Source organism: Sciurus carolinensis, chromosome 18 (genome assembly GCF_902686445.1).
Source record: "Sciurus carolinensis chromosome 18, mSciCar1.2, whole genome shotgun sequence".
Classification (NCBI taxonomy): Eukaryota; Metazoa; Chordata; class Mammalia; order Rodentia; family Sciuridae; genus Sciurus; species Sciurus carolinensis.
In genome coordinates this window covers 25688485-25912047 of record NC_062230.1, presented here as the reverse complement: position 1 = coordinate 25912047, position 223563 = coordinate 25688485, and the positions used below count along the sequence as shown (strand labels likewise).

Genomic DNA, 223563 nt, shown 5'->3' with positions numbered 1-223563 from the left:
CAGCATGAGAAGAGTGAGGTGATACCTATTGTATTGCAGGAGAGGAACCAAGCTTACAGAACCCAAATTTTATAATGACCTGTAAGTAAACCCACCTGACCTTTACTCTGGAAGAAAATATTCTAATTATACTGAACATTAAGTGAATTTTCTCTTTGGTCCAAAAGGAAATACTGTCTCTCTTCAAAGACCATGTGATGGGAGGTCGGGAGGTACAAGATGGCAGATTAGAGGAAGGCTGCATTTCCATTTGCTTTGTTACTCAGGATTCGAGCAGCAGGAGCGATGCTTCTTAATGAAGTGGGAGAAAGAGGGATTTCACTAAAATTCAATACTGGACAGTCAGAGTGTCTTAGAGACTCAAAAAATTTGAGTGCTTTGGATAAAGAACACTGGAGCCAAGCTGCATGGCAGCAGTGGCAGAAGCACTGGTTCAACACAGAGGGGAGGATAACATAGACAAAGACAGTGGGAAGATTTGGCATGAAAAAGAAAGAACCTGTACATCAGAAAAGCAACCTGAACTTAGTTGATCAAGGGGCTGCACAATGAACTGGTGTTTGAAAAGTATTCTGCATTTCTCAACATGTAAACAGAAAGCTGAGGTGAGAAGCCATCTTAAGAGGAAGTCATGCTGCAGCTTGCTGTGGTGGAACCCAAGAAATCATAACAAATATGGCCATATTGTCCCAGCAAGCACCTAAACATGGCCTAGAGTACACGTAGCAGACCGTGTGTGAAACATACACAAAGAAGATTGCACCTGGGAGGATTCAAGTCATAAAAATGAAAGGGAGCCTATGACACCTTTCTCTGTGAGTCTGACACCTCACTTGACCAGCTGAAGAGGGTTGTGAATCTGAATAGGCAGGTGTGAATATATCCAGGGAGACTAAACCTGAGAAGGATATATTCATAGGCAGCAGAGTGTGTGGAAGATTGGCTCCCCGACCACCAGTAGAATTTTTGTGAGGCTCCTGAGATGCAGACTCCCAGCAGAGATTGGCATCTGCATGGGCCCATGTATGTGTTGATCTAATTTCTCCAGAGCAGATTCCACCCAACAAAGCCCCTCAGGCCTGATTAGGCCTAAGCCCCAGCAGCCAGAACTCCCCTCATAGAACTATGAAACAGCCCCACCCTGGGTGTGCATCTGTCTGGACTGTCAGTACAAAACTTCACTTGACAGTACTTTCTACTCCATCTTACATTATACTGGTGAGAATCTATGCTTAAAGCTGTTTTAGCCAACTTCCGTCTTTGACTACTCCAGGTGCTTGAACTGGCAGCACAAAAGGAGGAAGGGGTTAACAACACTCAAACCTTGCTCATTGGGCTGTTTTGACCACCTCAGTGGAGATGATTCAATTTTTTTCATTTTTCATTAAAAATATTTTTTGTTCTGCCAGTGCTGGTTGGTTTGTGGATATATTTTTTTCTCAGTTTTTTCTTTTGCTATGACTTTTGAGGGTTAGGGTTTTTCATTTTTATTTTGTTATGTTTTGTTTTTGTTTCTCTTGTTTCTTCTTTCTTCTCCCATTAACAGCACAATTCTCTCTTTCTCTCTTTACTTTTCTTATCCTGTTTTTCTCCTCCTTTATAACCATCACTTACTGCATCTCCCCTGCATTCTCCCTATTCACATATTGAACATTCTAAACTCATCTACCTTCTTATCACATTTTCCTTTCTCTTAATGTACTGTATTTTTATCATCTTTTAGAAATGTTTGGTTTATATAACTCCTGCCCCACAATTCGTGTTATTTCAGTTATTAGTTCTGTGGATGACATAATTGACACCTGCAGTTTACTTCAATGCCAGATCTAGTTCACAGTTATTTATTCTTTTTGCTGTTGTCAGTTGCTGACCACATCATACCTTTTTTGTGTGGTAATTGTTGTTGTAGATGTTATAGTAGGCACCCAAAATAATTTGTAATACTGTATATTGTTTCCATTGATTGTTGTTATTATTTGTGTCCCCCTTTTCTATGAGGTATGGGAATCTACAAGGAAACTACAAGTTCCCAAGGTAGAGACACTGCTGCTAAACTACGCTCAGCCAAATGACAGCACACCTTGATCAACACACAAATTAGCCACACTCTTAGGTCAGCTATATTTTAATACAATGAGAAGGGACAAAAAACCAAATTAACAACTAGGCTACAAGTAGGAATGGCTAGGGGTGGACCTACAGGTCCCAATCATTGACATTCACTCCTCCAGCATAATAAGCAGAATTAACACAAAGTCTCTAGATACCACACCTACACTTTGGCAAGAGAGGACCATCGCCTAAAATGACTCACGTGGAGAAATATGTCCCAACAGATGCATAGAACCCAACCCAAGAATACCAGAAATATACAAAAATAAAGTAACACAACATCCCCTAAAATTCATAATTGACCAGCAACTAACTCTAAAAGATACTGAAGTGAAGAAGTGTCAGAAATCAAAAGAATGATTATAAAAATGATCAGTTAATTCCATGAGAACTCATACAAACAACTGAATGAATTGAGGAAGCACATACAGAATGTGAATGAGAAAAGGAGATAGAGATATTGTAAAAGAACCAAACAGAAATCTTGGAAATGAAACACACAATAAATCAAATATTCCATTGAAAGTTTCTCTAACAGAGTAGTACATGCTGAATACAAAATCTCAGAGCTGGAAAACAAAGTGACCAACCTGGGACATTCCTATAGTTTTAAAGAAAACAACTAACCAAAATCAGAATATATACAAACTCTGGGACATTAAGGGACCAAATTTAAAAATCACTGTAATTGAGAGTTGTGAAATGCAGGCTAATGGCATGGATAAACTCTTCAGGGAAATAAAATTTTCCAACTTTGAGACTGAGATGAACTTCCAGATACAGGAAGCATTCAGAACCCCAAATATACAAGATCAAAAGAGAACCTCTACTCAACACAGTATAATTTAAATGCATAACATAGAGAACAAGCATAATATTTAAAAAGCCTCAAGAGAAATAAGTCAGTCACACTTTGAGGTAAGCCAATCAGAACTACTTCTGATTTTTCAGTACAAACTCTAAAAGCCAGGGGCTCTCTGATGTATTCCAAGTCCTGAAAGAATATTGTCGACCAAGATTGCAATGTCCAGCAAAACTGTCATTCAAAATTTATTGGGAAATAAAACTGTTCCAAGAGAAGAAGAAACTAAAATAATGTATGACTGCTAAACCAGCACTGCAGAACTTACTTAAAGAAATACTCTAAACAGAGAAGTCAAAAACAAAACCTAGAGCTCACAAACAAATCTCATTTTAAGAGTAACTAAGCGGGCTGGGCATGGTGGTGCACTCCTGTAATCCAAGTGGCTCAGGAGACCGAAACAGGAAGATTGAGAGTTCAAAGCCAGCCTCATCAACAGTGAGATGCTAAGCAACTCAGTGAGACCCTGTCTCTAAATACAATACAAAATAAGGCTGGGGATGTGGCTCAGTGGTTGAGTTCAATCCCTGGTACCCCCCCAAAAGTAAGGAAATTAGAAACAGGAACAAAATTAATATTAGAAATAAATCAGAATGTCAGGAATTAATAAATATACAGAATTACATTGAATGTAAATAGTCTTAGCTTTCCAATTAAAAGACGTAGGCTGGTAGAATGTATTAAAAAATGATCCAACTATATGTTGTTTGCAAAAGACTCACAGTCAAAGACAGGTGCAGGCTGAAAGTGAAAGGATGGAATTGACAAGTCATGTGAATGGAGCCTCCAAACAAGCAAGAGTAGCTACTTTCATATCTGAAAAAGTAGACTTCAAACCAAAATTAATCAAAAGAGATTCAGGTCATTTCACAGTGGTAAAGGGAACAATCAAAAAAGATAATAATAATAATAAATGTTCATCACCCAAATATGGGTACACCTAACTACATAGAAGAGACAATAAATATTGTCTCTTGATTTAAAGCCTCCCATAGACTACAGTATGATTAACTGGTGATTTGAATACACAACAGATGGTTGTCCAGATATAAACTCAGTGAAGACACTTAGGACCTGAAAAACATAAACTGAATGCACTTAAAAGACATCTCTACAGGATATTTTTTCCAACAACAGCTGAATACACTTTCGTCTCAGGAGCTCATGGAATTTTCTCCAAATTAGATCATATTTTAGGCCACAAAGCAACTGTTAGCAAATACAAAAATAATTTGATATAATTCCCTGCATCTTATCAGATCATATAGAATGAAATTAGAAATCAATTTGACAAAACCCTATTAAGCTATGTAAACATATATAGATTTCACAATACACTTTTTTTTAAATATATTTTTTAGATGTTGGTAGACCCTTACTTTATTCATTTATTTACATGTGGTGCTGAAAATTGAACCCAGTACCTCACAAATGCTAGGCAAATTCTCTACCCCTGAGCCACAACTCAGCCCCACAATACACTTTTGCATGAGGAATGGCTGATTAAAAAAATTAAAAATTCTTAAAATTAAATGAGAGTAGTGATACAGCATACCAAAACATCTGAGACACTCAGAAGGCAAATCTAAAATGAAAGTTTATGAGTTCCTTCATAAGGTCCCAAATAAATGAACAAACTAATAATAAAAAATAATAATAAACCAGTTCCAAAACCAGTAGAAGGAAATAAGATCAGAGCTGAATCAATGAAATTGAGGGGGAAAAGATATAAAAGATCAATAAAATAAATAGTTGGTTCTTTGAAAAGATAAACAAGATTGATAAAGCCTTAGCCAAACTAACCAAAAGAATGAGAGAAGAGGGCTGGGGTTGTAGTTCAGTGGTACAGCACTTGCCTAGCATGTGTGAGGCACTGGGTTCAATTCTCTGGACCACATATAAATAAATGTCCATTGACAATTAAAAAAAATACTTAAAAAAAATGAGAGAAGACCCAAATTAATAAATGAAAAAGGGAAATCACAGAAATCCATAGGATCAATGAATATTACTTTGAAAACTTATACTCCAATAAACTGGAAAACCTACAAGAAATGAATACAATTCTAGACACATCCAAACTGCCAAAATTGAATCCAGAGGACACAGAATCCTACACAGATAAGATAGAAGCAGTAATAAAAAGCCTTCCAACAAAGAGAAGCCCAGGACCAGATGGATTCTCAGCTGAATTCTATCAGACATTTAAAGAAGAATTAATGCCAGTGCTCCTCACATTATTCCGTGAAATAGAGATGGAACATTTCCATTTTTTTTTTCTATAAAACCAGTCTCACACTCCAAAACCAGATAAGGACATATCAGAAAGAAAACTACAGACAAATATCCCTAATGAACTTAGATGCTAAAATCCTTAATAAAATATTAGCAAATTATATTAAGCAACATATTAAGATTGTACATCTTGACCAAGTTGGTTTTATCCCAGGGATGCAAGGATGGCTTGACATACATAAATCAATAACTAATTTATCACATAAATGTAATTAAGGACAAAAATCATTTAGTCATCTCAGATGCAGAGAACGGCTTTACCAGAATTCAGCACTATTAATAAAAACTCTGAAGAAACTAGGGATAGAATATCATACAGGCAATATACAAAATCTCAAAGCCAACATCATAGTGAATGAGGAAGGAACTGAAAGCATTTGCCTTAAAATCTGAAACAAGGATGTGCACACTCCTTTTTAAAATAGAAATTCTAGCTAGAACAATCAGGCAAGAGAAGGAAATAAAACATATAAAAATAGGAAAAGAAGTCAAATTATCACTGTTTGCTGGTGATATGACCCTGTACTTAGAAGATCAAAAAAATCTCCAAGACTGCTAGGTCTAACAAATTCAGCACAGTAGTAGTTTACAAAATCAACATGCAAAATTCAATAGCTTGCTCAATTTACAATAGCCAGATTGTGGAACCAACCTAAATGCCCCTCAATTGGTGAATGGATAAAGAGACTCTGATATATATATATATATATATATACACACACACACACACAATGGAATATTACTCAGCCATAAAGAAGAATAAAATTATGGTATTTGCAGGCAAATGGATGAGATTGGAGAATATCATGCTAAGTGAGATAAGCCAATCTCAAAAAATCAAAGGATGAATGACCTCACTGATAAGCAGATGATGATACATAATGGGGGGTGGGAGGGAGGCACGAGTGGAGGAAGGAGGGACCGTATAGAGGGAAAAGAGGGGTAGGAGGGGTAGGGGGAAGGAAAAAAACAATGAATCAAACACCATTACCCTATGTAAATGTATGATTATAAAAATGGTATGCCTCTACTTCAGAGAAACAAGTTGTACCCCATTTGTTTACAATTAAAAAAAAAACTCAATAGTTTTACTGTATACCAATAATGATTGTGTTGAGTAAGAATTCATAGAAACAATTCCATTCATGATAACTTAAAAAATGTAGGAATAAAACTAACCAAAGAGATGAAGGACTTCTACAAATAACAATAGAATATTGAAGAAGGATGTTGAAGAATGGACAAGAAGATGGAAAGACCTTCATGTTCATGGATAGGCAGAATTAATATTGTTGAAATGGTAGTACTACCAAAAGCAATATACAGATTCAATGGAATCAAAAAATACAAATGATATTCTTCACAAATATAGAAAAAAGTCTTAAAATTCATTAGAAAAGAGATTCAGAATAATCAAAGCAATTCTAAGCCAAAAAAGCAATGCCAGAGGCACAGAAAAACTCCATGGCACTGGCATAGAGACATACATAAAACAGTGGTACAGCATAGAAGACTCAGAGACAGACCCACACATCCATGGTCATCTAATCCTTGTCAAAGGTGCCAAAAACATCCATTGGAGAAAAGACAGCCTTATTAACAAATGATGCTGGGAAACTGATTACTTATGTATAGAAGAATTAAACTAAAACCCTTATTTCTCATCCTGCACAAAAATCAACTCAATTCACAATAGCTAGATTGTGGAATCAACCTAGATGCTCTTCAGTAGAGGAATGGATAAAGAAACTATGGTATATATACACAATGGAATATTATTCAGCCATAAAGAATAAAATTATGGCATTTGCAGGTAAATGGGTGGAACTGGAGAATATCATGCTAAGCGAAATAAGCCAAAACTAATAAACCAAAGGCTGAATGTTTTATCTGATAAGTGAATGATGATACATAATGGGGGTGGGGGGTAGGGGGTACGAGAAGAATGGAGGAACTTTGGATTGTGTGGGGGAAATGAGAGGGGGTGGCGCAGGGGTAGGAAAGATAATGAATGACGCAGACATCATTACCCTATGTACATGTATGATTACATGAATAGTGTGAATCTATATTGTGTACAACCAGAGAAATGAAAAGTTGTACCGCATTTGTGTATAATGAATCAAAACACAGGCTGTAAAAATAAAAAATAAATCATCTCAAAATGGATCAAAGGCCTAGGAATTACACCAGAAACTATGCAACTCCAGAAGAAAAGGTAGGATCAATACTCGAATATACAGGCAATGACTTTCTCAGTAGGACCCCGAAAGCCCAAAATATAATGTGAAGAGTCAATAAATGGGATGGCATCATATTAAACTCCTGCACAGCAAAGGAAAAAATTCAGAATATGAAGAGAGAACCTACTGAATGGGAGAAAAAAATCTTTGCTAGCTATTCTTCTGACAGAGGATTCATATCCAGAATATACAAAGAACTCAGAACACTTAGCACCAAATAAATAAGGAACCCAAATAATAAATGGGCAAATTAACTAAACAGACACTTCTCAAAAGAAGAAATATATGGCCAATACATATATGAAAAAATGCTCAACATTACTAGCAATTAGGGAAATGCAAATCACAACTACCCTGAGATTTTATCTCACTCTAATCAAAAAGCAGCCATGGAGAATACAAACAAAAGTTAGACAGGGTGTGGAGAAAGAGGACACTTTTACACTGTTGTTTACTATGGAAATTAGTATGGAGTTTTCTCAAAAGACTAGGAATGGAAACTCCGACCCAGCTACGCTGCTCTTCAGCATTTATTGTTGATTATTTTAATGCTGATTAAAGAATTAAAGTTGTTATACCAGAATGACATATTCAGACCCATATTACAGCAGCATAATTCACAATAGCCAAACTATGGAACCAGCCTAGGTGTCTGTCAGTGAATGAATGGATAAAGAAAATGTGGTACATATACGAAGTAGAGTTTAATTCAGCCAAAATGAAAAGCAAAATTATGTCATTTTCAGGAAAATGGATGGAACTTGAAATCATTATGTTAAGCAAAATAAAACATGCTCAGAAGGTCAAGGGTCATGTTTCTTCTCACATGTGGAAGCTAGAGAGGAAAAAGGAAAAGAAAGGTACAGACGATGCCTCATAAAAAATGGAAGGAAATTCAGCTTAATAGAGGGAAGGGACAAGAAGGAAGAGGAGAGGAAGGAAAAGGGAAGCACTGGGGAATTAACCACGTATTTTTATATTGTGTACATGTGGAAATATGTAATAACAAATCCCATGTGTGTCGTGTCCCTCGCCCGCAAGAAAGCACGACACAGGAATCTTCCTTCAGCAGTTTAATAAGGACCTTAATATTATAAAACCATGGTTTTTCTTCTTCTCCCTCTTGAGCCGAATTCATACACTTTTATACTCTTGCAATAGCCAATCTACTCCTGCCACTTGGCCTATGTTCATAGGTGCTCCCATTTGCAACAGTTAGCTCAACCAAATATGGGCTTGTTTACCTAGAAAGCACTTCAGGAAACCAGCGCCATCTTATCATGGTGGCGAGGCGGCTCGCCACAGCTCCCCCTTCTTTATTTTATGAACATAGGTGAAGGTAGAGGCCCTATCCTACTGTGCAAAAGTGGCAAATAGTGAACGTCAGTCCCAGAGTCGTGCCTTCTCCAGGCCTAATATCACCTAAGCCGATGCCTTTTTTCGTAGGGTGGGACGTGGACATCAAACCCACATGCAATAGGGCATGCCTTCCTTGAGGTTTAAAAATAAAACTCTCAAGTGCAGTGCTTTGCCTCGCATCCTGTGTCCATGAAGACATAGTGGTATGGAAAACCATACTTGGGGGAGCTTATCCAGCTTACGCAACTGTAAAGGCCTGAGGTAGGAAAACACATTACCCTACTTGCCAATGCTGCACAATACAGGGGCACCATAATGAACACAAGGCATACAGTAACAGTTCTCTCCTCCAACATTATTGTTATAGCTCAAGATCAAAGGTGGAAGTTACAAGACAATTGAAGCCTTAATTAGTACAAGAAATCCCCAGAATGCAAATTCACAGTCCTCAAAGAAAAGTACATAGTAATTACAGCAATACCCTGCAGACACCTAGCGTAAACGATAATTCTAACTCTAACAGAGATATACTAAAAATGCCACTTATTCCCGTGCCAGATTAGCCAACCACACAGAAGGTGACACCCCTTGTTCAATGGCTAACACAGCCTGAATTAGCACCGCCTTTTCACGTGCTTGACGTACTCTTAGCTTGCAAATAAACCAAAGGCAAAGGCAAATGCCTGCAAAACAAACACATCCAAAAATCCCCACACCAACCCATTCTTTAAAATAACTAAAGACAGAGGTGAGCCAGCTAGAGAACTGACTCAAAGTAACAGGCTCAACACGAGTGTCATTTAAAATCGCAATCTGCAATAATTGTTGATTCATCATCTTCTCAGCTTCTAGGGACCAGTTGCCTGCAAGAAAGGCGGAAATCAAGTGGCTTTGATTTTTTGCTTCTTCATATCTTACTGGAGTTATACACATGTGTTTATGATTCCCAATGCATCCAACTTGTGCAATGTTGAAAAGTTCATCCAACTGTACTTGTAGTAAATCTATCCTTTGATTCGCCGCCAAGATCCCTGATAAGATATGTCTGTTGACGCGGTCCTGGGATTCTAGCACCTGTGCAGTTTGCTGTATGACTTGATTAATGGTTTGTGCTGTTTGAACTTGATTGGTCATGGCTAGAGCAGCGGTAGTGGCTGCAGCAGCAGAGACAGCAATAGCAGTTATTATGGCTGCGGTAACGCCAAAGTCTCTCTTTTCTCTGAAGAGGTGCACCAACGGAAAATTATCTGGATTGACCTCCACTGGGACAGGTACAAAGGTGGGTACCTTTACAATCACAGCAACAGATTCACTACCATTCCAACACTCTGAAAGCAGGCAGGTAATATTATCATTAGAACAATTTAAAATCACTTCTGAACTGTTTGATAATAGAAATAGAAAAAGGGGGAGCAGGCGGCGAACAATGTCTGTCAGCCGCAGAATTATCATGTGCATCCAAAGTTAAAAAATTAATGGCAAAAAGAGCCAAAGACAAACGCTCTTTAGGAGTACAGCTTGCTCCTATTCCCCCTTTTTGTCTTTGTAAAAGTTCTTTAATCGTTCTATGAGCTCTCTCCACGATTCCCTGACCTTGGGGGTTGTAAGGTAAGCCATGAGTCAGTTGCACTCCCATAGTGGAGCAGAAAGAGGTGAATTGTTGACCAGTGTACGCTGGCCCATTATCTGTCTTCAAGGAGCATGGAAGGCCCCAGGCGGCCCAAGCCTCTAGGCAATGGGAGATGACATGATGGCCTTTTTCTCCTGCCAAAGCAGAGGCATGCATAACTCCAGAAAAAGTATCTACTGAGACATGAACATATTTTAGGAAACCAAACTCTGCAATATGAGTAACATCCATTTGCCAAATCGTAAGAGGTCGCAAGCCTCGGGGGTTAACACCAAGAGAAGGGAGATGGTGAAATGGAACACAATGAGAACAGTCTAAGACAATCTGTCTCGCTTCTGCTCGAGGAATAGAGAAGCGCTTGCGAAGTGTTTGGGAGTTAACATGAAACTTATTATGAAAGTCTCGAGCACTGTCAAGAGAAGAAAGAAAACAAATTGTGCGGGTAGCGGCATCTGCCCTTGCGTTTCCTTCAACAATAGGTCCAGGGAGAGACGTATGAGCTCTTATATGTACAGGATAAAAGGGTGCAGAACGGCCCAAAATCAAATTTTGTAACTGAGTAAATAAAGATGAAACTTTGTTGTTAGGATTGATGGCACCTACAGTTTCCAACACCTTAAGTGCTCCTTAGAGAAGTCCTCTTATTCCCTGGGTTCAGGCTGACTGAGGGCAAAAGATCCAAATACTGGCCTATCTTGCCTTCTGTATTTAATTCCAATCTCGAAGTTTGATCTTAATCATCCAGCAAGCCAGTCTCACCAGTCATAAGGTAAGAGTACTGGGCTTTAACTTTAATGTCCATAACTTTACAGTTATTTACCCTTTTATCTAACTGGAGTCTGCATTAGTTCTGGAAGTTACCACTATTTGTTCTGGTATCTGTTACCACTGTTTGTTAGGTGATGGCTTATTATCACAAGTTACTTAGGTTGTGTGTTCTTGAAGCAGCTACTTCTGCAAAACATTAATAGGTAACAGTTTTACAAAATGAAATAAGTAAGAGTAAAAATATATTTTGCTTGTATAATAGCTATTTTGAATTTTGACTGAGAACCACATTATATTCCCTATTTGAGATCATACAACAAAAAAACCAATCTTTTGATTATAACTTTAAATAAGCTGAAGTCTGACTTATTTTGGAGTCACTTTAACATGCAGTAAGGTGGGAGGCAGAGCCTTATCTCAGGTAAGGCGTGGCTCCTTACAAATCTTAAGTTCTAATTTTGATGTTGATCTTTGCTTCTTCCTTAAATATCATTAAGTAGTCTACATATACTGTTTCCTGAGTCTATATAAACTTTATAATTAACACAATTTAACATTGTATCTAAAACATGAATTAAAGAAAGGCTGAGAGAGTTTTTAACTCTCCTTTTGTGTGATAAAGTGGCAAAATACCTTTATGTTTCACAAAATTAACCTTTAAACAAGTCAGGCTCTAACTTTTATAAATACATTTATATTTGAAGTTCTTTATCTCAATGTAAAAAGTAACAAATTTTATACGTACCCCATTGATAGCAGGTCCTATAATAGAACATTAAATGATAGAAATAAATCCCTAATTAAAATTTACTCTTTATAAGTTTAAGATTACCATTATAGACAAGTTTAATCTGGAGAATAGAAGAGCTTAATAAATTCCTTGCTTTAAAACTTGTGTACCTGAAAAATATGAACACATTTCATATACAACTAGAAACCATTTCACAATTACCTTGACACTTTTTTTTTTACCAAATTTAGTTTTTTAAGAAAAATGTAGACTCTGTAACACAGTACAATACTTTAACAGTTGTTTAACCATAATTGTATACACCCCAATTTTTAAGACTAATTGTTCTAAAGAATAAAACTTAATAGACACAAAGTTAAGAATAAATTAGTGTTTCTAAGAAATCCTTGCCATTTTACCATGTCATTTTACCATGTAGATTAAACTTTGGTTTATATCAGAACATTAGTATTTTACCTTAGGAAAAACCTTTAATAGCTTTAGCTGTCTCACATACATACAACCAACTTAGTTTCACACAAACATGTTGAAACTTGCCCTTTACTTACATAGACTTTCTTAGCACTTACTTAGACCCTCATGTATTTCATCACACAAGCACTTTTTTACCCAGAAACATTTTTTTTTCTTTTACTAAATATATTTCCATACCCAGACCCTTTTATTTTTTCTTTCCTATCTGTTGACCCCCTTTTGTTCACATTCTGAAACAACTCTTATGAAATTTCTGAATTTAGATAAATTGCTCTATTTTAATAAGATTAAATATTTTGTTGTTTATAGTACTCTAATTGAAACACAGTTGAAACCTTTAGAACCCTTTGTATGTAGAATTGTACTTGTTAAGACATAACTCTTAGTAACCTTGTTTTTAGTTTAGTGATGACACAAAGTAAGTTTAAACCCTTTTTATTTACCAACCTATGAAAGCACCAATAATGTTTAAGTATGATACCCCATGGAATTTGAGGAGTTAAGAGTACTTGATGTTATTTAACAATTAGCATTTTAACTTCGCAAGTTAATCAGATGTCTCTACAAACACATTTGAGTAATCCCATACATGTTAACTTTAATTCCCTTATTCTGTAAAAACCAAGATATTAGACAAGTGTCCTGAACAGTATCTGCTGTCTCTTTGCTGTTGAAGAAAAGTCCTAGAAACAATTGATATTAGACATTGTTTAACATCAACATTCCATTAGTTTGACCACCTAGAGACTTGCAAGTTATTTTTAAAGACATTTCACTTTTATTAGTTTACTCAATTTAAATTGAACCCTTTCAAATCACGTAAATAAAAGTATTTGGATCCATTTTTAAATTTTAATTTTAGGAGCGCTCAGTTTTGATACAGACAAAACATGACACCAGACAGCACGACATAGAAATAACACAAAATCAAAGGCCTTGTAACTTTATAGGTGAATCTCCATTGCAATGTAACAGATGTTCAAAAACTTTAGTTGAATAAAAAATAGAACTGATCAAAAAGAAAAAAAAATCATTAACCTAGGTATGCAAGATCAAAATTATGAGCTCAAAAATACAGCATTAAAGAAAAACAAAACAAAACAAGAATCCTGGAAAATGAGTTAATTCTGTGTAGCAGTCCAGAAGTTTAAGACAGACACCCTTTTGTTTTCTTTTTCTTATCTTCAGGTTACCCCCCTTTCCCGCTGAGACTGTTGCAGTTTACATTCCAATGCAGGCTTCAGCAAGGCCAGGCAGGGGGGAGGGAGGATCACCCAGGACTTTTTAACCCTTTTTCTTCCTGGTTGAGAAATCAGGTTAATAGCATTTTTGCATTTCTTGTACATTGTTCATATACTAATTGTTTAATTAAAGGCATAGCTGCATCAGCATTCCCGAAGATCTTCCCTGCTGCATTTACCATTCTAGCCACGAAATCTGAAAAAGCTTCTGTGGGGCCTTGGACAATTTTTGTTAAGTTACCTCGCACCTCTCCTTTATTAGGAAGTGCTTTCCAGGCAGCAATGCAGATCTTATTAATTTGTTCATAAACCTCTAATGGAAAGCCTGTTTGCTGATTGGCAAATCTACCCTGCCCCAGAAGCATATCCACATCCCAGGGAGGTTTGCCCATAGCTTGGTTGTGTGCAGCCTGTTCATTGGCCCTCTCTAACACGAAGGCTCTCCAGTCTAAATATTTACCTGGGGAAACACAAGCTTTCACTAAACTGGCCCAGTCCGAGGGGGTCATGCAGAATCTATTGAGCCCCTCTATTTGGGCGATAGTAAAAGCAGCATCCACACCATAAGTGCGGACAGATTCTGCTATATTCTTTATTGTTTTAAATTCTATGGGTTCCTGATGTCTTCCCCCATCATTGTCCTGGAATACAGGACAGGCAAACCCCAACTCTACATGGGCAGCCCTCCAAGCTGCAGAGTTAAAAGTTCTACCCGTGCTCGGAACCCCTCCCACATACGGGGGAGGATCATAGACCAGAGCTGGCTTCTGTTCTTCCTCATAGTCCTTTTGTCTAAAATCTTTTTGCCTCTTAGTTCCCCCTTCTTTTATCTTTACCTTCCGTAAGTGCTGCATTAGCTCTTTCACTTCCTCATCACCGTCTGATTCTGACTCCCCTGTTTCTTCTGGTGTTCTAAGGGCTTTTAAATCTGGGTATAGTCTCCTCTTTGGAATAGCTCCATAAACCTGCTCTCCTGCACTATGTTTACTGGAAGTACTCATAGAATCCTCGGACTTCTCCTCATGTAGTTGTTCAAGAACTTCCTGTCCTTTATGAATAGCTTCCTGACATCTACCATCAAGAATACATCCTTTTATTAATTTCCATAGCGGTATCACCCCTTTCTCCAATTGTCCCTGCTCCTGAAGGAAATCCAAATCTTTTCCCAACTTATCCCAGCTGGCAGGAGTCAAGCTTTCGGAGACAGCAAACCATGGGGCTGCCTTATCAATTCTTACAAGGAATGTTTCTAAAGTGCTGCGTTTGACCTTGAGCTCTTTGGAGCCCAACAAAAAATCTAAAGACTGTACTAATGAACTAGATGGAGAATTGCCCATAATGAAAGCAGCATTCAGAGCAAGCAGAATGAAAGCGAAGACAAAATATTTTTCTTTGTTGATCGACTATGCAAGGTCGATTAAATCTTTGTTGATCGACTATGCAAAGTCGATTCCTGCTCTCTCTTTCAGAGAAGCTCCACAGACCCCACTTACCTGTGGTACTTACCGGTGCACCCCCTGACCACTGAAAGTTCTGACTCCCGGGTTTCGGCACCACTTGTCGTGTCCCTCGCCCACAAGAAAGCACGACACAGGAATCTTCCTTCAGCAGTTTAATAAGGACCTTAATATTATAAAACCATGGTTTTTCTTCTTCTCCCTCTTGAGCCGAATTCATACACTTTTATACTCTTGCAATAGCCAATCTACTCCTGCCACTTGGCCTATGTTCATAGGTGCTCCCATTTGCAACAGTTAGCTCAACCAAATATGGGCTTATTTACCTAGAAAGCACTTCAGGAAACCAGCGCCATCTTATCATGGTGGCGAGGCGGCTCGCCACACATGTGTACCTCTATAATGCACCAATTAAAAATAGAAGAAGAAAAAGTCACTTGTTTTATAGTGATCCTTGCAAAAAAAAAAAAAATAGTCTAAAACAAAAAGACTACTTTTCACAATTCTCCTAAAAATGCAAGAGACCCATGAATATCCACCCCTAATTTCTACACTATTTTGCCATTCCATCAACCCCATTCTGATTAATCTGAGATTGGGACAAAATTTGTCACATACAATTTTTAAGGCTAATACCAGCATACTCTAAGCAGCAGAAGAAAGCTAACCTGTAGTATTTGATCTCAGCTACCCCACTTCACATTACCAGGTCCAAATAGCCAAACAAATTCTATGAACCATGTGGATCTACCTTTCCACTTGACTTGATGCAGTGATCAGATCAAGTAGGATGTGTTAGTGATTACAGATTCCATCCCGGCCTGCAAAGAGGAAGTCTAAGTTCTACTAACCAGTCTAAGTTCTTCTAACCAGGTTGGCCATAGGATCTTCAATGCCTTCCAAGGTTGAGGTGGCATTTCTGTAAACACGTAAAGAAGCAAGCCAGTATTTTCTTAAGAGAAGCAAGTTAATGCCTGGATTTCACACAATAATACAATTCTGAGAGTGTACCAGCTGCCCCATGGAAGTGTTGTTTACAGTTCTTGATGTTCCCTGAGTAGGATTCACATCAGTCAGAAAACACAGATGGACAATGCCTGAAACATATCCTACTGTCTTGTAAACCCTATGATTCCCAGCTCACAAGTTTCTTGTTGGACCTTGTTTTTGGAGAGAATTCCTACAGACCATCCATCCATAACCTGAGCTCTCTCACGTTCCCCTATCTACATGAAAACACATCAAAATTCCACTTGTAACAGTCAGTGTTCCTCCTTATAATCTTATACCCAGGGAAGGTAATATTAACTTTGTTGCTGGAGACAAAGTGGCCATGAAGAGTCTGCATGATCTTATCTTACCAACTAACCCCTATCTATCATGAGTTTTCCCATGTAGTTGCCTTCTAAAATTGACACTCCTTGAAGTTTCCTTTGTATTCTGCTTATTTATCTATTGGTTTAGCTTATAAATTTAAAGGATTTTAAAACCCATTTTATCTTCTTTGAAACTAAATTTTTTTCTTCTTTAAAAATTATGAAAAAATATGTAAAATTTACAAGGTTAGCTAGTTTAGATGTACAATTCAGTACATCCAATTTCTGAAATTTTTCATCTTGTAAACAATGACTCCCATCTCACCCCAACCCCTGCCAGGCAGCATTCCACATTCTGTCTTTGTGATTGTGACTAGTCTAAGTACCTCATATAAATGGAATCAGAGCATTTATCCTTGTGACTGACTTTTTTAGCATGTCTTCAAGTTTCATCCATGTTGTAATTTAGGGTAGGAAAATTCTTCTCTACCTCTTAAATTCTCTGGCTGAGTCTGAGAAATAAACCAATAGACAATATAATAGAAGGAAAGGCATACAAATTTATTTGATGATTGAAAGTTTTACACACAATGAGGATGCAAAGCTTCATGGAAAGAAGAGACTAAGTTTGGAGTCTTTTATAGCATTTGGACAAGACAGGGTAAACTTTGCCACAAATGACAGAATTACATCCTTTTGTGTTTGAATAGTATTCTAACCATAACTCATAAAGGAAACCAATTGGACTTCATTAAAATTAAATGTGGAGGGTGGGAGTTCTGGGGAGTAATACTGGTCAAATTATATTGTGTGTATGTACAAATGTGTAACAAAAAAAATCCCATTAATATGTACAACTATAATGCACCAATAAAAATGTAGGAAACTTTTTTAAAAATTAAATGTTATGCTCTCAAAAGACAGTTGACACTGAAGATATTTGCAAACCATATAGCCAACAAAGTATTTGTATCCAAAATATATGAAGAACTGTCAAAACACAATAAAAATAGTAATAGCAAAATATTCAAACAGGTACTTTCATGAAGAGAATATACAGATGGCAAACAATCACATATTCATCAATAGTCACTGAGAAAAAAATGCACATCAAAAACACAACTATCACTACACACCTACTAGAAAGAATGAGAATACCAAGTGTTGATGTGGAACAAAAATATGACAACATTCCACAGTCATTTTGGAAAACAGTTGGATAGTTTTTGTAAACAGACACTTCCACTAGTTCCATTCCTAAATTTTAACTGAAAACAAAATTTCATGTTCACACAAAAACCTGAATGTGTTGGGGCAGGCTCAAAAATGGCTATAGTTAGGCTTCCTCTTCACTGTGTTGTTTTTAGTGCAATCAAGGTTGTCAATTGGCTTTTACAGTCAGTGTGTAATCAAGGTCAGATACACTCTGATTTAGTGAGTGTATTCAAAATCATAAACATTTTGCTTGTGAGCAAGCACCCATTTATATAATCTGTTGACAATGTGCCTTCTTCGGCCTGCATATAAAAAGGGAATATGGAAAAGGCTGGTGGCAGGGAGTGGTAAATGGAAATGACGGGGGCAAAAAATGAAACTGGCTAAAGCTAAATTTGCCACCTCTGAATGCAGCATGTCTACTATCCCAATTCCACCTGCCAGTATCCTGATTCTGCTTCCTGGGTTGAGCCCCTGCACCACAACATGTTTAATGAACTTTATTCAAAATTGCCAAAAACAACCTAAACGTCCTTCAACTTGTTAATGGATTAAAGAACCAGCACATACATCCAGACAATGGAATTGCCACCACTGATAAAAGAATTGACACACTCAATAAAACAGATGAATCTCAAGGCACTATGCTTAGTGAAAGAAGCTGGACTAAAACAGTTACTGATTCCATTTGCAAAGCGTTCTGGTCAAAAAAAAAAAAAATTGCTAGGCTCTGTTGATTATTCATCTCATCTATGTCTTGATTGTGGTGATAATTTGAATATGCATGTCAAAACCACACCCAAAAAGGTGTATTTTTAAAAAAACTGTCTATAGAGAATATTCCTTTACCAAGACCCTTCTATCTGCTTTCCAACTTCCAGACGCTTCTTGAGATCTTTGATTATCGCTCACCACTGATGCCCCCTGCCTGTTGGTGGTGTACTCATTTTAGAGAAGGGAGGCACCACATCCTCCTAAAGCCAAAAACTGAAGATTTAGTCTAGGGGCGAGGGCAACAAAAAAATTCCCTGAAGTATACGGAGGTTTAAAACAAAACCTAAGAACTCAAAATCAGAGGAGGGGGCTACCACGTGGGAGGCCAAGGCTCCGGCAGCACCTGCAGGAGCCGAAGAGAGGAGTTGGTGGGAGGGGACAGCCGCCAGGAAGGGGCGGGGCGACTGCGGAGGCCACCAAGTCTGAGGCTTAGGCGGGGCACCGGAGTCTGGGAGACAGGACTCCAACTCCGGGTGTGTGGTGGCCCCGAGAGCGGGCTGTACCCGGGTGGGGAGAGGCATTCCTTGGGACATGGGCCTCGCGTTGGAGAATTAACGGACAAGGGAGGGAGGGAGCCCGGGGCGGGGCGCACGTGGGGTAGGAGGACCGCGGGGCGGGGCGGTGTGCTTGGGAAGAGCTGGCTCCACAGGGTCTGGGGCCCGGGGTTGACCGCAGAAGGACGGAGGGGCAGGACGCACGCGGCGTTGGGGGTGGAGGGGACACGGCGCACGTGGGGTCGCCCGTTGAAGGCCTGAGGGGCGGGGGCGCACGTGGCGGGGAGGGGAGAAGAGAGGCGGGGCGAGCGTGGGCGGGGCGTGCGTGGGAGGCCTGACGGGTCTGCGGTTCCCCGGGGCCGCCGGTTGAAGCACCGAGAGGCTGGGCGGGCCGCAGTGGCAGCGCGAGGGAGCCGGACCTCGTGGGCGCGGGGTGGGGGCCGAGGGCCGCAGGAGCTGGGACTTCGGGACGCCCGCGGCGTTCTGAGGCGCCACCTGCGCTGAGGGAGGCGTCTTGGGCGGGTATCGCCGTTGGGCCGTGGTCCTGAGGCGGGCGAGTCACGCGCTGGCGCGGGTGAGTGGCGGTTGCGGGACCCAGGGAGGAGCGACAGGCTTTGGGCCGCGGCAGCTGTGGCGCTCGTCAGCCGTCCGGTGAGTGGCCGCCGGCTCCTTCCCTCCAGCCGCCGCCCTCGCGTCCATCCCGCCCGCTGGCCCCGCGTTGCCGAGGACCCACGCCCTAAGCGACTTGCCTGGCCAGGTCGGCTTCTGAAATGCCGAGGACGAATTCGAAATGATTTTTTTTTTCCCCTTGAGCCAGTACAGGTCTGAATTAGGTTTAAGAATATGGTACAATTGGCTTTGTGCAGAAGATCCTCCCGTTTGGGTTTTAATTTTTAAATTACAATTTACATGTAATTACAAAACGAGTCATTTGGCTTTAAATGTGTTTAAGGTGGGTTCCTCAAAACTTCAAGGAATCCGAGAACAGTTTTAGTTTTCCCCAGTTTATTAGATGCTTTTTGAAAACTCAATCAACTCTTCCATTAAAGATTACAAATTTTAATAGATCTGGACTGAGTATCTTCGAAAGTGTTACGAAATGTTCATTTGAGATACCTTACTTAAACTGATTTTTTAAATTGTTACGAAATGTTCATTTGAGATACCTTACTTAAACTGATTTTTTAAATTGATTTCAAAAGTAAACAAAGGGAAGGTTAACTAAATGTCTGAACTTGAGAATAGCAGAATCTGCCTTTCCTAAGTGCTCTCTACATGTCAGCTTAATTTCTTCTGTTACATTTAGTCTTTTCGTCCATGGGAGAAAGTTGCCTCCACTAGCTTCCAGACTCACCTTATCAGATTTACTATCAGAACTTTACTCCTTTTTAATTAGAAAGGGTCTGATTGGTCTGGCAGAGGTCATATATTCCAAAAAAGATGTTAACATCCATCTAAAACACGTGTCTAGAGTAAGGGAAGATACGTTTGCAAAGGGCATCCAATATCATTGAAAGGACTCAGTTAAATAGGTGTTTTGTTTTTTATCCCCATCTTACAGCTATTCGGTCTCCTCGTGCTCTCCCATCACTTTCCTGAGATTTACGCCCTTGTTAGGATGTAAGTTTGCTGGGGTCTTATATTTGATTTTGTAGATAGGTAGCAGGATATTATTATTACCATGGATGAAGTTGAAGTAACAGTAATGAAGAAGCATAGATAGAGCAAACTTTTTGGGAAAAAAATGGCAAACTTAGTGGCAGTCTGTGGGGACTGGATGACTAAAAACAATTATATGAATCTGAATTTGGTGGGAGCCTTTAACAGAATTGAGGAAGGGAATTTGGAGAGATTTTATCAGCATTTTTCTATCTTAACAGCTTTTTCTTGGCCCACTAGGACTATCCTGGGGGCCATGATAACAGTAGTCACAGTAGCTCTAAAAGTTTCTATCTTCTTACTTTAACCACTAGTACCCCCACCTTGAATGGTAGGTATACTCAAGTCTTTGTCTTGAGCAACTCAACAGATTCTTGAACATGTTCTCTCTTCAGGCACTATACTTGATGCTAGAGAAACCAGAACATCCTCCCTAACCTGGGATTCAAAATCTGCCTGAAATTGAAAAAACATAGAATTTAAAAACACCGTATTTCAAGACTTATTAAAAGTCAATTTCTAACAGAAGAGGGGGTCCCAAAACACTTGAAATTTTCTAGCAGACTGTAAAATGTGATTTTTAAAAAAGGTCTAATTCCACCTCTGTGATGGCAGCAAAAATTAGATATGCCATACATAAAAGTTATGTGCCATTGTAGAAAAATGACATAAGAATGTGTGTCAGGAGAGCATCACACTTATTCTTTTAAAAAACGTTTACTGCACACATGCTGTATGCCAGACACTGTCAAACACTGATAGTACAGTGAACAACTAGGCAGAAAATAGTCTTGCTTTAATAGCTTACATTTTACTAATGATAATATACAAACAGGATACTTAGAGGTTGGTAAATGCTATCAAGAGCATAAATAAGGATAGCCAAAGTGAACCTCAATTTGGGTTAATCCCGCTATAGGAACTAGAAATTTACCATCCCTCAGAATGTTTCCAGCTACTGTTGTAGAGGTAAGTACTCCTTGTAGATGATGTTGCCACTCATGAATATAAAATCAGATTTTGTTTTGTGGTACTAGGAAGTGAATGTAGTGACTAGCACCTTTTTATATATATTTATTTTATTTTTGAGACAGGATCTCGATAAGTTGCCCAGGCTGGCAACTTGTGATCCTCCTTCCTTAGCCTCCCAACTAGCAGAATAAATCAGATTTTGTTATATACATTTTAAGAGAGGAACCAGAGCATGAATACAAAATTGGAGTTTGGTTTGGATTATTTTAGTGAACACAGGTTGGGAGATTATTTGTTGAATAAATAGTGTGATATTTGAGCAATTAACATTTTGTTAGGTATTCTGTTTCTCCTCTTTAATCTTTACCAGTGACAAATTTCCTCTTCAGAAAGAAGAATGACAGTGAAGTTCAGGCAGTTTACACTTCTTCTTTGGAAGAATTTTACTTTAAAAGTGAGTATACCTTTTTGAAAACTGTGGAAGGGACTTAATAAACTTAGGATTAAAAAATCATCTGGCATTCTATGTTCCAGGTCATTTGGATCATTTATTTGGATCTGGATCATCAAAAATATATCAGAGTTAGGGAATCGTTAGATCAGGCAGTTCAATATGTAGTTGAAAGCCCAAAAACCCACATTGGTTAAAAGTCAGAATATAAACTAAGGAAGTTAAGGACAGACATTTGAATATGAGTTTCAGGAGGACATAAATAATGAGTGGGAATATATGCTGGGTAGTCAGAAGTCTGATTAGATTAGATGATCCACCTTCCACAGAATTTGAAAATGATTGGACAAAATGGGCTAAAGAACAGATACATCATACCAAGGCCTGGAAGTCTTATAACACCATCTTCTGCCATAGCCAAAGAATTGTCAAGTACTTACCCTCAGACAACAGAAAGTATCTTAGGGGAAATAACTGATTGGAGTAGAGGATGAGTAAAAAGCTAGTAGACAACATTTGACAAGAAGGTACTGATAGCTACTTTTTAGTTTTGGGAGCATCAGTTGTGGAGTAAGGAGTAGAAGTATAAAAACGATGTGAAGTTAAACACTAGGTACTTAACTCTTTCATATTTTTCAGAAACGGCAATGGATTCTTCTCATCATGGAATTTTTTTGGAACTGCTTTTCACCGTTATTCTTTTGATACTACGTAATTCTGTCTCTACAAAGCACATGGATAAGCTTGTGTTTGCAAAACAGTCCATAAATACCCTGCCTTCTTACTTCCTTAATACCAACAAGCAAAGAAATTGGGAACTGGTTTATGTCCCTTCTAACAGTGAAGCAGTGAACAATCTTATTGAAATGGTACAACAAACTTTGAGCAATAAATTGAAAAGTAAGGGATGATGAACATTCTTTATGACAATTCAGTTACTTATATATTTTAGTTTATTTGTGGTCCTCATCATTTTAAGCACACTAAGAATTACATAATAATGGTAAAATTATAAATTAGGATGTAACCCTTATAATGAAATCTGACCAAATAATTGGTAAGGATCCTTACTTTGACCTTATGTCTCCTCTGTAGTAGTAAGATCAGCAGGTGATGGTGCTTCCCTAAAGACTAGAATCGAAATTCTCAAGTGAATATTAACTTCACAAATGAGGAATTTTACAGAGCTTCAGAGAACTATGAAGTTTTACCATCCCTTGATAGTCTTAACAAATTTAACAAATTCCTATCCCTGTAAAGCTATTTGATATGCCTCATTCCCTCAGAGCATCAAATATTATCTTTTTGTTGAAAGCTTACTGCTTTGATTTTATCTTCCTACAGTTCATGGCTTTACTTCAGAGAAAGACTTTGAAGAATACATTAAATATGATAAGAACTCTGATCATGTGATGGCTGCTATTGTTTTTGACCATGACTTTGTACACAGTGAGGACCCCTTGCCACTTGAGGTGAGGAAGCCTTAACTTAAAAGGCTCCCTGGGTTATAATGAAGATGTAATTATCAGAGCTGGCAATTCATACTGAAATTGAACTGCTTCACTAATCAACTGTCTTACTCTAACAGCATCTCTACCAAGTTTTGGTATGATTAAGGGCCTGTATGATTCTGGGTAGTTTAGGTCATAGATTCAATATTTTTTTTCTAAGGAAGGGACTGCTTTGAATTTGCCTGAAGTTTTATGATTATTTGAGTAAGAGAGTGAACGTGGCAACAAAATGATAGGAAATGGAATGTCTGCAGATTTCTTGAAAATTGAGGCAATAGACGTGCTCAAGAGATGAGATGTTAACAGTGAACTGGGTAATCTGTTAAAATCTTCAAAGTTCCTGAGCTATCACTATCAACCAATGAAGAAGGGGAAATTTGAGCCTTAATCTGCCTAAAGGAAGTTAGCAGTAAAAGCTACCTTCTCAAGGCCCCAAGGTGCTCATACTTTTCTTCTAGTATTTGGCATACCCTACCTTCAGTGACTTGAATTCATTTTATTTATTGATCATCATCTGTGTTCTAGAAGACACAACTCTTTCAAAGATGAAGATAAGAAGCATGATCTCATGGAGTTATTATTCTAGTAGAGGAGCAAAGGGAGAGACAAATGTATTATTACTACTACATGGGATTTCTAGGTATATGATACATTACTGATTGTAATAAAGTGCTATGAGGAAGACTATTAAAAATGTATCTGGAAAGGTGAGACCTGAGAACTAAAGGAGAAGGAATACCATTTTGCGGAGATTAGGACTGAGTACCTTCCAATTAGAGGGTTTGTTGTTTCTTCACCCCCAAATCTAGAAAGGGTTGATATGTTCAGATAATCTGGCCAGTAAACAGAAAGGGGAAAGTTGTAAAGGTAAACATAAGGAGTTTGGATTTTATTCAGAGTATCAGAAGTCATAAAAAGAGATTAGCCAGAAGAGCATTTATTTTTAGAGTTATTATCTATATACTACCTTCAGCAAATATTTATTGGGAGCCTATGATTAGTTGTACCAAATTTAATTTGGTAATCTCAGATTATTAATTGCTTCTTACAGTGCTAGGGAAAAGAGCCACATTTTATGGAATTTAACATAGTTGGACAAGAATAAGAATGAAAGTAAGTGTAATCATTTTGCCCTTACTTATTCTGAAATAGGGATAAATGCTTTTAAAGCATTTTATTGCAATCCCTGTTTATATTTTCAAGTCTGAGAACTACTTTTTCTAATCTGACCTCGTGGAGCCACGTACATTAGTCTTCATACTTCAGTCTGATTTTTTTCCTATTTTTTGTTTTTTGGCTTTTTTTTTTTTTTTTTTTTTTTTGCTATAGAAGTCATGTTAGTTTCAAGGTGATGATGGAATATCCATATGGATTTAAGTAACAAAATTGGGGGGTGGGGCTAGGGATATGGCCCTGGGTTCAATCCCCAGCACCGCAAAAAAAAAAAAAAAAAAAAAGGGAGTATTACCACCTAATAGATATTTTTTGTTTTCTCCCTCCTCCTTCTGTTGAAATTTTCTGTGTTCCCCACTAGATTGTGCCTTAATTTATATTATTTATATTTTTATCTTCACAAATATGGTGCATTGCTTCAGAGATTGTAAGGTATAAAGTAAATGTGTATTTTTGAAGTAAAAATAACTTTCCCCCTTATGTTTCCTTTTTTGTGATACACATATCTTAAAGTTTACCATTTTAATAATTTTCAAATGTACAGGGTAGTCACATTAAGTACATTCATATGCAACCATCACCACTCTCCAGAACTTGGTCATCCCACCTGAAACTCATTAAATAATAAATCCTCACCCCCTTTCTCCTAAACTCTCTGGTAACCACTGTTCTGTTAGAAAACAAAAGTATATTCTGTGTACTTTGTGTAAGTGAAATTGTATATTTGTCCATTTATTACCCTGTATTTGTGTATCACATTCTATCAGTTTGTTAGTGAACATTTGTTTCTATTTTGGGGGCGTTCAAATTTCTGAATCATACTTAATTTTTGAGGAACTGTCATACTGTTTTACATTCTGATTAATAATGCATAAACGTTCCAGTTTCTTTTAAACCCTTGCTAACAGTTGTTGCTATTTATTTCTGTCATAATAGCCACCCTAATAGTTATGAAGTGGTATCTCATTGTGATTTTGATTTGCATTTTCTTAATCACTAGTGTTATTGAGCACCATTTTTATGTGCTTATTGGCCATTTATATATCTTTGAAGTAAAATCTAGTCCACCGTTTATTTCTGGGATCTTACTTTATTCCATTTATTCATATGTTTGTGTTTATGCCAGTATCATACATTTTGATTAGTGTAGCTTTGCAGTAAATTTTGCAATCAGGAAATTTGAGTCTTGTTACTTTGTTCTTTTCAGTATTATCTTAGCTATTCGTGTCTCACATAATTCCATATAAATTTTAGGATGGATTTTTACTAACTGCAAAAAAAAAATTGAGTTTTGTTGTTGTTTTGGTTTTTTTTTTTTTTTTTTTTGCAGGGGTGGGGGATAGGTACTGGGGATTGAACGAAGCACTTAACCACTGAGCCATATCCCCAGCTCTTTTTATTTTTCAAGACAGGCACTAAGTTGCTGAGGGAGGCCTTGAACTTGCAATCCTCCTATTCAGCCTTCTGAGCTGCTGGTATTACAAGCATATGCCACAGAACCTGGCTGTTTTTGATATTTCGATAAGGATTGCATTGAATATTTAGATCATGTTGGGTAGTATGAACATTTTTAACTATTTTCCAATCCATGAATATAGAATGTCTTGGGTTATATATAGATAAATATTTATATCCTATATTTATCTGCAACAGTAACAATTAGACTTCCTCCTTTTCAAATTGAATGCTGATGTTCTTTATTTCCTTCTCTTATCTGGCTGACTCTGGCTAAAACTTATAATACTAGATGGAATAAGAGTGATAAAGTAGGCATTTTTGTCTTGTTCCAGATCTTAGAGGAAAAGCTTTCAACTTTTCCCCATATTGTTAGCTGTGGGTTTGTTATATCTGACTTTTAATGTGTTTATGATGCGATTTATTATGTGTTTGATTTGGATATGTTAAACCATCCTTGAAGCCCTTTGATGATTCCCACTTGATCACAGAATGTGATTTTTTTAATTGCTGTTAGATTCTATTGAAGATTTTTGCATGTATGTTTATGGGAATATGGTCTAACAGTTTTTTTTTTTTCTTTTTCTGTATCCTTGTCTGCTTTCAGTGTCAGAAATGCTGGCCTCATAAAATGAATTTGAAAGAATTCTCTTCAGTTTTTTTGGAATGTAAGAAATCTTCAAATGTTTGGTAGGATTCAAGAGTGAAACCAGCAGTTGTTGGGCTTTCCTTTTGATGAGAAACTTCTTACTGATTTAATATCTCCCTCTCCCTCCCGCCCCCTCTCTCTCACACCTAGTGTCTGTTTAGATTTTCTATTCTTTTTAAAGTTATACATGACAGTATGACAGTAGAATGTGTTTTGGCAGAATATACATCTTAATCTATTTAGGTTCCCACTGTTGTGGTTGTACATGATGTGAAGTTACTCTGGTCGTTTATACAAATACAAGACTAGGAAAGTTATGACTAATTAATTCTACTGCCTTTCCTATTCCCTTTCCCCCTCCCTTCCCTTTTTTTTACCCTTTGTCTAATCCAATGGATTTCTGATATTCCCCTCTCCACCCTCTTTTGTTGTGGGTTAGCATCCACAAATCAAAGAGAACACTTAGCCTTTGGTCTTTTGGGGATTGGCTTATTTCACTTAGCATGATATTCTCCAGCTCCATCCATTTACCGGCAAATGTCATAATTTCATTCTTCTTTATGACTAATATTCCATTGTGTATATGTACAACATTTTATTTATCCATTCATCCATTGAAGGACACCTAAGTTGTTTCCAAAGCTTGGCTATTGTGAATTGAGCTGCTATGAATACTGATGTGACTGTGTTGCTGGAATATGCTGATTTTAAGTCTTTTGTGTATAAACCGAGGAGTGGGATAACTGGGGCAAATGGTGGTTCCATTCCAAGTTTTCTAAGGATCTCCATTCTGCTTTCCAGAGTGGTTGCACCAGTTTGCAGCCCCACCAACAATGTATGAGTGTAACTTTTTCCCTACATCCTCAGCAACCTTTATTGTTCCGTTTATTCTTTATAACTGCCATTCTGACTGGAGTTAGATGGAATCTTAGTTAAGTTTTAATTTGCATTTCTCTAATTTGCATCATCTCTTTTGCTAGAGAGGTTGATCATTTTTTCATGTATTTTTTGACCATTCATAGTTGTGCCTCTGTAAAGTGTTTGTTCAGTTCCTTTGCCCATTTATTGATTGGGTTATTTATTTTTCTGGTGTTCAGTTTTTTTGAGTGCTTTCTGTATCCTGGAAATTAATGCCTTTTCTGGGGTATCAGTGGTGAATATTTTCTGCCATTCTGTAGGATTTGTATTAGCATTCTTGATTGTTTCTTTTGCTATAAAGAAGCTTTTCAGTTTGATACCATCCCATTTATTGATTCTTGATTTTATTTCTCGCACTTTGAGAGTCTTGTTGGGGAGTTGGTTTTCAAACCAACATGTTGGAGTGTTGGGCCTTCTGGTAAGTGCAGGTCTCTGGTCTAATGCCTAGGTCTTCGATCCACTTAAAGTCAAGTTTTGTGTAGACCAAGATATAGGGGTTCAATTTCATTCTATTACATATGAATTTCCAGTTTTCCCAGCATCATTTATTGAAGAGGCTGTCTTTTCTCCAGTGTATGTTTGTGGCTCCTTTGTCTAGGATGAGATAACTGAATTTTTGTGGCTGTGTCTCTGTGTCTTTTGTTCCTTTGGACTTCATGTCTCTTTTGGTGCCCATACCATGCTGTTTTTGTTACTACAGCCCTGTAGTATAATTTAAGGTCTGATAGTGTGATGTCTCCTGTATCACTTTTTGTTGTAAGGATTGCTTTGGCTATTCGGAGCCTCTTATTTTTCCAAATGAATTTCGTGATTGCCTTTTTTTGATTTCTGTGAAGAATGTCATTGGAATCTTTATAGGAATTGCAATGAATCTGTATAGCACTTTTGGTAATATGGTCATTTTGATAATTTTATTCTGCCTATCCAGGAACATGGGAGAGATCTTTCTGTTTTCTAAGGTCTTCAATTTCTTTTTTTAGTGTTCTGTAGTTTTCATTGTAGAGATCTTTCACTTCTTTTTTTAGGTTGAGTCCCAAATATTTTTTTGAGGCTATTGAAAGGGGATAGTTTTCCTGATTTCTCTTTCAGCTGATATTATCCTTGGTGTATGGAAATGTAGTTGATTTATTGGTATTGATTTTAAACTCTGCTACTTTGCTGAATCTGTTTTTGAGTTCTTAGGAGCTTAAAAGTAAAGTTTTTGGGGGGTCTTCTGAATACAGACTCATGTTATCACCTATAGGGATAGTTGGAGCTCTTCTTTTGTTATTCATATCCCTTTAATTTCTTTTGTCTAATTGCTCTGGCTAGGGTTTCAAAGACTATTCTGAATAGGAGTGGTAAAAGAGGGCATTCCTGTCTTGTTCCAGTTTTTAGAGGGAATGCTTTCAGTTTTTCTCCATTTAGAATGATGTCGGCCTTGGGTTTAGCATATATAACTTATTTCAGTCTTGATAGGTTTTGTATGTCTAGTAACTTATCCAATTTGTTGGCATATACTTGTTCATGGTCCCTTGTATTTAAGTGATACCAATTGTTAATTTCTCATTTTTTATCACTGATTTTGTCTTCTCTCTCCTAGCTAAAACTTTGTCAGGTGTGGATCATTTCAATGTTGTACAATCTTACTTTTGTCTCTTCTCTGATCTTGTACTAATTTGGGGTTTGATTTGTTCATTCTTTTCTAGTTTGTTGGTGTTCTATAGTTTTTAGCATATAAATTCTGTTCATGTTCTGCTAGTTCATATCCAGGTAGTTTTTTTTTAACTGATGATAAATTATATTTCCTCCTTCTTAGCTTTTTTTGGTGTCTGTTTCCAATTAACATATAATTTAGTTTTTCTTATTTTTGAACTCTTAAAAAATAGGCATCTTTAGGTAGTCACTTTTAAACTTAAACTGAAATTTCTAACATTCATTCATGTTGTTAAATATAGCTATAACTTATCCTTTTCATGATTGTAATAATCTGTTTATTAAGATATAGCACTATCACTAGCCATTCTTCTGTCAGTATCAAAGTATCAAAGATATATTCAGTTTGGGGTTCTTCTAATGTGTCAAAATTGTCTTAGTAATGTCTTCTACTGTACTTCTAAATGTGTGATAGTTTCTCTTGAATATCTGTACCCAGAAATGCAATTATAGCTCATAAGGTGTGGAAGTATTGAACTCCTGTTGTTACCAAATATCTTACTCAACTAGGTATAATATGTAACTTTGGCCTTAATTTGAATTTTCCTACTTACTAATGAGGTTGAGCATCTTTTAAATGAGTTTTCTATCATTTTTTATGTCTTAAGAACTATTTTTTATGTTTATTTAGGTGTTGATAGACCTTTATTCATTTACATGTGGTGCTGAGAATCAAATCCAGTGCTTCACACATGCAAGGCAAGCGCTCTACCACTGAGCCACAACCCCAGCCCAAGAACTTATTCAGGAGTTAATGAGATATTTGTATTTTCTTTCAAAATTTTTTAAAGTTGTGCTTTTGACATTTAATTCCTTATTTAATCTGGAAGTAATCTTTATTATTATTTATTTGCATTGTTACATTTCTAATGCTCTTTATCTTTCATGTGTATTTGACTTTCCATCTGATGTCATTTCCCTTAATCTGAAAAGCTTCTCTTAGCATTTCTTGAAGTATAGATCTTCTAGTAATCAATTTCCTTAGCTTTAGTTTATCTGAAAATGTCATTTTTGAAGGATATTTTCACTTAATAAAGAATTCTGGGTTGACTTTCTTTCCAGGACTGTAAAGATGTTCCACCATTATTGTCAGACCTTCACTGTTTCATATGAGAAATCAGAAGTCATATACAATGTATATTTTTCTCTCTGGTTGCTTTAAATTTTTTTTATTCTATTTTTTAGCAGTTTGACTTGAATATCTAGATGTGCCTCTTTGGACTTTTGTTATTGTGGTAAGAACCCTTAACTCAAGATTACCTTCTTGTTAAGAAGGTACCTTTTTACGTATTATTGACTGTAGGCACAATGTTGTACAGTAGATACACAGAATTTTTTCATTTTGGAGATCTGAAACTTAAACCTATTAAATGATGACTCCCCATTTCCCCTTTACCCCAGAACCTGGAAGTTACCTTCCATTCTTTCTTCTGTAAGTTGAACTATTTTAGGTACCTAAGTGTAATAGTGAAGGATTTATCCTTCTCTGACTAGATTATTTCACTTACCATAATGTTCTCTAGATTCATCCTTGTCGTCATAGTGAGATTTTCTTATTTAAGGCTAAATAATATTCCACTGTGTATGTAAATACCACAATTTCCTGCTTCGTTCATCTGTGGATGTGTTTTGAATAGAAGAGAATGAGACTTCCAGTTTGTCATCACTGAGTATAATGCTGACCTTGGGGTTTTTTTGTTTGTTTGTTTGTTTGTGGCTTTTTATCATGTTAAGGTAAATTCCTTCTATACCTACTGGTAGTTTTTGTCATGGTAACAGTGTTGAATTTAATCAAATTATTTTCTCCATCTATTGCGGGCTGGAGTTGTAGCTCAGTGGAAGAGCACTTACATGTGTGAGGCACTGGGTTCAGTTCTCAGCACCACACATAAATAAAGGTCCATTTAGTGAAATGATTAATTTTTGTCCTTCATTCTGTTAATGGGTTATATCACATTAAATTACTTGTGTGTGTTGCATCCCAGAGATAAATATCACTTGGTCATGGAGTACAATCTTTTTAATGGGCTGTCGAGTCCAGTTTTTAATACACCTCATATGCTACATAACTACATTTCAGTAAACTGTGAACACATGTATGACAGTACATATCATGTGGCTTAGGTGTATAGTAATTGATAACATCTATAAGAGCTTATACTATTATAAGTAGACCTTTGGCTATAAACTCACTGAATCATTTTACAATAGACTATATCTTATATAATACTTAAATCAGATCACCTTGATGGCCAATAACCAAAGTACTGTGTACAGGTCAGCCAGGTCTGTTATTATCCCAGGGACCATGCCCAAGTCTGAGGTTTAGTGCTGATTCTAACAGGAAACAGAAACACATTTCAAGAGAAATAACTTGGTCAGAGATTACCAAGGTGGTTCACCTCAAGCTTCTTCCAGATCCACTAATCCAGCTTTATGGGAGAAAATAGAAAGTAAAGTTCCTGAAGTTTCTTTGATGGGGTATATAGGTCCCAGTCCATACCCAAGAATCTAGATCCCAAGAGTGAGTCCAGAAATGACAGAAGGAAGAAGTTACCAAGTGCCAAGCAAGAAGGCCCAAGTGCCAGCCATGTGAAAAGAAACAGAAGAAAAATAAGAAAGAAAAAAGAAACGTATTTGTATATATCATCCTTTTGAATTGGCATGGTGACTGCCCACTGTCACATGAGTGTCTCAGATCTCCCTAGTGCACACAAATAGTCCCCCTGGGTGATGGACCCTCTTGTCCTTGATTCTGATTCATCTTTGGGGGAAGGATCAAGATAGAGAAGATTTGTACTACTCTCAGATACCATGGAAATAACTCCTGTTTTTAATCAAGTATGTTTGTTATGAAAAGATATAAAAGGGCAAATAGATGCACGTACAAGTATTGTGGAACTTTAAAAATATCAGCTACTTTGATGGATTTTAAGAGAATAGGACATTTGGTTATATATCTTATGGATATCTGCTGTGGGTTAAGTGCTTAACAAGTTTCCTGGCATCGTAAACCCTCACCAACATTTGATACTGAGGGTAGAACTTTGTTTTATAATCATGTAGCATTGCCCTCCAAACTTTAATTGTTTTTTGCTTAACTTTAGTATCTCACAGAAATGATTTTCTTCCTATATTATCTCATAGGTTAGGTACCACTTGCGTTTCAGTTATTTATTGAGAAATACCTCACGATCTACAAGACTTTTGGTGATTCCAAAGGAGGATCATGGCTGGTGCACGGATCGTCTTTTTCCAGTTTACCTCTCACAAGGGCCCAGGAACCCCTTGGAGCCCGATGGAGGTGTTCCTGGTGAGTAGACTTGAGTTAGTTTAAACAACTTTTTCTTGTTTCATTACTTCTTTTCCAAGCCACAAAGAAGTCTCTCTTTAATTAATTTTGGAAATGTTAGTTTATTGATATGAATTTAGATTGGTTGTTATACATACACACACACACACACACACACACACACACACTCAAAGTTAGAAACAGGATCCAAGAAGAAAATTATTTGCTTCTAGAAGATAGCCATTCTGAGAACTAGTAAAATATTCTGGATATATTCAAGACATTGTAGCTTATATTGATTTGGTGGGTGAAATCAAAGGTTCTGATTTCTGAATTGGATCATATTACTACCTTTATATAAATCCTTTCCAAAAGCCACATCACCTACTGCATCTAGCTGGAAGAAATAAATTGTTCCGTCTCATAAACTATTAGTGATTTGCAAATATTATTAAACTCTTCAAAGTGTAGCTAATATTAAACTATGAAACCAAGGTGCCCTTCAACAGATGAATGAAGAAGGAAAATGTGGTATATGCACATAGTGGAATATTACTCAGCCAAAAAGAGAAAATGAATTTTATGGCATTTGCTGATAAATGGATGGAACTTGAGAATATCATGCTAAATTAAATAAACCAATCCCCAAAAACCAAAGGCCAAATATTCTCTTTGATATGCAAATGCTAACTCATATTAAGAAGGTGGTGGGTAGGGAAGAATAGAAGTACTTTGGATTAGACAAAGGGGAATGAAGGGAAAGGAGGGGGGATAAGAATAGGAAAGACAGCAGACTGAATGGACTTTACTTTCCTATGGTCATGTGAGTACTTGACCAATGTAATTCCACATTATGTACAACCAGAAGAATGGGAAGTTTTATTCCATATATGTGTAATATGTCAAAATACATTCTACTGTCAAGTATAACTAAAAAGAACAAATGTTTTTAAATAAGAAAATCTTAAAATTTTTTCTCTATAAAATCATATTAAGTTCATAACATATAAAATGTAATACATGTAATATATTTCACAGTAGCACCATAAAGAATGGAACTGGAAGGAAGCTGTGTTAATATTAAGAATGAAAAGTAGATTTCTGTTTGAATCCACTTGAGGAAATGAAGAGACAAATATAACAAACATAGTGTATACAGTAAATATAAAAATAAACTTGCTGGACACAGCACACAAGGTCAAGGTCAGCCTGGCCAACTTAGCAAGACCCTGTCTCAAAAAATAGGACTGGGGTGTAGCTCTAAGAGTGTCACAGGATTCAATTCCCAGTATCACTAAATAAATAAATAAATAAATAAATAAACTTTATTTTGTGCTCTCCCCTTTCTTAGCTTAAGAGACAAGATTATATAAAGCAATAATTATAAAAATGTTTTGTTAGGTTTGTAACATAATATGTATAACAATGATAGCATAGAAATGGAGAGGGAATGGAGCTATAGACAAGTATCTATATCACTAGAATAAATTAGTATAAATCTGAATTCAATTTTGAAAAGATGTATATCATAAGCCTTAGAGCAATCATTAATAAAATAAAATAACAGTTTAAAAAAAACAAAAGCCTTGTCCTAGGAAGAGTAACAGATAAGAGAAATGAAGACAGGTTACTAGGAACATACTATTTTTTCTGGGTATGGAAAAGAAAAGCTATTTTATTATTTTTTCATGGTTGTCTCTGTTTCCACCAGAACTCAGACTAAAATTATTAGAATCTACTCTCCATTTAAAATCTGGTTTCGTTCTGAAAATTCATTGTAATTTTCTTACAGAAAACTGTAAACCCAATACATTCTTGGATTCATGTAATGATAAAGACAAGTTTAAAATCTCTACTAAAGAAAATGGGCCCAAAGAGATCTCTTTTTTTTACAATTAGCAATGATAATAGGCTTTACAGAGACTGTTTTCCTTGTTACTTCTTACTCCTCAACAGAAGAAACAATTTTTAGGGAAGCTTGTAATTTTAAGAAAGAGGTTTCAAAAATGCTAATATAGATTAATATTTGTAATTATGCTCTAGTAAAATAGTAAGTCATTTTAGCTGAAGTTTGGAAGTTCTGCCATCATTAATATTTTCCTTCATGTGTTCAGTGAGCACTTAAATAAAAATTGCATGGAGAAATTCATGGATTGGGAAGTAGATGTAGTTAACTAGAATCATTAAGAAGTTCAAAGCCCAGTTTTAGGCATTACAGGGACGAGGGTGACTGACAGTGAAAGGGATAGCAATACCTCACTATACTAATTGTTCAGTGTTTGAAAACACTGGTCTACTTATATTGCCAGTTGCTTTACACCTGTGTATGTCACTTACTATGTATGCTTCACATTCAGGATATATCAGAGAAGGATTCCTGGCTGTACAACATGCTGTGGACAAAGCCATCATGAAGTATCATGCAAAAGAAGCATCCGCAGAAATTGTTAAACACACGACTGTTTTTATAAAACGATTTCCATTTCCAGCATTCCTTGATGACAACTTTCTTACATACCTCAGTCAGATATGGCCCCCAATGATCTTATTTATCTTCTCATTAACTGTACTCACAATACTCCATACCATTGTTCAGGAAAAGGAAACAAAATTAAAGGTAACTCCTAATTTTTATTTAAATTTAAAACATCTGCAAGGAGAAATCTCCAGTTTGGTGCTGCTTAGCATTATCTATTACTAACATCAGTTAGGTATTAGTAGGACAACAGTAAAGGCAATTCAACCTGTTACAGGTCCTACTATAACTATCTTAATCCAGCTCTTCTCCTGGAACCTTCATTATTTGAATTTATGTAATGCTGATTTTTTATTGGTAAATGTTATTCCTATATTGAATTCATTTTCACATATTTTAAATTGGTTTACTTGACCTATGGACCATCTAAAATTCCTATTAATAACAGCATTGTGTCATTCCTTAAATTGTTACTTGAGCTGTACAAGTTCTTGTGCTCTGTTTCTTTTTTTATAAATATTTTTAGTTGTAGATGGACACAATACCTTTATTTTATTCATTTATTTTTATGTGGTGCTGAGGATTGAACCCAGTGCCTCACACGTTAGGCAAGTGCTCTACCACTGAGCTACAACCCCAGCCCATGTGCTGTTCCTTTAGAAAGCTTCGTCATGAGGTGATTTTAGTGTAAGAATATGTTTTAATAGATGGAGACTCAGGAATAAATAGAATCAGTTTTAAATGCTGGCATTGCCACCTAACTTTTAATGCTGTATGAACATCAAGTTAATTAACTTGCTACAATAGTTTTATATCTTTTAGGTATATTTAAATTTTGTGAGTTTGTGATATGTCTTCTTCCCAGATCCAGAATTCCCATGTAGACAGTCCTGAACAAGAAGGAGAAAACTAATGTTAATTAAAGAACCAGATTCTCCAGCTTTTTGCTTGAATAGAGAATTTAGTAGAGTCATAGAATTTATTCTATCTTTAGGTGCAAGGGGAGAAGGAAGATATTTTAAAGCTCCTCTTTAACAGAGGATGGCTGTTCCAGGGTTGTGAGAAATGAAGGAATTATGGGGTACTCAAACATTTGAAAGAAGGTGAATTTGACAAAAGTACAGAGGCAAGAAAATAGCCACATAAGATTACAAGGAGGTGTAAAGCATGACTTTGTAGTACAGGTTAAGGATATTAAATTTTTTCTAAGACGTATGGGATACTACTAAAAGGTTTTTGAGTAAGGAAATGGCATTAAATTTACATTTTTAAATGTCATTCAAGAATTGAAAAGTGGCAAAAATGGGAATAGTAAGCTATTCAGATAATCCAGATAGGAGAAGATGATGGTGACGTTAAACTGGGTGGGAACAGATTGAAAGGTATTTTAAAAACCAAAAGAATTTGGTAATTGGATATGGAATAAAAAGGATGAAAGACATTCAGAATGACTCACAAACTGGGTAATTGGCTAAAATCTATTTCAGGATTTGGTATAGGAGTCCATATTTACCTTAATCATTTGATTTGTCACCTTTTGAACTTCTCATTCCTCACTGAAAAATTGAAAACATTTTTCAATCTTTTCATGGCAGTCTCCCTATTTTTTTCTAATTAGTTGTACATGACAGTAGAAATGCATTTATACATATTGATGGGTCCCTACTTTTTGTGATCATTTTAATTGCCACCAGACCATAAAAGGAAATTATTGAATTATAGATTCTGTAGACGAATGCAGTCATGTTTAATTTCCAATATGTTCCCCAAGAAGATAAACTTGGTGGAACATTTTTTACTAGATCCTGTCTTCCTAGAACAGTGTGACCATGACTTTGGCATCTCTTTTCTGAGTCACATGTATTGTTTTTTCACTTCTTTTCAAGTTAAAATTGCATACAAAATAGTGTATGTCCATATGTAGTTTATAATGATAGTTATACAGAACATATTATCAGTACCTTTGAAGAATTTTATGTAATTGTCTTGCTTTTCTTCATGATTTTACCAGATGTATCTCCAAATATTATATTACTTAATTTTATGAATGTTATTATATTTCAATTATATATATTATTCTATTTTCTCTTTTCATTTAATGTTGGATGCATTATTTCATTCTTTTTTTCTCTTGCATAATACTCCAGTATATTAATACACCACAAATTATTTACCCATTCTACATTTGAGAATAGTTGAATTTCTCCTATTTTTTCCACTAGGAAAGCAATGATGCTGGGGTTTTTGTGTTGTTGTTTTTCATTAACCATTAATTCCTCTTTTTTATTAATACAATGTAAATGAGCAAAGATAAGCATTCATGCTACAGTTCAAAATTAATGCACATTAACATAACAGTTTAAGTACAATGTTTAACCTTCCTTTATTCCAAAGGAAGCATCTCTCTTTAACTCAACTAGCAGTGTTTTCTCTCAGTTATCAATGTTACTGATTGTCACAGTAGGTCATTTGATCCTGCTTTATTGTAACTGGACACTCCAGATGTATTGATTTATATGTTTCTGCGTTTAGTCGCTATTATACCTTCCATGGGCTTCCCTTCTCTCTAAGTGGCCTTCTTTTAAGCATTTTGTACTAATTGAAAATTGTAATAAAAGTAAACTCTTTAGCCACATAGTATCATATTTCTTATGGTATCATATTTACTTAGAAATGCAGCGGTTATGTCTGATTTTCCACAGGTAGAATATGAATAAGATGTGCTGGACAAATATAAATGGAATCCTTAGCAAAAGCTGGTGGTGAGGGCTCATAGGAAAGAAAACAGAAAAAGTGGAAATTTCTCCCTTAGAAATTGTTAACAGTTTATCATGCAGTTGTTGCTTACATAATACTTAATTTGGTATACAATTTAATAGTTGCATTTAGGAATGGAGAGAAATTTATATTTAGAAAAAAGGGCTTTTTCTGTTTTTATAATGTTCAGAGATGATTCTAATAGTAATTGTTGAACAAACTAAGATAGTTGTGATTTGAGATTTCATTTGGTTAAAACCCATGAACAGTTCTACCTCAAATGTAATTGCTTGTGGTTTTCTGTGTATGTGTTGTAAATCTGTGTTTATGTGTATGTGTACAAAGCAACATTTATTCTAGTAAATACAATAAAATAATTAAAAAAAAAAGATCCAGAGAAGATTTGGGTCATGTATTTATATGGGTTTGCTGTTAACCTCTCAATTCTGTCTCCCACAGGATTACCTTCTAATAATGGGACTGACACGCTGGCAGGTCTGGGGTGCTGATTTTGTCACATTCTTCTTGACACTTTTGATTACCATCAGTTTGATGACTTTGTTCCTATTCATTAAGGCAAGTAGACGCTGAGGAACATTTACTCTGTTAAAGTTCTTAAGTTTAGATAGTTGCTTGATATTGCATGAGTGATACCAAGGCATTTGAGTTAATGAAAGCAGTTTGACCACATAGGCATGCTCTGTTCAGCAAGGACCTTTGTTTCTAGAAATGGCATATTCACAGAATTAATGCATTCTGCTTCATTTTAGCCTTTACCTTGTGATAATGCATCATAGACATTCTACATAAACAGAAACTCTTTTTGTTTCTTCAGATTCTATGTATTCCTGACATGCCTTAAAATACAACCCTTCCAGCGACTTTGCCTCTGCAGTTCTTGGTTACTTCCTCTCCTGTTGTATTGATGTTTATGGAGTACCCCCTTGTAATGTCAGAATACTTCCTTTGATTATAATTGCTGATCTTTTGAAAATTTTTATTAAATATTTTAAATATTCTAAAATAACAGATGACCTTGAATTATAGCCCAGAATCAGTACAGGTTAACTATTTGCTTTACTTGGTACAGAATTATTTTTAACAGAAAACATTAGTTATAGCAAAAACCCCACTTTTCTCTTCCCTTTCTCTGCTCTCTCCCCCCAAAAAAGTCTTTGAATACATATGTATTATATCCATACACTTTTGTTACATTTGTATGATTCCATAAACAATATACAGCATTGCTTTTGTGTCATTGCTTTTGTATGTCTTTAACTTATATAAATGCCATTGAACATTAAATTTATAATTTGCCACCAGATATTTTTCATTCAACATTATAACATTTTATTCTCACGTTTTTACATATAGATTTGGTTAGCTTTGATCATTTTAACTGCTGTACAATATCCCATTGTGTGAACGAATTTACAGTTGATTTCACCATTCCTAAAAAAATTTTTTAAAAAACCCTCACTTGATGGAATCATTACCAGAAGAATAAAATAGAAAAGAATTAATGAATTTGTAGGTAGATAAATGGAAGAAAAGATGGGGGTGGGGAATAGCAGCCCCAGGGACCTGTAGGGAAGTAACAAATGATCTAAAATCTTTATGATGGAAGATCGAGAAGAGAAAAAAAAAATGAGGTACATAAAAATATTTGGAAACTTTCAAAACTTGACAAAATTATAAACTTACACTTTCAAGAAACTCATGGAATTTCAAGCAGGATAAACCAAAAAAAATCACTCCCAAAAACATAAGCTTTGGAAAAAAAAAATTTTGAAAGCAGAGAAAGGAAAATGATGCATTACTTACAGCACAATTTCACTAAACTTTATAATACAAATGATGGGAGCCAGAAGGAAATGACAATAATTTTTTCAGTGTTTTTTTAAAAAAAAAATCTGTGGCTAGGCATGGTTAGGAGGCTGAGGCAGGAGGATCATAAGTTCAAAGCCAGGCTCACCAACTTAGTGAGGCCGTAAGCAACTTAGCAAGACCCTGTCTCAAAAAAAAAAAAAAAAAATTTTTTTTTAAAAAAAGGGCTGGGAATGTGGCTCATATTTTTTTTCTTTTTTTTTCTTTTTTTTCAATTTATTGTAAACAAATGGGATATATGTTTTTTCTGTTTTTACATGGAGTAACAGCATACCATTTGCATAATCATACATTTACATAAAGTAATGATGGTTGATTCATTCCGTTAATTTTTTCCTTCCCCCCACCCCTCCCACCTCTCTTTTTCCTCTATACAGTCCCTCCTTCCTCCATTCTTGACCCCTCCCATCCACCATTATGTGTCATCATCCGCTTATCAGTGAGATCATTCGTCTTTTGGATTTTTGAGATTGGCTTATCTCACTTAACATGATACTCTCCAATTTCATCCATTTGCCTGCAAATGCCATAATGTTATTATTCTTTAGAGCTGAGTAATATTCCATTGTATATGTATACCACAGTTTCTTTATCCATTCATCAATTGAAGGGCATCTAGGTTGGTTTCAGAGTCTGGCTATTGTGAATTGAGCAGCTATGAACATTGATGTGGCCGTATCTCTGTAGTATGTGATTTTAAGTCCTTCGGGTATAGACCGAGGAGTGGGATAGCTGGGTCAAATGGTGGTTCCATTCCAAGTTTTCTAAGGAATCTCCACACTGCTTTCCAGAGTGGCTGGACTAATTTGCATCCCCACCAGGAATGTATGGGTGTACCTTTTTCCCCACATCCTCTCCAACACCTATTGCTGCTTGTATTCTTGATAATCGCCATTCTAATTGGGGTGAGATGGAATCTTAGTGTAGTTTTGAATTGCATTTCTCTTATTACTAAAGACGGTGAACATTTTTTCATATGTTTGTTGATTGCTTGTAGATCTTCTTCTGTGAAGTGTCTGCTCATATCCTTAGCCCATTTGTTGATTGGGTTATTTGTATTCTTCTTGTAGAGTTTTTTGAGTTCTTTATATATTCTGGAAATTAGTGCTCTATCTGAAGTATGAGTGGCAAAGATATTGTCCCACTCTGTAGGCTCTCTGTTCGCATTGCTGATAGTTTCCTTTGCTGAGAGAAAGCTGTTTAGTTTGAATCTGTCCCAGTTATTGATTCTTGCTTTTATTTCTTCTGCTATGGGAGTCCTGTTAAGGAATTCCTAAGCCAACAAGATGAAGATTTGGACCTACTTTTTCTTCTATAAGATGCAGGGTCTCTGGTCTGATTTCAAGGTCCTTGATCCATTGTGAGTTGATTTTTGTGCAGGGTGAGAGATAGGGGTTTAGTTTCATTCTGTTGCATATGGATTTCCAGTTTTCCCAGCACCATTTGTTGAAGAGGCTATCTTTTCTCCATTGCATATTTTTGGCACCTTTGTCTAGTATTAGAAAATTGTATTGACTTGGGTTTGTGTCCGTGTCCTCTATTCTGTACCATTGATCTACCTGTCTATTTTGGTGCCAATACCATGCCGCTTTATGTTACTATTGCTTTGTAGTATAGTTGAAGATCTGGTATTGCGATACCCCCTGTTTCATTCTTCCTGCTAAGTAAGGATTGCTTTAGCTCTTCTGGGTTTCTTATTCTTCCAGATGAATTTCATGATTGCTTGCTCTATTTCTGTAAGGTATGTCATTGGGATTTTAATTGGAATTGCATTGAATCTATATAGCACTTTTGGTAGTATGGCCATTTTGACAATATTAATTCTGCCTATCCAAGAACATGGGAGATCTTTCCATCTTCTAAGGTCTTCCTTAATTTCTTTCTTCAATGTTTTGTAGTTTTCATTGTAGAGATCTTTTACCTCTTTGGTTAGATTGATTCCCAAGTATTTTATTTTTTTTGAGGCTGTCACAAATGGAGTTGTTTTCCTCATTTCCCTTTCAGCTGTTTCGTCGCTTGCGTCTAAAAATGCTTTAGATTTATGTGTGTTGATTTTATAGCCTGCTATTTTGCTGAATTCATTGATGAGGTCTAGAAGTTTTCTGGAGGAGGTTTTTGAATCCTCTAAATATAGAATCATGTCATCCACAAATAGTGACAGCTTAAGTTCCTCTTTTCCTATTCATATCCCTTTAATTTCTTTGGTCTGCCTAATTGCTCTGGCTAGAGTTTCTAGGACAATGTTGAATAGAAGTGGTGAAAGAGGACATCCCTGTCTTATTCTAGTTTTTAAAGGGAATGGTTTCAGTTTTTCTCCATTAAGAATGATGTTGGCGGTGGGCTTAGCATAAATAGCCTTTACAATGTTCAGGTATGTTCCTACTATCCCTGTTCTTTCTAGTGTTTTGAGCATGAAGGGGTGTTGTATTTTGTCAAACGCTTTTTCTGCGTCAATTGAAATAACCATGTGATTCTGATCCTTAAGTCTATTGACATGATGGATTACGTTTATTGAATTACGGATGTTGAACCATCCTTGCATTCCAGGGATGAACCCCACTTGATTGTGGTGCACAATTTTCTTAATATGTTTTTGGATACAGTTTGCCAATATTTTGTTAAGGATCTTTGCATCTATATTCATCAAGGATATTAGTCTAAAATTTTCTTTCCTTGATGTGTCTTTTCCTGGTTTGGGTATGAGGGTGATATTAGCTTCATAGAAATGAGTTTGGTAGTGCACCCTCCTTTTCTATTTCCTGGAATACTTTGAGAAGTATTAGAATGAGTTCTTCTTTGAAGGTCTTGTAGAACCCGGCTGAGAATTCGTCTGGTCCTGGGCTTTTCTTGGATGGTAGATTTTTAATGACTTCTTCTATTTCATTGCTTGATATTGATCTGTTTAAATTGTGTATGTCCTCCTGGTTCAGTTTGGGAGGAGCAGATGTCTCTAGAAATTTGTCAATGTCTTCAGTCGTTTCTATTTTGTTGGAACACAGATTTTCAAAGTAGCTTCTCATTATGTTCTGTATCTCAGTGGTGTCTCGTGATATTTCCTTTTGCATTATGTATTTCAGTAATTTGAGTCTTCTCTCTCCTTCTCTTTGTTAGTGTAGCTAAGAGTTTGTCTATTTTGTTTACTTTCTCAAAGAACCAACTTTTAGTTTTGTCAATTTTTTGAATAGTTTCTTTTGTTTCAATTTGATTGATTTCAGCTTTGATTTTAATTATTTCCTGTCTTCTACTACTTTTGCTGTTATTCTGTTCTTCTTTTTCTAGGGCTTTGAGCTATAGTGTTAGGTCATTTAGTTGTTGACTTTTCATTCTTTTCTGGAATGTGCTCCATGCAATGAATTTTCCTCTTAGTACTATTTTCATAGTGTTCCAGAGTTTTTGATATGTTGTATCATTGTTCTCATTGACCTCTAAGAATTTTTTTATCTCCTCCCTGATGTTTTTTGTTATACATGTTTCATTCAATAGCATATTATTTAGTCTCCGATGTTGAAGTAATTTCTCTTTTTTATTTTGTCATTGATTTCTACTCTCAGTCCATTATGATCTGATAGAACACAAGGCAGTATCTCTATTTTTTTGCATTTTCTAAGGGCTGCTTTGTGGCATAACATATGGTCTATTTTTGAGAAGGTTCCATGTGCTGCTGAGAAGAAAATGAATCTGTTTGTTGATGGATGCAATAGTCTATATATGTCTATTAAGTCTAGGTTATTGATTGTGTTATTGAGTTCTATGGTTTCTTCAGTTGGATTTTGTTTGGAAGATCTATCTAGTGGTGACAGCGGTGCATTGAAGTCACCCAGAATTATTGTGTTGTGGTCTGTGTGATTCCTGAAATCGAGAAGGATTTGTTTGATGTACAGGGATGCTCCATTGTTTGAGGCATAAATATTTATGATCGTTATATCTTCCTGATTTATGGTTCCCTTAAGCAGTATGAAATGTCCTTCTTTATCCCTTCTGACTAACTTTGGCTTGAAGTCCACTTTATCTGATATAAGGATGGAAACCCCCACTTTTTTACTGAGTCCATGTGCATGGTAGGTTTTTTCCCATCCTTTCACCTTTAATCTGTGGATGTCTTTTTCTATGAGATGAGTCTCTTGCAGGCAGCATATTGTTGGGTCTTTCTTTTTAATCCATTCTGCCAGTCTATGTCTTTTGATTGATGAGTTTAGGCCATTAACGTTCAGGGTTATTATTGAGATATGATTTGTATTCCCAATCATTTGGCTTATTTTTGGTTTTTAAGTTAGCTTGGTTTCTCCTTTGAGTGGTTTTTCTCTAAGGTAGTTCCTCCCTTTGCTGACCTCCATTGTTGTTTTTCATTTCCTTCTCATGGAATATTTTGTTGAGAACATTTTTTAGTGCAGTCTTTCTATTTGTAAATTCTTTTAACTTTTGTTTATCATGGAAGGATTTTATTTCATCTTCAAATCTGAAGGTTAGTTTTGCTGGGTATAGGATTCTTGGTTGGCAACCATGTTCTTTCAGAGCTTGAAATATGTTGACTGCTGTCCATATTGGTCTGCCCCTATATGTAATCTGATGCTTTTCTCTCGCGGCCTTCAAAATCCTACCTTTGTTTTGAATGTTAGGCATTTTCATTTTAATGTGCCTTGGTGTGGATCTGTTGTGATTCTGTGCATTTGGTGTTTTGTAAGCCTCTTGATTTTCCATTTCATTCTTCAGGTTTGGAAAATTTTCTGATATTATTTCATTGAATAGGTTGTTCATTCCTTTGGTTTGTATCTCTGTGCCTTCCTCAATCCCAATAATTCTTAAATTTGGTCTTTTCATGATGTCCCATAGTTCTTGGAGATTCTGTTCATGATTTCTTACCATCTTCTTGGTTTGGGCAACTTTATTTTCAAGATTAATTATTTTGTCTTCATTGTCTGAGCTTCTGTCTACCAAGTGGTCTAGTCTTTTGGTGATGCTTTCCATTGAGTTTTTTATTTGGTTTATTGTCTCCTTCATTTCAAGGATTTCCGTTTGGTTTTTTTTTTTGAGAATCTCTATCTCTTTGTTGAAATGATCTTTTGCTTCCTGCAGGTGCTCTTTCAGCTTATTGGTATTATCATTCATTGCCTGCATTTGCTCTCTTATCTCATCCTTTGCTTCGCGAATCATCTTAATCATGTATAATCTGAAGTCCTTTTCTGAAATTTCTTCTAACATATTGTCATTGGATTCTATTAATATGGAATCTAGATTTGTTTGGATCATTTTCTTCCCTTGTTTTTTCATGTTGTTCATGTATCTTCCCCACTAGCAGTGCGGATCTAGGGTGTTGCATATTTCCCCCTGTAGGCTTATAGTGGCCCTATAGGTTTCCAAAACCCTTTCTTTAAGGGGAGATCAATATTAACAGTGCCCAAATCAGACACTATGCAATCCTAGACCAAATAGTTCCTATGGGGACAATAACAAAATTATCATAGTAAACAAAATGAGTTCAAATATTATCTTCACTAAAACAAACAGGTTTGCAATAAGGTCTGCAGTTTCTAATGGAGGACAAAGAGGATGCAGAGGGATGTAGAATGTGGCTGTTAATGGGATAAGAAAAGAATATACAGAAGTTCTAGAAAATAGAAAGTGTGAGAGTGTAATCAAAAGAAATTTGATGTTAGAATGCAAAAAAGGGAGAAAGAGACTCTGAGGGAACAGGTAAACGAAGGAAAAGAGAGCAAGAAAAGTAAAGAAATAAAAACTTATACGTTTTCAGTAAGGAGAAAAAAGAAAATCTACAGTATAACAGTCATATAGTAATGAAACCTCCCAGTGTTCAGTAGCCTGATGCATGAGAGGTACCTGACAATGAGCTTCAAGCCTCCAGCAGGCATCACAGGATGGGATTTGCCCCACCCAAAGATCGGAGCTCCGGCTTCCAGGATTATCCAAGATGGCCGCTCTGGCTTCGAAATGTGTTGGCAAATGGGGAGCTGCAGCTCAGGGGTGGACGTGGTCAGCTGGAGGTCCTGGAGACGGGATACGGTTGGTCAGGCAGGAGTCCTAGAGGTCCAGTGTGTTTGGTGTGGTTGTGGGATCCTGGAGGCCGGGTGCAATCAGTCAGTCTGGGGTCCCGGTGATAGGGCACAGTCAGTTGGTCTGGGGGTCCTGGAGGCAGGGAGCAGTCAGTCGATGTGAGGACCCCAGAGGCAGGGAGTGATCTATCGGGCTGAGGGCTCCTGGAGACGGGGCTCAGTCAGTCCAGCCAGTGGTCCTATGGGGTCTGGCTGTTGTCTCAAAATGGCGGCAGCCGCGTGTAATCTAACCGGCAGGTACTGTAACAGTGAACTTTCAGGCAACAGCAGGCAGCTGGTGCTCCACTGGCGGTCGGCGATCAGTTTGCTGACTCTTGTCGGAGGATTGGGAGGTGAACCTCGTGCGTTGGCTGATGGATAGGTGTAAGGCAGGCGATGGACAGGCGAGAGGCAGGCAAATGGCAGATGATAGGCGCCTGACAGTGAGCAATCTGCACTCAAAAAACGCGTCGATATGCTGGCAGACTGCAGGTCATCACAGCAGACAAATGGGGTAAACACCAGGGGATCGATAAGCAGCAAAAACTGCCTCACCGAGAAACAGATATCCTCTGCTTGAAACCGGAGTTATGGAGCAACTAGGAAGGCCGCCTCCCTCCAGTACGCCATCTTGGATCTCCCACAATGACTCTTTACCCACAACACCTACTGCTCACTGTGCCTGAGGCTCCTGGAGTTGCCTAATTCATACCCAAGAAAGGACAGATAGGCTGAGATCCTTGTTAGTCCCAGTGGATTTCACAGGCCACCCGGCTCTGGGGTCTCAGCCTCCTTTGAGAAATGGACCCAATTTCTGTCCAGAGGGCTAAGGGCAGGATGCTGGGAAGCAGGTCGTATTCTTCACCAAAGGACTATGTGTGGCTCATATTAAGCACCCCCCTGAGTTCAATCCCTGTGCCAAACTATAATTAATTAACTAATTAATTAATTAATTTAGAGATCTGTGAACCCAGAAATCTATATCTAGCAAAAAATATTCCATAGGAACAAAGATGAAATAAAAACATCAATTAAAAGTAAACTAAAAGAAATCTTTCCCAGGAGGCCTGCTCTAAAATAATTGCTTAAGGAAGAATATAGACAAGAGGGAAACAGAAACAGAATGAAGGATTTCTAGTTTAATACCTAGGTCCTTGATCCCCTTTGAGCTGAGTTTTTTGTAGGGTAAGAGAGAGGGTTAAATTTCATTCTACTTCATATGGATTTCCAGTTTTCCCAGCACCATTTGGCAAAGAAGCTATCTTTTCCCCAATGTATGTTTATGGGTCCTTTGTCTACTAGGGATTGTTTCTGTGTCTTCTATTTTGTTTCATTGGTCATCTTAGCTGTTTTGGTGTCAATACCATGCTGTTTTTGTTACTATAGCTCTATAGTATAATTTATGTCTGGTATTGCGATGTCTCCTGCTTCATGGAATTTTGTCACTAAGTACTGCTTTGGCTATTCTGGGCCTCTTATTTTTCCAAATGAATTTCATGTCTGCTTTTTCTGTTTCCATAAAGAATGTCATTGGAATTTTGATGGGAATCACATTGAATCTGTATAGCACTTTTGGTAGTATGGTCATTTTGACAATATTAATTCTACCCCTCCAAGAACGCAGGAGGTCTTTCCATCTTCTAGGGTTGTCTTCAGTTTCTTTCTGAGTGTTTTGTAGTTTTCATTGTAGAGGTCTTTCACTTCTTTTGTTAGATTGATTTCAAAGTTTTTTTTCCTTGAGGCTGTTGTGAATGGGATGATTTCCTAATTTCTCTTTCAGCTGATTCGTCATTGTAGTATAGGAACACAGTTGATTTATGAGTGTATATTGCTACTTCACAGAATTCATTTATGAGTTCTAGAAGTTTTCTGGTGGAACTTTTGAGTCTTCTAAATCAGAATTATGTCATCAGCAAATAGTTTTAGCTCTTATTTTTTCCTATTCATATTCCTTTTTTCTTTTGTCTAATTGCTCTAGCTAGAGATATGAAGACTATGTTGAACAAAAGTAGTGAAAGTGGGCATCCCTGACGTGCTCCTTGTTTAGAGGGAATGCTTTCAGTTTTTCTCCATTTAGAATGATGTTAGCCCAGGTATTAGACCAGAAACCCTGCACATACTAGAAGAAAATATAGGCCCAATACTCCAACATATTGGCTCAGGAATTGACTTCCTAACAAGACTCCTAAAATGCCAGAAGTAAAATCAATTTATCAATAAATGGGATGGCATCAAACTAAAAAGCTTCTTCACAGTAAAGGAAACAATCAAGAACATGAAGAGAGATGCTACAAAATGGAAGGAAATCTCTGTCACCCACACCTCAGATAGAGCATTAATCTGCAGGATATATAAAGAACTCAAAAAATTTAACACCAACACCCCCCATATAAACCAATCAATAAATGGGCTAAGGAACTAAACAGACACTTCACAGAAGAAATACAAATGGTCAACAAACATATGAAAAATCTTCACCATCTCTAACAATTAGAGAAGTGCAAATTAAAACTGCACTGAGATTTCATCTCACTCCAGTCAGAATGGCAATTATCAAGAATACAAGTAACAATAAATGTTGCTGAGGATGTGGGGAAAAATGTTGCTGGTAGGACTGCAAATGGTGTAACCACTCTGGAAAGCAGTGTGGAGATTCCTCAAAAAACTAGGAATGGAACCACCATTTGACCTAGTTATCCCACTCCTCAGTATATATTGAAAGGATTTTAAATCAGCATACTACAGTGATGCAGCCACATCAATGTTTACAGAAGCTCAGTTTACAATAGCTAAGCAATGGAACCAACTTAGGTGCCCTTCAACAGATGAATGGATTAAAAAAATATGGTTTACATACACAATGGAGTATTACTCAGCCATAAAGAAGAATGGCTTTATGTCATTTGCCAGCATATGGATGTATCTGGAGAGTATCAAGCTAAGTGAAGTAAACCAGTCCCCAAAAGCCAAAGGTTGAATGTTTTCTCTGACATGTGGAAGCTAACTCACAATAAGATAGGTGGGGTGAGTAGTTAGACAATAGGGAATGAAGGTAAGGGAGGGTAAATAGGGAAAGGAAAGACAGTGGAATGAATCTGAATTTTCTCATGGACCTATATAAAGACAACACAGTGAATCCCACTACCATGTACATCCATAAGAAGGGGAGCCTAACTAGAATAAGATACGTTTCATGCCTATATAATTACATCAGAATGGATTCTGCTGTCATGTATAACTAAAAAGAACTGATAAATTTTTAAAAATCAAAAAGAATGAAAGACAAGCAACAGAAATGATAAATGGGGAAATATAGTATGGTATTCTCTTAAGATCTTCAAAGTTAGTTTTATAATTAAAATTATAACTTTTTATTGTAAGTGTAATATGCTGCAACTATGGCATAAAGAAGGGAGCATAAAATGACATTGTAAAGTTTCTATATATTAATCGTAAGACTATGGAAAAAGTGATTCCTATGGAAACATCTATATAAGGAGAATCTTAAAAACACTATAGATGAATTAACGTAGAATACTGGGTGGAAAAAACCAAGTTTTACTTTCCCCAAAGATGACTTAACATGGAACTAGAGGACCAAAATTATAAGAAAATGCATAAACTAACTGCATAAAGGAGTTTCTTCACTCTGGCAATGGACATCTATAAAAAAATGAATACTAAATTCAAGCATATGTATGTAGTTGCAGGAAATATAACTGATCTAAAAACACCAGTTAAAAGGAAGAAATTAGAATTTCACAAAGCAAATGACAAATAGTTTATGATATATCACACAATGTAGACTTTTGTGTTTTTTGGTTTTGGTTTTGTTTTTTTGCACAGATACTGGGGATTGAACTCAGGGACACTTGACCAATGAGCCACATCCCCAGCCCTGTTTTGTATTTTATTTAGAGACAGGTTCTCACTGAGTTGTTTAGTGCCTCATAGCTGAGGCTGGCTTTGAACTTGCAGTCCTCCTCCCTTAGCCTCCTGAGCCATTGGGATTACACCCTGTTCATTTTTTTAAGTACAGTTTTGCTGCTGATAAATTTTCTCAGGTCTTTTTTCTCTGAAGTGCTTTTACTTCACATTCATTCCTAAAAGACATTTTAATAAGACATAGATAGTATTTTTCTTTGAGCATTTTTGGTATCATTTCATCATCATCTGTCTTCTATTGTTCTGTTCAAAATTCAACTCTCAATTATTTCTCCTTTGAAGATAATGATTTTTTTCTAGCTCTTTTAAAAATATTCTCTTTGGTTTTGGTTGCATTTTTTGCCAAGCATGAAGATGTAGGTTTTTTTTTTTAAATCTCTAGTTCTAGGACTATGGTTTGATTTGGAAGATTTTTCTCATCTCAGATATTGCTTCTACTATGAAATTAAAGAGGAATGGAATTAAGGACTCAGCTCTGCTCTCTGAGGTCCATTATTACTATTATTCTGGTTGTGTCTATTTGGGGTACTAAATGCCTCCAATACTTGAGTGTCTATTTCATCCCCAAGATTTGGAAAATTTTCTTTTCACTGAATAGATTTTTTATGCCACTGACCTGTATCTCTACTCCTTCCTTAAGACCTATGAGTCTTAAATTAGGTCTTTTAATGTTGTCCCAGAAATCTTAAATATTTTGTTCATAGTTTCTCATTTTTTTAGTACTGTCTAAATATCATCCACCTTGAAGCCCTGAAATTGTCTTCTGCTTGTTCTAGTCTATTTGTTAGATTTTCCACAGGGATTTTTGAGCTTTTCTAATATTTGTGTTTGTTTTTTCCAGAATCTCTATTCCTTTACTGAATTTTTCATATCCTGTATTGTCTCCATTGATTGAGTTTTTGTCTTCTCATGAAATTCATCAATCTCTTTTATAATAATTCATTTGAATATATTATCTGGAAAGAGTTTCATACTCTTCCTTATTCCTTTTCTCTGGATTTTAAATGCACATACTTGACAGTCATTTTTGGTTTATTGTTCCTTTACTAGCTGCCCTTTTCGAAGCACTTATCTGTCATTCTGTTGGTTAAGTCTGCTGACTGTTCATCCTGTTTTATTTCCTCTTGAATTTTATGATTTTATTCTTTTTCAAATGGGCTGCTTTTTCTGTAGCATTTCTGTAAAGCCTGGGTTGTGGTTGAGTTCCTCCAGAGTGGTTCTCTATTTAGACATGCCAAGTGCTTATATCACTGGCCTAACAAAAGATTTTACATTGACTTCTTAACTTGGAAAAATGTGAATCAACCTCCAAACCTCCATGGAATGTAGGCCTAAGATTCCAGTTTCTTACAAAAATCTGCTTTCATTTATTTCCATACAGAGGCCCATACATATATAAACTGCCTTGTCATTCCCATTTCTTGGAAATTTTAGCCGAGAATCTAGGCTCTACATAGAAGCTTCAGTGACAATTTCCTGCCTTGTATGAAACCAAGAACTAAGTTAGCAATAAAAAAAAAAATATCTGGCCCTTCATCCCCATCCTATCTCTATTATAGCAAAAGTCACTTTTTTTTTTTTTTTTTTGAGGGACTGGGTATTGAACCCAAGGCCTTGTGCATAGGAAGTACTCTACCAACTGAGCTATATCCCTAGCCCTCCTCTCTATTTTTTGACATCTAAAGACTATTCTATCTTTCATCTAAGGGCAACTATGCATGTAAATTTTTTTTTAAATCCAACAATAATGAAGGACTTTTCTTAGGCTGTTTGCCATGTTTCTTGAATGAGTTCCTTAAAAATGGTCACCTACTTGAGAAGCCATAAAATTTTAACATTAAAATTTAAAATTTTACCATCATTGTACCACTACTGCTTTGAAGCTCATTATTTTTGTGGTTGCCCCAACCAGCATGGGTCAAAAGAAATGGCAGAAGGAGAGTCTGTATTGGAGACCAACTGAGGAAAGAGCTGATCAAATGTAACATGAAATTACTTCATTTTCAGTTAAAAAAAATTAATGGTGGTTTAAAAAAAAGTATATGTTAACTTTATTAAACAGCAGTACAGTTAATATCTGTTTATGTCTACTGTAAATTTTGAATAGGATAAAAAAAAACCTAAGATAAACACTGATGTAACAAATTTGTTAAATGCTATTGCTCTAAATTAAATATACCTATGTAATTGGACTTCAGAGACCAAATTAAAGAAACCTTAAGTTTAGACATGACAGAGTCATGAATCATTCATTTTAGTTTCCATATCACTGAATTTTAAGTAATAGATAATATTTTAGGTATTTAGTGACAGTAAAAATTATATATATTTTCTTTCCCATCTCTTTTCTTCCTGGCTGAATTGGATTGAATATTTGTTTTATGGTAGATTGTAAAACTACCAATCATTCGCTATAGTGACCCATTGCTGGTGTTTTCTTTTTTGTTACTTTATGGCATCAATACTATCCTCTTCGCCTTCATGCTCACCACATTCTTCAGCAAAGGTAAGTTCAGAATTCTCAGCCATTTTCCTCAGCCCAGTGAGAACTCATTTAGATCACTGCTGTGAAAAGATGGGACAGGCAGTATAGGATTAGTGTCTAACTCTGAATTTTTTATTAACTGACAACTACCCTTCCCTCTACTTTTTTAGTATCTGTTGTTTCTAGTTCATTCTGGATATATTTATTTACTAGGGAAAATACTGATCCTTCTTATATTATCTCAAATTGAGAAATATACTCAAAACTTGAAATGGCTTCCATAATCCAGGGTCCTACACAGTGGGTTTTGTTTTAAAGCCAAGGCCAAGAGCAAATTTTTCCTCCCTAGTGAACATATGGCAATATCTGGAAACATTTTGGGTTGTCACAACTTGGAGGATACCACCGTATCTAGTGGATAGAGACTTGGGTACTAAACATCCTACAGCGTGTAAGACAGTCTCCAACAGCAGAGAATTATCTGAGTAGTGCCAGGATTGAGGCAGAGTATGCATGCTTCAGTTTCCCACAACTTGCATCTTACAGGTACCCACTTTCCTCATTTAGAGACTTACCTCATTCCTGAGGTATTTGAGTTTATAATCTGAGTCCTATTCATTTCCCATCTCAAAATCACAAATAACCTTGAGTCACAAAGATCATTTTATTAAAAAACCAAAACAGAACACAATAAAGCTTCTATAAAAGTAAAAGCTCTAAGAGTTGAGATATATGCTAAACAGAAAAGCTCCCCCCCCAGCCCCCATAACTCCCAGAATTGGTATATTTCTTAGTTCTTTCCCAGGTTAGTTTTGGATCTAAGCCTTCAGGCATGTCTTCTAATTTTCTTTCTCATCTGCTCAGAAGGCACATTTGGTTTCTTTCTGATTTTCTTTTTCATCTGCTCTTTTCTTCCTGCCATAGCACTATTCTCTCTAGCTTCTGCAGAATCTTGCCCTAAGCTTCAGGCCATCCTGAAGCTACATCCCTTTATCCTTCTGGAAATCTCTGTGGGTCAAGCATGGGTAAGTTATTCCCTTATGCCTGACCCATTCTTTGTTGTGTTCAGTTTAACTGAAGCACGTTATTAGCTTTCAAGGAGGTTAAATATTTTATCCCATTTATATACAACATTAAATCCTTAATTTCTTAGAATTCCAACTTTAAATATTTTGTCCTTCATCATCATATTACTGAAATATTCCAGAAATTTCTGTATTTCACTTGACACTTAAATTGTCACTGATAACAACCACATAACACCAAATCCAATTCTAGAATGTGTCCCAATTTTTAATTTGAAAGATACAATCTCTGTGCTCTTTTCTGTTTTAAAGTTGCCTATGACCATTTGCCCTGTTTTGATTCAGAAATCTGTCAACAAGTCACCACTTTCCAGAAATGGAACTGAATGAGGTGGAAATATTGGTAAAAGCATACAGAGTAACAAAGCTTTAAAATACAGAGCTAAAATGGAATTGCAGATAAGATATGGTGGTCAGATACCTAGAGGCATGCCAAACCAAAAGAAAGTAGTGAATTTAAGAACTAGAGTCCAAGTGCTATTTCCAATGTCAGATATGGGACTTTTTTTTTTTTTTTTAAAAAACACTGGAAAAATTAACCCAGTTTCCTTTTTTCCATGGTCATTCTCTTTTTATAAGATTAGTGACCCTGTTTTTTTGGGAAAGGGGCACTACTATTCTGAACCTGTGTTTTGATACCTTTGAATATCTTGAGGTCTTAACTGAGTTTTGACAGAGTGCTAGTGTTGAGGTTTCCAGTCCTATCCCCTCACCCAGATTCTTTTTTGGGGGATTCTTTTTGACAATTTTTCATGTTTTCTTCAAGAGCGAGGAATAATTATATTTTTATAACATGTTGTAGTTTTTCTGTTTATTTTTTGTACTGCTGATTGAACCCAGGGGCACTTACCCACTGAGCTGTATACCACCCCCCACCTTTTTATTTTGAAACTGATTCTTGATAGGTTGCTAAGTCTCAGTAAGTTGCTGAGGCTGGCCTCAAATTTGTAATCCTCCTGCCTCAACCAGTATGTCATATTTTAAATGTGAAATGCATATACAGTTACTGCATTAGCAAGATACTCCATATTGTTCAAGTTTGATTCAAAAGATGAAATTATTAAAATATTACATTTTTGTCAGACATCTAAAACTTACTTAACTCTTACTGTACATTACTACATCAAAATTTAGAAACATAATAGGGCTGGGGATGTACTCAGTGTGAGAGCACTTGCCTAGCATGCAAAGTCTTGGATTTGAATCCCCAGCAACACAAAAGAAACCTAAAAGAGTAGAGGAATCCTTCTGATCCACAGTTATGCTTTCATCAGAGAAATATTATCTTTCAATATTACTGAAATGTTAGAGTTTTATTAATAGCTGTTATAAATATTATATACTTATATAATATTTATAAATATTAATAGCTATTAATAAATATAATACTATTTCTTACTTGCCCTCCCCCAATTTTGTATTACTTCAAGGGTTCCTAAAATGTGTATTCTATCACTGAAGCTTACCTTTTTTTCCCTGCAATGATTATTTCATTTAGATAAGGCTCTAGAGGAACAATTTTCACTTACTAGGGTAGCTCTGATTCCTGGTAGTAGCCTGCAAGAAATAGACTTCCTCCCTTTGGCATATTCTTTTATGTGAAGCATAAACTACTAAAATGATAGTGGAAGTAGCGAGAATGGACATTTTGAAAATGACCAGTTACTTTTACTTTCTCAAAGAGTCTGCTCACTTTTACATATTGAAAGAGCCAAATACAAACATTTTCTAAAAAATGTGTTGGTTCAAGCATCCATTTCTCTGAAAAACAAAAGAAAACTGTACTCTAGAAACCACCAATAGTATTAGGTGAATTTCATACCTAGTTGAAATGGGAAATGTATAGGTGATAGTAATGACAAATCCAAATGCACTTCTTAATACTTCTAGATTTCAATTGAAAAAAACAAACTGCAGAACACTGTAAACTCTGCACCCACTCAAGGAAGTCTTTCAAAACTTATTCCCTTTATACATCCAGTATATATGAAGCTAATGTCTCTATCAGTTTATCTTTGGATTTGCAGACATAATTGCATATGTTATGTAAAATTCTAATGCTCAAACTATAACTATTGGAAAGCTATCAAGATACATATATATATACTTAAGATATTTTATAAATTAATAATATATTTTCTTCATAAGCTTAATAGTATCACTGAATAATTATACTCTTTATTTTAATGACTGTATTGTACTCTTTTATTTTCCTAATTCTGCATGGTAGTATATGAAAAAGATGTAAAGAATATCTTTTTTGCATACATCTTTTCAGATTTCCTTTAAGTAAATTCCCAGAAGATAAATGAATCTTCTTTTTTAAGGAATGTAGATATTTTTAGTTTTTTCAGAACTTGGATTTCCAAAGTGACTTCCAGTACCAGAGATGTAAGGATACAATAGATAAACAGATGCTTTAGAATGAAATTCAATGTGTTTTTAAATGATTTCTTTCCCTTCAAATTTGCAGCAAACACAGCTGTCACCATTGGAAGTTTGATCTACTTTGTCTCTTATCTCCCATATTTTGTCATCAGTCCTCACTATGTTCAGATGACTTTTTCTATAAAACTGTTTTCCTGTCTCTTGTCAAATGTTGCCATGACATTCGGAATCAGTCTTTTACTTAAATTTGAAAGTATCGGTGAGTAGTTTCCTTTTCAAATTCTGGTTCTCCTTAATTAATTCCTTGGCCAAAGTGAAGACTAATGCTTGTAATAATGCTTGTTCAAAGAATGGATTCATTTAAATTTTCAACAAATGTTTCCAGAATCTTCTAGCAGTTCATGCACTCAACAGTCATACGTCAATCCCTCTCTAACCATTTCCTCCTGTTTCACTATTTTTTATTCTTTTTTCTTCTATTTTTAAGTCCTTTTTTCTATATTTATATATTTAATGCTAAGTATAGTTATTTTCATCCTTTCTAAAATAAGGATGCCTGGCAAAGATATATATAGCTATAAACTTTAAAGTGTGAAATGGTTCACACAGGTTTTGATATGCAGTCTTTTAATCTCTACATAATTTGTCATTGGCATTTCATATCCTTAGATCCAGGGATTTATTAAAAGACTGTTTCTTAATTTCCATTCATAATGGTTGTGGTAACACTGATTCCTAGTTTTCTTGGCTTATAATAGAATAAAGCCTATAAAATATCTACTTTTGGAGTTTATAAGGTTTCATTGTAGAAAAAAATTAGTGATGGATTGTTTATAATTGTTCCATGAATATGCATATAAGTTCATTTATATCATTTATATCAGATGTTTTAAAGCTTTTAACAGGCCTAACATATTTAATAAAGTTTACAAATAACAAGTGTATAGCTTAAATTTTTACATGCACGGTCAATAGCCAGTTCAACATAGAATATTTTCAGAAATCCGTAAGGCTCCCTTATGATACTTCTTAGTCATTACCCTCCCAGACATAACTACTCACTTTATATCACCTTGGACCAGGTTTATCTGTTTTGAACTTTTATCAGTACCACCATACAACATAGTCTTTCATATCTGATTTCTTTATTTAAACTTCATGTGTGTAAAATGTATCATTTTTATGCACATATCACTAGTTCCTTCTTTTTGTTGAGTATTTTGTTAAATTGTTGATAGACATTTGAATGGTTTCCAATTTGGGGGTGTCATTACTAATGCCACTGTTAATATTCTGGTACATATCTTTGGCAGACCAGTTTCTGTTGCATTATTAGAAGTATATTATTTTGAGTCATAGGCTATACATATTTAACTTTAGTAGTTATTGTCAATAGTTTTCCCAAAAACGTGTATAAATTTGTATCCTCATCACTAACATACCAATACTTTCTAGTGTCAGTCATCTTTAATGTATTATATGATAGCTGTAGAGCTACACCAGCTTTCCTTGGGTTAGTGTTTACATGGCATTGTGTGTTTCTTTTTTAAGAAGCATACATTTGGGTTTATTTTGGTCTTTTAATTGGAATATTTAGTCTATTTACATTAATGTGATAATGGGTAAATTTATATTGCTATTTTCTATTTGCATCATCCCTCTACTCTTCCTTTCCTACCTTAACTCTCTTAGCTTTTGAAAGTTAAACCTAGTTCTTCTTTGTTTAGAGAATTACATACATGCTTATGTTTGTATTTGCCTACTATGTTTTCATAGGTTTGTTGATATCATCTTTGTGATATTTTATTGTCCATTGATATTCTTTGGTCTATTAAATAATTTTGTTCTTATATGCTATCCAATGTAATGCCAGTAGTACCTTGCCAGCTTTGTTTGTTTGCAATTCCTAGATTTGTATTTATACATTATTTTCAACCTTTCTTAGATAGTTTTAGGGTTATTTTGTTTATTTGTTTGGTTTGGTTTGGTACCAGAGATTGAACCCAGGGACACTTAACCACTGAGCTATATCCCCAGCTCTTTTTTTTTTTTTTTTTTTTTTTTTTTTTTTTTTTTTTTTTTAATTTAGAGATACGGTCTCACTAAGTTGCTTAGGGCCTTGCTAAATTGCTGAGGCTGGCTTTGAACTCGAGATCCTCCTGCCTCAGCCTCCCAGGCTGTTTGGATTACAGGTATGTGCCAAAGTTTTAGGTATTTTTTTATAATTTATAGTTGAATTGAGGGTGGTTACATATATTTGGTACATATAAAATAATATGTTAAACATACATATATGCTTTGAAGCATAATAAACACTTGGACATATCATTTGAACTATGAAGTCATCCATTACCAATAATGTTGAAGCAATCAGAACATCTTTTCTGATCTCTTGACTTTCCTTTCCTGGACATAAAAATCACTATTCCAAATTTTGCATTTTCCATCTCTTAGCTTTTTAAAAATAGTTTTACACAAAGTATGCATTGCTAACCAATGGATTATGTATTGTTTTGGTTTGTTTGAGCTGTATGTATAGATTTGCTGGGTTGTTTGAATTTTTTTAAACAGTATTTCTATGAGTCTTTTATATATGTTTCCTAGGTATATACTCAGATATTTCTTTATATTATGTAACTGGGAATTGAGTTTCTGGATCATATGCATATCCATGATCAGTTTTACTAGATAATGCAAAACTGTTCCCAAAATGGTGGAAATTATTTAAATCTTAGGTGTGTTGAGTGAGAATCCCTGATTTCCATATTTTCAGTGTCTAGCTGAATTCAATCTTTAGTTCTCTGCTAACTAAAGAAAATTGACCATTTTAAGAATATGCTTATGAACTATTTGCATTCTTTTGTGAAATGCCTGTTTATATCCTTTGCCTATAATTTTACCAGCTTGTCTTTTCCTTACTAATTTGTAGTACATTTTAGGTATTAATCTGGTTTTAGTTATACCTATGTGTGGATTGGAAATATTTTTTCTCAATTTGATTTTCACTTTGTTTTTAAATTTTAAAACTTTCTATTGATGTCTTGTGCACATGTATAAAAAGTGTTAAAAGTTTAACTATATAACTCAATAAATTTTCAAAGATTCTCTGTAGCACCTCTGTCAGGAAATAGAACATAATCAGTACCTCAAAAGCTCCAGTTGTGCCTTTTGAAGTGCCTACCCCTCTGACACTACAGAGTAGTTTTTACTGATTTTGAATTTAACATTATATTTGTGATATTAATCTTTATTGTTATATGTCGGGCTAATTCATTCATTCTCATTGCTCTATACTATTTCATTGGATGAATAAGACCCAATTGGTTCTTTCTGCTGTTCCTGGATATTTGCTTCACTTTCTTCTTATAAACAAAAATTCTTGATTTTATTCTAGTGCAATTTAATAATCTCCTTTTATGGCCTATAGTAACCATTCTAAGATTATAAGGATACTCTCCAGTACTTTTAACATTTCCATCCAGTTGTTTTAAATTCTGGCCATTCAAGTTCTATTCTGTGAAAGTTTTATTGTTTGTATTAGTGGAAAAACCACAAATATCTATTTACTTTTAACAATGATAAAAATCATTTTCTTCTTCCTAACTTAAATGAAAACGCTTTTTAAAACTCCATTGTAACACGAAATTTCCTATTCAGACTGGTTCCCAAATTTGAAAACAATTGTTAACAAATGACCATTGTATTTGATATGACAGAACATCTATGCAAGGAAGAAAGAGTAAAGAAAAGGAGAATGGCCATGGAATGGCAAACTAGCTGTGTTTTCCAATTCGAGATATTAAATTATTGCTATAATGTAAAAGCTAGTATGTTTCCTAACAAAGAAGCTCTGGTCAAAGTAATCTAAAGAGCAACCAAAATAAAATAGTAACCATTCTATATTTTATAAAAATAAAAACAAAATAAAACATTTATGTATCATTAAATACAAGTTAATATTACCTGTATTTGAAATATGCCCCCCATAAGCCAGAGGCAAATATTAGCAGATATAATAAATATTGTGAAGTATAATTAAATAAAACATTTGGTATTTATCATGCTAGACTTGTATTCAAAGGTAAATTTTGGATAACTACAATAGTTTTGATGTAGTCCAATATTGTGGAGATACTGCTATTGATGTTACATCATATTGAAAACTTAGTCTTGAACATTAAAAACTGATTTTAGAAGACTAACACTGTAGTGCATGCCTGTAATCCTAGCTATTTGAGAGACTGGGAGAAGAGGATCACAAGTTTGAGGCCAATCTGGGCAACTAAGGAATATCCTATCTCAAAAAAAAAAAAAAAAAAAGAGTAGGGATGTAGTTCAGTGGCAGAGTACCCCTGGGTTCATTCCTCAGTACTGCAAAAACAAAACAAAAATCCTGACTTTAGAGAATTGCCTTGAAATCAGTTCATTCTTTTTTTAATTTTTAAAGAATTTTTAATGGACCTTTATTTTACTTATTCATATGCAGTACTGAGTATTGAGTATCATATGTAGTGCCTCACACATGCTAGGCAAGTGCTCTACCACTGAGCCACCCATCCTGAAATCAATTAATTCTTATAGTTTTAGTTGGAACAGGGACTCTTAAATAAGGATTGAGAATGTGTACATTTTAATATATATAAAGTTAAAATAAAATTTATTTTTGATCTATGAATAATATAGTCACTGTCAGTTATAACACTCATATATTTTATGGTTTTCGTTTCATTTTGTGGTACTGGGGATTGACCCCGTGCTCAGCAAATGCTAGGCAAGCCCTATATCTGAGCCCCAGTCATTTTTAGTCAGGGTCTTCACTAAATTTCCCAGGCTGGCCTGGAATTTTTTATTTTCATACCTCATCCTCCCTCCCAAGTATGTGGCTATATTCCTTTGTTGATCATTCGGACTTAATATTGATTAAGCCTCTTGTACAGTCCATTCTAGATGTAATGCTAATGGAGATAGAGCATAAAGTTCTATTAAGAATGGTGTGTGGGCTTGATTGGTGAAGAGGTTGTGGTGCTGTGGTCTTATTCTTGTTAGAATGTAACAACTGGCGATAGTGTCATAGCTTGCCCATGAATCAGCTGAAACTGGTCAGGCAAGCAGGAATTGGAATCCAGAATTGAACTGTTTTCCTCAGAAAACCAATTCAAGGGAAGTTTTGCCTCCTAGCTGTTCTCTTTCAGTGTTCTAGAAATGATTATTGAGTTAAAGCAACCAAAAGGAACCTGAGTTCATTCTTTAAAACAAAATTTTAGGATTCTTTTAGATACTGAGTATTATATCATTAATTTTTTGATAATGGTTTTTACTTTACACAGAAGGATTTGTGATTTGTTATATAAAGATTAGTTCCCTTATCCTAAATTCAAAGCCTAGTATGTGCACTTGTGGGTTTTGTTTCAAGTTGCAGCTGAAATATAAGCTGCTTGTTCCAACCTAAAAAATATGATAATAACCAAGTGTTCATAATAGTATCAAAACAGTACCTGTAAATTTTTTAATTTTAATCAGGGATATGCAGGATAATTCTAGTCAAGTCTGACATACAAAATAACTATCTTTTTACTGTTTCAGAGGTTGGAGTTCAATGGCAAGACCTTGAGAAACCATTCAGCCTCTATGATAACTTTGCTTTTGGCCATGTGATGGTGATGCTGTTGGTTGATGCTCTTTTATATGTTATAGTAATCTGGTATGTGGAAATGGTTTTTCTCGGAAGTTATAGTGTACCTCAATCTCAGTTTATTTTTATGAAGGTAGGTCTTAAAACTTACAGGAACAGTATCTCTTTCAAGGCTTTAAGTCAACAGTGATCTTTCCTTAATTAAATCACATGGTGGGTTAGCAATCAAGCCTATTGTCAGCTTCATAAGACTGAAGTTTCTGCTTAATATAAGATATAAAGTAAAAACTGTTGAAATATCAGATTTCTCTAGTTTAAAAATACTGTTTTTTTTTTTAAGTTTTGTTGTATTGTTAGTTTGTTTTTGTTTTTTGATATACCTGTGTTTGTGGTACCTTGAATCCAGGTCCTCACGCATGCTAGGCAAGCACTCCATTACTAAGCTACATTCCCAGCCCTAAAAATACTGTTTTTAAGAGCTCAAATTATGCTAAGATTTTTTAAAATAATTTTTATTGACCAGAAACCTTTTTGTGTGTCCAAGAGTCCTAAGAAATTGGATATGAAATATGGAGTTATTTCTCTGAGAAGGTAGATTTAGCATAGAACTTCTGATTCTAAACTCTAATCAGAAATGGTTTTGGTTATAGGAAGAGATTATCAAAGTTTACTAGACTCTAGTAGCTAAATTACCATTTCCCACAAAATAAAAGCTTATGATTTTTATATTTCAAAGTAATTTGATGCTAAGCTAAGATTCAATCTAGTAATCTAAAATGGTCTCTTCTTTTTCTGACTACCTAAATAAGAATCTAAAACCCAGATTTATTGGAGAAGAAAGTTATGATGGATTCTTTGAACCTGAACCTGAACACTTGGTGGCTCGTATACAAATTAAAAATCTGTCCAAGGTATTGTTTCAGTTGGCACACTAACTTTTACATTATTTGTTTATTTTTGCTGAATATAAATATATTTCTATTGCTGAAATTTGATAAAATTCAAACAAAAGAAAATAATGGTCAAGTATAAGCCTAACTAACACTATTAACATAAATTTTTGGATGTTGATAGACCTTTATCTTATTCATTTATTTATATGTGGTGCTGAGAATCAAACCCAGTGCCTCACACATGCTAGATAAGCACTTTCCCACAAGCCACAACACCAGTCCCAGTCTTGTGTTTTTGAATCATGTTTTTATCATAGCATTGTGTCACAGCATTTTCCACTATATATTTTGGTAACTACAATTTTAATAACTTTATCATTTATTTAGCCATCTCTCCAGAATTATATATATTAGGCTTTATAAACATTTTTCTGTTAAAAATTTTGTGATTAAAAATTCAGTATGTAGCTCAGTGGTAGAGTGCTTGCCTGGCATGCACTCTAGGTCCTGGATTCATTCCCCAGCACTGAAAAACAAATGTGTGTGTGTGTATGGTTAATATCTGTTACATGCTTCTTTTCCCACAATTAAAATTGTTATTTTTAAGATATTCTTTATGATACATTCCTAGAAGGCCTATTATTATATCAAAGACTGTGAAGATTTTATAGTATATATTACCACATAGTTTTTCAAAGGTGTCATACCAGTGTACCTTTCTTTCAGCAATACCTATTGCATTACAACCTTAAGTATCATTGATTTTTTATGATTTTTAAATTGTCTTAATTTATTGGTGAAAATATATTTATTGCCTTGAATTGCATTTGGGGGGGTTATTTTTCCCCTCTATTGCTGGGGATTGAACCCAAGGCCTATGCATGCCAAGCAAGTACTCTGCAACTGAGATACACCCAAGCCCAAAACTGCATTTTTAGTATTTTTTTGTAAAAATGGCCAGTATTTATTATTATATGCTGAGTTTATGTGAAACATGTTATCTTCAATCTGCACAGCATTATGAGGTAATGCTGGATCATTATCCACATTTCAAATATAAAATGACTTAAATTTATTCAAGTTTATATAGCTATCCAGAGCTCAGACTAAGTTCAATTCCAAACTCCCTTATCTTACTTTTAGCACAATTTATCTTAAGCACAGTTTTTATATATTTTATCATAAATATTACCACATTCAATGAACATTGATCATATATGGGTTACACTTATTTCTCAATTGACATCTGTACTTTTAAAAGCTTCTTGCAAAGTAGATCATGCATACAAAACAGCATAGTACAGATTAAAGAATAGTAATACAATTAATTACTATTATATTGTCCCAAAACCATTTTTTGAAGCATCCATTCTTTCCTGACTCATTTGCAGTGCCACTTCTGTATGGCACGTGCTCATCGGTCATGTTTCTTTTTGATATATCTTGTATTCAAGTGTGTTCAACCATACCATACCACCTAATTTCTGTAGTTTATTGTAAATTTTGAATATATACTAGAACTAGAGCAAGGCTTCCCATTCCTCTTCAAGACTATCTTATCTTTATTTGGCTTTTTAAATTTCCATATAAATTTTGTAAATTAGTTTGCCAAGTTGTGTAGTCATCTGGCATTTTTATTGAGATTGCACTGAATGTATAAATTAGTTTGGTAAGAATCAACGTTGAACTGGGAATGATAGCACACACCTGTTATCCCAGTGGCTCAGGAGACTGAGGCAGGAGGATCATGAGTTCAAAGCCAGTCTTAGCAAAATAGTGAGGCCCTAAACAACTTAGAGAATGGGCATCCTTCCCTTGTTTTGAATCTTAGAAGTCTCAATGTTTTGCCATTGAGTATGATGTTAACTGTGACTTTTCATATATGTCCTTAAATTGTGTGGAGGTAAATTCCTTCTATATGCAGTTTGTTGGGGTTTTTTTTAATCATGAAAAGATGTCCTTCCTCTAATCCAAGATGGTTATTATCCTCTATTTTAAAGTACATTTTTACATGCTCTTTTATTGATTTCTAATGTGTATATTAATTTGAAGTGCACTTTCAAACCATGAGACTGTAGAGCACATTTTTTCTTTCATTTCTATTTGAAACTCAATATTATGAGCAGTGAGAGCTATGAAAAAATTGTTTTTGGTAAGCAAAATTTATATGCCTCCAAATAAAAACTTTATTCTGTTTTATAATGTAGTTAGAAATGCCTATATTTCAAAGAAAACATCTAAAAATAATCTGAAGTATCATCATACCTAGTTATATAACTCTTCTGACATAACATGGAAAATCGTTCTTTCTTTGTTTCCTCCATAGGTGTTCAAGATGGGGAATACTGTCAAAGAAGCAGTAAGAAACCTGACTCTAAATTTATATGAGGGGCAGATCACTGCTCTTCTAGGAGATAATGGAGCAGGAAAGACCACTGCCTTATCTATGCTCACAGGTATGTTTATTAGTTCTTCTTCCACGGCTTTCCTTTGCTTTGCTTTTCTCTACATTTCCCAAACCCAGAGATGAAGCATTCACTCATCTTTTTAGTGTTGAATTAATTGCTATTTCATTTTTAACCATGAAACAGTCATTCACTGGTACTGTATAGAAAATGTATTTCACTTTAAGAAGCCATTTCTCATTGGGGTTATCAAAACAATGATCTCCAAAGCCAAAGGCAGATATTACCTAGGTTATCAGGTAAGGTTTGATCCCCAGCTCAACAACAACAAAACAGATTATTTAAATATCCTGTGTAGAAACTTTAAAATGACTGTGTTTAATGTATTCAAAGAGAGTAAATACAAGATTGAGAATATCATTAAGAACTGAATATTTTAAAATAAAACACTGAAATTAAACATGCAATAGATGGTAAAAAAGACTGCATATTAAACATAACTTAGAGGAGAAGTTAAGACAAAAGTATGTAAAATACAGAATACAATTAAGAGACATAGGGGAGCTGGGGATGGTGGCACATGCCTATAATTCCAGCAACTCAGGAGGGTAAAGACAGGATGATCGCAAGTTCAAGGTCAGCCTGAGCAATTTATTGAGACCCTAAGCTATTTAGTGAGAACCTATCTCAAAATAAAAAAGAGAAAGGACTTGGAGATGTGTCTCAGTGGTTAAGCACCACTGGGTTCAATCCCTACTACTGGGGGGAGGGGGGATAGAGTGAGAAGGTACAATATACATTAAGTTATAATCCCAGAGGGAGTAAAGAGAAAGAATGTGGAAGATAATAAAGAACTATTGCCTGAGAATTTTGTACTAACAGGGAAGTTTATAGCAAGGAATGTCTACATCAAAAAAAATAGATTTCAAATAACCTATTACTGCAAACTCAAGGTCTTAGAAATAGCAGGAATCAAGCCAAATGCAAAATCAGTAAAAGAACAAAGAAAGAATATGAAAGGTTCCAAGAGAGAAAGATCAGAACAAAAATAATTGAAATAGAAACTAAAAGAACAATACAAAACATCAGTGAAAAGGGAGACATTATAACAGATACCACTGAAATTCAAAGGATCATTGGAGAATATTTTGAAAAACTATGCCAATAAGTTGGAAAATCTAGAAGAAATGGAAAAATTTGAGACCTGTGACCTACCAGAATTGAACCAAGAAGATATTAAAAAAAAAAAAAAAAACAAGTAGTGAGGTTAAAGCAGTAACAAAAGGTCAACAAAGAGAAGTCAAGGATTAAATGGGTTCACTGCTTTTAAAGAACTGACACCAGTGCTCCTCAAATGATTCCATAAAATAGAAAGGGAAGGAACCCTTCCAAACTCTGTGAAACCAATACAGTATTACCCTGCTACAAAATCTGATAACACAATGAAAGAGAGAAAGCTATAGAACATTAACTCTGATGAACATGAAAACATACATTCTCAATAAAACACCAGTTGAATTCAACATCACATTTAAAAATGATCATACAACATGATCAAATTAATTTTATTCCAGGGATGAAAGGATGGTTCAACATGCAAAACAGTGAATAAATAAATGATAAAAAAAAATCACATGAACAATTAAATAGATGCAAAAAATACTTCGATAAAATTCAATCTCTTCATAATAAAGACCTATAGAAGGATTAAACCTCAACATTATAAGAAAGCCTATGATAAACCCCAACATAATAAAGACCATTTATGATAAACCCATAGCCAACATCATACAAAATGGAAAAAAAACAAACATTTTCTCTAAAATCAGAAACAAGGATGAAAGCCACCACTTTTACTACTCTTATTCAGTATAGTATTAGAAATTATGGCCACAGCAGTCAAGTAAGAGAAATCAAAGGGATAAGAAAGGAGAAAGTTAGCTGTTAGCTGTTAGCTGCTTGTATGATTCTATACATAGAAAATCCTAAACACTCCACTAAAAGACTTTGAACTGATTCAGTAAAATAGCAGGATACAAAATCAACATATAAAAACCAGTAGCTTTCTATACACCAAAATCAAACTTCTAAGAAAGTAATCAGAAAAGTAATTTCATTCCTAGTAGCCACACACACAAAAAAACATACCTAGTAATAAACCTAACTAAGAATGTGAAAGGCCTCTACAATAAAAATTACAAAACACTGAAGAAAGAAATTGAAGAAGATACTATAAGGTAGGTAGACCTCCCACATTCATTGGTTGGGAAAATTAATATTGTTGAAATCCCCATCCAAATGCCAATGATGTTCTTCACAGAAATAGAAAAAAAGCAATCCTAAAATTTACATGGACGTACAAAAGACCCCTAGTAGACATGCAATTGTGAGCAAAAACCATGATGCTGGGGCTGGGGACGTAACTCAGTGGTAAAGTGCTTGCCTAGCACTTGTGAGGCACTGGGTTTGATCCTCAGCACCAAATAAAAATAAATAAAGGCATTGTGTCCATCTACAACTAAAAACAATTTTTAAAAAAACCGCAATGCTGGAAGTATCACAATACCTGATTTTAAGACATACTTGGAACCATAGTAACAAAACCAGGATAGTATTGATAATGAACCCAGAAAGAATGCATCTTCAGCCAACTGATTCTTTAAAAAAAAAAAAATGTCAAAAATGTACATTGGTAAAAGGACAGCCTCTTTGACTAATGCTGCTGGGAAAATAGGATGTCCACATGTAGAAAATTAAAACTAGGCCTTTATATCTTATTCTGTATAAAAATCAACTCAAAATGGATCAAATACTTTCAAGATCTGAAATTTTGAAACTACTAGAAGAAAATGTTGCTGGGTGTGGTGGCGCATACCTGTGATCTCAGCAACTCAGGAGGCTGCAGCAGGAGGATCAGGAGTTCAAAGCCAGCCTCAGCAAAAGGGAGGCATTAAGCAACTCAGAGAGACCCTGTCTCTAAATAAAGTGCAAAATAGGGCTAGGGATGTGGGTCAGTGGTCAAGTGCCTCTGAGTTCAATTCTTGATACCAAAAAAGAAAGAAAATGTAGGGAAAACATTTCTTTAAGATAATGGCACAAGCAACAGTTTCCTGGGTAAGACTCAAGTAAGCCAGGAAAAAAAAATCACAGATGGGATTACATTAAATTAAAAAGCTATGGCTGGGGCTGGGGAGATAGCTCAGTTGGTAGAGTGCAAGCACAAAGCCCTGGGTTCGATCCCCAGCACCGCAAAAAAAAAAAAAAAAAAAAAAAAAAAAAAAAAAAAAAAAAAAAAAAAAAAAAAAAGGATGCAGTGGGTGTGATTGAAAGGCCTCTAGGGAGGAGCTGTGCTCTGGAATTAGACTTAAACTGAATCTCATGATATTCATCACAGGTGCCTTTGTGAAAGGTAGGGGTTGGTCAACTATAGTGCTTGAATAATGAACTTTTATGAACCTAAAGTATTATAGAAATACAAAGATAACATGCTATATTGTACAAGTTTACTTTTTGAGAGCAAAACCTTCAAATGTCCTTTTTAGTTCTTAAAACTAACTATCCAGCCTGCCACATCCCTGGTCTCTTCCTCCCCACTCTGCCTCTGACCCCTGCCTCCTGTTCTCTACCTGCCCTGGTCCATGTTCAGTTGTTAAAAGTATGTAGGCACACACAAGTCATCTAGCAACTAGGGGAGTTCACTTTGCCAAATTGCCCAGCCCATGTCTTAGCATCCAGTGGTGATGGACTCCCGATACTCCAAGGGTTGGGAAGTTTGGTACACTGAAAACTTAGAGGATAGCAGCTCCACAACTGAACTACACACACAACTCAGCAATGTAACAGTGCACCTTCCTCCACACACGAACTAACTGCACCAAAGCTTTAGTGATACTTTAACACAGAATAGGGTAGATGAAAATCCCAAACCAATGACTAGTCCCCAAGTAGAAATGACACATTAGGTCCCACTCTTGGATAGCTGCTCCTGCAGCAAAACCAGAAATATTCTAAAATGATGTCTCAGAAAAACCCACAGTGTTAGAGCAACTCTACAAGAGTGAATTAAATCAGCAGTTCTGTAGCAGCACACTGAAAGGCATTGGACATAGAAACTAACATTTGGATTACACTGAACCTATATGTTGAAGCTAAGAAATACCAAGAGTGCAGGACTTATTACAACAGAGGACATCCTTACAAAAGAGGAAGAGGATCCATCTCAATACATGCACAAGTCTAAGAGCTCTGAAAACAGGCAAACAAGTCCCCTCCCTTAATAAAGAACCGCACAGACATGGAAAGGGATGAAATTCCAGAGAAAGGCTATAAAAACTGATTATTACAGTGATTAATGAGCTAAAATAAGATCAAAGAAATGAATGACCTAAGAGAGCAATTGCAGGAGGTAAAAGATCATTTCACTAGAGATTCTGAAAAGAAATCAGTCAGAACTCCTGGAAATTAGAGACACAGTAAATCAAATAAATTCACTTGAAAGTATGCCAACAGACTAGATTACTTAATAAACAGAACATCGGGTCTTGAAGACTGGGTATTTGAACTGGAATACTCAAAACAGTAAAGAAAAAAAATTTTAAAAAGTCAATGATCAGAATATTCAAGAACTCTGGGACAACATTAAGAAACCAAACCTAAGAGTCATTGGGCTAGGAGAAGGCAGAAATATTGGTTAATGGCATTAAGAATCTTTTCAGTGAAATAATCACAATTTTCCAAACATTAGGAATAAGAGAGACGTCCACATAAAGGAACATGATGAACCCCAAATAGAGGAGACTAAAAAAAACCTACGATATATCATAATCAAAATGCCTAACCTAGAAAATAAGGGTTGAATATTAAAGGCTTCAAGAGAAAAACATCAGGTCATATTTAGAGGTAGACCAATAAGGCTCACTCTTGACTTCTCAATTCACACTCTGAGAGCCAGGAAAGCTTGAAATAATTTAAGTTCTGAAAGAAAACAATTGCCAGCCAAGGTCACTGTATCCAGAAAAACCATCATTCAGAACTGAAACAGAAATAAAAACTTTTCACAATAAGAATAAGCTAAAAGAATTCATAACCACTAAGCCTGCACTATATAAAATACTGGAGGAAATACTACACAAAGAAGAACTCAAAAACAATCTTTAGGGTTCTCAAATTCGGGAAGCTCTTCTGAAGAACAATTAAGCAAATGGAAATGAAGAAGGAATTAAATCAATGAAACAAACCAAAATGACTGAAATAATAGACATCTCTTCTAGTAATTCTGAATTTAAATGGTCTCAGCTTCCCAATTAGAAGACATAGACTGCCAGAATTTATTTTAAAACCAAATCCAACCATATGCTGTTTCCAAGAGACTTGTAGGCAAAGATATCCATACACTGAAAGTAAAGAATGGAAAAAGATATTCTGTGCAAATAGAGTCTGAAAACAAGCAGGAGTGGCTGTTCTCATATCTGACAAAGCAGATTTCAAACAAAAATTAATCAGAAGAGGCAAGGAAGGCCATGCATACTGTTAAAGGGAATAATCCAACAAGAAGATATAACAATAGTAATTATTTGTGCCCCAAATGACAGTGCACCTAATTACATAAAACAAACTCCTTAATATTGAGTGCCAGATAAATCAGCCCCCCCCTCATTAAGAGACAAGTCATCCAGACATTAAATCAATTGATTCTTCTGACCTCAATGATGCTATAAATCAAATAGACCTAAGAAACATCAATAGAATATTTTACCCAACAGCAGCAGAGGTATACATTCTTCTCAGTAACTTACGGAAAATAGACCATATTTTAGAACACAAAACAAGTCTTAGTAAATACAAAAAAAATCTATATTATCCCATACATCTTGTGAGATCATAATGCATTGAAATTGGAAATCAGGAACAAGGATTCCATTCTCACCTCTTTGTCAATATAGTTCTTTAAATGCTAGCCAGAGCAATTAAACAAGAGAAGGAAATTAGAGGGTTACAAATAGGAAAATATGAAGTTAAATTATCTCAGCAGACCCCAAAAACTCTACCAGAAGACTTCTGGATCTGATAAATTAAGCACAGTAGCAGGATACAAATTCTTATTAAATCTATCTATATCTCCCTTAAATTAAGTATGCATGGGGAAATTCTATCCAATTTGTTGAAACTAATATTCCTAAGTAGACAACTGACAAAACAGTGAAATATTCATTAAAATCTTAATCTAGACAATAGTTAACATCCCTAGCCACACCTTAGAATCAACTGGACAGATTTTTAAATACTAGTAGCCAAGTGTAGCCCCCCAAAATTCTTACTTTTCTCTAGGAGAAAACCCAAGCATCTACACTTTTCAGAAAGGTCCTCAGATGATTCTGATCAAGATTAAGGTCAAGAACCACTGATAGAAATTCTGATGGTAAGCTGGAAGTCTTGTCATGCTATGAAATTATTTCAGGTTACTGTTTACATCAGCAACCAAATTGTTCATAATCATCTTTCCTTTGTATTTTTCACCCTTAACAGCAATTAGAGCTGTGTTTCTCAATGAGTACAGATTAACATTTGAGTGCTGTTGAAATGGGAGTATTGTGATTAAACCATGAAAAAGACATTCACATCAGATGCTAATGAAGAACAAATACATGTGATTCTAAGTTCCTGCTGTGTCTTCTGCTTGTCCTAGGTCTTTTTCCCCCTACAAGTGGAAAAGCATGTATTTATGGATTTGAGATTACAAAAGATATGTTTCATATCCGGAAGAGCCTGGGCTTCTGTCCACAACATGATCTTTTGTTTGATTATTTAACAGTATTTGAACACCTTTACTTTTTTGCCCAGGTAAGCCAGAGAGAAAGTTTTCTCTTTTTGAATGCTTTAAGTGTTCATTTTGGGAAGAACTCTTCTTCAGTGGACAAAGTAAGATAGTGAAGGAGGAAATTTCTCCAATGTTGTTCTGTGTAAATGGTTCTAGTGTAAAATCTTTCTGAAATGGAAATGGTTGGTAGGTTGCTAGAATCCCAGTCTAAATCTCTCTTTGTTTGTTTGTAGCTGAAAGCATTGCCTCCAGATATATGTACAAAGGAAATTAATAATATCTTGGATGTTTTTAAAATGGGAGATAAAAAACATTCATTTCCCAAGACACTGAGTGGAGGGATGAAACGGAAGCTTTCTATCAGTATCGCACTTGTAGGGAATTCTAAGGTACTTATATAAGGAACCTGATTGAGTTTGCATTGTATCCTAGTCAGGAGGGGAAAAAAAAACCCTGAAAATTAGCTAATTATAAATCTAAGAGAACAGACAAACTTCTAAAAAATAAAGTCTATCCTAATCATCTCTTTTACCATATCTCTAATCAGGAGTCTAAAAACTAGGAACTGGGGGCAAAATCCAGCTCAGGCCTATTTTTGTAAATAATATGGCCACTTTGATGTGTAGAGTAGTTGCACTGTCCATCTAGCAAAGACTAAAGTTTTTAACTGTCAGGCATTTTACAGAAATGCTGTGAGAGTGGACCCTAGTAGTCTGTGTTTTTATATATATATTCATATGTTTTAGTTGTCAGTGAATATTTTTTATTTATATGCAGTGCTTAGAATTGAAGCCAGTGCCTCACACATGCTAGGCAAGTGCTCTACCACTGTGCTACAACTCCAGCCCCCAGTAGTCTAGTTTTAACAAGCTCTTGAAGTGATTCTGATACCCACTATAGTTTAAGAGTCATTGTTTTAGATCAGCTTGACTTACTTTATGTACTTTGTTTGGCAAGTAATGCTGCATAACTGGAAGGAAAAAAAAGAATAGAATAAAACCTAAAGTTGCCCCATGAATAGGAAGCTTTTCTACAAATGAAACAGTATCAGTCTAAAGTTGTATTTTTATCTATAGGTGGTGATGTTAGATGAGCCAACTGCTGGAATGGACCTGATCTCAAGGAGAGCCACCTGGGATCTCCTTCAACAGAAAAAAAATGGCCGTACCATCCTATTTACCACTCATTATATGGATGAAGCGGATCTTCTGGGTGACCGCGTTGCCATCATGGCCAAGGGGGACTTGCAGTGCTGTGGCTCTTCATTGTTCCTCAAGCAAAAATATGGTTTTTCAGATCTCCATTATTCTGTTAATTTATGACCTTTCCATTATTTCTACTTCCAGATTTATTTTCCTTCAGCACTACATTAACCAAAAAAAAAAAATTTATAGAGTATTATTTGGTTTCCTACTATATCAAACTTAGATTCTGTTTTTTCTTTTTTAGGGTTTCTAATCTGATCTTCACTTAGCAAATCTTATTTCCTATTAACTTTCCAGTATTAACCTTCTCAGGTCATTCTTTCTATTTATTTGTTTTTCCCCTTCACCTAGAATATATTGTTCTTCCGTGTGGTTGGATGGATGAATAATAAAAAGAAGGAAAAATAGATTGAGTTCAGACATCCCCAGCACCACATGATCTGTTCCTGCATTAATATCATTTAGGTATCCCTGTTACAATCAGAAACAGGGACTGGGAAAATAAGAACATGCCATCATGAGTTTTATTTCATTATGACTTCTTATTAACCATCTTTATACCATCAGAGTATTAGGATCTCACGTTTCCAAAATTCACCATTTGTTGTACTATCAAGAGTATAACCCTTGAATTTCAGCTGTCTGTAATGTTAAGCATAGTCTTATAAAATTAAAAACAACTGGAAAAGCACAGGGGCAAGAAGTGATATAAGTAGTTGGGGAAAAAAAGAAAAGAACTGAGAACTAAGGAATTCAACCAGATAAGCTGCAACAAAAATCTAAAGGAAAGTTAAGAACTAGTAAGAAAAGAAGGTTGAATTATTGGTGAGTTATTAGTATGTATCTCCCATAGCGTTGTAGGGAAAAATGAGAAGCAAGTTCACAGAGGACTTTCTCTTGTGAACTTTTTATTACCTGTACATGTAGATTCTGAATTAAAATCACTAATCCCTGAGAAAATAGCAGAATAAATAACACATTTATTCAGTACCAGGGTAGAGTTGCCTGTGTAGGTATTCAACATATCCAGACTCTTACATCTGAATTAAAAGGGGAACTTCTTGCAGCAGTGGGGGCTGGGGAGACTCTCACATTTCTTCCTATTCTTCACATTTCCTCTTACTATTCACACTTTCTATTCCTTGATGAAGGAATAATAAGACTGACTCTTGATGCAACATTTAGAAAGGTACTGTTATGACAAAAGCATATGTGGCAGGCACTCATTTCTCCTTTTCTCCAAAATTTGTCTTTAACCCAAACACAAAAAATTAAGTCAAGACAAACAAGAAAAGCTAGAAATGCAAAACTGATACTTGTTAATTATTTCCCTTAGGTGCAGGATACCACATGGTCATGGTGAAGGAACCATATTGTAAAGCTAACGAAGTTACCCGTCTTATATATCATTATGTACCAAATGCCATTTTGGAGAACAATATTGGAGCTGAATTATCATTTATCTTACCTAAAGAGTACGTAAATAGGTATGCAGCCAAGAAAACCTAGTGCTGTTCCATTATTATCATTTCAGATTTTATTTAAAAAGTATAGAAAAAATTATGAATTTAAAAAATCATTTATTTTTACTCTTTGGTTATCATCCATGTGATCACATTTTTATATACTTACAATCAACAATTGCATTTCAGCTCTTTTTTTGCTTAATGGACTGTGTTACATGTGTCTCTATGTATTAATATGATATAAGTGTGTGAATATGTGACTTTTGTTTACTTACTGAATGAAGTATCAGTGTTTAGGGACTGAGAGTAGAACAATTGCCCAGCCTGTGTGAGACCTAAGGTTTGAACCCAGCATAGCAAAAAAAGAAAGATCATTTTATTTAAACATCCCAATATTTAGGTATTGTTTTCTGTGTTTGCATGTATGGATCGTACTATTTAAAATAAGTTTCTGTGTAATTTCTTTTTATTTCCTAAAGTGGAATTGCCAAGTCAAAACACATGAAGTATTTTCAAGTAGTTACATAGTACCAGGTCTTACTTTTCTTTCTGATAACTGTATCAGCATTTTTTTTCTTTTATTTTCATACACTGCCTTGCTGTCATGGTTTATATAATGTCAGATCTGTTTAGCTAAACATTATGGTTCCCCAAGAATCTCTTGCCTTGTGTGTTTCTGGACTAGAGTTGGTCAAAAGAGAAACTTCCATGGGATTTGGAAGAAGTGAATGCATGACTGTCACTCTGAGAAGTATGTCATGGTGAGGTTCCCTCACTCTTCATATTCAGTTACTTGTCCCAACTTCTGACTCTTTTGACAAACAGGGTCTAGGTATATCTCCAGACTGCAGATTCCCCCAAACCTTTCCCTGAACTTCCTTCACTTCACAATCATATTCCAGCAACTGGTCCTACCAGCTTAGCACCCTTAAGGACCAACCTTTCTGCCCAAGAGTTGTGACTTTGTCATTGAAATAGAAGTGGACCCAACCTTCGGTCATGTCTTTGAACATGAGGGATGGGCTTACAATGCTGGCTGGGGTGACTGTCAGAATGAGATCACTCTAGTCATTAGAGGCAGGTGAGGTAGAAAATCCAAGGGATCACCCTTGGGAAACCTGGCAGTGGGCAGACTGGTAGATGCCAACCACCTTACACTGACAGTGATCCGACAGGTACTTCCGTTGGTAATGGGAGTTTGGTTCATTCCACCCTCTAAATAACCCAGTCATTCAGAGTTCAAGAAGAAACAACCATGGTCTTGTAATATTAAAGGACTTTAGTCTCAAAAAATAAAAAATAAATAAATAAATAAATAAATATGCTTACTCTGTCCATAGAGATTAATTCAAGATTAAGGGGGTTTTTTTAGCAAAAAAATTTAAAAAGTAATAAGATTAGGACTAGAAAAAACATAAAACTAAAAAATATAACCAAATTTAAAATTCAGTGCATGGATTAGATTAGATATAACTGAATAAAAATACAATAAACTAGCAAAGTTGGGAATATTTCCAGAGCGAAGCTCAAAGAAACAAAATTAAAATTTCTAAAGGAGATTTTTTAAAATAATATGAGGTATTTTAAAATACATTCTTTCCTGAAGGGAAGAATGGAAAAGAGGCAGTATTTGAAGAGATAATAGCTAAGAATTTATCAAAATATCCATTCACTACTAAATAGAGGGCCCATATAGGATAAATGAAAATAAATCCACTACTAGGAACATCATAGTGAGCTTTTAAAAGTCAAAGACAAAATTTGAAAAGCATTAGAAAGGGGCAGAAATATCAACAGAATGAAAGCACACCAATGTCTTTTAAGGACAGCACTGGAAGCCAAGAGAAGTGCAACTGTGTGTATGCTGGAAGAATACACCTACCAACCTAGAATTTCTACCCAACAAAAAATATCCTTTAATACTAAAAGTAAAATAAGACTAACAAAAACAGAGAATTCAACACTAGAAAACCTACATTGAAGGAAAATGTAAGGAATGTTCTTTAGGTAGAAGGAAAATGAACCTACATTGGGCTTCAGAAACAGAGACTAAAGAACAGTGACTACATAAAATAATAATGACTTGTGGAAAAATAGGATGGGTGGATAGGTAGGTAGAGACAGGCAGCAGATGAGCAGAATTTAAATGCACAACAATAGCATTGAAGTTAGAAAGCAAAGTACTCTAAAGTTCTTACATTGTCTAGGAGGAGGCAAAAGATAAATATATAACACTAACATTACATATATTAGAATTCTTATAATGACCACTTAGAAATGTGGAATAGAGAGCTAATAGAGAAAATGGAATATCACGCAGACAATCTGCATGAAGGGGAAACTGGTAAGTCAGTAGTCCCGTAACTATTTTAAAATTTGAATCTAATCTAAGGAGAATATTTACATTAAATGGTATGTCAAACACACAAGAATGCATACTCTATGGTTCTATTATATGAAGTTTAAAAATAAGTAAACAGGAGGAGGAATGTGGGAGGCTTGATGTAACTTAGCAGTATTGTTTCTTAACCTGCTTGGGTGTTACAAAGATGTTCATTTCATAATTCATTAAGCTGTGATTTATGTGCACGTGAACTTTTCTGTTCATTTCCTATCTCTATAATTAGGAGAGAATTAACCATTTTTCTCCTAGCTTTCCCAGGTCTATGATTTTTTTAAGCAATCACTTAGGTTTAGAGTTACTTTTACTAGATTCCAGTGACTTCATCAATTGGACTGGTAATAGTCATGGCTTCTGTTGTTGCCAAAGTGTAAGCAATACTTAAGAAAACTCTTACATTAAATATTCTAACACTAGGATCTTATGTCTTCTAGGTTGGTAGGTGTATTCTTCCAGCATACACACTGTTGCACTTCTCTTGGCTTCCAGTGCTGTCCTTAAAGACATTGGTGTGCTTTCATTCTGTTGATATTTCTACCCCTTTCTAATGCTTTTCAAATTTTGTCTTTGACTTTTTATTTTTTAGAATAACAAAAAATATTTCACTAAAACATAAGATTTACAGAAGTTTCCAGACAAGCTATACAAAATGGTCACAAGCTTTTTGTTTCTTTTTTGAAGGGGGGAATCTACACCTGACAGCAAAGTCACAATGTTATTAGTGAGGGCTGTGATGTTTGTTTAATGTTCCCATTTTGATTCAAACAATCAAGCTTGTCCATCTACAGAGTCTAAATAAAGTTAATCATGGCTAGAGAGCATATTCTGAAGAACTGGTTAGCTGCTTTTAACCAATGCAATTAGATCACCATAAAGGGGGGAGAAAGGAGCCCATAAAATTAAAATAAAACTACCTTTCCCCTCAAAAAAAAAAAAAAAATCAAAAAAAACCCCACAAAATAAAAACACCCATACCCCTGGCAGCTAACCCTGACAACTACCTTCATTCACAGCGCTTTATACTTAAACCGTGATGGGGGAAATAAATAAAAGCAGAGAGCTGCTGCTTTTAAACGTTCCACAACAATCCAGATGATACTTCTAGCCTCGGCTCATGCTTTACTACAGTAAATCAGGACAAGACATAGATTTGCTAATGTGCATTTTAATCACCAAAGGACTGAAGATGTCTGGGCTTTTATTCTGTAATGTTTCTATTAAGACTGTGTCCATTAAATGCAAACAAAAAAGGAAGAAGTCTTGGCAGAACAGGAAAAGTGATGCACACTTGATGATTGGATCGATTTAAATATTATTCATGGCATTTAGCCTACTCCATGCTCTAGCCTCATTGGTCTTCCACTGCTCTGCTACATCATTTGCTAATGGATCCTCTGGATTAGGAGCACTTAACAAAGCCTGGATCGACAGCAGAACTGTGTGGATCTGCAGTGCTGGGGACCACTTATCTTTCAATATATCTAAACATATTCTTCCCAACTTGTCTACATTAGGATGATAAATTTTGGTCATGAAACGTACTTTAGGTGCTGCCATTGGGTATTCTTCTGGAAGGAATAGTTCTAGTTTACAAGTCCCTTCCTCAAAGGGGGAATCCTGGGGGACAGCAATGACCTCATGAAAATAACAGGCATTGCTCTCATCTGGTTCTGCTTTAATGCCAGGAACTGGTTCTGCCAGCAAACGCTAGGTTTCCTTGATGATCCTGCAGGGCAGCCTGGCCATCTTGTCAGATCCCGAGTTTGGCCTCTGGTTTCGTCTCCCTGTCTTTGACTTTTTAAAGTTCACTATGATGTTCCTAGTAGTGGATTTATTTTCATTTATTCTATTTGGGCCCTCTATTTATGTAGAAAGAATGATTTTCTTCAATAGAAAACTATAAAAGTACTAGAAAGAAAGCTTGAATCTTCACTATATCAAACACTAATGTAAATTTAATGAGTCACTTAACCTCTCTGAGCTTCATTTTCTAATTTTATAAAATGGAGACAATAGACCTGGCCTTACAAAATTGTTATTATCAAACCACATTTTATACTATGACAACATAAGATATTTCCACTGCTTTCTAGCTTGGGATTGTAGCTCAGTTGTGGAGCGCTTGCCTAGCACATGTGAGGCACTGGGTTCAATCTCTAGTATCACATAAAGATAAATAAAATAAAGGTATTGTGTCCATCTACAACTAAAAATATTTTTTAAAAATGTTTCCTCTGCTTTTGTTGTACCCTGAGACCAGTCATTAAGATTTATCAAGCAAGGGCTAGTGTGTAGCTCAGTGGTAGAGCACTTACTTGGTATACTGAAGGTCCTAGGTTCAATCTCCAGTACTACAAAAAAAAGTAAAAAATATTATGGCGTCAAAAATCTCTTAAAAACAAACTATACTAGTAATATATAAAAGTATTATTTTATTACTACAGAAAAGATTTGGCTCTTTTCCTTCCTACCTTTGTGTAGTTAGTATTTTCCAGAGCAAACCAATGAATGTTTTTCAATATAATATAGTAAAAAGTATTTCAGCAACAAGGAAATATTAGAAATTTACTAAAATATTTTCCTTCTTTATTCTTTCTAGGTTTGAAGCTTTGTTCACTGAGCTGGAAACTCATGGAGTAAAGCTGGGCATTGCCAGTTTTGGTGCCTCTGTCACAACCATGGAAGAAGTCTTCCTTCAGTGAGTAGTGATAATCACAGAAAAAAATTGTCCTCTGCCAAAACTCATGGGCACTTTGGAAATAAATTTGTCTGACAGAGGCCAGAAAAAGCAAAATGTTTTATGGATACTAAGGCCCAAAAATGTAAAAAAAGAAAAAAATGTGTATTGAATGGAATGATCTATATGTGTCCCTAAAGTGATCTAAAGTGTAGTTCAAGTGCACACAGAACATTCTCCAAAGTAGATCATATGTTACAAAACAAAACCTAACAAATTCAGGAGGATTGGAATCATATTAAATAACTTCCCAGACCACTGGAAATCAAAAACAGGAGGGAAGTTTAAAATACATTCATAAATATGTGGAAATTAAATATTCTCCTGAACAACTAACAGAACAAAAGGAAATGTAAAAAAAACTTGGACAAATAACAGTGGAAAATAGCATATCAAAACTTACGGGATGCAACAAAAGCAGTTTTAAGGTAGTTTGTAGCAGTAAACACCTATACTAAAAATGATAGAAGATCTCAAACCTATCATTAGACCTTAAGAAAAGAAAAAATTCAGTTAAGAATTTACAGATAGCAGGAAATAACAAAGATAAGGGGAGAAATAAATGAAATAGAAACTAGAAAAATAAAGGAAAAGATCAACAAAATCAAAAGTTGGATTTTTTTAAAGATGAAATGAACAGCCTTTAGCTACAAGCTAGACTTTAAAAAAGAAGACTCAACTAAAAATCTGAATCACAACGGACCTACAGAAACAAAAAAGGATCATAAAAACTATTATGAACCAGTATACCAACAAATTGGATAACCTAGACGAAAAAGGAAATATATAGTGGTTTGTCATTATTATATTATTACATCATTTGTCATATTTACATTTACTAACTGTGCATTGTTGTTTCCTTACCCAGACCTCCAAAAGTAGAACAATGACTCAAAAATGATATTTTAGAAACATAAAATACTTATTAAAATGGAAAGTCAAAATAATATGGATGTAAATAGAGAATAGGACTTCAGTGAAAAGATATAACATATTTGTGCATTGGACAAATGTGATAGTTTTGTATGAGCAGACAGAAAAAAGGAAATGAGAAATATCTGAAATTTTAAATTCAGTTTAATCCATCTGTCCCAAAGAACTCAAAGCACTATCTGTTATGAAACTAAAATACATGAAATCTCCAAACGTTTGAAATTTTCTCTTATTTTCCTCTTCCGTAAATTTCTGGGGTTTTCTTAGAATCAGAATAAAGTAATGCTTTCTAACATGAGATTGATCAGTTTGTCACTTAAGTAATTAAAAAATCTGAAACTACTGAATCATAATTCCAAGAGACTTTTAAAAAGAAATATATAGTATTAAATGAGTGGCAAGTATTACTTATAGTTGCACTTGATTGCAGTTCTATAGCATGGGAGCATTCATACCTCTCTTGCCTTGGTGAGCCCTTTTTTCTGACATGGCAGCATGGATATAACACTACGCATTAAAAGCACTTATTTTGTAATGAGTTTAGTACCTCAAAGGAATACCAATTAAGTTTCATTAACTGTGTCATCAGTTTGTCCTAGTACCTCAGTGTTCATTTCTTATTACCTGCAAATCTAATTAAAAGAAATAGCTGCTGGGCACACTCCTGTAATCCAGCAATTGGGGGGATGGAATCATCAGGAATATCACAGTGAACCCCCCCATCATCACTCTCTCTCCATGGGAAAAAGGAATGCATTCTCCATCTTACCACCAGGTAGTTTGAGCCCATCTAGAAAACAAATAAGGCTGGGCATGGTGGTGCATGCCTATTATCCCAGCAGCTCTGGAAACTGAGGCAGGAGGATTGAAGTTCAAAGTCAGCCTCAACCACTTAGGAAGACCCTAAGCAACTTAGGGAAATCTTGTCTCAACATAAAAAATTTAAAAAGGAACTGAGGTGGAGCACTCCTGGGTTCCATTCCTAGTACCAAAAAATAAAGAAGAAGAAGAAGAAATAACTGTTATTAATGCCTGTTTGTCTTCCACTGAGTGTATACCCCGAGTTTTATGTTTATTACCATGTGAGCCTTGCAACACTAAAGATATTTTGAATATCAGACATGATGGCAATTTCTTTAAAAGAACCTTAAATGGTAGCCATGCCATGTGTAGTGGCGCACATCTGTAATTCTAGTGACTCAGGAGGCTGAGGCAGGAGGATCACAAGTTCAAAGCCACCCTCAGCCACTTAGTGAGACCCGATCTCAAAATAAAAAATAAAATGTAACTCAGTGGTAAAGCACCCATGGGTTCATTCCCCAGTTTAAAAAAAAAATCACAAAAATAATTATATTAAGTTGATCTAAATTGGTATTTGCCCATACAACAAAAATGCTGTAGCCTGTAAATGCCAAATATTTGAGGATTCTGATAAAAAATAAGGGGAAAAGGATCTTAATATTGGAGAGTGTGGAACACCACCTCGAGGGACAGAGGAAGAAGCACTTACACAAGAACCTGAGAAGGAAAACTGTAGACATAGGGGCTGAGGTTGTGACTCAGTGGTTGAAGTAGGAGGATCACAAGCTTGAGGTCAGCCTCAGCAACTTAACGAAACTCTAAGCAGCTCAGCAAGACCCTGTCCCAAAATAAAATAAAATAAAATAAAAAGGGGTGGGTATGTGGCTGAGTGGTAAAGCTCCCTAGAATTAAATCTCTTGTACCAGGCTGGGATTGTGGCTCAGTGGAAGAGCACTTGCCTAGCATGTGTGAGGTACTGGATTCAATCTTCAGCACCACATAAAAGTAAAGATATTAAAACAAAGAAAAAATGTAGGTAGAAGACAGAGGCATAGGGTCATGGAATCCAAAGGAAGGGAGTGTTTCAAGAAGGAAAAGATGCTTAGCAGTATCAAATGCTGCTGAGAGATTGAATAAGGTTATTAGCAAAATATAGGACACACTTACGGGCAAAAGAAAGGGAAGGAGACATGAGATAAGAGATGTTTAAATGCTGATGAAGATGGGCTATCAGAAAACAAAAATGCCAAGATAAATTAGAGTACTGGTAAGGTTCCCAAGGATGAGGAAAACGTAGAGCAGCCATAGCAGAGATGGAAGGATTTGCCTTATACAATAAGAGAGCACTTTTTCAATGTGATGGGAAAAAACATGATGAACAGGGTCCTACATCATCCAGATTCTCCTTCTGTCACCTTCTATGACCCAAGCATACAGAATTTCATTCAGGCCATCACATGCGCTATTCTGTCTAGAATATTCTTACATAGTTAATGCTTTTTTCATTCTTTTATTCTCAAGTAAAAGGTCATTTCTTTCATGAAGGCTTTCCTGGCTTAGCAAGTGTGCATTGGTTATTCTAAAATCTCTCATAACCTTCCATCTTCCTATTTTAGCACTTATTTAGCTGATGAGTTTTCTTTACCTCTGTTGGATTTTTATCTCAGTGAGACCCTGCCTTCTCTTATATTGTACCCCCATAACATAGGTTAAACAAGATGTTTTGATGCAGGGTCAGCAAATTGGCAGACTCCTCAATGAATTTCACAGCCAATCAGCTCTCCTCCATGTTTGATTCTAAAGAAGTTGAGACAGAACGCACTGTGGATGATAAGCAACAGAGTGACTCCTTGATGCCACAGGATCTCTCTAACATTCAGTTTAATACTGGGGTAATTACACTTGCTTGGGACTATAAAATTAGAAGGTTTGGTTAGTAATGGAGATTATGGTAAGATCAGTATACAATCTGGTGGTATTAAGAGAAACTATCCTAGAAATTCCCCAGTCTTTCTCATGATTAGTTACTCTTCCCCACCCTGCAATGTTCCTCAAGGACAGACTAGAATCACCACCTTCTGTAGTTCCCACAGAAAATCAATGATTGAGTCCTGACAGTTTTTCTCTAAATATTCCTCTAATCTATAATCTTCTCTCCATTTCCACCCTCATTTTCTTATTCAAGCCCTATTCATCTCACATAGTCTCTCTCACCTTCACATATTTACCTTTAAGTTTGTCCTTTAATCTACATTCAAATGACCTTTTTTTGTTATGCAAGACATTTTTAAAAATTTTTATTTCTATCTATTTAGCATCCTTTATTGAGTCCCCCATTATCTACAAAATTAAATCCAAGCTTCTTAGCAAACCATATGTTACTTTCCATAACTTCACTTTCTTTCTGACCTGTCTTTTGTACCTCCTTGCCTTGAAAATGAAGCTCTCAAAACACCCAGATTTCTATCTACCAAACACTTCATGCTTGTAACCTGGTTAACTTTTATCTTTTTTTTTTTTTTTTTTTTGGGTGCTGGGGATCGAACCCAGGCCTTGCGCTTACAAGGCAAGCACTCTACCGACTGAGCTATCTCCCCAGCCCCAACTTTTATCTTAAATAATCAATTCATCTCACCAAAAAGCCCTTCACCAGTATGATAGGGAAAGCATATAGGGTATTAGGAGATCACATAAGAAGGGCACCTAAATCAGGCTTTGAAGATCAAGTAATTTTCCTCTAAACTGAACTGAAGGGTTATTAGAAGCCTATTTTCTGTCTGTTTCTTTTTTTGTAGATTCCTCTTTGCATCCAACAGTTCTATGCTTTGCTGCTAAAAAGGGCCTTGTATACTTTTCGTCACTGGAGGGTAATGTTACTGCAGATTTTGATACTACTGATTTTCACTGCCTTCGTCCTAAAAGCCATCCTCTACTATTCAGAAGTGAAGGATGCTCCTGTTTTGGAGTTGAATTTGCAACAATATGGTCAATCTTTTGTCCCTTTCTCTATCTCTGGAGAAAGGGAAGTGGCTGGTCGGTTTGCTGAACGCATGAGATTTATGCTAAGAAGTGAGAACCACATTCTTCAACTAGTGAGTGGTAAGGGCTTTGTAGAGAAGGACTTTCAGTGTATGCGGCCTTTACTATAACTTGAATGCTCACATGTTTACAACATGGAACAGACTGCTTTTCAATTTCTGCTTTCCTCATCTCCTGAAAGCAGTAGAAATACAGTCCAGAACATGTCTCTGCTTCTGCCAACCTTTATTCCAATAGCTTGTCATATAAGAAACATGTTCAGTAACTTGAGGAACTGATAAAGGTCTTCAGAGAGAACCCTTCTGGCTATATATATTGGACCTAATTTGGTAAAGGAGGGACTCCAAATTCTTTTTACACTATAAAGAATGGAAATTTCAGAAATAGTTACTTTTGGAGGGACTGGAATGATATGTAATGAACTGCTGCACATAGAACCAGAACAAAATGAATTTTTCACTTATAAATGCCCAAAAGCATTTAGGTGTCAGGAGATAAAAAGATGAACAAGTTATAGCTATGCTGTTACAGAGGTTACTCATGAATAAAGTTCATGACCATGCAGTGCTTTTTGGTTTACCAAGTCCTTTGGCATGCATGTTTCCATTTGATATTTATAATATAAGTGAGATTCAAGGATTAGCCCAAGGTCAGAAAACTGGTAGACCCAGCATTCAAAACCCAAGCCTTCCAAATCCTTCAACAATACATACACTGCCTCATTTTAAAATTTTGATCACTTCTTACATCCTTGAGCATTTATACACTCTGTCTTGGTTGATGGGACATCTGTGTTTCATGTTCCACATGAGGACAGGAAATATATTTTTGAATAGCTTTTATTTCCTTTCCTACCACCAATATGCATGATAGTTGTTATTCCAGATTATAAACTTCTCAATGCCTCTGTATCCCACATTGCCTGGCACTTTATAAATGGTCAATAAATGTTTGTTGATTGGACTCAAACCATTATGTATGTTGACTTATGAGTATTGTTTCCCTAGGTAACGTAGAAGACTTCCTTTTGAGAACTAAAAGATGTAGTCAGCAATGTATTGTTGCTTTTAATCTTGAGGTCTACAGAAGCAGAACCATCATCACTGCTCTGTTTAACAACCAGGCATACCACGCCGCTCCAATAGCCCTAACTGTAGTCGACAATATTATGTACAAGTTCATCTCTGGTCCCACTGCTTCTATCTCTGTCTTTAACAAGCCTCAACCTCGAACTGTCAACCAAAGAGTAAAGGAACAATTCCTTGAGTACGTGTGGTTTCACTTTCTTCGGGATTTAATTTTTTTTTCTGAATTTATGTTATAAATGTTTATGCCATGAACGCATTATGCTATAAGACAGTTGTACTGCAAGTGTGGTCCAAGGACTCCTGGGGGTGATATAGACCATTTTGAGGGAACTGATAGGTCAAAACAATTTCCTAATAATATTTTCCAAATAACCAGTGCATGTTGTAGAATCATGCATAATTAAAAGATCCATTAAAAGTTCAAAACTAACCAATGGATTTCAACCTGACACAAGTAAGAATGTTAACTGATAGTTTTCAGATTCTGTTATAACTAGGGTGACCAGTTGTGCTGATTTGCCCAGTATGTAGAGGTTTCCTGGGACCCAGAACCTCAAATACAAAAGTGGGAAAGTCCCAGGCAAATAGGATGAGTTGAATCACAATTGCAGCTAACCTGTAAGAAATTATCACTTGTCAGGTTTTGGTGTAGAAATTAAGAATAACCACTGTTATCTGAAAGGGTTATTAAAATATTTGCTGTTTCAAGTACAAACCTGGTAAAGCCATATATTCTTCATTTATTTCAACCAAAACAAAGCACTGTAACAGATGGAATAATCAGATAGTGGAAACAGTTCTGTCTTTTGGTAAGCCAGATTTTTAAAGAAATTTTCACACATGTAAAATAGTTCCACTACTCTCAGTAAATATTGTGTGCAAAAATAGGGATTTCTTTTAGTAAAATGTGTTTTTGTTAACAAGTAATTGACTTGTTATTTTAGTGAACTAATAAAATATTTTTAAGTTTATTTTCATTAAAAATCCACATAAGTTCTATGAGATTTTTCAAGATACTTTAAATAGCATAAGATCTTAAGAGATGGACAAGGGCTACTCTGTGATAAGTTTTTACTACCTTAGAGTGAAATTAAAATAAACCCAAAATGGTAACATATGTATGTTAATATAAGGCAATTAGTTATTGTAAATTAGTGAGACCCTGTCTCAAAATAAAAAATAAAATGGACTTATGTAGTTCAGTGGTTAAGCACCTCTGGGTTTAATACCTCATACCAGAAAATGTTTATAAAATGTAGATGATAAAATAATTGGTTACTATAATAGTATACAGTATAATCTTTATCCTCTGGTCCCTATACTTTCCTGGATTGTTCTCCTTCTAGCTTCAAATTAAGAGAAACCCCCCCCCCAAAAAAAAAAGTAATGATAGTAGTTTTTAGTATAATGTCATTATCTGTCAACAAATTGACAGTCATATATTCTACACACCAAAATTGCTGTTTGTATAAATTGTGTTCCTACTCTTCATGATATAACCAGTATTTTGTTCATGTCCCATCCTTTGCAGGGGCATTAAAGGACATGATATTGCCTTCAGTTTGTTCTTCAGCGTAGCCTTCATGGCTAGTAGTTTTTCTCTCCTGACAGTCAGTGAGAGAGTCTGTAAAGCAAAGCACATTCAGTTTGTAAGTGGAGCATATATTGGCATTTTCTGGCTTTCTGCTTTGTTTTGGGATTTTATCGTCTTCTTAGTTTCTTCCTCCCTACTACTGGTAAGTGTTTGAAGTTGTACCTGGACTTATCTTCTCCTGCTAAAGTCAGCTAATTTTCCCTAATTTCTGACATTAGGAAATATAACATGAAAGCTTTTGGGGGGAAGGCCCTTGCCCTCCTCTACCCCATCAGCTAGACATTGAGTATCCCTAGAACATTTCTGTAGGTATTAGTGACTAGCCCTGAGTCTGAGCCTGAGCCTTTGCCTGATTCCAGTTTGCTCAATTAAATGTGAGAATTTTGTTTTAGGTTTTAAGAAATTGGCTTAAAAAGTTAGATCTACATTTTCCTGCACATCATTGTCCCTATAAATTTCTTAACAAAAGAGAAAAAGAAAAGAAAGGAATAAAAAAGAAAACTACTCCAAATAGGAAAAAACAAGAGAGGAGGTGAAGGGAAGCTGATGATCTTTGTGGTTACTTTCAGTTGAATAAGTGGAAGTGAGTCATGCTGATGCCAGTGAGTCAGGATTTTAAAAGCAGAACTAGCTATTTGCCTGTGTGATGAGTTGATTTCTTAGTGCACCATCTTCTGCCCACCCCACAGCAGTACTTCCTCCTCCACCAACTAATCCTCATCTCTGCTTGGTCTTCATGTTTCTAGGTAGTCTTCTATGTCTGTAACGTGAAAGCATTTTTGGAGGACAACCACTATGTAGATGTCTTGTTCATCTTAATGCTGTTCGGCTGGTCTACCATTCCCTTAATATATTTGATGAGCTTCATGTTTTCCAGCAGTGCTGCTGCCTACACCAGACTTCTTATATTTAATGTTCTTACAGGCATTTCTAGCTTTTTCTTGGTCTACATGATAGATGCTAATGGTAAGTGAAAGTCTTCAGGCTTTTCTTCTCCACAGGAAATTAGTGCTTATCTATTAGTGGGAAGCATAGGATTCATATAGAATAGTTTTAAGAAGGGTAGTTTCTTAGATGTCTTTGTACACACTAGTAATTTCATCATGAGTTAGACTGTGAGACTTCTAATTCAATGATTTTTATCACTACTCAAGTTCCATTAGCTTCCTGTCCCCATACCAACACATAGATTGTAGATCCTGTTTTGTGGGTAATGAAGGGAATGCATTCATTCCCTGAGAATCATCTCACTGATATTTCTTACTAATACAAGGACCTATTTTATTAGTGACTAAAGAGATGATTCTGGGAGGCAAGTTCCAAAAATGTACTGCTTTCAGTCTAGGTATTAGTTGTAGATGTGTGTCTGGCTCATCTGTTTTCTGTGGAACAGAAAAAAGAAAGGCCATTGTGCTGTATACATTATTTGTAAAGAAGAAAGTAGAATAAAATGAATGTGGAGAGGTAGACAAGGGCCAGATCTTAAAGGACCCTGTGGGCTAGGATTTTGTATTATGGTCTAAGTTTTGGAAAAGATCTTGGATTCCCTAGGATTTTATTACCGCTATCCCCCGGAAGCCCAGGAAGCCTCTATAACCTCATTTTCTACTTTCTCACAGGCCATTGAAAAATATGTAAAAATAAAAGTAGAAAAATATTACTCTAAATCACATTTACCGAAGACAGCTACTTTAAAGAATTTAGTATATTGTTCTAGACTTTGATCTAAGCATTATTTTATTCTGGTGAAATCATTAGTTATAAAATTTATCATTTTTCTTTGTCAATTAGTTTTCTGTGCTATGTAACAGGTTACCAAAAACCTAGCAATTCAGAACAAGACAAATTTACTGCCTCACAATTTTCCATGGATCAGGAGTCCAAGTACTTGTTATCTGTGTCCTCTGCTGGGATTAAATCAAGGAACTGTCAAAGACTACAGTCTCATCTGAGGGTCAGATTCTCTTCTAAAATCGCTGCTTGTTATCAGTTCCTTGAAGCTGTAGGACAAGGGTCATTCCTTGCCACATGCATTTTCAAGGCCAACAGGAGAATATCTTTTACTTCAAATCTTGGTGATTTCAGGAAGGACCTAGTCCACTTTTTAAAAATATTTTTTTAGTTGTCAATGTACCTTCATTTTACTTGTTTACTTGTTTATATCGAACCCAGTACCTCACACATGCTAGGCAAGTGCTCTATCACTGAACCACAACTCCAGCCCAGGACCTAGTCCACTTTAAGAACCCACCCTTGAAAGAATAATTTCCCTTTTGCTTGAATCAAAATCAAATGAGGGCTATAGCTCAGTTGGTAGAGTGCTTGCTTTGTAAGCGTAAGGCCCTGGGTTCAATCCCCAGCACTGCAAAAAAAAAAAAAGTCAAATGATTTGGAACTTAATTACATCTGCAAAAAATCTTGCCCTTTGTTATATAACATACAAACCTAATCATACATCCAAAGGGAGGGGATATCTATCACACTATATGTATTTTCCCATACTGTTACAACCCTTTTATAAATATTTATTCCAGTTGTGTAACATTTATTGCACAGATATATCATAGTTTGGCTAACATTTGTTCCTTTTAATTATTTCCAGTGTTCTACCTAAATGGAAGATGTAGCAAAAACTTGTCTGTATTTTAGGTAATTTCCTTAGAATAAATTTTCCAAGAGTAGAATAATGGGTCTTTTGTCCTAAAAAATTATTTAGGTCCTTTTTACATAAACATTTGATTCCTTAATTCTCTGGAATGCAAACTGTTAGCTGTTAACTTCTGTTGACATTTACATGTATCACAGCTGTAATTTTTAGAGTAGTACACAGAACTGAAACATTTAATTCAGCAGTTATTTCATGTCACTCCAAACTCCCCTACCTATTCCTTTGGACCCATAAACTGAAAAATTGTATCTTTCCTCTTTATCATCAGTAGTATATAACTTCTCAATACACACTGAACCATTGACTTTCCTACTATTCTGAACCTCATGATAAGGAAAAGGTTATTAGTATCTAAGTGAAGATTTTCAGAAATTGTCTGGAACTTTGTGAATTTTCTGCAATGAAAATTAATTTTATTTATTTTCTACCCTAGTAATGGATTTGGGTATATTCAACAAAACATTGGTTAGTATATTCTTTCTGCTTCCTACTCACAACCTTGCAAAGTCCATCAGTGGATTTTATGATAACTTCAGAACCCAGAGGTACTGCAACATCACTTCTGAAGACTGTAAGATTAATAGTGAGTACCATGGGCTCCCCCTTGTCCCTCGAAGCAGTTGATCTCTTCTTTCTCTAGTGTTCCACATTAGAGTACAGAATTTGTTTTATCCTGTTTTTTGTTTTGTTTTGTTTTGTTTTGTTTTGTTTTTGTTTTGAGAAGGTGTTATTTAAGAATGTCTGTGGATGACATTTTCCATACTTAAGTCATTTCTTCAACTTGGAGAACTTTCTGTAAAGCCCCTTGCCATCTTAAAAGATAGAAAGGATAAACAGTGTGTTCACTCGACTCTTGCATTGCTTATCCAAAGGTGATCTTTGAGATGTTTACTAAAAAGTAGTGGGGTCATGGTGCCCTTTGGGTTTTCAACAGGTGTAGCTAAAATTCTTTGAGTGATTTCTGTGAACCATGCATTGTTTCTGAAGGCTTCATACATGTTACTTCTTATAATTACCTCATGACTTTAGGTATAATTATTATCCTTAACTTTATAATTTTTCTTCACATATGGAAACTGAGGCAGAGAGCTATAAAAGCTTCCTAAGAGCTCACAATCACTACTTAATAAAGCTGGGACTTGGACCTAGAAATAGTCCCAGAGCCCATACTCCTTTAACAGCTCTGTTAACTGCCTAACAACTCATAGGAAACTTTTGAGAGGCAGGAAAATAGATGTATAGTCCATAATAGCAGTGTTTAAGGCACAGGGTCTCAAAAAAATCAGTCAGATGAGGTTTCAAGCATGCAAATACCATGAATCCATGTAGGGAAGCACAATTCAGTGAAGTAGCATAGCAGGAAAGGACGAATCAAAATTCTGTGAAGGCAAGCTTCATGAAGTTACATAGATTAAAACTCAATCAGGGACCCTGGGATAAACAGCAAATAGATTGAAACAAGAAAAGCTGAGCCACCCAACAGGGCATGGAACCTCTTTGCCTTCTGCCCTGACTTTTTTGGTACTTTTGTAATATGGTAGGCAGAAGTTTCCAAATGGCATCAGAATCCCAACTATTCTTCAATTCAGAGGAAACTGGGGTATCAGAGACTTAAAGCACCCAAAAACTTTACTTTCTAACTGTAACCACCAAATGAGTTGTAAAATTTGAGTTACTAGCCCATTATTTTTCACTATGAATAGACTTTAGTGCCCTTTCATATTTATATGTTAATCTTACCTCTAAAAGTTTTTAACAATTTGAATAATATCAGGCACAAGAAACATTTTAATGAAATTAAGGGAAAAAATGCATCAATGCTCTTTAAGGAAAGACTGACCTTATATATAATTCTCCACTAATTATTTAATTCTACATAAGTCACCTAACTAGGAAAATATGTGTGGGAGGAACAGAAGAGCCCCCTGCCCCCACATTGATCAGAGTGTCTCAGGTACCAGGTTACCTAGGCTGTTGGGGGAGTATTTTCCATTGTTTTAATGCATACCTCTTGTTAGTCCAAGAGAGATGTTTCAAGAAATTGTATCACTGTTTACATTGACTGCAGTTACAACAATCTTTAAACTTTCTTACATTTGATTACGTTAACTTCTGTTCATATAGGCACAGGCCTCTCCATTAATGTCTCAAGTAACATAGTCTCTTTTTAAAAAATATTTTTTAGTTGTAGATGGACACAGTATCTTTATTGATTTGTTTATGTTGTTCTGAGGATCAAACCCAGTGCCTCATATGTGAGGCAAGCACTCTACCACTGAACCACAACCCCGCCCAAGTAACAGTCTTTATATGTTTACTGTGGTCATATGTTTGGGGAAAAAAGAGCATTGTTAATTAAAAAAAAAAAAAAAACTTTCCAAACTCAGTAAGTGTAAAGTGAGAAGAGTTAGCAAGTGTTAAATTAGCAGGTCTCCTTTTGTCTTTCTCAGACATTAAATATGAAGAAAATTATTATGGATTTCAAGGTCATGGGATTGGAAAATATGTTATTGCCATGATTGTCACTGGCTTCCTTTTTCTCATCCTACTTTTCCTCATTGAGGCCTACCTCTGGACTTGTAAATCTCTTTGCTGTAATTTCTTATATGGCTGCTTCTTCAGAAAACAAAAGAGGGTGAGTAGATAAGCATCTAACTTGGTGAACACTCACACTCAAACCTCTCACTCAAAGGATGTGGAACCTTATCATTAAAGAAGTTCCTACTATCTCTCACAACCACTCAGTGACAAATCTGGGACTAGAAACCATATTTTTTTCTGATTACTTCTGTAGTGCTTTTTTCATTCTATTCAGCTGCTACTTAAACAAAAAAAAAAAAGAATGGTTGCCGAGTGGCATGCCTGTAATCCCAGCAGCTTGGGAGACTGAGGCAGGAGGTTTGCAAGTTCCAAGCCATCCTCAGCAACTTAGCAAAGCCCTAAACAACTCAGCAAGACCCTGTCTCAAAATTTAAAAAGTGCTAGGGAGTGCGCCTCAGTGGTTAAGTACCCTGGGTTCAATCCCTGGTAACAAAAAAAAAAAAAAAAAAAAAAAAAAGCCACATCAGTTAAGAGAACATCCTTTTTTTCTGTTTTTTTTTTTTTCCTTTATTGTCAAAACATATTCATTTGTCTCCTACCTTTGACACACATTGTTCTAGGCCTAGGTGAATAGAAGAGGACAAAACAAACTGGGAAGGCCTGACAACATGGCAGAGAGAAAAGGAGAGAAAATGAGGGAGCTCTAAGGTCTATATGGTAGCTAATGGGAAAATACCTGAAAAAGGAAATTGAAAAAAATTTTAAATCCAAAGACCTAGTAGCAGAAAAATGGCCCTGATTTTTCTTTCCTCCTTTTCTTTTTTTTAGCTAACAATATAATTCTTTTAAAAGGGAGATCTAGTTTTAAAGTAAAGATGTATTCAGTGACTCAAAATTTCCATGAGAACAGTGTGGAAAGAATACAGTTGCATAGTATAGTTTCTTTTAATGATTTTTATTTTCAATTCACAAATAAATGCAAAATGACATTTTAAAATATGTATGCATTCTAGAATGGCTAAATTGAACCAACATTACTTCACAACAGATTTTTTGGTGGTGAAAACACTTCAAATCTACTCAGCAGTTTTCAAGAAGGTTATAAATTGTTACTAACTGTAGTCAGCAAGTTATACTAATAGATCTCTTGAACTTATCCCTTCTTTTTAACTGAATTTTTTGTCACCTTTGACCAACATATCCCAAGTACCCTTCATACCCACACTAACCCCTGAATCATACAGTATTTGTCTTTCTATCCCTGCTTTATTCACTTAAGATTACGTCCTCTGGGCTAATGTCACAAATAATAGGATTTCCTTCTTTTCTGGTTGAGTAGTATTCTGTTGTGTATATACATGTATCACAGTTTCTTTATCCATTCATGATTACTTTCTTGTCTGGAATATTATAAATATTATAAATAATGCCAAAATGAACATGGGAGTGTAGATAACCAACTCTTCCACACACTGATTGCTGAGTTATATGGTCATTCTATTTTTTAGAAACCTATATACTGTTTTCCCAAATGGCTATACTGGGGTTGTGTGAGGGCTTTTGTGTGTTTTCTTGTAATTTTAATTTGCATCTTCCTGATATTGAACATCTTCTCATATTACCATTGACAACATTTAGATGGCATCTTTTAAGAAATATCCCATCAGCTCTTTAGCATTTTTTTCAAACTTTGAGCTGTTTTCCTACTTATGAGTTGCTTAGAATATATACATAAATATATATACATATGCATATGTTTTTCCATACATGTATTTTATATATATATATATATAAAATATATATATATTTATATTATAAATATATATATAAACTTTATCAGATACATGGTTTGCTAATACATTCTCTCATTTTATAGGTTGTCTCTTTACTCCACTGATTATTTTCTTTGCTGTGTAGCAGCTTTTAAGTGTGATGTGATCCCACTTGTTAGCTTTTGTTACCTGCACTTTGAGGGTCACATTCAAAAATCTGTTGCTCATGCTAATGCCCTGTGTTTTCTTCTAGGAGTTTATCAATTTGGGGTTTCACGTTTAGGTTTTTAATCTGCTTTTATTTGATTTATGTATTTGGCATGAGATAAGGGTGTGATTTCAGTCTTTTGCTTGTGGAAGCTCAGTTTTCCCTATACCATTTTATTAAAACCTCTCTTCTCCCACTGTGTATTCTTGGATGTTTCTCAAATATTAGTTGACCATGAATGCATGTTCCACTGGTCTACGTATCTGTTTTTATGTCAGCACAATACTGTTCTGATTAGCATAACTTTATAATACAGTTTGCAATCAGGTAGTGTGATGTCTCCAGTTTTGTTGTCTTACTCAGGATTCTTTTCAGAGTCTTTTATGGCTACATATGAATTTTCATATTTTTTTTTCTAACTCTGTGAAAAATTACATTGAACCTTTGGTAGGGTTTGCATGACTCTGTAGATCACTTTGGGTGGTAAAGACTTTTGACAATCCTTTCAGATTATGAACACAGATGCTTTTCCATGTATTTGTGTCTTCCTCAATTTCTTTCATGATTGTTTTGTAATTTTGGGCATAGGGAATTTTTATTCCTTGGTTAAATTTATTCCTGTGTGTTACATTTTTAATAAAATGAGATTGTCAGAATGACTATTATCAAAAACAAAAAAATAGAAAGTGCTGGTGAAAATGTAGAGAAAAAGGAACTCTTTAAATACACTCTTGGTTGAAACGTAAATTAGTGCAGCCATTTTGGAAACCACTGCAAATTCCTCAAAAATCCAAAAATAGAACCGCCATATGATCCAGTCATGTCCCTCTTCTGGTTATATATCTAAAGGAAATGAAGTCAACATAACCAAAGAGATACCTGAATACCCATGTTTATCACAACACTACTCACCATAGCCAAGATATGAAATCAAACCTAGATGTGTCAACACATGAATGGATAAAGAATATATTGCATATAAACACAATGGAGTATTATTCAACCATAAAGAAGAATCAGATCCTGTAATTTTCAGGAAAATGGATGGGACTGGAGGACATTATATTAAGTAAAATAAGCCAGATTTGGAAAAATAAGCATTGTATGTTTCCTCTGATATACAAAAAAAATTACCTGAAAGTAAAAGAATATAAAGGACTGGTAAAGGAACTATAAGGAGAGGTAGAAGGGTGGATAGACATGGTCAATGCACAATATATGCATGTTAGAAAATATCACAGTGAATTCTATTAATTTGTATAATTTGTGTTAATTATAATTTTAAAATGATAGCATCCATTTTAATTATAATAGAAAAAAATAGAAATATATTGGCTTTATTCTGTGATAATCCACAATTTTATTTGATAAACCAAAAAAAATCCCATGTATTTGTTTAATATTATTTGAAGATAGAAGTAGAACAAACTTTATGATTAAAAGCAATTTAAGGGCTGGGATTGTAGCTCAGTGGTGGAGCCCTTGCCTAGCACATGTGAGGCACTGGGTTCACTCTTCAGCATCCACATACAAATAAATAAATAAAATGTATTATGTACATCTAAAACTAAAAATATTTTTAAAGCAATTTAAAGCATTAATAAAATAATTTTTAAATTAAATGAGTTTGAGATTGTTATACCTGGGATTTTTTTCTTGATTTCTTTTTTGAATAGTTCATTGTTAGTGTATAGAATCAAAACTGATTTTGTATGTGAATTTTATATCCTGCAATTTTACTTAATTTTTGTTCTAACAGTTTTTATTATATAAGATAATGTAATCTGCAAACAGAGACAATTTAACTTTTTTCTTTCCAGTTTGGATGTATTTTATTCCTTCCTTTCTATAGATACAAGTCAGAAAAAGCACATTAGTACCTGAAGATCAAAATGTGATCAATGAGAGAAAGGAAATCCTAGAATATTCCTCAAAGAAACTATCATCCTTAGACGGACCTCTGGTCCTTAAGGAACTCTTGAAGGTACAGTTAATTGGTGACAAGCAGTCCTAGTTTCTTTCAGATACCTGTCAGAGATATTACCAATTCAGTATAATAGATCCTTGATATCTGTGTTCTTTTCCTGTTTTCTGGGTAAGAAAATGGCAGGCCCCACAAGGTGGCTGCTTCAGAAAGTAGGAGTGGAATCTGTAGCTCCCCTCTTAGACTTGAAGCTTCGGTTTGCTATAGAGTGTCTTCTCCAGAAAGTAGGAGTAGTGTCTACAACTTCCTCTTCTTAGGCTTAAACCTTCTGTTTGCTGTTTGTTTCCTTAGATATATTTTCACTGTGTGCCTGTTGTGGCAGTAGATAAACTAACATTTAAAGTTAATAAAGGGGAGTGTTTTGGACTGCTTGGTTTCAATGGAGCTGGGAAAAGCAGCACCCTCAAAATGTTGACTGGAGATGAGACCATTACCTCTGGGGAGGCCATAATTGATGGCAGAAATATCCTCACAAAGATGACAGAGGTAAGGGCTATGCATTTATGAGATCAAAATGATATTTTGCCTTTCTTTTCACCTGGGGTTTGGGAGTTGTATATGTTGTATATGACAAATTACTTTATCTCCCATGTATCTAGAATGGTACTAAATATGTACTATCCTTGAGAGAATTTACTTTAATAATCCCAGTGAAAATACTATATGGAAGACTTATGATAAAAGAAAAAACTATTCCCCAGAAGATTATAAACTTCCTAAAGAGAGGAACTGCAGTGTAGCCACAGGACCTAGGACAACATAGGGCATACAAAAGGATATTTATCAGAAAAGAGGGAAGCAGTTTCTACCAGCTGCTAAGTTGAAAAGATCAAACAGTGAGCTCCACACTTCTGCCAATAGACTTTACCAATCAAAATGCTATATGCTGATATCTATTCATAGCCTTTTATAACCTTTTACTTGGAGAAATATTGTAGCTTAAAGTTTCACACTCCCAAGATGATCTTTTCCTCATCCCTAGGCCATGCAACATTTCAGTTCCACAGTTGGACTTTTTTTTTTTTTTTTTTTGCGGTGCTGGGGATTGAACCCAGGGCCTTGTGCATCTGAGGCAAGCACTCTACCAACTGAGTTATATCCCCAGTCCTGGACATTTAATTATCTCTCATAATGAGAATTTAGAACAAACAATTCCAAGCTTAATATAGCAGCTCAGAAATATCTACGATATTCCAGTTGCTATCCAGCTTCTGCTTTATCATCCTGGCTTTTTGTTCTTCACCTCATATCCACATGCTAGAAATAGAATCACCACATCTCCATGAAAATATCCCATGTGGGAAGAAAACAGGGCATTCTCTCATTTTATCAGGAAAAGTCATCTTTTCTAGTAGACCTGTATTCCTCCCTCATAACTCATCACATATGCACCATATAGATTAATCGCACACTGAATGCCAGCATTACTAAGACATGCTTAACTCTAGAACCTTTTAAAATGTGTTATCACAAACTTCAGAAGGAAATTTACTTTCTAAACTCAAGCATTTGTGGGGGAAATGCTTTACTTTAATATTAGTGATGCATCTTATTTATTATATCCAGTTTATACTTTCAGGGATTATTTCTATAGTTCAACATATTTTGAAGTATATGTTTCTGGCATTATGGTGGTCCTTGTACTCAGTGAGCTTACAGCTTTATGAAAGAAATAGATGAAGAAGCTATTTTAAAAGTAGGTAGGCTGTGCTGCAGAGCAGAGAGAGAACACAGATGCCTCATCTGTTATGAATAGGAATTAGGGAAATCCCTTTGGTGAAAGCTTGGACTAGGGTTTTAGGAATTAAGCATTAGTCATTAAGAAAAAGGGGTTGACTTAGAGGAGCCAGGCATTATTGGCAAAAATGAAAACATATGCAAAGGGCAAAAGGTAAGCAAATTTGGCATATTCAAATAAATGTAGGTAATTGGTTGTAACAGAGCCCAAGGTTATATTCAGAGCTTCAGTGGTTCCGAATAATGAGAGAGGGATCTGAAGGGAGCTGAAGTAGAGATGATATAAAGATTGTTGGAGTTGAAATCAACAAATTTTGGGGGCTAGGGTAAGGAAGGGTGCATTGTATAGACTCTACCAACTCATTTAGTCCACTAAGCTTAAAAATAGACCAAGATGAAAGCTTCGGGAAGCAGGGAGACTGAGGTATTTTGTCAAATGTGAAGTTAATAGGATATTAACTTCAAAAAGGATGCTTTTTTCTGTAGTTTTATTTTAGCCTTACAATAAGTTAGAAAAGCAATAATGGGAATCCTGAAGAATAAAGATTTCTAATGTGGTATAGTCCCTCCTCTACTCCTACTGTCTCCATCCATGCAGACCATTGTAACAAAATACTATAAATTGAATAGCTTATAAAGAACAAAATTTTATTTCTCACAATTCTGGAGGTTAGGGAGGCCATAATTAAGGCACCTCAAGCCTGGTGTTTGTTAAAGGCCCACTTTCTGGTTCACAAGTGGCACCACTCACTTGGTGGAAGAAGCAAACAAGCTCCCTTTCACCTCTCTTATAAAGGCATTAATCCCATTCATAAGGGCTTTTCATAATCACAATCACCTCCCAAAAGGCTCTACCTTTGCCTTGCAGGGGTTAGTGTTCAACATATAATTTGGTGGGGCACAAACATTTAGCAGTTCATAATACATATAGCTCCTGACTTACAGTGGTGTGAAAGCAATAGGCATTCAGAAGAAACCATAGTTTGAATTTTGGTCTTTTTCCCTGGACTAGGAATGAACAATATAATCCTCTCTAGTTAGCCACAAGATCACAAAGGTAAACAGCAATACTCTACAGTTTTGCTATCTCATGATGTTCGTAAGTTATGTATATTACATGCATTTTTTACTTAGATATTTTCAACTTGTGATAGGTTTATCAGGATATAACCTCATCATTAATCAAGGATTATGCACATAAAAAGATTTTTGGCTTTTCTTAAAAAATAAGATCCGATAATAATACTGGATCTGACTTTCTGAATGAAACAATTGGCTAGCACTAAGATCTGACTTCCTGAATGAAACAATTGGCTAGCACTAAGTAGTAGCTCCCTCCCTTAAATAGGTCATAATTGTCATTGTAGCAGACTCTGCCACTCGTTTAGTTCCTGGTCACTGCTTACCTGCACGGGTTATGCAGGCTGTTTAGGTTTTTGAGTTTTGCTGCCTGGCCTAAGCTCCATGAGAAAATTGGACACTTTCAGAAATCAGGACACTTCAGTTTTGTTTTGTTTTTTGCAGTACTGGGGATTGAACCCAGGGCTTCAGAGGCAAGCACTCTAACAGCTATATCCCCATCCTTGGTAGAACAGTTCAATTTTTTAAATATTTTTTTAGTTGTAGGTGGACACAATAGTTTTATTTTATTTATTTTTATGTGGTGCTGAGGATCGAACCCAGGGCTTTTTTTTTTTTTTCCCAGTACTAGGGATCAAGTCCCAGCATGCTAGGCAAGCACTTGACCAATGAACTACATCCTCAGCCCTACAAAGGTTTTTTCTTGTTTGTTTTAATGTTCATCTCAAATATGTCTCCCCTGACTTGAAGCCATAAACAGCCCATCATAGTAATTCTTCCTTGGCGTGACAGCCCTTCAGATATCTAAAGGTGTCTCTCAATGTCTCCCAAATTTTCTGTTCCATCAGACTTACTGTTTATACCAGTCTTTGACATAACTACTTCAATTTATTATCTTACTACTTTCTGATGTGTGTATATGAGAGAGACACATGCTCTTCCAAGTAAGATTATAAAGTACTTCACATAGCATTTTGTCCATGGTGTGTGTTCAGTGAATACTTTTATCTGAAAGTTGAACTGAACTTCAATTGGAGATTGGTGATTTACCATAGAATCCTCACTGATAGGCAGTAGCCATACATGATCCACAGTGGGGAGTGGGGGGAAGAAGTTGGGAGAAAATCTTTCTAAAAATGAGAAGGGACTCATTCTTAGTCCTTTGTATTACCAATGTCCCTCATATAAACAATGGATGGAATTTTCTCTTACAATGTTAACCTCCATTACATCCAAATGTTCTCCAATTTCAGATTCGCCAACGAATCAGCTACTGCCCCGCACATAACCCGTTGCTAGAACACTTAACGGGGTATGAGATGCTAACCTTGCATGCCCATCTGAGGGGAGTCCCCAAGCAATATATTCCTGCTTATGTTAAAAACATAATAAGAGCACTTCTCCTGGATGCCTTTGCAGATGAACTCATCAAAAACTACAGGTAAGAGTATGCCTTACCTGCCTGACTTTTCCTTTACCCATTCAAATTGGAAGAGCTTACTTTAGACCAGGAGAGTTTCCTTAGCCAACGAGGCTTTTGTTATTCATTCAAACATCATTTAGTCATTTGCCAAAAATAGAGATATATGAGTTTGTTTCTGTATGTGTTAAGTGTGTGTGTATGCATACACATTATAACTAATTAATTTTAAATGTGTGTGTACATTTGAGCATGTATGCATGTGCCCACTAGGGATAAGCATAGGACACATTTCATGATTTCTGTTATATGTTTCTCAACAATTTGAATATGTAGAAATTTTTTCAACTTACAACCTCTTTCCTCTTTGCTTCCTTTGCTCCTTCCTGATGGAGTGGTGGTACCAAGCGTAAGCTAAGTACAGGTATTGCCCTGCTGGGAAGGCCTGATATCATCTTCCTGGATAAGCCATCTTCTGGGATGGATCCTGTGGCCCGACGCTTCCTCTGGGACATAGTCTTACGGACCCGTGAGTCCGGCAAGGCCATTGTTCTAACCTCCCATAGGTGTGGCTCATATCTTGATTGAGGGATGGGAAGGAGGGGCATTACACAGTACCATGGAGACTTGGTTGATTCTAAGAGCATAGGTCAGTAATGACCTTGCCAGGGTCTGTTGATACCCTGGAGAAATTATAGTAAATGACTCTTGCCAGAGGAAACATTTTAGGATCCTTAGATTAGATCTCTGCAATAGTCTGTCCAAAAGTAGGAAAGTAGAAATAGGTTGGGACTCATTGTATTAGATTTAAACTTCTGCCACTTAGTTCTTGTTTTTATTTTATCTACACAGAATATCTCTGTTCCCATAAACCTTATTTATTTGGGTTCTGAATATCAGTGAAAAGCAGAACTTGGTCCTTGGTAATTCTAGTCTTTACCCTGCCATAGTGAGCCTCTCCAACCCTACCTCCTTCTGGCTCCTTTTTTTCCCAGTATGGAAGAATGTGAGGCTCTGTGTTCAAGACTGGCCATTATGGTAAATGGGAAGTTCAAGTGCCTAGGCAGTCCACGGTATCTCAAGAACAAGTGTGGAAGTGGATACACTTTACTGGCCAAAACCAAGAGGCATAAGCAGGCAGAAATGCAGGAGCTCAAGACATTCATCAAAACCATCTTTCCAGGTACTGGAGCTCAGGCACAACCTTCCCAATCAAGTTTCTGTTGAGACACAGAGTTCCCAAGCTTTCCACCCCAATGATGTAGAAATAAGACCCTCAGCAGCCCTTGTCATTAAGCAATTACAGTGCTTTCTTTTCTTTGTGACTCTTAACAGAACTGAATTTTACAGGATAATTCTTCATAACCACAAAATAATTATGTGTTAACTGTTGAATTCAGTTTTTAAGATTTCTCCCTGTACTAGTTGCAGTGGAGCACACCTGTAATCCCAGCAACTCAGGAGGCTGAGGCAGGAGAATCTCAAGTTCAAAGCCAGCCTGGGCAATTTAACAAGATCCTGTCTCAACATAAAAAGGCTGAGGATGTAGCTCAGTGGTAAAGCACCCAGTACCCCCCTGCCAAAAAAAATATTTCTCCCTGCTACCTTAACCAAGGTGTATTCAAGGAATGCTAACTAGAACAACAGACTTCTTTTCATTTTTCCATTAAAATTTGGCACAGAACCACACATAAAACTAACAATGACTGTAGACTTTAAATGTCTTGCCTACATAAGTGATAGACCATGCTTAGTCATAATCAACCAACATCTCCCCATGTATGTATCCTCTGTCTCAGGGGTTAGGCCAGAGTGATTTGCTCTGGACCTTCCCTGTCACCTTTCGTTGCTAAAGTATTTTCCATATCAAATAGTGGAAGACATCTGAGAGCCCCTGTGGAAAGGGAAGGGACTCTGACCTAACTCTGGCACTTAAGCACTGTTGGCCTTTTAGCCAAAAAATTATGCTAGCCTTTATAAATGGGAACAAAGTAAAACAACTCCATCTAGTTTCTGATGAACTTCCAGAAAATATGCATCCATATGTTGTGAATGTCACCTGAGTTTAAGAAAAGTATTACCTCTCTTTGATTACTGAAACTGTCTCCAAGGTGTCTCCCTGGATTTAATCTTGCCCCATCCTCAGTCTATTCTATATGCTCAAATCATAGTGGAGAGGCAGAAAAGGGTCATTTCATAAAGAGCCTTTATAAAGATGTTAAGGAGTTGAGGCTTTATCCTAAGGGCAATGGGAAGCTCTTCCTCTCTTCCCTGCCCCCTCCTCCTCACCCCCACACACAACCAACTCCTACCTAATCATTCTAAGGTCTCAGCTTGAATGTTGTTACTTTCCTACAAAAGCTTTCCTTCTCTTACCAGTTCTGCTCCCCTACTTCATCTGTGTACATACTTTCATAGCATTTTTTTCCTAATATTCATTGAACTTGCAATTGCATGTTTTATTTCTGTCTCCTATGGTTCATATCACTGTACCTAGCACAGGCCCTGACACATAGTAGGTATTCAATAAATTTTTGCTGAAAGCAAGAATGTGACATGATCAGATTGCATTCAGAAAGATCAGTTTGACTTCAGAGTTCAGACTAGTGATATGCTTTTCCCATACTTGCCGTAGAACTTTTCATACTTAATGTAATTTCTAGTCTAATTGGCCATCCTTCTCACATATAAACTCCATTAAGGCAGGAACCATCTCCTTGCCTACTTTTGTAGAAATAAATTTGGATCCTGGCCTAGTATAAAAATTCCTATGTATTTATATCCTTATTCTTTGGATCTTGGTCAATCAAATTAGATCACAAAGAAGATAAGGAAAAGAGTTCAGATGTCTGGCTCATGTTTGGCTTCCCCATGATGAAGTTCAGATGTTTCAAAACTATCAAAAAATCATGCCTCTCTAAAAATTTTTTTTATTGATGTAATTGTCAATATCTTAGTGCCTCAGCTCCCTCCTTATTGAGAGTATTATTTTTCCCCACCAATAAACTAAAAGGCTGATGTTCAGCCTAGCCTAGGTTGTTGTATGAAAGGACAGACCAACTGGACTGTTCTGAGTTGGCCAAGTTGAAAAACTTTAGTCTGTAGCTTTCCCATTGTTTACAGATTTTTCTTACTTAAGCTTCTTCCATCTGTCTGTCATGCTTCCTCCTTCCAATCCTAGGCTCAGTCTTTGTTTCCCTCTTCTATCTACAGTATCCAACTGAAACCAGTTTGTCCCATGAGGACTCTTTCTAGTTCAGTTCTGCTATAAGCATAGTTTTGCCAAGCTAGATGGCCATGCACTTCACTGTCATACCTATCTAAGACATAATAAGTATGGAGTATACTATTTATTCCCAGTTATTTTTCCCACAAAAATAACATGGGTTACAATTGCAGTATTTACTATTTTAAAGTTGTCTTTATCCTTAAGCTACTTGGATATAGGACAGGGTAGACAGGGTTTATGTACAGGACCATATGACATAGATAAAAGTGGTATAGAAATGTGGAAGAGAAATGGGGGCTAATGCATCATAGAGGGCTTCACTGAGGTAGTGGGACTTTACTTGGGCATTTAGAATGGGACCATTCTAGGTGACCAGTTTAATTTTCATTAACAAACATTATCTTGAGAGGCTACTATTTGCCAGACACTGCTAGGTTCTAAGGCTATAAAGATAAATAAGACAGGACCCCTGACTTCATGATGTTTGCAGCCAAATGATTAAGGCATATCCATGAACAGAAAAATTACAATATTAATTCATAATAGTTAATATTTTCTTAATAATCTCAATAGCACAATTATATTTCATTCTCTGAATTCTAAATTCTAATAACATTTTGAAATGGTTCTAAACAATCTTTCATTGTTCTCTTTCACAGTGAAACCATTTCTCTTTGACTCTAAAATCTTCCGGTGGATAAGAATTCCTCTATGCCTCCCCACTTTACAATTGGTCAGAAATCTTTGTAGAATGACTTTCTCCTGCCTTCAGTAATTTTAGTCTCCATCCTTATCCTCTGTCTTCCCAAAAAAAAGTCCCTTTTGCCATTACATGGCCTTATTTTGTTCTGCTCTTCACACACACAACCACCACCGCTACCACCACGCCACACAGAAAAAAAAGAATCCTCTGCATGTTGTTCTAGTTTTTCATTCTTTGAGGATACCATAAGATAAAATCCAAATTTGAAGCAAATGGTAAAGATTGGGTACTCCCTCAAGTGGCTGCTCTGAAAAGGATCAAAAGTGTCTTTGCTTTAGTATTTTAAAAATACAATCTCAGCATACAATTGTTACCTTTGAAAACACTGAAATTATCACCCCCTTTGAGTCAAAACTATGAGCTGTGTGCATGTTTTCAATGAGGAATGAATTCCTGATATTTTTTTCTTCTAAAATGCAAGGAACCCAGTTTTGACATGTAATGTGTATGATATAAAAATTGTATTAGAAATGGAATTATGCTATTTTCATTGTGGTAAAAAAATACATGACATAAAATTTACTATCTTAACCATTTCTAAGTGTACAGTTCTGTAGTATTAAGTATATTCATATTGTATGACTAATCTCCAAAACTTCTGAAACCCTACACCCCTCAAACAACTTCCGAGCACCTGCAACCACTGTTCTACTGTTTCTGTGATTTTGAATGCTCCAGATATCTCATGTGGAATCATATAGTATTTGTCTTTTTGCAGCTGGCTTATTTCACTTAGCATGATTTTCCTCGGGGTTCATCCATACTGTAGTATGTGTCAGAATTTCCTTCATTTAGAAGTTGAATTATATTTCATCATTTGTATATACATTTTTGTTTATCCATTCTTTTGTCTATTGTGTGTCTATAACATTGCTGTGAACACAGGTATGCAAATATTTCTTCAAGATTCTACTTTCAGTTCTTTTGGCTACACACCCAGAATTGGAATTGCTGAAATACAGTAATACTGATTTTAATTTTTTGAGAAGCCTTCATACCATTTTCCATAATTGGCTACACCATTTTTCATTCTCACCAAGAGTGTCCACAAGGGTAGAACCCAGGGGTTCTTATTAGAGTGTTACCTATTTTTCATGTAAACAGAGAAAGGTTTCTCCTTCTAAGCGAAGACCAAACAATTAATTTTAGGGAAAAAGAGTCAAGAACATAGTGACAGAGGCACCTTTTACCTTCATACAAATATATATAAAGTTTTTCTCTTGCCATCCCTATGCATTTTTTTCTTCCACTCATTTATTTATTTTAATTGCTTCTGTATAAAGGTGGAATTCACTGTGGTGTATTTATACATGCACATAGTGTAATTTTATTAAATTCATTTTGCATTTCCTCCCCTTTCCCATCCCTCCTCTCTCCCCCTGATTCTCCTCCACTGATTTTCCCTCTTATTCTTATGATATCTGATCCCCTGTTTTTTTCCCCTTACTTTGCTCTAGCTTCCACACATGAAAGTAAATTTTCAACCCTTGATTTTCTGAGTCTGGCTTATTTCACTTAGCATGATATTTTCCAGTTCTATCCATTTACTGACAAATGCCATAATTTAATTCTTTATGGCTGAGTAAAATCTCCTATGCATGTTTATGAATCACAGAAAATAGGGATGTATTTAGCGAAGTCAAATGTAATTAAAAGGATAAATCTACAAACAACATTAATATGTTGTTGATTTTTTTAAAATTAAGAGCTTCCAACCTATTCCTTCTTTTGATTAGAACTTTGCTTTGGTTTCAAAAATACACACGCCAGGAAATGGCCTTCATTCTAACCCTATTCCTCTCAAAAACTGTCTCTTTCCCTTTCTCAGACAGCTCCCTAACACATGAGCACGAAGGGATGGTCCATTACCACATACCCAGCAAGACCTTTACCTGGGGAAAGGTGAGTGTGGTGCCAGGCCTTCCTAAAGCTGTAGGAGGTATTTGACTTTAAATTTGGTGGAAAACATGGAGCATTCAAATTCAGGCACCTGAGAGATTTCAGTCAACCCTAATTCCATTCGGAATGCCTCTAGGCCTGGAATCAATTCTTCCCTTCTATAGATACTTTGTAAAGTCAGTATAGTTTTTCACCAGCATTCACCACAGCTACTTTGTAAAGTCAGTATAGTTTTTCACCAGCATTCACCACAGCAATTTTATAATATATATCTTAGCCTTAAATTATTTCAGCCTATTAGGAGTTATTTGTAATTCAGGGACATAAATAGAGGAGTTCTGTGTCAGTAGGTGTGAGGTTTATAAAATCACACTATCCTGGGAAACTACCATCAACAGAAGGGTAGATGGGCAGGACTCTTCTTCTCTAAGTGGGATGAATTGGCTTCATAGTCCATGCCAGAAGAGGGGAGACAGAATTGCCTTCTCCTCACTAACAGTCTTTTTCCCCATTCATCCTTGTGAGGGGCTTTGGTAACAGTGATTTCTTCTGCTGCCCCGAAGGTATTTGGTATCTTGGAGTCAATCAAAGATGAATATGGATTAGAAGATTATTCCATTAGTCAGATCACACTGGAGCAAGTATTCCTGAGGTTTGCCCAGACATGAAAAAATAAAAACAAAATTATAGAAATAATTGAAGAGTGGTTCCAACTTACCATCTCATACCTCCTCACCAGTCTTCAGCCTATAACTGATACATAGTGAAAATATTTTGAGAGATAAGTGTGTGCGTGTGTGTGTGTGTGTGTACGTGTACGTGTGTACATATATACACACCTTTAATATTCCCTTGGGAATAAAATAAATACTTTTAAAGAAATTTCCTAACGAGTTTATCTTCTACTTTGAGGACTAAAACAAGGACCACTGTGTGCAAAATGCCCTTCAAATGTGTGGGAGACAGAAAAGGAGAAAAAAGTGTTCCAAACAGAGATCTTTCTGCAACATCTCTGTAATTTTTATCACAGATCCAGATCAGATGATGACAGGAAGATTAAAAAAACAACAACACTGAGTTCTGAGAGACAAATGCACCCAACCATCAAAGTCCATCATGTGGGACAGCAATTATGAGTTCCAGATAAGGGCAAAAATGGGACATCAGTGGCTATATAGAGCAAGGTTTTTCTCCCAGAGATTCTGATATAATAGAACTTCACGGGGGCCCAACATCTGCATTTTTATAAGTACCCAGGGTCACTAAGGTACGGATGATAAATAGAGACCATATGTTGAGAAGCATTACAGTGGCGTCTGTTCAGATGTACCTAGGGAACTTGGTGACATGCAGATGCCCTGGCTTTACTTCAAACCCAATGAACAAGAATCCAGAGAATGGCCAGGCATGGTAGCACACATGTGTGATCCCAGGTACTCAGAGGCTGAGGCAGGGAGTCTCAAATTTGAGGCTGGCTGGGCAACAGAAATGTTAATCTAGAGAAGGAAGACCAAGGCATCGTTGAATTTTATAATTAGGATGACTATCTGCCCCAATGTACAATGACTTTATTGAGGTGTATTTGCCAAATTGTACTTACGTCACCACAGCCCAGTTTTAGAACACTTCCATTCTTATAGATGTGCCTTTTCTAGACATTTTCTATGAGTGGAATTATGTGTGTGTTTTTGTATCAGGATTATTCACTCAGCATAATGTTAATGAGGTTTATTCTTATTCTCTATCACTGCTGTAACAAATTACCACAAACATAATACTGTCATCTTACAGTACTAAAAGTGTAAAATGGACTTTGAGGGCTAAAACTCAAGGTGTCATCGGAGCTAAGCCCCCTCCTCTACCCTATTGGTCTCCCTTCTATTTCTGTGATGTCCTTTTTCTTTTATTCTTTTTTTTTTTTTCCAGCTAGCTTTCACACATGAGAGAACACATGCAATATTTGTCTTTCTGAGTTTGGCTTACATTGCTTCAGTTCCATCCATTTTCCTGCAAATGACTTAATTTCATTCTTGTGTATATATACCACATTTTCTTTATTCATTCATCCATTGGTGGGCACCTAAGCTGATTCTATAACTTGGCTATTGTGAATTGTGCTGGTATAAACATGGGTATGCATGTATCTAAAATATGCTGACTTTAATTCTTTTGGATACTAAATAATAGTATAAGTAGATTCGTATGGTAGTTCTACTCAGCTTTTTAAGGAAACTCCATGCTTATTTCCAAGAGTGTGTAAGAGTTCCTTTGTCTCCACTCCCACCCTACATCCTTGTCAGCATTGTTATTCTTAACACATTTGGGGGGAGGGGTTACTGCTGGTAATTTAACCCAGGACACTTTGCCACTCAACTACATCTCCAGCCCTTTTTTCTTTTTAAACTTGGCTCACTAAATGCCTGAGGCTGACCTCAAACTTGAGGTCCTAAATTACTGGAATTACAGTTGTATGTCATTGTGCCCAGCTTTTGTTGTTTGTATTCTTGATGATTGCCATTCTGACTGGAGTGAGATGGACTCTCAGTGTAGTTTTTATTTGCATTTCCTTGTTGGCTAACGATGAATATTTTTGATCACCTGTACTCCTCTTTTTTACTCATCTTTTGAGAAGTATCTGTTTAGTTTCTTTGCCCATTTATTGATTGGGTTTCTGGGGGGTTTCCGTGGGGGTTTTTTGTTTGTTTGTTTGTTTGTTTGCTTGCTTGTTTAGTTCTTTACAATTTCCAGATATTAATCCTTGGAAGAATAGCTGGCAAAGATTTCTCCATTCTGTAGGTTCTTACTTCACTCTTTTGTTGGCTGTGGAGAAGCTTTTTAATTTGATGCCTTACCATTTATTGATTCATGTTATTTTTTCCTGAGCTATAGGATTCTGTTCAGGAAGTCATTGCCTGTGCCTATATGTGTGTTTCCTTATTTTTTCTTCTTTTGTTTGCAGTTTCTAGTCTTACACTTAGGTCTTTGATCATTTTGAGTTGTCTTTTGTAAAGGGTAAGAGATAGGAATCTAGTTTCATTCTTCTATCTGTGGATATCCAGTTTTCCCAGCACATTTGTTAAAGATGTGTCTTAATTGATTGTCAAATGACTGTAGCCATAAGGGTTTTTTGTCTCTCCTATTCCATTGTTCTGTGTGTCTGTTTTTATGCCAGCACCATGCTGGTTTTTTTTACTATGGCTCCATGAGTGTCCCTTGAAGTTGGATGATATGATAATTCCAGCACTGCTCTTTATGGTTTGGCTATTCTGGATCTTTTGTTGTTCTATATGAGTTTTAGGATTGTTTTTTCTAATTCTGTCAGTGGTATTTCAATGGGAATTGTATTGAAACTGTAGATATTGATTCATGTTATTTCATATTACCAAAAATGTTTGGTAATATGGCCATTTAGCAATATTAATTCTGTGTATCCAGTATTTTAATTTCCAATTGTTTGTTGCTAATGTGTAGAAGGACAACTTTTGCATATTGATCTTATATCTCACATATATCTTAACTTGCTAAACTCCATTATTACTTCTAGTAGCTTTTTTGTAGATGGACAAATCATGCTGTCTGGGAATACAGTTTGACTTTCTCCTTTCCAAAAAATAATAAGAATAAAATGCAGATTCCTGGATTTCAAGTTCTAGAGTTTAGTGTGGTGTAGAACCTAGTAATCTGTATTTTAACATAACCCCACATAATTCTGATGCAAGTAAATTACAGGTACCTTTGGGAGGGAAAAAAATAGAGTAGGCCTTCCAGAAAAGTCTCATAAATTAGGATTTGCAATTTTAACACTTAAGGATGATATTAAGGAATTTTTCCTGGCCGTACAAAATACTCCCAAGTAGCAATCTTGATCTTCAATCAGATCACCATTTGATCAAGATTTATGCTAAAGCCATAGTGAACAATATTGATAAATATATTTTTCTTTGTGTTTCCTAAACTTCCAGGGTCAAGACCTTATCAAAATAGCTTTTGCTACTTGAGCCTTAAATAATTTCTAAGAAGACAGACCAGCCTAATTTGCTTGCAGAGTTTTAAATTTTATTGATATCATGAGGTTTAATTGGACATTGTAAGAACTAGAACATGGACATCTCCTAGACTAGCTCCAAAAGCTCATTCTCAATAAGGTGTCAATCCTGAGTCCCTTCTTTCATATGTGCAGTTTTATGACACATGTGATCTCAATTATATTCTCCCCTTCATATCTGACATCAAGCAATCATGTGCTTATCAAACTCACTTAGAATCTACATAGAACCAAGAGAAATGTGAAAACAGTTTTTAAGACAAGAGATGTGTTTTTCAGCTAGGAAATATACAGATCCAAGAGAAAATGGGGAAATAAACATTTACAGCAGCTTTGACTTCAGACTTTGACCACTTAAAAGAGGTGTCAAAAATATGGTTTAAGCCATGTTAAACATTTGAGTCTAGGCAGAGTCATGATTAATGCCTTTGATTGTAAACCAGCGAAGCAATGTTGTTCCCAAATATAAATTCAAACCACTTTCCTATGGTTTATTTTGCCTCCACTCTCACCTCATTTCTTTTTACATTCTCCCACCCACCAACATGCATGCATGAGGACACATACACACACACAGGAAGGTGTTGGGCTCCCTGGGGTCATAATGGACTCCACAGTAATAAAACTAACAGAACTTTCCAGTAATGCACTGATCTGGTCTTCCACATATGTATGGTTTCTTCCTGACTGCCCATTTCCTCTTGGGACTTTCAGTATCTCCTATGCAGAAACAATTTCAAGAACTCTTATTTTCTTCTGCAGTAAAATGCAGAGACCTCCATATGAGGAGCGGTCATGAAATTGAGTAGAGCATAACATGATGTCCATAAGATGGCACTCTACTTGTTGAAAGTTTAATAGGAAATTCAGAACTGTTCCAAAACACTGGATAGACAGGATTTTGATTTATGTAGCTGATGTCATGAATTATTGACTCAAATAATAAATTTTGAGCAGAACTCCCTCTTTTGGATATTTGACTCACTGTTGCATTCTGATATGTGGATGGTGTTGTGATCCAAGAATGAGACACATTCTAAACAGGTGAATGTGAATACACACACACATGTACACGAACACATAGGAATTTGTGTGTCACTCCCTTCAGACCTGAACTGTTGGATGATGAAATTCCAGTGGATTGGACTCGCAGGGGTGCAGCTAATTTGGGGGCAGTAATTAAAAAGTGCCGGTAACAGAACTTTGCATGCTATTAATGAATTTGAACTTTTTTCTGAAAAAACATGGGTAAGTCATTTAAAGAATCTTAAGTAGGTGACTTGATCAGTGTTTGCCAAATTTCACTCACTGGTATAATATGTGATTTATGCTATATACCTCCATATCTTACACTAAAAGTTAAACTTTTTTTAAACCAACTTTTATTTTTACAAATGCATTTGAAGAGGAAATTCATTACTAGGATTGCTTGCCATAATCAAACATGTAACCATTTGGGCTGGGGTTGTAGCTCAGTGGTAAAGCGCTTGCCTAGCACATGCGAGGCACTGGGTTCGATCCTCAGGACCACATAAAAATGAGAAAATGTATCAAGAGCCCCTGTAACCATTAAAACGGAACAATATTCACTCGTGTACCAGTGTAAAATCTCCTGCACCACACCTGGGGACTCTCTATGGTACGGACTCAGTGTCCCCTGAAGGCGCAAAAATTGGTTTGGCTGCAGGTTCTATGACTGTTTAATTCTAACAATTCACGCACAAGCCAAAGATGACACGTTTGCCTATGCCTTGTAATATTTCCACCAGACCTTCTGAAACTAATGTGCATACACTAAAGGTAAAAACACAGGAATCCAATCTGAGAAACTGAAGACTCTGCACTTCCAACAAACTCCCAAAGAAAGATATTGATGCCGAGAGTTCGTTTCCCAACCACGCAACGTAGCAAGCAGAGTACTAGACCAAGGCCCTGGAAGCAGGGACCACGCCTTCCCCTTCAGCGTAGTGCCCAGCAAAAGGCACCTTCTTGGTTAATATCCATAGAATGGAGTGAACTCTCCCCAGATGATCACGTCTCAATATGCGAGTTTCAGCTGAGTCGTGTCTCAACAATCCTATTCAAAACGCGTGAAAACTATAGCTGTTTTTTTTTTTCTTTTTTTTTTTTTAATTTTCTTTGTAACCCCAATAGGATGCAATTTCCATGAGAGCAGAGACCTTACTTCTAGATGATCCCCTCGGATGGCGGACCCACCTAAGTGTCCCCGGCTTGTTCTGGAGGATGCAGCACCAAATACGTCGCGCAAGGTCTCTACTCTCACGGAGCTAATGATCTAATGAGGACTTAACCAAGCAGGAGACAATTGCTTTGCTGCCCAGACGTCTGCAGAACGTCCAAAAGCCATCAGCTCCAGGGAACCGGAAGTCCAAAACTGGCGTGAGCCCAGAAAGCGCCTGCGCAAGCCTAGAAAGGCGCTGTTTCATTGGACGATCCAGGTTGGAAGAGTCCACTGTGGCGGGGGGGAGTAGTTGTGATGGGCTTTCTTGGAGGGAATTAGAAAAGGATTAAAGAGTGAATATGTGGACCGGTACACAACCCAAAAGCAGTAACCCAAAGTACCATTTGTATGTTTACTTATGAAATTATGCGTTCCTCTAGCCTGTGTCTTGGATGAGTTGGATTGATCCAACATCCAGAGAGCAGTAGAGCGCAGTCGGTATAGAAAGAACCCTCACGAAGCGGGCGTGGGAAAGAGCGTTCGCGGGGGAAGCTGGGAAACTTCGGTCATCCGCCACCATTTTACCAGATTTAAGCCGCAGTGACAGCGGGTCAGAGCACACTTGAGCCATGAAGCTACTGACCAGAGCCGGGTCCTTCTCGGTGAGCACAGTGGAAGGTTTGGGGAGGGTGTGGGGGCAGTTTGTCAGCAAGGTGGTACGGACTGGAGGTTCCCGATGTAGGGTCCCAGGCGTTGGGCTCCATTTGCCCTTCAGCTGAACCCTGGAGGCCAAGAGGGCTGAAAGCTGGGATAATTAGGAGAGGCGTGGCTCGTTCTGTGAACCCGAGGGACCTAACGCGGGAAAACCTGAAAAAAGAGGGCTTGAGAGCGGAGGCGAAGCGACTCCCTGGAGAGACTTCTGAAGGTCACTATTCTGCCGGCTTGCGGAGGCCGCACCAGACCCAAGCCCCACCCACCGTGCCTCTTCAGCTATGGCTTCTGCTTCTTGGTTTATCTTGGAGCATCAGTTTTTCCCAACGGTGAAATGGGCTTACTAATAAAAGTGTAAGCAATAAACTCCTGTAGATGTAGCGCTTATCCCATTGCCTGGAACATCATTCATCGTTAATTATAACCGGACAACATAAATGTGCTTTTCTTCATCTCTTACTACAGGAATCCTCCGAGAGGAATTCTTGGACTGTTCTCAAAAGCTGCTTAACTAGGCCCTCCCCCTTAAGCCCAAATTGAACATAACTGTCACTTAGGTTTCCTCAAGCATAGGTGTTTTGTCACTGTGGAGCACAGGTTACCAAGTAATGAAAGGAGGAACACTTAAAAAAAAAATTAAGCAAGGAATAATTTGCACCAGTGTACTGTTAGCAATGTCTAGAGACAGTTTTGTTTATAACAACTTTTGGGGAGGCTGCTACTGACAAGAGGGCCAGGGGTGCTGCTAAAAACCTACATGAAACATCCCCTTTATAACAAAGAGTTACCCAGCCTAAAATTTCCATAATACCTGGACTGAGAAACCCTGCTAGAGGAAAATGCAAAAGACCAGACCTGGGAGTGGAGTTTTCCTGTTCTTTGTGTTACATTGTTATACAAATTTAGGCTGTAATTATATTCGTGGCATGCCTAAAAAACCCAATGATTAACAACACTTTGAGGGCAACTCCGACTGGCAAAATGCCCCAAATTTCCTCCATTCCATTTTTTAGTAGAAAAGAAGAGTTCTGAGATTACAGTTGAAAAGGACCAAAGAAAGCAAGTTATAGTAAACTTGAAAGCAATTGTTTGTTTTTAATTGTAGTACTTATTTTAATAAACTTATTCTCACATTGTGTTATTCAACTAACACATTGTGTTATTCAAAAGAATTTAGTAATTGATAATTACTAGGACAATTCTTTACTGATTTGAAAGGGACAAATAAGCACTTAACTAAAAAGATGTCATAGCTGGGTAATGCAGTGGCTCACGCCTGTAATCCCAGCTACTCCAGAGGCTGAGGCAGGAGCATCTTGGGAGTACCAAGTTTTATATATGCAACATTTCCACTAGTAATTTTGTGAGGTGTACTCATAATCAAAATGACTTTGATGACACTATATATCATTTGCCAAAAGAAAAAAAAAAACTGATTAAAGGGAATGCATTTTGAATCCATTATCTGACTTAATAGGAACTTATTTTCCTCTAGTGACTGTATATTATATTTTGAGAATATGCTGTGAATTAATCTATTAATCTCAGGGTGATATAAATTTTATTTAGTCAAAGAACGGAAGAACGACCCTTGGTTACTTGGTTTTTGGCACAATGAAAATAGCTCAGAGGAAGTTGGTAAACTTTGGGTTTTTTCACGGTTGCTAAAATTAAGTAGAAAATTGGAAAGTAGACTAAAACAAAGAGACTCATAGGGCAGATTCAAGAAGCAGTACTGCTAAAATCTCTAAAAGGGTATTAACATGGCAATTCAGTACCTTTCCAAAAAATTTCAAAGCATTAGAGCTAGAGGGACACACTAGAAACTTAAGTAAAGTAGTTAAAAGATTCAGAAAATACAGTGATTCTTTTTTAATATTTTTTTAGTTGTACACATACACATTATCTTTATTTATTTTTATGTGGTGCTGAGGATCAAACCCAGTGCTTCACATGTGCAAGGCAAGCATTCTACCACTGAGCTGCAGCCCCAGCCCTACAATGATTCTTTATATAGTTTTAAAAAAAAAATGAGCATAGAGAATTCAGGAGTCTATGAATCACAAATAAATAGAAGATTGGGTAGGACTGGGATTGTGACTCATGCTTGCCTAGCATTTGTGAGGCACTGGGTTCAATTCTCAGCACCACATTTAAATAAGTAAATAAAATAAGGATCCATCAACAACTAATAAAAACTTTTTTTTAAAATGGCTGGGGTGAGCTGTTGGGTTGATAAGTTATATTCAGCTAAACCATCCAATGGAAATAATGGTTCCTCTTTTTACTTCTGAACACCCTCTTTCTCTTGGCAACACTGATATAATACTTTTATATAAAGCACTTTGTGAGAAATGTGTGTAATCTTTCTTCTTTATATTTAGAGATTTTATTCCCTCAAAGTTGCCCCCAAAATTAAAGGCACAGCTGCCCCTGCAGGAGTTCCTCTACATCCTCAGGACCTTGAGGTTAGTCCAACTGAGTTGCTTACTAAAATCCATATATACTTTACTCTCATTGGTAATATCAAAGCATTAATCATATCTCTACTTAATCTTAAATGCAGTTTACCAAATTACCAAATGGTTTGGTAATTGCTTCTCTGGAAAACTATGCTCCTGCATCAAGAATTGGTTTGTTCATTAAAGCAGGCAGTAGATATGAGGACTCCAACAATTTAGGAACCTCTCATTTGCTGCGTCTTGCATCCAGTTTAGTAAGTATCTTTATTACCTGTTTGGAAATGTTAAGGTGTGTTAGTCTTATGAAAATGAAAACCTGGAAGCAATATCCCTTTTTTAATTTGCTTGAGCAGCCATACCAAATTAGCATAAACTGGATGACTTAAACAAAAGAAATTTACCTTACAGTTTTGGAAGCTTGAAGTCAAAGTCAGGGTGTCTTGTGACAAGTCAGGGTATCAGCAGGGCCACATTTGCACTAAAAACTATAGGGAAGAATCCTTCTTTGCCTCTTCCTAGCTTCTGTTGGTTGCTGACAACCCTTTGCATTCCATGACCTGTGGCTGCATCACTCTAATCCCTGCCTCTTGTCACATGACTTTCCTTTTGTCTGTGTCCAAATTTCACTCTTAAAAGGACACCTGTTATATGGTATTTAGGACCCACTCTAATCCAGTATGACATCATCTTAAGTACATCAGCAAAGATCCTATTTCCAAGTAGAAGAGAGGATATGGGAGGGAGCAGGGATAGGTAAGCGGGGGTATTAGAGACTGAAATTGATCAAATTATGTTATATGCATGTCCCACAATATGTCACAGTGAAACTGCCATTCTATTTAAAAGACTCTTTCCAAATAAAGTCACTTTCTTAGGTTCTGGGTAGATAGTTTTGTTCAACACAATAAAACCTAATATAAAACATGAAACCACAGGATATTTGCTACAGAGAACCAGTAAATTGGTGTCCACCCGAGTGTTAGTGTTAGAATATAAGAAATAAGTAAAAATTATTTTTAAAGGAACTGAAAAATTAAAAGGACTCTCCCATATGTAATTCTTTTTCAAAAAAGACTAGGAACTCCAATAAGCTTATATTTGAAAATGTAATGTTTACATAAATATACTTTATATTAAAAAATATATGCTTATGTTCTTCATTGAACCTTGTATAATTCTTAATAGGATCCAATACTTATGAAAGTTTCTTTTGAATATGCTAATAAGGATTAGGCAATAGATTTTGATATACTATGATGTTTAGGATACTCAGCATTAAAAAACTACTAAGAAAATCTTTTCTTTTTCAAGACCACAAAAGGTGCTTCTTCTTTCAAGATAACCCGTGGAATTGAAGCAGTTGGTGGTACATTAAGGTTTGTTAAATAAATAATAGGAAATAAAGTGAAAACACCAAAAAAAAACCTCAGTTTTAAGGGAACTTTTCTCTGTTATCATGGTGGGTGAAGATTTCCCAAACAGAACACAAGAAGAAAAAGACTGATGAATTTGCATTAAACTATAAAATATCTTTATCCCTTAAAGTAAAAATTTACATAACTGATTGGGAGTAGCTACTTGCAAGATACATAATATATTAAGGATTTCTATTTGGAAAAATAAAGTACTGCAAATCTGCAAAAAACTAAAGAAAAAAATGAGTGGAGAAAAGATAGGAATAGACTAGTTCCAGAAGAGGAAGCAAGAAACACTAGTCTTCATAATCAGCTGTATACCATTTCACATTACCATTTTAAAATGTTTTAAATTTCATATCTTTGCAGAAATAAGGGAGAAGGAAAATCTCTTATTCTGCTGGTGGGAGTATAAATTATACAACCACTTAGAAAAGAATCAGGAAATACCTAGTAGTATTGATAAAAGTCAAGCAGTTTTTAATTCACATGTATAAAGATACTCCTTATCTTTGTTGAGACCAGAAAATCTATGTCCATCTTTAGGGAAATTAATAAAATAATATAATCATGATGGGACAAGTGTATAGTTCTGTGGTGGTAGCCACCATCTATCTCTGACCTTTGTCATCTTGCTGAACCCACAGCCCATTAGACTGTGACTCCCCATCATTTTTCATCCCCTCAAGCTCCTGACAACCACAGTTCTATTTCCTGTCTCTGATTTTGTTCCTCATTAAAATGTAACTTATTTCACTTAGCATAAGGTCCTCAGTGTTCATCCATATTATAGTCTATATTAGAATTTCATCCTTTTTAAGGTTGATTTGCCAGTTAAAAAAATTTTTTTAAATTTAGTTGGGTATGTTGTCATTTGCACTTTCTGATAGCACTTCAAAAACTTTCCAAAGGAATTTGTTGATTTAACAGAAAAGATAAAAGGACAGTTTAGTCTTCTGATTTATTTATTTCTTCTAATTTATTTCCAATTCAGTGTGACTGCAACAAGGGAAAATATGGCATACACTGTGGAGTGCCTGCGGGATGATGTGTAAGCATTTGCATATGTTTAGAACATCTGCTTTTTAAATAATCCTAAACTGCTCAGTTCATGTTGTGGTGTTATAACCTCTGACTTTGGTTTGAAATATTATTCACAAACTTCATGCTTATAACACTGCTCAAAGTTAATATGAGAATGTTAACACTTGTGTAGAATCCTGAATATTAGTTTTAAATTTTTGACCTGTAACTCTTATTTTGATGTTTTTTCTAGTGACATTCTAATGGAGTTCCTGCTTAATGTCACCACAGCGCCAGAATTTCGTCGTTGGGAAGTGGCTGCCCTTCAGTCTCAGCTAAAGATTGACAAAGCTGTGGCTTTTCAGAATCCGCAGGCTCGTAAGTACATTTTCACATTACATTCTCTTGTTTCTAAGGTAGACGTTTTGAAAGACAGATATCAGAGACTATTGAAATTTTTTTCCTACTTGAGTTTGAAAATATCTTTTCCAAAAAATTTGCTCACTTAAGTATATTGTTCTTTTATTTCTAAATGTTACTTTTAAATGCATCTGCTGTTACTGTTTATTGTTATGTATTGCTATTATTGTTAATCAACTCCCCTTTAATGAGTCTTTCAGAAGCAAGCAATTTAACTTTTAAAAAGTAAGAACTGGGCTGAGGAGCTAGCTCAGCTGGTAGAGTGCTTGCCTTTCAAGCACAAGGCCCTGAGTTCGATCCCCAGTACCGCAAAAAAAAAAAAAAGGTAACAACTTTGGGGGGAGGTAGTGGTAGTGAGGGGAAGGAAAAATAACAGAATGAGACAAACATCATTATCCTATGTACATACATGATTACACAAATGGTGCGACTCTACTTCGTGTACAACCAGAGAAATAATAGTTGTACCTCATTTGTGTACAGTGAATCAAAATAAATAAATTATTTGTAGAAGTAAAATAAAATAAAAATAGCACACTCCTGTGATCCCAGCAGCTACGGAGGCTGAAGTAGAAGAATGGCCAGCCTCAGCAAAAGCAAGGCACTAAGCAACTCAGTAAGACCCTGTCTCTAAATAACATACAAAATAAGGCTGGAAATATGGCTCAGTGGTTGAGTGCCTCTGAGTTCAATTCCTGGTACCAAAAACAAAAAAATAAGAACTTTTTTTTGTGTTAATTTTTTATGTTTATGCAATGTTGTCATACAACTTCTGGTGGGAGCAGAAATGTGCAGGTAGAACCAGAATCAGGGACCAGCTTCAGGGCCTCAGCATGGCATAGGCTTCTGTTAGAATGTAGGCCTGTCAAGAAAGGATCCTATCAGGTGTCTGAAACATACATTTAGTTCATATTGCTCCTGTTACTCCATGGTGATACTTTATGTCATAGAGGAATGTGGTCTTTGTTGCTGAGAATCTGTACCAAATAAATGGAATGGTAAAGTTGTAGAAAAGATGATTTACGTGTCCAGAATGACTCCTTCCCCACTGGTAGCATGAGCTTGCACCCCTCATCCTCTAAACAATTACAGTACAATCTCGTATCTGCTCTGGTCTTTATCTCTTGGTTTACAACATAAGTCTGCCTTTACAGTGATCTTTCTAATATGAAAAACCCATTGAAAAGCCTTTAAAGATGACTAGCCTGTATGACCTTTCATAATCCCTTCAAAATCAGACCACTTCCTGTTTCTTATTATTTTTAACTTTTTTAAAGTGATGTGTAAGTTGGCGCAACTCAGGAGGCTGAGGATCATGAATTCAAAGCCAGCCTCAGCAATAGTGAGACACTAAGCAACTCAGTGAGAACCTGTCTCTAAATAAAATACAAAATAGGGGTGGGGATATGGCTCAGTGGTAGAGTGCCCCTGAGTTCAATCCCCAGTACCAAAAAAAAAAAAAATGCTGTGATACATAAAAATTGTAAATATTAGTTCTGGTTCTGTTGTGGTGATTTTCCTTCTTGGCCTTCAGTTGTTGTGGTTGGTGGGCAGTGAGGCAAGATGCTGCAGAATCTGGTGGGTGTTTGTAAGATTGCCCAAAAGACCATCAGCTCTGCTTCACGCAGGCATTTTGAAAATTAAGTTCCAGAGAACCAAAAGCTGTTTCAGGATGATAACGGAATTCCAGTGCATCTGAAGGGTAGGGTAACTGATGTCCTGCTGTATAGAGCCACCATGATTCTTACAGTTGGTGCAACAGCATATGCCTTGGATCATTTGCTTATGGCTTCATTTCCCAAGAAGCAGGATTGACGACAGTCATCTCAGCAATCATTTGGTTCAGTTTCATTCAGCTCTCTATGGACCAGTAATCTGATAAATAGTGAACTCTTCTTTGGGGATCATATTTATTGACTTGTACTAACTGCCACCAATAAAGCAGTCTTTACCATGAAAAAGAAAATTTGTACATACAGATGGGGTACTGTGTAATGTTTCAATACGTGTATATGTTGTGTGGTGTTTAAATGTACCTATGTCTTCAAATATTTACCATTTACGATGATTAATCCACGTGGTATCACAGTACCTACTTCTAGCTTTTTAAAATGTCCAGTCCCACTTCTCTTGTTTCTTGTACAACCTTCTTCCCCTCCTAGCAGTGATTCCCCTCTGAATCCACCTGTTATCATATTTATTGGCTTTGCTTTGTCTGTTCTACCTTTCATGCTGATCCCACATCATTCATCTGTGAAACATTCATTCTCTAAGACTTATCCCAGATCTTACTTCCTTTACTCTTTTCCAGTTTCCACTGCCTTCCCTTGTGCCCATATTGCATTTCCAACATAATGCTGATATCACATGGTAATACTTTATATCACGATTTTTTCTCCCAACATTTTGAGAGTGGGCATTGTATCAGGCTCATCTCTGTATTTTCAGCACCTAGCACAATGCCTGGCATAGAGCAGTTGCCCAAGAAACCAGCAAATGTAGGAAACAACTCCAATGAAAACACAGAAGCAGGAAGGCAGGGACAGTGCCATGGTACCAGTGAAGAGTAAATCCAGGTAAATGGTAGCATTGGACTCCTGAAAACTAGTAAATAACTCAAAACTGATACTTTCATCACTCCCTGTGTCCTGACAACACCTTCGTTACCTAGAGTGGGAACCTAGAGGTAAGTGGAATTCAGATTAAATGACTTGCCCAAGGCCACATGGCAAGGTGGTGGAAGAATTATAACTAGATTCAGACTTCCAGGTGGAAGTTATACCTTCTTGGTGGTACCAGGTAAATTAATGTTAGAAAAGTGTTAGGTGGGCTCTGACATGTAGAAGCTGCTACTGTATAATCTCTTATTTTCCTCAGCATATTGAACTGGCAGAATTTTGAAGTTGCTAGAGATTAAATGATAATAAATTTCAAGGACTCTTAATACTTGAATGCCAAATTTGTATAGATTTGTTGCTTTCTCAGTTTTAAGAATATTATTGTCTTCACTTAAGTTGCATTTCAATAATGGCCTCTTTACTTCTCTGTCTTATAGATCTCATGGAAAATTTGCATGCTGCTGCTTACCGGAATGCCTTAGCTAATTCACTGTATTGTCCTGACTATAGGATTGGAAAAGTGACATCAGAAGAGGTAAGTTAAAACATCCTACATTTTAAAATATGCTTATTTTTATCTTTAATTTGAATAGTCATCTACCATTTCAGGATGTTTGCTGATTTTTCCTTTTGTCCCCTTGTTTTAAGAAATTTAGCTTGCTTGCTTTTCCCTCACCCCCATAAACTTACTTTTTAATTCAAATTCTGTGTGAACAATTTTTGTATATCTTTTAACTAAAATAAGTTTTCACAACAAAAGGAATATGATCATTATAGAAAAATCTGAAAATAAAATAAAATGAAAAATAAAATATCTCACAAACCTAAAGGCACTCAGTGTTAACGCATGGTATGTCTTCTTTTACACCCTTTTCTGTGTATCTTTTTAAAACAATATTCAGATGTTTAAATAGCAAAGTAAATTCTTTGACTAAAAATGTTTGGTCCTCTGAATACATAGATGAGAATGAACCCTACTTCTTACCTCCCATTCTGTCATCAGCCCACTCGCTAGCTCATTCACCTTTTCCCGCACACTGTGCTGACAGTAAAGTTTTATCATAGTCATGCTTATGCCATAGAACTTGGTTTCCAAAATAAGAAACATGAACTATTAAATCTGCAAGTGTAGATAATGTGCAAATACTCTTTAATTTCCTACTTTTACCACCTGCCCAATGGGAAAAAAAATTGTCAAAAAAAATTAAGATAAAATTTTTTAATTACCAATGATTAAGTGACCCTGGATTCAATCCTTGGTACCAAAAATAATAATGATGATGATGATGATGCTAAAAGCTCCCTATAAGATTGAATGTCAGAGTAAAAAGAGTTTATAGTTATAAACGTTTTTCTATATGCTTTTGTAAGTGATAACTTAATTAATAAACTTATGAAGTTTATTCCAGAAACAAACATTTAGCTATAAGGATGTCTTTTATAGCATCTTTTAAATAATTGTGACAATGAGAAACAAGTTAATATCCAGCATTAGGACATTAAATAACTCATTAAATTACCTGTAGGCTAGCACATTATTCAATTATTTGAAAATATTAACTGATATATAAAAATTCCATAACAAAATAATATCAAGTAAAGGCAATTTAAGAATTCAGATATTTTGAAAAATCCTTTAAAAAAAAAAGTGTACGTCTTGTGGGCAGATACCAAGATTTACCCATGAGGGGTTGACTCTCTCAGTTACTAGTGTGTTTTTTTGTTGTGGTTTGGTTTGGTTTTATTAAAAATTTTAATTGTAGATGGACACAATACCTTTATTTTATTTTATTTATTTTTATGTGGTGCTGAGGGTTGAACCCAGTGCCTCACATGTGCTAGGCAAGTGCTACATCACTGAGCCACAACCCCAGCCCCTTGTTTTATCTTTAATGAGTCTCTAGGCAAAAGGAAATTCTAAAGAAATTGGTAGTAGAATACTTTTGAGCAATGGCAGCTTCAATAGAAAAGCATCAGTAGAAAGAAAGGAATGTGACTGCAGGGTGCGGTGACTCAAAGCTGAGATAGGACCGAAAGTTCGAGGCCAGCCTCAGCAACTTAGCAAGGTCCTAAGCAACCTTAGTGAGACCCTGTCTCAATATGAAAATAAAAGTAAATGTCCGGCAATGTGACTCAGTGGTAAAGCACCTCTGGTTCAATCCCCACTACCAAAAAAAAAAAAGGAAAAGAATATGATTTTCCAAAGTGATGTCATAGGAGTCTGTCATTCATTTTAGGGCCCAGCTTCTGATACATTGACTAAAAAAAGTTCTGTGTCCTTACTTTAGCCCAATGTTTTTCAACATTATCACTTTCTGCAAGTAGCCTTTCTCTATAGCCTTCCCATGAATTTTTTTTTATATTTTTTTAGTTGTTGATGGACCTTTATTTTATTTATTTATATGCAGTTCTGAGAATCCAACCCATTGCCTTACACATGCTAAGCAAGCACTGTACCACTGATTACAACCCCAGCCCGTTCCCGTGAGTTTTTTTTTTGTTTTTTTTTTTGCTGGGGATTGAACCCAGGGCCTTGTGCTTGCAAGGCAAGCACTCTACCAACTGAGCTATATCCCCAGCCCCGTGAGTTTTTAATACCACAAATACACTGTATATCTGTTATGCATTTGAACATATACTTGTACTTTTTATATAAAATGAGAAAGGTTTTTTGTTTGTTTTTTCCTTACCCACAAGAACCAATTTTTAGACTCGTGGAGGGAGTATCTCTCCTATTAAGAATACACATTTCAGCCCTAATATTGTATTTTAAGTCAAAAATAATAGTAAAAACTATGATTCCTACATCTTATTGATCCTGAGATCACCAGGGTGGTTGATTGGATATATGGCTAGTTACTTTTAAATAAAGATTCTAAGATTCCTCATCAAATCTATCATATTTGTCTGTAGTATGGGTCCCTGAAATGGAGTAGAAGTGAGAGGACAAGTAAAAGTTCTCCCAGGTAATTCTGTGATAGTCCAGATTGGAAATCCTGATATTAACAGTGACCTCATAGCAAGAAAAGCTTTGCTGAAATTGGCTTCAAAAATGGGCAAGAAGGGTTATAATGATAGAACTCTAGTAGGCCAACCATAGAATATTTATAGTGCTTTATTACTACCTGTGGAAACACACAATTATCTAATGTATTGCTTAAACCACATGATAATAAAAATTATAAATTTACTTCCAATTTTTAATTTCTTTTTTTATTAATAGTTTTATTGATAGGTAATCATATACCATAATTCTACCTATTTAAAGTGTAGATATCAGTGGTTTTCATTATTACAATTACAGAGTTGTACGACCTAAACACAATTTCAGATTTTTAAGCAATAGTTTTTATAATGAAATCCCAGTATATTTCAGCACTAAGTCCCTTGTAAGTTCATAACAGTAGCATTTATGCCTGTGTATTTATTTCCTGCCAAACTACACTTGCATGTTTTTACAACTTTTTATATTTATACCAATAAAACCTAATAATAGTGTTTAACTTCCTCAGTTACATCACTTCGTTCAGAACCATTTTACAAGCGCACGAATGGCTTTGATTGGGCTTGGTAAGTTACAAATTACTATATGTCAGTTTGCTTCCCTAAGGGCAGTCCTTTAAACTGCAATCATGTGAACCTAGAATTGAACAAAATTTTAAAACTTCTGTTTTTGTGAGACAGGCAATATACAATCAAATTTTAATTGCTGGTCATTTATTTGTGAAAGCGGAATCCATTGTTTAACTTTGTAAACTATTTGCCTTATATTCTTTACAGTATTTGTAAAACCTGTAACAAGGATGCATTTCTCTAAGCAAAGAACATTTACAGACTATCTTAAAAAGAAGTACAACTTAATAGAAAACCAGACAAAGGGTGTAAACAGTTGGTGGTTGAAGTGCCCAGGGTGGAGCCAGTTACTTTAAAACATAGTCACCCTCACTAAATAAACATTTTAATCTGTAAGAACAGCAAAAAAGGTTGATTAAAAGGTTGATACTGCCCAGTAGTAACCAGGATATGGAATAAAATAGGCACTCTCAAAAGTCGTTAGTGGGAATATAAGAATTTGCTCCTAGGTGTAGCAGTGCACACCTGTAATTCCAGCTACACAGAAGGCTGAGGCACGAGGATCTCAAGTTCAAGACCTTGTGTTAAAAAAAAAGAATTTGTCCTAAAGAAATACTTGGTCAAGTATAAAATGTTTGCATGAGAGTATTGTTAAAATACTGTTTTTTTGTTTCGGAAATAACAGTTTGAGGTATAATTAACATGCCATAATATTAACCCTTTTAAAGTATTCAGTTCTGGGATTTTTAGAAAATTCAAATAGTTTTGCAGCTGTTACCACTATCTAATTTCAAAGTATTTTCATCATCTCCAAAGAAACCCCAAACCCATGAACAGTCCTCCCCATTCTCACCATCCTGTTTCTGGTATCCATTAATCAACTTTCTGTCTTCATAGATTTGGCCCCTTTGAATATTTCACATAAGTGGAATCATATAGTAGGTGGCCTTCTGTAACTGGCTTTTAATTAGCATAATGTTTTCAAGGTCCATCCATGTCGTAGCATGTATCAATGTTCCTTTTATTTTGGCTGATAAATATTCCGTTACTTCATTGTCACTTAGGTCATTTCCACCTTTTGGCAATTGTGAAAACTTGACATTCATGTATTAAGTTTTTCTTAGGATACCAGTTTTCAGTTCTTTTGAAGATATACGTGTAAGTAGAATTGCCAGGATACATGGTAACTCTTAACAGTTTGAGAAACTGCGGGACTGTTTTCCAAATTAGTTGTACCATTTTACATTCTCACCAGCACTTATTGTCCTGATTATGGCCATTTTAGTGGGTATTTAATGGTTATTGTGGTTTTAATTTGCATTTCCCTAATGACACATGATTTCTTTTTATTCCTTTTTTGGCCATGTTCATAACTTCTTTAGAGAAATGTCTGCTCAAGTTCTTTGCCCATTTTTTAATTGGATTGTTTATTTTCTTTATTCATGAGTCATAAGGATTCTTTATATATTTTGGATGATAGCCCTTTATCAGACATGATTTGCAAATATTTTCTTTCATTTCCATGGGTTGTCTTTTCACTCTCTTGATAGCATCCTTTGAAGCACCCAAATACTAGAAACTTGCTAATTGTCTGTTGAGAAGGTATTGATTAAAGAAATGATAGTACACCCATAGAATGGCATTCTTTATAACCTTAAATGGATAATATAGACTAATCACTAGAAAGATGCAAATTATGAGAGATGTCAGAAACATCAATAGAATGATAACCATTTTTTTTTTTAGTAGATGGACACAACACTTTTATATAATTTATTTTTATGTGGTACTGAGGATCGAACCCAGTACCTCACCCGTGCTAGGCAAGTGCTCTACCACTGAGCCCCAGCCCTAGTGGTAAGAGCATATGCTTGGCATGCAGGATGCTCTGGGTTTGATTGCCAGTACCAAAAAAAAAAAAAAAATATATATATATATATATATATATATATATATATGAAAATAATATAACTGCACAGCAAAAATTCTAGACGAATATGAGAGTAAATAGTTTACAAATATTAAACTGTAAATGGATATATGGAAGGATGGCATTTGTAAATGGATATATGGAAGGATGGCATTTAGTAGAAAAGCTCTCATTTTCTCTATTTCTAAACTTAAATTTTAAAATCACATGTTATAACAAAAACAGTAGACATTTTAGAAATTCTGGTTCTAGCTTTATTTTTGTTTCTGTTCATCAGGTGTGAGTCATCCTGTTTTAAAGCAAGTTGCTGAACAGTTTCTTAACATGAGGGGTGGACTTGGCTTATCTGGTGCAAAGGCCAAATATCGTGGAGGTGAGCATTCTCTTCTATTAGGGTTAATTTATCAGAAGGACATTTCACCACTAGAACAACACGTTGGGGTGGAATAGACTACTAAACCACAGAAGGAAATAATTAGGTGACTTAGGCCTCATAACTTAAACATGTTTTATGTGTGCCTTGGAGTAGGATGGGCCTAAGGAAAAACAGGGATTAATACTGTGTTATAGAGGATACTGAAGAATAAAACCAATGGTGCTGGGCGTGATGGCATGCGCCTGTAATCCCAGCGACTTGGGTGGCTGAGGCAGGATTGCAAGTTCAAAGCCAGCCTCAGTAACTTTTTGAGCAATCTGTCTTAAAAAATAAAAAGGGCTGGGGATGCGGCTCAGTGGTGACCAAGCCATTTTCCTTCTCACCCTTCTCCTTATATGGCCTAAGGTGAAATTCGAGAACAAAATGGAGACAGTCTTGTCCATGCTGCTGTTGTAGCAGAAGGTGCTGCTATAGGAAGTGCAGAAGCACATGCATTCAGTGTTCTTCAGCATGTCCTTGGTGCCGGACCACATGTCAAGAGGGGCAGCAATGCCACTAGCGTCTTGTACCAGGCTGTTGCCAAAGGAAATCACCAGCCCTTTGATGTGAGTCTGAAAAGTTGATATCTTCCTTGTCCTCAGAGGCTGAGTATTTATGATGTAATCCTGATAATCTGCTCTTAAAATGTAAGATGAACACCAAAAATATTTGTGTAATGACAACTAGACTTGATTTTAGTACATTAATGGGTTTATCAATAACTTATTATTTGGGGCTGGAGAGATAGCTCAGTTGGTAGAGTGCTTGCTTTGCAAGCACAAGGCCCTGGGTTCAATTCCCAGTACCACCCCCTCCCCCCCCCCGCAAAAAAAAGAAAAGAACTTATTATTTTCAATCCTAATGTAGGAAGAGGAATGCATGCTTAAAAATAGAAGTCAGAAAATCACACTTAAGTTTCCTTTATGGTAAAGTTTTAGTTAGTACATGTATTCCTAGATTCTAACTAGTGTTTCTTTCTAGGTATTATTCTTTCTCTTCTGTTCCTGTTGCTACTCCCTGAATTTCACTACTCTTTTTGTTTTCCAACCAAGTGAGCAAGTTATATACCAATTGTTTACAGACCCATCTCTCCAGGTTTAGATTAAATGAAAAGAAAAAGCTGAGAGCTTTAGTTAAAACAAAAGGTTCACGTTACTTTAGAATACACACTTTTATGATAGGAAGACAGTAAAGCTTTAAAAATAATGATATATCAGGAAAATATAAAATACCAACTAAGAAAGTTTTATTTAATGAGTGAGCATTGTTTGCCCAGTGTAAAATTCTTCATGAGCTTCAGTAGTATACCTTTAAAAGGTAAATTATAGGATTGAACATTGATCATAGTTTCCAATATAGTATATGGAACATATAGATTTATGCTTTAGTAATTTGATACTGGATGGAAATTTAAATTCACATTCTTCTGTTTTTATTCCTCTTTAATATTTGAATTTAAAAAATTTGACTTTTTCTTGTTGTTTTAGCAGAGGTACCTCTTTTCCTATATCATTTCCCAGTTGCAATGCACAAAAGGTTTAACTTTTAAAGAAATTTTGAAGACTTACTTGACTCTGAATCTTTTGAATCTTCTGTATAGACCCTCAGGGATCCCTGGAGCACAGTTTGAAAACCATTATCTTAAAGTAGTCCTAAATTAAATTTTGCTTTTTTAATTTTCTTCAGATTATATTTCTTCATTCATTGTCCGCTGTTTTCTTAATGCTTTACTTTACACTATTGAATGTTACTGATGGCTTTGTGTAGCTAGAGTTTAATCCATATCCAATGATATAATTTAGTAGGAATTCCTAGTTCAGAATTTGACCAGAATTTTAGAGTGTTACTAGGGTAGTCTTAGAGTCGTTAAACTTAAAGCATTTGAAGTGAGTTTCTTCTTGTGTTTTATATGGACTGAGCCCGTGGTTTTCAAACTTTAATGTACATAAGAGTCATCTGGAGCACTTGTTAAAAATACTCCTAGGTTGCATGCATAAGGATGTGAGTCAATAAATCTTTTACAGGAATCTGAAAGTATGTATTTTTAAATAACAACTTGTGAATTTTTTTTTTTTTAAATGTAAATGGTCAAAACGAACACTGTGAAAACCTGTGTTAGCCAATCAAGATTACCTTAAGGAGCTCTAAATTCTGCTTACACTTTAGTCAGCAATATCCCTATTATCCAGAGGCTAAACTTTTTGCCACCTTGGAAATTTGAATAATGGCTACTAAGCAAAATTTTTCTCTAACTCTTTGACCTTAGGTGTAGGAGAAGAGAAAGCAAATTGGTGAAAAAGTCACCACCAACAGCAGAGAGAAGAAACCAGGTCTATCTCATGATCTATACCACTTGACCATACTGTATCTGTTATAATAAAATGTTTGAATTACCTTTTATTCATCAAAAGAAGTTTAGAAAATACCCAGCAAAAAGGAAAGTGAGCAGTCATTTTAGATTTAAATTGGAGGGGTGGGGGATCTCTGAAAGGTAACCTGTGTACAGAACACTTCAGCCCTTGAGAGGACTGGTCAAGTGGAGTATTAATCTATTTTGCTTATACCATGAAGGTACAAGGTTTTTTCTAGACAGCCTTGAGGAAATTGTGTCATTTTATCTGGCAGAATAACTTACAATAATAAAGTTTCATTGTATTTCAGGTTTGTGCTTTCAATGCCAGTTACTCAGATTCTGGGCTCTTTGGAATTTACACTATTTCCCAGGCTGCAGCTGCTGGAGATGTAAGTTGCAAACTCACCAATTCTCAGAATTCTTTTTCCCATCATTAGCATGTTTTTAGTTAAAATATGGAATGTTTGAAGCTTTGTCAGCATTTCTCAGTATGAAACCATTGAAGTGTATCTGCAATGAAGCAAACTTTAAAATGTATATTAATACTTCCAGAAAAATGGGGAAATGCCTCCTTGAAATTTTGGTTCTATTTGGACAAATGGCATAGAGTTGACTCTTGAGATGCCTAAATGTGAGAACCCTGGAGAGGTCAGGCCAAGATGCGTTCTGTGCTGAAGTCAGGGTTATAGGTGAAAGATTGTAGGGGAAGAAAGCTGAAACTCAGATTCTGGGAAACACCAACATATATGGGGCAAATGACTAAGGAAAAATGGCCAGGAAAACAGGAAGAAAAAGAAGACAAACCAGTATATTTAGAGGCCAGGAAAAAAAGAACGGTTGACACTATTTTGATCCACTGATGGATTAGCATTCCTTCTGTTACTACAGAGAGGTCTTGTAGTTTAACACACTAGATCATCATTGGTGATCATATCAGTTTTCCCCAGAGGAGTGGAAGTGAATTTACAGTGATTAAGGAATGATTGAAAAGTAAGAGGTGAGAGACTGATGTAGGTAGAGCTTAGACTCGCAGTTGGCCATTTTGGGAGAGTTTATACTGAAAGATTAAATGGAAGGGACATTGATAAAGAAAGATTAGAGCAAATATAGAAGTTAAAAAATGACAATTGGGGCTGGGGACATAGCTCAGTTGGTAGAGTGCTTGCCTCGCAAGCACAAGGCCCTGGGCTCAAATCCCCAGCACCACCAAAAAAAAAAAAAAAAAAAAGACATTTGGCTCAAGTCTGGGAAGGCAAGTGAGATCCAGAATACAGTGGACATTTTGAGCCTAGGAAATCAAGGCTAATATTGGGAGATGGTGTGGGGGAGATGAGGAAGTACATCCTTCATGAGGTAAGAGGCTAAGTCATATTTTAAGAGAGAAAAAAAGATTGAGAGTAATGAGGCTTGGGACAGTCGCATGAAAAGATGCACACAGAATGGGCAGCAGAGCTAGTGTAGATATCTTAAAGTGCCCATGAATTCATAGTACAATCAGTCAGGTCTGTTTTATAATTTTTCTTCATTAGCATTTTTTATCCTAATGGAAAAATGGGGGAGGCAGATAGGAGGATTAATCCCAAACTGGAATCCAGCAAAGTAGACAGTTTAGGAGTAAGAGGAAGACAGCACAGGAGTTGGGAACATTGGCAAGAGTGAGTGAAGGGGCAAAATTCAGGGATCTAGACCAGATAGAGAAGAGAAGCCCGATGGGCCTGACTGAAAGCAGAAAAATAAGGCATGAGATCTTGATAAAGTGAAAGAAGGACATGATTTAAGTCTGAGGCTGGAAGCCTTTAGAATTGGGGATTTCAGAGGTAGGGCAGGTCTAGGTTATGTGTGGCTATAGAAATGGGTAACTAGTATAGAAGAGAAATGAAAGTCCTGGAATTTAGGTGATGGGGGAACAATAAGTAGCAGGCCTGGAATGTGCCAGGGTTGGTATGAAGAAAATCATGGATCAGATTTTAAAATTTATTTGTTCATCAAGTATTTACTAAGCACCCACATCACTGGAACTTGAATCTTTCTTGGCTCTGGCATTCCAAGTATGGATGAGCTTATGAATTGACTGTTTAATTGAATTACTACTTTCTACTTGGTTAATATTAAGAGATAGCAATACTAATTGTATTGTGAGAGTTTGGAAATTTTAGAGATGCTTACTCTTTGTAGGTGATGCTCCTCCTTAGGGAAAGCCACCCTTTTCAGCCATCTTCTGCTGTCTGTCACTTAAATTTTTAAGAAGTTTGGCTGCTTACATACCATAATTTGCACAAATGGCTGCTTTAAGGAACATATAGTAGCTATAGAATTCCAAATGGACCCTGGGCAGTTAGTCTAGAACTAACCCTCTATCTTGTGTTTTCGCCTCAGTAGAGAAACGTTTGCTTGCCTCACGAGACTCTGGCACTGGCCAGGGATGTCCAACCCTTACTTTGTGTCTTAGGTTATCAAGGCTGCCTATAACCAAGTAAAAACAATTGCTCAAGGAAACCTTTCCAGTGCAGATGTCCAGACTGCCAAGTAAGTTCACATACTAACTATGTTTGTCAAATTTCAGTGATTATTTTTTTAGTTATAATGATATTATAATGTATGCTTGTAAGGAATGCAAAGTACCAAAAAGTATTAAAAGGGAAAGGGAAGACTGGGGATACAGGTCAGTGGAAGAGCACTTTCTTACCATAGGTGAGGCCTAGGTTTGATTCCCAGCACCACAAAAATAAGTAAATAATAATAAAAGGAAACACAACCATATTCCACCACCTAGAGATATAATCGTTAACATTTTGCATATTTTATTGACTATACATTTTTAAACACAATTGTTAACAATGTATGTTAACAATGTACCTTTTTATTCTAATTAAATAGTATGTTTATTGTAGAAATATGAAATTACAAATGAAAAGAGACAAATCCTCTTATTTAAGACATCAAATGATAAACAATGTTTCCATTTGTTCAGTTCACTAAAGATTTGTCTAAATACTAACTGGTATATTGAAATAAACTTGTTGGATATTTTCTACAGTTGGAAATTATAAGCTGCAAAGGACATATATAGGTTTAAAACACTTTTGTATTTTATATTATAGTTGGCCTCTGTATCCTTCATCTGTGGATTCAACAACCAACTGCAGATTTTTTTTTGAAAATTGGGGAAAGTTGCCTCTATACCAAACATGTACTATTTACATAGTATTTACATTGTATTAAGTGTTATAAGTAATCTAGGGATGATTTAAGTATATGGGAGGTTGTGCATAGGTTATATGCAGATACTGTGCCATTTTATGTAAGAGACTTGAGCACTGGTGAAATTTGGTATACATGGGGGTCCTAGAATAAAAACCCCCCAGATGCCAAGGGACAGCTGTACTTCCTAGGTATAGATTCCCATCTGGGTTTCTTGAAAACATCTGATTTGTTTTGTTTTAATAAGAAAGATGAATACATGTCTGCCATTTGGTGATTTTTAATTCCCACTATCCAGATTGAAAGCGCCAATAATAAAACCCCTTAATGTATTAGTACTTCAGAGATTTAAAACAGACTTTAAAGTTGGAAAACAATGTGCATTTTTGTTCAGAAGTTAAGACATTTTATTCTGACTCCATCTACTTAAGTCAATTCAGGATGTGAATCCTGCAACTCCATCTTCATGACCACTTAGTAGTGACCACAGGAAAAATGTGACAGGGTGAATTCCGGCCCAGGCAGAACAACCTTTTCTCGTTTTTGTTACTGTTGCTGTTATTAGTTTTTGGTTTTTTGTGTGTTTTTTTTAAATATGCAGAGTTAACAATCTTTTTTAAAAAATACTTTTTTAGTTTTTGATGGACCTTTATTTTATTTGTTTATATGTGGTGCTAAGAATCCAACCCAGTGCCTCACACTTACGAGGCAAGCACTCTACCACTGAGCTACAATCCCAGCCTGTTGCTGGTTTTGTTTTGCAGCACATTACAAAATTGTGTCTCTTGAATAAGTACAACACAGTTGTCCTATAGCATAGTTCTTACAAGGTATAGCATTTTATAGAAAATAAAATTTTGGTTATTAATGTCAAGATATGTTTTCTTTTTTTTATGGAACTAATACTTCTTTAAAAATTTATTTTACTTGTCAGTGGACCTTTATTTTATTTGTTTATTTGTATGTGGCGCTGAGGTTTGAACCCAGTGCCTCACACGTGTCAGGCAAGCACTCTACCACTGAGCCACAACCCCAGCCTGAGCTGATATTTTTTCTTATAAGGTTTTTAGTCTTCCTATAGCAAAGAAGTGAAAGTAAAGTGTCAGTCCTGAAAGGACAAACTAATAACCTCTTGGTAAAGTTTATTGCAGGTAAAATCTTTTCTTAAATTAAAATGACAATTTGGTTACTGCATTAGATTGTAATTACGCCTAAATGTAAGTCTTGCCAAAGGTTGATAGTTTGGGGTTTAAATAACTCAAGTACCTTATTGAATACCATGGAATAACAATTTTATCTTGTTTTATTTCAAATCGATGCTTTTGTGCTCATATTTAAGCTGCTGGGGCTTTCAGGACTGTACCATCCTTCCCCACTTGCCTTCAGCATCCTGCTACCTTCACTGAGGCAAATCCCAGCATAGAATTAGCACTTGGCAGTTGGAAGAGAGAGAGTGTGTGTATTGAGCACAGCATTCCGCTAAGTGGACAATGCCTTAAGAGCCTGTATAAGTAGATATCTTTTTTTTTTTTCATATAAATACTTGGAATTATTACTAAAAATGTAATAACAAGGCAGGAGTTATTTCACATTACAGTAGTTTTACCTAGATCTAAGTTCTAGTCCAAAATCAAAAGGCAGTCTGTTGAGTTTTTAGTACAGTTTTGTATTGACAGCTTTCCAAATAGTAAATAATAAAATATTCATTGAACTGAAGAAATGTATAGAACGGAGGCCTTAGCTGTTAATATTTACCAAAAACATATTGCAGAGCTTGAGGCATATACTTTAAAATTGCCTTGCTTTATAAAACTGACTTCTGCCTTTTATCAAACAGGAACAAGCTGAAAGCTGGATACCTAATGTCAGTGGAGTCTTCTGAGGGCTTCCTGGATGAAGTTGGATCCCAGGCTCTAGTTGCTGGTTCTTATATACCACCATCCACACTCCTTCAGCAAATTGACTCGGTGGCTAACACTGATGTCATAAATGTAAGCAAATGAGATTTTATGATGTAACATCAGAGAACTTAACCTTAATGATCAATTTCAGAAGAAATGCATAAGCTTCCTTGGGCTCTATACGTTGTTCTCATGCTGTCAGGTGCCTCACTACCTAGTGGATAGACACGGGGGCTTATCAGATCTGCAGATAGCTTCTTTATCAACTCAGGCCTCATGTATCTTCCTTGTTCAAATTATCATTAGGTTAAACCATTTTAAAATCTGTAGGTCAGGAAGAGTCATATCACCTGGCCTAAAAAGTAGTGAAAAATACCAACTAAGAAATAAACCCCATCCTGCCAGTCCTTCCATCATCCAGCATCTCAATATATTCTTTATTCTTTTCAGCCTAAGACATTCTCCCACTCTTGGTGTTTTCCCCCCACACATAACACTGATTTGTGTTGAGGGCTTGGACTATGTCTAGACTATATTTAGACCATGTATTTCCTACTATGCCTAAAGAGCACATGAGCTACAGAGTATATCTAACGTCATTGGGTTTTCCCATTTCTTTCTACGTTAAAAAATGTCAGCTGCTTTTTCTTTGTAGTTGTCTCAGCCATCTTCTCACCAAGGTCTACCTTGCACAGGGACAATTAGATTAAAAAAGAGACAAGCTTATCTTAAGATAATAACCCTAACATCATTCACTTGCTCCCAAGTTCATCATTACATACTCTGCTAAATGGCATACAAGAGTATGTAACCCAGCTGCCTACCTCACCATCTCTCCTCCATTAGGAATGCAGGCCTGAGATAATGGGGGCAAGGGTTAAAGGACCTGCTGCTGTACCTAGACCTGCTTTGTATTGCACTTAACCTAAACAACTAGGCTTTGAATCTGAAATAATGATAAAGAAAACTAAGGAGGGCTGGGGTTGTAGCTCAGTGGCAGAGTGCCTTTCTAGCACATGTGAGGCACTGGGTTCGATCCTCAGCACCACATAAAAATAAAGGTATTGTGTCCATCTACAATTTAAAGTATATATATAAATATAAATAAAGCAAAATGCTTGGTGGCTGGGGATTTAGCTCAATTAGTAGAATACGTGCCTTGCATGCAACAAGGCCCTGGGTTCAATCCCACCAAAAAAAAAAAAAAAAAAAGCTTGGTCCAATTATCATTATTTTAAAAAGAGAGAAAGAAAACTAAGGACGTAAGTTTGACTTTTAACTGTAGTTTGATTGATCCAGACTATTTGTCATTATAATGCAGAATCAAGTACAGCCCTGCCTGAAGCCACTCTGCCCTGTTTTGCAATGTTAGTGAGGTTTTCCTCATCTGCCTCTCAACAGCTACTCTATCTTGCTCAGTCAGTCACACATATGATGGAATATTCATATTCAAAGGAACAGCTGAGCTGGGTTTGTGGCTCAGTAGTAGAGAACTTGCCTAGCATGCGTGAGGTACTGGTTCGATTCTCAGCACCACACATAAATAAATAAATAGTCCATCAACGATTAATAAAAATATTTTTTAAAAAAAAATCAACAAAGGAACAGTTCAGCTTTTCCTCCATATTGTCCCAAATTAAATGACGCACCAGCCATCTCATAGTTTATTTTCACAAGAGGCTGTTGTAGAATTGCTGGCTTAGAATTGCTGGCTTAGAATGTACTATCCATAAACTCTTTTTTTATATACTTATTTACTTACATACTTTGTTATTTTTATGTGGTGCTGAGGATTGAACCCAGTTCCTCACATGAGCAAGGCAAGCACTCTACCAGTGAGCTATACAACTCCAGCCCTCCATAAATTCTTAAATAGTAAAATAAATGAGTTTATCTACTTTCTTTTAACTTTCTGTCTTCTGTTTTATGTAAAGGCTGCAAAGAAATTTGTTTCTGGCCGGAAGTCAATGGCAGCGAGTGGAAATTTGGGGCATACACCTTTTGTTGATGAGTTGGAACCCTGAAGCACATACTGCAGGGGAGAGAGCGGAACATTTTCTCATCCAGTCTGTAATAATTTATCTTTTTTTCTCAACCAAGTAAAATATAAAACATAAATGCAGGTAATTAATCCCAGGTGACATAGAGTCAATAAAACATTCTACTTAAATGTTTTTCTTGCATTTTTCCTGTTTAATCAACAAGCATTTATTAAATGCTGAGATCTTTGTTTTATTCTCTCTCCATTTTTTTGAGATCTTTGTTTTAGATGTCTGGAAGGAGGCAGGAATCTAATAATTTAGTCCATCAATCATATCAATTAAGAAGCATCAGAAATTATTAAAATTGAGTCTAAGCAACTACCAGGGTGAAAATTTCCAGATTATTATTGGTGACATTTTAAGATGTCATTTGGGATAACAACAATTAAGTGATCTGGGTAAAACCTCTTTGCCTTTCTTTTACAGTGAAATCATTTCTGAAAAACATAAATTCCCTATGATTCATGCCATGTAACTGTTACATTATATTTCTGATTTATTTTCACTGTGGCAGTTCTCATTTTTCTCTTCTATTTCTCATCTGTTTCAATCCTGTCTCTTTCAAATAATTATCAGGCCAACACTCAAAGTAACAGTAGGGCTGAAGGGTTGCTAATATGAATAACTACCCAAAGAATATAATCTAAATATCTAAAGAAAATATGGTATTTACCTCAACAAGTGAAGTTCTCTACCATGTTCATATATTCTGATAATGGTTTCCTCTACCACATTTTCTAAAAGATGGGAAATTCTCAGAGGGTCTTAATGACTTGAATTGCTATTTTGAGAAAAAGATCTGTGAGACCCCAGGGAAGTCTTTCACTTTCTCACTGAAGGTCTCTAAAGGCTTTTCCACAGTCATGAAAAAGAATTGATAAGTCTGCACATAATTCCTGTAAGAATTCCTGCAGACTTGTACATGGCAAGGCACGGAAATCGGGTGTTTTAAAAAATGTTCGTATGACCACATATTTGCAAACTATTGCCTAACCAACCTTCTCAACTTGGGCACAGTCCTCCAGCCAAAATACATCTGAGGTAGAGGAGACTGAGGAAGAGGAGCTTTTGTCCATCTTCACCATTGTCCAGTATGGAGATGGGGCTCTCACTTCTTTCTTATGATCTCCATGAATCATCACGTCACAGTTGATGTCTTTTCCGACACTAACAGTACGGCTCTTCTTTTTATACCTGTGCCATTCTCTGGAGATAGATACTGGTCTTCTGGCAGAGTGATGCCCAGGTGACTGTGGATATCTGTAGTACTTAAGTTTTTTATCTGAAACTACGTCTTCATTGTCATCACTGCTTGAGAAAGATTCATCTTTTTCCTGCTCAGTTTTCTTTGGTGAACTGAAATAGAATAGTGAATGAAATGAATGAACATTTATAGTCCCCTAAAGCAATTCTTAAAACCTGCTTTGTTTCATCAAAGTACCTTTAAATTTTTTTCCATATAAATCCTGCCTTAAAATTATTTCACGCTACTTTAAAAAGCTTTGCGGGGCTGGGGAGATAGCTCAGTTGATAGAGTGCTTGCCTTGCAAGCACAAGGCCCTGGGTTCGATCCCCAGCACCCAAAAAAAAAAAAACTTTGCATAGACTTAAGCCAGGCTACTGACCAGAGTATTAGGAGGTCCTAAAGGATAAGTTAATTTCACTGCACCTAGAATGACAAATTCAACCTGGCCATCACCTCCTGAGAACCCTATTCTCATGGGCCATATGACAATAACAGAAAAGATCCAGAGGGGTCAGGAAATAGTGGGCCTCAAGTAGTCGTCTTCAAATTGTCTTTTTTCCTGGCATTGCCACCCAGAGCATTGTTCTCTCCCTGTCCTTGGCAGTTTACATATGTAGATTTTGTTTTGTTTTGGTACTTGGGTTTGATCCCATAGGCAATGACCTGAACCACATTCCCAGCCCTTTTTTATTTTTTATTTTGAGACAGTGTCTTAATAAATTGCTTAGGGTCTTACTAAGTTTCTGAGGCCAACCTGGCACTTGTGATCCTCCTGCTTCAGCCTCCCCAGGAACTGGGATTACAAGTATGCACCACCACACCTGGCTCAGACATGGATTTGTAAAGCACCCTTCTACCACGTGGATATTACCATTCACTATTCTTCCTCTCTATCATCATCCAAAAACTTTAAAGGTTTTTTTGTTTTTTTTGTTTTTGGCGGGGGTGGGGGGGTTGTTTCTTCTCATAATTGGCCCCACTATTGGCTCAAGCCTTCTTGAAATTTGGATGATGCTTGCCTGCTAGGAACTACAAAGCTCTGGACTTTTTAAATGCATACAGTACTTGTGCTTGCTAATCTTTGCAGAACAAATACTATCCATCACCTGCCTTCCCCCATCCTTGTCCTAACTCTAAAACTAGATCTTTGTGATTATAACCCTGTGACATTCTGTCTTGCTAATACAAAACATGTCTTCCCCACCCATTCTGGCAATCTATCAGACTTCCTAGTGTTATCACTAATATCCTTGCCAGTCTGCCTGGTTTTTTTTTGAAGTTTCTTTCCTCTAATAATATACAGCTGATATTGAGTCATTTTTACTGAAAGTATCTAGTCTCAAATGGTATGATTTCCTTATCCTTAGCCTAGGATCATGCAAGAAGATCTAAGACCGGAACAATTTGAAAAGAAAAAGAATACAAGTTATTTTTTTTCAGATTACAAGAGGTATGCTCTTGGTAACTATATTAGGCAATTGTAAGGAACAGATGACCAAGCTAGGCTCTTTAATTAAACCAGCATTGGATAATAAAAACACAGCCAGCAGAGGTCAGCATTGGCTGGAATCAGATTTTACACCACTAGACCTACCCAGGGAGGTATATGAAATATTCTGTTATGCACACAGTGCCATCTGCTCCTGTAAAGAGTCATACTGTAAATCCCCTTCCTTTCCCCATCTTCCCCTTCACTAACCCCTGCCTCATAAGTTATTAAAATGCCTTATATAGAAGTACTTTGCTTAATTAAGAAGGAGACTTAGGGGCTGGGATTGTGACTCAGTAGTAGAATGCTTGCTTAGCATGTGTGAGGCACTGGATTTGATTTGCAGGACCACATACAAATAAATAAAGGTTCATCAACAGCTAATAAAAATATTTTTTAAAAAAAGACTTAGAACATGTATCATCCTTCCCTAAGTTTGTGGGGTTTAGCCTCAAACTTCTGTTGCACTCTTCTGTTTATCTTTGCTTTTGAATGGTCAGCCTGCCATCAACTTTTAATATTCAGAATCTCAAACTCTTCTAAGTAGTGAACAAGCTTAGGACATGGCAGCTCTACAAGCAAATGGTTAAGGGTTCAGGCTTTAGAAATGTACTATCCAAAATGGGCTGCTAAGTTTCAACTGAATAAATTTGAATAAAAAAATTCCCCAGTTGCAGTACACATATTTAAGTGCTTTATAGTCACATGTGGCTAATGGCTACCCTACAGGACAATTCAGATGCAGAACATTCCACCACCACAGAAAGTTGTTACTGACATTATAAAGCCCTTGCTGTGGTCACAACACCACAGGAAGGAAGCAAGGAGTAAGTGTTCACTGTTATTTTTAGATTTAAAGTTTTTTTTTTTTTCGTTGCAGATGGACACAATACCTTCATTTTTTATTTTATTTTTATGTGGTGCTGAGGATCAAACCCAGTGCCTCACATGTGCCAGGCAAGCACTCTACCACTGAGCCACAACCCCAGCCCTAAAAAAAAATATTTGCAGTACTTGGGATTGAACCCAGCAGGACTCTACCACTAAGTTACATCCCCAGCCCTTGTTTTTTTGAGAGAGGTTTTGCTAAGTTGCTCAGGCTGGCCTCAAACTTGCAATCTCCCCGCTTGTCTCCCTAGTCACTGGGATTACAGGTGCACACCAATACCCCTGACTTACTTTTAATTATTTTTAATCAGATCAGGATTGACTTGGTCACTGGAGAAAAAAATATTCCTCAGCCTGCCTGATCTGAAGGGAACAGCTGCTCCCCAGCTCAAGCCCACTGTCACCATGTGGGAGTGCTTTTCAAATACACAGAACAGTGTAAAAACAATTTAATGAAAAATATTATAAGCAGTCACCTTGGTGGCCACCAGCCAGATCAAGAAATAGAGTGTTACTGGTCCCTTATTAAGTCCTCATGTATATTCTTTGCTTGTTATAGGTCACTGGTCTGGGTTTTTTAAGTGCTGAGAACTAAGCAAAGCACCTCTGGGTACCACTTCAGATCCTTGGCCCACAAGTTTGAGTCTCTGAAATAAAGTTGATATATGGGCCATTTTCTAGTCTGCAAAGTTCCTGGCCATATCCTTTGAGACTATCCCCATAAGCAAAGGTATAGGACTGGGGCTGGGGCAGAATGCTCGCCTAGCATGCATGAGGCCCTGGGCTCCTTCTCCAGTACCAGGGCAGCAGGGAGGGGGAGTTACACAGTGACAGTATCTAGTGTTTAGAAATCCTGACAAAATTGAGAACCAGTCTTGCATCAGAGGACAGAATTCAACACAGAATAATCTCATATTCTACACCTTGTATTCTACAGAATACTCCCTCGTATATCTGACCCTCAGAAGAATCCCTATTACAGATAAAGAAACGAACTCTCAATCCCAGCCACTTGGGAACCTAAGGCAGGAGGATTGCTGGAGGAACGAAAATTTGAGGCCAGCCTGGGCAAGGAAGGAAGGAAGGAAACGAGCTGTTGGATTATTTAGGTAATTTGAGATTCCTAACTGGATTTCAGTTTTGCACTTTTCAATAAATGAACCCTTCAGCACATTATAGTCCCATAATAGATTTAGTAGAACAAGACAGACTCAGGCCCTGCTTTCATGGCATTTACATTTTCCCAGGGAAGCATAGCAAACAACTCATTATACAGATGATTGAATTAAAAGTGGGATAAATGAGGAGAGTGCTATGAGTGCCGTGACAGGTGGTCCCTACTGTTCTAATGCCTCTTAGAGAATGCTTGCACTGTGAGCTTTCAACGATGCATACTGAAGAGCAATACTCTTCTAGGCACTTTGCAGATGGAAGAACAACACACAGCAGAAAACTGAAATCCAGTAGGCTAGATAAAGGGGAGAAAACAGTATGAGATGAAGCTGGGATGGCAAACCATAGCATTATAAGCCAAGGTAAGAATTTTTGTCATTTTAAAGGTGGAACATAACATGATTAAATTTACATTGTGAAAGGACCACCCTGTATAGAGAATGAATAGGAGATAAGAGTAGTTGCAGGGAGACCCAAATGGTGACTTTGTCTAGGACAATGGTAATAGCCAGGGAGAGAAGTGGACATAGGTGAGAGATAAGGAAAATGACAAATTAGTGGTTGGCTCTCAGGGTCAGGGATGGAAGAATCAAGCACAACCCTAGACTTCTGACATATCAAGTAGGCAGACATGCCCCCAGTAAGACAGGATCACTGGTGAGGTGGCTTTTGATTTTAAGCGTAATGAGTTTGAGGGGTTTATGATAAATCCAAATGTGTGGGTGTTTAAAACTTGTGTTCACAAGTTTAGAGATAACACATTTGGAAGTGATTAGCGTATAGATAGCAACCATAGGCATCGATGAGATTGCCTCGAAGAGCAAGGACTAAACCTAGAGGAACTCGAGTTAGCAAAAGACCAAGAGGAGGTGACCAGAGGTAACAGGAAAATCAAGGGAATCAGGTAACACAGAAGCCTGAGGAAACTGATATGTCAAGTAGAGGGGAAGGAGGGGTTGGTGAAAGTGTCTAATGCTGCTCAGAAGCCAAGCAAAATAAAGACTGAGAAGAGTCCATTAGAATCACTAAGAAGGCTGTGGATGACGCTAGGAAGGGGCCTCTGGGCAAAGCCTGGATGGAAGTGGGCCAAGGAGCCCCTGGGAAGTGCACCTGCTGAGGAAATGGAGGCAAAGGATGGGGTAGTGGTTGAAGCCAGTAGGAAGAGGGGAATGGAGTTGGTGGGTTTGCTAAGATGGAAGAAACTTGAAGGGGCTTAATTGTTACTGGGAACCAGAGATAAAGAAGTTGACGATGCAAGACAGAAAGGAAACAGGAGTCTCAGTCTGACTGCAGAAAGGCGCAGCGCAGGTGATTTGGGGACGGTCTTCCTATCAGTGACTGCTGGTTGTAGTTTATTCACTACAAGTTGTGTTTATCATGCTGCTTTAGCTGAGGTCCAGTCGAATATGCTTTCTGAAAGGATTTAGGAATTCACCTACTTATCCTGGCAGTGTTACCCATCTCTTCTACCATGGTCCTCCCATCTGATTGTTCTCACATTCAACCAGAACCCTGTACTTGCCAGGACCTGGGGTTCTGTATTGTAACAAAGAGTTCCTAATAGGAGCTACTTACCGTGTAACTGGGAATTTGGTCTCAGGGATTAAATCATATATTTCTTGCCAATCTTGGGGTATAGCAATAAAATCTCGGTACACCTTGAATTGTAGCACTGTTCCTATGGTGATATTTTGCAAAAGCTTTAAAAATTCTCGTAGAGTATACCCTAATACATTGGCATGGCCAACGCTAATCAGAACATCACCTAAAGGAGGAGAAATACTGTCAGTAAAATTAAGATAATGGGTTGAAAAGGGCAATATTGATTTCTGACTTTATTGTGGAATTTCTTTTTATATTGCTGGTTCATTTTGGACCAAAACTAGACTTCAGCCTTTATTTATTAAAAACATTCAAAGTGTCCTTTGCATAATGAAGAATGTTTGCAAGATATTTCTTAATAGCAGTATAATGGAGGATATTAAACCATGAGACATTTCTAAAGTTCTCGATATAACAGAGGTTATAAACCATTTATAGTCTGAACCATCCTTTAGGATTCTAAAAGTTTGAGACAAAATAGGTGACTGTTACTAGTAAAGGAAAAAACCATTTACACTAAGCGATAAATAAGTGACCTACTTTCTATTGTACCTGCCTGGCAATTTCCAGTGCCCTCCCCCATAAATAGACTATATTAATCAAGCCTTTCATTTTAATTTTCTGTCCCATGCAGAATTAGTTGGGCAAATAATTTTGTAGGAAACACTGGGCAATTATCTTGCTTTAATTATGCTGAAGCTGTGTATGCAGAGAGTATATTGGTTCAAAGGAATATGACCGCTGGACCCCCTACTTTAGGGCAATGCTGGACAGGGAGGGGCTTCTGAAACCCCAGTAGGTGGAAGGAGAACTACATTTTGGCAACAAAGCCCTGGATCCCCAAAATGGAAAAGTTAAAAAAACACAATTATTTACTGGCACCAACCTCCCCTGCCTCCCTACCTTCCCAGCTGTGACATGGGCCTGTGAACAGTGCCAGGCACCAGGCACACCTGTCCGGGTCGTTGAACCTGGAGGAGATGCAGGGCAATGGACAACAGCATGCGGTTTCTAGGAGTAGCACTCCACACCCTTTGTTCTCTTCCCATATTCCGAGCCTGGTTCTCCAGACTCTGGAGATGCCGTTCTGGCAGATGCAGTACCCTAAAGTCAGTGCCTCACCTGTTTTCCGTTGCTGGCAGTGAAGAACTCTGCCACTTGCCTTCAGCAAGGACTTTGAGAAAAGTTCAGCTCTTTAAGGCCAGACTCACACTGGGCAAAATCTTAGTCCTCAGAGCTTGCTAGGTACTGGCATCCTACCAGCAGGGATAGAAACTTTATAGCTGACATGGGATGAAGTGACCTGGATGAAGTTAGAAGTGATGTGTTCACCTCTCTGTGCGTAGAAAGCTAGGGACCCTCCAAACACCTACTTTCCAAGCCCGCTGAAACTCAACCTCAGAGGAGAAAGGGATCAAGAAGAAGCACCTTCTCTGAATCTACATCCCAGTTAGCTACAGTCAGAATTTACAATGATCCCAAATGAAGCCTTCAAGGAACACCAAGGATTCCCAGAGTGCTAGAGCCCATCAGAAACAAGTGATTAGTATTCCAATAAATGAATACTTAGGAGGATGGAGGAAACCTTTTACCTTGGTCTTAAGAATTAGCTGTGTGTTAAATCAGCCACATACCTGAAATTTCACTTCAGAAAAGACAAGGCTTCTCCCAGCTCCCTGCAGGCCACAGGAACAGCTGCTCCTCCAACTGAGGTTAATTACAATGGCAAAATAAAAAAAAAAAATCCCCTCTCTAGATGAGCTTAACTTGCCTCCTGTTAAAAGGAGTGTTTATAGCTGAAAGCTATGACTTGGCATTCTGCTTAATTATGTTGTAAAAGGGTGACTTTTATCAAGAAAGCAGAAAATAAACAGCTTAACACCCTGCCCTTCTGGCCGTAAACCAAGCATGTCAGCACGCGAATGTGATTACTCTGGCGTGAACGCTGCCCTTACAGACAGACGCCAATTCGGTGTTTAGGAACGCCAACCTCATTACACATCTTTTTTTTTTTTTTTCTGTTTTAATGGGCTGTAGAATGACATTGCATAAACTTTGTCTCGATTACCTATATTAAATCAACCTTGCAGCAGTCATGCCACTACTGAAAAACACATTTTATTCTCTCTGTCTCTCCCAACTGGGTTATAAGTTGCTTAAGTTCTATGTGGTTAGGGACCAAATCTGCTTGACTCCCCACTGCGCCCACGGTGCCTAGCTGGGTGCCTGTGCTCAGTAGGCATTCAGGAAACACTGACTGAATGAAAGAAGCCCGGTATGGGCAGTGGCCAGGGCACAGGCTAGCATCTACTGTCAAAGCTACATTAAATTCCTAAGGACTTGGTTGACAGTCTGTTTAAGTCATAATGATCGAGGTGGATTTAAAGTTTAGCCAGAATAAACTAACACTAAACTAAATTAGGAAATTGAGATGAAACTCCATCATGAAACACCAAAGAAGAAACTTTAAAACACGGGAATAAGAAATAGTGAGACTGGAAGGCAATGGAACCAAAGAAATAGAAAGTTTCTACACTTACTGCCTCCCATGATCTCATGATCATTATTCACAAAAAATGAATCACAGAGACTGAAACCTAGACACTGAAGTGGCTGACTTTTCATGACGAGACCTGGGCTCTGGACTCCCTATGTACTCCCTATGAAATCTCATTTCCAGTTATGAGGCAATTGTCTAGAAAGGTATGGGCTTTCTAGGCAGAAACGGGTTCAAATCCCAGCTCTGACCATGGACTAAGCTGTGTATACTGAGCAAATTAATTCATCTCTCTAAGCTTCTATATTTTATTATTTACATTCTAAGAGTTTTGCAAACACTAAATTCAATAACAAATGTAGAAATACCTTGTACAATGCCTGGCACAAATACTCACGTACTGTTTGTTTATTAAGCACAGGTATAATAAACATGCCAGTACTATAGGCAAGCCCTGGATTGAAAAAAGATGCAAAAGAGCCTACTAGCTGTAGCCCCACCGTGAGATTCTGTGTCACAGGGGTGAGCCAGGACACACTCCCATTCCACTCCAGCACACTGGAGCATGCACCTACCTGGTTACCAATGATCATTTGTCACCTGACTCAAGAGCTGAAAAGAGGAAAAGCCCACAGATCCTGTCCTGGAGTTCTTTCAGTCAGTACTATGGTTTGGATTAGTGTCCCCCACGTGTTGAAGGTTTGATCACCAGCTTGTGGTGCTTCTGAGAAATGCTGGAACCTTTCGGGGCCTAGTAGAAGGAAGTTAGGTCATGGGGGGGCTGTGCCTGGAGGAGATATTGGAACCCTGGCCCCTTCCTCTCTTTACTTTGCCTCTCAGTTGCCATGAGACGAGCAGTTTTCCTGACCACACACACCTACCGTGCTTTGTTCCAAAGCAACAAAGCCAACCAACCATGGGACTAAAACCTCTGAACCATGAGCCAAAATAAACCTTTCCTCTTTACAAGTTTTTACCTCAGGCATTTGTCACAGTGACAGAAAGTTGACTTAACACACTCTCCCAGCTGTTTGTTCCCCAGCACCAAGTAATGCTTTGGATTCTAAGATAAGTTAAACTTTCATCATAACATTGATCTACTTTCTTCTCTAATCTGTTGTTTCAAACCCTACCTGAAAATTAGAATCGTCTGAGGAGCTTTTAAAGCATGGGCTGTCCTGTCCTAACCCTACACTAGTTGAATCAGAACTCTGGGGAAATGGGGCCCAAGGGATTCTAACAGGTAACCAGGTAACTGGGACTCAAATATCACAATCATTTCTTATTTAAAAAAAGACACAAGTCTAGAGAATCTATAAGTCAGAACAGTGTAATAATTGCTAATATTTCTAGAGCACTTAGAGTTCTCAAAGCACTTTCTTTTTTGGGGGAGGGGAGTACCAGGGATTGAACTCAGGGGCACTCAACCCCTAAGCCACATCCCCAGCCCTATTTTGTATTTGATTTAGAGACAGGGTCTCACTGAGTTGGCTGCTGCTGAGGCTGGCTTTGAACTCATGATCCTCCTGCCTCAGCCTCCTGAGCTGCTGGGATTACAGGTGTGCGCCACCTCACCCAGCCTCAAAGCACTTTCGTAAAAATTATTTCATCAAATCCTAGCAACCCTGACAAAGATAAGATTCCCCCAATTTAGAGATGGGGTAACTGAGACCTGGAAGGTTAAGGACCTTTGCCCAGTATCACAGAGCTAGAAAGTGACAGGGCCTGGGCCAGAAATCAGGTCACCTAACCTGAAATGTATTTTGCTTTTGACCACTTCACCATCCCACCGTGCCTCACTCCAGGTACAGCACCAGGCCTGGGGAAGGCACTGGGAAAACATATCTCACACCAGATACAATGTACACCCAAAGACTAGTAAAACCCTGGGGCCCTGGGATCTGACAGAGGGTTCAAATTCCAGCTCCTCCATGTGGCTGCGGGGAGATATTTGATTCTTTGTGTGTAAGGTGGATTAATGCAGAATCTACCTCTGGGGTTTTCAGGAGGGTAAAATGTGATCATGGGCCCAAATGTTAGTGATGATTAATACTGCCCCAAAACAAAGAAATCTTTATCACAGAGAGGCATAAACTCTGGAGTGACACTGGATTTCCGGTTGTGGCCACTTAACAAGATGCACATGACCTGGACAAGGAACTCAGTCTCACTGAACCTCAGTTTCCTGTAAAAGGATGATAATAACAATTCCTACCTAGAGAAGAATTAAATGAATTAGCACATCGGACAGTGAGGTATGTGATAGCAATTGGCTGGACCGCAGAAGGTTCTCCATCACCGTCATCATATTATTATGGTTATGCTGAGACGGCGAGGCACCCTGAGGGCAGATGAAGGGAGACATGGGGAAACCACAGTCACCTGGCTTGAGTTTCCCATCCTTGGCTGCAGCCCCCTTTCTGATGAGGTGGGTAATCTGGAGGTAGGGCCCATGCTGGACGATGATCAGGCCTAATCCCAGTCTGCCCACAGTGAGTTTGGTCTGCTGTGTTCTGCTCAAGTTGTGGACAGAGTCCTTGAACTCGAAGCTGAGTTGACTTCCTAAGAGAAAGAGGGGAACTTGTTTCAGTTATTTACTGAGACAGAAGCATGGCAGTAAGTTCCCAAGATTCTGAAGCCAGGCTGCTGGGGCAGTTTTGGAATCTACCTATTCCTCAGTTTCTTCATCAGTAAAATGAGGGTCATAACGAGTCTGTTAAAGGGCTCTTGCACAATGTCTGACGCACCATGGAGGTCTAATCACTATCAATTATTATTATCCATTCGCTTAACAAATATTTATGGCGCTTAGGCCCTGAGTTTACCAATGTGAGTCAAACAAATGTGTTTCTTGCCCTTATGGATCTTATAGACTACTGGAGGAGATATCAGTTATGTAAATCTATGTTGGATCACAAACTAACACAAGCTATGAAGGAAAAAAGCAGAATGCCCAGAGGGTGAACAACAGGGGGCCATGGGCTCTTCTGGGGACAATCCCTCAATCAGGTTTCCCCGAGAGGGTGAATACAAATTTAGAAAGGACCAAAAATATTTACTCGAAAGAGGGAGAGAGCAAATTGTCTGAAGGTTCTGAGATTCCGGAAGCCCTACCAGGAATATGAAGGAGACTACTAGGGAGGAAGGGGCAGAAGGCCCAGTGGTGGGGCTGACGGGCTGGTGCTCAGGTTTGCCTCAGTGAAAAAGCTCAGAAGTGATTCAAACTGGACACGACTCAATTTGCACTTAAAACAAACTTTTGGCTGCTGTGTGGTGTGTGGGTGGTGGAACCCAGAGTTGATTCGAGAAACGGAAAGGTTGCTGCAGTCACCCAGAGATGTAAGAGTGGTAACAGAGGAAGTGGACAGTAGATGGATCCAAAAAGTATGTGGGAGGGAAATCCCAAGGCCTGCAGGAGTGAGTTGTAGAGGTGCTGAAACATGCTTTTTACAGAATCAACTCTCACAAGGAAATTTCAAGGATTAAGGAGTGATTGAAAACAAGTCTTTTTTTTTTTTTTTTTTTCCTCCAGAGGAATCTTCTAGAAGGTTCCTTTTCAGAACACAGGAAAGTTCTGTGGGGAGAGCTGCTTTCTGCACACCAATCCAGAATTCCATACACAGCTCTTCCCATTAGAATGAGTGACACGCATTACAACTTGCCAAGCCCTAGCTAAGGCCATGAGACCAAGTTTCATGGTCTTTGCTGAGTTGTGGGGAACTGGCAGGATTCACAACCCTTTCCTCAAAGCAAAGGTCTTTGCCCATCTCCAAACTCATCTTCCCCCAAGCCAGAGACACTTTCTGGCTGTAAAACTACCCAGGATAAAGAAGATAAGGTCTTCAGAGATCTTTTAGGATTACAGGAGCAGATTGGGGCCCGGGTATGCCCTTCTTTGAGCCTCTGGTTCCTGGGCATACAGAGAAGTTCATCCTCTGCAGGGTCTGGGTCCCAACCTCAGCTTGCAAATTAAAAATGTGCTTTGTGGTGTAATCTATGTTTCAAAAGTCAGCCGGGTAAGCAAATGAAGCCGGACTCAAAAAGCTCCCTTCATGATTCCATTTTTATGACATTCTTCATGGAAAAAACACAAGTCTAAACAAATGAGAGTGGAGGAAGTAGGGAGAAGGAAGAGATTGGTCACCAAGGGGCAGCTGCAGGGAAATTTGGGGGACGGTAGTACGTTCCTTGTCTTGTGGTGGTTCAGAGTGGGTGTATGCGTGTCCAAACGCGCAGAGCCGCCCCCTGAGAAGGGAGGCCCTCCTGTGCGTAAGTTATACCTGATAAACAACGGTAAGACGTTAGCTTCCAGGCCAAGGAAGTGACACCCCCATTTTACAGAAGAGGAACAGTGAGTATGGCTTGAAACCGAGGACATCACCCTCTCCCCATTCTCCCCAGTTACCATATCCGTATTTTCGAGGGAACTGCTCCATGGCCCCGGGAGGGCGGACGGCTCAGGAGAACCTCCTGGAGCCCAGGCTGGACTGCGTCTAACGGCCAGCAATTTCGAATCCTGCCGGAGCACGCGCGAGGCCGCACCGCAGGCAACCCCTGCGCTGTCCCTCGAGCTGACCGCCAGGGGGCACTGCGAGGCCGCCGCGCGGAGGATGAACCGCAGTGTGGTGCCTCCAGGCCTCGGTGGCCCTTGGAAACCATGGCATGGGTGTCACCCTCCCATGTAGTATGTGAAAACTTTGGTGGAAAGAGTGAAACTTCTGCGGGGACAGGCAGAGTGCCAGGCTCACGCTGGGTTCTTCATTCAATGGGGATGAAACCCAAATGGGATGGAGCAAAAAGCAAAGAGGAGAGTGTTCTCAAAGATGCCAGGCAGTCTAGAGAGGAAGAGCACAGCCAGAAGAGCTGAGAATCCCTGGAAGATCAGAGTCCCCTGCTGCACGCCTAATGGTGATGTTTTTAAATACTGTTGCATCAACAGCTCCAACTGCTCTGCAACTACGCTTTTTCATGGATGTTTTGGATGAGAAAAGGCCAAGGGTGACCTGAAAACAATGAGTCACTATTAAGAGAGGGATTAATGCTTCCTTCTTTTTTCCAAAATAACCCTTCCTCCCACACTCATCCACTCATACAACAACTATTCACTGGAAGCCGCAGTGGTTTGTGGGGATGCCCGGGACACAGTAGACAAGACAAACAAGGGCTCTATCCTCTTGGAATTTATGCTTAAAAAAACAGACAATGGGGGACAATTTTAGGAAACTAGAAATTATCAAAATAAATTCGAGGCATGTTGTGCATGCTGGTAATTCCAACAACTGAAGAGGCCCTGGGCCTGGGCAACTTAAAAAAAAATTAAGGGGGTAAGGGATGCTGGGGATGTAGCTCAATGGAGAGTGCCCCTAGGTTCAAACCCTAGTGCCAAAAAGAAAGGGAAGGAGGAGAGAAGAAGGAGGAGAAGGAGAGAAAGGTAGAATAACATGAGGTGGATCGCCACTCTGAAGAAACCAAGAGGTTAGGCACCTTGCCCAAAGACATCCAGCCCTCCGCCTATCAGATGTCAGGCACTGTGCTAAGATTTCTAAGGTAAACCTGAGTAGGCCCCAGCTTATTCTGCTGCTTTTTTCTGGCACTACCCAGACAAGCCAGATTTCTCACTGGATAAATCCTGCGTCACAGACTCTTATACAAAGGGGTACTCTCAAATCAAGGAATCTTCAGCCAGTGGTTTCTTGTCATGGGTCACCTGTTTCCTCTTCCAAATATTCTGGCAGGGGTCTCTCTAGATACCAAATAAGTTCTTTCATAAAATGCATCCTTTTCCTCTCTCTTCCCATCAGCAGGGAAATGGTGAGGTTTGTGGGATTTAAGCACCTAAGTCTTCCCTCCATGCCAGAGAGAAAAGTCTCTGAAGGGCTCATGGTGGAAATGCAGGGTACGAATTGTTGTGGATGCTGTGCTGTGTCACCCAGATCCCCCTTCAGGGCTGAAGGACTTATACCTCCCCCCTCTTCACAATTCCCTGCTGCCGACTGAGAGAGCCCCTTGGCCAAGATCCTACCTTCCCAGGGCAGCTAGCATCCAATGACAGGCCAGCACAGGGCCACCCGGGTTCAGAGATCTCCACGGGGTCCCCTGTCAGGCCCTGTCATGGTTGCACTGCAGCTGGACTTCTCCCTTTGCCCACAGGCGGCGGTCCCAAAAGCACTCTCCCAGTGAATTCCCTGTGACTTGAAATCTGTCTCCCAAAGAACCCAACCAGCAACAGAGAGTGCCAGAGGTGATCTGAAAGAACAGATGCACGATGGGACATGGGAGCTGGATTGACCCATTTAATGAGGCCCCATCCCCAGAAGCAAAGAAGCAGCCTCTGGCACAGGGAAGCTTTGAGATTGCGAAATGTCTTCCTGGTAGTAAATGGATGGTACACCAGGGGAAGGAAATGTAAGAGCAGGTATCACGTATCAGACATTCATTAGGCTAAGGAATGGGCAGGAAGAGTCATCACCAGGAAGGAAGCAGGCTGCTGCTACACGTGGGTACAGGAAGCAATGTTTGGCACCCAGGTGATCCTCTTAGGTGTTGGAGTCCTCCTTTGTCCTCGTTTGACAGTAACTGACAAAGACAGCAGCCACAGCCTGAAAAGTACACGGCAACCTGGGGCTTAAGCTTCAGGGCTGGAGTCCTTCAGGGCCACTCTTCAACAGAAGCCACCTCGACCATCAGAGGTGCTGACATGGAACGAGTGGAACCTTGGGCAAATCAAGAGGGAAATGATGAGGATGTCAGTTATGTTTCATGATGAGCTGCCTTGTTCCTCCAGGAAGTTTCCCAAGGGAAAAGATATCCACCAGGGTCCTGGAGGGGCCGCTTTCAGGACTTAAAAGAAACAAGGCAAAGTTGAGAATTGGGATGTTAAAGCTAGCAGATAGGCTTTTGACTGCAATGGAATAGTGTTTCTCAAATCCGGGTAAGCCACGGCCCAACTATGAGTGATGTGATAAGGAATTCAAGTAACGAGACAGAGATGGCTTGTTTTCCTGGAGGGTCAGTTTCATTTGAAGATATTAGGGAAGTTTAAAAGTTATTCTTATGGAGCATAACACAAAATGCTATGATCTGCTCAGCACTATGTGGGCACTGTGGCAGATGCTGGTGTGACACCTAGGTCCCCTTCAGGGCTGAAGGATCGTTCCCCAGCTACTGAAAGGGTTGTACATTAACAGATCTCTGCTGTCAGTCTTCTCAAGAAATTTTGCTTGGCTATAGACTTCCACCTTACCCAAGGTCATGACCGATTCCTGGGGTAGCTAAGCCAATGACTGACCGGTCAGTGCTAAGAACGTAAAGACTCGGACTCTTTATCCCAACTCAGCAACTTAAAATTGCCATCTCAGCTTCAGAGCTCCCCTCTGAGTCTGCCAGTCTCTTCCGACTCCCTGACTTCTGTGTCCAATCCTGCTCCCCTCCCTTCCCTCACAGGAGTTGATCTGAGAGCACTCCCTAATAAATTTCCTACAAACTGATCAATAATCTTGTCTCTGAGTCAGCTCCATGGGAACCAATGGAGACAAACCATGATTCGCACCCTGGACCAAGCTGCTAACCTCTGGATTTGGCTCTTTGGTCTTCTCTAATCCCAGAAACCCAGGTATACACATGTGGTGTGTTCACCACATTCTTGGCCCACATAGTAAACTTGACCCCCAGAGAGGAAGTGTGTTCTTTATTTTGTCAGGCCAGAGATACTCCTTAAAATGAAGAGTGATGGCACAGTCCCTTGCACCCCTTTCCCAAGGTCCCATCTGGATTCAGTCTCTTCTGGGCTGAGGCGTACTATCATCTATCACACTAAAGCATATCACATTCATGGCTCCTTAACAGCCACAGTAAGGCTATTTATATCTTTGGGCTTCTAGCAGAGCTCCTCCTGAGGGCCTTCTGTGTTATTCTGGATCCCCAAGGACTTACTGCCATAAAGAGCCTCATAGGCCAGGCGTGAAGGGGGCACACCTGTAATCTCAGCAGCTGAGGCAGGAGGACCGTGAGTTCAAAGCCAGCCCCAGCAAAAGTGAGGTGCTAAGCAACTTGGTGAAACCCCGTCTCTAAATAAAATACAAAATAGGGCTGGGGATGTGGCTCAGTGTTTGAGGGACCCTGAGTTCAATCCCTGGTACCAAAAAAAAAAAAAAAAGCCTGTAGCTGATCTCTGAAAAGTTCCCACTGTTTTGCTTAGGTGTGGGTGAGTCAATAGAATGCTTTTATCGCCAAGGCAGTGACTCTGGGTGTCTGTTTGGTCAGATAGGGACAAAAGGACAAGAGAGGTGATATGGTTTTCCCAAGTTCAAGTCAGTAGCAGGGCTGGAACTAGACATACCTCTGCATTCTTTTTGCTCCACCACATCACTCCTCCCAAACCTCTCAGTTTTGCCTAGATATAGAGATATAGAGACGATATAGAGACTGAGATATAGAGAAGGGCACTGCTCTGTGCTGTAAATCTCAGAGGCTTGGGACTGAATCACCAGCTACTCTGGAAGTCAACAATATGATGTGGGACCCAAATCAGGGACTAAGGGAAACTCTGACAATAGTGCATTTGGGCCCTACTAACTCCACCCCATCCTGGTTGGTAGGAAGGGACGCATAGGTCACATTATCTATAACAATGTACAAAGCAGATTGTGCAGTGGGAGAGTGCAGGGCCCATGTGATGATGTGTAGCCATCATCTGGGTAAAAGGTTTTACATTTTTTAACTCAATGCTGGTTGTTTTGTGCTTTACTCTAAGATCTAGAACCTTTCGTGGAGGGATGAATGCAGGTGGGTCTGGGAAATGCTGCCAGGGTAAAAGGAAGAATTTACACCTGTATTTGTTAAACAACAGAATCAAGTCACTATCATTCCACTCAATTAGAATAGTTGCAAACTGTTCTAACATTCCAAGGTAGGATTCTCACTTGCAGGCCAGTGGTGAACATCAGTGGGTGTTATTCCAGAACGTAGTTCTGTATTGTTAGGGTTTCTTCGATTAATAGGCAATCAAAACACCTGACAAGAAGCCAAAAACACCACTCCCTCAAACTTCTCCAGTGCTTAAAAAGAAAAGAAAAGAAAAAAGACAAGACCTATTGTACTAATATACAATATGCACTGTATCTGCATCCTTGGGATATGAGTTATATTGTGTCAATTTCTATGGCAGAGAAAAATAAATTACATAATTTTTAAAAAGTCCTTTCCCCAAGAGACCAGTGTTCGGACAGAAAAGTCTTTAGCAATCAAATCCTTTCTTCCCCAATCAATGTTGTGCCATGGATAACTGCACAATTTTGCAAGGCTGTTGAATTTGGTGGAATGTGAAACCTGCTGAGTTTTGTGGACAGGTTGGCATTCTGAAAATAGAGACAGATGTCACTCTTCTAGATCTTTGACCTAGGTGGAATTTAGGAGAAAACAAGTGTCTTGACTTCATTTGCTGCATGGAGTACTACCCGAGAATGGGGTCTGAAGTCAGAGTTAATGTCACTTAATCCAAGAGCCATGGAAGGGAAATCAAAAACAAAAACAAAAACCCTCCAGCAGAGAACAAAATTGTAGATGGTTAGATCATCTGTATTGCTAACAAATTATGCAAAAGTTTTTTTTTTTTTTTCTTTTTTCCTGTTTATCCATTCAGCCTAGGATTCTCCTCACATCCCAACTCAGTAAATGGTATCTATCATCAAACATGGTTGCTCGGGCCAAAAACCTGGGAGTCATTCCTGAGTTCTGTCTTTCAGCTCCTCCCACATTATCAGCAAGTCCTTCCCTCTATCTATAAAACACCCAAATATGTCAATTTTTTCCCATCTAGAATACTGTTACTTAAAACCAGTTATCTTTCCTGGACCACTCTGTGTCTGAAGTCGTGTCTCTGCTTTCCTTTTTGACCCTTCCCCCTAAGATCTACCCTATGTACCTTTACGGATTAAGATCATGTCACCCTCCAGTGCCTTCCCCTTGCTCTTGGGACAAAATCCAAACGCTTTATCATGGACCCCAAAGCCTTTCATTTAGCGTCTGCCTGCTTCTTCTCGTACCACTCTCTAACCCCGCAGGCATTTCGCAGGTCCTTGAATGTGTCGGTCTCTCCCCGGTGCCCTCCCCTAATGGTCTGGTTTGTGCCCTTGCTGTTGCCTGTGTCTAGAGCAGTCTTCATAAGACCAGTCTTTATGATCCTAGTTAGTCTCAGCAAAAATAAATGTATTCCTTCCTGACCATCATCAAGCGTCACCAACCTCCATCACACTGGCCCCCATTCAATCCATAAATCAGCACCTGAAATTTTGTTTTAAAGGTGGGCTTGGGCTTGTTTCTGTCTTTTGCCCACCGCACGTACGCTTCGCCAGAGCATGAAATCTGTCTGTGCACGTCAGTACCCTCCGCATCTCAGCAGGTGTCAAGAGCTACTTCCTGCACGGGGCAATCCCGGGCGCTGGCCGCCACCGAGCTGGCAAGGATAGCACAAGGTGACAAGGGCCGTGTGAGGCTCCCCTCGCGCCCATCCCAGTGGGCGCTGGAAAGCTCAGGGACGGGGCAGTCTGCGTCCAAACAGCCACGAACGACGGCGACAGCGTTGTTATTGGGAGGAAAGCCCGGGGCGGGGCACGGGCAGGCCCGGCGTCGGGCCCCGGTGCAGGCGAGCGAAGCGGGCGCGGCAGCCGCCAGCCGGGGCCGGTCCCCTCGCGTCGCGGCTTCGCTTCCGGGTGAGGGGCGGGCGGGCCGAGCAGTTCCGGGGCGGGCGGCGGCTGCTAGTCCCGGGCGCGCGGAGGGCGCGAGCGGCGCGCGGGGGCCGAGGGGGCGCGAGGCGGCGGCGCGGGGACTCCGGGCCCCGGCGGCGGCCCATGGGGCGGGAGGCCTGAGGCCGCGGCCTGCCCGGGGCTCGGGGGGTGGGGGGAGCGGGGCGGGGAGATGGATAAACTGACCATCATCTCAGGATGTCTCTTTCTGGCCGCCGATATCTTCGCCATCGCCAGCATCGCCAACCCCGACTGGATCAACACCGGGGAGTCGGCGGGTGAGCGGGGCCTGGCGGAGGCGGAGGGCGGCGGCGAGACCCGGGCCGAGCGGGAGAGGCGGCTGGAGCGGCGCGGGCGGGGGCCGGCCTGGGAGGCGGCGGGCGGGGCGGAGGGCCGGGCGGCGGAGCCGGGCGCCGGGGCGGCCGGGGCCGAGGGGAGGGGACGGAGACCCGGCCACCGCCGGCCGCCCGCGGGACCCCCGGCCTGTGCAGAAAGTGGCGGAGGAGACGCGGACAGGGCTAGCGCCCGGGACCCTGGAAGGAGCGGGTGCGGGGAGGATTCTAAAAAGAGGGGGGAAAAGTCAAGGTGGGAGACGGGAGGGGACTGCGAGAGAATCAGAACCCAGGCGGAGGGGCTGGGGAGCGCTGCGGCCAGCGACCCTGGACCCCCACCCCAGCTCCGGAGGAAGCTGCAGCCCGAGAGCGGTGCAGGGAGAGCCGAGGGTGTCGGGTCGGGTGGAGGAGGTTGGGGACCCCCGCCCCCGGCCCATCCCCTGCCCTCTTTGGCGGGGCTGGAGACGCTCGTGGCTTCCGATTTTTCCTTTGAAACGTATGTGGTTATCATTTTGCTTTATTTTAGGCCCGGGAGCTATAATGATACTAATAATAAACTTCATTTTATGGAGCATCCTTCATTCCAGCGCATCACAAAAACGCTGTAGAGATCTTAATAGTAGTTACAAAATTAAATAACACATTAGAGTTGCAGGCAGCCCAGCAGCGGTAGCGGTGGCTGCTGTGACGCCACGGGGCTGTGGGCAGGAGAGACGAGGTGCTGCCCTCAAGGAAAGAGGCGGGTATCTCAGGTGAATGTGCTGGCAAGGTTTTTCTCAGCTTGTTCATCCCTCTTCTCCCCTCCTGTAGATCTGTGAGACCAAACCTTTAATTAACGTAAACAGCTGTCAGGAATTAAGGAATGAGCCTGTTTTTTTTTTTTGTTGTTTTTTTTTTTGTTTTGTTTTTTTTAAACTGCATATTGGGGAATGGAAATGTCAAGCTCCTTCCGTGAACAGTTTGCTGCAAAAATGTATCACTATGCTGTCAAACTTAGTTCTTAAGTATTACTTATGGTTCTGTATTTATCCTGCAGTATTTTTAGCTCTTTAAAAAAAAAAAAAAAAAAAAAAAAAAAGCTGTAGCTGGGGCATTTGTTGCTTCTTCCTCCCTCCCTTCTCTCCCTGGATCTAGACCTAGTGACACAAAATCGTGCTGTTACATTTACTGGTTATTAAAATAACACTGAAGAATTCTGCTACTTTTCTTGGCTGTGGAGTTTTAGCAGAGCTTTTAATTGTAAAGCCTCTAAGAAAGTATCGGGATGGTTTAGAATTTGGTGCAACTGTGAGCTCTGTTTCTGAAAGTGTTGATGTTTCCAGACAATTTATGCAATTAATGTGTGACATCCTGCTCATTACCATTGTTGTTTTTATCCTAATTATATGTGTAGTGACTCCTTTTAAGAAACTTTCTTTGGGGCTTTACAGACTTAGGGACAATGGATTTTCACTGTTTTAGCAGAGGGATCCTTTTTGTAAAGGACTATTACATGAAATCCTGATAGACTGAATGTCCCTAGGACTGTTACAATTGAAAGAGAAAAGTATTATCTTTATAGGAGAAGAAAGAAGTAATGGTGTAATATTCCTGAGAAGATGGAACCGGGTAAACTTTTCTTTCATTCAAAAGAAAGCAAGGGTAGGGTGAGTACAACTCTCAGATTTGGAGGCAGGGTCATTGACTGTAAATTGCCCCAGACTCGGGAGAAACTGTAGTTCAAGGTTTGAAGGAAGTAGAAGGAAGGAAGTAGGAATGTTCCCCAAAAGTTAAGTAGTTGCAGAAAGAGCATGCGAACATTGTAGGATTGTATAGCAGCATTGAAACCTTGTGGAAGTTTGTAATGAGGAACATACTGTGATAACCTGTTTGCCCTACTGACTTTTCTAGTAGTGCTTAGCTACTTGGTAGCTGAAATAGGTTAATTTTCCAGATGTTCTTCGGAATAAGGAAACATCAAGAATACTAATGTGAGAGTGTAGAAAGTGTCATTGAAGGTTAGGGTTTGCCAGATACATGCAATAAAATGCAAAGCAGCCAAGGTGTATAGTATTGGCCAAAGTATCTTTGTACACACACACACACACACACACACACACACACACACACAGTTGAACCCAGGGACAATTTAACACTCAGCTACATCCCTAGCCCTTTTTTCCAAATAGTTAATCAATTAGTTAACTTTTAAGACAAGGTCTTCCTAAATTGCTCAGGGAGTCTTGCTAAATCACTGAGACTGTCCTTGAACTTGCAATCCTCCTGCTTCAGTCTCCCCGATAGTAGGGATTACAGATGTGTGCCACCATGCTCGACTGTTGGCCACAGTGTCTTCGTAATGATGGCTTATGAAAGCTCAGCTGGATAAAGAGTGGAAGTAAAAGGAAAGCAGTGTTGAGTTGATCAGTCAAATAGCAGATGGTTTATAGTCAGTGAAACAGTGAACCCAATAATGTTGAAGATCAGTCTGAGTGGGAATGATTGGTTTGGCAAAGTGGAATGGCAGGGGCTTGTGGGCACAAGGTCCAGAGTATGATAGTGAGGGAATGTGACTGAAAGGGAGTAGTGGATGTGATTTTTTTTCCTAACAATTTTCCTTGCCATCTCAGGATATCCTTCAGTTAGATATTCTGTGGCTAAAAAGAGGAATAATAAGCTGGGCATGGTGGTGCACATCTATAATCCCAGTAGCTTGGGAGGCTGAGGCAGGAGGATTGCAGGTTCAAAGCCAACCTCAGCAGTTTAGTGAAACTACAAGCAACCTAGTGAGACCCTGTCTCAAAATAAAGTAAAAATAAAGGGCTGGAGATGTGGCTTAGTGGTTAAGTGCCCCTGGATTCAATTCCTGGTACCAAAAAAAAAAAAAGACACCCCCCCCCATTTAAAGTGAATGCAAAGGTTTGTTCCTTTTTTCATTGTTCTGCTCTTGTGCTGTGATAAGATGTACTTGAACTTTGCCTGGTATTTGCTTGAGCACTCACTGTTCAGTTTTACCTGAGCAGACAGATGCAGTCTTGAGTTAAAAACAAAACCAAAAAACAGTGCAGTGCTGCCGCCTGTAAGCCCAGTGGCCTGGGAGGCTGAGGCAGGAGGATTGCAAGTTCAAAGCCAAACTCAGCTACTCAGTGAGACCCACCCTGTCTCTAGAGAAAGTGCAAAAAAGGCTGGGAATGTGGCTGCACCCCTGGGTTCAATCCCAGTACCAAACAAACAAACAGACAAACCCACAAAACCTAAAACAACAACAACAACAACAAAAATAGTGCAAAGATCCCAGAAGTAACAGAACCAGTGTCAATGTATCATCATCTGCTTATCTACCCCCCAACCCCCACCTCCAGTTCATAGTGGGGATTGAACCTGGGGGCTCTCTACCACTTAGTTACCTCCCCAACACCTCCCAGCCCTTTTTGTATTTATTTTTGAGGAAGGATCTCACTACGTTGCCCACGCTGGCCTCCACTGATCCTTCTGCCTCAGCCTTCTATATAGCTGGAATTGCAGGCATGTGCCACAGTGCCGGGCTAGGACCAGCTTTATTCTAGGATCTGCCCGAAAGTGAATTTACCTGGCAGCAAAAGTTAATGTATTCCCTTCAGTGTACTATATTAATTCTATAAAAGTTTGGTTAGTTCTTGGTATTTAAAAGATTCTCCAGAATGTAATTTTGAAAACCACTGCAGTGAATTACTTAAGGGAAAATTTCAGGACTCAAATCCAGACTTCATCACTTATCAGCTCTGTATTTTAGTTCAAGTTCCTTAGCCTAGCTCAGTTTTCTCCTCTGTAAAATAGGAATAAAAATAATAGCCATCTCATTAAGTTTTGTGGTGATTAACATCACTAATCCATGCAAAACATTTCAAAAGTGCCTTTCATATAGTAAGTGCTCGATAAAAGTTAGATACTGTTGTATTGCTGGTTCCAGTTTATTAGAACAGGTATCAGAATCCCAGTTTCGCAGTTAAAACCCTGAACTTGTTACTGTGAGAAATAACATGTCTTTATCAGGTGCTCTTGGATATAAGGAGACATCAAGAATAACAGATCCAGGCTTAGGACAAGTTAAAAGTCTACTCTCTTGGCTTTGAATTTTATTCAGCACTCCTATATTGTTTCTCTTCTTCTGGTCTCTCATTTCTGTCCTGTAATCTGTATCCTCAACTTTGAACTACCCTGAAAGGAAATGAAATATCAAGTGGCATAATCTAGATCAAATAACTTCCTAAAATCGCAACTGATAAACTATATTACCATAAGATTATGGGCCATACTTTGGATGGGCAGAGTTTTTAGTTTTGATTACAGTGGTCCAGATCCAGAGACAGATCCAGAGAATGTATATTCCTTTTTCTTTTTGCCTGTTTTGGATAACATTTCCTCCTCCTTCTAATAGCGTGTAGATTATGTAGAAACTTTTTTGGGGGGGTACCTATCTTGTATTTTATTTAGAGTCAGGATTTTACTGAGTTTCTTAGTGCCTCGCTTTTGCTGGGGCTGGCTTTGATCTACCTGCCTCAGCCTCCTGAGCTGCTGGGATTACAGGCATGCGCCACTACACTGGCTGTGGAGAAATTTTTGTAGATAAAATGAAACAAACAGATATGTATGGGAAAAATACATGGGGAAATAAGGACCCTTGGCAGTTTTTATTAGTGCAGCCCAAACTATTAAGTTGTAGATGAATATAATGGCAAAATTACATAATTCTGCTATGCTAAGGTCAAATATGTGTTGGTTTCTGGAACTTGCAGTAGCAATATTTTGCAATAACTTGCAATAGCAATATCTTGATTTATGTAGTACTTTACAACTTTGAAGTTACTTTGAAATTCATTACTTGATTTGATTTCTTAGGCTCTTTATATCTGACTGATATGAAATAGTCATTTCCACATTTCCCCCATATTTCAACACTTTGTGCATGAGATTTGAGTTTCAATATAACAAAGACTCCCTTCAAGAAAACTTCTGGGGCTGGGGTTATAGCTGAGTGATAATGCACTTGCCTAACATGCACAAGGTCCTGATTTCTATCCCCAGCCCTACAACAAAGAAAACTTTTCATTGACGTATTATCTATATCTTAATTATGTACAACTTCATCTTACATGAGGTTAAAATTCCTCAGTGGCTGGAATTTTTGTTAGATTATGGAAGAGGGAAGGGGAGATTTGGGTTTCAGTCTTAAAATGATAGCTTTTACTTTGTACAAGTTTCTTCAACCTCACTGTCACTCTTTAAAGAGACAAAGTGTGGAAAAAATGATCATTATTGTTTTTAGCATGATCACCAGTTAAACAAGCTGTTCTGATTCATAGACCCCTTTTTTGAGGTATCATCTCTTTAGCAAGGACTGCAGTGACCATTTAGGATTATACCAGCCTAATTCTATCACTCTTTTTTTTTTTTAATTTATTTTTATTGTAAACAAATGGGATACATCTTGTTTCTCTGTACATGAAGTAGAGGCATACCATTTGTGTAATCATACATTTACCTAGGGTAATAATTTTTGATTCATTCTGTTATTTTTTTCTCCCCCGCTCCCACCCCTCTTTTCCCACTATACAGTCCCTCCTTCCTCCATTCTTGCCCCCCTCCCACCCCCCATTATGTGTCATCATCCACTTATCAGCGAGATCATTCGTCCTTTGGTTTTTTGAGATTGGCTTATCTCACTTAGCATGATATTCTCCAATTTCATCCATATGCCTGCAAATGCCATAATTTTATTATTTTTTACGGCTGAATAATATTCCATTGTATATATATACCACAGTTTCTTTATTCATTCATCAATTAAAGGGCATCTAGGTTGGTTTCACTCTTTTTTTTTTTTTAATATATTTTTTTGGTTGTCAATGGATCTTTTTTATTTTATTTGTTTATTTATATGTGGTGCTGAGAATTGAACCCAGGACCTCACACATGCCAGGCAAGCGCTCTACCACTGAGCCACAACTCCAGCCCCCTAACTATCATTCTGATGGATCTGCATAGGGGTTTTTATGAAGATTTCTACTTGTTTCTCAAAAGACTCTTTCTTGTACGTGAAAGAACTTCTCCCTTTTATCTAATCAAAATGTCTTTAGAGTGGTTATGTAAGCTAAAGTTAGTATAGTCATTCCTAAAAGTATTTTCATTCTTGTTCTTTTTTAAAATTTTTAAAGGGAATGTTAGTATTTAAAAAGTCTCAAAAACTGGCACCCTCTTCCCTGCTTGTATTTTGAACCAGTTGAAAGAATAAATAATTAGGGACCGAATTATTTTATTACTGATGAAGAGGATATTGGAGAGTGTGGCTTATATTTGGGAACCAGCAACTTCCTACTGCTACTGGACCTCTGAATTGAACAGATGTAACCATTGAGTCCCAAGCTGGAAAGGGGGACCTGCGCATCCAAGACTTCCAGTGTGAAGGAACAGAGTTGCTGATCCTCTCTGCAGGATATCCAGGGAGTCCTCACATAAAGGTTCAAGATCTGCAAGTAGATCCTGCCCTACGAAGTGGGGGTCCTTGGTTTAGAACATTAAAATTACAACTGCACAAGCTGACTCACTTGTTATCTTACAAGCCCTTTCCTCTGAACTGTGACAATCTCAACGATCATAAAAGTGCTTTGGCATGAAGGACCTCTGCAACATCGATTGTTAAATGAACCAGCTTTTCTAGAACTTTGTTTAATTAATCACTTTGGTGATGACTTATAGGAAGGGACAGAATTTGACTAAGAGGGCAAAAATTTTGAGCTCATGTTCTCCCTTAATTTAGAAAGCATCAGTAAGATTTCTTTACTGGCCTTGTGAATCTTTTTCCAGTATATTCAGAGTTGTGAGCCACCATCAACTCAACCAGTTTTAGAATATTTTCATTATTCAAAAAAAAAAACAATGTCATACCTCTTAGCCATTATCCCAACCTCCTAGCCCTGGGCAGCTACTAATCTGTGTATAGATTTGCCTATTCTAGATATTTCATATCCATGGAATCTACAAAGGGGGCATGGTGGCTCACATCTGTAATCCCATCGACTTGGGAACCTGAGGCAAGAGGATTGCAAGTTCAAGGCCAACCTCAGCAACTTATCCAAACCCTAACCATGTTAGCAAGACCCTGTCTCAAAAAGGGCTGGGGATGTAGCTCAGTGGCAAAGCTGTACCAAAATAAATAAATACATACATAAATGGAATGTACAATATTATGACTGGCCTCTTTTACTTAGAATGTTTTTAAAGTTCATCTATATTATAACATGTATTTCTTTTTACTTCCAAATAATATTCCAGCATACGCATAGACTACATTTTATTTATCTATTCATTAGTTGGCAGACACTTGCATTAGTAAATTTTTTCAAATAAAACTCCATAATGGTAAAATGGTATAAAGACTTTCTTTTAAATTTTGGTTTTTTAAAAGTGACATTATCAGTATTTATTTCAGCACATAAAGTAATAAGGACTTCAAACAAGAATTCGAAGATTAGGTCCGGGGGTATAGTTCTGTGGCAGGTGCTTGCCTAGCAAGTACAAGGCCTTGTGTGAACCCAACACTGAAGAAAAAAATTTGCTTTCAAAGACCAGTCTTTTTACAATATAATATAATATAATATGATATAATATGTACGATATGATATAAGCTTTGTGCTTGAAATCATTTGATACTGAATTTTACAACGTAACCTAAAAGTTTTGTAGAGGGGAATTTAGGACCAAGAGCAAAGAAGGATAAGTAAATGGAAATCACCAAAAGAAAGAAATTTAGACAAATTACAGTGACAGCTGCCAGTTCTTTTGTTAAACCGGTAATACTTAGTTAATCCATTGTTACTTGGATCCGAGAACCCCTTTTAAAACTGGTATAGTAATAGTCACATCAGTCTTCCACTATTTAAGCAGAGTGTGATGAAAAACAGCCATTCATTGTTTAACTCCCGAGAAACTGGATTTGTATTGGAGTGCAGTATAGTTAAATGGTTCAGTAGGGTTTGAAGTCAGATTTATCTAGATTTGATTCTTGTATTCCTTTTTTCTTTCTTTCCTTAGTATTAGAGATTGAATCTAGGGGCATTCTACTAACTGAGCTACATCTCCAGCCCTTTATATTTTGAGACAGGGTCTTACTAAGTTGCCCAGGCTGACTTTGAATTTGTGATCCTCCTGCCTCAATCTCCCAAATCACTGAGATTAAATTAGATTCCCTTTTTATTAACTTTATAATTTGAGACATGTAATTTGATTTCTCAGCTATAAAATGGAGATGATTTATTTCAAAGGATAGTTGTGAGGAAATAAAATATTGCATATGAAGGATTAGCACATTGTCTGATACATAGTAAATATTCAGATGTTAGAATTATTTATTATAGAAAGATCAAGGCATCTGAATTTTTTAGTGTTTCTCCTTTGTATTATCTATATACTTATGCCCTGTCTTGTTCCAAAAAGATTTAAGGCAACTTGGTGTGTCTGTAGTTGAATATTCCGGAAACCCAGCTGGATCCAATCTGGGCAGAGACTGCACAGTCAGTTGTAGTAATATAAAGTTAACGGGACACATGTAAGCACCAAATCCAAGGAGTGCATTGGGTTTATATGTTTTTGAAACAGGTTGAAGCGGTTTTCTAAGTGATAGGCAGCCTAGCATAGTAGAAAGGGTGGTGCACGGGTTGGGGGACAAACCAGCATGGTTAAGTCCCAGTGTCGCTGTTAGCCATGTAATTGATCTTGGGTGAGAGGTTTTCGTTAATAAAAAATAACTCATTCAGTTCTGATTACGACTTCTTGGGCCTGGGGTTGTGGCTCAGCGGCAGAGCGCTTGCCTAGCATGTGTGAGGCATGTGGATTCGATTCTCTACATATAAATAAATGAATAAAATAAAGGTCTGTCAACATCTAAAAAAAATACTTAAAAAAAGACTTATTTCAGCACCTCTAGTAGTTGTGCAGGTTTAGACCCCAACTTTATTTTCTGTTCTTTCAGTTAAAGGGTATTAAACACAGGGTACACAATGGATTATGACTTAGTTCAGAAGTTATTTTTAAAGGAATAGAGCTGGTAGCTGTAAATGTTTTATTTTTAATTTTTGATACCAGGGATTGAATACAGGGGTGCTTAACCACTGAGCCACATCTCCATCTCTTTTTTATATTTTATTTGGAGACAGGGTCTCACTGAGTTGCTTAGGACCTCCCTAAGTTGCTGAGGCTGGATTTGAATTCATGATCCTCCTGCCTCAAGCCTCCCTAACCTCTAGGATTATAGACAGCCCAGTCGGTAAAGCTTTGTAGTTGGAGTATGAAGTCAGTTTGTCTCGCCTCAAAGTGAGAATGTTTTAAATAGATGAAATATTTCTTTATGGAAATCTGACAAAACCGTATAACTGAAAATAAAGTTTTAATTTATGGAATAAAGTTTAATTCTAGTTACCATTAGCTTTTGTAATACGAGTTTGTGATATTATTTTTCCCACACCTCTTTTCCATGCATACTTAAGCAGTGGACCATCTTGCATAATCTTATAGGGAAAATCTGGACACATAATGAAGTGCTATTGTTTATGAAATTGTTATCATTAAGTTAAAAATAAAAGCTTAAGCAACCTTAATGGATAACTATTTACTTACTGGCCTTATGTGATATCCTCCTTTAAGTACCCCAGGAGATTAGGTTGTACTGTGACAACTGTGATATATATAGATATAAATTTCATATTTACTGATTTATGTGTTTGTGGTAGTTTATGTAAGCATGATATATCCTTTTGGTCATCATAATGTTTTCAAGCTCTAAAGCTACACATTTTTTTTAAAGTATTTTCTAGAATTCCTTGTCCAACTAACAGCTCCTAAAAAGTTTATATAATAAATGCAAAACCTGCTCCACTTGGTAACAACAGATTGAGAATAGTGGCTATTTCATCCTTTACTGACTATAGATTGATAAAAGGTCCTGAATCCAAATCACTTTTTAGTAATATACCTATGTAAATTTTACTGTGTTATGTTAATTTTTAGTAAATTGTACAGAGGAGAATCCTTGCCAGAAACTCAGTGAGCAAGTAGAATGTGATGTTCCTTTGAGATTTATTGTTTCAGAGTTGACAAAATCATAAGCATATGAGTTTGGATGTTGGTATCAGTGACACATGTATTTCTGAGTGTGTACCCCCCAGCTTGTACAGTTGCTTACAGGAAGTGTTTGTGTGTGCTCAAATTGTCAAATTTTTTTCTGTAGTGGGAACTGTACCCAGGGATACCCTACCTCTGAGCTGTATCCCCACCCTGTCTTTTTGTGTGTGTATTGGAGATTGAACCTAGGGCATTCTACAAGTAAGATACATCCTCAGCCCTTTTTATTTTTCATTTTGAGATAGGTTCTCACTAAATTGCCCAAGCTGACCTTGAACTTGTGAACTTTCTCCTGCAGCCTCCTGAGTAGCTGGGATTGTAGTCGTGCACTCCCACACCTGGCTCCAATTCAGTTTTGAAGCAAATCATTTCTCTGAGTCATCACTCAACTTATTTATTTTTAATTAGAAAAATGCTGTACTTTTTGTATGTCTCTTTATACTAGCTTTGCTATAAATAAAATGTCACATTTGGCATCTTGACACTTGCCATTGTATATATTGAGCAAAAAGGCAGCTGTTGACTTTTAATATAGATCTGTTAACTAAGGACCATGTCCTACTGTATAGTCAGATTAAACAGGAATAAAGAAAGTGCAGTTTGGTGAGTCAAGTAAAAAATATTAGAACAAAATTTTAGAAGCCCTCCCTATTTCCATTATATTCATGGTAAGTTGTTTATCTGGAACATTATTGGGTCTGCTTTCAGCTATGATAATAGAAGTTATTTTCAAAAATAGGCCACATTCAGATCCGTGCTGTTTGACCAATTCACTATTTACGAAGACAGAAATCTCTAAGGATTCTTAGACTAGCAAAGATGTGATCATTTGATTGATAAAGTACCATCATTGTTCTGGGGATGTAGCTCAGTGGTAGTGTTTACTTAGCCCTGGTTTTGATCTCCAGTACCACCCCAAAATAAATAAATAAAATACCATCATTTTGATAAAATCTTTATTTTACCATGAATACATCTTTCCATAGATATTTCCTAAACCACTGGATTTCATTCCAGTTACAACAAATGCATTTGAAGTATTTGTGGTCTATATGGAACTCCTACTGGATATTCAGAGGGTTATTTATTTATTTTTGAGGCAGGATCTCACTAAGTTGTTGAGGCTGACCTTGGACTCGTGCTACTCCTGCCTCGGCCTCCTGTGTCTCACCTTATAGGTATGCATCATCATGCCTGGCCAGGTGATACATTTAATAATGAATATTTAAATAATTAGGAAGTACTTGTCCTTGAAGATGGATTGACAGTAAAGGTAGGTAGAAAGCAAGGAAGTTTCCATTCCAGTTTTTTTCTCTATATTGCTGCTAGATTTATTTTACTTAAGGACAAATATAATAATAATACTAATATAGCATTTACTTTGTTACATATACTGTTCTAGGCACTTCACAGAAATTTACTAGTTTAATCCCCACATCATTCCTGTAGAGATAAAGAGAAAGTTAATTAACTTGCCCGAGGTCATAGAGCTGATCCTGGCTCTTGACCACTGCATGCGCTTGCATGAGAAAACTTCAGTGCCTCTTCTGCTTCCATAGAACAAAAAGCACTCAAAGATGATCACAGTATGGCTCTAATTTACCTTTCCAAACTTAGGTCCACTTTTTACCCCTGTGAAGATCTACATTCTTAGCCCCTCTTTATGACTGTTTCCTAAGTACAACTTCTGTTCTCATCTCTAAGTCCTCTCTTGTGTTTTATTCTCAGCCTGAAGTGCCTTCTCGCTTATTCCAGCATCCAATCCATCTTCTAAGTGGATTTCAACTGCTGTCTTCTGAAAAACCGTTTTTGGTCCCCTATCTGAAGTGATTTTTCTACCTTGGCAACACCTTGTGGGAGCACTTCTGAATCATGGTTATTTGTGTGTTACTCGCCCTATTTTGTAGTATAGATTTTTTAAATTCCTTGAGAAGAAGGGATATGATTTATTGATCTTTGTATCTTGGAAGAATTCAACCTCAGCTTGCTTGTAGCAGGAAAGAGGAATTGTTATAGTTGATGCAAAGATTTTGAAGGAGAGTGTGGAATAATATTGGAAGTTTTGGAGAGTGGGTTGATTGTACAAATAAGGGATTTGGTTATATAATATCAAATTAATGTTTAGTAACCGCAAAAAAACCAGAATTCACTCTGGTTTTTTTGAGATGTCACTGTTGGTTTTCATTTGGAAAATAAGATACCATATAGTCATTCCCAACTTTTAGAAAATATTATAGAAGGAAAGTTAATTTGTAGATTGATGGTTGATTATTTGGGTCAGTAAAGAAGTTAGGCTAGTCAGTAAGACCACCTTGTAGCTATTAACTTCTGTAACAAAATAAAAATAGTAGAAAGCAAAATAATTGCTTTACTTTTGGCATTTTATTTATTTATTTTTACTTTTGGGGTGTCATGGATTGAACTCAGGGGTACTTGACCACTGAACCACATCCCCAGCCCAACTTTGTATTTTATTTAGAGATAAGATCTCACTGAGTTGCTTAGTGCCTAGATTTTGCTGAGGCTGGCTTTGAACTCACAATCCTCCTATCTCAACCTCCCAAGTCGCCGGAATTACAGGAGTGTGCCACTGTGCCCAGCTTGGCATTTTAAAAAGATAAAAAGGAGTAAGAAAATGTAGCTTATTTCCCTTGAATTTCTTGTTCTTTAATTTGTCAGTTTGGCTTCAAAGCTAAAACATTCTTTCTGTGTGATATGGGTACTTCACTGGGATTCTTCTGACATTTGTCAAGAATATTTGGGTTGTATTTCTGGCTTACAAATTGCGCTATCAGGGAAAGAAAAGAGAGGAATTATGAAAAATGTTTATTTAGAGATTTAGGGAGGTAGAATTGACACAGTGGAGCCGAGGAGGGCATCTGAGTGCTTGGGGGGAGTGTGATGAGTGTGATGGGGGGGATTAGCAACTAGTGATAGATAAATAATCTGTCCCATGGGAGGCAAGGTCATGGGAGGGAGGTGGCTGAATGCGTGCTGCTCATTGGGGGCCATGGTAAGGGCTGCTAGTCTGGGCTAGTATTGTTACTATTTGTGGAGGAGCCCTGTAGCTGGATAGAGTAAGGAGAAAAGCAATATTTTATATACCAGTTTGGTTATGATTATGAGGTAACTTGGCTTTTTTTTTTTTTCTTTTTGAAGAATGACTATGTAGAATTTGGTCTCTAATTCTGGCTTTGCTGTCGATGTTTTGTTGGTGCCTGAAAAATTACCAAAATGCTTATTCTTTATTTTCCCCAACTGAAAAGTAGTTCATGTCCCTCCTTCATCTTCATGAATCCCATCACTTAATTTAAAATAAAAGCGAGTGTATATGATATGGAATTCTGGGGAAAATTTTATGCAGAAAGAGTTCAAAAGAGTATAAAAAGTGATCTGGACAGTGTGGCACACGCCAGTCACCCCAGCAGCTCTGGAGCCCAAGGCAGGAGGATCGCAAGTTCAAAGCCAGCCTCAGCAAAAGCGAGGTGCTAAGCAATCCACGAAACCCTGTCTCTAAATAAAATACAGAGTAGGACTGGAGATGTGGCTCAGTGGTCAAGTGCCCCTGAGTTCAATCCCTGGTACAAAAAAAAAAAAAGTATAGGGGTTGAAGTCAGAACTCAGTTCAAATTCTGACTGCTATTTACCAGCTGTTGGCTTTGGGCTTGTTAATTGGCCTCTTGAGCTTTAGTTTTTGCATCTGTAAATAGGGATGATAATCTCTTACCTTGAAGTGTGGTTGTAGGAATTAAATTTATTATATCTGAAAGACCTACTACAATACAGGTACATATTGTACCTTCTTGTTGAGCACCTAAACAGATTGATCTCTTAACACATGTGATACATAGAATATAAATATTGCAACTGATTATTTACCCACCTTACAACCACTAAAAGCAATCTGGTGTTTTTAAACTAGGATATGTCACTGTGGTATATACCTGGCTGCTGTTATCATTTTTACCATACACACTGTAACAGTGCCCCCAGTGGTTGGATTGCTGCCTTTTCTCACAGAGCACTAAGGGAAATGAGTGCTTGGCAGCTTATCCAGATTATTATATGTCAGTGTTCTTCATATCAAAGGTAACATGGAAGCACATGCCAATAATCCTAGTGGCTCAGGAGGCTGAGGCAGGAAGATCTTGAATTCAAAGCCAGCATCAGCAGCTTAGTTAGGGTATAAGCAACTTAGCAAGACCCTGTCTCTAAATAAAATATAAAAAGGGCTGGGGATGTGGCTCAGTGGTTAAGTGCCCCTGGGTTCAAACCCCAATACCAAAAAAAAAAAAAAAAAAAAAAAAAAAATTTACATGGATTTGGGGATTTTCCAGCAACAACAGATTATACTAAGGCACCAGCATTCTGTCAATCTTCTTATACTCACTATCTTTTGCTAAGTGGGTTCTAGAGATCATCTGTGACCTTAGACAAGATCTTCCCCAACTGGAGAAAGCTAAACATTCAAACCATGACCTTTACTGCATTAGTTGAGGTTAATAACTGTTAGAATGAATGGACTTTCCTAACATGCACAAGGCCCTAGGTTCAGTCCCCAGCACTGCAAAATAAAAGATTTTTTTAAAGGGTAAATGTTTGTGGCCCCCTACAACAACAATAAAATCATAGTTGAAATCTTAACTCCAATGAGATGGTATTAGAAGGGGGGAACTTCAGATGGTCAAGCCCTTATTATGCTGCAGGAGCTTACAATAAGTCACCAATCTGCAACCTGGAAGAGGACCCGCCCTAGAACTGGACCATCCAGGCACCCTGATCTCCAGAACTGTGAAAAATGAATTGCTCTTAATTTAAGCAGCCCAGTCTCAGGTTCTTTGTTACAGCAGCCCAAACTGACTAAGATAGTGACAGGGTTCAAGTAAAAGATGGTTCGTTGAAAACAATAGGTAGCCTGTAAGATAGTTTATGTCACAGTTCTATTCATTTTCATATTATGAAACAAAATGTAAAATTCTTTATAATTTTTATTCTGTAATAAAATGCTTTGAGAGTTTGATCTAAATTTAAAACTCATTGAGTTACTTAAAAAGCCATACTAATGAATCTTACTTAAAACAAACATAGGGTTAAGGGCGTAGTTCAGTGGTGGAGTGCTTCTGACATGCCTAAGGTCCTAGGTTCAATCCCCAGCACCACAAAAATATAAACAAATAAATATATTTAATAAATATATACCGTCATTTGAGCATATTGGATCACTTTTTGGACTTCCCCTGTAGATAAGATTTAGTGGTTTCAGATCAGAAGGCAAACTCTTACATGTTGAAATGTTGCTGATACAGGAATAATTCTGGGAACTTTAGAGGACTATTTCTAGTGTCTGCCTACTTACCATCCGGTAGGTAGCTATCATACTGTAACCATTTAGAATCATACCAGTAGTTATGTAAAATGTCTACTTTAAGAAGACCAACCTCTTATGTAAGTTTTATTGTCCTTTAGTGTGGCCCCCATTTATAGCAGGAACATATGTGTGGTCAGTTAAAAATGCAGGAGACATTTCAAGTTACACCTGACAGCACAGAATCTAGAGTCTGGGCTCAAATTCTACCTGTACCACTTACCAGCAGCATGATCTAGGGCAGCACACCACAGAGGTCTGAAGATTAAGATTTTCATGTACATAAACACTAAAAGTACAGTACTATGTGCATGTCACTAAAATGAATGACACTGAAATGAATAGACAACTATCTTAAAATTAATTATAAATACTGTGTAGTTTTATGTTGAAGATGTAAATGTTATTGTACTGGAATATAAATTCTAGTCCCCAGACAACTGGTTAAAATTTTTACCTTAAAAGAATAGTACTACTACTATAGTGAAATGGGAAGAGTAGTCTCCTAAATACATTTGTGTATATATTCAGAAAAAAAATTTTAAGTGGAAAAATGTAAATCCTAATATTGAATACATAACTGTATTTCAAAGTGGTAATGTAAAAAGGAAAAAGAAGCAACTTTGGAACACTTTCATTGTACTCCCTTAATGGGATATAGCCTAAGGACAAAAGGAACTACAAAGAAATATTGAACTTCGTAGGTAGCAAACATGCCCTGCAACTGCTCTGCAGGGGAAATGCACACCCCATTTTTCTGATGAGTAAGTATGTTCAGAGAGGGAATGATTGACCTTGATTAAATGATGCTGTGTCCACTGTATCAGACAGTTTTTTTTAAGTGTTGTTCCTGATGAGTCCTCTCCTATGTCCTGGTCTTTTACTGACATCATGTATAATTATTAATCAGAACCACATTTTCAAGAGCTTCCTAACCTCTTTAATTTCTTTTCATTCAAGAATTTTATCCCATGCAATCATGCCCACCTTTTTGAAATCTGTCTTCCTGAATTAAAATGTATTTGACTGTAACCATCCTTTTCTTTACAAGTTCTAAGATGACATGAAAGCTTTTTCTCTAGATTCTCATTCCCCCTACTTCATGAGAAACTAGTTTTCTAAATTTTAACTAAAGTCAAAGTTACAATTATATATAGTCTGTATCATTATAGTCTGGACGTTGTATGTGAGAGCTGTGTTCTTTTAGACACTAATCTATTTGTAACTTAGGATGTCTTAAGGTGATTTGGTGTGAGACTGGAGTAGGTTGGTAAGGAATGCAGCTGTTTGACCTGAGTTTTTTTGAGAGGTGGTAGAAACAAGTGTTATTTTATAAATTCATTTTGAAATGATTAATTTATTAAAGAAGGCAAATAAAAACAGTGAAACAAGGACATAGTAACTGTTAAATGAACTCTGTGTCCTTTGAAAAGGGGATGATTAAGAAAGAAAATATGTAAATAACTTTTGAAGAGAAGCTACTATTTGAAATTTTGCAGAGTAAAAGTTATGGGAGGAATTAAATGGTTCAGGAATTTAGTCAAATTTTGCTTAAAGTTCTTTTTATGGTAAATCTCCCTTTCGTTACTACAGCATTTGAAGACCCTCTTCTTGAATTAGCACAATCCAAATAGAATTTATTTTCTGTCACCCCTGAACAATCTTCATAATATGTGGCTTTTAGATGTAATTTTGTGGCCTGGCGCAGTGTCACTCGCCTGTAATCCCAGCTGCTGCTCAGGAGGCTGATGCAGGAGGATCACAAGTTCAAAGCCAGCCTCAGCAAGTTAGCAAGGCCCTAAGCAACTTAGTGAGACTCTGTCTCAAAAAATAAAAAGGACTGAGGATGTGGCTCAGTGGTTAAGCGCCCCTGGATTCAATCCCCAGTACTTACTAACTAAATGAATAACTAAAGAAAATGTAATTTTATGTAATAGAGAAATTTTCAAGAATTCTAGGCCTAGGATTTCAGTGTAATTTTAAAAGGAAGTAAGGTTGGCAATCAGATTTATTTGAAAAGGTACTTTTTATCAGAATCAAGAATGTAAACTCATATTGTAGTCCTTTTATTATATTGACTGTGTTTCTGAATGATTATTTTTGTATTTTCTGTCCAAAATAGCAATTTGTGGGAATATGCCACTTGTCTGTGGAAATCAGCATTTATGAGACATTTCTGTTGGTATTCCTGAGGTTTTGACTCTGAATAAACATTCAAGAAAATGAAACTGTTCTACCAAAATATTCCTAAATAATAAACTTTGAGCACAGCTAATGGAACCAGGCCTGGTTCATGTCCTAATTTCAGCTTTTTCTAGGTGGTACTAAGTAAGCTCTCAAAATCTAATGGTAGCAGTTATTATTTATCGTTTTCCTTCTCCTTCTCCTCCATCTTCCTGAGTGATGAGGAAAGAAAATTTCTTATGAGGGTCCTTTATTTTATTTATTTTTAAAAAAATTTTTGTAGTTGTAGATGAACAAATATCTTTTAAATTTTATTTATTTATTTATTTACTTCTGTGTCATGCTGAGGCTTAAACCCAGTGCCTCACACACGCCCGGCGAACAAACGCTCTACCACTGAGCCCCAGCCCCAGCCGGAAGGTCCTTTATGTGAATGTTAGGGTTTTGAAGTAGTTTCAGACAAAACTAGATTTTTCTGAACCAAAACACTTGAGATTCTGTTTGGGAAGTGAAAAGGAAAGCTGCTAAACACCTACTCCACTTGTGCAATGGCAGGAAGGCTGAATTTCTCATTTGTTTTCTGCCCTTAGCCTTTGCCTTCAGTTCCTCTGCTTCAATGTGAGAATTTCCATATTCCTTTGGAGATAGTTGCCTGACTAAAACAGAGTATCTACAGGCGTCTTGTTATGGCTAGTTAATCATAACTTTTTGGAAGAAGGTCTGAATACAGTTTCCATTTTTAAAGTCTATATTTTGAGGTCTTTAGATTTGTATATTTTTAAATTATTGGTTTCAGGTTTTTTTGTTGTTGTTTGTTGGTTTGTTTTCTTTTACGGTGCTGGGGATTGAACCCCGGGCCTTGTGCTTGTGAGGCAAGCACTCTACCAACTGAGCTGTCTCCCCAGCCTGGTTTCAGTTCTTTTCTTACATTGTACCCATCTTTTTTTTTTTTTTTTTTTTTTTTTTTTTTCCCTTTCTACCACTGAGCTACATCCCCAGCCCTTTTATGTTTTCATCTTTAGACAGGGTCTTGCCTTGTCTAGTTGCCCAGGCTGACCTCAAACTTGGGATCCCTCTGCCTTACCTCCAAGTACCTGGGATTTTCAGACATGAACCCGGCAATGTGCCCATCCATTTTAAGAGATATATGTCTTCCATCCAGAAAAATATAAAGTATTTAGATGATAATGAATAAAAATCATTACATTCAATTAAGCTACTGGAGTTTTTTTCTTCACGTTTTTTATTTAATATAATTATTATACCAAACACATACATGGATATGCATATCCAAATCGTCTCTCCAGGACACTCTCTCTCTCCCAGTAGATACCAAAATCCACTAACCCTAACCTTTACATATATAAAAATGGTTCAGTATTTGCTTATTGTATGCACATCTTTCTGTTTAAGTCATATTTGGATTACTTATAATGTCTTATACAGTAAAAATGCTGTGTAAACAGTTGTTGCATGGTATTGTTCAGAAAATAATAAGAAAAAAGTTGTTTATGGTCAATGCAGATGTATTTTTTTCCCTTGAATTTTTAAATCGGAGGTGGGTTGAATCTGAGGATGTGGACCCTGTGGATTCAGAGGGCCAACTCTATGCTCACACATACAAATGTAAATTTGCTTTGTTGTGATTACTCAGGTGCACTAAGTAGAAGTTATAATATTTGCTTTATTATATTCATTTCAGCAGTATCATGGATAGGCTGCTGGACTCTGGAATTTAGAGAGGATTTTAACACCATAAGCATATAATTAAATATTCTAAATATCTGAAAGATGTTTTCAACTCATTTCTAAAACAACTGCTTCCTTTTTTAACTGACCTTTTACTAAGTCTCCTTTAGGAATCATTATACATAATCTACTCAAACATATTTCCTTTAATTTTTGTCAAAAACTTTACTTTTCCAAAGGTGATATAAATTACACACTTCATGTTCTCCTAACACACTCTACCTAGCTTTCCCTTCCCCCCCATACTTGAATGAGTGCGTATCAGAGCATTGTTTCTGTTACCCTTTCTGCATTGTTTTAAGAAGTCATAAAAGGCACATTGTTTACTGTACATTCTTAACATTTTAAAAACCTCTGATTTTGAAAGCCTTCTTTCTCTGGGCTGTTGGATACATGTATGATTCATAAAATGAAACAGGGTTGCCTGTAGTTACTTCTTAATTGACTTGCCATTTAGAGTCTTCTGGCCTTGTCATCTATTTAGGGAAAAAAATCTAGCTTACCTTAATGTCTTATACATTATTACAGTTTGGGAAAATTCTCTGTCTTCAGAATTTTCCTGTTTTAAAGCTTTTACTTCTTTCATTTTGTCTCCAAAACATGGTTTAGCAATCAGTTGTGGTGGAACTTTACGTAAATCTGCTGTACACAAATATACTGTTTCATTCTTAGAGGGTTTTAAGCAGTTAATAGGACTTATGGTAGACATTTCTAAATTATCATATTATTAAACAATGGCACATAAAAATCAGTGATAGACTAAAAAGGCTGTTTTCTCAGATCCTTCCTGCCATAAACTCATACTTTTCCACCCCACCCCCAAATTCTGAAAAGTTCCTGTGGCTTATGAAGTCCAGTCTTAAGTTTGAAGAAAATCTATACAAAAGGTATCACCATGGTAGACTGTGGATGGAATTTGTGCTAACATTCACCCTGATTCAGAATTGATAAGAATGAGCTGAGCCTTCTGTTCTCTTGGATCTGATTTTGCAGACTTTCTTCTAGATAGATATTCGTTGGGATTCAGAACCTCTCGTGCATCACTGCAGAAGATTCACATAGTAGCTGAAAATCAAAACTGTATTTTACAATCAAGTTAAAAGTGTATATATCGGAACAAACCTTAACCGAGTAATAGAAATCTTACTTTTCCATTTGAAACCTTGCTTATAGCATCTGAACGTTAAATATTTCTTACACATTTTTAGGCAAATTATGTGCCGGTACTTTTCTCTTTACAATTAAATATTTTTAGTATTTTGTGACTTGTCTTGTGAGGGGACTTTTTTTTTTAAGTAGTCTTTTGAATTGAATTGACAGATGATCACAAAAATTATTTTGACTTATGGTTAATTTATCCCAATCTTTACAGAATATTCATATTTTACCTTCTTTAGGCCAAGATGCAATAAAGAAGACCCAGTTTTAGTGAGAGATGCAGACAAACAGTTGGAATTCATGAGAACAGCAGTAAAATAGTAGTAAGTGCCATTGCTGTGGGAACACATTAAACATGCCTCTGACTCAGGCCTAGGTTAGGAGTGGCTATGTGGAAGAATGATACTAAGCCAAGATCTTAAGAACATAGAGGAATTGGTCAAAGAAGGAATTGGCATAAGAGTGTTTCAGGTAGAAGGAAGAGCAAATTTAAAGCTTCAGAGGTTAAAAAACAAAAATTTTAGGTAGGTGTTCCGGAAGCTGAATGGGATAACAGTTTGAGGGAAGAAGTGGCATCAGATGACATTGGATGGGTCAACAAGAACTAGATAATGAAGAGCTTGTTTTTTCATCTTCTTTTTAAAAAGAAAAGAGTACTAGGTATGGTGGCATGCACCAGTAATCCCAGTGACTTGGGAGGCTGAGACAGGAGGCAAATTCAAGGTTAGCAACTTAGTAAGGCCCTAAGCAACTTTGTGAGACACTGTTTCAAAATCAAAAAAAATAAAAATAAAAAGGACTGGGGTTAAAGCTCAGTGTAAAGCACCCTGGGTTCAATCCCAAGCACCCAAATAAATAGAAAAAGAAATTTTTCAAGATAGAATTCACATTTAGTTCACTCCATAAAAATGTACAACTCATTATCTTTTAGTATATTCACAGAGTTGTGCAACCATCACTAATTTAGATTTGGTCAATTTTAGAACATTTTCATTACTTCAGAAAGAAACCGTGTCCCCTTCAACTATCGCCCTCTAATTATCCCAGCCCTAAGCATTTTTCTGACTCTGTATAATTTACCTATTCTGGATTCTTTGTATAAATGAAATAGTATGCAGTCTTTTGTGACTAACTTCTTTCACTTAGCATAATATTTTTAAGGTTCATCCATATTGTAAAATGTATTAATATTTTATTTACTTTTTGTTACCATTGTGTGACTATGCCATATTTTATTTACTCATAATTGATGTCCATTTGGGTTATTTCCACCTTATGTGGCTATTGTGAATAATGCTGCTATGAACGTTCATATCCACACATTCTTTGTGGTACTTGTTTTCATTTTTCTTGCATGTATACCTAGCAGTGAAATTGTGCTAGGGATTGAACCCAGGGCCTTTTGCTTGCAAGGCAAGCACTCTACTAACTGAGCTATATTCCCAGCCCTATATGGTAATTCTTTTAACTCACTTTTTTTTTTTTTTTTTTTTTTTTTTACTAAGGATTGAGCCCAAGGATGCTTAACCACTAAGCCACATCCTAGGGTCTTTTTATTTTTTGAGACAGGGTCTTGCTAGGTTGCTTACAGCCTCACTAAAATGCTGACACTAGCTTTGAACCTGTGATCCTTCTACCTCAGCCTCCCAAGCCACTGGGATTACAGGGGTGCACCATCATACCCAGCTTCTTTTCACTTTCTGAGGAACTGACAAACTGTTCCAAAGTGGTTATACCATTTTGCTTGCCCACCAAGCAGTGTAAGAGTTTTCCAGTTTCTTCACATCCTTACCAACAGTTATCAGTATTGTACTGGTATGTAATAGTTTTTGTGGTTTTGAGGGACATTCCTCTGGTCACTAATGATATTGAACATTTTTTATATGCTGATTGGCCATTTCTGTATCTTTGGAAAGATGCCTGTTTAGATATTCTGCACATTTTAAAATTGTTAATTTCTGTAGATTATTTGTATATATTACAGTTATAAAAGTTGTTTATATTTGTTACAAGTTATTGTCAGACATTGATTCATAAATATTTTTTCCCTTTCTGTGTATTTTTCTTTTCATTTCTTGATTGTATCCTTTGTTGCACAAAGACTTTGATTTTGATTAAGTCTAGTGTATCATTTCTTGTGTTACTTTTTGATTTTGGTGTCTTATCTAAGAAAGTTGTTCAATCTAGTATCACAAAGATTTTCTTTCGCAAGTTTTCTTTGAGAAGTTTTAAATTTTAAATAAGGAAAGAAAAAAGAAATTTTAGATTTTGCATTTATGTCTCTCATGTACTTTGAGTTAATTTTGTATAGGGTGTTAAGTCATGGGTTCAAACTGATTGATATGCACCACTTGTTGAAATCACTATTCTTTCCCCCATAGAATATTCAAGGTACCCTTGTTCAATTGACCTTGAATGTGAAGGTTTATTTCTGGACTCTCAATTTTATTCCATTGATCTACACTATTTTGATTTCTATGGCTTTGTAGTAAATTTTAGAATCAAGATGTGAGTCCTCTTTCTTCTTTTCAACATTCTTTTGGCTATTCTGAGTTCCTTGCATTTCCATATAAATTTTAGGATCAGTTTGTTAATTTCTGTAGTAACAACCAAAATCTCAGCAGGAATTTTGAGAAGAATTGCATTGACTCTACATCAATTTAGAAGTATCATCTAGGTCTTTCACTTCATGAATATAGAATGCCATTCCATTTATTTAAATCTTTAATTTCAACATTTTGTAGTATTCAGCATATAAGTCTTATGCCTTTTTTTAAAAGTGATTATGCAGATTTAAAACTAAGTTCTCTTTTCTTCTTCTCTTTGTTTTAGGTTCTAGGAATTGAACTCAGGGACACTTAACCACTGAGTCACATTCCCAACTGCCCTCCTTGCCACCTCCACCCTTTTTTAAATTTAGAGACAGGGTGTTGCTAAGTTGCTGAGACTGACTTTGAACTTGCAATCCTCCTACCTCAACTTCCCGAGTTGCTTGGATAACACTCCAGCCGAAGTTCTCGTTCAGATAACATTTTTTCCCTTCCCTGGTAGTGCAGTGCAGCCACCTTATAACAGTATTCAGTTCCTCCCTCCTGTTCCCTATAACATCGTTGTCATTCATTTTGCTTATTCATAAGCTGCAATCACTGAATACATTTTTGCGGTTATTTTGAATAAATTGTTATCTGTTAGATGAATTAAGGATAAAAATATAAGCTATTTTTACCTTTATTTGTTCATTCTCTAATGCTCTTCTAATGTTCTTTATATAGATCTCATTTTCTGACTTGTATCATTTTTCTTCTTTCTAAAGAATTTCTGTTAATGTTTCTAGCAAGGCTAGTCTTTCAGTGAAAGTTACTCAGTTGTTTGTTTGAGAAAGTGTTTCTTTTTCACTTTTCAAGGATAATTTTATTGAATACAGAATTCCTTTTTTCTTTTAACCCTTTAAATATTTCATTCCACTATCTTGTTGCTTGTAAGGTTTCTGATAATTCTGATGTAATTCTTACCCTTGCTGCTCTATAGAATAAGGTATTTCCCCTTTCTGGCTTCTTTCAAGATTTCCTTGTTTTTCATTTTCTGCAATCTGAATATGATATATCTATGTGTAGATTTTATCTTCCTTGATCTCTTTGGGATTTAGAAACTGTATTTCCTATAACTGTATTATAGGAGCTATATTGATGTTGTGGTAAGGTACATAAGAAGGGGAAGTGTTCTGTGATTAGGTCCAGTCAGCCTGGGCCTAAATAACCTGTGACTTTCGTAAGTGTTTCTTGGCCTTTTCCCCCTCTTAGGTGAGATAGAAAGGCTAGAGACAGGTGGTGTTAGGTATTTAGCTGGGCTCTAGCGAAATGGTTTCTTTTTAGCCATGGCTTTTTTTAGAAGAACAGATGCTCTGAGCTTATTTCAAAATGGCTACTTTCCCCCTTTCACCAACTGGAAGCATGTGGGGACTTTTTGATTTTCACTGTGAGAACCTGGTGGGTTCCTTGAGAAAAGTCTCAAAAAGTATGTCCCCCTGCCCCCAAATTAGACCTCCTAGGATTTGTGTGTGTGTGTGTGTGTGTGTGTTTGTGTGTGTGTATGTGTATGTATGTACATGTGCATGTGCATATGAACACACACATGCAAGTGCTGGAGGTTGAACCCAAGGCCTTTGCACATGGTAAACAGGGCTTCTACCACTAAGCTACATCCCCAGCCCTTTTTTTATTTTTCATTTTGAGACAGGATCTCACTAAGTTGCCCAACTGGCCTCAAATTTGCCATCCTCCTGCCTCAGCATCCTGAGTAACTGGAATAACAGGTGTGTGCCACTGTACCTGGTCCCCTTGGTTTCCTTGGAAATTTTAACTGTCAAACTTGACCACACAGAGACTCTAGGAATTCACCTGTTAACATTTTTATATTTTTCTAACCTAGTGTAGGTTCCCGTAGAAGTTTGGAAGTTCATGGTCCAGTAAGTGATACTTGCATGTACCTTTTGTCTCTCTAGTTGTACAGGCAGCATTTTGTCCTGTGACTTCTGTTCTCTGATGGATCTAAGGAAAGCTGTGGATACTTAATTTGTTGAACTTTTTTCTTGTTTTATGGATGCGAGTGGAATTTCTAGGCTCCTTACCTGCCTGAATGGAAATCAGAATTTCTTACTTACTTTTTAAAATTATTCCTATAGAATTTTAGAGACTCTTCCAACCCCAGTCCTGGAGATTGAAGTCAGGGACAATTTATGACTGAGTTACATCTCCCACCTTTTTATATTTTTATTTCTTGAGTCAGGGTCTCTCTCAGATGCTGAGTCTGGCCTCAGTCTATAGTCTTCCTGCATCAGCCTCCCAGTTGGTGGGATTACAGGCATGCACCACTATGCCTGGCTGTTTGGGGAAGGTTTTGTTAGTTGTAGGTTTATTGGGAGGGTTGTGGTTTTAAATGCAATATTTTCTTGAGTGTTGGTTTAATCATTGCTAGTGTTATAGGAGTACAATTAACTTTTGTGTATCAATCTTGTATTCTGCAACCTTTCTACATTCATTTATTCTAAAAGTATTATAGGAGATTTATTTTTCTTACTTGATTAGTCTGGCTGGAACCTCAACTACAATATTGAATAGAAGGCAAGGGATGTAGACATCCTGTCTAATTCCAAATCTCAAGGGGAGAGCTTTCAGTCTTTCTCAATTAAGTATGTTAGCTGTGCATTGTTTTGTTTGGGTTTCTTTTCTTTTGTTTTAATAACTGTTTGAGCAAATTTGCTTGTATAGTCACAATGGTAATATTTTTATAAAACTCTAGTATAAAATATCATAACCAGGGTATTAATATTGATACATTCTACAGATTTTATTCAGAGTTCCTCAGTTTTACTTGTACTCATATATGTTTATGCATTAATAAATTCTATGTAATTTTATCACCTGTGTCCATCACCACAGTAAGAATAAGATATCTAAGTTGTGTATGTCAGTAGTTGTTTCCTTCTTTTTGCTGGATAGTATTCTGGGGAATAAATGTACCAGAATGTGTTTAACCATTTGCCTTGTCTGTCTTCGGGCTTCAGCACCCAGAATGGTGCCTAGAACAGAGAAGGCATTCCTTATATACATGCATATATTAAATGAATGGAATCTGATAAGGAGAGTGATTAACTAATAAGCTATTAGAATAATTTCGAAATTAGGGCTTAAAGAGATGGAAAAGACTGATAACAGTGGAAATTGTTGGAAGGAATAAATAAGAAAAGTTACAAAGGAAGAATGGTTTTTCACTATGAGAAGAGATGATAAAAGGCAGGCAACAAGAAAGATTCCAAGATTTCCAAACTGGGTGATTAAGTACTAACAGTCTCATTATTAAAATATTTGCCTTCATCTCCTCTTATAACTTTTTATGTCCAAGATTTAGTGCCTAGAATATAGAGATGAACAGTAAATATTTGGATGAATGACAATAAGGGAAACCAGAAGCTTACATCTTAAATGGACAATCGAAGCAGATGGAGGGTAGGGCTAAAAGTTTGGAAAGAATGAGGGCTTTGGGATTTATAGCATTTAGGTGGTGAAGGCACTCACTTAAATGCTTGTAAGAGACAGCCTTACTGATAGGAGAGAAACGGGAGTGTGGTCTCAAGAAAGCAGAGACAGCCAGGAAGAAAAAGAGAGTTACCAACATTATATGCTTCAGACAGCTAAGAATATGACTAGAGAAGATCTTTGAAGTCAGAGATTGAGAGGACAGGACGTTGGGAAGAACAATTTAAATAGAGCAGTGAAGTGAAAGTCATATTACAGCATGAGGATGAGTGAGAGCAAGGAAAAGAGAGACACTGGGGAAATCTGAGGTACAGTCATTTAAGGGAAGTAGTTTGTTTTGTTTTGTGTTGTTTTGTAAATATGTAAGTCTATTTTTAGAGAGAAGAAGGATCCTGTAGTCTAAGACAATTGTTAAATTTCAGTGTGATTAAGACTAACATGGAGATTTGATTTAAAAATGCAGATGGCTGACACCTCTTAAAGAGAATCTTAATCAGCAGGTCTGGGGACCAGAAGTTCTCTTTTTTAAAAAAATGTTTTTACTTTATTTGTTCTAATTAGTTGTACATGACAGTAGAATGCTTTTATACATTTTGATAGCTCATACGTAAATAGAATTTCTCATTTTTAAAACAAATTATACCTCCACTTACCCCCAACTTGCACGTAGTAGATTCTGACGTAGTTGAGTACCAAGACCTTACTTTAATTAATATTGTGTCAGGTAATAATAGGAAAGAATTTTAAAGAAAAAAAAGTGTAAAGGGTTAAACTTCGGGAAGAAGTTCATCATCCTTAAAAAAACAAAAACAAGAAGGGATGGTACTAGAGAAGTTTTTAGAGGAGGAACTGAAATTCAAAGGGATTTTGGGGTGCAGAAGAGGACAATTTGAAGTTGCTACATTTGCATGACCTTGTTTTTTTCCTTTTAAGCGAGAAGAAAGGTTATCTACTGTGGGTGGGCATGAGAACATTTGAAGTGTGGGTGAAGGTTTGAAACTGCACTTGGGTCAACAAAGAAAGAACATAAACCTGCACTCAGCAGGGGTAGGGCTTTAAGTTTAAGTCGGTTGCATGAGTTTATCAGCAGACCCAGTCAGTAGTGGTCTGATATTTTTTAAGTGAGGAGTAGTCCAGAAAACATATATCTTCTCTTGATAATTCTCTCGTTCTATCAAATGTAGAATTACTTAAATATTTCATGATGCTTTTAGCCTGTGCCACTTCATAGAATAATGAGCTTCACATATTTAGAGTATAAAGCATTTAAAATTTGCCTTTCATCCAGAAACTACTTCCTGTGATTTGCTTAAATATATTTACATTCATTCTCTCCATCATCTTTAAGTTTCTATGGATTCTATGGATTTTGATCACAGTTCATGATGTTTGCCATCATTTTACAGATTGATATTTCTACAGCCGGCCCTGTTGACAGTATTTATTTCACTTGGGCAACAAAAGCTATCACCAAGTAAATGCAGTGCCCTCGTTTATGGCAAAAGGAAACCAGCCTGCTGAGTTTTTCCCATGTTTATATAAATTGTAGTCAGTTTGAACAAAGTGGGGAGGAGCATGTGGGCTCTCTGCAGTTTGTCCTACAATTTTCTTAACACTTTCAGTAACTCTGAAATAGAGTCGTGTCTCCATTTACACATAAGGAAACTGAACTCATATCCCTAGATTACTTGTAAAGTCATACAGCAAAGAAGTTGGACAGCAGGAAGTCAAACCCTTGTTTCTCTTATTCAATACCCCAAAACTTCTTTTTATATCATGTACTGAGTGCGATACAGTCCAACCAATTATGTTTTATGCATAAAATAACAATAGGACTGTTGATTAATTAGTAATCTCTAATTGGAAACAACTTTCCAGTATAGATCAATAATTAAAGAAATGCATTGTTGGGAATTTAATAAAAGGAAAGTTTTTCCTCTGTTTCTGTGATCTGTTCTCCTAAATCCCTTCGGCCTTTAGATTGCTACTATGACACATAGAAATGCACATTCTTTATGAGGACAAATAAAAGTTACAAATAGTAAAATTTAAGTTTTCTGGGTTTTTTTCCCTAATAAATTCAGATAGTATCCAGCATGTTTGTCTTTTAGCCACAGCAGAACATTCACATTCCCACACAACTACATTTTACATATGGGATTATTTTTCCTTAAATATATATGTTTACATTTCTCATGTGGGTGCTTACCTTTTCTCAGATTGCTCACACACTCTTACCTCACCTTCCTATTTATCGTCAATGAATATTTATTGAGAACTTCCTTTGTTTCAGCCATTATACTGGGTATCCCAGTGAGTTGCCTTGGAAAGTCTAATGTTTTCTGAAAATTGGAAGTCATTACTTTAAAAATTAGATGGAATGCTTGCTTTGGCCACATGTATTGGAGCAATATGTAAAGTAGCAAGGCCTCTGCACAAGAATGGCTTCAGATTTGTGAAGAAAAAATAGTAAATACAACCAACATCCCTTGCTTTTCTATCCATGGAAATTGTGTCTTGATTTAAGACTAAACAGTGTCTCTTTGCCAGTCATAGTAAGATGAGTTTGTTTCTTTTAGGCCTTAGATACAGAGTCTGATCAAAGTCTAGGGGTTTATGTGTACTGACCATTGCATTTAAAATCAAGGATACTCGCCTCAAATAAATGATCAGTTTAGATAGGTTTGAGACATTCTGAAATGTCAATTATGTATAAATAGAATAGAAAATAGTCACATAGAATGCAAACCCATTGAAGGTATACATAATTGTTTAATTACCTGTTCCCCCAAATTAGATAGCCAGAAGTGTTTTGTTTCATTATTGGTACAGCCTCTCAATAATAATAAAATAACTGATTTATTAAGTCATTGTTCTCATCTTTTTGCAAGAATAAATTGATTTAAGCTTCCCAGCAACCTGCAAAGTAGTAGTAGTTTAAGGCTTGCCCAAGTTGTGGAGCTGGTAAATGGCAAAGCCCCAAGCCAACTTGCTTTGTAGCTTACTGTCCTCTTAACCACAGTGTAGCTGGTGGCTATCCTATTATTTATGCAGCCTTTCACTGGTCCTCACTTTTCAAACAGCTTGGTAAGTTAGTCAGCATGATCCAATGAGATTATATTTATAACAATGCTACAACTAAGTGAAAGGAGAGAATCACTTCCAACATGTTCATAGTTCATTCATAGTGTGAAGTTTGGGTATTTTAGAAAAATAGGACACATTGTATCTGACATCACTTTTTAAGAATGGGAAAAGAAAAGTAGTATTTGACCTAGAGTATACTCCTTGTAAATAAGTGTATTGAGTTCTTTCATGTCGACTTTGGGTCTTGATGAATATTAAAACATTTGGAAATTAATAAAAATGATTAGGTGTTAGATCCTGAAAATAAAAATTTGCTCTTTGCAATTCCTAAAAAGAAGATTCCAATGCCAAAAGGATAACACTAAATTTAAAGGGATTTAAATTGTTAATTTTATAATATATTTCATTTATTTAGTAGTCACATGTGACTAGTATTATCCTATTAGTGCAGGTCTAGGCTCTCTAAGAATCTGTGTATGGAATAAAATCTTAAAAGTCTTTTTGGATAACTCAAATAAAGGTTGTAAATCATTTTGCTTTCCTTGATTTGGGGACTTGAAAAGAAAGATTTTGAGTTAAACATTTAAAGAGCCATTTTGTTACCATGTGCCTCAGTTAGGTTTTTGTAGCTCTGACAGAAATGCCAGAGACGAACAACTTAAAGGAGGGGAGATTTATTGTGGCCTAGTTGCAGAGACTTCAGTGCTTGGCCTCATTGCTGGGCCCATGGTGAGGTAGAACCTCATGGCAGATGTGGCAGAGTAAAACTGCTCACCTCCTGGAGACCAGGAAGTGGGGAGAAAGAGAAAGCAAGCTAGCTCCCCCCACACCCCCTGCACGCACGTGAGTCTGCACATGGGAGAGCAAGTCAGGGGTCAGGGTCCAACTGGGCCCTACTTCCTAAAGTTTCCACCACTTCCCAGTAGGGCCACCAGCTGTGACCATGCCTTCAATACCTGATCTAAATGATAGCACCATGAAAAGCAGGCAACTGAGGGATTCAAGTGTGGAGAGTTAAAAGGACACTTTGATAGCTTGTGGATGACTTCATGCTCTATTTTAAAGAGCACCTTTTTTATTTAACTTTAGTAATACAGTCATTCTCCTGTGCTAGTTCTATAAAATCACCCCAAATACTGAATCAGTGAATACTGAATCACTGCCCCTGGGAGCCACTGATGGATACATAACCTTGTTTCATATGTGTTTCTATTTAAGGACATTTATTATTATCGAGTAATATTACATAAAATTATTAACATACAGTAATATTTATTGGTATTATGTTACCAACAGCACTGAAACTCAGGAAATGAAGTTTATCTAACACACATTTTCTCCACGAAGGGAACATCATAACCTTTTTACACTTAGGGACATTAGGCAACACTTCAGCACAGTGGATGGGAACATTTTATTTTATTTTTTATTTTTATTTTTTATTTGTTTGTAGATGTATACAATACCTTTATTTTATTTATTCTTTTAATTTTTAAAAAATATTTTAATTTATTTTTATTTTAAACAAATGGGATACATGTTTCTGTTTGTACATGGAGTAACAGCATACCATTTGCGTAATCATACATTTACATAGGGTAATGATGTTTGATCCATTCTGTTTTTTTTTCCTTGCCCCCCACCCCTCCCACCCCTCTTTTCCCTGTATATAGTCCCTCCTTCCTCCATTCTTGCCCCCCTCTCACCCCCCCATTATGTGTCGTCATTCGCTTATCAGCGAGATATTTCGTCCTTTGGTTTTTTGAGATTGGCTTATCTTACTTAGCATGATATTCTCCAATTTCATCCATTTGCCTGCAAATGCCATAATTTTATAGCTGAGTAATATTCCATTGTGTTTATATACCACAGTTTCTTTATCCATTCACCAATTGAAGGACATCTAGGTTGGTTCCACAGTCTGGCTATTGTGAATTGAGCAGCTGTGAACATTGATGTGGCTGTATCTCTGTAGTATGCTGATTTTAAGTCCTTTGGGTATAGGCCGAGGAGTGGGATAGCTGGGTCAAATGGTGGGTCCATTCCAAGTTTTCTAAGGAATCTCCACACTGCTTTCCAGAGTGGCTGCACTAATTTGCAGCCCTGGATGGGGACATTTTAAACAGTGAAGTCGCCAATAAAAAGCACTCAAAGGGCACTAAAGATAATGTGAGTGCCACTTTTGGAAGAGACACTTCTTATATGAGAGCTGAAACAAAACATCATCTTGTTCAACATTAGCTGGGAACGTGTGTTGGGTAAACTCAAATCTTTTGCCACCCTGCATATGTAATATGCCTCAAATGACAGTGAAAATGCCACAATTATCAGTTTGCGGTTTACAGAGAAATTTAGCAAATAAGCATGTTAGAAATATGGATTTCTCCAATAATGAGAATTTATTATATGTGATTGCATTTTAAATTTTAAAGCGAAGTAAAAATAGGGGAATTAGTCGCCCTCCCTCCATTTCCAATCCCCTTTCCATTTTTTCTTTCCAGATGTAACCACTTGCAGTTTCTGATGCATGGACCTCATGATATATACTACTCAGAAGTTGTTTTTTTCTAAAGATGTCTTAGAAATCCTACCACATAGGGAACCTCAGTCTTTCTGGAATTCTAAACTGTATATGTCATAATTTATTTAGTCATTTCTCTTTTAAAAAAAATTTTTTTTACTTGTAGATGAACACAATACCTTTATTTTTAAATTATTTATGTTTTTATGTGGTGCTAAGGATTGAACCCAGTGCCTCACACATGCTAGGCAAGCACTCTACCACTGAGCTACAACCCCAGCCTCCATTCCTCTCTTGACAGGTAGTTCTGTTTCTCGTGATTATAAATAACAGCAGAGTGAAGATCTTTGCGGGTTCTTTCTGGTAGCATATGAAAGAATGAAACTGCTGAGCAGAAAGGTAATAAGCAGAAAGGTAATAAGTTTTGTTAGAATGGCCTTTGTGCATTTCCTCTGGGAAACTGATACCGAGATGGAGTTAGGACTGCAAGTGTTTGTGAGGCTTCGTGCCTGTGAAAGACTAGGGGTAGGAGCTGAAGGACAGGGAAAGTGGTCAGACCGTGATTCCGATATAACAGACTCAGTCAACTGACTCAGTGCGGCACTCTTGGGATGGAGGACGTGAACACTTCTAAAGGCTTTCATAAGTATTTCCAAATTGCCCTAAGAAATACATATAGAAATTTATGTTTCTGTAGGAGAGTGTCTGATTGCACTCCCTGGACCTGTTGTTTGTTTCTTACTTTTTGTGTTAGTGTTTACAAAGTTAATTGTCAAAAAGTAGAAATCTTGTTTTGGTCTGCATCTTTTTGGTTAATAGAAAGAGTGAATTTTACAAAAAAAAAATAGTTTATTCATATCTTGTTCATTTTCAATTTTGGCGTTTGACTTCACATTGATTTGAGACACTCATTAGATAAAAAGAATGATACCCTTTCATGTGTATTGCAGAGAGATATCTTTAAACTTTAAAATTATAATTAGGATCTTTTCTTTCTATAGGCTAACTTCAGATGTATAGATAGAAAAGGTCTTCCTAAGACCACACAGTCAACTAGAGTATTTTCTTTTTATTTTAACATTTGAATGTTCATATTAATTAATCTTATTTTTATACCTGATAGTAAATAGGAGTTTGTTTTTTTCTTTTTTTTTGTGGTGCTGGGAATTGAACCCACGGCTTCGTGCTTGCAAGGCAAGCACTTTACCAACTGAGCTATCTCCCCAGCCCATGAGTTTGTTTTTTTCTAAATTATTATTATTATTATTATTACCACCACCACCACCAGGGATTGAACCCATGGGTGCTTCACCTCTGAGCCACATCCCCAGCTCTTCTTTTTTTTTTTTTTTTTTTTTGGTTTAGGGATTGAGCTCAGGGGCGCTGAACCACTGAGCCACATCCCCAGCCTTATTTTGTATTTTGTTTAGACACAGGATCTCACTGAGTTGTTTAGTGTCTCACTATTGCTGAGGCTGACTTTGAACTCAGAATTCTCTGACCTCAACCTCCTGAGCCACTGGGTTATTTTTTATTTAGAAACAGAGTCTCACTAAGTTGCTTTGGGCCTCACTAAGTGGCTGAGACTAGCTTTGTACTTGTTATCCTCCTGCCTCAGCCTCCCGAGCTGCACCCGGCTTACATTTTAATTCTTTTCTAAATGACAAGCCAATTATACAGACAGTTTGCTTAATAATCCATTCTTTACACTGATTTGTGATGCTATCTTATCTGTATTTGCCCTGTTGGGGTGTTTGATTTTTCTATTATTGATTTATATGTATCTATTCCTATACCATTACTACCCACCTTCATTCTTTTATTATTGTAACTGTATATCTGTTTTGTGGCTAGAGAGCGCACCTTGGAAAGTAAGCTTTGTGAACGTAGTGTTTGGGAACACTAACTTTAATTTCGGAAATTAAAAGGAAAACCCCTCTGAGACCAGCAGGGCATTTTTATGGTTCCATTAGACGCAAGGTATTGGGTGTTCTTACACTATTGCAAAGCTAGAGACCGAACTATATCAGCTCAGATATTTTACCTACTTATTTAATTGCCTTCTTTTTTTTTTTTTTTTTTTTTTTTTTTTTTTTTTTTTTGCTGAGGATTGAACCCAGGGTCTTGTGCATGGTGAGGCAAGTACTCTACCAACTGAGCTATATCCCCAGCCCTTACCTGCTAATTTAAAATATTATGCTCCAGCAGAAAATAATCCCAGTGTTTGAGAATTACCTTTGTGGTTAAATGTAATAGGCATTGGCCTTTGGGTCTAATCCTCTCTGTGATTAGAAGGCAATATTGAAGATAAACCTAATCTCTAGAGTAGGAATTCTCGATTGGGTGGTTGTGGCCCCCTGTCCCTCTGGGACATTAGGTAGTTTTTCAGGACATTTTCTTAGTGTAATTCAGTCTAATGACTGCTGTGTTTAACATATGTACAGAAAAAAAAAAAAAAAAAACACACAGGCAGGTTAACGTTGGAATAAGATAGACCTTTCCAAAAGTTGCAAAACCTAGAAGCAGTTAAAAAAAATATTGTGGGGTTGGGGTTGCGGCTCACTGGTAGAGCGCTTGCCTAGCATGTGTGAGACACTGGGTTCAATCCTTAACACCACATTAAAAAATAAATAAATGACGGTATAAAAAAATATAATTGTTGGCCCAGTGCAGTGTTACATGCCTGTAATCCTGGCAGCTCAGGAAGCTGAGGCAGGAGGATAGCATTCAAAGCCAACCTAAGCAATGGCCAGGTGCTAAACAACTCAGAGAGACCCTGTCTCTACATAAAATACAAAAATAGGACTGGGGATGTGGCTCAGTGTCTGAGTGCCCCAGTTCAATCCCTGGTACCCCATCCTCCCAAAGAATAAATAATAATATGAACATAAAAAAATAGCATTTCTGGGTACTGGAGATGTAGTACAGTGGTAAATGAAGCTATTAGCATGGCAGAAGCCCTAGGTTCAATCCCCAACACCACAAACAATAAAATAGAGTAGAATTTATACATATAAAACAGCATACCATAAATGAGGAATGATGAAATAGGATAAAAAGCTATAGTTTAAATCACAGATGGCTAATTTCTTTAATATTTAAAAAAATCTTGTACTCTAATAAGGGAAATATCAACAACTCAATAAAAGCAAAGGATAGTAACAGATGGTTATAGTAAAAGTTCTACAAATTGGCCTTTAAAGTTGCTCAGCCTTCCTGATAAGACTAACACATTTAAACTGTAGCAAGACACCATTTTACATATTATATTGACTGAAATAAAAAAGTTTAATGCCCATGAAGAAAATGAGAACATTAACAGGATTCATAATTTTATCTGGACATAGCACTGAAATGTTACTTGTTTTTACTGCCTTATTGAGATAAAGTTTGTTTCTATTTTTTTCTCTTTCCCTTTCTCTTCAAAAAGTTAATAAACTAAATGGCGTCAGTGGCTTGAAGCTACTCTTCAAATGAATTCCTTCCTTTAGATGAATGAAATTATCTATTTCCTAATATGTCTTTTATTTTGGAAAGAGAAAAAATGTGATAAAATGATATCTCATCTGTTTTGTGCTGCTATAACAAAGTGCCTTAAATTTAGATAATTTAGATAATTTAGAGCAGAAATTTATTTCTCACATTTCAGGAGACTAGAAAGTCCACCTAACGAGGCATTGGTAGGTTAGGTGTCTTGGGAGGGATCAGTTTCTGCTTCCAAGAAGGCATCTCGATCCTGAATCTTCCAGAGCGCAGGGGTGTGAGAAGAGTTCCCATAGTTCTTTTTATAGTGGCATTAGTCCAATTGTGAGGCTGGGTGGAGCTCTCAGATCTAGACAGCTCTCGTTAGACCCTACTCCCAGCACTACTGGAATCAGGATTCAGGTTTTCAGCACGTGAATTTTAGGGGCTATGTTCCAATCATAGCATGTGGGTCCTCAAGTAATAGGCACAAAATTTATATTAATATTTTTATTGAGAGCATATTATATGAGCAATGTGCTAGGCATTAGATATATGCTGGTAAATAATATAGATGCTGACCACACACTGAACTTATTGTCAACAATAAGAGAGAGTATAGACCCCAAAAAAATTCTTTTCATGGAAGTAAATATTATTATCCTAAGTGCTATGAAAGGAGAAATTAGTTTAATGGGTACCTATAACAGGAATAGGTACTAGGAAAGTCTTCCTTAAGAAAACAACACCAGGGGCTGGGGAGATAGCTCAGTTGGTAGAGTGCTTGCCTTACAAGCACAAGGCCCTGGGTTCGATCCCCAGCACCGCCCCCCCCCAAAAAAAAAAAAAAGAAAACAACACCTTAAGAATGAAAGAAAGTTCAGGAGCAAGCAAAAAAATGAGCAGAAAATGACAGTGCAGGCTAAAGAAGTAGTGTGGTTCAGGCCTTGAAGTGTGGGAGAGAGCCTGGTGCATTTAGAAGCTGAAGAACCAATGGGGCTAACTCAGAGAAAGGCAACTTGGGAATAAATTTGAAGAAATTGTTGCTTATGTTCTGTATAAATTTTTTTTATAAGCTAGTTTTATAAGAATTGTACTTTGTAATAACTTGGCTAGTTTTAACTGAGACTTTCTGTTACAGTAAACTTCTCCCTCTTGCCAGATATATTTGTCTTCTCTATTTTTGTATGTTAGTAATTATTTGTTCAAACAATAAATAAACTTTGTAACTAACCGATCATCCAAAGGCAGTAGTTGATATTTTCTAAGCATATAGGTTAGGCAATGAGAAGAAAAGGCATTGAGAACTATTCTCAGTATATTTATGTCCTGTAAATCATTGAGGTGACATGATTTTTAGCTCTCTGTCCATATGAAATAAAAGAAGGATGAATACTTCTTTGCAATCTTTTCTTTCTTCATAAACCATTGGCAATCTCTTACAGATGACTTTGAAAATAATAAATGTTTATTACTTTGTTTTCTGTCTTGTGTTGTCTCTGATTGCCCAAGGCTCAATTAGGTATTAGGGTGGGAGTTGCCCCTTTGCCACTAAGTAGCCTCAGAAAGCAAAATAAGAAATTAATAAATTGACTAGCATGTTCATCCATACATGTAATCTCAGCTACTTCAGAGGCAGAGGCAGGAGGATCACAAGTTCAAGGTCAGCCTGGGCAGTTGAGCAAGACCCTGTCTCAAAATAAAAATTTAAAAAAAAGGGCTGGAGATATAACTCAGTGGTAGAGTGCCCCTGGGTTCAATACACAGTTCAATCCACTGAAAAAAAATTTGATAAATTGGACTTTTAAAATTTAAAATATCAATCCTTAAAACCACTGTTAACAACATTTAAAGGCAAAACTGAGGGAAAATGTTTATAAAACAAATGTCAGATGATGGACTTGTATTTAGAACGTGAAGAATTCTTATATTCAATAATAAGACAATTTGATTTTTTAAATAGGCAAATGATTTGAATAGATCAGAGATGGCAAATAAGTAAATGAACATATGTTTTACATTTTTAGATATTAAGGAAACACAAAACCAGAATAAGAGGTTTCTATGTACCCACCTTTACAAACCATTAACACTGCTAATATCAAGTGTTGGTGAATGAGGGGAGAAGCTGGAATTTTCATGGGAAGGCAAAGTGGTATAACCACTTTAGAAAGCACTTTAATAGTTTCTTATAAGTTTAAGCACACACTTACCATATGACCAATGGTTTTACTTGTATTAACACAGGAAAAAGAAAGTGTGTAACTAAACAAAGACCTGTACATAAATGTTTGTAACAGCCTTATTCACAGTAGCAAACAGGTCTGATTCTATTTTATAAAATTCTACAAGATGCAACTATACTGATAGAAGGCACATCCATCTTGGGAGTTTGGTGGAGCAGATTGACTGCAAAGGAGTCTGGGAACTTTTAGGGTGAGATACATATTCTATATCCTGATTGAGATGGTGGTATACAGTTGTCAGAATATATTGAATTGTATGTTTTTAAATGATTAGCTTTATCATATCTAAATTATACCTTAATAAAATTAATTTAAACAATTGCATAGTGTTTTTAGGACTCCTTTAAAAATACTTCATTTGTAAAGTGGAACAATAGACCTGATGCAGTGATGTTTCTTGCTCAGAATTACATAAATAATGTGCCTGTGGATAGAATACTTATCACCAGATCCCTAGTCCCTGGAGGCTGCACAGTTCCCTTGGTATTAGGTCACATCCTGTTATGTACTGTGTTGTGCTTTTTTAACTTTGTGTGAATGTGCATCTAGGCTTTCTACATATAAGCGTATGAAACACAGAAATTTAAGTCTGTGTTCTTCATTATACTTGCCACATGGTATTGCACAGCACAAAGACCTGTACACAAATGTTTGTAGCAACGTTATTCACAATAGCAAACTGTATGATTCCACTTTATAAAATTCTACAAGAGGCAAAACTGTAGGGAAAAAAACGCAAATCCATCTTGGGTGCTTAGAGGAGCAGAGGGACTGCAAAGGAGTCTGAGTGAGTATTTGCTGAATGAACGCAAGCTGGTGTAGCATGACTTCCTAGCAGACTTGGAGAGAAGTCAGACCTATTTCATGCAGTGGTGCCAGACTTCTCAAGTTCATCAGAGACCTCCTTTAATCTAGGATTTCCCTAGACCACCACCTCTTTGCTTAAGAGAGCATGTCTACCACAAATGTAAGCTAATTAATGAGAGATTGATTTTATATGTTTCTACAGAAGCTTAGGTGGTATGTGCTAATGTTGAAAATTGAGGGAGATATCACCTTATATTTTCACCCTGAAGCCAAATATAACTGCAGTGAAAACACAACCTCTTCTTCAAGATTAAATGGAAGAATGGCAGTCAGAATCAGAACTTCCATTTTTCTCCAAAGCCCTCCACTTTAAAATCCATCCTTTTCTGTATTTGAGATACCATACTAATAGCACAGAATCAACACATCTCAATGTTAAACTTGCTTTCCTCATATTTGCAAGGCTCCAAACCTTTCTAATTATGACTCATTTTTAAATTAGTAGGTCTATATAAATTAAACACATTTATTATTTTTTTCATCTAAGGCCAAAAAAGCAAGGAACTCAAAGATGCTCTTGAGAAAACAATAAATTTAATAGGACAACAAAATCCTACAGATTGTATTTTCTTTCTTGAAGTAAAAGTACATATTTTAAGGGAAATAGCAGTATGTCTCGTAATACTTAACATTTATCAGGTTCTTACTCTGTGCCAGGCATTTGTTCTGAGTGCTTTATATATTCTCTGTCTTAATCTGCATGTGAGATCATTCTGTTGTCCCCATTTACAGTTGGGGAAACTGAGATACACAGAGGTTAAATAACTTGACCCAAATCTCACTTCTATTAAGAGGTGGGCCTGGATTTTAATCTTATTCTGGTACCTGAATTCTAACCACTAATATACTTAAGAAAACAGATATATGCCTAAATAGTTTAGAATTTGATTTGGTATTAAAGGATTCTTGTGCTTATATAAATTAAGGGAATATACTTTGTTAGAGAAATAACTGAGTTGTTTCATATTGGGATATTAACTAGTTGCAAAAGAACAATTATTTTGATAGACCTGGAGATCATAAAATGGAATTTTACTAAACTCAGAGAAGTTATTTATTGTGATTTACTCTACAAATTCTTTTCTGAGAAAGTGATGGTGCACATTTTCTGGACTATACAAATAAATGAGACAAATAGGAATATCCTGTTTGATGTTTGAGAATAGAGTATGAATGACCTAAGTTCCTTGAACATTGAACAAGAGCCTAAAACCAATGCCAGGAATCCTATTGTTCTTGAACAATGAAATAGGAATGTTTCTTTAAGGAGAAGGAACTGGGAATGGGGCATTCCTTGAACATTTATGAGGAAGAGTGACTAGTCATTTCAGAGGGAACAGAAGCCAGAGGAGTCACTTCTTTGAGAGGAACCCAAAGACAGTCTCCATGGTATAATTTTTTGACCTCCCATGAATTTCCTCTTAGATTCACTATCAGTGTGCTTATGAAATTATAATTAAGTCTGCTCTGATGTAAATCTGAAGGTTCCTGGAGGTATTTTTAGGAATATTATTCATTTTCTGTACTGAATGGATGGTGTTCCAGGAAGTTACTGTCATTTGATAGGGTAATTTCAAAGTAGGTAATTGAAAACTTGGGCTTTAGTACCAGTATTGCTAGTTTGTATCCTTGTCTTGGGGCCTCAGTAGTCTCTCAGTCCTAATTTGGGGAGATCAGGACAGACGATCCCTGAGACTTCTTCTGGCTCTGAATTGTCTGATTTTATGACTGCTTTTGGCCAGGAGCTCTTGAGACAAGAAGCAGTTCTCATCTGCTGTGTTGCTTGTTTCTTGTTCATTATGTTTCTATGACCCACTTAGGGTCATTATTGTTTCAGTTTATTTGTTAAAATGCTTTTACAAATAATTCTGCACTAGTTTCCTACCCACCCAAACTACTTGACCTACCGAATGTCTTTGACTTTGGTTCTCTTTTTCAGTATCACTTGTCTTAAACCACTTTAGTCCTACATATGAAACATGGAGGTATTCATTTGGGTGAAGTACATTTGTTTCTTCTGCCAAATTCATAAAGGAATAAATAATAAGTCCCCAATGTGGTCTACTAAATTTCTCCACAGGGGCGCCTCATGATACCCTATAAATAATGTAATTTTAATTCCATTTTAGCTCTCTAGACTTTTAGTCTTATTTCTTTGGCATACATTCCTTTTAGATGCAGATTAGTATGTGCTTAAGTTCATGTATGATTGGAAAATTTCAGTGTGTAATATAAATGTAATTAGTCTTTAATGTGTAATAAATACTCCCGAAACATTTTAGAAATTTAAAATATAAAACTTGCTTGTTTTTTAATTTTTAGGCAAAGTTATATTAATTATCGACACTCAAATAAGAGTGAAAAGTACGAGAGTTCTCAACCCACTCCCCACTGCACCCCCAGTCCTACTCAGCCAGGAGGCCACTCACAGCAGTATGACAAATATCCTTCCACATATCATCCACACATTGTATGGACAGTTTAAATATCGTAGTGTTTAACGAGTTCTTCATGCATTATATGTTAAGAGCTTCAATGATTGCAGAGTCATAGTGAAGACTATGATACTATGTTGTACTCGTCAATAAAGTAGATTTTAAAGTAGGGATTTACTGCTAGTTAGTGGTTACGGTCTTCGTAGTGATCTAGGATGGAAGAAATAGAAAGAAGACACACGGAAGGACAAGAAGACTGTAACTTCAAAAGCCTTGTGCTAAAGTTTCTCGTACTCCTAAAGCCAGTATTCCTTCCAGGCCTGTCACTCCCCAAGGCAGCTCTTTCCCCCCGGGTCTGTCATTCCAAACTTTCTGGGAAATATATAAATCTTCTCTCATAATCTTAAAAGATACTGAAAGTTCACCCACTTAGGAAAATTGCCATGTCCACTGCTAATTAGCCCACTGGTAACATCTGTTTTTAGAATAGATTGAGCAAAGAGAGATGCAAAACCTGTAATCTAGGGTACTTTCACAGTGTAATCTATTGATTAGATAATGGAGATGATGCCAACCTAAGGATCCTGAGAATTGCCAGACCACCATAATGATCACGAGACTGATATCATTCCACACTCACCCCTCACTGAGTTTCCTTTAAAAGAAGAGCCCAAACTATGAGCACTGAATAATTATCACATGCTTTTGGGAAAGGAAATTGGACAAATTCTTGTTTTGGTTTTAAAAGTATTTATGTGCACACACACAGAGAGCAGTAGGAGATATCCTAATTTAACACAGTAGTCTATTCATGAAACTCACAGTTCAAAATAAAAAGGATGACATTTGATGGTTGCTAAGACAAGAGCCTAAAACACTTGCACTTGCTAAGGCTGCTAATCACAAAACATATTGGGACATTACTCTCCTGTTCTACTGATTTGTTTTATCAAAAAGGCTGAAGACGACACACAAGGCAAAAGTACACCTCACTCTTGAGATGGCTTTCCTAAATAAATTTGCCTTTGCTTCTTACTGACTCATGCTTAAATTCATTCCTGTGACGTTTATTAACCCCATTCATCCTGAGTTGAGGTTTCCCTCTCCAGGAACTCCTTGGACCTCCTCCAGTGACAGTAGGTTCAGACGCAAGGCCAGTGCAGAGAATAAAGACTGATAGAATGAATTATAAGAGGAAGGCCATGTTGGGCATGACTTAGGCAATCATATAATAATCTGGGACCTCTGAAGTGCAGTCCTCCTCAAAAATTACTGGTAATAACTATTTTTTTTTTTTTTTAAGTAAAAGAGGAAACATCTAGAAAACTGTAAGAAAAAAGAAAATCTAACCCGGCGAGGTGGCACACACCTGTAATCCCAGTAGCTCAGGAGGCTGAGACAGGAGGATGCAAGTTCAGAGCCAGCCTCAGCAAAAAGCGAGGCACTAATCAACCCTGTGAGATGCTGTCTCTAATAAAATACAAAATGGGACTGGGGATGTGGCTCAGTGCCCCTGAGTTCAATCCCCAATACCCACCCCCCACCAAAAAAGAAAATCCAACTTAAAGATTAATGATCAGTTTTTTTATTTGCTATCTAATAAAACATTCTGTGATTTTATGACATTAGCAAATCATTCTTAATCCCAAGATTCTAGCATTGCTGTTCCTATAGCTTTTATTTCAGCAAGTCTAAACTTGCCTTGTGTGTCATCTTCAGCCCAATTGATACAGCAAAGGAATTGACAGGGGAGTAATACCCTGAGTGTGTTCTATGACTACCAGCATTAGCAGCCATTAAATAGCACTCTTTTTATTTGAACTGAATTTCATGAATAAACTACTGTGTTAAACTATGGTATCTCCTACTGATTTGTGTACACACATGCATTTTTATAAACAAAACAAGAATTTATTCCCTTTCCCAAAAACCTGTAGTAATTACTTAGTGTTTATAGTTCCATTTGCTTTACAGGTGTTATCACATTATCATATTTAATTCTCACCCAAACCTAAATGGAAGGTGGTATGATTTTTTTGTTGAAGCAGGCTTAGAAAAAGAGAATGTAACTTGCCCAAAGTTAGTGGCAAATCTGAGATTTAAATTGTGACTTGTTGAGTTTGACTTCCTCAGTGGTGGAATAAGGACCTCCAAAAATATGTTCCTCCATAAAAGTAGCAAGATAAGTAACAAAAATTATTGAATCAACTTTTTTAGGACTCTGGAAATTAAAAGCTAGTAACAATTCAAAATGCATTTGTTCAAGAAAATCTCCTGAGTTTGAGTAAAAACAGCAAGCTTTATGGCATTTTAAATTGTGCTAATCCCTTCCCCTTCTCCCTGAAAACCAGTAACCTTACAACTATAGCTGTAAAACATAGCAGCCTCGGAACAGTTGAGAGAGCATAGGGTTTGGTACTCTTTCAAGACTCATCCCCAGAGAACAACTACCTTTTTTTTTATTTGTCTGGCAACTCACTAAACATCTCCATTTTCAGAGTTTATTTGATCAGATGCAGAGCTTCCTCTTTCTTATCCCTGGGGCATTTGTTAAAAACAATTAGCAACCCATTGTTTAACATTGCAGATACTCCTAAGGCATTGTTACCAGTTGGACGTGAAACTGCTTAAAAATAAAAAAAAGAAAAACTGGGAACACAGTGATCATAGAAGTCTTTGAAAAATGCATTGTATTACTTAGATTTTTCAGTTTCAGTTTAAAATTACAATAACAGGGAAGTATGACTTATACACAGGAAAAGTAAAAGCAGTCAATAAAAATGTTCCTGAGGAAGCCCAGATGTGAACTTACTAGACAAAGAGTTTAATCAGGTATTATAAATATGTTCCAAAAATAAAAGGAAACAGTGTGGGAAGAGTGTGAAAATGATTTATTACTACATACAGACTAATAAGGAGAATTTTTTTTTTTTTAAATAAAATGGAGGGCCAGGGTTCTGGCTTAGTGATAGAGCGCTTGCCTAGCATGGGTGAGGCATTGGGTTTGATCCTCAGCACCATATAAAATTAAATAAATAAATAAACATATTGTGTCCATCTACAACTAAAAACAATATATTAAAAAATAAATTCTGGAGGTCGAAAGTTTAATAGCATAAATGAAATTTGGCAGAAGACTAGATCAGCAAACTGGAAGACACTTTAGTTGAGATTATCCAGATGGAGGAATAGGAAAAAAAATAATGTAAATGAACAGAGCATGAAGCACACCAGACATTATCAAGTATACCAAATACACATAATGAAAATTATAGAAGGAGAAGAGAGAGGAAAAGGAGTGGAAACTTTGAAGAAATAGTGGCCAAAAAACCCCAATTTTGATTAAAAAATATTAATCTACTCTGAGTAATTTTTAACTCCAAGTAGGATAAGATTTAAAGTACTTCACACCTAGACATAATAAACAATTGAAAGACAAAGAGAATCTTGAAAATAGAAAAACAGTAAATTCTCATGTATAGGTAATCCTTAATACTATTAACAATTGTCTCATCAAAATCTCTGACCCCAATGGGCAGTGGAATGGCAAATTCAAGTGTTATAAAGAAAACAGTCAACCCAGAATCCTATACCCAACAAAACTATCCTTCAAAATTGAAGGAGAAATTCCATGAACCAAAATGAAAAATTTGTTATAGGCTATCTAACTGTCCTATAAGAAATACTAAAGGGTGTCTTTATTTTGAAATAAAAGGAAGTAGTATTTTTACTACACACAAGGAAATAAAAAGTATTAGTATAGGCAACTGCATAGGTAAATGTAAAAGTTGAAACGCAATTTTGTTAGTAACTCTTAAATAAGACAATTACAGAATTGTGTTGATAAGTTTATAATGTAGCTAGATGTAATCTGATAATGGTACAAAGGCAAGTTAGGAAATGGACAAAGTGTTGGTTTTTTTGTTTTGTTTTGTTTTTTCTTTTTGCGGTGTGCTGGAGATTGAACCCAGGGCCTTGTGCTTACAAGGCAAGCACTCTACCAACTGAGTTGTCTCCCCAGCCCTTTAGTTGTCAATGGATCTTTTGTTCAATTTCATTTATTTAATGTGATGCTGAGTATTGAACCTAGGGCCTCACACAGGCCAGGCAAGCGCTCCACCACTGAGCCACAACTCCAGCCCTGGAACAAAGTTTTTGATATACTATTGAATTTAAGTTGAGAGTAATTAAACTAGATTTTTTGGTTTATTTTGAGATAAAATTAACCATTTTAAAGTGTACAATTCAGTAGTTTTTAGCAGATTCGTAATATTGTGCAACAATCACCAATATCTAATTCTGGAACATTTGCACCCTCTCATGAAATAGAAGCCCCGTACTCCCAATTCCTACTTCCCTGTCTCTTGGCAAATAGTAACCTGCTTCTGCCTTCTAGGATTTGCCTATTCTGGAATTCATCTAAATGCGATCATACTGTGTAGCCTGTTATGTCTGGCTCCTTTCATACAGTGCCATGCTTCCAGGTTTATCTGTGTTGCAGCATGTATCTATGCACTTCACTTTTTTAATTGCTGGGAAGTACTCCATATGGATACATCACATTTTGTTTATCATTTCATCAGTTGATAGGCTTTGGTGGGTAGTTTTCACTTTTTGGCTATTATGAATCAAGCATTCATGTGGGGGGTTTTTGTTTGTTTTTGTAGGGTTTGTTTTGTTTTGTTTTGTTTCTGTTTTGCTTTTTCAGTACCAGGGATTGAACCCAGGGCCACACTTTTGCCAGTCAAGCACTCTACCACTGAACTTTGTCCTCAGTCCTTGTGCAAGTTTTTGTGTAAAGAGATCATTCTGTTTCAACTCCCAACTGTGTGCACGGCAGTGCAGTTGAACTCCCACACTAAGCACTTTGAGTTAATGCAGATCCCTGAAGTTGAGAACTCTGTCCTCCACAAACTGTCCCCACTTCAGACACTGCTGTAAGTACAGGCGGTCCCCAGGTCACCTGCTGTTCTGACTAACTGGCCACAAATTCAGAGGTTGCCACCACCCCCTCAGGTTCAATAAGAGCCAACTGTGGTGCTTTGATAGGAGCTGTGGAAGCACAGAGGACAGCCACTGAACCCCAAATGAAGGCGGAAGAGCTTGTCAAGGAAGACATCTCAGAAGGAACTTCTAAGCTGCTACTGGAATTTTGAGTCATTGTAGCCAGAAGAGTCTTGGAGTATTTTAGCGAGTGGAACAGAGTATATAAATACGGCTGTTGGGGAAGTGGAGGAGTAGATAGATAGGCTATTGGGGAAGTGGAGGAGTAGATGAATAGGTGGATAGATACGGGTTAACAAATAAGAATTTGAGCACTAAATGTAAAAAGTAATTAAAGGAGAGGCTAGTGAAAGCAAAATCAGTATCATCCAGACCTTTGTAGGCCATTTTAGAGAGTTGGATTTACAGAGGAAAGTGTGTATAGAAGAGCCAGGTCCAAGAGAGATCCCTGTAAAACTCCAAATACTAATGAATGAGGGGGGCTGGGGCCATGTCTGTGATAAAAGAGAGGAGAAACTAAGGAAGCAGGGGGGAAACCCATAGACTGTGAAAGGAGTTACCAAAACCAAAGAAAATGTGCTTGAAGAAGACAGGGACTTGGAGGTATCTGAGAGCAGCCGTGTGAAGCAGGGAGGTGGTTGGGCCAAAGCCAAGCTGCAGTGGGTCGAAGAGCCAACAGCCTCTGGAAGAGGGGAGTAGGGCAGGAAATCTTGACCAGGCCGTGGGTAAGGGCGGCTGGGCAGGCAAGACAGACAGCAGGCTGCCCCTGGGGATGCCTCGGGTGGTGGATGGTTTTGTGTTATGATGGGAAGACATATGCTTATTCAGATGTTTTGGAGATCCTGAAGAGGCTACATAAGCAAAAGAACCCAGTAGATTGGGCAAGATCTTGAAGTGAGAAGGGTGGGATCCAAACCACAAGAAAGAATCAGCAGCATGAAAGGTTAATTGACAAGTTTGATAATGGACAGCTAAGGAGTTGTGGTCGGATGGCTTCTTTTTTTCCTGAGTAATAGACCCTGGCACCTACTGAATGTGAGAGAGGTGTTTGATGGCTCTGATACGGGAGATCAGGAGAGTGCAGGAGACTTGGAATAGCCCCAGCACAGGATGGGGAAGCACTGAATAGGGAAACCTAAAGTTTTAAAGTTACCTTTAGGCTATAACTTTCTGTGCTTTTGCATCTACTCACTCAAAAGTGAGGGCCTGACTTACCCAGAGGATTGTGTGGTGTTTCCTACAGCAGGTCCATCCCCATTCCCAGTCTCCTGTCCTCGCCTGTCCCTAGTTCTGCTATTTCTTCAGCCAAACTGTCACAAAAACCACGAAAACTCCATAATTTCAGTTAAATTGGAATAGCGTCCCTTGCTTAAATACAATTGCTCTTGGGAGGGGCAGGATGTTAATTAAGGCTTTATCAATCATTAAGACATTTGTGGTGAAGCATTTGTTTGATCTGTAACCAGCAAGATGGCTTGCCAAGAACAGATTTTTATATCTTCCAAGAGAAGGTAGAGCCAGAGATCCCTATTAGTGGCTGGGATTGGGCAGATCAGAGAGCTGACAGGGAGCCCCTGAGAGGAAGAGAACACAGAGTGGAGGGAGAACTTAAAGGAGACTGGGGAGAGGACAATTGCAATGTTATTATTTTTTAATTTTTAAAATTTTGATGCTGGGGATGAACCCAGGGCTTTGAACATGCCGAACACACCCTCTGTGGCTGAGCTATTCCCTGAACCCAGTCATGAATTTTAACTTCGTATGTTTTGCTTGGGTCCAGTCCTGTATAGGGAATCCCTCTGTGGCCAGGTTGGCAAGCGCTTCCCAGGCTTTGCTCTTGACATGTTCTGGTGGGTGTGTGCTTCTGCCTTACAACCCCGGGTCACAGATTTTCTGTGACACTGCTTTTCATGCACTGATGACATGCCTTATAATTATTCTCACTGTGCCAGCAGACATGCTCAGACTGGCTGTGCTAAGTCATTTCAGCAGTGTCTGCTATAGATGACGAGTGTCAAAAGCCACTTTAGATAAAATGCCCCCACTTAATGGGGTGAGACTCATTATGACTTTTCCTTTTGTGTGTGATGGTACACAGGTGAGATCTTGGGAGGCATGTGGGTGGTGGGGTGCTATAGTTCCTAGTGTGGTTTCCTTTTTTCTATTGTGTATAAGACTTTTATTTGGCTGGATTGGTTACCTAGGAAACGGCAGCTGGGTAAAGATAGATTGGTTGTTTGGGGAATGAAATTACAGGCTCCTTCCAGAGGCAAGAAACCTGTTGGATAAAACAAAAATTAGTGAATGACTGAGCTTGTGCGTACCAAGTGTGCTACAGGAAACCATACTGAGTAACCTATTCAAAGCAGTTCAGTTTTAAATTTAACTTGTTTTTGATTCATTTAAAGTCACCAAATACTTTTTAATCCCAGTCTCATACCCACTGCTGCATGCCATTTTGAGTTTCCAATGAAGTAGAAGGTGAAGTTACCTCCTCTGAAAAGCTCATGTGCTATTTGGGATAAAACAAAGCTACTTTGGGGGCTGGGGATGTAGCTCAGTGGTAGAATGCATGCTTAGCATGTGGGAGGCCCTGCGTTCCGTCACCAGCACCCTTCAAAAAATATGCTGCAGCTGCTACCTTTTAAAATCAAGTGCATGTGTTAAGACACTAATGTGTTAAGAGAATTTGGAGTAAGTCAAATTGACTTGATTATCTCCTGTTCATAGATTTAAATCTGTGACAGATTTGAATCTACGGGCAGGAGATAAGTCATTGAGGTAAAAGATGAAATTTAAAGACACAATGAGAAATCCCAGCAACCTGGGAGGCTGAGACAAGAGAATTATGAGTTCAAAACCAGCCTCAGCAACTTAGCAGGGCTCTAAGCAATTTAGCAAGACTCTTTCTCAAAATAAAAAAGAGCTGAGAATATAGTTCAGTGGTTAAGCATCCTGGATAAAATCCCTGATATCCCCTCCCCACAAAAAAGACCTGGAAAAAGTTTGGGTATAACAGAAACTGAACTTTTAAAATGTAATGGTAGTGACATTGGTAGTGCAACTACCCTTGCAGATTCTTCCAGTTAGCCAGTAGAAATGTATGACTATGACATAAATTTTATTGACTTAGAGTGTTACTCCAGAAAATGAATTTTAACAATAATGTTGACAGACCACTGTCTGCACTGATCTTTTTGTAATACATTTAAGGGAAGTCTATTTTCACCAGGAGTGTGAAGGCATATTAGTTCTGGAATCTCTAATTACTACAATAGTGCAGAGCATATATACTATTTGCATTTGGTTCTGGGGACAACCCAAGGCCTAAGACATGCTAAGCATATGCTCTACCACTGAGCTATACCACCAGCACACAATAAAACGTTTGTATATTGATTTTCATATACACAATATACCTTCTGATTGTCAATTAGAATTATCTTTCAGAACTGATGAATTTCTAGTCTTGATTTGTTGTGATAAGGAATTTTATAAATATAGGAGCATGATAGCTTGTTTAAAGCTAAACATCTCTCAGGATATTTCCGGTTCGTTTGTAGAAAGTATAGCGGTAATTTTCATTTTCTTACTTGTTCTGTTCATATTCACTTGGTGTGCCGTGCAAGGTAGGAGAGAAAAAGCAGTTCTTAGAAAGCTCAGTGATCAGCAGACATAGGAAGTTAAGTTCAATTTCATCCTTAATCCTGCTCACCATTTCCATAGCCAAAGTAAAAGAGGCAACACAGGATATTCAGAAATATTTTGAAGGAGAGATATTTTAGTTGTGATTTACCGAACCTACAACTTTCAATATTTTCAGGCCACAAATAATTCTCTTGTGAATCTAGGTAGGCGCAGTGGCACTTGCCTGTAATCTCAGCCACTTAGGAAACTGAGGCAGGAAGATTTTAAGTTTGGGGCCACCCTCAGCAACTTAGTGAAACCTGCCTCAAACAAAAAGGACCAAGTGATAAAGAGCCCCTGAGTTTAATCCTCAGTACCCAGGAGAAAAGTAAATCTAAGTTCAGTAGATACATAGAATTACTGTATATGTTAAATTGTGAACAAAGTTGTTTCTGTAATAGTACTCCACAATATTGCATTTTGTCCGAGGATCTTTCATTGCCTCTAGTTTATTCTTATAGCAATTACAACCTTTTGAAATGAAACAATGAGTACAAGAGAATAATTTGTTAGAAGTCTTGCTGAATAATCAGGAGTCGTTTCTTATTAGGAGTTCTTGGGCACTGCTGTGAGTCTTCCTTACTTCTAAAATTACAATAAAATGCTTTATTATAGTAAAGACATTTCTTTCCCCCAAGTAATCTTTGCATGAAAACTTTTTAGTGTTTCAGTTTATGGATGATCATGCAACCCCCTGATGCCTACTTACTCCTGCCCCATCCCTGTTTCTGGTTTCAAACAATTACCAGGAGACTTTGAAAGGTAGCAATAATGTCAAAATATTTTCACGACATGCTTCTCTTTGGCCTGTGAAGTCAGTCACTCAGCTCCAAGTAGCTAGGGCATAGCGGATAGCATTCTTTGTCCCCTGTATGCCTCCATCCTGCATGTGACCACCTGATAATCACAGTGTTGTTTGCACTAGTGCAGAGATCACTAGGTGGGCCTAATTATTAGATGATTTGGGAGGAAAGCACCAACTTGTTTGTATATCTGCTTCCACTCAACAGTTATAGTCAGATAAAGTTAGCATGGAGGGGCTCAATTTTAAGAGCATAACTGATTTCTTGCTTCATTTTCTTTCAACACATTGTATCAATGGCAAAACTTCAGTGGCACAAAGCACCTTCCACCAACAGCCCTACCTATGTGTGGTAGACACATGCATCTACACATAGCTCCAGCCCTGCTCTGCTACTCCCACTAGGCAGCTTCCAGGAGTTTTACTAACCGTCCTTCTAGAAGGCAAGTATTATGATTGGAGGTCAGTGTGCTTATTTTGAGAAAACAATGTGACCAAAAAAGAATATCATCATCCCCTGCCCCCGCAATGCAGAAATCTATTGTGTTTTTACTGGCTCCAAAAATATCTACCCTTGAATTTCTGGTAACTATTTTACCATTTGCAGTTGCTGTGCGAGGGGAAACAGCAGTTTTTATTCAGAAGTAACATTTCAATCATTGTTCTTGTGAGGAAAAGGAGTAAAGGATGACCCTTACACTTTCCTAATCTGGATTTCTGTAATTAATTCACCCCAGATTCGGTAGGGGTTCTTGGGTTTGACAGGATGGAAAAAGAGTACCTGATGTCTTACAAAACCCACTTTCATTTTATGTACGTATTTATGTAGTGCTGGGAATTGAACGCAGGGCCTTGTGCATGCTAGGCAAGCACTCTACCACTGAGCTATAACCCTAGCTCCCACTTTCATGTTATTTAAATAGGAAGGGGACACTTTAAAAATTACCTTCATAATTAGCCTTTATGCTTTTCTTCTTCTTTTTTTTAGAACTGTGATCAAACCTATTCCTTGTGCATGTTAGGCAAGCACTCTGCCACTGTGCTACATCCTTAGCCCTCTTTGTTCTTTGCTGATAAGCATGCCAATGATAATTTGACAATATGAACATGTGTACGTTGTTTAAAAATTGGTAAACTAGACCCTTTAACTTTGATAAATATTGTTACTTTGAATATCTAACTCATTATTTAATTTTATTTATATATTGTGATTAGGCATATTAGTATTTTCTCCTTAACCAAAATGAAGTAATATTCATTGAGTCTTGAAACTGGGGATAGAAAAATTCCAGTTCTTTCTGCTAGTATGCAGGCTCCGTAGGACAGGAACCTCATCTGTCTTGATCACTATAGTTTCCCTGCAGCCTGGAGCAGTGCCTTATACATGTACTCAGAAAATTGTTTAATGAATGATGGAGTAAGCTGCCTTTGATAACTTCAGTGAAGTTTTTAAATTTTAGGGTTTGTTGGTGTATTTTTTTTTTTTGAGTTTGTGTGCATTTCTATGTTGTGAATGACTAGGGAATTAAGTACTTGGATGACATATACAAAGAGAGAGAAGATTTAAGGACCAGAGGAAGGAAAAGGAGGGTGGAGGGGGGGGAGATTTAAGGACCAAAGGGAATAGCCCCTGGCTTACCAGACCCACTAACGAATTCCCACCTTTTGCATCTTCCCAGGAGCGCTCACTGTGGGGCTAGTGCGACAGTGTCAAACAATCCATGGACGAGACCGAACGTGCATCCCTCCCCGGCTACCCCCAGAGTGGGTCACCACCCTGTTTTTTATCATCATGGGAATCATTTCATTGACTGTCACTTGTGGTTTGCTGGTGGCTTCCCACTGGCGAAGAGAAGCTACAAAATATGCTCGATGGATAGCATTCACTGGAAGTAAGTAGCCTGTGCTTCCTAAGTTGTCTAGAAGGCACGCACACTAGTATTTTTATGAAGATAATCAAGAATCAGTAATAAGGACTTCATAATCATCAGAGAGCAACACTTGCATATGACCTTGAGACAGACTGTCCACAGTCCCATCAGCTCTTCAAAACTCTTACAAGACCAGGACGTCCACAACTTTAATTGCTTTGTATGAAATGCAAGTTTGATGAATCTTACTTTTGTTTACATTGTGACATAAGTATTCCAGGTTTGCAACTCAGAGCTGCCATTAGCTTGAGTCTTTTCCTCTTCTTGATGGTATTGGTATCTGTTGTCAAAATAAAGGTAAATCTAGAAGAAATATAAAAACATAGACTAGATAAAAGTGGTTATTTGCTATTTAACATCATTGACTTTCTGCTGTATATTGTATATCATTGGAAAATCACATTTGATTATTTAATAATTGTTTACCAACATGTCTTACACTATTAAGCTATGCCCAGTGGTGTGATAAGTTTATATAATACACATTCTCTTATACTTTGCAAAATTGGTTTAATCTCAAAACACATCAGAAGCTTATCCCAAGTTAAAAACAGAAGTGCACAAAGAAAAGATTTTCTATAATTTGCTTTCTTATTTCTTTCCCTCTAAAGCAACATTGCACTCCAGGAGACATTTGGCAATGCCTAAAAATATTTTTGATAGTTGCAACTAGGGGGTGCTGCTGGCATCTAGTGTGTAGAGACCAGAATGCTGCTAAACATCCTACAAACCCACAGGACGGCTCCCAGAGATTCTCTAGCCCCAACTGGCAAGAGTGCCACTGTTGAGAAACCCTGCTGGAAGAAATGGGATGGCAATACCTGTGCCAAATACTGACACTTCACTTCTAATTCAGTGTCTTAAAATCATCTCAGGTTTTCATACATTTCTAAAAATGGCTATTAAAACCTCTCATTTCATGCGGTATTGTCATTTAGAACTAGGGTGATTAGACCAAGAGATAATCTCAAGGATCCCTATTAGTTGTTAAAACTCAGTTTATGTTTAAGGCTGTAGGATAGTGATGTTCCTTCATGTCTCTTTTTCTCCCTAACTTTTGGTGAAACTTCCTCTTTATGTTTCTGGTTCAGTTTTTTTTATTTTTGTCTTTCCACTTACCTTAATTTTAAGATGCAGATCAAGCAAATTGCCTTTGACATTAAAAAAAAAGCTTCTCCACCCTTATTAAGCAATGTGACACAATCCCAAAAGACCTCCAGAGGTGGTTCTTGTCTAAGAGTAAGGTGTAGAGATCAGGCTGCAGAAATTTAAAAATTTAAATGTAAATTTTATTTTTAAATTTAAAAATATTGATGAGAAATTTAAACCAGTTTTTTGCCTTTTGCTCATAGATAGAACCATTTATGCAGGTAGCATTTACTCTTTGGGAATAAAATACCAAAGAAGGATTTCGTTTCTGCAGTTAGTTCAAAGTTGGGAGTACAGATGCTCTGAATACCAAAAATCGAAATTATAATTTAGCAAATTTGTACATGGCAAAGAAATCACTGCAGTGTTCACATGAGCTATTAGTTTGCCTGACGTAAATGTAAGATTACACTTGTTTTTCATTGCCCTCCAGCAGAGAATATTTAAGTATATGTAGTTAGATCCCAAATGCAGTGTAATCTTCTTTTGTTTTTTAGTTAATCTAACTTTTTGAAATAATATGTGCGTGTGCTACATAATTCAGTTGGTGAAAGGGTAACCAAGTGAAGTTTGTGGTCCTGTCACCCAGCCACCCAGTAACTTTTTTCCTAGAGGTAATCACTGTACCAATTTGTGAATTCTCCTACCAGAGGCATTCTGTACATAGGAACATGTATGCATATGTGTTCTTTACATATGTATTCATATAAAAATGTTCACACATTATACTGTACTTCTGGTTTTTAGCTTAATATATTTTAGAGTTATTTTAAGTAGGTTTAGAGCTGCCTTGCTTTCTTACCTTGCATTGTTTTTGTTAGCAGGGGTGGCAGTTCTGAGAGGAATGGAGCTCCCCCTAGTGTTCCCTTGCAGCCATTGAGGATGTACTTTATCTCTAATGTACATATTTCTACTCCAGTAAAGGCTGTAGTTTTGATAATAATGAAAGAGTAATACTTTCCAATGCCAGTGTACAGTGAGGAATTATGTCTCTGACCCACCACCAGGGTCTAGACCTTAGAAAATAAGAGGTTATGTCTTTACAGGCTTTAGGTGATAGATATTATCAGTGTTCATAATAGTTTTAAGATCTCTAGGGGCTGGGGTTGTAGCTCAGTGGCAGAGCACTTGCCTACCACGTGTGAGGCACTGGGTTCGATTCTCAGCACAACATAAAAAAATAAATAAAAAATAAAGATATTGTGTCCATCTACAACTAAAAATATTTTTAAAAAAGATCTAAAGTTCTTAGTAGTAACTTAGTAGCTTAAAAAAAAAAAACTTCATCCATCTTCATTAAATCTGGTCCCCTGGCATTATAAGGAAACTTATAATTTATTATTATATTTATAATTCATAGGATTGAAAACAAGGTTCAATTGCATAGGAGTTCATTGCTTCCTTAAAAATTTATTAAGTTTTTCTAGCTAATTTGGAAAAATTTTAACTCTTGAAAATATTAAATTCTACCTGTAGTCACAATGCATACTTAAAAGGGTAGATTTTGATTTTAAAGTAGAAAATGGAAAAGATAGGTATGAAGTTGCAACATTAGTTAACACAAATTTAATATGTGCATATCTCTTAAGCATTTTTCTTCTAAATTATGTTAGTGTTTCTAGTTAGATTAGTCAACATTAAGAAAAATGTTTTTAAAACATCATTCCATTGTTTTTTATTAGATTATGTATAGATACTTAGATTATGGTTGCATTTTATTCATCAAAACTATTAACCCATAAGAACATTATAAATTGATGACAGATTACAGTGGTAAGTGGGCATTGACTACACTAATAGTTATTTATTGTAGACTGTATAACAAAAAGACCAAGAACTCTAATAAAATTTAATGCCTGAATTTTTTGGCTGATTTGTAGTAGGTGTCAGAATGAATCCAAGTTCACTTATGTAATATTTTTTGGTGTAGTCATTTGCCCAAGATGAAATATTCTGTCTGTACAGTATAAAATGATCTGCCTAAATGATACAAAGCAGAGTGCTGGTGTGCTTTTTAAGTGGTATATTACTTAAGCAAATGCTACTTTTTAATAAATATTTTTGGAGGCATTTCAACCAGGAAAGGATTCTTAATTGACTTTTTAAGGACTCATGTAATTCTGTGTCTCTCCTCCCGCCCACCCCCGCCCCCCATATATTTATCCAGGACACTCTCAGTATTCTGGCGATAGATTTAACTTGGAAAAGGTTTCTTGTTTAGTTAATAAGGGAAAGCTTCTACTCTTCATATACAGTGACTAGTAATTTGTCTTCATATTAAACTGAAAGAAATATTTCTGTCTTCAAAGAAATATGAAGGACTATAAACATTTGACTAGTGTACTTTCAAAGAGCAAAAACTTTTTCCTGGAAAATCTAACCATCTGTAGATAATTTATGTTCATTGAGAAGAGCATTTCTTTAGAAAATAAGAGGTTATGTCTTTACAGGCTTTAGGTGATAGATATTATCAGTGTTCATAATAGTTTTAAGATCTCTAGGGGCTGGGGTTGTAGCTCAGTGGCAGAGCACTTGCCTACCACGTGTGAGGCACTGGGTTCGATTCTCAGCACAACATAAAAAAATAAATAAAAAATAAAGGTATTGTGTCCATCTACAACTAAAAATATTTTTAAAAAAGATCTAAAGTTCTTAGTAGTAACTTAGTAGCTTTAAAAAAAAAAAACTTCATCCATCTTCATTAAATCTGGTCCCCTGGCATTATAAGGAAACTTGTAATTTATTATTATATTTATAATTCATAGTACAGTGTTTGATAGAGCATTAGACTGTGGAATTACCTCTACCCAGACGTGGGTTTTTCTGACATCTTTTTAAAAACATTTCAGTAAATAATGTTTCATTGTGTTTATATGCAAAACTAAAAAAAAAAAAAAAAAGGTTCCTCTTCCTTCCTCACTTGATTTATCTCTGTATATTCAGAAACCTGACAGATTTTAATTTTTTTTTTTGGAACTTAATCACGATAGAGATATCCACGCTGACAATTTGCTAATCATTCCAAAGAATCTGATGTTCTTTTACTAGCTGATTGTAAATCAGAATAAGATAAATGGTACTTATTTTTATGTACCTTTTCTCCAACACCTAATACCACCAGGAGCCAAGAATTGGCAGAAGAATAACTTTGATGGTAATAGTATGTAATGTTTATTCAGTACATCTGTTAGCCTGGCACTGTGCCAGGGGCTTGAAGTTATTTTATTTATCCTTCTAGTATTTCCCTCTTTTTTAGAAGGGAACCAGAGGCTTAAGATTGCACAGTTGGTAGGTAGTGGGGTCAGAACTTAGCCTAGCCAGTTCCCTTAATTACTAGTTTAAATAGCTAAGAATAGTATATGTGAGTGCTTCGTAAGTTTGGAGAGTACCCATCTTAATGCTGATAATTCAGAATCATCCTAATATTTCATAAAGGGCTAACCCAGCTTTTGCTGACTTAATTGTTAAGCTTCAGGGATATTATGTGACCTGTAATTTATGGAAATCTTTTGATAAGTGGTCCATGTTATTAATAGGTTTGACATTGTTATCAGTCCACAACTCCTTCTATAAATTTCTTTAGTGCCAAATTTTCATTGTTTTTATAATCACCAAACCATGTTACTAATGTTGTGTTTTGGTTTGTTTTACAGTGATCCTTTTCTGTATGGCTGCCCTAATATTTCCAATAGGATTTTACATCAATGAAGTCGGAGGTCAACCTTATAAATTACCCAACAACACAGTAGTTGGGTCTTCATATGTACTTTTTGTCTTATCAATTTTCTTTACAATAGTAGGACTTCTATTTGCTGGCAAAGTTTGTTTACCAGGCTGATGAATGTCTAAACTGCTTGACTCTATTATTTTATTTTTATTTTTATTTTTTTATTTTTAGAGGGTGGGAGGACAAAAGACAAGGCATCTGAGCAGTCCTCTCATAGGAAAATGCTTAGATGAAACTGATACTGAAAAGGAAAAAAATGCTTTGATTTGTTCTCACTATGCACTTTGGATTTAAAAAAAAAAAAAAAAAATTGAGAGCCTTTCCATAACCAAATACAGACAATATTGACTAAATCTCCTGAGCATATTCAGGCAGTCAGTCTGCACTGTGATAGCAACCTAGTGAAGGAGAATGCTTTATACTGAAAAGCATGTGGCCCTTTGTGACTCTGTTGTTCCGTTTTTAACGTCTAATGATTCATTTGAGAAAAAAAGTCTAAGTATTTATGAATCATGGTGGACCAGAGGGATGCAAAGAAGTTCATGTGGGGCTGGCCTCACCTCCTAAGAAATTAGTGTTCGCAACTTCCTTGTAATGGGATGAGCCTTTGGCACCAGAATGGATTACCGTTGCATTACTGCACCAAGAAGCCAATAGATCAAAATGTGTTTGCTAAAATGTATGTAAAAATTCTAAAATTCCCTAATCTCTGTGTACAAAAAGAAAAGGAAAACAAACACTGAGATACATGTTGTTTGGGGTGGGTGGGTGGGGGAAATCTTCCTTATATTTATATAAATATATATATAATATATATATTTTGCTGATGCAGTATACAGTGTGTATATATGTGTGTGTGTGTGTATGTGTGTGTAAATTTATATATGCACACATGCAAACAGTTCCTGGAAGAGAACTCTGAATGCTTTGCTAGCAAAACACTGTGGTGTGCAAACCTAGAACTCACTCAATAGAAAAAAAGCCATTTATCTGAAGGCTGCATAGTGGAGAGAGTCTTCAGTTTACCTCATTCTTTGTAGCAGCCCTTGATTTTAACCGGTTTTTGTAATAGGTACAAATAATTCCATACCTTTCTAGGTGCAATTTTAAGTTAAGCTAAAAATTCTTCCTAGGGTTAATTTATTTGTATATGACAGTAGAAGGTAAGATCATGTCAAACCTTATAATTTGGGGAATCTAACACTATTTAAATTATTGGCAACTGTTGTCTATTGTATAGATTCTTTTTTCTATTGGCTCAGTCTGTTACATTAATAATACATTTTATATGTTCAAGCACACAACTTTACATAAATACAAAGTTCACTAGCAAATATCTGGCTTTTTGACTACTTACAACACTAATTTCACTCTGCTATAAAAATTAATGAGTTTCTGTTCTTTTCATCTGTAAGCATTATTCACATACCTTTACCAAAAACTCAAGCAATACAATATTTTCTTTATTTGCTGTATGCCTTTGTTTGCTAAAAGTTAACAGTTTTGCATTTATTTTAGGGCTGTACTAAACCCACAGCTTTAAGTTTTTTTTTCCTAAAAAAGCATTGTAACTAATGCTTGAACTCACAAATGGTTTTAAAATACAGTATTTCTCTTCTCCACATTTCCATGCCTTCGTGTCAAAGCTTAGTTGTTTTTCCTGGTGAGCACCATAGATGATCTCCTGTTTGAAATGTGGACAGGAGGATGTTCCACGGCAGTGGAGCTAAGTTTTTCCTCTGTGTGGTGAAATGGCAACCCAAATGTCCCTGTCAGTAAGTACAGGCAGTTCCATGTAGCCCATGCTTCACACGAGTAGGAATGAAACGCACTGTTTCTTAAGAAGATATTTTATAAATTACAGAATGGTTACTTCAGAGATGGGGCTACTTCCTCAGATATTCAAAGTATGAATGGAAGAGCTCGGTGTGTTTCACACTGGCTTGTTTGGTATTCATATATCTTACTGTTAATTCCACAGTATTTCATTGTGAATGAAAACCCCATTTTCAGCTCACTCTAGAGGGGGCTTGGGGTGCTGAACCATCCTGGGTATGTTCCTTGAGCATTCTGAGGGAATGGCATACTTTTCCTTCCCCAGGTAAAAGAAACCTTTGGGAAATCCAAGGGAGGTCATTTTCCCCATGTATTATGCAGTCTAGTCAATTCTAACAGTATCACCGGGCATGTGTGGACATTTGGGATTGCATTTCCCAGTGTGATTTGACTAGTCCTCAAATCAAAGGGATCACTTTAAAGAAAGCTTTGGTTGTCACCATTATACCACTGAGATAGTGTTAGCAAAGTATGGTTCAAATTAATTTATGGTATAACCAAGAGATTTTCTCTTCCAAAAGATGGATTTTATTGTAAATAGTTTCTCAAAATATTTTTAACTGGATCATGAGCATGGGGAGAGAAAGTTTCTCAGCTGCTAAGAATTTCCCCACTGTTTACTTCTTTCACTTACAGTGGTATTGCATATAAGATTATAAAATTTAAGGTTTTATTTGTATCTATTACCCAGACCATTAAATTGTCTTTGATTTCATAATTGTCTTGGAGGTCCAGTGCATAAAGGACTGAGAGAGGGGACGTTCCTCCAGCCAGTCTGCACACTAACCCAGGACTGAGACCATCTCATCAAGTAATATGTGAGGTCAAGTCTTAGTACTCTTCCAGACCAAACATTGAAATGGACTCATTCATATAACTTTCTATAACTCCTGTAAGTGAAAAGATAGCCAACTGTCAGCAGTTGCTTTTAAAAAGGTCACTATAATAAGTACTATATAGTACAGTATTAATTTATAGCAGGAAATCATATCTTGTAAACTGTATATAAAACACGGTTTTATGGTGCAATCATTTGTCAAACTTTTGTCTGTTACATTGTTTTTAGAGTGTGCATTCTTCTCATACCTAAGAATATCACTGTAAAATGCTGAAAACTATCTTTTGGTTTTATTTGCACAAGACTGAATTAGTTTGAAATTTTTGGAAGCTCCTATTGAACATGACTAGACACCTGTAAACGTAAAAATATTAAGTTCATTAAAAGTAAACATTTCAGTATGATTCTTTCCAAAGGTAATCCATGTTCTATGTTGTTAACGTGTGTATGTGATTTTTCTGACTCGTCCACCTCTTAACCTATTTTCTGTTTCATTTGTTTTTGAAGGATGGCTTTTTTTTTTTTCTTTTTAATGTTCTAGATGACCAAAACACTTCATTGGTTTTTACCCTTTTGCCTAAGCTTTGATATCTCCACTTGATGTTCTATGAAGTCACTGTTTAATCTCTTAAGTGAAATAATAAATAGTCCTGGTGACAAACAGTCTATTGATTTAAAAGAAAGGCCCAGAAAAAAGTAATGAAAGTTAACTTTGGATTTATTATTAGCTATTGTTTTGCATCGTGGGCTTCATGGGAAGAACATGTTGCATTTAATTTGTCTTTATTAAAAGACTGCTAGACACAAATTACTCTGACTGTAGTAACTGCTTTATCAACCCTCTTTGATCTTCTTTTAAAAATTAAATTTGCCTTCACAGTTCAAAACAATAAGCTGTCTTTCAGAAAAATTTCAAAGGATAAAATATATGAAGGAAAAAAGTGGCCTGAGTAGGTAGAATTCCCTACACAGGACTTGTAGTTGTGTCACCTCAAGAGATTTTAAAGTTTGTGATCGAGGTCTGTATATTATCCCAAACTTTATTAAGAATTGTTTTTTAATTGGTTTTGACATTTTTTCAATTAATAGTTTCAAAACAAATTGTTAATACAACTGTATAAAATGAACATAATTTTCTTCACTTGTATTTTTGTTATTGAGCAAGTTTATCAAAATAAATTGTCTACTAAAGAAACTAAAAGGGCTCTATTACTTTGGCATAAGCTTTGATTTTAAAAATTGATTTCTTATAGACGTTCCATGTATTCACAGAAACAGTTCCATGCCTCCTCTTAGCATTGTCGTGGGGCGGGCTCCCTCTCTTCCCCCACTCCTGGCTCCCCGCTAGGGCAGTGATGCCATTAATATTCCAGGCCACTGATTATGCTGTGTTTAGCAATAAGAAGAGCCATTCAGCAGTAAAACACCACACGCTTGTGGGTCTGTCCTCTGCATCAGGTTTCCATGAACGAGGAGAGAAAAATTGAGCCAAAGCCCAGAAGACCAACCATCTTTCTCTTCTTCCTTGTGTGTAGACTCAGCTCCATCTTGGCTTCAGTCTTCTGTGTCCACTTTACTGCAGGCCAAAGGATCTTAGCTTCTGAGATCTTAAAATGTGGGTTGAAGAAACAAGATAAAGGCCCTTGATTTTTAGATGGGTCTGTTTACCCCCATTACGGCTTTACGGGAGCCTTTGTGGAAGTATCAGGGTTAGCCCGGCACAAGGACAACAGTAAACACCTCACCTTTCTTCATATGGCCTTTCCAAGGGCCTCATGGGGAGTTAGGGTGAAGACGTGGTAAAAGATGGTTTGGGGTTCTCAGACTCACAAGCATCTTCAGGTGGCCTGAGACCTAGGGGTTCCCCAGGATGTGCTATAACTGAGGAAGTTCCGGGCAACTAGGGTGGCAGTAGGTCACTCAGTCGTCACACCATCCACTTCTTATTCTGATATATAACACAGACTGGAGGTATTCAGAGGGTTCTTTTCCATAAACATTAGTGAACAGATCCCTTGGTAACTATAATGTAGGCATATACCAAACTTTTACCTTTTCCTTGGTAATACATTAGGAAAAGGCAGCAGAGTGGTTTTAACAATAACGTGTGCTCAAAAAATATCTTATTTTTGACCAAGTCTTCCATCAACTCTATTCTAGTTGCCCTATGTAGTTAAATAATCATTTAACTACAAAATGAGAAGACTGTGGGTTCTCTTGTGGGTCACAGCTACCCCGCAACAAATAAAGGCAGTTATTTTAAAAGGTGTTAAAGATAGAAAGCATAATGTATTATTTTTTTAGAGTTCTGGTTCTTTTCCCAGAAGAAGAAAACACCACCGGGTATTTTCAGGCAGTCAAGGTTTGTGCGTATCAACCCCAGTTCCAATCACAGAGACCACCTAAGATTCAGATTCAGTTTCAAGAAGAGATTTTTCATGAGACTCAAAATTTCAGAGTTGGATGAAGTCTAAAAGAACAAGTCCAGAGTTTCCATTTTCCGATAAAGAAATCAAGATCTCAGAAAGGCTTTCTAACTTTCTCAGTCACACAGGTAGGTCTCAGCAAAGCACTCAACATAGGGAAGAACGTCTTTGACAAATGGGCCTTGAACTTAGGGCAGATAGTCACATCCTACAGCCAGCCGACCAACCTGTCTTCAGCTCATCTGCATCTACTCGTCCACCAAGTCCATTCTGCCGGGCCCAGAGTGTGACTGGTCCGTGGAAGCACTTGCCTGGCACGTGTGAGGCCCTGGGTTTGATTCCTAGCGCTCCAGGTGGATGCTGCCAAAATATTCTTAAAATGAAGTATATTATGTGCTTATTCACATTTTTGTCATTCCCCTTGCACAGCTCAAAGCCCGGATTCCTGTAAGCTGGCCTTGAAAACCCTCCGGGATGGCCTCCGGAGGTCTCCTCCATCTTCCCACGCTTCCCCTTTTCTCACAAGCAGCCTGCTTCTGTGTTCCCTGACTACAACCTGCCTGCTGTCCTGGCCATGTCTACACAGTCTCCTCCTGGCGGTTTTCTTTAATCCCCCCTATATTTGAACTATTCCTAATCTTTTGTGCTTTGTGTTCCTTTTGCTTATTGCTCTGTAACAGTATTGGAGGGGAGTAGGCCCCCTGCATTCAAATCTCAGTTCCACAGTTTAGCTTTGTGACTTTTAGTAAATCATTTAACCTCCGTGAGCCTTGGGATTTTTTTTTTTTTTTAAGTTGGTAGAAGGGGGCTAATAACAGTACCTAATTACAGGGCTATCGGTGGTTTAAATGAGAGTAAGTACCAGAGTAAGCATTCAAAGTTCGTTGCTGCTATTATCACTAAAACATGTTTTTATAATGAGATTATAAACTCTTAAATGCAAGGAATATGGCTTTCTCATATTCCTGAGAGACCTGGCACAATGCTTTACCTATGGAATTGAATCTTCGAGATTAAATACAGGGCTAGATTATAAGAAAATTTATGAAACCATCTTTCAGACAGAAATTCAAAAAGACCCACTTACCTATTTGCTAGAATTGTTTCAGTAAAATTCTTCCTGAAGGCAAAACTGTTTTAGATCGAGTGTGGTTGCTTTATCAGTGAGTGTTTCCCTGTTTAATTATGTCAGTTTCATTGATCTCAGGATTTCCCTGTGGACTCCAGATCCTTAATACTGAACTCACAGCTCTCACACTGCTGCTTAGACAGACAGGAACAGGATGATCTGAGAGAACTCTCTGGAGGCTTCTGCAAGCTTGTGGGTTCTCTGCTGTCTCGAAGCCCTACATTTGGTCTGTTTTGCAAAGATTCGGTCTTGCCAAGATGTTTTTAATTATTTCCGCTAAATGGAATAGATTCAAGAATTTGATTTCATTTTAGATGTGGTTTTCCCCAAATGACCATTTTAAGATATTTCAATAAATATTGCCAGTTGTATTTGGTCACTATTAAAGCAATCTCCATTTGTTATGTTAGGGCAAGTCAGTCAAATAAATGCCATGTACTGACTCTGGCGCCCTGGTGTTGTTTAAATATTTAATATTGTCTAAGACAGTTCACGTACGTTCTTAAAAAATTAAAACTTATTCTTTTGTGTTGCTGTTTTCTATGGCCAATGCAAATGCACTTCAACAACAACAAAATATTTTATTGTCCATAATTGCTCTAGGATGAAAAAATGTATGTACACATCTAAGAGAGACTTGATCAACTTATGTGTATTGTACTAACTAAAAGAGCATAGTGGATTTATTATTTGCAATCCACCCTACGCTCACTATTCTAGTATGTGATTTTATTTCTGCTTTCAGGGTAATTGACAACTTTTTCTTGTCTCAAGAGCTATTGTGAAGGAAGTGATCATGACCCCAAACTGGCACTAAGGATTTTCTTTTTACAGTAATATATATCTGTAAAAAATCTTTGAAAACAAACCAAAAATGTCCAAAACAGGAGTACAGGAAGTTAAAAGTCCCCACACCCACAATCCATCTTCCAGAGAACCATTAATAAACCATTAATAGTTTATTGGACATTGCGACAGACACTTTACTCTCCTTCACTTTATCAAAAGCAATATCATATATGTATCTACCACCATTACTAGGCTGCATAATATTCCATTTTATATGTACATAGCACTTAGGTTGTTTCCAGATTTTTGTTATTACAAATAATGCTGCTGTGAGCTTAGGCCTTACATTACAAAAACTTCCCAAATATCAAAATAACCTTATGTTCTAACTTGAAGCATAGCAATCACTCTGTTAAAATAATTCATATTTTCAAAAGTGCTGTGTTAGGTAATAGTGGCATTCAGTGAGTTCACGGAAAGAACTTTTAAATCCATGTGTTATGTGCTCTTCCATGTCATCTTAATTAATCCTCTTCCTGTGTCATATAGACCAGAGAACTAAGAATCAAAAGATGAACAATTTACCCAAAGTTCTGTGACTAGTCATCAATCTGAGTTTCAAACCTAGGTTCCCTGACTTCAGATCTCGGGCTCCTTCTGCTGTCCCACATGGCCAGTTTATCTAGTCTAAAGGAAATAAAAATAGCTTGTCCCAGTTGCATGATTCCTTGGCTTAACCATGAGCAGCTAAATCTATGGCTTGCTGCTTCTGGATGTGAGATGCAAAGAACCCTAAAAGGTAGTCCCTATTTAGAGACAACTTCTGCATATTACCTACTTTGCTGTAAGACCAAAAAGTAGGAAAAACCGACTTGTTTGTATTTAATCTTCCATCACTCCTATCTCCTTGTCGTGCTTTCTCTTTACAATCACGGCTCAGTGGTATTTACAGTGTTCCCGTCCTTCATTGGTGAAACTAGCGATGTCACCCATTGGGTTCTGTGGAGGTCTTTCAGGATCTAAGCACCCAGGGAAAATTCCCCCAACAGGCTACTCCACAGTGCCCTCCACAGCACTTAAACATCAACTAGATCCCCTCTAGGGATAGGGTACCCTACGTTGTGGGGGGTTCATGGCTCCAACATGAGGAAGACCCCTCCAGTCCTTGGTCTACACGTTCCTGGGGAGGCATCAGATGTCCCATGCTGGGGCGTGACACACTGGTGTGCTGGGACCCCCGTGCCCGTGGTTTCTGAGTGCACCGAGTACTTGTGGGTCCTCTTGGGTCGAGGCTCACTGAGGCATGGCTGCCCAGCGCTGAGCGCCCACCATCCCCTCATCTTCAGATCTCTGGTTTCTCGGTCTCTGTTGACCTGGGAGAATCTCCTCTCCCCTTGGCTTCCTTCAGAGGCATGTCAGTTTAGTACCCACATCCTTGTCTTTCTCTTTTGGAAAACTGCTCCTTTCCTACCTCAGGGCTGATTTCACTTTCTGGCTCAGAAGCTGGACTTGGGCCATCAGGGCACAGTGATGGCCTCCTGTGACCAAGAAGCCAGGCCTGGAACTCGCTGGAACTGGAGAGATGTTCTTTGTTTAGTGTTGCTAAGTTGCAGGGGGAACTTTGGCACTGCTTGGATCCAAAGTTTGCCAGCCACACCTGAAAAGCCTACCTAGGAATCAAGCCACAGCAGAAGAAAGGAAGCTGGGAATGGAGACAGGCGTCCGTTAACATCATTTTAGCCTTTGGGTCAAGTCAGGCCTGAATCCAGAACTACCCCTGGCTTTTTCTGTTATTTAAGTAAATAAATTACCATTTTTTCCTTAGGCCACTTTGACTTGGGTTTCTGTCTCTTAATTGGAAGGATCTTGACACACTCCCACTCTCCCCCTGACATTTAACACGTCATAGCATGTCACCTGAATCTTTTAGTGAGCTGAGGCTTTTACAAAAGACAGAAAGAGCTGCTGACTTCATGCTGCTTCTCAACTCAACAAAAAGCACCTGCTCCTTAGTTTAAAAGACAGAGAAATAAAGGAAAACACAAATTAGTAACTGAAAAAAAAAAAAAAAATCGCACCATCCTCCTGGGTTATGTTACCAACTCTCTCATGAAAGATGAGCTGAGGGCTGGGTCGTGGCTCAGTGGCAGAGCGCTTGCCTAGCAGGTGTGAGGCCCTGGGTTTGGTCCTCAGCACCACAAATAAATAAATGAATAAAATAAAGGTTAACAACATCTAAAAGAGTTAAAAAAAATATATATATGAGTTGACCCTGATCAGGTCCCAAGAGCCTAAAGTAAGAAAGAGAAATTCCTGTTTTGCTCTGCTGCCTTACATGGGGCCAATCACAGCCTCGATTCTGAGGGCAGCTGAGAAAGACGGTACCCACGCTTAGCTTTCTTCTCAGCCGGTCAACCTGAAAGTCTTCCTCTGCTTTATCCATCTGGCACAAGGACATTCAGAATGTGTGTGTCATGTAATTTCAAGCAGAAGAAAGCAGTAACAAAGTTTTCAGTGCTGGGTTTTACTGCTCACAAACCATTGAAAACCCGTGTATCCAGGGACCCAGGGAGAAGAGAGTAGCAGATGTCCGT

General features: G+C 37.2%; 4 protein-coding genes and 2 pseudogenes across 4 annotated transcripts; 4 read left to right on the top strand and 2 right to left on the bottom strand.

The window, feature by feature from the left end:
- The first annotated feature begins 19424 nt into the window (after positions 1–19424).
- Positions 19425–106816, top strand: LOC124969944 (phospholipid-transporting ATPase ABCA3-like). The gene is given in 31 exon segments (XM_047532947.1): positions 19425–19565; positions 22012–22076; positions 22713–22740; positions 22743–22973; positions 23418–23545; positions 32622–32787; positions 35124–35383; positions 38459–38575; positions 52267–52384; positions 53288–53388; positions 62278–62379; positions 64688–64817; positions 71452–71606; positions 71817–71972; positions 72660–72870; positions 74125–74275; positions 79255–79353; positions 82859–83018; positions 83922–84225; positions 85173–85431; positions 86785–86989; positions 87594–87813; positions 89949–90098; positions 91966–92150; positions 95889–96020; positions 96312–96506; positions 100091–100278; positions 100653–100823; positions 101253–101440; positions 106078–106151; positions 106712–106816. Coding segments are annotated over 30 exon segments (4746 nt in total). The 5' UTR covers positions 19425–19565; positions 22012–22019.
- Positions 77961–78401, bottom strand: LOC124970437 (ubiquitin-conjugating enzyme E2 N-like; annotated as a pseudogene).
- Positions 106817–112881: 6065 nt separating the features above from the next.
- LOC124969833 (cytochrome b-c1 complex subunit 2, mitochondrial) lies at positions 112882–136571 on the top strand. The gene is made up of 14 exons (XM_047532783.1): positions 112882–113037; positions 115471–115554; positions 115653–115802; positions 116860–116924; positions 117958–118014; positions 118240–118364; positions 121462–121559; positions 124537–124594; positions 126805–126900; positions 127309–127508; positions 129604–129684; positions 131745–131821; positions 134334–134487; positions 136332–136571. The coding sequence occupies exons 1-14, from the start codon at positions 113005–113007 to the stop codon at positions 136419–136421; spliced, it is 1368 nt and encodes a 455-aa protein (XP_047388739.1). The 5' UTR covers positions 112882–113004; the 3' UTR covers positions 136422–136571.
- On the top strand, positions 119814–121539 carry LOC124969836 (cytochrome c oxidase subunit 7A2, mitochondrial-like; annotated as a pseudogene).
- Pdzd9 (PDZ domain containing 9) lies at positions 136293–149770 on the bottom strand. Its single transcript, XM_047532946.1, has 4 exons — positions 149740–149770; positions 147717–147896; positions 142811–143000; positions 136293–137795 (listed from the first exon to the last, which is right to left on the bottom strand). Exons 1-4 carry the CDS (start codon positions 149768–149770, stop codon positions 137429–137431), a joined length of 768 nt encoding a protein of 255 aa, XP_047388902.1. The 3' UTR covers positions 136293–137428.
- A 6475-nt stretch (positions 149771–156245) lies between these two features.
- Mosmo (modulator of smoothened) lies at positions 156246–214696 on the top strand. Its single transcript, XM_047532784.1, has 3 exons — positions 156246–156354; positions 208824–209036; positions 213878–214696. The coding sequence occupies exons 1-3, from the start codon at positions 156249–156251 to the stop codon at positions 214060–214062; spliced, it is 504 nt and encodes a 167-aa protein (XP_047388740.1). The 5' UTR covers positions 156246–156248; the 3' UTR covers positions 214063–214696.
- The last annotated feature ends 8867 nt before the right edge of the window (positions 214697–223563 follow it).

Bases quoted from the DNA above. Each gene is read 5' to 3' on its own strand.
- LOC124969833 (XM_047532783.1), top strand. From the start codon at position 113,005: ATGAAGCTACTGACCAGAGCCGGGTCCTTCTCG. The intron at 124,595-126,804 runs GTAAGTTACAAA...TCTGTTCATCAG, and splicing joins AATGGCTTTGATTGGGCTTG to GTGTGAGTCATCCTGTTTTA. The intron at 131,822-134,333 runs GTAAGTTCACAT...TTTATCAAACAG, and splicing joins GCAGATGTCCAGACTGCCAA to GAACAAGCTGAAAGCTGGAT.
- Pdzd9 (XM_047532946.1), bottom strand. From the start codon at position 149,770: ATGGAGCAGTTCCCTCGAAAATACGGATATG. The intron at 147,897-149,739 runs GTAACTGGGGAG...TCTTTCTCTTAG, and splicing joins CCCTCGAAAATACGGATATG to GAAGTCAACTCAGCTTCGAG. The intron at 143,001-147,716 runs GTGACTGTGGTT...CTCCTCCTTTAG, and splicing joins GGATGGGAAACTCAAGCCAG to GTGATGTTCTGATTAGCGTT.
- Mosmo (XM_047532784.1), top strand. From the start codon at position 156,249: ATGGATAAACTGACCATCATCTCAGGATGTCTCTTTCTGGCCGCCGAT. The intron at 156,355-208,823 runs GTGAGCGGGGCC...GCATCTTCCCAG, and splicing joins CAACACCGGGGAGTCGGCGG to GAGCGCTCACTGTGGGGCTA. The intron at 209,037-213,877 runs GTAAGTAGCCTG...TTTGTTTTACAG, and splicing joins ATGGATAGCATTCACTGGAA to TGATCCTTTTCTGTATGGCT.